Source organism: Pholcus phalangioides, unplaced genomic scaffold (genome assembly GCF_987345545.1).
Source record: "Pholcus phalangioides strain wild (caught in Gottingen) unplaced genomic scaffold, Ppha-v1.0 ptg000042l_1, whole genome shotgun sequence".
Classification (NCBI taxonomy): Eukaryota; Metazoa; Arthropoda; class Arachnida; order Araneae; family Pholcidae; genus Pholcus; species Pholcus phalangioides.
In genome coordinates, this window is record NW_028301628.1 from 35,475,832 (window position 1) to 35,764,189 (window position 288,358).

The 288,358-nt window shown below is 36.8% G+C and overlaps 2 protein-coding genes across 2 annotated transcripts; both read left to right on the top strand.

Moving 5' to 3' along the window:
* The first annotated feature begins 52,283 nt into the window (after nucleotides 1–52,283).
* Nucleotides 52,284–188,090, top strand: LOC149064944 (orexin receptor type 2-like). Its single transcript, XM_089255167.1, has 7 exons — nucleotides 52,284–52,625; nucleotides 148,297–148,694; nucleotides 173,529–173,919; nucleotides 175,640–175,808; nucleotides 177,734–177,846; nucleotides 183,212–183,302; nucleotides 187,517–188,090. The coding sequence occupies exons 2-7, from the start codon at nucleotides 148,326–148,328 to the stop codon at nucleotides 187,533–187,535; spliced, it is 1,152 nt and encodes a 383-aa protein (XP_089111293.1). The 5' UTR covers nucleotides 52,284–52,625; nucleotides 148,297–148,325; the 3' UTR covers nucleotides 187,536–188,090.
* Nucleotides 127,182–129,107, top strand: LOC149064945 (uncharacterized). The gene has a single exon (XM_089254632.1). The coding sequence runs from the start codon at nucleotides 127,182–127,184 to the stop codon at nucleotides 129,105–129,107; it is 1,926 nt and encodes a 641-aa protein (XP_089110758.1).
* Nucleotides 188,091–288,358: the final 100,268 nt, after the last annotated feature.

The window sequence follows — 288,358 nt, forward strand, 5'->3', positions numbered from 1 at the left end:
AACAGCATTCTTCGAAGTGAGCAGCACGGATTCAGGCGGGGGCATTCTTGCGTCACTCAGCTGCACAGAGTTACCGAGTTCGTGATGACTGCGTTCAACTACAAGGAACATGTCTGTGCTCTCTGTCTGGATATATGTAAGGTCTTCGACAAAACGAATCACACGACCTTATTATCCAAACTAATTGACCTGAGTTTGCCTGACTATTTCATCATCTTTTTAAACAGTTACCTTTCCAATCGAAGATTCCAAGTCAAAGATGGCAACTGTCTCTCAACTGTTAGACCAATAAGAGCGTCTGTCCCGCAGGGTTCTTGTTTGGGACCACTGCTCTTTGCGCTATACATCAATGACTTCCCAGCTCCTCAGCGCGGAATGCTTGGTCTATTTGCTGACGATGCCATCCTGTTGACCAATCACAAAAAAGGGAAAAAATGTATTGAAAATTTACAAGAATCAACTGAAGACGTTGAGGACTGGTGCCAAGACAACGATATAAAGTTGAATCATCAAAAATGTCAATATATTCTCTTCACAAGACGGTACAAGTTTCCAAGAACTCCCATATACATCGGCAATACGGTGTTGACAAGAAAACTCCAAGTCAAGTATCTAGGTTGTATACTAGATAAGTCGCTCTCATTTTCTCCTCAGGTGATGTACGTAAGAAATAAGGCCTCACAAGCAGTTGGGATGCTATCCAGAATCACATTCCCACAGGCCAGGCTAACGTTGAGGAATAAAGTAATTCTTTTTAAAACTATTATTCGTCCTATTCTGACATATGCTGCCCCAGTGTGGGCTCATGCCAGTCTTGCAAATATGAAACGTTTACAGACACAGCAGAACATCATTCTTCGTCAGTTTACCAGAGCCCCCTGGTATGTGAGAGGAAAAAACATCCGTAAAGATCTTGACTTACCACTAATCTTGGACTATATCAAGGAGCTTGCCAATGCTGATTTTGACAGGCTACGATCTTCTGAACACCCGCATCTTAGAGAAATTGTCTATTATGACCCTAGAATACCCACAGTACACTCTAGGCCAATGGACTTGCTGAGCGTGGATTGGGTGACGAATTGATGTAATTTTCAGAACATTTTCATGATTTTGATTTTTTTTTTTTTCAAAACAATTTATCAATTTAATATCAGTTTTGTTTGATATTGCGGATGCTGTGATCGCAATTCAGAGGCATTTATATGATTTTTTTTTCGCAATTAATAATTTTTCTCATTTATTCATAATTTGCGCTTGCATAAAATGGTGCATTGGGTTCGTGTCGTGTTGAAACTGATGTTATTACAATACAGAGATGGTATGTGTCATGTCTTCATTATAACTTTTTCTTTGACGTTCTTGATTATGGTTATATGACTGATGACGGTTCAACAGTACCTCAAACATCTCTGGTTAGTGTCTCTCGATTATGTAAATATTTATAATGTTGGGGTTTTTGGGTAGCATATCATCAGCTGCTTCCCTTAAGGCATTTCCCCCTTGTTCTTCGATTGTGTTGTGTTTTATCTCGATGAGCATTCATTTCGCGAAGATTTGTAAACAATACTCTCCTGGCTCATTCATTCTCTACACACACACATACACTACCTACCTTACACACATGCACAAACTTGTCTTTTTCCTTCTCATACCACCCCTGGTGATCTGTAAGTCGCCAGACAGCCTGCAAAGGCTGGGCAGCGACGGAAACGTTCAATTCTGGTCTGGTCTGATGCGTGTTATATTATTGGTTAAGCGTTTTAGTAAATCGGGCTGTATCTCACTTACCACCCAAGCCCTCTTTAATGTCACTCACCGACCAGGTTCTTTGCTCACGTGCTGTAGGCCAGCGGTTCTCAACCTTTCTGACTCGGGGAACCCTATATATGTATATATATATTCGCCAATTTTTATTTATTCATCAAAGTTACTAATTTATTTTTCTTATTTAAAAATATTTGTAATTATTATTATTTTTCAAATTTCCTTTCTTTAAATTTTCTTCCATTGACCGCGGAGCCCCTGGGGAACGCTCACCGAGCCCCAAAGGCTCCTAGGAGCACCGGTTGAGAACCGCTGCTCTAGGTCTATCACTGATCTAGTCCGTCGCGCTGTGAGTCACTCTATCAGCCATTCATACTCTTGCATACTCCTCGTCACTATTTTGGCCACCCAACGACATGATCTCTCGCTCTATAGGCTACTCTTTTGACCAGTCACATGCTTCTAAACTCTATAGGTCCCTATTTTGGTCGATCACTGACCTAGTCCCTCGCTCTCTAGTTCACTTGTTTGGACATTCGCATGCTTGCAAACCGCTCTTGTCACTCGTTTGCACACACACTCTAGATCACGGTTTTCGCTGCCCACCAATATGGTCTGCCAGTCTTTCTTTCTGTCATTCACATGATTGTGAACTCTCTCACAGAGACTTTGGCCTAATCTCTTGCATTCTAGGCCACTCACAAGCATGCAAACTCTTTTGGTCATTCACTGACCTATTCCCTTGTTGTAAAGGTCAATCTTTTGGTCACTAATGGCCTGGCCTGTTTCCGTCTTGATCAATCACATGCTCACAAACCATCTAGGTAATTATTTTTTGTGCTGACTGATCTAACCCCTCACTCATTCGTCATTAGATGCAGATGAATGGTTAAAAAAATATATGTCGCAGGCATATACGAATTTCGCCTCCCTCTCTGACATAATTTTTATGACGACTCATTCCTCAGATTTGCTGCCTTGGACCTATGGCCCGCTTGGCACTTCCCCTGCCGTAAAAACGTCCCTACCAGTCGATGCTTACTACATAACCAAATCTCGTTGTCACGACCCCTTCAACCCAACTGACTATGCAATTGGCCATGAATAATTTATAAAGAGCGCCAGATCAATTTAATTATTATTATGATCTACATCTTCATCTTGGGGAACACATATGGCGGGATCACTATTGCTGATCATGTGATTGACTTTTTCAACAAACAGGGTTTGCGTACAAAAATAAAAAAATAAATAAAAATCGATATTTTTTTCTTCCAAAATGGCGTTTCCCAAGTACTCGGATACCTTAATATGGGCTGAATTTCGGAATAGGACTTATATATTGCGAGATATTGGAATAGGACAATATATTTACTTAATATTGCGAGAGAGCACTGCGAAAAATCTCGTGGACCTCATTTATCGGTTTGTTTGTTTCCAAAGAAACACGGTAGTTGTCAGGTTTTTGGTGCCATCTATTGTTCAAAAATAGAAGTATAATCCATTTGTCAACTTCTAAGGTATTTGCCCTTAAAATTAGGATGTCCTCATATTTAATTGTTCAATCTTGAATTTATTTCCGCTTCGATTAGTATCATTTTTATTGTCATATTGATAATAACTTTGCGTCGTTCAATTTTCTCTAAAATTAGTTTTGTTACTGGATTAAATAATAATAGTAGATGCGTCATAATGATCTCTGTGAATATTAGTTTTCTAGAATGATACATAGGGGATACCCTTCAATCATAACTAAATATTTTAGTTCACATTTATCTTTTCGGACCTTTCAGGTCAAGATAAACGACTCATTATCAGAAAAAAGACGTATAGCCGCAGGAATTAAACAAGGTTACAGCTTGGGCCCGATGATACACAATATTTTCATAGATGATTATCCTATGGTACCAAAGGAAATCCTTGGTTTATACGCTGACGATGTTATATTCATTTCAGGCGCTTAGTAACCTCCAGGAGTTGATCACAAATGTCGAAAGATAGAATGCATTCAACAATGCGAAGTTGAATGTGAATATGTGATGATATAGCTCACAAACCGAGATATCCCATCAAACATGAAGATTTTTATAGAGCGACAAGCTATCGTTCAAACTAAGTACCCGGGTGTCACCCTGGATGGAAGACTCAACTTCAGGAGCCATAAAGAACAAAATCAGAAAGGCTGAGATCCTCTTATAGAGCATCTCTATTAACATTCTGCTATCCAAAGTCCAAACTCAATTTGGGGAACAATGTTTTGATGTACGCACAAATCGTTCACTCAGTGTTGACAAATGGTGCTCCATCTCAGGCTTTCGTATCTACGAGCAACGTGTACAAAATTGAAACGATTCCAGATTCGCGTCCTCAGGTGCTTCAATCTGGAGCACCAAACTTTTTCCGCCTCACCCCGATCTGCACAAAGATTTGACGGGGTGGTCTATGTATTCCCACATCAAGGAACTATCTCGAAACTACTTCGAAAAACAAGAAAGGTCGTGTCACCAACATCTGAGAGAGATCTCCAATTATGATGCTCGCGAGTTTCTGAAACATAAGACCTAGAAACATCTTCCATACAAAATATGTATCTGAATTTTTAAAAATATGTGTGCGCTTGTGTATACATGCATATATATTTTTGTAAATATTCAAACATTCAATAGTGTTCATCTTTTAACGCAATGTTTAAGACAGTCTCATGAACGAACACATCAGATGTGTGACAAAATGATGGATAAGACAATTTTCCACAACACAAAGTGCTATTTTCTTTTTTTTCCTTTCCCCCTTGAAATATTATCACTTTATGCCGTATTTTATACCAATGTAATATTGTGTCACTCCATGATGAAGGAGAATAGGGCTCTTTTGAGCTCGGCGCTGTGTATAACGGTCACGGTCATATGTGTGGCATTGTTCTGTTGTCTTGTTTTGAGATAGGGGATTTATTAATTTGTCGTCCTGGCCTGAAGGACCAAGGACGTTGTCTCTGATGTGACGTCAAATCATGTGAGTGTAGTGTGTGTTTCAGCCTTTGATGCCACTCACGATGCTTGCACATTTTCTTGTTCGTTCGCCGACCTGGTCTTACGTTCTCTGTTCCCCTATTTTTTTTCTTGCTCGCATCGTGGTGACTCCAACGTCGCAGCAGTAGTGATCAGCTGAAGTTGGTTTTCAGTGTTTCCCAACTTAAAGGCGCGAGTCGATGTCCACGTTAAAAGGTCTTGCAACAGACCTATAGCGCTACAAATATTCAATCGCTACACTTCACTCACAATTTGAAATATAGATGACAGGACAATATGAATATTCGCACACAGCACTATATACGTGCTCAAATTACCAAGTACATACACTTCCGGCATAACTCAATCGATACTAAATTGCCTATGACGATAGACCTAAGTTCTGCTCGGTTTAGAATAAAAAAAGATTAATGGTTTAGCTACCTGCGGTATATACATGAATTTCGCCTCTCACACTAATATAATTTTTGTGACGTCACATTCCCCCCTCCCCCCAAACACCTGTGAAATTGACCGCGACCAAGTTATGTAGAGTGCCACATCAATTGAATTATTATTATGATTTACATCTTCTGAACCACTATTGGCGGGATCACTATTGCTGGATCAGTTATACATTTCTATGTTTTTGCTTGAAATCGATACCCTAGTTATCATTGATAGGTGATTCTACACTGTGTATTAAAAATCATAATTTCTCTATAAGATTGAGCTCATGGGGCCGCGTGAGAGTGAACCATGAGGTTATTCAGTTGGCACTGCCTTCAAAACTTCTTCATTTAGATCTGTATTATCAATGATACTATAATATCAATGCAACTGTCTTTGATAGGATAAAGGATAATAACCAAATAATGAACAGATATTACCAAAAAATAATAAAATCCGCATATTAATTAACGTCATCACTGCATTACTTATATGCAGGGAAGCATAAGTAACAGGGCGTATATGGTATTGTAATGGCGAACCGTTAATCCTAGAGGTATACCTCCAATTGTGTTCAAATAACAATTGGTACTCAGATGGGTCATTCATGTTGCAAGGAGTTGTATGGTTATTAAAATAAAAAAAATTGTGGTTTTTTAATTTATTAATTTGTAGTTCCCATGTGTTTTGCAGTGCTATTTATCGTTCAAAAAAGTACATTAAATCAGTGAAGGTAGGCCTTATTTGATTTATCAATTGGGTCATTTTAGAACTTAGTTCAATTTTACAGCTTTAATCAATATTTTCAATAAGACATCATGATTTTGTGATTTGTTTTTTCCACAGTAATTTTATTGAATAGTATAAAATTACTGCCTCCGTTGGCTTTTCATACAGGTTATAATTATGTTTACTTCCAGAAGCGGTGTATTCTGTAAATTGATAATTATTAATACGCTAGGCCTAATTCACAATTTCGAAGGCACCAGTACCTGATTGATCGTCCACCGTACAATTTTCACAATGGATATTGCAGTCCGGAAAAAGTTCTTCACTCAACTTTACGATCAAATATTTAGTTGGCAATGGATTCAATTTCTATGTTGTTCCTTATTTCATCACATTTGTCTGAAATCATCCACTTGTGCGATCATGCCGAAGATTTCAAGAGAGACATGATGCTGAAACCTGAAAACTTTATGCCATAGTTTTTCACCAAAGTGTAGGAAAATGTTTCAGGGGGAACCGATATAATTTTTCAACATGGTCTAGAGCAGGCATCTTCAACTCGTTGCTCGCGAGCACCACGGTGTTCTCTGAAGCACCCAGAGTGCTCATGCCCGATTTGGTGCTCGCGAGCATTTGATCAACGTTCCAATTAATTACCTTGTACAAAATTGCATTCTAGGATTTAAATTATCCTGATTTCATGCATTTGTATGTCAAACATGCCGTAAGGGTGCTCGTATTTTGATGATGGGTACAGTCAGTGCACGTTGACTATAAAAATATTGAAGACCTCTGGTCTAGAGAAATATCTGGAAATATTTCCCCCTGCTGTTCATTGATATTTCTTGCTGAACCACTAATGAAATCACATGGACCCCTAGGGTTCTGCGGACCACCGGTTGGAAAACCCTGTGCTTGAATTACGTTGAAAGAAATTACTTAAGAAATCCACCAGTCTTAATAAGAAAATTTCAACCTCAAATTACTGAAAAAACAACAAGGACTTTGTAAGGAATTTTCTACTTCTCGTCATATTGAACCAAATGTAACAAAAGTGAAAAACGAAAATTATATGAAAGGAAAAAATGCAATAATTAAAAAATACATAAAGCCTCATAAAGTTGAAGAAGTTGCTAATAAAATCAGAAAAAATCATAAAACTTCATTGATAAACAGTTACCTGATAAACGAGGCAAACTTCTCTTTCTGGTCAAATAGACCCCCGAACAGTGTAGCCGAGTTCACTATTTGATCAAAATAATTCAATTATACTTTTTTTTATAATTATTATTTCTCCCTATTTCAATCCCATTGATTACTTACTTACTGTTACTTACTTTTGTCTCTTTCATTTGAATAAAATTATTTAATGCGTTCAAAATACTAATCAGGACAAAATAATGTATTCAAATTCAAAAAATAAAAACACAAAAAAAGCTTCAAAGATAAATTTATTTCACCTGTACAGATTTGATTTCTTAACGGCGAAATTGATTTTTTTTTGTTTTTAATGTAATTTCCCGTCGAGAATTCGAAATTTCAAAATGGGTGAAAAAATATATTTTCAGAAAGAAAAATCTTCACAGTTACAAAAAGAGAAGAAAACGGTAAATTATTCTTTAATTTAACATATTTTATTTTCATATTTCCCAATTACACGTTTATATATGTCAAGGTAAAAATAATTTCAGGAAAAATTAGAAGAAAATTCTAGATTTGTTTTTTCCTTAATTTTCTGAAAATTTTCTACATTTCGGCGATAATTGGCGATGCTCTGTATTTATGATCCCAATTTCCAGTATATTTATCGATGTGGTATGGTTACCTTTTAGTCATGACGTCACTTCATGCATAATATGGGATTGGTAAGAATAAAAATGCGGGAATGTCCCGTGTACGGGTCGCAAGAATGAAAATATTAGAGTATCAAACACGCATTCAATTTTTTTTTCTATCTTCAAGATATCAATAGACAAACATTGCTTCAATATAATGAGGCCTGATTGTACGAATATTTTGAAAAACGCTATAAACAGAAGCAAAAAACGACGGTAAACATTCCGTTATAACCGAGGGAATTTAATTTTTATCGACTTTATAAGCAAGACTTCCAATTATTGTCGTTAAATCTTAAAGATATATATCACAATTTTTTGTAGAACCAGAGTACTTACAGAATTAATAATTTTATGATAAGAATATTTAAATATATTATTTTTCCCTATTCTATAATCCCATCGCTATTACTTTTATTCCGTTTAAACGAAAATATTTGACGCGTCTGATAATATAGTCCGAACTAAAAATGTATTCTTATTAAATTTATTTCATTTGTAGCGATTTGATTCTATTAAACGCAAAAATGGATTTTTTTTGTTGTTGTTTGGAATTTCTTGTCGAAACTTGGAAGAATTGAATTTTCTAAATTAAAGATATTAATTAAAATTTTTTTCAAAAAGACAAATCTTTCAAGTTATAGAAGAACTAGAAAATATGAAGTTATTCTATAATTTAATCGGATTTTTCACATTTTCAAATATTTCTTTTGCACATATCTAAATAAAATAAATTCAGGAAAAATAAACATAAAATTCTAGATGTTTTTTTTCCCCAATTTTTTTGACAGTTTCCTGCATCTTGGCAATAATTGGCAATTTCCCCGATTTCCGGTATTCGATCAAATGGGATCACCCGTAATCATGACGAAACAACTTCTTGCACAGTATGTGATTGGTAAGTTCAATAATATGGGAAAATGCTTGAATTTTCCTTACACTGGTTGTGCAATGAGAAAATTAGAGTATCAACGAGTGTTTTTGTTTGTTTTTCTACGTTAGGTATTATTAGATAAACATTGCCCCAATATATAATTAGCTCTGCTTGTAGGAATTTCTTAGAAAATGACAGAAAAGAAGCAAAAACGGTGAAGAACCTTCCTTTCTATCCGATGACGTTTCATTTTTATAAGCGAGGTTCATCAACATTATTTTCTGTGGAAATCAACCCGGACGTCAGTTCTTCTAGTTACAACCGAGTTTGACTGTGTATATATTTAATTTTCTGATATATACACTCATTGCCATAAAAACTTGCGCACCAAGAAATAATTGTGGGATCGAAACGAAAGTTGACCTGAAGGTACATGTCGGGCAGATATGCAAATGATTAGAAATGCAGCGTGATTGCGCATTGCGTAATGCCACTAGAGGGCGTTGAACTTCGTGCTCCTTGGAGTATAAAACAGGTAAGCAGAGCTTGCTGGAGTGTATTTAGTCGTTTGCAAAGGAAATGCTGAGGTAGACATGCCGTTACGCCGCCGTCGAAGACCATATGAGCAGTTGTCAGAGTTCGATAGGGGAAGAATAATCGGGATGATGGAAGCTGGGTGAGTAGCTCGTCAACGAGGCCGTTCTGATTTTACTGTGAGGAGGTGTTGGGACCAGTGGACAGAAGAGACGTCATTTACACGGCGACCAGGTTCAGGACGCCCTCGACAGACCAGTCGTCGAGAACACCGTCACATCATCCGAAACGCACGCGTAGAGCCAACTACCTCATTGGCCGCTATCCAGACACAGGCAGCAGCTTCACTACTGGCTCCTGTGTCTTCCCGAACCATCGCAAGGCGCCTGGCTGAAGGACATCTGGTATCGCGGCGCCCATTACATGTGCTGCCAATGACACCCACCCACCAACGCTTCCGTTTGGAGTGGTGTCGAGCACGACGGGATTGGACTGCAACGGAATGGAACCAGGTCGTCTTCAGCGACGAATCGAGATTCAACTTGAGCAGTGATGACAATCGTGTTCGTGTGTGGAGGCCCCGTGGTGAACGCTTCAATCCTGCCTTCGCTTTACAGCGACACACCGCTCCCACAGCTGGTGTCATGGTATGGGGCGCCATTGCTTACGATACACGGTCACCCCTAATATTGATCCATGGCACAATGACAGCCCAGCGGTACGTCCATAACATCCTTCAGCCACATGTGTTGCCACTCATGGCAGGGCTCCCAGGAGCCATTTTTCAAGAGGACAATGCTAGGCCACACACAGCAAGGATGTCACATGACTGCCTCCGCCACATTACCACCCTTCCCTGGCCTGCTCTATCCCCAGATTTGTCACCAATCGAGCATATCTGGGATCATTTGGGACGGCAAGTTGGACACCCTACGAGGTTGGTCGAACTAGAGGCGCATTTACAGCAACTGTGGAACGAGATGGCTCATGACATCATACGGAACTTGTATGCCTCAATGCCCGCTCGTATCGCATCGTGCATTCGCGCTAGGGGGGGGGGGGGGGGGGGTCCAACAGAGTACTAAAACTTCTGTTCACCTGTACTTTTTTCTGCAATAAATGATCCTTTTTCTTGGATTTTCTAATCACTTACTTATATCAACGTAGTACTTACATGTGTAAAATTTCGTTTCATTTTGACGACTTCTTCTGGGTGCGCAAATTTTTATGGCAATGAGTGTATCTCGACTTTTTATACAACGAAATGCACTTACAGAAAAAATACTATTTGATCAGAGTAATTTCAAATTATTATTTATTGGTTTTTTCCCCTTTTTAATTCCATCGCAATTACTTTTGTTTCGTTTGAAGAAAAATATGTTCAATAATGGGGAAAAAAATCAATATTAAAAAAATCAATTATATTATTAAGCAAAAAAATTTCAAAAATAAATTCATTTCACAACAGTAGAGATTTGATTTCTTAAATGCGCGTAAATGGAATTTCTGTCAAAACTCGGAAATTTTCTGAAATTAAAGATATTGATTTTAAAAAGAAATGCAAAGACAAATCTTTCAAGTTACAAAGGGACAAGAAAATACGAAATCATTCTTTAATTTATCACATTTTCACATTTTTCGAATTTTTCTCTTATATATATCAAGGTAAAAAATAAATTGAATAGGAAAAATAGGAAGAAAGTTCTAGAACTTTTTTTTGTCGCACTCGGAATGAAGCAAATCGAAAAAGAAATTGGATTTTTTTTTTCCCGTATTATTTCCTCTTCGGTACCAGACTGAGCTATTATAAGAGAACTTCACGTTCCAGAGTGGCATTTCTTTTTGTTGTAAGATGTCCATCTACGAGACACTGTGAAGGTCGGCGTCTGTCCTCCTACGACATTCCCGACGGAGAACAAAATAGAACTCCTTAAAGACACCTTAGAGGAGCTAAAAATAAATTCCTAACCGTAAAAACGGAATCGAAAGTTCCAAAGGCGCTCAGACCTACATTTTGTTTTTCTCAGGATGATGTACATGTATCAATCAAACCGGTTTCATATCTTAAAATGAGATGAATGGTTCGAAGATTGGCCGACTTACTTAATGGAACTGAGGAGAAATATCTCAAGAGTTTGTCCTTTCAGTGAAGAAGGTTAAGAAATAGATAAGAAGTTTCGATTGATTTTTAGCATCGAGGTAACGAGATTGCGTCTGGTAAATATGCTATTTAAGGTAGGGTTCAAGTTTCATTGAAAGACTGGTTATTTGTGGAGATGAAGATCACAAGGAAGAAAATTCACTACTGCCCCCACGGGAACTCGAACCCCCTGTTCTCCCGCTTGCCGGACGAGTGCTCTACCATCTAAGCTATGGAAGCTGCAGCCGTCCATGAACATACGGAGCATTTCAACATACAGTATTTATATGCTCCAAGGTTGAAAAATTCGATTTGCTTCCATAGCTTAGATGATAGAACACTCGTCCGGCAATCGCGAGACCGAGGTTCGAGTCCCCGTGGGGCCAGTGATGAATTTTTCTTCCTTGTAAATCTTCATCTTCCACAAATAACCAGTCTTTCAGTGAATATATTAACAAGTGGAGAGGACATTTCTATATGTGTAAGGTAGGGTTACCAACCGTTCTCTTTAGGAGGACACTTCCTCCTTTTTGGTGTCATTTTCAGCGTCCTCCTTTTCATGTTACCCGAGGTGATTCTATTTTTTTTTTTCCCATTCTTAATCACGTATTTCATCATTGACATGAGTGTGCGCACGCGTGTGTGTTTTAAGCTTCAGTCCCACGAGAGTTTGCTAGGGGACCCTTGGTAAGATAATTAATGTTAATAAATGTATAAAGATAATAAAAGTCTTTGTTGGACGTAAACCGCAAAAAAACCACAGCCGGCGTGAAGTAATCCGTACTTGTCCGGTAATTTTCAGAGGAAGACGCTCGTTCCGCTGCCTTTGTATTGAAAGCCATAAAAATTATTGCTTCCCCGAGGCCCGAGACGACCGCGAATCCTCTGACAAAGACTTTTATTATCTTTAACTTTAGTTATCTTACCAAGAGTCCCCTAGCAAACTCTCGTGGGACTGAGGCCTTACCCCCACACATTTTTATACGCTTTGACCGACACCCTCGGAATTCCCAGACGAATCGGAGTTGCCTCCTATCAGGTAAGATGCTATTCTAACCAGAGCCCAGCTTGCCTCAGGATAACATATAAAGACAGTCAGAAAAACAGCTGTGAAAGAAGAAAACCGGAATATTCATTTTGAGAATATACCATTGTTTGATCACCAAAAGCAGATGCGTTGTACTAAAGTGGGGAAGGGGTTACCTATTCCATTCAGAAATAAAGAAAATATGTTGCAAAAACAACATTTGATGCTGATTCCTCTGGCCAAAGAAGAAACACTACCAAAAGATATAAAATAAAGCTTTTTTTTTGTGGATATAGAAAGGAGAATTCCTCCTTGCTCGAGACAAAGTAATAAAACTGACCAGAAGCTGGACACAATTGGTTAAAAGCGAGGGGAAACGGGTCGTTGTTTCTCTTCCCTTTTTTGCTCTAACTCAAAATATCTGTGCTTTCACAAACATCTACTATATCATTAATATTTGTTAACAGTTCATCCGGTGAGTCCTCCCTTTTGAATAACTAGAGCCCGGATTATGCCCAAATGCATACGTTGGCATATGCATTTGCAAATGTTTACTTTTTCCAGTACTAAATGCGCGCAAATGCATACAATCGAAGATTTTCTGATTATGTACGTATTTTATTCACATTTTTATGAACATTTTTAAGCATAAGAAGGATCACTGACCGACTCCATCATCCGAGCCTGAAATTTAAGCGAAATTTCCAATGTGGAAAACAAAATTTATAAAACTTAAAAAAAATTATTTGTGATTATGCATAGTAACCGCGTTTATCAAATTTCCGCAACCTATGTTGCGGATCTGTTTTAGTTGGGAAAAATGATTGTGGCGGTGGATACTTTTTTTTGGAAGGAAAGCAGCGCCATCTGTTGCGGAAATTGGGGAAAGGGTGTCATCAAGGTTGCGCGCAGCAGTTCTTGACTTTCTCACTTTGGTAACCCTAATTTAAGGGATTTGAAACAGCACCGCAAATTACTTAAGTTACCTGGAAATGTTCCGCAAGCCACTTGCGTGATTTGTTAATGTGTCGTGGGACACTTGAATAATCTGAAGACATGCCGCGGGCAAATTGAAAGATTTTTGAATGTGTCGTGGGACACTTGCGCGATCTGAAAATCTGCTGCGGGCCACTTAAGGGATCTGGAAATGACTCGCGGGTCATTTAATTGACCTCTAAATGTGCTGCTTGCCAATTAAGTGATCGGTTAATGTACCGCGAGTCACTTAAATGATCTGAAAATGTGTTATGTGACAACATTTAAGTGATCTGAAAATGTGTTGCGGCTACTTAAGAGCTCTGTAATAATGCAACGGTTCACTTTAATGACCTGGGAATGTGCCGCGGGACAGTTAAATAATCTTGAAATATGCTGCGGGCCACTTACATTATCTGGAAATGTACCACAGACAGCTTGAGATATCTGTAAATCAGCCACTTAAAGGTGATATTCACCTACATGGTTTAAACTATAGTCACAATTTTTTGATAAGAGATCGACACGGATTGGTTAAATTCAGGTTTTTAACCAATCAATGTTGATCTCTCTCTGTTTCCAATATGTATTACCTTCACAGTAATGTTTATGCACATTCCCAATAGTATAGAAAAGGGAAATTTTTATATTGTAAATAATATATGTGAGTAATTCAGATGTGAATGCCCAGCACTGCCAACGGAGGCTCGGTTTGATTGTTCCCGTCGCAGTGCAGGCTCTGAGTGTGTTCTGTGTGTGTGTGTGTATATATTGCATATTCCGTAGAGGGAAAGGGAAACAAAACTGCTCAGCACTGTGGACGGAGGCTTTGTTTCTTCGTTTCCCGTCACAGTGGAGGCGTTGTATATATTTTACATGTATTGTGCATTTAGATCATTCGAATCTTCGACCTCAACATGCCAACTTCATCTTCTTACTTGCCACACAAGTTTTCTCCTCACTTCTCTTGAAATTCCAAGCTGCGGTCTCCGGCTCTGATGTGCCACTGGGGGCGCACCTGCAATTTTTCTTCCTAGTCATTCAGCTACCCATCTTAGTCAAATGGCTTGTGCGTTGCATGGAGTTGATGGCTGTCCTCGTGGGGAGAGCGACGGAGTGATTCGATACTTGCAAGCACGAGGCAAGGAGAGCCACCACTTTAAATCTCTGCTAACTTTTCCGACACAACTCTGCCTTTTTTGAGGTAACGGAAGTAAGGTGCTTTGCATCAGTCCGGGGTTGTGAGCGGTTGTATCTATCTATCTATCTATGTTGATCTCTTACCCAAAAAATGTGACTACAGTTTAAAACATGTCTTTGAATACGGCCCTAAGTGACCTGGGAATGTGCCTTGGGCCACCAAAGTGATGCGGAACTGCATCGCGTTCCTCTTATGTGGGAGGCATTTCTTCTAAAGTGGCATTTCTTTTTCTTGTAAGATGTCCATCTACGAGACCCACAGTGTAGCCGGCGTCTGTCCTCCGACGAGATTAACGACAAAAAAAAAAATTGTTTTAAAAACAAAGAGGAATTAAAAATAAATTCCTAACTATAAAAGAAATGGTATCGAGTGATTCAGGGAGAGACTCACATATCTACTTTATTTCAGGATGATGTACACGTATCAATCAAATCGGCTTCATATCTTAAGATGAATGGTTCGATGATGGGGCGATTCACTTACTGGAACGAAAGAGAAATATTTCAAAGCCTCTTTCCAAGAGAAGCAATTAAGGAAGAGGTTAGAAAATATGTTAGTAAAGAACGTTAAAGAATAGATAAGAATTTGTGATTGATTCGACATCGAAATAAATGGATTACGTCTGGAGAATATGCCATTCAAGGGATCTGAAAATCAATAAAATACCAATATTCTCGAATGTTGTCTGAGGCGAATTCGAAACATGCCAAATTAATCCAGCAAACGAGAATATCTTCTATAACTCAGCTTTTAACGTTTAAGAGAGGGCAGGCAACTTCATTAATACAAAAGCGTGTCGTGGGCCACGTAAGTGATCTGAAACAGCACTCTGCGGGTTATACAAGTGACCTGGAGACGTGTCGCGCGGGGGAGGGGTGAGTAACTTGAGCGATTTCTTAATATAATAAAGTGTGACACTTGAATTAATCTTAAGATGTGCCGTTGGTCACTTATGTGTTTTATGTATGTGCACGGCGGGTCGCTTAAGTGCACTGGAACTGCGCTGCGGAGATCTGTGAATATGCCGCGGGTAACTTGAATAATCTGGAAATGATCTGCGGGACACCTTATATGATCTGGGAGTGTGCCACGACTCACTTAAATGATCTGGAAATGGTGCTGCGGGCCACTTAAATGATCTGGAAATGTACCCCGTTGATCTTGAGTGATCAATAAATTATTCTATCTACTAAGTGATCTAGGAATATTTCACTGCACACTCAAGTGTTCTACTTTACCGCACACCAACTCCGTCCATGTCGCTATGCGGCAATTCTCAACCAAAGGATTTGGGTGGGAAAAAACGGCCCTATCTATAGGTTAAAGCCCCAGGCTCGGTAGGTAAAGAACTTGTTTTCGACGGAATTCGGACCATCCGATTGGAGCTCACGAACCTTGACCTTCATGGTGGAAGACCAGCACCTTACTACTGCACCACTCGGGTGCCAAAAACCGCAAAACGACACATACACACAATGCGGTTTTTTTCCTGATTTTCCTCCGATATTCGAATCGAAATATTTCACTCAGAAATGTGGAATGTGTTTTTGTTGGCATCAGAGCAGACGGCAATAACTTTATAACTGGGTTTTTGAGGACAAGGCGTCCGTTTAAAAAGTTAACATTTTTATTTTGATAACTATACAACCTCTTGCAACATGAATGGCATGTCTGCATACTACACGTTATTTGGACACTTTTCTACTTGAAAGTATGTCTCTAGGATCAACAGTTCGCGAATAAAGGACTGCAGATTCAATTGTCCATAGTTTATTTATAAGCGCTTATTTCGCTTACTTTGACATTTAAAAATTTGCAAAAAAGATCTAGAATCCTCATGTCAATATCAGTTGAAGTAATTTAAATAAAATTGAATGTCCATGAGAAATCAAAAAAATGGGAATTTCATGAAAAAAAAAAATTCTCAATGGTTGGTTAGATATAGGTTAAAACAAGGTTTCTCAAACTATGCGCCAAAAGTCCGTGGGAAATTTAAAAATTCATAAAAATCTGAAAAATAACCGAAATAAAAAGACGGTTTGCAGGGTTAGCATCGTAAGTTCACGGGAAATTTTTTAAGACAGGAAAAAACACTCAAAAAACAGCCGATAGGTGACGCCGGTACGAGCGGTACCGTCCCGGGTATATCGATCCGGTCCATCCAATCTGTCGGAACTGAAAGTTCGATCCGCCGAGAGGTGTCATGTACAGATCTTGACATGCTGCACTCCGCCGTTGCTGGATTTGTGACTCGCCTGCAATGTGTTATCCCCTGTGGTGACGGTCATGTGGAACACATACTGCTGCAGTTGGTTTTCTGTAGTTCCCAACTTCAAGGCGCATATGCGAGCCGATCTCCCCGTCAAAAAGTGTCACCACAGAAAGCAACAGGCGTACAAACAGTACAAATATTCAGCACCTACACATCACTCACTTAACTTTTGCGCTGTAGATTTCAGCACTGAAAAATCATACACAGCACCAGATACGCACACACACACACTTACACTTCCGGCACAACTCACTAGGTAGTAAATTACCTATGGCGATAGACCTGAGTTGTGTTCGGTTTGGAAAAAAAATCCCTAGCGGGACAGAGCCAGGGCCCAGCCTGGTTCTTCAGAAGCCCTCATTATTGTTCGCCATTTGGTGACAGAGGGACTGTATGTCGTCTTTATATATGGTTCGCCTCTGGAGACAGCGGCCCACAGCAGCCCTCTTTATAGTTCAATTTGGCGACAGAGGGATTGCATGGCCTCTTTATAGTTCAATTTGTCGACAGAGGGATTGTATGGCCTCTTTATAGTTCAATTTCGCGGCAGAGGGATTGTATGGCCTCTTTATAGTTCGCCACTGGGGAGCAGAGGCCCACAATAGCCCTCTTTATAGTTCGCCATTTGATGTCAGAGAGATTGTATGGCCTATTTATAATTCGCCGCTGGAGACAGTAGACCTTTTTATAGTTCGCCATTCATATGTTACCTGTGCAACATTGTCTGTTGAGGAATTCTCATTATATTTTCTTATGAAACACGAGTTGCAATTATTCAACTTTTGTAATATCTGATGAATTTTAAGTATTCGGCATTTCATTTTCTTTTCTTTTTGAAAAAAAAAAAAAAACAAATATCCCAATGCATTTAAATTATTATTATTATTATAATCCTTAGAACTTGTAATCACCTACATCACTGTAAATAACTTCGAAATAATTAGAAATCAACATAATAATTACTTCAACACCTCCACACGAAAATAATTATTTTCGTTTTTTTTTGCGATTTCATGCATCGAAGAAAAATAATTCTTTAATTATATAATGAGACTGATTCGTGCAAAAATAATAAGAGATGACAATCTTTTTCATTTATTCCTAGATGCGAAATAAGTCTCATTCTAGCACGAGTTAATTACTTCATTCTTCAAATATTTAATAATAATAAAAATAATAAATTCATCTCATATCTGATTGATCATTTTTAATTAAAAAACTTGATGCTGTTCTCTTATGAAAAATAAAGTCACAGTATTTGTGAAGATTTCTTCGAAGAAATCTAACCTGAATAAAACTTTTTCAACACGGTCCTGTGTTGTTACTTGGCAAGCGGGCCAAGATGGCCAAATAGTTTTATTTTACTATAATCTTTAAATAATTTTACTTTTAAATATTTATTTTTAGAAATTCAAATCCATAACAAAAAACAATTTTGATTTTATGGAAATTTTACTGATTTTTCCCCAATGAAATACCAATTTTATTTTTCACAAAAATTGTATATATATATGCAAAAGAGTGAATAAGAAAAATCCATAGCAATTTTATTTATTTATTCCTAGTTACGGAATAAGCCTGACTCTATAATGAGTTAATTCTTTAAATATTTTATGGTAATAACAACAACATTGAATTCAATTAATAATAATAATAATAACGTGATCCTCACGTATTCCCAAGGGATCAGCATGTTCCGTCCAGGGAATTTGTTAGTGTTAGGTTAGTAAACATCCATGCCCGAACTGGGATTCTAACCCAGACCTGCACAGTCAGAAGTTAGTTCCCTAACCACTCGACTGCCAGGCGGTAATTCATACCTGATTGCATATTTTTTGTTTAGAAACTTGATGATGATGCTATTCTCTTACATGAAAAATAGTGACAGTATTTGAGCATTTTCCTTAAGATAATATTTTACTTTTCATTAATAACGAAAGTAATTTATGTATTATTTCCACAACTCCAAGTCAATATAAAAGTTATTATTTTGAATTTATGTTAATTTTACTGATTTTTTTTTCTGTAAAATACGTTTTTTTCCGAAAAAAAAACTATTATATAATTATTCATAAATAAATAAATAAATATATATGTATATATATGGTCTATTTACGTAAACAGATATGATTATGTATGTTTTTATGTGCGTGTTAGTTACTCTGTTTTCTCATTTACTTACAGGCCAATGATCAAAACTGAATAGTTCGCTGAAGAACCATAAAGGAAAATAGTTTATTCGTTCAGCCATTGAATTTATTCTTTTCACTACTAGGCGCTGAAGTGGCAGTTTTATTTATGTTTTTTTTTTTTTTGGAGATTCTTTTACTATATAATATTTTTCTTACAGTCGAAATAGCAGATATTCCATTTGCGTAGTAATTTTCGCGCAAAGGAAACGAATCTTGGAAGAAGAGATATTGAAAGAGACGCGTTCGCTTCCACGTTTTATGGTTTTTACAGTGACAAAAAATCTGTAGAAAGTAGAAAACCGAGATGCAATAAATCTACCTCAAGAAAGAAATGCACGAGCATATGTACAGAGAGTTAGAGACAATACAACTTCTGTTAACGGAGGGTAGATTTAGCTGTCGTATCGTATTATAAAAATCGAAACTTGGTCGTTCGGGATGGAAAATATTTAGATATAATTCACGAAAGCCCTTCTTTTTCGCACAAGAAAAGAATAAACGCGTACCATATAATGCAAAATGACAATTATGCATCAATATGCTGCATTTTACTATAATTACCCATCTTTTTCTTTACTTTTCATAAATAGCGAACGATAATTTTAAATATTTTCATAGCTTCAAGTAAATAACGAAATATTTATTGAAATTTTATGGTAATTTTTTACTGATTTTTTTCTATTATTATTATTTTCTATTGTTTCATTAAATATGATTTTTTTGTTAATTATAAAAAATATAAATATACAAATAAATATTAAATTAATTATAAAATATATATGTGGTGTTGCCTCGAAGTGGCTACAAACTCAGAGGGGTGATATCAGACATCGAGGGGAACAAAAATTGCCATAGAACATGGTATCGCCAACCATGTTTAGTCGGTGAAAATCGCAAGAATACTTATGAAGTGTGTGACGTATGCGGGTCAGAAAGGCTAATAACAAGTAGAAAAACATTCATTTGACAGCATGATTGAAACATATCCTGCGGTGCACAAAATAAGTACAAAAATGTAAAATACGTAAATACAAAAGCCATTTACTTGACAGAATGGGTACAATACAGCTTGTACAGCACAGTTTAATTTTCACCGACTGAACATGGTTTGCGGTACCGTGTTCTATGACCTGCTGGTGCCTAATGTCAACAATCTGAGTTTGTCGCCATTTCAAGGCAACACCCTGTATATGTAATCACAAAACATTTTTGGTCTGTTTACGTCAACAGATATTATTATTTGTGTTTTTTATGTGTACATATATGTTAGTTATCCTGTTTTCTCATTCTAAATAACAGGCCAATGATCAAAACCGAATAGATCTCTGAAGAACAATATATAGGGAAAAATATTTTATCCGTTCAAAAATGGAATTTTTTCTTTTTCACTACGAGATTTTGAAATAGTAGTTTTTTTAAGGTTTCTTGGAGCTATAGAGCTTTCTTTTCTATACATATTTTTTCTTACAGTTTTACAGTCGAAATAGCAGACATTCCACTTGCGTAGTAATTTTCGCACAAAGAAAAAGGATCTCGGAAGAAGAGATATTGAAAGAGACGCGTTCGCTTCCACGTTTTATGGTTTTTACAGTGACGAAAAATCTGTTTTTACTGTAGAAAACCGAGATGCAATAAATCTACCTTAAAAAAAAAAATTCACGTACAGAGACAATACGGCTTGTGTTAACGGAGCGTAAATTTGGCTGTCGTAGCGTATTATACAAATTTTCCCTCGGGTTGGAATATTTCTTGATACGATTCGCAAAAACGCTTCTTCCCGCGAAAAAAAGAGCAAACGCGTACTACTGAATGATAATTTTTCAGCAATATATTTATAATTATTATAATTATTCATCTTTTTTTCACTTTTCGTAAATAGCGAACGATAATTTTAAATATTTTCACAGCTTCAAATAAATAACAAAATATTTATTTAAAATTTATGGTAATTTTACTGATTTTTTTTCTATAACATTTTTTTCTGAAAAAATTATGAATAATTAATTATAGCAATATATATACGGGGTGTTGGCTTGAAGCGGCGACATACTCAGGGGTGTTATAAAGTATGTCTTGGTGTTTAATATTATTAGACATTTTTGGTCGCATTTCTTCCGAAAAAATTCCAATTTTTCTATTCAAATCTACGCGCAATCTGTTATCTTTGAAAACACTCATTTTTTTACAAATCATTTTTTGAAAATGGTTTATAAAATTTGTGCACAAATTAATGCACTTCACGCATAAATATATATAGGCACAGGGCCGCAACCAGGGGGAGGGGGAGCAGGCGGGCCTCATGTCCTGGACCGGAGGGGGCGCAGAATTTATTGTCAGATCTCTCCTTCAACACAAGGGGGGCGTCAAAAATTCTGGCAAATTTTACCAGCCTTTGAGCATTTCCCTAACACATCTACACATATCTAGCCCTTGTATTTCCTGATATTGCCTGTAAAATGCCTGTAAATCGACGGTTGCCAGATCGGTGCAATGGTACTCGGTCTTTCTTTGTCTGCCAGTGGATCCCAAAAATTTTGAAGCGCTAGGCTACCCTTTTTTGACCAGAATTTTATCGATGGCCCACCCACATAAAGTGATCGTATTTCCCGCTTTCCGGGACGTTCTTGATATTTTGTTAATGGATGACTTCTATTCCTTCATTCAATGATGAATAAAATCAAATCATTTTTCGGTGTAAATTTATAATAGAAATATTGAAACACTTTTATAATTCGATGCCATGAGTTGGGATGTTGTGGTGACCAATGTTTCTGCCCGATTGTCTCGGAAACAGAGACGTTTAAATATTTAGAAGTCACTATAAACAAAAATTGGAAATGGAACTCTCATGCAACTGCACTTAGTAACAAAATAAAATACATGAATGCTCGTTTATACTGCTTGAAAAATATTATATCTCAATTTATTCATACACTTTATTTTGCTTGGTTCTACTCACTTATTCAGTATGGTATATGTGTTTGGGGAGGTCTTCTGAAGTTCTCTGAAGAAAACTATAAATATTATTTCCTCTCTTAACCCTCTACCTGCTTGTAGTTGTATAAATCAGACTATAGATTTAATGTTGAAAACTATATATCTACCGAAGTCTAATGTTTATTTATAAAAATCCTACTTGGTTTGAAATCGGGCAATGCCCAACAAACACATGTCTTCGTCGACGTTTTCAATATAATATTATACAACCTAAAAAAATATTGATCCAAAAGCAATTCCTATATTTGGCTCCAATATATTTTAATAATCTGCCAAATGAAATAAAATAGAAAAAGAATTGAGAGCTTTCAAAAAACTAATTATTAATTATATTAATATGTTACTACAATAGAAAGGTACTTCTTACCCCTCGGTATACAAGTGTTGTCACACCAAGGCCTCTGTAATATTTGTGTCTATTTGTATATCTTATTTCTACTTCTTATTACACGAAAGTGCCACAACAGAAATCTTTGTTTGCATACTCTAGACCAGTGATTCCCAACCTTTTTTGTGCCATCGCCCCCTTCTTCAGAAATTTTTTTCTCCCGTCGCCCCTCCCCACAACGCAATGCAACGCGTAGGATCATGTTATACCCATAGCTTCTACCGCCCCCTGGAACTTTCCATCGCCCCCAAGGGGGGGGGGGCGTTGACGCCCACGTTGGGAATCACTGCTTTAGAGGGATCAAGCGATCTCTTGAGTAGAATATTGCACATATGTACATCCTATTTTTCTTTTCCCTTTTTTTTTCTCTCAATAAATTAATATTATAAGTTAGCAGAACTGTTCTATTATGAGATTTCAAATGATCCACGGGCTAAAGCTGTGAATCCTGCGGACAGTGGCATCAACACAGCCGCACGTTAGAACAGAATGCGTATCTTGCGCATTGTAAAGGTTCAGAGTTTAAAATTTTGTAATGAAATTCAGGGTCACCATTACTAACCGCAGCGGACAGTGCAAGAAAATTTGCGGGTTCCTCTAATAAGAAGAATAATTTTTGTTGATTTATTATATTTTTTTGAATATTCACAACATTTTCATTGTTGTGGCACAGCCAACCTTGACTTGTTTTCAAAATTAGTATTCAACTACAGAAATATTTTCTATTACAGTGGGTACCCGGTGAACTTCCTACAATATTTTCAACCAGGGTCGCCCTTATCAGACGCTGGGCCCAGTGCGAAAATAATAGCGGGACCCGATGTGTCTCAACAATTTCGGCGTAACCAGCATTCATTTTTTTCAATATGCACGAATGCAGAGAAAAATTTCCATACAAAAATATTTTCAAAACACAATTTTAAATGTAGACTAACCAAAAAAATAATGAAAATTCAGCACTGAAGGTGATTCATTCAAAACTAATGACAGAATGAATTCTTAGAATTCATGGAAATTTTAGACTTACTTGATATAAAGATAATTCTAGTACCCCCTCCCGCAATGAAAAGTCATTCAGAATTTCTGAAGAAGCAAAAAATCCAGAGTTGAGATTGAAATTCAGAACCAACAAAAGAAGTTATTCCAGAATCAATACAAATTTAGAATTTGCGGAAGAAATAATTCCAGAATTGTTGAAAAATTAGAAATCACGAAAAAAAGAATGTGACAGAATTCAAGAAAATTCAGAACTAATGCCAAAAATAATAGAAGAATTGGGGGAAAGACTCCAATAATATCTACCGTGAGATCCCGGCCCGGTGCGACCTCACCGTCAAACCGAAAAATACCAAGGCGACATCGCAATATGGCAATATTGGCTCATTGTCCACACGGACTGGATACCTCTGGCAATTTATTCATAAAAAAGGATACATTACGAAATATACATTACAATCATAACAACTATAAAATTATAATCTAAGTATAAAATCAATATCGAGATCACAAATCTACGTATACAATCGGAAATCAAGCATATAATCCTATATATTCCATATTAAATCTTAAGTTGGTTGATTCTAAAGTAAAATTCTAATTTAAAATCGGTTGATTCTTTCTGACTAGTGTATAAATATAAACTTAATGTATTGATTATTGTACATGTAAAACTTGGAAACGAAATTTAATTTTATGACACTGTTATGGTAAGTAGCTGTTCAGCTGAGACATCTTTAAGTTTTGACATATTTTCAGTTACGTTACAAAAAGAATTATAATAATAATAATAATTTTTTTCACATTCAGACGTTTTCATCTTTTCAAACTGTCCCCCGGTGGATCGTGCCCCCCTTACTTTGGGAACCAATAGTCTATGTTGAGAAGCATTTAGTTCTGAATGCAGGTAAAGATATTTTCGCACGGAAGTCTGTGTGGATTGCGTATAAGGGGCTATTCAAGTATTACGTCAGCTGATTTTTAGCTATTTTTGACCCTCCCTACCCCTTGTCAGCAAAACTCTGACGCATCCTCCACCTTGTCAGCAAAATTTCGTCAGCTCTGACCCTACCTCCTAACGAATATTGGGATCAGAGACGTACGCCCTGGGAGGGGGGGGGGGCATAGAGAGCTCGTGCCCTCCTTTCCCGATACGATCAGAAATGTATTTATTGATGTAAGAAATATTTTCAAAAGAATTATAAAATTTCGAAAGAAAATACCTTTATATGTTATTATAATCAATTTCTGTTAATTTCAATGCTATTTGAAGAGGCTAAGAAATCAGAAATACTTTTTAAATAATTCACTGCGACCCACCATCTAAGCCATATGTATACTAAACCCATGATTCTCGGATGTGGCCCGCAACCTCAAACATAATTTTGTAAAAATGAACAATATGTATCGACCGAATTGGTAAATTTCCCTCGCTTTCCAAAAGGTCGTAAGGATTTCTTTCTTACAGCATTCTTGACCAATTGGCCCAACTATTCTAGCTTTAATGAGAACAATTTTCAAAAAGCCGCAATTGAATTTACATATTCCGTTATCTATTCAGGAATTTTTTATTTTTCAAATTTTACTACAAGAAAATGATTCAGTCATTATAAGAATTATTATAATAAATATTCTTTCTTTATTTTTAAATTGAATGTGAAAAGTACGAGGTGCTTCAAACTCAAAATTTATGCAAAACAAAATTAATTTCAAAATCTTTAAGGGTATTATGATAAAAAAACACCAATACAAATGATGAAAGGTCACGTTACGTATGAAAATAAGAAAATCTTAGTTGAAATCATGCTCACTAGATAGCGTCACACTCAAATTGCTGATGCAAGCGTGTGGGAATTTTACAGTCTGAAAAATTTTGTATCCTGAACATTGTCTTTTACTAGACATGTTACCATGTTCTTGTCTGTGCCTGGTAATATATTTCTTAATATTTACTTAAACACAAGATTAAAACATTTTCCGACTTTTGTAAAATCCTGTAGATACACTGTTAACACTTAACGGAGATTTTATTGAAGTCAACGAATCGTGAAAGTGGTTCGAAAACTTCTCCCGTATTTCTTTCACACATCTTTACAGTAATTAATCTATCTCGCTAGCAAAACTGCTAGAACTTGCCTTGTTTCATGTGTGTTTGGCAGGAAGACAAAATTGATTACGCTGTTTCGATCCGATATGTGACAAGAACCCAATAACACAGAAAACGCTCCAACATGGATTCCCAGCCGCGAACGACACGTCTTTCTGTCTTTTACGATATTACTTATTTTCATTCATCGTAACTAAAATTCAAGGCATTTTAATCTCGCCACCTCGAGCCGGGAGTTCAGGCAAAATGTCGTAAACGACTTAGTTTTTACCTATTTCCAAACCTTCTTTATAATAATGCCTTTTATATGAATTCTTCCTGCTTTAAATGCCTATTCCGACGTTGTTTTATGTTTGTCTTTGAATCTTAGGGGCCATATTTTGTAAAACTGGGATATTTTAGGCTTCGAGAACCTCATAGAAATTGCTCTTCACGAAAATTTAAATTCTTAACATTAATTATTATTAGAACCCCCCAGGTACATTTGAACGAATATTGAGGTTTTTTTGCGCTTGAGAGATACACATCTCAACCAAAGCATAGATATTACCAAGCATAGAAAAGTCATAGTCAGTTCCTTATCAACAGCATCGTGGGCCAAGTCATGCTGTAGACCAGTGGTTCTAAACCTTTTTCACTCGCGGAGCCCTCACAAGTAAAACAATTCTATGGGAGAGCCCCGTATATACGCCAATTTTTCAATTATTCATCAAAGTTAGTGATTTATTTTTACTATTTAAAAATATTTATAATTGTTTTTTTTAATTTTACTGTTTTTTTTTTTTAATTTTCCTCGAGCTTCCATGGAGCCCCTGGAGAGTTCACAAGGGGCCCCAAGGGCTCCGCGGAGCACAGGTTGAGAACCGCTGCTGTAGACCAAGAATATCTACCGACCGAATTTGTTCTTATTCTCGGAAATCATTGTACTGTTACTGTCCACTTTCATTGTATCATCGAGAACATAACATGTGGAATCAGCGTTATCTTCAGGTCTGTCTAGTCACAAAAAATTCTCTCGCGCAGTCCCCGCACTTGACGACCGTTGGCCACAGTCTTTGGTAAGCCGCCGCACACCCCCCCCCCCCCAGTAGCGAACTTACGGTTTGAAACGGTCCGGGAAATGGACAGTTCGTCCGGAACGTGTTTTTCTTGTCTGAGGAACGGGAGGCGTAGGTAAGGTAACTCTTGTTGGTGACGGACTGGAATCGTTCACGTCTGAAGCCAGGAAGGCGGGTTTCAGTCTGTCCAGAGAAACTGTTCTTTTTTTTCCACGGACATCGATGTCGAATGTCTTTTCACGTCGTTGAATCACTTGAAATGGTCCGTCATATGGAGCTTGAAGCGGCTTTCACACTCCATCGTGCCGAATGAATACGTGTGAGCAGTCTTTCAAATGAGGGTGGACGAAAGTACTTTGTGGTGCATGACAAGATGTTGGTCGCGGTCGTAATTTTGTAAAATGTTCTTTGATAGTCTCAATAAGTTCTTTTGATGATGTTTCCCTCGGAGTGGGATCGAATATTTCTCCGGGAAGTCTGAGACTGGTGCCGTATACCAATTCCGCGGTGGTAGCTTTCAGATCTTCTTTGAAGACGCTACGGAAACCGAGTAATATAGTGGGCAAAGCAGTACACCAGTGTTCTGTGTTATATGCTTTGATGGCAGCTTTGAGTGGTCTGTGTAGCTCCTCTACGAGGCCATTTGCTTGCGGGTGATATGGTGAGGACCGTATTCGTTGAATTCCTAGTACTCTTGCCAGTGCTAGGAAGAGGGAGCTCTCGAATTGACGGCCTTGATCTGTTGTAATCTTGGATGGCACCCCAAAGCGAGATATCCATGTTGAGTAGAATGTGCGAGCTACAGTCTCGGCGCTGATGTCTGGAATCGGGACCGCCTCCGGCCAACGTGTGAACCTGTCGATCATAGTTAGACAATAGGCATTGCCACCAGAAAGAGGAAGAGGACCAATGATATCAAGATGGATGTGATCAAATCGCTCAGTTTGGTCAGGAAATAAACCTAATGGGGTTTTCGTATGTCGTGTTATTTTGGACTTTTGACAAGGTATACATTGTCTGGACCAGTTATTACAATCTTTATTTAATGAAGACCAAATGAAGCGAGTCCGAATCTATTTAGTTGTAGCTTTAATTCCTGGATGGGAAATATTATGAATGGTGTCGAAAACCTGCTTACAAAACTGTTCTGGTATGTATGGTCTAGCTGTGCCAGTGGAGAGATCACAAAATAGTGAAGTATTTGAGTCTGGCAAAGTCACTTTTTTGAGCTGTAATCCTCGTGGATTTTGTAAAAGATCAGTTAAAGTTTGGTCGCGTTCTTGTGCTTTTGAAATTTCGTTATAGTCAATAAGATTGGGCATTGAAATTGATGTTATGCGGGAAAGTGCATCTGCGGGTATGTTTTCGCTGCCTTTTATATAGTGTATGTCAGTAGTGAATTGGGCAATAAAATCTAATTGCCTGCATTGACGAGGGGAAGCCTTGTCTAATTTTTGCTTGAAGGCATATGTTAATGGTCTATGGTCCGTGAGTAAAGAAAAGTCCCTAGCGTCTAACATATGCCGAAACTGCTTTATAGAAGCATATGCAGCCAGCAATTCACGGTCGTACGCACTGTAGTTGCATTCCGCGGGAGATAATTTCCTAGAAAAGAATGCAAGAGGCTGAAGCTCGTTGTCGACCACCTGAAACAGTGCGCCGCCAATGGCAAAATCGGATGCATCTACCTGAAGTACGAGTTTGGCATCGGGTTTCGGATGTGCTAAAAGGGTTGCGTTGGACAATGGTGTTTTGGAATTTTGAAATTCCTTATTTGCTATGTCAGTCCAAGCAATTTCTCTGTTGTCGTTTTTTTTTTACCCTTTTAAATAATTATTCAGTGTAGTTTGTGTATGTGCTGCGTGTGGTAAAAATCTACGAAAAAAATTGAGTAGTCCAAGGAAATGTCGTAGTTCTTTAATTGTTCTTGGTCTTGGATAATTGAGAATCGGCTCAACTTTTTCTGGCAAGGGTTTGGTGCCTTATTTGGAAATGGAGTGGCCTAAGAATGATATCTCCGCAACACCGAAGACACATTTGGAAACATTAATTGTGAGGCCATAGTTATTGAGCCGTTGCAAAACAGTGCGTAAGTGAACCTTATGTTCAATTTCACTGTCACTGAAAATCAAAATGTCATGCTTTACCAACGAGTGCTTTACCAACTACGCTATGAAGACAGGAAAATGCTCCCCTACCTGGAGCGTATGTGTATGCTGAATGGCTCCATGCATTGGACGGCGGCAACATTCTGTTAATAGCTTACAAATGACATCATCAATTAACAAGGAGGAGTGACTTTTTTTTTAGTATACGTCGCCATCTGGTGGCCCTGATGTTATTTGTCCCCGTGAGGGCAGAGACGAAGTTTCCTTTCCCCTCAAACATCAATATATTTTCCTATAGCCAGTTTCCCGCAGATATTGTATTAACGAGGGAGAGTGACGTCTTTCTGCATATACTGTAGGCATATACACCTTCGGATAAAAGTTTGGTTTTCATTGGTGCAAGGCCCATCACAGTCACGCTGCACCCAACAGTGATAAGCGCTACGATGACTTATGGTAGAGATTTTGAGATCTATCACAACCCCTTATCAACTCTGGAATGGTTGATATCACATATCGTATAAAATGTTTATTTGGGAATTTTTCAGATACAAACCATACAAACCACCTTTTAAAAAATATCAATTCTATATTTCTATTCATCCTTGTATTAAAACCTATTCTGCTTCGTTACTTATCAAACATCTTCTGCTACTGTTTATTACGTAAGAAAAAAAACTTATATTTTCCCGATGTTACAAATAAAAGAGATAAGAAACCTTTTCTCAAACGTAGCAATAAAAGTTTGTTTTGATTGATTTCCAATAAGGGAAGTATTCACCTAGAAGTATGTTTAAACTTCTTAAGTTGAACAAACGTATTGAGGAAAATAAACAAAACATTATCTTTTCCTTTCAAGTTCAGTAAACATTGTCTGTGAACCAATCAGAGTCTACGTTTTTACCCCGAAACTTAGTTTACCAATAAATCAGACATGATGGCTGAAAACTAATAACCTGATGGTATAAAATCGTCCAGGTATACTATTTCATTTTCTCATACTTCAAAGAACATAGGTGATATTTCCGCTAAAGCCAATTGATCTCTCCCCTAATATTAAGCATTAAATGCTTTTCCGAAAGAGACGATCAGAAATGTGGACCCATGGGAGAAAACAAACTTTAAAAAAAAATAGATGTTTTTTCCCCAAACCTGTGAAAAAATTCTATAAAATCATATTGTTTGTTCCGCAATTTGAATATTGAAGACATAAAAGTCACAGAAGATAACTTACAACCATCTACTTAATCCTTAAATGTGAAGCTTTGAATGCATATACAAAGCCTTATTCAACCCCTTCACGTATAAGCTACAAATTGGCTACGAATTGAAATGATCTCTATTTGACAAATCGGTGATAAATCTGGTAACCTTGTCCTAACCAAACCGCACGTTAGAAAAGGGAAGAAGAAGGGAAAATAAAAAGTGCAAGAAGAGGGAAAAAATAAATACAAAAGGAAAACTGAAGACATGGATTAGTTGGAAACTCTGATTGGAGTATGTTTTAATGTTTACATTGGCAGAGCGTGGGTTTCGGGGGAGGGGGATATGATAGAAGTGTTCGAAATTTTCAACGGAATGGATAAAATGGACCATGAGCTATTAATAAACCGTTAATTCAAGTCTAGTTCGTGGTGTCGCAGAGCGTTTTTCTCTAATAGGGTTATGAATAAGGGGAATAGCTTACCACCGGGGATCGTGACTTCTAACACGATTGGCACGTTTAAAAATAAATACTATAGGTATTATGGGGTTAAATCGAGAAGCTATCCACAAGACAACCATAAATGTTTTTTTATGGGTAATATATTACATTCTGTTATATATATATATAGTTTTTTGTAGTAGTTGTCCCAATTTAACGGCAACCACCATTCTTTATTTGCTGCAGAGCATGTGTGACTGTGATTTCACTATAATTTGTTAAACTCATTTTTGTATTTCTTTTTCTTTTTAAATTAAAGTTTGCAATCCAATAGTTTTCCAATCGTTTTTTGTGCGATTTTTGAGGTTTTGGCACGTCTTCAATAAAGCCTTGTTTAAGTAGTACAATTCAAAGTACATTTTTTTAATGATTTTTCCGGCATAAAATGCAAATACAAATGCCGCAACAGACAAAAAAAACCATCTTCGAGAACAGCTTCATTAAGTAGGAAAAAAAACCACCCATGTACACAAAAAATATTCAGCATTTAAGGATTAACATTCATTGGTTTTATACCAAACATTTTAATTACATTCTTAACACGGGCTCAGTGAGATGGTTACATCTTATGGTGTGCACTATATCGTTCTGCTTGAGATTAACTTCAAAATTAGTGAAAAATCAGAAAATAATAAGATATGCGCGAAAAATCCATAAAGTAATTGAAATAATTAATTAGATAATTTTTTTTAGAATCAATGAAATAATTTCTGATTTCAGAACAAATAGAAGAAATATAAAATTAAAAATACATTCACAATAATATGGGAAAAAGTCGATGAAATAATTTCAGAACCAATGTAAAAACACTTTAAGAACCAATGCAAGAAATACCTTATGAATCATTAAAATAATTACTTTAATAATATGGGAAATTATTTCAGAAACACTATAAGAAATACTTTAAGAATGAATGGAAGAAATACTTTAAGAATGAATGGAAGAAATACTTTAATAATCAATGGAAGAAGTACTTTAATAATCAATGGAAGAAATACTTTAAGAATGAATGGAAGAAATACTTTAATAATCAATGGAAGAAGTACTTTAATAATCAATGGAAGAAATACTTTAATAATCAATGGAAGAAATACTTTAAGAATATATGAGGTACGTTTAGAACCAATGTAATAATTTTTCAGAATATTAATGAAAAACTGAAGGAAAATATATCATAAAATTAATAACATAATTTAAGAACAATAATTTCAGAATTAATAAAAATACGTATTCAATGGAAGAGTATTCAAAAAATAAATTAACATTTATATTTAATGGAAGAAGGATATTCATAATTAGTAAAAATACATTCATAGCTAAAAAATAATTTCAGAACTAATGAAAGTTTATAATAATTTATGACCTCCTCTGACTTAGGGTCTTCACTACACCGCTTGAATCGACACTGGCCTAAAAATGTGTACGGAATGTATTTAGTGAGCACCACCAAGTGCGTTTCAAATTAGTTTCTTGCGTGGTAGTGTCTTCTTCGGTTTTAATTTTGCTGAAGCTTTACGCTAGTCGGCCTTTTCGAATTATCGCCAAAAATTTGAGAAACAGCAGAAACCCAACGTCAGGAGGCATTTCGATCCACGAAAGCAACAACTTCCATATTACAACACTGATAAGTCCTGGACGGTACTGGTGCGCGGTTGATTGGAGCAAATCCTGTCCACGCCATTCGTGGAACCATCACCACACTAACCACATGGCCGTACAACATTCCTTTTCTTATGAATATTCAAATGAATTTAATGTGAAAAAGTAGTTTAAAAAATTAGAATTCATGCAGCAATTCTATATAAGCTCAAAAACGTGCTTGATAAAACTTCTTAACAGTATATGCATAGCTGCCAACTTTTGAAAATGAAAATTCGGGAGATTTTCGCGCAAACCCGTATTTTATGCTAAAATACGCCTAATAAATACAATAGGGATTTTTCCAAATAAAATAGGGATTTTCCAAATATAAAAGTTAGAGCGTAGGGAATAAAATACCTACTCAAAAACTGAAGTCAAATTAAAATAGGGATTTTATACACATGGAAGTTAAACCCTTGGGAATAATATTCCTACGCAAAAAACAAGTGAAATTGGAGGCCAAAACTTCAATGATGTAAAAATAAATAGTGTTCAATCAGAAACGCTGTGAACAAACATTCTGAGCGAATGACCCCAAAATCATCGGAAGATGAAGGAAAACACCGTCAATTTTTGAAGAGCACTGACTTTTTGTGACACTTGCTTGATGTTTTTTTTTTTTTTTTCATTTCACGAGTGATGATGGCAGTCTTTCCATGACCGATGTTTATGTCCGTAACACAACTTGTACAAAAAGGAAAAGTAGGCCCCCTTCTGGAACGTTTGATGAAAGGAAATTCATCGGAATAAGTATCTTTAAAATTGATTAAATATGTTTTTGCTTATCAGTATTCGTGTTTTGTTATATCGCACGTTTATAACAAAAGAAATTTTGACCACATGCGCGTGACTGTAATCTTCAATTATTATACAGGACTATTGGCTGCTAAGCCATTTCCCTGCACGATAAGACAAACAACTTTCTTGTTACCATCAGAGGGTTTGTAAAACTTCCTTAAAAAGGGAATTTCCCCATTTACGACGTGTGACGTCATTTCGAAAGGGAAAACAAGATGCCCCACAAGAAATTCCTTAGGGATTGTTTTCATAAGCGGGGATTTTTTTTAATGAAGTAGGGAATTTTAAGGGACAATTAGGGATTTTTGTGATTTTCGTAAAAATTCGGGAGATTTAAGAACTTTTCGGGATGTCGAGCGATGAAGATAAAATTCGGGAGATTCCCGTAAAATTCGGGAGACTTGGCAGCTATGGTATATGCAACCTAAAATTGTCTATCTTTGCAACCGAGTTAAATTTAGACAATACACAGGTTAATCTTTTCAGTCTCTGAAAAGTGTTTATGTGGGCATTTTATTGTATTGTTTGTGTTTGCATACGTCTATATTCAAATATTCAAGTAATTCTATATACAGGGTGCAGGTTAATTGCAGCCTGTATTGCAGTCCCTTGCAGCATTTTGATTTTTTGCAGCACTGACGAGACACTTCTAAAGAGAAAAAGCATCCAAATACTATGTAGATCTCAGATATAGGCCATTTATTTTGCAAGGGGTTGTAGAGGCATAAAGAAAAATAAAATAAAAATAACCTTTTGTACGGGTACCCTGTGCTCAAAACCAAATCAGAAAGCTGCTGTTCTTTCCCTCCTGATTCGAAAAAAGTCCATTTTCTAAGTACAATACTAACTGAGATATTTGTTTTTAAAAATCCAAGTAAAGTTGGGAAAGAACAGCAAAAAACTAACGAACGGTCCTTTTTTCTCATACTTATGCTCTTCTTTCCCAACTTTCCTCCGATGTTTTAATTCTAATACGTCAGCGAATGTTGCACTAAGAAACGCGAATTTTTTTTTGTTGGCCTAAGAAGGAAGGAGACTAGTCCTTAGGTCTAGGATAACTAGTCCTTACCAGAAGGACTAGAAAGATGTTGGACAGGCCAACAATGTTTCACACATAATGTGTATAATGTGTCGTATTATGTGAGAAATGTGTTATCCCCTGTGGTGGTGGTCAAGTGCAACACATACTGCTATAATAAACGATTTGCAGGTATTCCGTTCGTTATTTACGTGTCTTTTCTTTGACTTGTGTACGTCAGCACCACGTATCGGCTGTTTTCGTAGTTATTTTTTTCCCTGTCAAAAATTTCCCGTGACCTAGAGATGCTAACCCTGCAAACCGTTGTTTAATTCGGTTATTTTATGAATTTTTAAAGTTTCTACGGACTTTTTGCCCACCCTATACAACACGTTCATGCATGTGCCAATTTATTTGAAATTGTGCGGAGGAATATGTACGAGGTGCATATGCGGTTAAGTAGTAATAGTAGCAAAATATTCAGTAAAAATGCACCAAACAAATTTAATTGTTATTGCCAAAACATTTCTTTCCCCGTTTCTGATTTTTAAATTTGTGTTAAGCACTAGTTTTCCGGTCAACTTTCTCCCGGAAAATGTTTTTCGAATTCCGGCATTATTTCAAAGAGACTGATATGTTACCGGAATCCTAATAAAATACGAAATTACGGAAGTTCATCATTCTTTTCAGGCCTGAGTGAAGGAGGAGGAGAAATAGGCAAATTATGGTGAATTTATTAGCAGCTACATCCTCGCAACACACGGTGATAAATCACTGATCAGCAACTAAATCATGACTGGACCATTTTGTCGTACCGTATCTTTCAAGCCAGAAACTATAAAGTATCACTCATGCGATGTGGATGCCGATAACGTCTGGTTTTTAGAAATTTCCGATTTTTTTTTTCCAGTAAGAGAAATCTATGGTTTTCAAAAGCTTTTATTGGAGTTCTAAGAATTTATTCAGGCGTGTCTCACTGACTATTGAGAAATTTATCATTTTTCCGTGTTTCGTGGTGGTACATACTTTTATAGCGATGTTTTCTGCTCGTAAAGTTGCGAGTAAAATTTCATCGCTTCCATAGAAAATTGGTCATGATTTTTGAATTTAATTGAATTTCCTTCTAAAGAAATACCTGTCGTTGAAAATTGCGTGTAAAATTTAGACATGCGACAACTATTTTTTTATCCATTTTTGGTTTATGTCAAATTTTACAGAAAGAATAATTTTTAAAATATTTTTTTCAATATAAATACTGCTTCAAGCTAAAATGGCAACTTTATCTCAGCTATCAACAGGAATTAGAGTTGAAATTACTCACTCTCAATTTCTTGGTTCATGTAATATTATTTGAATATTTTAAGTATGAAGAACGTCATTTTAGGTAATCTACATGCAGTAATTCCCTGCGTATAATCCGCGAATTATACGTTAAAATATGTTTCAACTTCTTAATAAGAGATTATACCTAGAGAAAATACTTCATTTCTTTTCCCCTGGGAGGTTTGAATCAAATCAAATATAGAAAATTAATTAATTTATGAAAGATAATTCTTTTAGAGATATATGGATGGCATGTATATGTTACGGTAAAAACCCGAACACTGGTAAAACCTAGATTTTACTGGTAAGACCCAGGACAATCCAGCGCACATAGCCCTGGCTAAGACCTAGGTTTTACCTAGGCGAGTTGGTAAAAGCCCGAAATTCACTTGTAAAGGTTTTCATTTCAGACATTTACCAAGTCGAAGCGAGTTTTTAATGAATAAATTAACCATCAGGAACTCATTAGTTCCTTATTATTTAATAATTGTAACTCCAATTCATAATAAACACATAAATTAATTAACCACCATGAGATTATTAGTTATATAGAACTAGCTACGCATGTTAATATATTCCACTATTATAAACGTGATAAAATGTGGTAACTGCTATTTATTGTTTTAAGCAGGAAGATGAAACAAATGACTGAAACCATTAATAGTTAGTTATATTGAAAAATAGTCTAAATGGTTTAAGAAAAATGGAATCGTTTAATTGACAATGACCATTGAGAAAGACAGTTTAGATAACAAAGGATTCTTTGGTAAAAATCATTTCCTTTAATGGGATATATTTTGAATCTCTTAAAAAATTATTCCAAAGGTAATAACTCTAACCCTGAAGAAAGGGAAAGTAACGTACAATATCAATTGTTGTCCTTTTTTCGGAATTGGAGTTCCAAACAATAAGACATGCAAGTGCCCGATTTTATTTTTGTTTAATTGTTATTTGTTATTAATTGTTATTAACGGGAAAGAAATATTTGTGTCTTTTGATCTGGAACTGAAAGCAAAAATTGTATTTTAGCGGGATTTTTCATCCATATCTCCAAGCTGTCATTATAGAATTTACTTCGAAATAGAATAGTTGCAAAACGTGGAAATTTCAATTCATGAGTAGTTAAAAATTAAAAACATTATTGGAGCTATCAGTCTAATCTAAAAGTTAGGTTCTTTCCAAAAATGTATCTTCGCATGAGCCAGCTGTTAAAAACCTTTGTGTGGATAGCGGAGAGTGACGTCATCCTGGGATAAGTCGCCATCTGGTGGCATCGTCAGCAATTGCGAGCGTTGGCCTGAATTGTCCCCAACCGTCCATGTACGGACCCGTTCAGTGCACACGAGCTAAAAGGAAAGATTGAGATATTCGTTGCCTCTGCAGTCTAATGCGTTCACCCGGAAAGTAAATTCGGGACGTGGGTTCGATTCCCAGCAGGGGAAATTGAATTTTCCCTCTTCCCAAAATATATATCTTCTTATCAGTCAGATGTTAGAAACCTTTGTAATATATTCTAGTTCCTTTATTTCGGGTGGGGCATCCTTTCCCGATAGACTTAATTCCTGTGGGTGACCCCTTGCTATGCTTCTGAAGGGAAACCACGGAGGACACGTGAAAAGATCTTATTCACGTGTTTCACACATGGAATTTCGAGTGAGTTTTCGCCATGTCTAAATTCAGAGCCGTAAATATGTTTTTCGTTAGAAGGGGTTAACTTGGTTTTGCAGCCGCTCCTTGTCCTCGCCGCTGTGTGAGGATTGTGATAGACTCGCACTCGCATCGCGTGGACCCAGGTTCGAACCCCAATGACGGCAGGCACAGCTGGTGCCCATTCGGAAAACTCTCTCCGGGAAGAGCAGGCAAACCCAGAACACGATACTAACATAACACGAAAATTCACAAATTTTCCTCTACTTCAGAAAATGAAAAACAGATGGCCCCTTGAACACGAAACAAGCACAACTCGACATCATAAATACGTTAGGATCGCACATACACTCGGAACGCACATTCCGGCAAGTCTCGCAGGGGGAAATGTACGAGGTACGTGTACAGTTGGAAAAACGCAAAACAGGCACTCCACAGAAACAAACCTCACGTAAGGTACACAACACGTATTCCGACAAGCACCAATTCGTTAAGTGTTCCTCAGAGGAATGCTTACGATATGAATATAGGTAGCAGTAGTTCCCCCTACCCCCCTGTCACTGCAAAACTTCAAAGCTCTGGGGGCGCCGGCACCAATGAGAATCGTTTCCGCGACACGAGGTACGGACGGCTATCGACAACAACCGATAAAAATAAAAGTGCCGTCGCCGAGTTGTACACTTCGTACAGAAAAAAAAGGAAAAAATAAGTGCTGAGAGTATGGAAGTACACTATGGTATGGCGACGCCATTTGACGAGTGACTGAGGGCACTGGCACACCACAGGTGTATAACAATGCTTTTACATTAGGTTTTGAAGTACAATGTAGATATTTTTTTTTTCTGTTTCTATCTATAGAATTCGCCACCCCCTCAGGATTGCTTTCCAGGGTTGTTCCTACTTCTAGCCTTACCCAAATTTGAGTCCCCGGAGGAGAAGAAGAATAAGTTAAAAAAGTAATTTATTCCCCGTGAGTAGTTCAATGAGAATATTTTCACTACCGAGATCACATTCATGCATTTTTTAAAATATGTTAAAAGTTATAGCACAGAAAGTGATTTAATGTGAAGAGACGTTGCTGAGGTGAGAGTTAGCGAATAAACAAGACGCCACCTTTATGAGTTGAGGAATATCTATAATTCCTCTAATATAATGAGGAATACAAGATATACGGAAGACTGGATGTTGTGAAGATATTTATTATTTGAGATGTTAATTTTTTAAGGAAGGAAAAATCTCATCTCTGCCTCTACCGGGAGTCGAACCCGGGTCCCTCGATTGCCGGACGAGTGCTCTGACCACTAAGCTACAGAGGGGATAGAGATTTTCCTTCGCTGGAGCGTATATATGCCGAACGGTATTCCCGGTAGAGGCAGAGATGAGTTTTTTCCTTCCTTAAAAAATTAACATCTCAAATAATAAATATCTTCACAACATCCAGTCTTCCGTATATCTTGTATTAACAAGTGGAGAGCGACATTCATGTCATTATGAGGAATATCTGATGTCTTCTTCAAATATTCCTCTATTTGTGTTTTTGATTCTCCAAAGACCTTTTTCTGGTTTCTTCAAATATTTCTTAGAAGAAACTAAATAACTCGGAAAAAAAATATTACGAATGCATATAAATTATAATCCTTAGAAGAAATACATTAATTATTATAATATTTTGTTTTATTATTATTATTTTAATAAACAAACTACAGAAACACATAATTGCATACACTTTGTGACCCCCCAAGGGACTTAGAAAGTCCTTGTAGCAAGTCTAAACGGAGTTATAAACAAATATGGTTCAGATAACAGCTTATTATAATGATTATACATGTTATATTATATTTTTATTTACATATTTATAATTACGATAGATGTTAAAATATTAGATTACTCATTTTGAAAGTCATAATCACGGTTATATATGCGTTCCTTTATCATTTTGCAAATTTTTCCTCTCATTTTGTACATAGTGCAAAACTATTTTTGTATCTGATTACAAAGTATTTCTTGAAATCATTTCATAATCAATATTTTTAACAAAGACAAATACTATATGATTTATAGTTTCCTATTGTCAATTTGATTTTCAGTATAAAATAAGTTTAAAACTTTAGGGGCTATGTAGGAAAAGCTCTTTTTATACAGTGCTTTATTAGTCTTTGTTACCTGGTATACTCTATTGTATAATATCTGTGATTCTGTTTTGATTTTTTGTTAAATATTTTTCATTTATTTGTGAAAATGTTATCATTCTATAAATTTTATTATTAATATATATGTTTTAAAATTTTTACTTCACTCATACACAATTGACATATTCCACTTCTATGTGTATTTTACTAATTATATTTAAATATTCACAAATTCATTGCGACGAAGACACAATCGGAATGTACGTGTAATTAATTTGCGTTTTTTTTTTCTTTTTTCAACATTTCAAAATACATTTCATAATTTGGTGCAATTCTAGACTGTTCTAAAAGAATAGTAATTGTACATAAAGTATAGAGTTTCGAGTTAGTTTTAATTAAAAATCATTTGAATTTTTTTTAATTAGGTGAATTGATGCATTTACTAAATAGTTCTTAATTTAATGACATGAGAAAATATATCGCCATATATATAGTCAAATATAAGTCATAATTTTGCATTAGTTTGCATTGGTTAGGAATTTATGTTTCTTCAAGTCGTAAACGCTTGCATATTTCTAAGATTTTTTTAGGTCATAACAAACCGAGTCCGAGAACATTATTTGCAAGAATTCAAAAAAATTATTGAACTACGGCAAAAAAAACGTAATTATAATTGTGTAATAGACATGAATATTCTTTTGAATACTTTTTCTTCAATAATGTTTGTTAAAATTATTATCAAATATTACGGTATAAATTTGATAAATTCCGATTGTGTGCTTATCTCCTTTGCGATGAATTTGTAAATACTTCAATATAATCAGAAAAATACATACAGACGCGTGCGAAATATGACGATTATTGTATGCGTGAAATAAAAATTTTAAAATATAACGATAATTTATATCTTTCTTTTAAGAATTATAATTCATATCCATTTTGGTGTAATTTTTTTTTCCCCGAATGAATTTCTCAATTAATTCAGAAACTAGAGCGTGTTTAATTAAAGGAAACGAAAGAAATAGAATTTCAAGATTTCTCATTAATATGGAATTCGGAATTAAATATTAGGGGAGAAAAAAATTGCATGTTTCCTTTTTATTTATTTTTTACATGTATTGAAAATTCTTGTCACGTGTGGCATCTAATTCCGATCTGATTAAGTAATGACTTTCCGTGACTGAAGAGATTCCAATCTTCATAAATAAGAAGTCGAGGTGAAAAATGGAGCCTATACGATCGAAAATGCAATTAATGTCTTGAATAAGAATTGACGTGGAATGTATTGTGTTTGAGACAAGAAAAAAAATATGAAAGTAAGAAAGTAAAAGAAGAAATCTTACTTTTTGAAAAACAATTTTATTCCGATTTATTTTTTGCAATAAATTCAAAATAGGAATATAAGAGAAAGTCCGTGTTATTATCTTAATTATATTAACAAACGCATTGCAGGATTCATTCAAGAGCAAGCTTTGTCTGAATTATTCATATACAGCAAAACCTCGCTACAGCGATACTCGATTGATCGATAAATCCCTCTACAACGATATTTTTTTTTATATATTTTGCTCAGAATCGTTTTGAATGTAATTTTAACTTCGTCACTTGTTTTCACTCTTCCGAAGGCATCTATTAACATAAATATTTTGCACTAAAGGATCACCGAAAGCAAAAGGAAGTTATTTGTTATTGCTACTTTCTGTGTACACACATAACCAGATTATAATGCGGTAAACTTCTTTACAGAGGCAATGCACCTGTAGTGAATTTTATTAATAAACTAATCAACTGTATTTATTTTTACGCCGAATAAATGCATAAAAACGAATTTTCTGGGGGATATTAACAATGCGGATGTAGAAAAGATAAAAATTGTATTAATTTGATCACACGTAAGGAAAATGTTGCTCCTCGACATAATGATAATCCCCCTACAATGATATTTTGTCTTGGTCAGCAGAATATCGTTATGTCAAGGTTTCACTTTATAATGACTTCTCATTCAGTTCCTTATATTTTAAAATTATTATTGGGAGAAAATTACCCGCACTTCAGTTTGGGTCATATCATCTACAAAACGAATACGTTCCACTTTGAAAATCAGAGATCTAATTAATCGATCCTTGAAACGATTAAATGTCGTAGCTATTTATCGTTAATTAATTAATTAACGATTAATTAATTACTTTAGTAAGACACAAATAATTAGTACTTTTCTCAAAAATTAAAAAAAAATATATGATGCATCGTGACCACAATATGATTCGTCAACACGAAAGAACTGATATTAAAACGAATTGATGTTAAAAATTAACTGCTATTAAGATTAAAATTATTTATCATATGCGATCAGTTAATGGTTAATGAATTATTATTATTAATAATTGAGTATCGGGAGCCACTAATAATAATAAGTTCATGATGGTTGACACGTTAAAATATGGCTTTTACCGTTACCGCTATAATTATAGCGGTTAATTAATTCATCAGTTGGGTTTTTGGATTTTCATTAAATAATTATCACTTACGAACTTTGTTGTTTAATATACACGGCGTTTTAAAAAGAATCATCCGATTTAAAAAAAAACAAAAACATAACTATTCAGCTTTTAATCCGTTTTGATCGAATAATGTATAGGTAGAAAGAGGGAAATCTCGAGTTTCACGCAGTTGCCGACAGGTAGCGCTAACGCTCTTCATTCAGCCGCCACTTCAACGTTTGTCAAGATTCGCTTTTCCCACAGTAAAAACCGATTCGGATGATTTCGTTTTCCAGCAGGACGGGACACTACCACACTGGAGCTTGGACGTTCGAGAATTTTTGAACAATCGCATTCCTAAACGATGGATCGACCGTACGGGGCCTGACGATTCAGTTAAACACCACTGGCCTCCAAGATCGCCGGTCCTCACAGTGTGCGATTCCTACTTGTGGGGGTTTACGAAAGACTACGTTCATGTGCCTCCCCTTCCAGCTACATCAGCCAAACTGAAGATACGCATAACAGCAGCCGGGGAAGCAGTGGATGCAACAATCCTCGCAAAAGTTAGGGATGATTTTGACCGCCATATAGGCATATGCTGTGCATCCCAAGGTGGACATATTGATCACCTTTAATATGGTTTGTAAAAAACACTTTATGATTAGCCATGTAATATGAAATAAATCTTAAAGGTCTATGCTCAATATTTTTCGCAATATACGTATTTCAAATCGGGTGATTCTTTTTTGAAGCACTCTGTATAAATTTTAAACATGAACTGCAATTTATTGGGATTATAGAGCAAAGTATTAGAATTATAGTTCCATGTACCAAGTGCAAAGTGTATTCAAGTTATAGTTCTATGTACCAAGTGCAAAGTATTCGAATTAAAGTGCAATTATACTGTTTTCAGTATTTCCCATCACTGTTCTACTTTTGTATATACAGGGTCGTCATAAAATAATTTTCCCGATGTACGAGCCCCTGGGGGCCGCAAAAATCAACGAATGCGAAATGAATTCGAGATACAGTAGGTTTTTTTTTTTCCTTTTTTGCAGGATTGCTTTCGGGAATGAGAAAACAAAAATATCCTAAAGAAAATCTTAAAGAATTCCTTTGAATTTCGAAAAATTCAAATCACAACTTTCATTTTTATGCATCGCTAATTGATTTGTGCAGTGAAAAACCATGAGTAGCGGGAGATGCATATGTTGGGGTAAATTTGAAAAATCAGTATGATATATGAAACAAATAACCGGTTATTATGTATAATCGCCAACCATTTTCGTAAGTTTGATTAATTTCTCTAAATTTATCACACTTTCAACGGCTATTATGTATAATAACGAAGCATTGTCGATAAACAAGATGAATTTAGTACGATTTAGTAAATCGTACTAAATTCATCGTACTTGCCGATTATTGAGCATAATCGGCATTTCGTATTGGTAAATATGATAAATCGGTCCCATTGCCATGAAAAGATTTAATATCCTGACTTCTGTGTTTGAACGGGTGATAAAGAACTCGGATTTAACGATTTTTTCCGAACATCCCTGAAGTAATTATAATAATAAACTCCTATTTTACAAATTTTTAATTGCACCCCGATATAATGTCCTCTCATTTCACAAGAACTTAACTACAGCCGAATTCCGTTTTAACGAATATCGTTACAGCGAAATTCTCGTTTAAACGACCACATTTTCTAATCCCCAAGACTAGTTTACATAGGAAAAATGCATAAACCTGGAATTCCTTTATAACGAAATCTCGTTATAACGAAGTGATTTCTCCGGTCTCTTGTAGTTCGATATAACGGGATTCCACGGTATAACCAACGACGCTAGGAAAATATGTTTAATCACCGGTAAGAGCGATAAATGTTTTAGCATTTATCAAATTAACCGACGACCATTTAGTATTACGCATAAGCACCGCTAAAAGTGATAAATTTATCAACCTTACCGAGTTGATTGGCGATTATGCATGATAACCGATTTGCCAAATTTACCGTTATTAGAATACAATTTTTTGCACTCTACTATTGAATTAATTCTAGGCCAAATTATCCATGCATATTAATGCCATAATTGCAAATAAATTTTAATATTGAATGTTTTATCCTGTTTAATAGCATAACTAGTGCATATTGCATTTCACTGCTCGTATCATATAAATCCGCGTTTCTCAACCTGTGGTCCGTGGACCAGAGGGAGGACCATGACGATGACATAAGTGATCCACTGGTAGAACCGATGATTCGCTTCTGACTGAATGTGGAAAATCATTCGATTCTTCTTATTGATATCATTTTTATCGATTTGGGTTCAAATAAAATTTGTGTATTCATACTCTACTAGTTTGTCATTCATCAAGGGAAATACGGGATATCACTAACTGTAGTAAAAAAATGCAATTAACAGCAAATTTGTTTATTATTGCTAAAATGGATTAAAGGGTGGATAAATGTAGGGCTGCTACAAAATCGCAGTGAACAAAAACGTACTTGACGAAAAGACATTCGAATGACTGCTATACCTTAATTTATTGAAAATAAGGAAAATACGGGTTCTTAAGTATACGTAAAATACGGGACGTCTCCAAAACGTCATAAGAAATTTATCTATAAGTTGGCAAAATCTCCAGTTGTGTTTAATTCTTACAGCGGCAATCACGAGATATCTCGTCAAACTTGATCTGCTGTATATCGGTCACCCCTAAATATCTCGGATTCGTAACACACGAACGCTTTTATTTCCAACGTGGCAGTTATAATGCGGATCAGGAAAATTTTAAAAACCGCTTAAAGGGTTAAAATACCGAAAAACCTAAGAAAAACTCCTGACAAATACGTAAGACGAATATTTATATAACCATAATTACCATAATAAGTTAAGGTAACGCTGTCTATTCACGATATAAGTAAACATTACAAATTCGAATAAGCAGCGTTAACAAAACGGGACGAATGAATAAAAAAAATACAATCGAACTACTAAAAAAATACAGGAATGTCCCGTAATACGGGGCACATGTGGTCCATCGAATTATTTCAGACATTTTATTCGTCCTTGGGTCCCGAAAGATCGAGAGACGCTAATATAAATGCATCACACAATCATGCATCATGCATCAAAAATTTAGAAATTTTCAAATTTTCAGCTTCATACAACATTTATTTGACATAAATGTGCAAAATGAAATATACTTGCTCTGAGATACATTAAATTCAATTACTTTTACCAAAGTTTTTATAACTTTATGAGAAGTGATAGTGAAGAAACTTAAGAAAAGAAATCAGAAATAAAAGGTAAGAATACTACTCGTAAGACGTCATAGATGTGCATTGATCGGAAATGTAACGAGTGACGCGAAAAACTAATCTAGAGAATGAATATAATCTTCAGAAAATATATCTATCAGTATACACGAGAAGAACCATTTCCCAGTTTCAACCCGGTAAAAATGAGAGAGTTATAAAAAATAGTATTTTATTTTATTTTTCTGGTAAAATGCCAGGAAAAAGTTTCCTGAAAACTTGAGAGGGAAAATCTATAGATGAAAATAGATTTTGAAAAGAAAAATGAATATCCCGCTTTTTCAACACTTAAAGGTTGTACATGAATGTGTGCATGATCTTTTAAGAAATAATAATAATAATTTCTAGTTTGCAATAAAAATGAAATATTTCCATAAAAATGGGAATCCAAGTGAGCAGTCGATGCAATCGAATGTGATGAATTGGTACCCATTAAAATATACAAAATGATAGGGTGGTGCATATTTTTCGGATTTTGCGGGGCCAGGAACTAGAATACACAGGGTAGCGTCCGAGTGGCATGGTGGTAATATGCTCGTCTACCATCGTGAAGGTTGTTCTCAGGGTTCGAACCCAAGGGAGGATATAGATAAGATATTTTCCCTAACGAACTCGAGGCGGCCACCGATAGACAGCGCCTTCGCATCCAACGCATCTCACTAATAGCAGTAAATTGCAATATAGCGATGTGGCCAGAGTTGGTGTTTGGTGAAATAGTATATACAGGGTGTCCCCAGCATGAACTAACCCACACGGGTAAAGGGTAACCACACGGAAGTGACAGAGTCTGGGTCACTCACACATTTCTGGTCAGACAGTATATACAGGGTGTTCTGTATGTGCTAATGCTGCCTTTATCTGATCAACCAATGATACCAATTAAAAAAAAACTACAAAAGACGTTTAAAAATTACCCTGTACCAGTTTTAAGAGTGACAGCCTATGTCAGAAAATGGAAAAAAAATCTAAATTTTCAAACGGTCCACCTGTCTTCGAACTTCTAACAAGAAAGTTGTTGCCCTGTCTTTTCTGAGTCCAAAAAAGAAAAAAAAACCCATGGTTTGTTTTTAACTGCAGTATTCACTGTGATATTTTAATGCAAAAAACGGAGAAAAGTTCGAAAAATAACAGCAAAAACTAACGGACAACGGTCCTTTCCCTCATTTTTGCTGTTCTTTCCCACCTCTTCTCTGTTTTTTGAATTCGGATATCTCTGTGAATATTTTAGTTACAAACATAGGATTTTCTTTTGTTGGACTTGGGAAAGACAGGGAAACAACTCTACAACAATTGGAAGTTACAGCACAGGGAGGAGGGACCGTTTAAAAATTTAGATTTTTTTTATTTCGTTACACGCTGCATTTTCACTTTTGAAACTGGTACAGGATAATTTTTGAACACATATCGAACATTTTTTATATTGAAACTATACCCCTATAACAAACGGTTGATGGGATAGTGGCCACATTGGGACTTACAGGACACCCTGTATAGAGTGCCACAGAGAGCAACAGGACTACAACTATGCAATTATTCAATCAGTACTAGGTCCTGGATTTTTATGCCTTAAAAATTTCTCAAAAATGCTTATAAAAAACGCATTTATGCCTTAAAAACTAAGTATGCCCTATATATAATTAAAAAATACGTCCTAAATATTTTTCATTCCTATCTGAGGTAACATTAGTATCAGCAAAATGATATGATGATGAGAGATGTTGATGCAACTAACTATAAATTAACTGTTTTGATAAACTATTTCGAACCATTATTTATTGTATGAACAAAAATTCTTCGTCTTACTAACCACTAAGGGCCGTATTCACCGACATGGTTTAATCTGTAATCACAATTTGTGGGTAAGAGATCATGCTGCTAAAAGAGTCATGGATAAGAGATCATGATGATAAGAGAGTCATGGATAAGAGATCATGATGATAAGAGAGTCATGGATAAGAGATCATGATGATAAGAGAGTCATGGATAAGAAATCATGATGATAAGAGAGTCATGGATAAGAAATCATGTTGGTAAGAGAGTCATGGATGAGAGATCATGTTGATAAGAAAGTCATGGGTAAGAGATCATGTTGATAACAGAGTCATGGATAAGAAATCATGTTGATAAGAGGGTCATGATAAGAGATCCCCAGAGCTGTTTAACAGAATATTTTCGAAAAACCTTCGTCAGGGGCGCCGTGGAGCGGTGACCCTGGAAAAGGTTGGAGGTGCACAATTTGAGAAACCACTGGATTAATGTATTTACAGCCACACACACACCATGTCGTTGAAGGGCTAGTATTTTTATGCTATAAAAAACTCAATTCCATTGCTGATCGCTTGAAAAACCTGAATTCCATAATTTTTTACCAATCACCAACTACGTTTCATTTTTAGCTCATAAAAATCCTAGCCCTGAATGGCAACTCTAAACATTCACTACGTCGATCATGATTTTCAAAAAAAGTCACTAAAAAAAGAAGGAGGACCTCTCGTCAAAGTCGCTCGAGACGGGAACTGAAAACATTCTGATGCAGAATTGGAATATTTGGAAAAAATATGCTTTTCATTGAAGATTATAAAACATGCAAATATGCCTTAAAATTTTCAATAATATGTTCTATCACATAAAAATAGCGAAATCAGCGGGAAAAAAAATTCAAAACAAAAATCCCATCTTCAAGCATTACTCTTCTCTCATAGCTAGAAAAATTGACGGCAGATGGCAGCACTAAAACAAGCGTTACATAGGAACTTCACGTCTGGTTCACTACACGTAGACGCACATTCCAATGTGTACTAATTCGTTACAAGTTCCGCAGAGGAATATGAATGAGGTGTATGTGATCAACTTTTTATACGAATACCCTATACACCAAACGCCAATTAAAAACTTGTTGCCCTATCTCTCCTGAAACCAAAAAAAAATCCGCGTTTCCAAGTGCAATATTCGCTGAGATATTTGCATTCAAAATTGAGAAAAAGTTGGTAAAAAAAAAAAAATATCAGCATAAACTGATTTATGCCGGATTTATGCTTTTCTTTCAATCTTCTGGTTTTTTCAGAGGCACTATCTCGTTAAAACTCAGAATACATAATACCTTTGAGAGTATTAGTAACAAGAAAGTTTTCTTCTTTGAAAGCTCTCCGGGTTCCGGGATTTTTAAGGGTTCCTTGGCGTTTGATCATGCGGAACCCCAAAAAAACTGTCACGGAACACCAGTTGGAAACCCATGGTTTAGACGGCCGTGCTGATTTATCAAATTCATAGTTTCACCGACAAATCTGGAAAGCATCTCACAATTTTCAATTTTGCAGTTGTATAACTCTTTGCGGTTTGAACAATGATTTTTTTCCCTAATTTTATCGTTTTTCAATATTTCTGGCCGTTTTTGAAAAATGTTTTTTTTTCTTTTCGCCGTGGCCCGGCAACGGCAAATAGCTCCGAAAGCCACGTGTAGAAGGCCCTTGAGGTAGACATACAGCATTTTTTATAGGATTCGTTTAAAAACTGAAGTACACACACTTCAGTGAAATTACACGATGGTATTCAGAGAGAGAGGTTTTATTTAAGAATCATGTTGTATATTTCTCGAATCATGATGTATATTTCTTGAATCATGATGTATATTTCTTGAATCATGATGTATATTTCTTGAATCATGATGTATATTTCTTGAATCATGATGTATATTTCTTGAATCATGATGTATATTTCTTGAATCATGATGTATATTTCTTGAATCATGATGTATATTTCTTGAATCATGATGTATATTTCTTGAATAATGATGTAAAGTTGTTGATTCATGGTGTATAGTTGTTGATTCGTGGTGTATAGTTGTTGATTCATGGTGCATAGTTGTTGATTCAGTTCTTGAGTCATGTTGTATAATTGTCGAATCATGTTGTAAACCTATTCATTCATGTCGTATAGTTGTAGAATCATGGAATCTACGACATTTCAGAGCGAGACAATTGAGCTCAGACAATTCAGCCCTGACAATTTAGCATCGATGATTCAGCGCAGTGATTGTGTTGTGTGAGAATTTCCTTCGCAATTTTCCCAGATTTAGGATTGACATACGTACATTCAAAATACTTTGAAATTATTTTGAAAATAAGTTGTGGTTAGAATTTTCTGACACGAATATGTCGTCATCATTAAAAAATGCATCGAAGTACTACAGAGTACTACAGAGACAATGAAGAAAATTTACATGGTATTCTAAATTATTTCGAAGACACCTGGATTAGAAGGCCAAGATGAGGAAATCATAGGAGCGGTCCAAACTTTGCTATAGAACTATGGAATCCGTTCTAGGCCAGTATTGATTTCTTTGCAAAAATCAGTAATAATATTGAGGGCTGGCATAATTCGTTCAGTGGCGCTATTGAAGTTCATATTTCCCAATACTTGGAAATTCATAACGACTGTGCAAAAAGAGGAGAAAATAACAGATATTAAATTAGAGCAGTGCATCTTCGGTCTGGAAAAATGCAGGAAGGGAATTGTTATTCACAAAACACAATCACTGCGTTTAATCGTCGGAGCTGAATTGTCGCTGCGCTAAATTGAACGGCACTGAACTGTCTGCGCTGAATCGTCGGCGTTGAATTCTCTCACGTTGAACTGTCGTGACACCGAATCATGTAGATGCATCTCAAATGAGCAATCACAATGAAGTTTCAACTCAATACGATTACGGAATAGTAAAATCATGAGAAATAGCCCTATGAAAATTTACAAAATGGGTAAGCCTTACATGTGTTTAAACATAAATATTACTTATATATTTTTCCTTCACCCCTTCTCCACGAACGAAAACACTTCATTCTTCATCAGGACATACTTCAAATAAGTTTATATGAAGTATTTTCCAAGTTGTAGATTGCATGGTAAAATTCGCGAAAAATTTGTTTTTCTCTATCTAATTTTCTCCATTCAAAAGAACGTCAGGCGAGGAGATGTGTTATTAATGGTATGTGGAATTGAATTTCCTGTTCTTAAGATGAAAAATAATACGTCGCCCAATTTAATAAATTTTTTCATTCAGTACCATTAACTGATATTGTGAAAAATAGGGGATACGGCGTCAAAACTATGACAAATTTTCCTTTTTGTCTTCTACATAAACGTATGCAGAGTTTTGCGCTGACTGGTTTTTTCTTTTTACTGAAAATTCTCATGAAATTATTTATGATCCAAGGGTCGCTAGTTTCGAAAAAAATGAAAATCATATCAAATGTCAAGAAAATTCAAGAAATTTTCTTTTTCTGTGAATATATTACATCTTTCAAATGACATATTTCATCACTCTTTCTTCATATATAAAATGCCGTTTTTCTTGTTGACACCAAACATGTTTTTTTTTTAATATAATTTTGATGTAAGAAACTCTAGAATTTTGTTAGCATTAGTTTATAAATGAGAGAAGCTGTCGTACCTTGGCGGATTATTTTTCAAATTTTATTTTCAAGTCAATTTTTGCCGTAAAAAATTTACTTAATTCCTTTCAAGTATCCATATACCGTATGAGGCATCGGGTATTATTTAAATTATCTTACTTTTTCTACTAAAATCATGAGATATGTATTTAAAAACGGGATTAAATGTTCCAAGAAACAACATTGGGTTTTGTAACTTGGAACCGGGTAAAACTGCAAACACAAAATATACAAATATTGCTGGTAAAATGATGTAATGGGTATTTTGTTAAGGTATCCAACTACATTCGAGAGTACGTTTCTATAAAATGGTACCAAAGTGAACTTTGATAAAGGTTTGTTTCCAGTCGCCGTGGATTAAAATGTAATTAAACGGAGCGAAAAAAAACCGTTTATTTTGATAATTCCAAGAAATGAATATTTAAAAGACTAATTAATTATGATTATCGTAGTCATAATTAAGGCCAAGTAGATCCGCCATCTATCAATAAAATCGCTTAAAAACTGCCAATGTCGGGAAATATAGGGTGGCTGGAAGAGTCGCAATAAGTAAAAATGAAACTCACCGAAAAAATAAGTAGATGTTTGGCAAATATGTGCGATGATTATAATTACATGACTATAACTATGATAATTGGACATAATTATAATGTAATTTGCAAACTATGAAATGGAAACCAAGGAATATTGGAAAGAATAGGACGGCCAGAGTAACGGATAGTATGATCATCCTATATAGCACAAGTTTCTAGCTCGCGAGAAGGCAGAAATAGCCGGCCGCAAGTTCTGACGGGAATATGTTTATTTTTGCCTTGAATCCCGTGTTAGGTACTAAAGCTGAGATTATGCCATTACAAATGCAAATGCAAAATACAACGCCACAACATGCAAATTGCCCAACGAGGTGGCTGACTTAAGAACATCATGGATCCCCGAGTCATTTTTTGGAGGCCCTACCTACTACTGCTACACCACACATGCACCCCCCCCACACCACCCCCCACGGAACCCCCAACGAATCGGTACATGCGGGAATGTGCGTGTACGTGTAGTGAAACCTGACGTGAAGCTTTTTGTTTTTCTGTAATGCTTGTTATGTGTAATGCTGCCATCTGCCACCAGTTTTTCTAACTATGAGTGAAGTGTTATGATTGAATGATTTATCGTTGTAGGACTGTTGCTCTCACAACGACCATCGACTTTGTCTTTGGAATATCTAAAAAACTATACCAATGTCGTCTATTTTTGTTTGTGAACCGCCCGAGACGTACGTAAATAATTTGCTACCAATCAGGGCCGTGGGACTGGTGCCCAGACGGGAAGAGATATCGAAACCGGAGTGATGCAACTTTGTCATGTGCCTCTGTCGATATCATTGCTTTTTTGACTTGGGCTGGGTACTTACTTTCAGAGACATAAGCGTTGAAAGAATTTCATCACGCAACTTTTTTGCGAATGTCAGTATCGTTAGGCGATTTAAGAGATGTATTCACGTCAGAAAAAAATCAGTCTTGTTGAAAATAAGGGAAAAAACGGGACATTTTCTAAAAAATAAAAGTAGCCATGATCAAAATTAGCTATAAAATTACGGATATGTCCCTTAAAATACGATTCATATGGTCACTCTATACGCACAAGTTTCTGTCCCGTGGACTGAAAAGTTTACGCACCTCGTTCTAGTTTATATTGGTGAAATCTATATGGACTTTTTGCTATTATGTTTTCCGTATTTATTGTAATTACGGTCTATAAAATACACATCCGTCTCCAATACATATATTAAACTGATCATCAGCATTACGTGATTCTTTTCAACAGCATTGGGAATTAAAAACAGCTTCCTATAAAAATTTACTCTCCGAACCAGAGTAATAGCCGTTTTTAACCTCATTATTAAAGAGCAAAAGAAATGACAGAGCAACTGATTCCCATTATGTTTGATCGATGAGTGATCATCGGGAAAAACGAAACCTTCGTCTTTTAAATCAGAGAGATCTCGGAAACTAACTACCCACGTCCAAAACGACAAAAGCAAAAAAAAGTAAAGAATCGAAAACGGATTCCCAGAAGTGACGGAATCCCGAAGGTGGCGCTGATCCCGATCCAGAAAAAGATTTCTCCTCGACGAGCACAAACTTCGGAAAATCTTCGGCAGTCCCGGCAAAGAGCAGCGGCGCGCAACAAGCTGTTTCACCTTGGCTTTTTTTAATCATTAAATTACATTCGATGCGTTTCTTATTCTCCGCGCAGTGTTAAAAATTGATAAATATTTGAAATATTTTATTTCTGTGCTGAAATTAATAGCCTGTATCTGAAATATTATTTTCGAAACTTGCAATTTTATTTTTTTCCCAGTCTTTTTCTGAAGAAATAATGCTTTCCTCAAATTTTTAATGAGTTTTTACGACGGAAAATTAGTTGTGTGAAGCAAATTTAAGGAATCATATTTATGAGGTAAGTGTCTTTTGTTTTAACATGCTGAAAATTTTAAAATTTCTTGAAATATTCTGTATGCATTCGTGGATCGTGTATGTTGTAGAAATTTTTTGCATTATTCGATGCGTTTCTTATTTTTCTCGTAGATTTCTGAATAATAGATAAATTTTATTGAATGTAATTTTTGCTTGATTTAATGGCTGTATCTGACATATTACATTAAAAAATTTGAAATTGTTTTGTAACATCAGAGTTTTCTAAAAAAAAAAAGTTTGTCTTTTTCAAATTTCACGAAATATTCTGTGCGTTTGAGGAAAAAAAAATCTTGTAAGTGATATAAATTTTTGTATTTATTGGAAATTTATTTGTGTGTGAATTTTTCATTATTTATGTTTTGTAATAAATTTCTTTTTCGCTAGGTGTTACAAAAAATAATTGAAGTGTAAATATTTTCAAGCTTCATTAAATAGGAGGAGTTTAAGATATCTATAATAAATTTTGTGAGAAAAAATTTATGGAAAAATTTGTTATAAAATGGAAACGAATATTCTTCCCGTGTATTTATTCGAGTAAATTTCTCAGTTTTAATTCTACTTAAATATTTTTTTTTTAGATTTCAGATTAGAGGGAATTTCTAAACTTTAAAATTTGAAAAATCTTCGTATATGAACTTCAATCTTCGGATATTAAATTCGTGAAATTTTAAATTTTTCAGATACAAAACAATTTTTAAACTTTCATTTCATTCAAGTGAATTTTTTCAGATACGAGTAAATTTCTGAATCTTGAATTTCAGAAATCCTTCGCATTTAAATATCATAAATTTTTTATTGTCAATTTATAAATTTTAGAATTTGAAAAACTTTCGGATGCAAAAAGAAAATTCTGTTATACATTTTAAAATCGCGAAAGTGAATTTCTTCGGATGCGAGTTAATTTTCGAATTCTGAAATAGATAAATATTGGATCTAATTAGTTGTTACGACGGGAAATAAATTTGGTGCCGTAAATTTTAAGTCTAGTATTTATGAAGTACCTTTTTTGTCGAAAATTTTCAAATTTCTTCAAATGTGGATTTGAATCTTTTAAGCGATAGAAATTTTTGTATACATTAAAAAACTTATTTTGTGTATGAATATATATATTTTATTATTTATATTTTCTAATAACTTTATTTACTGAATTTACTAATTTACTACTGCATTTTTTGTAACAAAAAATTATTTGAATTATATTTATTAAGGCTTCATTAAAAAAGAGGAGTTTCAGAAACCTGTACTGAATTTTTCAGGAAAAATTTATAGGTGGAATTTCATAATTTTAAATAATTTCATCGGAGTATATTTCTGAAATTGAACTTAATAAATTCTTCCTATGAGAGTCAATTTCTGAATTTTAAATTTACAAGTGCATTTCAATTTTGTTATTTTTTCCGAATTGTCATACTTTGAATTTTAGAATTCTGGAACACAAAACTAAGTAAATTCTGAATTCTGATTTTAATTTCATTCCAGTAAATTTCTTCGAATGCGAGTGGATTTCTGAACTAAAATTTTAATTCGTTATTAAATTTCGAAATCAAATTTCTGAATTTTCTAATTTAAAACTATTTGTATTCGAATTTACATTATTTTTCAATTTCCGATATCTAAATTTCTAAATTCGTGTGAATAAATTTCTTCCGATGAGAGTAAATTTCTGAATTACAAAATTTATCAAACCTTCGTATTTAGACTTTAAAAAAATTATTGCCAATTTCTAAATTTTGGAATTTGAAAACTCTGATGCGAGTGAATTTCTATAAAATATTTTCAATCTTGCAAGCAATTTTTTGAATTGTAGTTTCAATTCATGTAAGTAAATTTTTTTGGATGCCAGTGAATTTTTGAATCTGGAAACAGAAAACCTTCGTATTCGAATTTCAATATTTTCCGGATTGTCAATTTCTAAATTTCAGAATTTCGGAATTTTTCGGATCCAAGTAACGTTCTGATATATACATATTTCTGTCCCATAAGTAGGTTTCTTCTGACGTGATTGAAATTCCGAATTCTGATCATAATTTCGTATGAGTAAATTTTTTAGGATACGATTAAATTTCTGAATTTTAGAATATATTATTCCGATCGGAAGTAATATTCTTTGAAACTGTCAATTTTTGCTGGTAACTTTCAGAATTTTAATATTAATTTCATGCAAGTAAATTTCTTCGGATGCTGTGAGATTTCTGTCAATTTCAAATGCAAATACAAGGCCACAACAGACAAACTGCCCAACGAGGTGGCTGAGAAAAAGATGTCCATAACAAGTATGGATGTCATATACAGTCAAACCTCGTTAATAAGTCACTATTGGGAGAGCAAAAATATGACTTGATAAGCGGAGTGACTCGTTAAACGGAGTAAGCCATAGCCGTACCAATTCCTGCTTGAGGAAAATTGGAACTTCCAAAAAGTGATGCGGTAAGCGGAGCGAAGTGTCAACCGGGTGGAGCACTAACGAGGTTTGACTGTATTAAAGTAATTCATGTAAATAAATTTCTTCAGTTGCCAGTAGATTTCTGAAGTATATTTTAAAGTATAATTATATAAATACAGTAACAGTCAAACCTCGTTAATGAGTCACTCTTGGGAGAGCAAAAATATGACTTAGTAAGCTGAGTGACTCGTTAAGCGGAGTAAGCCATAGCTGTGCCAATTCCAATTGCGAGTTCCAAAAAGTGATCCAGTAAGCGGAGTGACGTGTTAACCGGGTGACGCACTAACGAGGTTTGACTGTATATTGATGCAGAGGACATGATGCTTGAAATGTCTTCGATTTCCACTTACATTTACATAATTTACATATTTATAGACATGAATGTATTTAAAACAAAATATACTTCTACATACAGTCAAACCTCGTTAATGAGTCACTCTTGGGAGAGCAAAAATATGACTTGATAAGCGGAGTGACTCGTTAAACGGAGTAAGCCATAGCTGTGCCAATTCCTGCCTGAGGATAATTGGGACTTCCAAACAGTGATCCGGTAAGCGGAGTGACGTTACCGGATGCTATACCGGAATTATACCGGGTGACGCACTAACGAGGTTCGACTGTATACCTGCTATCAACACTCTCTAGACACCAAGACAATAACTATATTTCATTTGTTTATTTTAAATCATTTTATATTTCAGTATGCAACTACGTTAATCTTAATTACTGTACCTGAATATTGCATACAGTATTCATTATGTTTTATAAAAGTTTAAGAAATTGAATAATTTTCTTTCGATTTTATGTTGAGTTGGTTTTTTTTAAAAAATTGATTTTTAAGCATTATTTCTCTCTTTTTCCCAGTTAAAATTGATTCAAATTGATTCAAATTTTAAATTTAATAACTACTAAATTTAATTACGCACTATATTTATGTTCCTTAATACAAATGTATACCGTATTTTTTGGAATATCCGGTGTGATGCTTATGCTTTTGTAAATATAATGTCAGCGATTATGGTGCTGCCATTAAAAAAAGCGCTGGTTATTATTTAGTAGAATAACCTCATTTATATATATATAAATAAATAAATAAATAAATATATATATATATATATATATATATATATATATATATATATATATATAAAAGTCTGCGGCGCATATTTCTAAAAATAACCTGTCTATGTTAAGCTAAATGTGAAAAATCGGGTATTGTACGTAACCGGTTATTATGCATACTTACTAATCGTCTTGTTAAGTTTGATAAATTTATTTTACCGGGGTGTATGCATAATACCCAAGCGTCGTTGATAAATTTTATAAATACATGAATTTTATCGCCTTTATCTGTGATTATGAGTACTTGGTGAATTTCATACATATGAAAAAAAAATTCTAAACGAGTCTAACATGTGGGATGAATTTAGTCGGACTCCGATATAATGATAAAAAATTTTACGATCTCACCCCGATGTAATGATGTAATACACGTATGAATTAATATTGTACAGTGCAATCTATCAAGTTTTCCAACGACGTAACGCTTGGGTATCATGCATAATCGCCGGTAAAAGTGATAACGTTTTCATTACTTATTAGGTTTACCAACGACACTTAGGTACTACGCATAATCGCCGGAAAAAAGTAATAAATTTAGGAAAACATCAAACTCCCAAATATGATAGGCAAATATGCATAATAACCGTAATTATGTATAATAATCGGATTTATCACGTTTACCGCAACAGGTATATTGGGTGATTCTTTCCATAATTCTTAGATTTTTTCCACCCCGCTTTAACCTCATTTATAATTTGATGTATTTGTGTCATTTCTTCCACATAATATCCACGCTTGAATATGAACCATTTCTTCCCATTCACTTCATTTTTTTTTTAATACTTTTTCCCGTAACATTAATGGCGGAAATTTTTCCTTATAACAATAATTTCCAATACGTTATACTCATTGAAAGTCAGAATTACTTAATTTATCCAATTCAATTGTAATTTTTTTTTCCAAACTATGAATAGGTAATTTGATTTATGAGACATGAATTGATTTTTAAAATCTTTCGATTAAAAGTATGCAAGTTTTTTGTGGTTCTGTAAACATGATAATAAATTGAGTTGCCGAGAATGCAATTTCACATTTTAATAGCAAATTGCTAACGGAAAAATTGACCATATTTCTTAGAATAAGTAAGGAATTCGAAAGAAAATTTTCTTAAACGTCAGACCTGCATCTTCACACGGTAAAATTCAACTTTCACGTAATAACCGTTTCCTTGTATTCTACAAACGAGTATTGAAGTCTCACCATCCCAGCTAAATTTTCAAAGCTGGTTCTGAATAACTGAATGAAATTTACTTATCGTAATTTTCTAGAAGAACTATATACAACATAACCATAAGCACTGCACTTGCGAAAAATTGTGAAATAACACCTGAAACTGGTCAGAAACACCGCATTTCACATAATCCCGCCACATCCGTGAAGCATTTTCTAACTTATTTTTTAAAGTTTGAAGAATCTTTTCGATTGCATTACAGACTTTGACCTCTTCTTTTCACCCTGAAGTTGCATGTAATATGAGTCTGTAATATTAAGCAGTATTGAAGATAGCCGCTTTGGTGGTCGAGTAGTCATAGTGACGGACTCGAATCACGAGGATCGGGGTTCGAACCAAACCTTGGTCGGCTGAAGGTGGTTTCCTGTGGTCCCCAACTTCGAGCCGCAAATGCGAGCCGATCTCTACATTAAGATGCCTCGCCACACAGAGCGGCAGGCCTACAAAGATAAATTATTACACTTTACTCATAGTAAGAGGAACTGATGGCAGATGGCGGCACTATGCATAACAAGCATTACACAGAAACAAACTTCACGCCAGGTTTCACTACACGTACACGCGCATTCAAACATGTACCAATTCGTTAGAGGTTCCATAGAGCAATATGGACGAGGTGCATGTCTGGTTTATTAGTAGTAGTATTGAAGATACGCAGAGAGCAACAGGCCTACAATGATATAATTATTTATTCATTACACTTCAATCACTATTAGTTGAGAAGAAACTCATAGTTGAAAAAATTGATTGCAGATGGCAGCACACACATAAGAAGCATTACACAGAAAGAAACTTTACGGACGGTTCACTACACGTACGCACACATTCCAACATGTACCAATTCGTTAGAAGTTCCGCAGAGGAATATGGACGAGGTGCATGTCTGGTTCAGTAGTGGTATTGGAGACAAGTGAAGGATTTGCATCGGGAGGATCCGGGTTCGAATCTCGCTGTCACCTTAGTGGTGGTCGGCTGAAGTTGATTTTCTGTGGTTCCCAACTTCGAGGCACGAATGCGATCCGATCTCCCCGTCAAAAAGATTCGCTCTCAGAGAGCAACAGGGCTACAGCGGTACAAATATCCAATTACTACGCTTCACTCGTAGCTCGAAAAATAAATGGCAGATGGCAGCACTACAACAAGCATAGCACAAAAAGATACTTCACGTTAGGTTCACATTACGCATGCGCACATTCCAACACGTACCAATTCGTCAGAAGTTCCGCAGGGGAATATGAACGAAGGGCATGTATTGTTTAAAACTACCAGTATTAAAACATCCTAAATTAGTGGCAACATTAAAGCTATGATTGCTCAGGGTTTTAGAAAACACATAATTGGAGAAAAATGTCTTTAAACGCCACAGCGGCAAGAAACATCTCATGTCCAAAAATATAATTTTTGAACACATTACCCTCTGCATTTCTTCTTTGACACTTGAATATTATGTTATAATATTCATTAAAATTTACTTATTTTTATTATAGTCGATCTGCATTACTGAACAGATGTTGAGAATTCAGATTATCAATTGTCTGATTTTTTTTGTTTTTTGTCGAGAATTTTGTGTGTTTCTGAATACATCCATTCTTCGTGAACGCTTTGATATCTCCCTCTCTCTCTCTGAGATGTCAAGCGAGGTGTATCCGGTTCTTCAAAGTTCATTGTAATATCCATTGTGTAGTTCTTGAAAAATGAATTTTTTTAAACGAAAATTAACAAAAATTTTAACCTCTCAAGCCTCCAAATTTATGTTGCGCTGAACCTAAGCGTTGCAGCGGATAAGCCGAGGAACACAGATTATCGCTGAACACGGCCGGTGAAAAATAAAATCCGGTAGAGGTACTTACACGTATTGAAAACTGAAATCCTGAAATACATCAAGGTACCCACGAAATATTGATTAAATGCTTCTCAGGGAAAGATCCAACTCCTTCCTTTTCCCCTATATTGGATTTAACAAAGAACGAAAATTTCTCTTCTTATAAAATCGAATTCATCTCAATTCAAAACGAACAATGAATTCGTACGTATTAGGCGCACCAGTCTCTTTCGGAAAAACTAATTAAAATTTCCACGAAATCAAAATTCATTTCCTCGAGAGAGAGATATATCTATCTATCTAATATTGCCATTTTCATTTTCTCCGTGAAGTCATTGTATGATTAAATATCGATAGAAATAATCCTTAATCTATCAGAAGAATCATTCTAACTCAAACAAAATCTCGTCATTGAATATGCAAATCTTTATTAAACGAATAGAAACTTTTTGACAAGTAACTGTAGGAAGGATAAAGAGGGAATGTGTTCTTTATATGACGAGAGGTAATTACGGTTGTACTGACTTACTGATTAATCTACTGCACTGATTATTGCCTGAGGTCTGGCATCTCGAATTTCTGAGACTGAACATCTCGTCCAAAATCGGAATCGAGCAGCTCTTTTCCGCTCTCTCACCGCTAACAAATGTCAGATACAGCTGCTCTCACGATTTCTCGTCTAATTAAAAGGGTTCTGAGGGATGGCGTAATAAATTTTTATCTAATTACTACTACTTCACCTCACACAACGGGAAAAATTCTCATTTGTCGTTATCGCCTCCAGGGATCTTTTGTCATTCAGCGATGATACGCTGACGTTAATCTCCGCGTCCTACCAATTACGGTTCTGTGGTAGAAAAGTAGAAAATTCCAAACTTTTGTGATTCAATTAACTCCGTTATCAATGTATGCTTCTAATAGCATCCGCCACATACATCGTAAGCATTGAATCTAAATCACAGTTTTCGTGAAATATCTGATATTCAAAAGTAGTTTTGGTTGTTCGAAGTCATTATGTGATTGTTCTCAATAGAAATAATCCATAATTCTTCCAAACCAAATCGTCATTGAATATCTAAATCTTTATTAAACAAATCAAAACTTTTTGACAAGTACAAAATCCTGTGGAACCAAAATCTCTTCCATAGAGGAAAATGATAAGTTCCCACTTAATCGAATAAGTTCAGCAGCTTTTCCCCGTTTAATCGATTCACACGACAACTGCTGATACAAGTCAACTGCTGATACAAGTCAACTGCTGATACAAGTCAACTGCTAATACAACTCAACCACTATGTACATAATATTTTTATTGGACAAAACATTTGAAATTAATAGCAAATATCAAGTTGAAACTATGAAAAAACATAATTTTGGGAGTAGGTACTAGTCTCAGTATCCAAGTTGTCTTTAGTACGTAAATTTAACTATTTTTGTTCTCTTTTGAACCCATAAAGGACGCTGGCATTTTTTTGAACAACGAAACAAGAAATTTAAAAATTCTGTGATCGTTGTAATTCAATGTAATTTTAATATCATTTTGATGGCTGATTTATTCTAAAGCTTATTAATATCGATCCTTCATCAATTTTCAGTACAAAAACTATACTAATGGTGTTGAACAGCAATCGAGTTATTGGCTGTAGGATTGAATACTCCGCTTAATCGGATATTATGTGCTAGAACCGTTGATATCTCTCCGTTTAAGCAGGACAATGTAAATGATTTTAAAAACATCTTAAAGTAGGCCCTGAATCGAAAACACTCGAAAACTTTCGCGTGATATATGATGTTCAAAAGTTGTAGGTGGTTTTTCGAAGTCACATGATATGATTAATGCCAATAGAAATAACCCCCTAACCTGTCAGCAGAATCATTCTAATTCAAACCAAATCGTCATTGAGTATGTAAATCTTTATTAAGCGAATGGAAACTTTTTGACAAGTAAATGCAGAAAGGATAAACTAAACAGGGATGCGTTCTTTATGGTAAGAGGTAATCACGGTTGTGTATCGACTGGATTATTGCCTGCGGTCTGATATATCCTCGAGTTTCCGAGATTGAACATCTTGTCCAGAATCGGAACCGAGCGGCTCTTTTCTGCTCTCTCCGATAACAAATGTCAGCCACAGCTGCTTTCGCGAGGTCCCGTCTAATTGAAAGGAATCTGAAGGATGGCGTATATTAAAGTTTTATCTAATTAATATTACTTCACCTCACACAACGGGGAAAAATTATCATTTGCCGTTATCGCCTCCAGGGATCTTTTGCCATTCAGCGACGATGATACGCTGACGTTAATCTCCGCGTCCCACCAATTACGGTTGTGTGGCACGGAAAAGTATAAAATTCCGAACTTTTGCGATTGAATAAACTCAATTATTAATACGTGTTTCTAATAACTCCACGTCCTAAGCGTTAAATCGAAAACGCGCTGAGAGCTTTTCGAGGAGATATCAGATATTTAAAATTTGCGGTGGTGCGAAGTTTTTGAATTTTCGGACGCGGAACTATATATATATACCTCGTATTTTATTCCGAATGCGTCTGGTGGAGGGTTTAGAAAATTTTATGGCATTTCTCGTCCACGTAGATTCTCAGCGAAAGGCTGTTGGAATGCGTGAAATATCTGCATGAGGGAGAACTTTATTGACGCTATACGTTTTGATTCCTATCGAGTATATCCAGCTGTTTTGGTGTGAATTATGAAAAAATATTGGTATTCTCCCTCCTACACTTCATCTTCCTATTCAAATCGTGAAAAAAAAAATTTTTAAATTGAGTCCATAAATTTTGTAAAAGGATGTTATTCAAAATATAGAAATAGGGTGGAGAGAATGCGATTTCCATGGAAAATTTCATTCATCATAAATTTGATCAAATCTAATTGAAAAATCCGGCTCATTTCAAAGAAGCTAGATAATACCAGATTGTTTAACCAAACAATTTGAAATGTTTTTATTTAGCTTAAATTTAAATGTGGTCATTACAATAAGCTCAAAAAACACACATTAGGACGGTTTGAAACTGCCATCTAATTTTCTAATTATACGGTCGCATTGCAAATGACCAGGCTCTTCGCAAAAAACCAGAGTTTTCGAATACAAACCTTCGACTATACTTTGATAGTATCGAAGTAGATATTCTAGAAAAGCTTACTGAAAATCTTATCGAACATCAAGATAGGGGGAAGGCAAATTATTTGAGGACACAACTACAAATGATGCTGATTCACATAATCTTCATTCTAACATGTGCCTTCAACATATTTGATTTAGTCAATATTTAGATCAATGGTCTTCAACCTTTTAGACATCGCGGGCCAAATTGGAACTTCTCACTAAACCCGCGGGCTATCAACTCATAACTGAGGTATTTATATTAGTTATATGGCCTCCAGATTTACAATTGCACAGTGACATCTTCACAGAAGATCCAACTGGTTGTCCTTTTCTTAACGATTTGAACAGTGGTCCAAGAAAATGAAGATTTGATTTATTCTGAGATTATATCTTTTATTAATTATCAATTTTGATTGTTTCTAAAATACTTTCTTTCGCCAATTCTAGTTCCAAAAAGTGCCAATTCCAAAAAGTTTCTAGATAATTAATTCCTTTTAATTATTTTGAATTTATTTTCAATGATTATGTAATTATTTACTCCGTTAAATCTGGAATTATTTGCATCAATATATCTTGAAGTTATTTTCCTGATTAATTCCGAAAATATTGCTTGCATTAATTTTGAAATAATATCTTTTAGTACATCTGGAATTGTTATTATTTTTAACAATTATCAAATACGCTAGTTCCCATCGATAACGATGAAATTATTTCTTTCACTTATTCTGGAAAAATATGAGTTTCAAAAATCAATTCTCATTCAATGATTCTGGAATTATTCTTTAATTTGCTTGAAATTCTTATCTCAATTGTGAAAAAAATTCAATAATTTAAAAATTATTTCATGTATTATTTCCAAAATTATTATTTTTTATATTATGAAATTATTTTTTCTTTAGAGTATATTTTTGTCGGCGTTCCTATGCATTCTGTAATCAAGCATGCCTTTCGGATGCCAACTTTTGTGCATGTAATACATGAAATCAGGGCCCTCTGAAAATTATCCCGATCATCACATTATTACATTATCGAAGAAAACATGTTTGAGCCTCGTGCTCCGTTTTTCATTGGCTCGTAGACATTTCTTTCCTAATCTTCTTTTGATATTACTAGCCATTTTTTTAATCAGTCGGAGGGCCACGTTAAAAAAAGCTCTAAGGTTCAAAAGTGGCCCGCGGGCCATTCTTTGCCGACCCCTTGATTGAGATTATGCATTCAGTTTTGAGTTACATCTATGCGTAATCCGGGCAGCTGAAATCCTGAAAATACCGAGATCTCAATAACCGAATTTGTAATTAAATTCGTTCTCAAACATGCGTCACAGATTCGAAAATAAAGAACATTTATAAAATTTTTGAGATGAAACTTGGACAAAAAATTGAAGGCAATATTGAAATATGACATAACGGCTCCGAATGGCATTTGTTATGAAGATAATATGCAAATCATATTTCATATGGAAAGATGTATTCAAATACTCGCAATATAAATGCCATGAATGACGTCACTATTTACAAATTCGAATCTCATGCTTGACTTTAGCAAGCATTGTACATTAGGTTGTTGGAAATTAGAGATTTTGACTTGTTGGGATCCCGATAGTGTCAGATATTGCGATGGTCATAGAATTTTGATTGTCAGGATTTTGATTTCGTCGGGTCTCCGAGGTTAGCTTACTCAATTTAGATAGAGTGGAATTTTGGATAGTCTTAGGAATTTGACTTGCCATTTTTTCAGCGTTGGAAGTATATATAAATACAAATACAACGCAACAACAGGCAAATTGCCCAACGAGGTGGCTGACTTAAGAACATCATGGATCCCCGAGCCATTTTTTGAGGCCCTACCTACTACTGCTACACCACACATTGGTACCACTTTACACTGAAGTGCCAAAAGTCATGGGTTACCTCTCAATGTTCGAAAATGCCACGTCAACAGCTATACAAGAAAACTGTCATCGACCGAATTCGACTACACCATTACTACCAGTGTCTCGACCAGTCGTGTTTCCGTAATCAAAGACCTTGGTGTTTTCTTTGACTCCAAGCTTGCATTTATATCATCATATATATGATCTCACCAGTAAATGCTTAAAACTGCTAGGATTTGTTGTGAGGAGCAGCAATAATTTCAAATCAATCGCAACAATCACGACACTTTTCAGGACGGACTTATGTGCTCCCGAAACTAGAGTACTGTACTATTATATGGAGTCCTCACCAGGCTCGTCTTAAGAGTATCATGGGCCCCTTTTCTTCTCTTGTCCATCTCAATAAATATTGCTGCACTTCGCCATGTAAAAGGAGGTCCCACACGATATTCAGAGGTATCCCATGACTTTTGGCACTTCAGCACTTCCGTGCTGAACCGTGTTCTAAAAATGATCGGCAGGCTACGACAAGAAGCTCGCAGGGCCAAATGTGGCCCTCGAGCCATGCGTTGAAGACTCCTGCCTTAGAACAAGATTGCTCACTTCATTGGTTAGAAAACGTGTCTGGGTTCATTTAAGTCATATGAGGGTAGCTTGAATGTTTGTGGCTTACTTCGCTTGAAATGATCTGTGCCGCTTTCTAATTTTGTCTCGGGTAACTGAAGTGATCTGCAAATATGCCGCGGGTAACTAAAGTGATCTGGGAATGTGACATGGGACCAACTGAGTGCTTTGGAATTATGCCACGGTTCACTCAAATAATCTGCAAATATGCCAAGGGTTCTTTAACTGATCTGGAACTGCACCGCGGATCACTTAAGTGATCTGGAGAAACTGAAGAACCCGCGAGACACTCAGGCTCTGACACAGATCACTCAAGTGATCTGTAAATGATTCGGGTAGTTCATTTTTGTTGTAGAGTGTTATCGCCAAATGGCTGGTGTCGCCTTGCTGGCGGTTGCCAACACAGTGCCAAGCGCACTGAGAGAGAAGAAGTTTCCTTCTCCCTCAGTGCGCTTGTCACTGTGTTGGCAACTTCTCTCTTCTTGAAAATTAGGTTTGAGGTCGCGGGACGCATCAGATTAATCCGAGGGCAAAATTTAACCCGCAGGTCATAGGTTGACCATTTATGCCTTAAAGTCAGAATATCGATGGAAAAAAAGTTATCGAATGTAGGGGTTACCGCTATGAAAAATCCACAACACCTAATATTTAATTCTTAAATCTATATTAATTGTGGCTATACAGAAAATTACACGGAAATGCAAGCAAATAAATTACAATAACATTACATCACTCGAAAATGCTGAGCCTTATGGTTGTTGCTAACAATTGCGGCAATAATAACAAATACAAACATTTTATTTTGCTTCGATAACCCGTCCAACAGTGCGTTCTGTGAAAATTTCACTGAAACTTCAATCTTATTAACCATCGAACTTATTCGCATCCATTCTATAGGTTAAGCAGCATTAAAAAAATACTTAAAATATAAATTAGAAGGAACCCTTCCATCAATAATGACGGCAAATATAAATGAAATACAGAAGAAAACTACTTATGGAAAAAATTTTCTGAACGGAGGAAAAAAGATCATAATTCTCAAAAGAACTTTTCAACTATGTCTAGAAAACTTTGTATTATTCAGGTAAAGGATCGCAACTTTTAAATTTATTATGCAAATAGGCTTTAAGATAAGAATACTTAAAATTGCCGCAGAATATAAAAAGATACACATTTTATTCCTCATTATAAATAACTTAGTATAAAGAATAGTTTGAAATCGAATTCATATACGAAATAAGATTTTAGATAATTACTCCAATACTTTATAGATAATTGCTACTTGTGTGTGATAGAAATCACTAAAATTTTATAAAATTTATTTTATAAAACGTAGAAAATGCCTACAGGAGAACTATTTTTTTATAGTAATTATGTTTCTCCCCCATAATGTCAAAAACTCGGTAATTACAAACCATTTTCGGAATATATTTAATAATTTAAAATGAAACACGATGGAAAATTTCCTTTTTCGCATTTGTTTTATGCGTTTCTATTTCCAGTTTTTTCTCTAAAAACGGGAATTTAATCAAGGAAATGAAATCCAAGTTAATTTTAAAAAGTTTACGATTTAAATAAGTTTTTCTTACGGTAACTGAAATGACATTTTTCTTGGATTTTTTAGAGGAAAAAACAATTGTGTGTCACATCCATCTGAAATAATGCTTGAAATTTATACTTTTCATGTATCTTTGTGATTGAAACAGACATAAGAAGATTAAAATCCAAGTAATACGAGAACAGTACTCTTGTGAACCGAATGGTATTATTACGAATGATTCATTGAGAACCGATCAATTTTCAAAATTCATATGAAATAATATTTTAGGAAATTATTGCAATACTTTATAGGTAATTTCTTCTTGATGGAATATGTCACTAAAACGTTATATAAAATTAATTTTAAAAAACGTAGAAAATGTCTACATGATAACTATTTTCTTACAGTAATTATATTTCTCATCAATAATACCAGAAACTCGGTAATAACACATTATCGGAATATATTTAATAATTTCAAATGAAACGCACGATGGGAAGATTCCTTTTCGTATTTGCTTTACGCGTTTCTATTTCCGGATTTTACTCTAAACCTGGGATTTAATCAAGGAAAAGAAATTCAAGTTGATTTTACGGTTCAAGATTGGAATTAGTTTTTCTTACTTTTCTTACTGTCACTTAAATGGCATTTCATTTGTATTTTTTCATAAAAAGATAGTTGTCACATCCAACTGAAATAATGCTTGAAATCTCGCTTTTCATGTATCTGTGTTAGTATTTGAGACAGAAATAAGAAGATTAAAACCTAAATAATACGAGAAAAGTACTCTTGGATCTAAGATACTATTACGGATGCACAATACCAATCAATTTTAAAAATTCATATGAAAAATAAGATTTTAGATTATTCCATTACTTTATAGGTAATTTCTACTTCATAGAAAATATCACTGAAATGTTCAATTTTTAATTTAAAAGAATATATAAAAATTCTGCATGATAACTTTTTCTTCCAGTAATTATATTTTTTCACCCATAATGTCAAAAACTTGGAAATGAAACGACATTTACGGAATATATACGATAATTTAAAATGAAACACTATGAAAAAATTCTTTTTCGCATTTGTTTTATACGTTTCTATTTCCAGTTTTTGGAATAAAAACTGGAATTTAATCAAGGAAATGCAAGTTAATTTCAGAGAATTTACAATTTAAATTAGTTTTTCCTACTTCTCTTACTGTCACTTAAATAGCATTTGAATTGTATATTTTAGAGGAAAAATTCGTTTTCGCACATTCAGCTGAAATAATACTTGAAATTTACGCTTTTTATGTATCTGTGTTAGCGTTTGATACAGACATAAGATTAAAATCCAAGTAATTCGAGAAAAGTACTCTTGAATCGAATGATATTGTTACGAATCTTTCAATGAGATAAGTGATAATATATTCTAAATACTAATCAGTATCAAATTTCCAATGAATAATGCAGTTAAATGTAATGTGAAGTGATGTCTTGATGGATTGGCCAACACGGCTCCGAGTTGAAATAACAACCCCCAAATAATTGAAGATTTTTATTTATTCTAAAATGATTTCTTCCATTAACATGAAGAAATTACTCCATTCTGAAATTCGTTTTTCATTCATTCTGAAACAGTTACACGTAAGTTTGATAAATTTTGTTATATTTATCATTTTTACCGGCGATTACGCATAATACGCAAGCGTCCCTGGTAAATGATGAATAATAAAAAGTTAATACTTTTACATCGTCGAATATGCGTGCTCCGCAAGTAAAGCTGGTTTGATAAAAACTGGAAATTTATCGCTTAGTGGTGCGATTATGCATAATATCATCACGGGTGCAATGTCAAATGCATAATACCCTATATCTGGGGAGCGATTCTAATATTTGTTAAATAGAAATTCGTTAAGGACCGATTGCAATATTTGTTAAATAGGAGTTAACTATCGGAATTAGACACAGACGGCTTTTTTGTCAGCCCAGGATATCAAGGCAACAGATATATTCTAGATATTATACAGAGGTGAACGCGGAAAGAGAAGAGATACTTGTCTCCACCGGGACTCGAGCCCAGGCCCTCTTGCATACCGGGCAAAGTATGCTGCCATCCACACCACTGGAGACACGCCCTACTTTCCTTATTTCACGCACTGCGGCGTGAGGCACTGAAGTAGAGGCATTAGTAGAATCTCTTAACTTCAGGAAATGGCGTGGGACTACTGTAGATGGCAATGAAATAAAGAAGGCAGGCTCGTGTCTCCCGTGGTGTAGATGGCAGCATGCGCACCCGGTATACAAGAGGGCTTGGGTTCGTGTCCCGGTGGAGACACTTGACTTTTATTTCCGAGTTCACCTCCGCATAATATCTAGAATATATCTGTAGCTAGCCTTGATCCTTGGACTGACAAAAAAGCCGTCTATCTCTTACCCCGATATAGCTCCTATAATTATCTCCTATTTAACAAATATTGCAATCGGTCCTTAACATAATGAACTTCTATATATATATTTAACAAATTTTACAATCGCACCCCCCCCCCTGATATAGGATATTATTCATATGGCATTGTGCCCGTATGGATAATATGCATAATCACACCACTAAGCGCCAAAATTCAAGTTTTTATCAAACCAGCTATGCTTGTGAGCACGCATAATCACCGGTAAAAGTATAAAATTTTTCAGCATTTATCATTTACCAATGATACTTGCGTATTACGCATAATAGATTCACAAGCACGGTCATTCGAATAATAACTCTCGTCACGGCAACGGGGGCGAGCTATCATGTTTACCAATACCAAATGTCGATTATGCATAATATGTGGATGAATTTAGTACAGTGGCAGTTACCAATAAGATGAAGGTCGCCAAGAACACTGGCAGAAAGTAGATAGTTCCTAAAGAGATAGATAGAGCTGGAGAAACACGCATATAGTTATGCTGTCTCACTAGCTTTTGTAAATATTTTGTAAAAATTTTGTAAATAGAAATATTAGCCTACTAATCGAAATAAATTTAATATGTGAAAGTGATGAAAATATTGTCTTAAAATATGCGTACAAATGGCCGCATCCTACACATGAACAGCAGAAGTACGATTTATCATGTTTATACCAACGACGCTTGGGTATTATGCACATTCGCCAATAAAAGTAATAATTTTTATGGTATTTATTGAATTTAACAACGACGGTTGGGTATTATGCAGCATCGTCGATAATAGTGATCATTTTTTACTCTTCTAAGACGGCCACTCTGCGTTCCGCAAAAACAGTGGACCTCTGCGGAGGTGACCACCGAATAGAGTATGCTGCTACTACGATACTCGATATAACGATAAATCCCTCTACAACGGTATTTTTCAAATCTTTTTTAGAATAACCCATAGTCTGTCATTTTAATTTCTCTCAATACTTCACTCAACGTTAAACTTCTCTCGATACAAAGATATCCATTACTATGATTAACCTCTCTATAACAATATTGTTTTAGAAGGATTTTGAAAACCCCTAAAACTTTTATTATTTATCGATCGAAATATTCGGTATATATTTTTTTTTTACTTATCTCGCATGTTTCAGTTCTTCGGGGGCATCTAATAATATCTATATTTGGCATCACTTAACCACCGAGAGTGTTCAGTATAGCTACTTTGCGTGTGATACACAAAAGTGTACTGCGGTAAACCCCTTTACAGGAGCGATACACATATAACTGAATTTATTTTATCAGCCAACCAATTAAAATATTCTGCAGTGAATAAATACTCAAAAACGCATTTTTTGATGATACTAAGACGTTGATTCAGAAAATTTGCCAACAGCAGCATAAATTTCATGACACGTGAGATGATAATGTTGCCTCTCTCTCGGTATAACGATATCAAGGTTTCACTCAATTTTATGCAAAACTTGAAGCGCCAAATCATTTGATCAATTACTTAAATCTGAATTATTCGAGAGCTGTTCTTTCCTTACAGCAAGCACTGTACATGTTCTTCCCACACATTTCTTTTTACTCCCTCACTATTGTTTTACTAAATATCCACGAGCTAAAACATATTTCCCCAAACTTTTTGTTCCATCGCGCCTTTCATCAGAAATGTTTTTCTCTCATCGCCCCCACTAACCCAAGTGAACCCATAGGATCCCGTTGAGTCCGTAGCTTCTATCGCCTCCCTGGACCAATTCATCGCCTACCAGGGGGCGATATCGCCCACTTTGGGAAACACTGCGCTAAGAGATTGACCACAAATCCAAAGCTTCCACACTTCATCTATTCAATACATACAAATACAAATACAACGCCACAACAGGCAAAATGTCCAACGAGGTGGCTGATAAAGATCACAGCTTATTTTTCTGGTTTACCTTGTCACCCCGGGAACAAATTTTTAAACTGTCTTATTAGCAACCATATAGCATTAGCCTTTGCCATCCTAATTAGGCCGGGATTACACTATACAAGTTTTATAAATGTGCTTTTATAAAAGTTGAAAAATACAACGCATAAGCTGATCGGTTACAATCGAGCTAATGCAACCGATCGGTTTATTAGTTGTATTTTTCAAGTTTTATACAAGCACTTTTACAAAACTTTTATAGCGTAATCCCGTCCTTACAAATGTTTCCAACCTGATAGAGTCACACATGAACAGAAAACCATATTAATTCTAAAGATATTTATGCTAATGTATGAATATTATAAGGTTATACAAAGAGAACTACCAGCTTCGAATGCATAGGGAAGGAAAAACGCACAAAAAATTGTTTTATTGAACTGTTATTTCTAAGGCTTCGATTACACTATAAAAACTTGATAAAAGTACTTTTATTAAACTTGAAAAAATTTCACCAATAAGATTATTGGTTACATTTCAGAAAATGCAACCGATGATGTTATTGGTAGAATTTTTCAAGTTTTACAAAATGACTTTTATAGTGTAATCCCGGCATAAGGAAGCGGCTGCGGACAGGTTGGCTGCTGACCGCAAACACAAATGGCCGCGGAATAAGGGGTGATTTTTGTATTATGTCTATGGAGCCTATTGTCTGTTCCGAGAAAAATTGGCCGTTAAGTGAAGTTGGCCGGGGAATAGAGGGGGGCCGCCTATGAAAGTTTCATTGTACTTATTAATTGACAAAACACGCTTTGGTATTATGCGTAATCGAAGGGAAAAGTAATAAATATAGTGAAATTTATCAAACTCACCAAAGTGGTCGGCAATTATGCAAGATAACAGGCGATTATGCATAATATACATCGATTATATACATGATCGCCGGATTAATAACATTTTTCGGGACATCACTATGGAAAAATATTTTGTAAGCAAGCATATGACAGCATATGTTACTTAGGGCCGGTGTATGTATTTGAAAGGAAAATGAAGTATATCTACATCTGATATTGATTCTCGTATCGATTATAGATATCTCGCAGAGTCCGTACGAATTACTTCCCGTTTTTGTATAATCAAAATATTGGATAGTGTTCATTCCTCAAAAATCGATAACGCTAACGTTATCGTCGGCGTGCAGGTTCTCAATGATCATTCGATAAGCCTCTAATCAGCATAAATGATGCTCGGTTTTTTTAATTACTGAATATCACGCGAATTACCGCGCGTAGAAAATCCATCGCCCACAATTCACCGAAAGAAAAACTTAACCACGGGGAAAATTCATCGAACACAAGTCACCGACATGATAACTCACCCTCCACGCAATTCATTGAAAGGAATATTTTTACCGTGGAGAAAATTCATTGCCACGAAATTTACTGAAAGGAAAACTACCGCGGATAAAGTTCATTACCACGCGATATTCACCGATAGGAAAATTTACCGTTGACAAAGTTCATTGCCACGCAATTCACCGAAAGGAAAATTCACCGTAGAGAAAATTCATTGCCACGAAATTTACTGAAAGGAAAACTATACCGTGGAGAAAGTTCATTACCACGCGATATTCACCGAAAGGAAAATTTACCGTTGACAAAGTTCATTGCCACGCAATTCACTAAAAGGAAAATTTATTACCGTGAAGAAAATTCATTGCCTCGTAATTCCCCATGACAATTCTCCCCTCAAGGCAAATTTACCGTCCGAAATTCATCGGCAAAGTGATATAATGAGAGAGTTAATAAGCAAATAAGCAAGTCAATGAGAAGGTGAGGGGGTGAGTGAGTCACTCACTCAGTCGCTCACCCACTCGGTGTCACTGACTCAATCACTCACTAAGTAATTCACCCATTTACTGGTTTACTCATACGGCCACTCCACATTGCTCACTAATTCCCTCACTCAATCACTCATAAATAAATAAATAAAATACGGTTTCTCAAGCGCCCACTTACACACCCGCAGCTCATTCATCCACCCATTCGGTCGCTCACACGTTCACTCACTTGCTCAATCACTCGGTCACTCACTGGTGACGAACTATTTTGTCTGTAAATTTTCCCAACAACGATTTTTCCGTCGTCTTTAGAACCTAGGGTGAACTTTCCTACCGGTAAATTGCCCTGGTGAATTTTCCGTAAATCTCAAATTATATTCTAACTACATCTGAATTTTATTTCACGTAAAACGAGTAAAATTAGTAATTTACTCTCTTGGATGCACTAAACACATGATTCTTTTAAATAAATTTTCTGAATAGCTAGTGCTAGAAATAAATTCGCTAAATAATTTAAAATTATTTTTGTTTCATACATGCCATGTAAATGTCTTCTTTCTTTTTTCAAATTGCGTTAATTGCCTCATTTAATCAAAATATGTTCCAGGGAAATTAAAAATTCCTTCTGTCTCATTTATTATTTGGGAAGCGGAAAATTTCGGTAAAAAAAATACATAATTATTCGTCCGCGTCATTTCTGTTTATTTTTTAATTAAAGTCAGCAAATTACCACAAATTATTTTTTGCTCCGAGTCCGTAAATTTACTTGAATGATTTCTACCTTGATTTTCCTTGTGTTGACTTTGATCGTATATTTTATGTAATAAATTATTATGTAAATTTTTTTTTTTTTTTTGCCTGAGGAAATTAGTAGAGAAAGTGATTGCAAATTTAATGAGCGAATTTTAATCAGATATTGAATATTTTTTAAGAAAAAAAATTATTTATTTTACGTTCCGGAAGATAAATCAAATGGAATGTGAAAAATATCAGTTTCAATTGATTTCCGTGTTACGCACTTGCAATTAATGTTGAATATCTCAAGATGACGCGGATGGCGGCAAATTTGCTTTGTCGTTTGCAATTTTTTTCCGCTGTGAATGGCAACTGTGATTGCCTTTTGGAACAGTGTCCCGCATTTTTATGGAAGAAATATGGGCAGCCTATGTATTTACCGTGTTGTGTGTATCGCTACATTCACAAAGGTCTGTCTACATGTCAGTGGTTCCCAAATACTTTTAGTCGTGGGCCACTGCCGGAAATACTGATGTCTGCCATAGACCGCCATTTATAGCAGCAGAAACTAGTGCTCTACAGCGAGAATGTCCTCGAACAATGGAGGACATTCTATCCAGCAATATAGTACATGTGATTCGATAGCGTTGCCATCTGTTGAACTGTAAATGAACGACGTTTCATTATTTATTAAAAATTATTACTGCAAATACAATGTTTTATCGAATCGTGGAAAATATTTCTACTATAGTCTAAAAAACAATAAATTTGCGATTCTGTGCGTAGATTTAGTTAAAAATTCATTTTATTTTTAAATAATTTATTTAAAGTATTTATTTCTCTTTTATTTAGCGTGACATACTAGGTCTTTTAATTAATAAACTTTTCTTGCGTTGGACCCTGGGTGCCTACGTGAAAACGCTGTTTTTCCTCATTATTCGTGTACACGACCCGTTGGGAAATTTAACAAATTTTAAGTAACCGCACATCATTTGTAAACTTTGTACAAGTTAAAACAAAAGTAGAATTCGACTATACTGCCTATTCCCTTGGCGCCATGACGTCGCCAAGTCATCGGAGCTTCTCCATGACATAACAAATATTTACAGGCGCAAAAATTGCGTAATAAATGATAAATATAACTACTCTTCACATAATTTTTCATGAAAATATCTATATTCTTGGACTTTTTTTTCCTGTAATAAATTTGTAAAATATACAACACATAACAAACATTTACAGCGAAACCTGTACGAAACGGAACGTCAATTGACTGAAATACTGTACTCTACAACTCAGTTCCGCTTTGATGACGCTTTCATACAGGTGTGATTTTATACCTGCGAGAGGGGCCACTGCTATAAATGTTTGTTAACTTTTTCCGACACAACCCTGGCTCTTTTGAGGCATAGGCGGAGATAAACTTGCAAGTCTGGCAGGGGGGCACGGTCATTATTGCTGGGGGGTGCCCGCCCCCCCCCCCTTCCGTATCCCCGCCCATGTTTTGAGGTAACGGAAGTAAGGCGCTTTGCATCAGTCCGGGGCTGTGAGCGGTTCTATCTATCCATCTATCATGCCTGACCTACCCAGAAACAGATGAACCCCCATAAAACTTTTAAAATTTATCGCAAAACATCGGCGGGTTCGAAATTAATATTCCATCCATTCAAGAAATCATAATGCATTCCGAGTACGTATTCATTGATGTCCAGATCATAATTCTGTGAAGCGGGGAAGTAAAACTATTATATTCAGTGGCTGGTGATCGAGTCGAGAGAGCTTATTACACCCGTTTTTGTGTTTTCCCTGATTATACCTTCGGTTATTCATCAGGGAGAGTGTGCGGCAGCTGAATACACACACATACGCACACCAATCTGCATACACGTATGGATCACCGTACTGGGGAATGCCAGCGAGATTCATCAGGCAGTGAGGTCGTTCGAGCAAACATTGAAACAAACCCCCCGAAACTCATCAACGAGAACGTCCGCTGATTCCGTTCGGCCAAATACACGATACATACCGTAGATATATATACATACACACGTATGTATGTGTGTGTCCCTGGCTTCATTAAGTCCCGACGCAGCGAGTTCGACCGCATCAGTTTCTAAAGAGCAGATTTATTCGACGGATTGCAGAAGCGCGAGGTTTCATCCGAGCTATTTGCTAAAGCGTAAATTGCTGCTCCGCTGTCACAACACCTTTCCGCCTACTTTGATGCATGGGATTTGTATCCATTAGGATCATCTCGGATTAAATTCCCTCGCCCGATATCCGTAAGGCGACGGCGATTTTCGGGCTGTGGTCGGATATTGAATGTTACCCTGTTCAAATACCATTTTGCACTGCTCGCAAAACGAATTTGCACTCGTTAAACTCGTGAACTTTCGAGTAGAATTTGATTATTTTGTTACGAGCAGAAGTTGGAATTAGATTTGCGGGGATTTCCGTTTTGCGACTGTGAGGTTTTACAGGTATCAAAATATTACTTCTTGACGTGCAAGGCTTTGGGCAACAATTCCGGACGATGTGCGGAACAGAACGGACAGAGCATGGCCAGGCTCTGTTGCTAACGCGATATAAGCTCATTGCCCAAATGGGCGTTGTTGTACCTGAGAAATTTCTGACTGACAAGGTGAAAAAAAAGATAATAATGTCATGGGATCTGAAGAACCCCTGGTTAATGTGGGCGCATTCATATGCAATTATAAAGAAACATGTGCGAAGTCAGACATTTATAACAAAGAAATTAAATTATACAATTGGTTCGGGGGGGGGGGGTGCGGCTATTTTTGGGTACCTAGAGGATCGTTAGACAATATGCATCCGTGTACGAGATTCAAAGTAACATATACTAGAATATATAAATACACACACAAAAGTGAGACACACATAAATACACAACAAATACACAAAAATAATAAATCAGGGGAAGCTCTGGCGTGGGACCTAAAGATCCTCAAGCCATGACCATTCAGAAGCAAGCATGTGCGTTGGCAGGCATGAATGAAAATGATCAGGTTATACAAGGAGTTCATCCCCCCTATTTTAGGGGTGCCTAGAGGACACTGGTAATATGCATTCAAATGCAAGATTCAAAGGAGTGCATACAAGTATAGATATATGAATAAAAATGCGAGACCGTACAATAAAATCATGGGGGGGGGGGGGGCTTATGTGGAACCTAAATGGCTCGTAGTCATGTTCATTCTAATAATACAATTTCAAAATCCATGTGCGAAGCCAGGTATAACCAAATAGAATCAGGTTATATAAGGAATTCGATGACCCTTTGACAATATCCATGCAAATACGAGATTTGAGGTAACATGTATACGGATACACATAGACCATAGTTTCCCAACCTTTTTTGTCCCATCACCCCCTTCTTCAGAAATGTTTTTCCTCCCAGCGCCCCCCAACGTAATCTCACCCATCGAATCCTATGCTATACCCGTAGCTTCTACCGCGCCCCTGGAACATTCCATCCCCTCCCCCCCCCCCACAGGGGGTGTTAACGCCCACGTTTGGAATCACTGACATAGACTGTGCAAAAGTAATAGAGATAAAGCGAGGGCCATGGCGCGTGACCTGAAGGACCCGCGTCATGTTCGTTCATGTTCAATTTCAAAAGTATACGCCATGTCAGGCGTATGCGAAAATAATCAGGTAATACGAAGATTTCGTGGGGGCTTCTATGTTTTGGGTGCTAAGAGGAACCATCAACAATATACATTCGAATGTAATCTTGAGGATGTACAGAGCAGAACAGAACAGGTCGAGCATCAACACGTCCTCCTGCTTACGGAATTTTAGCTCATTGACGCGGTCATGCCGGAGAAAATTCTGAAAGACAAGGAGGGAGATCGGTGCCCATCCCCATTTCGAGAGGGTACAATATACATTCGTTAATCGTTATACATCCTATAATTCGTTATTCATGCAATCGTTGTGACGATATACATTCATTCCGTTTACATTTAAAATCCGTTTTTAATGAATCAATTGAGCATCGATTGATGGCCATGATGATTGTTGATGGTCGGAGTAGATTAATTAGTAAATTTTTCATTACAACTAATAATTGTTGTCATCGTCAGGAGTAAATTAATTAAATTGTGATCAATAGCTGATTAATTGGTGTCAGGGACTAATAAATTCGTGGCAATCAATATATTTATTAACTATGATTATTAAAATAACTATACTTATTAATTAAATAATAAACGGCAATAAGTTCACGATGGTTAATTTACTCATTAAAAACTGCCTTTGACTTGTTACAAGTCAGAAATGGAAACATTTATAATCATATTTCAGGCTTTTTACCAAATCTCCTTGGTAAAACCTAGGTCTTACCAGTCTCCGAGCTTTTATTACCAGTCTCCGAGCTTTACCGTAACATATACATTGGGAATTGGGGTATCGTGCTGATTTTCGGAAGCTCAGATGAGATGTATATACGGATTCCAGATGCTCAGGAAAGGCGTACTCTAATTTCTAATGTAATTTTTGTAAATGATAGTGCAAATTTCAACTGCTTAGAAGACACACGTGCAATTCTTAAAAACTCAAAAGAGGCGAGCGCATATTTCAAAAAAGCTCGGGGCACGAGATGGCGCGCACACGTTTCAGAAATCCTTAAGAGCAACCAGAACAAAACGATTGATTAACCTTTGGCTTTTAAAAAACATGCGAGTCGGTAAAAACCATTCTCCTCTTCGGGTTGTTGATCCGAATTCAGTTTACTCAGGAATTTCATATAATCATAAAATACATTTATGTATGATTAATTCCTCCTAATGTTAAAATTTCAAAAACATCCTTTACAACAGTTCTCTCACAACTTTCTAGTATTCAAGTAACTGCAGTATCTCATTGACAAGGGTCAATGCATCATAAGCTGCAGAGTTTATACAGCGAGGTCATTGGGATCCTTTCCAATAGCGGTGGAGTGATTTTTTTACAAGATTCTCATGTTTTTTTCATAGGACATGCTTTTCTCATGACTCTCATAAAAGATTAAATCATTTTTCGCTTCATTTCTCTCTTATTCCGACGCGTATTCTTGCCACGAATCGAGGAGAAACAATAGAAATGAAATGTATATAGAGTCGGGAAACAGTTTTTTTTCTGGATATTACGCTTAGGTGAACTCGGAAAGAAAAGTCATCTTGGCTCCGTCGGGACTCGAACCCAGCGCCTCTTGCATACCGGGCAAGCAGGATATCATATACGCCACTGAAAACACAATCCGGCCTTCCTTATTCCACTCCCTGTGGCGTAAGGCGCTGCAGTGGAAACATTAGTAGCCTCTTTTAAGTTCAGGAAATCGCCCCCAGGTGGAGACAGAGAGAGAGAGAGATATAGACGGCGTTTTCTCAGCCCAAGATATCAAGGAAACTAATATTTTCTGGATATTATGCCGAGTTGAACTGGTAACATGCTTTTCCGGTATGCAAGAGGGCCTGGGTTGGAGTCCTGGCGGAGACAAGATGACTTTTTTTTCTCCGAGTCCACCCAGCACCTTCTAGAGATAGACAGCCTCTGCACGCTGCTCGTGTCGTCAGAGAGTAGTCCATTTTCACTCAGAATATAAAGCGGAAAAAATTCCCTGCTCGTGCCAGTATTATCGTTGTGTGGAAAAGAAATACAAATACAAAGCCACAACAGGCAAAATGCCCAACGAGGTGGTTGAGAAAAAGATGCCATAAAAAGTATGGATATCATATAAATGATCGGGGCTCAGAATTGGCGATTTCTACGTCCCACATCCAATCACCATGCGATATTTTTTATCCAACCAGGAAGATTCTACGTCAAAATAAGGAGTGAAATAGGATGCTGTCGTTTAAAACGTGGCAAACTTGCTAGGTAGTATTAATGACGTTACAGATGAACTTGGCAACCCGTGCGGAGGGTTTCTATCTATAGGATGTGATGGTTAACCTCAGCATAATATCCAGAAAAATATGCTTCCTTGATTCTTTACAACTGTTCTCTCTATCGCAACTTTCTAGTCTACAAGTAAATGCAGTACCTCATTAACAAGGGTCAATGCATCATAAACTTTCAGAGTTTACACAACGAGGTCATTGGGATCGTTCCTAATAGCGGTAGAGTCAATACACCTATAAGATTCTCATGCTTTTTTCATGACTCTCATAAAAGAGTAAATAATTTCTCACTGCATTTCTCTCCTATTACGACCGTTCGGTGCGTATTATTGCCACGAATCAAGGAAAAACAATACAAGTAAAATGTATATAGAGCGTTATAAAGCGCAAGGGGAAAACAAATACGAAATTCTCGAGTAGTTTTAAGAGTATTTGTTGGAGATTGTATGTTGTTTTTCTTGAGATTGGTTATATACCGAATGGGTTTCCGACAGAAACAACGTTACCGCAGAAGCAATGTCCGAAAAGTGTCCTTTTCCGAACACTCGCTGTTGCTCTGAAGAGGTAAACAATGTTATTTCTTTGTCATTTTTGAGCAAGAGCGAAAGTAGGTTCCTGCCCCCAACCCACCTCGAACTGAAAATTCTGAAGTTTTATCTTCGAGTTCAGTAGTTCTTTGGTGGTGATATTGGTTGTATATAGAACGGGAATGTGCGGACATTTTTGTTTTTTGTTTGTTGCTGCAAGTCTTTCAGGCATCGTTTTCTTTTGAGATAGATCAATTGTGAGAGGCGTGGACACTAGGTTTTTAGAGTTTTCGAACGAGAATTCCTTAATGTTGTCCCGTTGTTGTGAATTTTATACGATTTCCCGTTTTCCCGGAAAATTTTTTTTGTCGAGAAATCGGGGAAAAACTTTTTCTTTGTACAAAATAATACCCAACAGCAGAAAAGAAAAGAGATACTTGCAGCTGTTAAGAAGTTAATCTTCTGTTGTGACTTCAACACGTATATCTATAAGGCTTTTCGAATAGACGTCATAATCACTCCCGAGGGACATACACTGGATGATTCCCATTCAGATCAATGTTGAATTGCCGATTTTAGCGTAGAAATGCAGAAATTTAGTGGGGTTTTCCGCCACATCAATGATTTTAAAAATTGAATTGAATCTTTGGTTTTCGAAATATTGAGCTCGCTTAGAGATACGAAGCTTAGGAAATTAAATATAAAATAATGAGCCAGGCCCACTTCTGAGGTGGATATTCATGCAATAACATCGATTTAAAATTTTTATTTATATCTTGCTGTCTTTACTTAATACCGCCTGGCAGTCGAGTGGTTACGTAACTAGCTTCTCACTGTGCAGGTCTGGTTTCGAATCCCGGTTCGGGCATGGATGTCTACTAACCCAACACTAACAAATACCCTGGACGGATCATGCTGATCAATTGGGAATACGTGAAGATCACGTTATTAAAAAAAAAAAATTCTTCTCAAGCGGGAAAATGAGAATTAATGTCTCCGTGTTGTCTTATAGTATCCAATTGCATCTCAATCCATATAGTTTAGGGTGTTTTGTAACCAATTATAGGCCCATGTAAATTACATCGAAGAAACGCAGCTTTAATCAAGCATTTCTTTAAGGAAAAACAGACAGATGATAACTTGAAGTTAAAAAAAAATTCAAAAAAGAAAAACGATTCATTTCTATGTTTCTTTAATTTAGATTTGTTTCTTTCATGAGTCGCACAGGAAGGCGCCATATTGTTTATCTTGTATTTCCCTCAAAATATCACGTGATCCAAAAAGCCTCATTATAGTAAACCCATGAAAATGCATATCAGGGCTGTGCAAATCTAATGCCCGACATACAAATTTCGACCTGGCATGCATGTTTTTTCTTCAAGCAAACGCCCGACCGGGCATGTAAAATACACTTCGAACATTCGTTTTTGTTTCTATTTTTTTTCATCGACGATGTTGCAAGTGGTTCCCGCAGTGAAATTCCACAGAAATGGCATATGCATATGTCATATGTTGTTCACGTATTTTGATCTATTTTCATGGTCCTAATGCTAACCAGCTCGATGCGATCATGGGCCCTGGTTATATTGCAACTGGGCTGTTCTGAAAACTCACTTGCAACGAATTAGTCTATCTCGATGGTAAGAATAGAAGGGAACCAAAAACGTCTCAGCATAAAGCTAAAGCGCCAAAATATTTTCAAAAAAAGAAAAGAAAAGGACTATAGTCCTGTTTTGAAGTATATAGAGTGTCCGAGAGGCATAAAATGTCTCATAAGAAATATAAGATGCCAGTTGGTGTAATGGTTAAAGCATGGGATTTGTGTTATAAGAAGTATAAATGTTACTACCAAAGTGTGGCCAAATCGGGAAGTGGACGAGAGTTTTGACCAAAGTCCGGTATTCGGAAATGATTCGAGCTTTGGCCGGCCAATTCACAAAGTGCCCGGAGATCCCTGGCCAAAGTTTATTGTGCTGATGCAAGACTGTCCGTTAAGCGCCAAAACCATTCTCTTCATCGCCAATGTGTTATACACGATCTATTTATAGTATCTGTATTGGCTTAGCTACATTTGACGAGTTGGGAAAAAATAAAGATTGAGAGGAAAAAATATCTATATAAAATAACGTAGACATAGTTTTTTTCTGGGCAAAAATTCTGAAGAAAAAAATGATTACTGCATAGGACGGCGATATGTATGGTTTGGTAGTAGTAGTGCATATTCAGTCTCGCCACATTTTGAAAAGTCTCGCTACAGAGGGCAAGAGTTCCACAAACGGTACGAATATTCAATCATTACACTTCACTCCCTTCAATTCTGAAATATTGATGGCAACACTGAAAGATCTCATACAAAACTGCATACGTATAGAGACTGTTGGGCACACACTCTTACGTTTTGTCATAACTCACTCGGTAATCGCTGTCATAAATCGCTCAATGCGATAGACCGGAGTTATGATCGGTTTGAAAGGAAGAAAGTGCATATTCAGCGTTCTTTCAGTGTATATTTGAGCGTTCGTTAGTGCATGTTTCAACTTTTTAGTGATATTTTATCTTTTTAGTGCATATTTCAGCATTTTTAGTGCACATTTCAGCGATATTTAGTGCATGTAATCCGAGCTTTACCGATGAAGCTTTCTCTAGAGACACACGGGGCCTTATTTTTTCAATTTTTCTCTAAAAATCTGGACATTTTTAAATATATTTTTGTAAATCTGGAAATTTTTCCAGAAAATTCATGTAGCGGACAAAAGTTCTGACCTAGAAACCCCCTTCGGAATGGAAGGGGTGACATATTTAACCCAGTAATCGCCGAAAAGTGAACAATGAATATGATTTCGATAATTTCCCGAATCAGAATTTGAATTCCAGAATCCTCGGGAATTCAAACCTCGCAGGACGCAATACGTGGCAACATTTAGCCAGTGGAGCAAGATGCCAGGATACATGCGTCTTGTATCGAGCGATTATTAAATATTCTCTTCCGAGTGGTATCACACAGCATAGCTCCGTTCACAGAAGCAGATAATGCGAGGTGGTTATCTTGTTTCAGCTCTCCCCAGAGAAATTACTCGGTACTATCATCAGAAGCAACTGTTCATAATGAACCGCTATACTCAACACTCAACGCCAACGCGGATCACAGTAATCACCGAAACCTGACAGCGGGCGATCCACGGAAAATGGAAACCAATCGACCGACATACACTTTTAAAATTGCGGCTAAAAATATCTCCTGAATTAAGTTCTCCTTCGAACTCCGCGATAATTTCTGACGGCGGAACTCGTTTATTTAAGTAATTGGCTTGCAATGGAAATCATTCTTCATACTCTCCCACGTATTATACGGCAGTTTCCACAACGAATAATCATTCAAGTCAATGCCTCGATTGCATCAATTCATCTGTGTGGCAGTGAAGAACATAATACGTCGGTATTAGCTGCAAAATGCAGGGCGCTGGTATTTTTGTACGAAGGTTTTCAAAAGCTGGCTGATGCGAAGACGAATTTAGGAAAGAGAGAACATTCAACTGCACTTGCGGGGGGAATCGAGCCCGATTACCTCTCACTTGCCAGGTGAGTGCCCTAGACCAGTGGTTCTGGTCTAGGACTTCACAGTTTTGTGAGTTGAAAGCCCAGTCAAACACACGACCAACAGAAAATTAATGAGGAAAAAGGAAACGGCTAATCACTCGCGAATGGGGACCCGGTACCGAGCCGCGGCCAGGCGGTTGAGAAACACTGCCCTAGACCACTAGACTAAAAAGGCACCGAATCGCAATCTTTTCTTAGATCCCTCCTTGTGCACTGAACAGTCAGGTTCCTTTGTAGTTAAGTGGTCTAGGGCAGTGTTTCTCAACCGACTGGCCACGGCCCGGTACCGGACCCTGATATCATTCATACCTGGCAGCAAGTGATTAGCTGTTTCATTTTTCCTCATTCATTTTCCGTTGGTCGTGTGTTTCACCGGGCCTTCGACTCATTAAAATTAATGAAACCAGGGCGCGGGCTTATAAGGTTGAGAACCACCGGTCTGGGGTGATCACCCGGCAAGTGAGAGGATGTAGGTCCACATCCCCGCAAAAAAAACACTTGAATTTTCATTCTTTCCTAAATAATTCTTCGCATCAGCCAGCTGTTTGAAACCTTCGTATATGGATAGCGGAGAGTGGCGTCATACTTTGATGTTTGTATTCAGTTGAAAAATTCGTAAAAAAATTAAGCAATTGGTATGCAGTGCACCGTATATAAGTCGACTACGCCGATATTCAGTCAGAGCGTCATATTCTTCAATGCTTGGTCATATATGGATAGGTATATATTTACCAGTTGGCATGTCAGTCCGAAGCTTTATTTTCATGCTAGCGCTATCTATCGACAAGCTTGGTAACTACGACTGCTCTGTATGAGAAAAATATTGTGCTGGCAGTCAAAAAAGTTACACCTGAATAAAACAAGTGCATGATTTTTTTTTTCAATTTAAAATTTATTTCCTTTCTGTTGACTGAACGGTTATAATAAAGTTAATTTACTAAATTATGTCAAATAATTTTATCAATTTTGATTATTATGACACTGCTACAAATATTAAGCGTTCAGAGCCGGTGTAGCAATGTTCACTGGCTTCATAATGAATATGAAAGTAAATTATCTAAATTTTTAAAGTAGTTCAAGTATTACATTAAAAGTGCGTGAACCAATATGAAGACACCCAGGACATTCGATTATAGGAGTTGTAAGAGAGATGTATATCTCACACACACACATAGAGATGAGCTGTTGGTGTACAAGCAGTCCAAAAACTTTAGACGGATTTTGAAAAATCCACGAATTTTGGCGTATCGAGCTGCAGTATATGGGTTTAGAATTGTCAAAGTACCGGATTTTTTCGCCTGGAGGGAGAGAAAACAACAACATTACATTAAATTCTGACTGAAAGGCAATGCTAAGTCAACAATATAGTCTACAGCAGTGTTTCCTAAAGTGGGCAATATCGCCCTCTTGTGGATGATGGAATGGAACATACGGACTTAACATAGGATCAAATGAGTTCACTTCAGTCGGTGGGAGTGATGAGAGAAAGACATTTCTGATGAAGGGGGCGATGGAACAAAAGAGTTTGGGGAAACTATACACAATTCTCCTTGCTGTGTTTTAAAGGCGAATCGATCCTAGAGGCATAATTCCATTTAGAAAATCATCAAAGAAAAATTTAGTGTTAAAAATTTTTGAGGTTAAAAGTTAAAGAACTTGGTGTATTTGAATGCTGTTTGCGAAAAAGGTATTCTCACGAAAGGGAATTTATCGTTTTGCTACAAAAATAGCTCGAATTTTTATCGATAGAGGGCCAGGGAAACCTGTTCTGCATAAGTGATCGACCCGAACCTTTGTTCAATCTGTTCTGTGCCCGAAACTTTCGTAAAGCTTTTAGCCCCTCGCTGTAGAAGTGAAACTGCCTCGCCAATAGTGCTTTATCCACCAATGTCAATCTCGCAATGAGAACGGCGAGCGCCGGTTATTCTAAAATTCAGAGATGAGCTGGTAATCATACACCCTGCCGGTGGTCGAGTGGTCATAATGACGGACTCGCGTCGAGCGAGGTCCTGGGTTCGAACCCCACAATGGTTGTCGGTTAAAGTTGGTTTTCTGTGGTTCCCAAGGCGCGAATGCGAGCTGATCTCACCTTTAAAAAGTCTCGTCACAGAGAGCAACAGACCTACAAGCAGTACAAATGTAATTCAATCATAACATATCACTTCACGTCTGAAATATAGATGGCAGCACTGAAAAATCAAAAACAACGCTACATACGAACTCAGACTATTAAGTACACACACAGTTACACTTCCGGCACAACTCACTAAATAGTAAATCACCCATACATAGTGATATACCTGAGTTATGCTCGATCTGAAAGAAAACAAAAGAAATCATACACCCTGCATTTTACATAACCCTAATTTGCATATTCCCAGTGATTCGTTTTGTGCAGTGTCCTCTATCGACGAAAACTTGCACTAATTTTTATTTTGTGTTCCAAAAAAAAGAAATCCCCCTCCGTCGTAATAACTTTTTCGCAATCCGTATTGAAATGTACCGATTCCTTGAATTTATTAATTTTTTTTTAATCTATTTACTGATTTATGGGGCACCCTGTACTCACTGGCATCAGCTTAATACTGAATTATTATTGGTTTACAATAGGATTCATATTGTAAACCAATAATAATTATAACCGTATGGATCAAATATCCATAAATCATATTATATGGTTTATGGATATTTGATCAATCTTCACCAATGCAATGATTCTCCAGTTCATTCGACTAAACAATCACTGACATGAAAACATGAGTGCTTTCATGGAATTCTTACGCATTTGTCTGTTGGTAATTTGTTTTTCCACTGCTCCAATGGAAAATCATTACCGTGAGGGAAGCCATTAGAGTGGATAAATAATTTGTCCCTGCGGAATGAATTATCGAATTTCGTTTTCTTTTTTGATATGTTTGAATAAATGGTTATTTTATTGCTTAGGATTCAAAAACGTATGTAATTCATACGCTTTTAAGATAATGATTCCAATTCATTTTGTGATAGTGATAGAATCAATTCCCCCCCGCCCCGGAGACCAATCACACTATCAAGAATGCCAATTTTCTGATTCTTTAATGTGTTGTTCGGTCATTTATTAATAACGACTTTCATTGTATAAGCACTTAGCTTTCCATTGAAAATCAATAATCGTTTAAATAGTCGCCTAAAGGGGGTAAAATGAACTTTTGTGAACGATTGTTGAAGTAAAATTTTAAATATCGCTCATAATTGTTTACTATCGCTTTTTTTATCTGTGCTCTGATCTAAATTAGATAAACACCTAATTAAATAAATGTTGAGAATTGAGTTTATTGTAATTACGTGAGTAAGTGATTAATTCAGAGTGGAATATATCGTATGATCGTAAATTAATAGTTATTTAATTACATTCGTTTTAATTTACTTCCTCGAGGGGGATGAACATCCCTGGAAATTCTTAGACGCCAATTATTACCAAATTATTTTGAGAAACTAGCAGAAATAATTGATAATATTTTCTCTGATTGTTCTTTGTATCTGTATTATTAACAGTTATTATGAAATTTCTAATGCGTATCGTTCACGAAAGAATTATATTACGCATCAAGTTGATGAATTGAGAACATTCTCATCAACTGGAATAGATTGAAAGGAAAATATTCTTTATATATATCAGACAAGAAACAAACATTGTTAAGACTTTCTTTTTGGCATTTGTCGAGTCTTGGCTAAATTTTGGAGTAGCCTGTCTCTGAAGTACAGTCCTACTTCGTAAATACGAAAAATAAATTAGATATTCAGGAATCAATTATTGTTTCAAAGTTTAGTTTCAGAGTATTTGATCAATTCAAAGTTTTTATTTTCAAATCGCTACAGTGCGAAAAAGTTGTTATTTTGTTTTAAAAAGGACATATTTTCTTATTATTTAAAGCTCCTCTGATTATAAGAAAAATTACGTAAAAAAATTTAAAATCGGTTGATGTCTTCCGGTCGCGCGGCGTACTTGAATTGTACAGAAATTGACAAAATTTTGGACATTTTTCTTCAATTTTTTAATATTACTTTGAATTCTACGATCGACACACAAAAGTTTGTTATGGTTATTTTATGATTCAATAAAGTAAAATGGGTTAATGATTAAAACATCATTAACCCATTAACGACGACTTTGATTTTTTAAAAAACAAAAAATAATGAGTGGAACCACTTCCACCATTTATTAGCAAAGAAAAAACTCAAAATTTAGAATGGCAAATTTTCTTACCAACCGGCGTTAATGGGTTAATATTTCGATGTTTATTGGTCGTGAAAAGTTTTCGAAAAACAGGAATTAACCATGTTTTTACAAGTTCCATTGCACAGCTTTTCACCCGTTTTGTCAGAACAAAATGACCCAGAATTCATCACAGGAGGTAGCTGCACGTCAAGTTCCACCCACACCCTACTCAATCAACCATCCAAAGTAGGTGAGAGAGTGTGTAATTTGCATTATATTTCAAAGTAGCCACCGAAATTGACGCGTTCAAAATCCAACATTTGGGACAAATAAGACGCAACTGATCTTGATAATAACGTAGATACGAAGTGCAATACACATCTCTAGCTTCATGTCTACATACTTTAGTTGAGGCCTCGATAACAAGTTTGATACATCTTTCTACTGTCTGAGTGCGACGGGGAAACTTTTCGATGAATCTGATGTGGTAAATGTGTCAGAATTGATGAATGATATGATATAATCATCACATACTTCCCGTACCATGGGGGGGGGGGGGGAGGGATAGGGATACAACAGGCAAGTTGTTCAAGTAAATAACTTCAGTGTAATCAGTAGCTTCAGAGTAGCATGTAGCAGGTAGCATGAGTGTCAAATAGTTTTTCCCTTTATAGGCGGATTATCTTGCTTTTAAAGTTCTTCTATATATCCAAGATCTTTCTAATGTGTTCTCTGCCATCAACAATCATAGCCAACAGTAAATTTTCAGAGTGTGCAAAGAACGCATTGCGTTCAGTTACTTGATTAATAACTTGAAATAAGTCGTCAAGCAAATACCGCTCCGTCCAGATGTTTTGGATATATCTAATAAATACGGTACTGTTGGGCTTTTTTTGCTCAGCTACTTTTCTCTGTCTACTTCTATCAAACAGTCTGCAGATTTATACTCTACTAGAGAGAGCTTTCACATCCAGTAAGCTGTTATCCAATGGGCCAGGAAAAAGATTTTATCCGTGTAGTTTCAGCATCTATTCCTGTGGTTCGCAATTGGGAGGCACGAATGCGAGCCGATCCCCCTGTTGGAGTCCCATCACGGTACAATTATTCAATCATGGTCATAAAGCACATTTTGTTCCAGACTGTAACGAAGCTGGGCTGGAAGAGATATCGGCAACGGGATGAGATCGGTGGTAGAGTCCCGGCGTTCATTGATTCTCTGCACCGTCTACATGCTGAAAAATATGATGTAGAGAGGGAGTTTTCTTTGGAAGTAGCCACGCGATCCACTGTAGTGGTCTTGCCACATGCATTTCACACATTTTTCAGCTACACGCAGGCAGTCGATAGATGCGCCTAGCTTGTTACCGAGGCCTCACCTAAAATATGTGGATATGAAGCTAGAGCTATATCAGATCTACTGTTATATGTTACTGCTACATGTTATCAAAATTAGTTATGCTTGATTTCTTCCAAACGTCAGGGACTTCAAACATGTACAATTGTGAAAGAAACGGTACATGAAATTGTAAACCACCGAATCCCAGTCAATTGTGGTAACTAGTTTCAAAATATAAGGTAAATTACACACTCTCACTACTTTGGATGGTTGATTGGGTAGGGCGTGGGTAGAGCTCGACACGCTGCTACCTCCTGTGACGAATTATGGGTCGTTTTTTTCTGACAAAACGGGCGAAGAGCTGTACAATGAAACTTGCAAAACATTGGATAATTCCTGTTTTTCGAACACGTTGCGCGACTAATAAACATCGAAATATTAATGATGTTTTAATTTATATTTTACTTTATTGAACCATAGAATAAGCATATCAAACGTTTATGTGTCGATCGTAGAATTTCAAGTAATATTATAAAATTCGAGAAAAATGTTCAATTTCTATGAACGTCACAAGTACGATGTGCGACCGGAAGATAACCGATTTAAAAAACTTTTACATAGTTTTTCAAATCATTATCAAAGGGGAGAACTTTTCCTCACTGTAACGATTTGGAAATAAAAACTTCCTTTTTTTTCGAACCACCCATTTGAGCCCTGTTCTAGCCCAACTCAGACAATACTTATTGTATTCCATAATAACCGACGTACACACCGTGGAAAAATAGCTTCCCATCTAACTGGAAAGAATCGCTAGCCAAAAATGAGCACAACACAATTAATATACAGCACTTGCAATGCACACATAGTGCTTTATTTCAAACTATTGAGCACTTTTGCGGTAATAATTAATGAACACCTTTGAAAACTTGCCAAAGTTAATTTCAGGAAGTAGAAAAACCAAATATATTTCTATAGCAGCTGTGATGATGGTGACAACCGAGCAACACTAACTATATATCATCATGGGCGGTAGTTTGAAGTTGTTTATCATTGTTCCATTTGGTGGTACACCGTGAAGATGGAGAACACCCGGTCTTCCATACTACACGGCTATTCGATAATCCCCGAACTTCGTATTCGCACATATTGTGTTGTCAGATTTTGAATACATCGGCATACTATCCGTCTTATTACAGCACGATTGTCTTATTAATCATTCTTTTTTTTTCCTCGAAGAAACATTCCGAAGATCCACAATGAAGACACGGAACTTCATTTAACGCACTATCGATAACCGATACAAACAACACCACGAGAATATTCGACACACGTTGACACGACACATGACAATATCTCATTTTCTCAAAACAATTTTATCATTTCTGATGATAAGAAAAAAACAGAATTCAAAGTACTTTGAGAAAGTATTTCACTGACGAATTGAAATATATATCAAAGTATCTCCTATTCATTTTACTTTTCTTACATCTACAGAAGTTGCAGTTTGCCACATTTATAGATTTCTGACACGTAAAGGATAGAGAAGTGCAATTCAGCATTGCCTTTCCGCGTTCAATTCTAAATGTTGAGTGCCCACGTTTTACTCAGAATCATAAAAAAACTGCAGCTCAAAATAAGAGTACTTAACCTGTCAGCGCTATTTTTTTTCTGCTATTTCGTTTCTTTCATCTGATTTGCGTGTAACAAATGGAACCTAAAAATGAAAAAAGAGAAGAAATATCACTAATGGACTTTATATCACTGTGAGGCGGAAAAAAGTGACGTTTCTTTGTGATTTAAACTTCTTAAACTAATGTTCGATTTGCTGCCTGTTAATGGAAAATAAAAAAAACACATATTTTTCCATCAGTCGAATGAAATTTCGAAAATTCATTTTAGATTTCTACAATTAGAACACATCAAAAATTCTTTTGATCATATTTGACACGTTATTTATTTTTTCTCGCAATGAAGCCGATGCACAGTGGTGCGTTTCATGGTCAAAAATCTTTATTCGCCTTCAAATACGTTGCATATTCTTGAAAACAGTTTGGAACAAGGAATATTTTGCTCTTTTCAACGACAGGTTGTAAATTACCGATTAAAGGAGTTATAAGGAAGTGAAATGGGTGAAAATTGGAATGTGTTAGCCTTATGGCTATTGAGAGAATTCCGAAAAAAACATTGTATATGAATTTGTTCATGATATCCGATCATCACATATACAGGGTGTCCCGTAATTGCTAATGTGATGTGTACACCATCAACCGTCCATCACAAAGGTATAGTCCAAATTTAAAAAAAAGAGGTCAAAAGGCGTTTAGAAATTACCATGTACCAGTTTTGAAAGTAAAAATGCAGTGTTTTATAGAAAATATAAAAAAAATCCAAATTTTTATTATTTCCTTTGACTTCTGACTTCCAATGTTGTGAAGTCACACCGTTCCCACCAGCAAACCTGCGCGCCGTCGCCATGAAGCTTGTGCGACGCAAAAGAAAACCTGTTCTCGAAGAACGAGCAGGAACAGTGAAAAAAAAGACGAGTTTTAGGTGTTCTGGTTTTTATCGTCTTAGAGAGCGGTCGTCTCTGAACCTGTGTTAGGGTTATTATTGAGTTAAATGCTTGTTTTTGGTTAAGATTTCCTGCGCGACCACTGCCTCCCCCCCCCCTCCACTTTAAGAAGTAAATTCATAACAATGGTGCCGTGACCAGGACCAAGTGAATTCACATCACCAATCACAAAGAGGCCAACAGAAAAAATTCCATGTATAGGTATTCGAATTCAAAAATCGGAGGAAATTTGGGAAAGGAGAGCATAAAGAAGTGGACAGGAGCTTTGTTGCTGTTACTTCCTAACGTTTTTTTCCGATTTTGAATTGAAATATCTCAATGAATGTTCCGGTTAAAAAAGTTCCGGCTAAGAAAAGACAGCGCATCAACTTCTTAATGAAAGTTAGACGGGAAACGTATAAAAATTTAGACTTTTTATTTTGTGACACACTGTATTCTCACTCATAAAACTGTTGCAGGGTAATTTTTTTGGACGTCTTTCGAGCATTTTTCAACCTGAAATCATACCTCTACGAGAAGCGGTTGATGACAAAAAAAACTTCATTAGCAGGCCACCCTGTATATATAATATTTGAATTGAAGTATCGTGTCAGAATAATGTTGACATAGCCTTTGAAAAAACCTAAACTAACATAAAAATTCTGCGTAGAAAAAATTAATTAAGAATTGAAAAGAATAATTGTCATCAGCAGAAATTTATAGTAAAAAGTTCGTAATGGATATAAAAAAATATTTCTGGTCGAGGTTTAGGTGTAAAATCTCATGGTCATAACTATTAATGTGTATCGTAATAATACGATGATCACAATTATGATTTACTAATCATATCGCTGAAATCAGTTTCGTTTTATTGAATACACTTTGCGGTAATCTTAAGTATTATTTCTTCGCTGTTTCCCCATGCTGGATATGAATTGATCATAAACTAATTAGGAATTGATGCAGTACAGAACGGAACAGACCGAACAAGACCAGGCTCTGTCGCTAGCGCTATAATAGCTCATTGCCCTGGAGGACACGGTGGTGCCGAAGGAAATTCAGGAAGAAGATTTGGGCCCCTTTCGTAGTACCCCCTTCGTTTTACAGGGTGGACAAAAAGTCCGTATAAACTTCGAACATTCATAAAAACTGGAAAGATAACCGAAATAAAAACGGTTTACAGGGTTAGCATCGCTAGGTCACGGGAATTTTTTTCAAAACTCAAAAACTGCTGATAGGTGGAACTGACGTACAAAAGTCTAAGAAAAGATAACAAATAATGAACAAAATGCCTCCAAATCGTTTATTACAGCAGTGTGTGTTCCACATGACCACCCCCCACAGGGAATATAACATTGCATTCGAGTCACAAATCCAGCAACGACAGAGTGCAGCAGGTCCGGATGTATAAATAACACCTCTCGACGGATCGCATATTTCAGTTTCGACAGATTGGATGGATCGGATCGATACACCCGGGACGGTACCGCTCGTACCAGCGCCAGCTATCGGCTGTTTTTGTTAATTTTTTTTTTTGTCATAAAACAAATTCCCGTGACGTAGTGATGCTAGTTCTGCAAACCGTTTCTTATTTCGTTTATTTTTCTGGTTTTTATGAATTTTTCAAGTTTCTACGGACTTTTTGCCCACCCTGTACATCGTATAATTCCTTATACATACAATCGTTTTGACAATATACATTCATTCGAGATTCAAAAATATAATTCACAGTTTATGTAAATGCAAAATTACAAAAAAGGAAGGAGAATCGGAAGCCCTGTCGTAGGACCCAAAGGAGGGGTCTTAACTCGTGTAGTTAGTGACTCTGCGTAAGCTCCGGGTCCTATCCCTCTGCGGCCGACTGGATTTCTGCGTAAACGCGTCTTGTTGTCAGTGTAGCTAGACTCTAGCCGTTCTCTGGTGGGGGGGGGGGGGGGGGGTTCCCCCGGGGTGTCGGAGCCCACACTTTTTCTCATGATCATTCGGGCTACCCCATTAGCTTGGCCTTCTCTGGTTTGTCGCTAAGGAAGGTGATGAGGTTTACTAGCCGTTTGGTTAGTTCCGGTTCTTTTGAGTATTCTTTTTATCCAAGCCGCAGGAACTGATGCAGCATAAATCTTGAGAACTTTTTCAAGAATCTTTCAGGATTTAATTTTTTTAAAGGAATTTGCTATTTTCCTAATGAATCGGTTTTTTTTTTTGTACTTTTTGTTCTTTTATTACTGTTAGCAAATTCTGGTATGTATTCACCACCGGTTTCTTGTGTGTACCTGGTAGAAAATGAGAAGGTTTGTTAAGGCTAGTCGAGATTTGCAATTTAATCTTTTTTTTTGTTTGCGCTTTTTGTGTATCTCTCAAATTGTACTTAAATTAAGCATTTAAAACTTCATTTTGCGTTAATTTCATTAAGTTATTTTCTAAATCAGTGAATTACTGCTCAAAATTTGAGCTATGATCCTTCAAGATTTGCGGTCAAATCTCTATATTTCAGAGTGAAGCACCTTGAGTTTCAAACTAAAAAGACGAAAAAAAATCTGAAACATGTGTTGCAGTTTTCAATTTTAAAGCTGTAATTTAAAACTAACATTTTTGGAAAAAGTTTTCTTATATTCAAATTTATCCTGCATTTTTTTAGTAAAGCCTCAGCTGTAGCAGTTTGAAGAAAAATCGCTACGGTCAGCTTAGTAGTAGAAGTTAGCACCTAATTTCACTTTTTCTCATGAACATGCTACATGCATGTCGATAAAGGTTCTATGTATTTATTTAGAAGAACGTTTACACTGAATCCAAAACTGTTTTATTCTTGTGCATGCAATAAGTAAACACAAAGTTATGGCTACTTTAAATCATCTGGAATAATAGTTTCAAAGACAGCAAAAAATTTTCAAACACGTTTTTTGAATATTCATTTCCTCACAAACATATGCAAGATATTCTCATGAAATTTTTTGCAACAGTGTTCCGGATAACGTTAGCTGTGCAATGAACTAGAATTTCGGCTATATATTCAGAATTCAATATTTTTCAGCTGTTTGAATAAAAAAATTAATTTTTTTGTGAAAATTCACGTATTCTTTCACGAAAACTGTCACCTCTCGTTGGGCATTTTGCCTGTTGTGGCGTTGTATTTGTAATCTCCGAGAATATTTTGTGTATCTTAAAACTTTTTGTTAATTGCGCAGAAAATAGTCATAACAACATATAGTATCAAAACTATTCAAATAAATGCTGTAGTTATCAGTGTACAACGTCCGGCGTGTAAATACTGAAAACGAGCCAATTTAGAAGACATAATTTGGTGTATCTCGAAAAGTTTTAAAGATATTTTTATAAATTTCCCTGGACCTCCTTATTTAATACAGTATTATGATACAAACCTCACTTGTTTCGTGAACAAGACAGTGTTTTTTGTTGTTGTTTTTTAAATAACCAGCACGTAGTCAGTTGCCTTAAAAAATGACATAATTCAAAGAATAATTTATTTTTTAAGAAAAATACCGAAAACGAAATTTAAAATGATTTTTAAATTGCTAACACACATGAAGGAAAAGAATTAAATTCCCTAGAGTGCGACGAAATTTCTGAACCAGAGCGGTTTCGTTAGTGGTTTGGATTGATATGCGGTATACTGCTACTACCTGATTCATCACATCGGAGAGCTACTTCTGGGCAAAACCTAAGAGGTGACGAGGGTAAAACATGAGTGGAGAAGCTGGGGGCCTATCCACTTTTTGATCTGTGAAAACATCAGGCTTGGATGGCAAAAAAAAAATTCTTTTGGGGATGGGTTTGGCTGCGATTTTTGCAAAACCCACCACTGCACGACCTCAAAAGCGTAGCATGAGTAATCTGTTTAATGCGTAGTAATATACATTTGTCTCAACGTTTTAGTTCCGTGTTAATAAACGCGTTTTCATTATTTCGCCGCTGGTGATATAAGCTGAAATGAGCGCATATTAAGAAACTTTTCTTTCAGCTTCCTTTAGAAATATGCGTCTGTTTCCAAATATCAGAATATCTCAGGAACGCGCAGTTCGTTAAATTTTCAGGTTGGGAAGACCAAATTTCAAGTACGGTTGTAATTTGCATTTCCATGACCTACGGGGTTTTTCCTTGAATATATTGGCGGTAAAAAATTTGCATAAAGTTGATTGAATGTCTCCTAAAATGTCAAAATACTGTACTTTCGCATCTTCGTTTCGAAAAATTTGGTAAAATGACCAGGTTCCTGACATCCTGAAAGTTCTTTGTAGAAATTAGAACATCTTACTATAAAAATTGGTTATTACATGAATATTTTCATGCAAACGGATATCAACTACATCTAGGCCAAGTGTCGTACGTCTTTTCTGGTTTATGTACAGGGTGCGCAAAAATTTGTAAATAGTTCAGAAATTTGAAAAAAAAATCTAATGAATTGATATGTTTGAATGCAGTTTGCGAAAAAGTTATTCACACAAAGAGGGATTTTTTTAGTACAGAAAAAATATTATAATTTTTTTTTTCTGTCGAAAATGGATTTTGCAGCTGCACTGGTTGTCCTGAACATTTCTTCAATCTCTTCTGTGTCCGAAACGTTCGTAAAGCTTCAGCCAGAAATTCGTCTCATCCACCAATGACAACATCACAATGAAAACCTTATTCAACCGACAGTAACAGGAGAATCCAGAAATTGTTGATAAAGAAAAGCGTTTATTTGTAAACCCTGCATTTTATGGGGCTATCATTTGCATATTTCCAGTGATTTGCTTTTTTGCAGCGCCTTCTATCGACGAAAATTTGAACTGATTTTTTTCCCTATACCAAAAAAAAAAAAAATCCTTCTTCGTGTGAGAAAAAATAACTTTCTCGCAAACTCGCATTCAAATTTACCAATTTACTCAGTTTTTTTGTTTTTTGAACAACAGTGAAACCTCGCTAAAACGATACTGAATACAACGATATTTTTTCAAGTCCTGTTTGGAAATGCCTATACCGAGATGTAAACCCTTCAAGCCAGGAGAAGATTCAATTGAAATTACCGGTTTTTGCACATGTTTAGAAAAAAAAAACCAATTATAGCTTTTATATAAAGGGTCACCTACCCTTTAACAGGACGAAAAGTTGAAATATCATTAAAACATTATTATTCCCCATTATCGATAATGGAAGCGAGACTCCGGAAAATGGGTAAGAATTGAAGTTGCAGGAGGAAGACAGGTGAACTTCGAAGAGAGCGGATGTGCGTGGGCAGTGCTGTCAACTTAAGTGCTGAGTTATATACATCGCAAGAAGCAGAGGTCAAGCTTGCGTGGGGACGGCAGTGACGCCCGTGTGTGTGTGTGGCGGGGTGACTAAGAGATTGTAACGGTGAAAAGTGTTTGCGCGGGAAGGTCTTAACGAGACCAACGTATTTCTGCAAATTTTGATACTTTGGATTTCACGTCCGAGACATTTAGTGCCTATTGGATATATATCGGCTAGATGAATGGATAACTGTATTAGCGGCGACAAAATGGTAAGTGCTGCTTCTGTTGTCATTTTCTTTTTGGCCGAGTTTCATCTGTGAATAGTAGTGCAAATGTCGCGGACCATGGTTGGTAAAAATAAGATGATGGTATGCTTTGCGCATAGTGTATTGCTAGATAATGATAAGTTAAATGTTAGTAACATAATTGATAAGATCAAAGAAACTGTAGATGATGAAAAGCTACCTCTTCAGGACACTTTAGAGTTTATTTTTTATGAACTGGATCCAATTATTCAAGAGTTCATAAATCATAATAAGTTCAGTGAATGGCTATGTGAAATTGATAGTGAATGTGAAACTAATGGTATCTTACGTACCATTATAAAATTAGTTGGAGACTACGAAAATTCGAAAGATGCTGCGTCTGATAAAATAATTAGTACCGAAATTCTCTGTAGTATGAAAAAATTATACAATTGTGATTTCCAGAAATGTGGATTGTATTTAAGTAAGGATAGGGATGACAAAAAATATCCGATAGGGACGCGAAGTAAAAAGAAAACTAAAGTAACTCATGACATTATTGTCAACGATAAGGTAATTGTTGAAAAGGAAACTCGGACTGCGGATGAATCCCAGGCTTCCCAAAACAATCAACAAGAAAAAACAAAAATCATAGCAGATGATCAGGTGGCTGGCCCATCTAAGCAACCTGATAATTGTTTGCCCAATTGGGCTAATGGAAAGTCAATAAGTAAAAATGTTGAAAAAGAAAATACAAATGATCCAGATCCCACTAACACAAATGAGTGGCAGTTGGTTGAAAAAAAGTCAGAATACCCCCATTAAATCTGACAAAATACAAGAACTGGAAAGAACTCTCAGTTAAAATTAGGGGTGTTTGCGAATCAAATTTTGATGCCAAAAAAACTGGCACAACATTGCAATTACACGTAACAACAGAAAATGATCATAGAGCTGTGACTAAAATGCTTGAAAAAGAGGGAGTAAATTTTAGCACATTCACACTAAAGTCAGACAAAAACATAAGAGTGGTTATTAGGGATTTGGATACAACAACATCTTGCGATGAGATCAAAGAATCTCTCGAGGAGTTGGGTTACACAATTATTAGTGTGGTACAGCTAAAGAGCCCCCGTCATAAAGATGGTGAAAAGATTATGGTCCCAATACCATTATGGCTCATTGATTTGCCAAGAACAGATAAAAGCAAGGAAATATATCAAATATCTTCATTAAATTACTTAAAGATAAGGGTTGAAACATACAAAAGAAGGAAGGGGTACACGCAGTGCTACAACTGTCAAGCCTGGAATGGGCACACAGCCCGAAATTGTTATAACGAAGCCCGCTGTGTCAAATGTCCAGAAAAACATCACACATCACAGTGTGATAAGGTAAAGGGTAAGGACTTACCAGTGTGTATAAACTGTTCCTTAAATCATCCGGCGAGTTTCCGAGGATGTAAAAGGTACCCGGGGAACCTTAAAAAATCTGGTCCTAAAGCAATTACTGGGTCACAAAAACTTAGACCACCAAAGCCCAGGCTTTTTTCCGTCACAAGTTCAAGTGACGATGAAATTGAGAAAATAGACATTGAAGCTGAGAAATTACCTCAACAGCAAAAACCAACAGAAGTAAATAATAGACCTACAAGAAGGCATAAGACATATGCAAAAGCTGCAAATATCCACGAAGAGGTGGAAAATAACAAAATAGAAACTAACAAAAACACAATGACATCAAAAGATGTTAACATGACTGAAACAAACAATAATGTATACTCTGTACCAGAAATTATACCCACATCAACTATTGCAGTTGAACGTAGGGAAAGTGTAAATAATGAGGTAACCGCAAAGATCCCTCCCAACAGGATAGATGGGGAGGTGTCCCAGATTGTGAATACCGGTAATAATGAGATATCATTCCCCTTACAGGAGTTAATGGGTCTAATGAGAAAATGTTTTAATAACATATTACAAGCTAAGACATATCAAGAAAAATACTCAGTATTTATTGATAGCTTTACTGAAATATCTATGAAACTATTATCGGTAAACTTCACCAATGTTCAATAATAGTTCACAACAAATAAAATATCTCAAGATCATGGCGTGGAACGCCAGAGGTATTATTCGTGATCTCCAAGAATTAAGAGAAATTGTTGCAGATGAAGATTTTGATCTGATGTTAATTTGCGAAACATTTTTAAAACCATGTTATACAGCTAAGATAGCAAATTATGATTGTATAAGGAAAGATAGAACGCACGAAAGAGGAGGGGGAGTAGCCTTATATATCAAAAGGCATTTAAATTATGACATTGTTGACCTCCCACATTCCCGAGATTGCGAAGCGTTGGCAGTGGATTTGCACCTCACTAGCACTAGAAAAATCCGAATTTGTGTTTTATACAAACCACCAAATAATCAACTTGATATCTCTCTGTTAAATCATATATTTGACTGCAATTATGCAACAATTCTTAGCGGTGATTTAAATTCTAAATCACCAATTTGGAATTCAAATAATTACAATGCAGCAGGACGTATATTAGAGCAGTATTGCAGAAATAAAAATATTATTACATACGGGCCAAGTGCTGCGACACACTATCCGGATGACAGCAACCGAACACCAGACGTCCTAGATATTACACTGGTCAAAAACCTCAGTGTTCCTTTAGCAGTAGAGGTAATATCTGCACTTACATCAGATCACATTCCAACAATTATTGATGTTGATTTCGAAATTCCCATACAACAAAAAATCAAAAAAATTACAAACTGGCCACTATATAGGCAAGTGCTTACAGGAATTGAAACACCAGATAATGCTAGTGAGTGTACCATAGATATAGAAAATGAAATAAACTCATTAACACAAAAATTGCAGGACACTGTTAATAATTCCACTCGGGAAAGGTCAAACGAAAACAACCCATTAGCACTCCCCAGATATCTGAGGGAAATGATAAGAGAAAAGAATAGAGCTAGAAGAAGGTGGCAAAGAACCAGAGATGCTACACATAGGCTCAGATATACAACATTACGAAACAATACACGTCGAGAAATCAGGGAATTTACAAGTGAACGATTTCTAAGGTTCCTAGAAGATGCTAATTGTGAGGATGGGTCGTTCTATAAAATTTATAGAGCACAAAAACCCCGTAGCCAAAGACTTACATCTATACATGGCCCGCATGGACTGGTATATACAGATGAAGATAAGGTAGAAGTATTTGCAGATACCTTTGAACTGCAATTCTCACCAAACACTAATACTTCAAATGTTCAGGTCGAGAGAGTGCTTAGAACTATTAATGAATATTTTGATAATCCTCCACCTGAAACACAAACAGCTCTCACTCCAACAGATATCAATGAATTAAAAACAATAATAAAACATTTGAAAATTCGGAAAGCATCTGGGCATGACCTAATTTCAAATATGGCACTGAAGAATTTGCCCAATAATATTTTAGAATATATTGTCAAAATTTTTAATAGATTGCTGGAGCTCAAATATTTCCCATCTAACTGGAAAACAGCAATTGTTAAAATTATACCAAAAGCTGGCCAAGATTTGCACTTTCCAAGCAATTGGAGACCCATCTCATTGCTTAGTAATTTTGGAAAGTTATTCGAGAGAGTTGTGGTAACACGTATCAACACTTACGAAAAGTCTCATCCAACAATTGGGCCCGAACAACATGGATTTAGAGACGGTCATTCTACAACCACACAATTATTAAGAGTTATAGAAACACTCCAAGAAGCTAGAATTTATCATGATACAGCTGCAGTTGCACTGTTGGATTTAAGTAAGTCATTTGACAAAGTGTGGCATGAGGGGTTGCTCTATAAAATGATTAGAATGGCCCTACCCTTTAGCATAATTAAAATTGTACGTCATTATCTTGCAGCAAGAACTTTTTATGTAAAAATCAATGACACAATATCTACAACTAGACGAATTAGATCATCTATAGTGCAAGGCAGTGTTATAGGACCTTGCCTCCACAATTATCACATGAATGATTTTCCAGTGGCAATTAAGGGTATTACTGCGCTGTACGCAGACGATTCAATGATAATTTGTACAGATAGAAAACCACAGAAGGCATTAAGTAATTTACAAGAATTAATTGATCAAGTCGAAACATGGTGCGAAAACAGCAGAGTTAAACTTAATGCAGACAAGACAGTATTTATGTGGATCACAGGAAAACTAGATCTACCCCCAGATGCCGGAATAGTGGTTGGGGGGAAATTCATTGAACCTGTTATAAGTACTAAATACCTGGGAATAATAATTGACAAACGATTGACATTTGTGCAACAACGCAATTATGTAATACGAAGAGCAGACGTAGCAAAACACACTTTAAAACGCATACTTGCAAGCAGATCAACATTGACAATCAAGAACAAATTAAATGTATACAAAATGGCTATCAGATCCATACTTTTATATGCTGCACCAGTGTGGCTCTACTCGAGCAATCAACACATGGTTAAATTAGAACAATATCAAAACAAAACAATAAGAGCTATGCTGGGAGCCAATTGGTTCATCAGGAATAGAAGTATAAGAAACGATATAGGAATGCCCACCATACACGCCTTTGCTCAAAAGCTGGCTAATAATCTCTTCCAAACTCTTGAAGAGTCAGAATACCAACATCTTAGGGAAATATCCACTTACCCAAAAGATCAGATATCAGCTTTTTCCAGACCCAAAAACTTTCTGGTTATGAAAAGACCGGAGGTACCGGGATTGTGAAAAGTGTATATAAGCAACTATATATAGTGTAAATAATTAGACCAACTGCAAAATATCAAATTTGTAGATAATATATATTTAATCAAATAATCATAATTAACTGCATTTAATAACATATAATCGCATTTATTAATATGATCTATAGTTGACGCTGAACATAAAAATGAGAGTAGGTAATATATGCATTACGATGAATGATTAATGTTAAAAGAATAGCATTAATTATAACTTAATGACGTCCTAACAGGCGGATGAAGTGACATTCTGTCACTGCCCTGTTGAGTGACACTTTCTGCTTTCTATTTCTCCTCCAGCCTACTTAAGCTCTCTTTTCCCCCTAGATAATAACCCAATATGGGTAATATTAAACTCTAAGTAGTTTAAAAATAAAACATATACAACCATGGCGAAAATAGCACTACTAGTCCAGGATGGCTAAGAAATGACTCAGGGGTATGCACTGATTGCCAATTTCAGTCGGAACCCACAGGCCACTATGTCATATTTAGGATTATCGATAATGTGAAGTCCGGATCCGACATAGTCACTACGCCGCTCGACGTTGAGGACTAACTGCTGCCTCTCGATTCAACGACAATCCCTCTACAACGGTATTTTTCCTTAGTCCGCAGAATATTGTTATCGAGGTTTCACTGTCTTCTCACTAATTTATGGGACATCCTGTACGTTACTTTTTTGTTAATATGAGCATCAGGAATATGTAAAATCGAGTAATAACTGATTCATAAGCCGTAACGCAGGCAAATACGAATGTTTCGTGTAGTTCCGACAACTGCCGCCAACGCTTTCTTCAAGCGAAACAAATACTAATTCTCGTGTCGGAAAAATGCCGTGAAATGTAGTTGTTTTTCGTTTCTTTTCGGAGAATCTCGCGTTATAATTTGTCAAACGGCGAACAAGTTCCAATAATTTGTTCTCACGTCGTCACAAAAAGATTTGTAGCAAACCTTTAAGGACCTTACTTTTCCCGTAAACAAATAAAAATATATTCCGGAAAAAAACCATTTAAAATACAACAGCTTCACACGAAACTAATCTCGCGAAGAACTTTCTCGAAATTAGTTCTGGAAAGGAAAAGAGAATTATGAGAACGACAATTCGATATTACTGAGAAGTCTTCGTAAAATTTATAAAAAGTAGAATTATTTTTTTTGTTTTAAATTCCAGTATTTATGGAAATAATACGAGGTTGTTATTAAAAAAAATCACACCAAATATTGAAAGTATTATGCCATTATTTATGTCGTCTAAAATTTTTGTGAATGATTCGATTCTAAATTTACAAATTACTGCAAAAAATACATGCTCAAACGATGGGCCAAATGGCGCACGCGGAGTCATCTGAGGTGGTCCGTGAACTCAAAGCTAATATTGTAAAATGAACTGAGTGATACATATATATAAACAGATCACTAAAATGATCCGATTTGTAGTTCCACGTCACTTGAGTGAACTCGTGGTATATTTCGAGATGTAATTAAAGTGAGCCGCGTCAAATTTGCATGTCACTTGAGTAACGTGAGGCGCAGTTTCAGACCCCCGAGTGATCCCAGCTCCACATCCCCTAAATGACCCGCGATTTACACTCATGCCCATAAATTAAGGATAATTCAGAATCACACGGAAATTGAAATCTAAAGTAAAAATTTCACCTGTAGAATTATCACACACATCTGCAAGAATGATATGCAAATTTCAGGAAGCCACCAGATGATGCCGATAGTACGTCACAATGACAAGAGTGTAAGAGGGGGGTATATAACGAATGGTGGCAAAGAAGTGAAATTGTTCACAAGATTTCTGTAAGGTGCTCAGTGCCATAAGCGAATAGTTATGATACAGAGTACGGATGTGGATGATTTTTTACGTGGTAGAATTATCGGCCGCCTGGAATGTGGGCGGACTCAGATGGAAGTATCCGAGGAACTTGGAATTGCCCAAAGTGTCATCTTTAGGCTTTGGCAACGATTCCAAGATAACGGAAATGTCAGTAGACGTTACAGTACAGGTCGCCCCCGAGTTACAACGCCGAATGAAGACCGGTATTTGGCAGTAACCGCCAAAAGAAGCAGACGGAGCACAGCATCCGACCTGTCTCGTCAGCTATCTGCAGCCACGGGTACACCAGTTTCAAGGCAAACCGTGTACAGACGTTTGGGAGATATTGGTCTATATGCTCGCAGGCCTGTCAGATGTGTTCCGCTCACGGCAACTCACTGTCGGCAGCGATTAGCCTGGAGTAGAGAACATGCAATGTGGACATCGTCACAGTGGGCTTGTGTGATGTTTTCCGACGAGTCCAGGTTTAGCTTGCAGTCTGATTCACGTCGGCCTTTCATATGGAGAACGCCAGGTACCCGTTACCACCAAGACAACATCATTGAACGACACCGTTGCGGTGGTGCAGTATTGCTCGTTTGGGGTGGAAGTATACTGGGTTCCAAAACAGATCTGCATGTTCAAACCGGAACCACGAAAGCCCATATTTATCGGGACATCATTCTGGAACAACATGCACGTTTGTTTAGGGGTGCCATGGGCGCATAATTTGTGTTTATGGATGACAACGCCCGTCCTCAGCGAGCAAACATCGTAAACGAATGCCTTGAATCTGAGGATATAACCCGTATGGAATGGCCAGCATTCTCACCTGACTTGAATCCGATAGAGCATGTGTGGGACATGCTTGGCCCCCGAGTTGCAGCCCGTCAACCACCTCCTACATGTGTACCGGAACTTCGGAGAGCATTGCTTGCTTGCTGAGTGGAGTGATCTTCCCCAAGATCAGATCGATGATTTGATACTCAGCATGCGTTGTACGGACTGTATTTCATCGCATGGGAGACATACAATGTATTAACCATCATACCAACCATGTAATAGCAAGTTTCTGTAAAGGAGATATTTTTTGCAATTGCTCCAGGGAGCAAAAATCGTAGTTTTTATGTGAATGGTATCATACATACACCATCGTTTTTGTTGTTTATCTTTTGTTTAATAAATGGGCTTTATGAATAAGTAACGTTTGTTTTATTTCTGAACCTTTATTTGCCGGAGCTGGCATTATCCTTTATGTATGGACATGAGTGTATTTAAGAATCACTTTTGTGACTAAAGGCGCATTTATATATCCCTTCAGTGACCCGTAGTACAGTCCTACAGGATGTGAGCTAGGCCCGCGTCATTGTATAAATCAGTTAAGTGACTCGCGGCACATTTCCACATCACTAAAGAAGCCCACAGAACATTTACAGAGCATCTACATGAATCGCGGCACATTTGCATATCATTTGAGTAACGTCCGACACAATTCCACATCATTTAATTAAGTGCTCCGTGACGTGTTTTCAAACCAATGAAGTAGTCTAAACTTTCCTAAAGTTTAGACATTGAGCACTTTCGGTGTAAAACAATAATTTTGTAAATTTTTTGTTTGAAATATGATGAAATAAAATTGATCCCAGTATTATTATTAACATTACTATATATTGAAGAGGTATTTCGTTGCGTTTATGCTGTATGGAAAGATTTTGGAATCATTTTTTGATTAAATTTTAAAATAGTTTGTATATAACAAAAATTAGTGAGACAAAAACATTAAATACGCACATGATTTCAATGATTGTCATTATTGGAGTTTCGAATTTGTTCGAGGGGGTGGGGGAGACGATAAAGTCACTCCTAAAAACACCTTTAATTTTTACTTAAAATTGCCATCTATTGGCAAAATTACAAACTATCACTAAAATAAGCAAAATGATGAAAATATTGAAATAAGCAGGGGCTACTGCAAAACAGCGCAGTAAGTAGTTTTATTTTTTGTGAAAAAAATAACGCTGTGTGGAATTGATAAATATCTCAGCTGGAAATTTATAATTATGATCCTAGTTGCGGTCATTATAATTATAAAGTGATTAAGCTCATGACATATAAAAAACGATAATTTATGGATAATCAACCTCTTTCAATTCCTCATCTTATTCTGTTGTACTCAGCTATCAATTACTCAGCTGAGTTTCCAATCAAAATTTGTGGAAGACCAATTTGATGAAGCAATTAGTATATGGTCCGTGAAAAAACGAAATAAACAGATAAGGGATTATATATATATATATATAATCCGTAAATATATCGAGCAATATATAGGGATACAAAAATAACCAATATATAGGGATACAAAAAAGCGAGATATAAATACGGAACATGACAATTTTCGCCAAAAAAGAAACCAAACATGAAAAAATTGCCAGTTTTCGCCATGAATTGGCTGCCATAGAGAGTAAAATAGAGGGCTACTCCAAACGCTGTCAATTATATCGCAAATCACGGAAACAACACATTTTGAACATGAAAAGCATGATGTGATATCAGTATCTACATTATAGTCATAATTATCGTAATGTAGCCTATAAGCAATAAGAATTATTTTCATGTGTGAGTTCGATTACCAATTCAAATGAGCTTCATTAAAAATACAGGGAAAAAGAAGGAATTTAAAAGACGTCTGGACGCCCAAATTACTCAAACATACGGGATATTTCATGATATTTGTATCATATGGTCACCCTGCATATTGTTTATGGTTCTGGGGCGAAACTCTGCCCTATAAACTGATTTTCTGGCCGTCCCGTTGAGAAACAGTGCTTTCTTTACATTCTGTTAAGTACCCGAGAAAAGAAACTATTTGACTTCTTTTTTTTTTTGAGAAATTATAGCATTATCGAAGTGAATCTTAGACCAGAGTTTCTCTACCTTTCTGAACCTGTGGCCCACTAAAATTCCTGAAGGAATTTGAAGGACAATTAAAATTTCGGAAGTATCTCGAATGACCACTAATTTACATTACTGTTTTCAGGGCAATCGACATGGCCCCACGAGGATACAAGTGTAGCCGTGTTGCCCGGGGGATGATTCTTACCATTCCCTTTTTGTTTTTCACACTAGAAATTAACTGCTTATTAACTTTTATTATGAAAAAAAAAAACAATTTCAAAATTATCGAGACAAATTTCAGATTTAATAAAATGAAATAATTGATCAAAAAGAGTTAAGTTGATTATTATTACAAAAACAGACATATTATTACAGAACATGCCATGATTTTCTCGTTAATGATGGAAGAAACACGTCACCTATTTCGTCAGCTTGGACAGGCTTTATTAACCTCAGTCGGGACAGAATTTTCACCACTTTGCAACAGATGACGCCCCAATGCGCATCCAAAGAAGACAACTCGGACGCGGCAAATACAAAGGCCAACTCTCCGGAAGACCAGACACACAAACATCCCTCCAGGACTCATTTGTGTGAATTCTGACCACGAGGTCCTGATGACGGCTCTCCATTGTAGAGCCGAAACGCGTCGACCATTCGACCAATTAAATTTTATTTGTCTTAAAAACGTGTCAAAATTTTTGTATGAGTAAATTGATTAGTTTAATAAAGAAAATTATTTAAAAATGGAAAGAAAAAATTCGAATTTAATGAACGAAATAAATTCAGAGCGAACAAAAGGTGTTCAATAAATTTGGAGTACCCTGTATAATAACCGAGAATACGAACCACTATTTGACTTGTTAGCCCGCGGGCTTCGTGGGAAGTTTAATTTAGCCCGCAATGTAAGGTTAAAGAAATACCGCTATATAGTTGACATGTTTATCTCAGGAATAGAATTTCTCCTTTTAGGTATCGAATAATAAAATTATCGTCAACATGAAACTCGATAGATGTCAATGTTGGAATTCTAACAGTTAATTTTTGTCGCGACGTTATTTTCTATTTTTGTGAGAACTTCTAGGTAATTAAATGTCTCTTCGTGACAGACGCTACGCACCAATTATTTGTGGATAACATATTGAGTGAGCAGCCTACACATTTTTCCTATATACTTGATCTCCTATTTTTAGTACATTACGTGTACCCGATATGTGTTAGCTATTTCTTCCGATTCAGTTGAAGAGGTTTTTCCTAGACTAAGCACCTACGCTGTGTAATCTATCATCAGAACTGAAGTCTAAATTGACATTTTTTTTGTCATTTGGTAAGAATGAGCTAATGAGGCCACGGAGCAGACAATACTGGAGAGTACGTAGGAATTTTTTTTTTTTTTTGAATTACGGGGGGATGGGGTCATTCAGTTATTGCACCAATATGGGGAATGCGGGCTTCGCCTTCGCATGCTTTTTGATGACAAGGCTATTTTACCCAGGATGGCCATATTTCCTCGACAGAAATACGGCAAATTGGGATTCCAAATACGGGAAATCACCAAGAATAACGCCAAAACTGCACAAAGTTGCCAAGTATTGCTGAAATCACGGGAAAAACGCAATGGCGAGAAACGAAGCGTTACATCAAATTGCAGTGGATTAAAATGAATTCCTCGAAATAAAACGTTCAACAAGACAAATGTGGGAGATAAATGTTTTTTTTATATAGTTGTAACTTGTAATTATCATAATACAATTTTTGAGTTGAAAAATAATTGCAATCTTTGACTTCAATAAAGAATTAAAATCCAAGTATGCGTCATGTAAAAAACGGGAAAAACCGGGACACTTTTGCCAAAAAAGTCGAGACGATCAGAAAAAAAAGAAGGCCGGGACTGTCCCGGGAAATACGGGACGTATGGTCACCCTTAATTTTACCGCAACTCCAATAATTTCCAAGCGATGGAGTTATTTGTTTTCTCGATGTTCTTCCGCCGGGTCAAACCAGCACCTCCTAGAGTTGGAAGGCCTCTGTACTGTTTGCCACATTTTGAAACACAGCATCCTATTTCGTTTCTTCTTATTTTAGCGTAGAATCTTCCTGATTGGCTCACAAATACCGCAGTGATTGGACGCGAGACATGAAAATCGCCAATTCTGATCCTGACCATTTCTTTTCCTCACAACGATGATCAGGGTTTTTTTTTCCTGAATATTTCTTTGGGAAAATGGACTACTTACTGACGTCACAAGCAGAGTGCGGAGGCCTCAAACCTATGGAGTGGACCCTGACAGTAGCATCCCATGGCGGAAGACGAGAATATTACCACTAAACCTGTGGGGCGCTTTTTCGATGATAAAGCTGGGGAAGGGGAGTGGTTTTCAATGATGACTACGTAGGCAACAGGGTTAGAAAACATAAAATACCGGGAAATGCTCTGATTTCCGTACGTATGTATGCGAATTGGAAGGCTTTATCTATTTTTGGTTCTTGCAATTAGATCCAGGAGTACCAGAATATCAGAAGGCCTGGAAGGACCTCACGATGCTGTCAAGTTTTACAGACAGGTTATAGCGAGATCGGGACTAGACGTGGTAGCAAAACCTTGAGAAGAAGGCAATTTTAGGGGACGGGGTTGTTTTTAAGTTTTTTCTTGCGGTGCCACACTGATGAATCTTAGGCGTAGGACAGGGTAAATATCACAGAGAAGTTACTATCTTTCAAAAAGCAATGTAAATACACAGAAAATGATTAAATAATCGAAATTGATTGATTCTTAGACTTGGCGCCTAAGCTGTGTAATCTATCACCAAAATCAGGAATCAATACTGACATTCCTGCTTTTTGTCATTTGGTAAGAGTGAACTAATACATGGCCACGGAGCAGGCAATACCGGAGAGTACGTAGGAAATTTTTTCAAGTTTATTTAAAGCGCAGATTCCGAAGCTGACGTTGCTTTTGTCAGATTAGCTCTAGTTTTTCGGATAAAGTGAAAATTAAACTTGAATGTTAATACGTAACCCCTAAGCAGCACACACATCACAGTGTTGAGGGTACGCATTACCGCGAAAACCAAAGCCAATCGGGCAAAGCAAAGGCCAGATTCGGGATCAATGCCCCAAAACGACTCTAAAATCACTGAAATATCTTTACCAATTACCCACTGTATTTATTTATAACGCAGTCTCAATGTGATTTGCATGCTGCTTATATTTCAAATTTAATTTTCACTTATCTTGATATCTAAAAGCCAATCTGACAAACCAATGCCAGATTCGTTTGTGATATTATGAGCATCAGGAATATGTAAAATCGAGTAATAACTGATTCATAGGCCTTAACGCACTCAAATTCGCATGATTCATGTAGTTCCGACAACTGCCGCCAACTCATTCATTATTCATGAGAAACAAATACTAATTTTATCTTTCCGTGTCGGAAAAATCGCCGTGAATCGTAGTTGTGTTTCGTTTCTTTTCGGAGAATCTCGCGTTATAATTTGTCAAACGGCGAACAAGTTCCAATAATTCGTTCTTATGCTGTCACAAAAAGATTTGTAGCAAACGTTTAAGGACCTTACTTTTCCGTAAATAAATGAAAATATATTCTGAAGAAAAACATTTGAAATAGAACATCTTCCCACGAAACTAATCTCTCGAAGAACTTTCTCGAAATTAGTTTTGGAAAGGAAAAGAGAATTATGAGAAAGACAATCCGATTTTACTGAGAAGTCTTAAAATTAATAAAAAGTAGAATTATTTTTTTGTTTTAAATTCCAGTATTTATGAAAATAATACGAGCATGTTTTTTCAAAAAATCACCAAATATGTATTGTGAGAGTATTTCGTCTCAATATTTATATCGTCTAAAATTTCCGTGAATGACTTGATATTAAACTGATAAATTACTGTAAAACGTACATGCTCTCAGAGGCATGGTTGTGTTCAGAAAAATTAGCAAAAATTAATAGTAGTGGCTTCCGTGCCCCGTGCTCGCAAGTATCAAATTACTCGCGTCGTTCTCCCTATGAAGACAGCTATCAAGTTGATGTAACTTACGAGCTATTTGACTAAAAATGGATAGCTGAACCCAATGACCACGGAGAAATATTGCACGTGTGTCCAAGAGCATATAAGGGCTGGAGGCCGCAGCTTGGGATTTCAAAAGAGGTGAGGAGAAAACTTGTGTGGAAAGTAAGAAGATGAAGTTTGCGTGTTAAATAATTTTCCGTTTCCATAAGATCTCTCGTCCGTTTGGTGGCGCTTCTAAATGGTATCTCTTTGTGTACTCATACTGTGTCACATAGTGTATTACGCTTCCCAAATGGCCGCATCTACACGTGCTGGTCTGGCTGATTTTGAACCTTTGCATGTATTCACCGAATGGACCGTGTTCTGTGAGGAACATTAATATTTCTCTCGGCATGACTTCTTTCATTTTAGCCACTTTTGGTATAACGTCGAAGACTTTTCTTCCAGTTGTGCATATTTGCCAATGGTGTTGCAATTTCTCTGACACTTCTTGCGAGAGCAGATTTTTAATGTAGGATGCCGGTAATTTCATTAAATGGTTTTCAAGTTGATGTTTTGTATCCTCTTTCGCGAATTTATCCGCCATTTCATTTCCCTCAATGCCTACATGAGCTTTCGCTCAATGTATTGTAATCTTCATCACTGAAGAGACGTGTAGCGTAGTTTCAGATCACATGAATGGCACACTGCACATTTAAAGATTATTTGATTGACCTGCGGCACAGTTCCAGATCACTCCAGCTGCCCTCGGCACGTTCACATATCGCTTGAGTAGCGTGCGGCACAGTTCCAGATCATTTAATTAAGTGCTCGGCATTTTCCTAAATGTTGAGCACCCTTCGTGCAAAACAACAAAGTTGTACAATTTTTATTCTAAATTTCGATAATAATAATAATACTGCAGCGTATTGATTTACAAAACATTACAAATATTGAAGTTACGAGTATTTCGTTGCAGTTCATTCACGGCGCTCTGTATCACTTGTTCACGGTCACGGTAATTCACGGAAACTTTTTTGAACTAAAAAGTATAAAATTTCAAATTTGTACATAAAAACTAGTGAGATAAATAAGCAACAATGATTTGATTGATTATCATTATTGAATTTTCGAAGTTTAGGAAGGGGCACGATGACGTCACCCCCTAAAAGTATTTCATCTTACTTTCATATAGCCAAGTTGACACTGTATCGTCGAGAAAATTGCCGTTCCTAATTGTCGTTTACAGTGTCGTCTATTGGCAAAATTACCAACTATCACTAAAATGTTGTAAATATAAAAAAATAAAAGAATTGTTACAAAATAGAGTAATTTTTAGTTTCACTTTTTGTAAAAACAACATTAAAGGTGATATAAATTGAGAACAAAAATTATATTTATAACCATTATAACGGTTACTATAACATTAAATTGTTAATGATCATAATGAGGGAAAAACAATATTTTGTGTAAATACCATCTTTGTATGAATTCCAACGTCTGTGATCGTCATCTCGGTTACAAAATTAGTCAAACGTTACTTCTAATGACATGCGGTTATATTAAAATGTCTTAAATTTTTTCCAAGCGTCGTATACATCAGAAAAATTAACTTTTTATGTGGACCCTGTGTGCAAAAACTTCCAATTTTGTAAAATTGAAATGTGCCTCTGAAAAGTCGTTTACAAAAAACTTAATATTTTTAAATGCAATATTAACGGAGATATTTAATTTTAATTAATATTATTTAATTAATGATATTTAATTAAGTTTATACCATTTGTGTCTCCAGTGATAGAAGGTGTGGTTCACACACTGCGAAACGTAAATTAAACTCAAAATAACTCAAACTGTAATAGTCAAAACGTAAATATAAATGTAAAAAATGTACTTTTCAAAACGTAAATGTCAAAATAATTGTCAGAACATAATTGTCAAAAATCCAATAGTTAAAATAATTTCCAAAAATGTGATTATCAAAATTATCGTCAAAAATGCAATTTCTATTTATGAATGAAATAATAAAATGGTTGTGTTGACATTTTTTTTTTCTACTTGTGTGTACGGATTCTAGAAACAACAATTTTTGAGCCAATGAAAACTTGTCAATTGAGTGATAATAAAACATAGAGTGATTTTATATAGTAAATATCTCGGTAAGAATTTCATGTAAAAAATATGAAATTTTTTGGAAATGAATTTTTGGAGCGGGATCTACATTCCGATAACTAGAACTTTTAGCTTGCGGGGAATGTATAAAAATTTAATTTCTTAATTTTTTTTATGTATATGGCCCCTCAAACAAATTTATGCACATCATTTTTAGACTTTATTCAATTCAAAGTATGCTTCTGAACTCAATGATTGCAGACATAAAATTGTTAATCACACCCGTTCATTTTAGGAAATTATATGTGGGGTCCCTCAAGTACCTGTACTTGGCCCCCGTTTTATTTCTAATCGATGTAAATTATATTGAATAGTTGCAATTAAATGCAAACCAAATACGTTACGCCGATAATACAGCAATAGTTATATGAGATCAATGCATATCACTGTGGTGGTCGAGTGGTTATAGTGACGGACTCGCGATGCGAGGATCCGGGTTCGAACCCCACAGTGGTGGTCGGCTGAAGTTGGTTTTCTGTGGTTTCCAACTTCAAGGCGCAAATGCGAGCCGATCTCCCCGTTAAAAAGTCTCGCCACAGAGAGCAACAGTCCTACAACGATAAATCATTCAATCATAACACTTCACTCATAGTTAGAAAAAAAAAAAACTGGTGGCAGATGGCAGCACGACACATAACAAGCATTACACAGGAACAAACTTCACGTCATGTTTCACTACACGTACACACATATTCCCGCATGTACCGATTCGTTGGGGGGTTCCGCGGGGGGTTGTGGGCGGGGTGCATGTGTGGTGTAGCAGTAGTAGGTAGGGCTCGTAGGTAGGGTAAAAAAGGGCTCGGGGATCCATGATGTTCTTAAGTCAGCCACCTCGTTGGGCAATTTGCCTGTTGTGGCGTTGTATTTGTATTTGTATCAACTCAAAAATAAAGGTGAGGCAACGCCAGGGCCGGAACTGGAGGGTTGGGGAACAATTGCCCCGGGTGGCAGAATTAAAACGGTGGCAATTTTAGGTGGAAACAAAGAACCCCGTTATGAATTTATTGAATTTTAAAGTTGTGGGGGGCGGAAAAAACTCCAAAATACGGCCCTCGACAACGCAGCTTTGAAGTGGACGTAATTCTGGTTACAAGCGCAATATATATGTTACGGTAAATGCGATAAATATGGTTATTATGCATCATGAGGATTGTGGTAAATTTGACAAAAATTTTCCTAAATTTAACATTTTACCGGTGACACCCAAGCGTCATTGGTAAATTTAACAAATGCTGAAAAAATATCAATTTTACTGGTGATTATGCATAATACCCAAACGTCGCGTTGCTGCTTAACATTATAAATCGTACTATATCATATATTTGATATTTCATACATGTATTGTACCATTATATAGGGTAAAATTTATCAGTATATTTGGATCTGACTATATTTATCACACATACTAGGCTAACGTTGTTGTCAAACATGATAAATCGTACTATATGACGTACTATGCATGATAATTAATTCCGGGGTACAATAGCAAAATTTGTTATCATTGCGTCGGGGTCCGACTATATTCATCACACACACACACACACACACACACACTGCTTCACAGCCCACCAAGTCCGGTCATACATCGCCATATGGCAATTTTCAAAATGGCGGTGCTCGCCACTGGCTCGGTAGGTAAAGAACTTGTTTGTGATGTTTTTGACCAGATTGGAACCCGTGGACCTTCCCAGAAGGTTACCGTCAAAGTCCGCATGTTCGAATCTGGACAAGAACATCAGAAACAAGTTTTTACTCACAGAGCCTAGAGCTCACAGTACATACTAGATTAATTTGGATTTTTTTTTTCCATATTTATCAAACTCTCCAATTACACTAGGGCATAATCACAGACAAAGGCAATAAACTTCAAGTATTTATCAACGGAACTTGGTTATTATGCACAATCGCCGCTAAAAGCGATAATGTTTTCAGTATTTATCAAATTTACCGACGACGTTTGGGTAATATGCACATTCACCGGTAAAAGTCATAAATTTATCAAACTTTCCAAGACGATTGGTAAGTATGCGTAATAACCGGTGATTATACACAATAACAAATTTAACAAATATTCCGTGACATATAGACACAAAACAAGGCCTGTTTTGGAAGTTGCAAGAAATGGGGCTTTCATAAAAATTAAAAAAATATATATAAATCAATATTTTCTTCCAAAATGGCGTTTTCAATATTGCCAGGTATCTTATACAAATACAAGGTCACAACAGGCATAGAAATCTCTATTCTTCGAAGCCCAGACGTGAATGATTAACGAGGTATAAATGGATTTACATTAAATCATTAATGAAGAAATGAATTGAATAGACAAGTGTCATTATGGAAAAAAAAGGAGAAGTAAAACCTTTTCTCTTCAAGGAAATTAATTATAATGGGTTTTAATGGCAAATACTTCAAAAAATGCTTCTGTCCGAGAGGGAACGTGAGTGTTAGACAAATACATTAATTTCGGAGAAGTTCAGTCATTATTTAAATATTATAAGGAACAGTGGCTTTTTCTAGCTCTCTCTCTTAGGAGTATTATTATTAATAATAATAATACCCAGGAGGTATTAATGCGATTTTTCACGTACTTCACAAAAGATAGCTGGGTAAATACATCTAGTATTTAGTTCACTTCGATCTACTTATTGGAAACATAAAAGAAAAATTGGTGGGAAAACAGAGAGGTTTGGTGCGTTATCTGTTTGGCACAGCCAACAGCGTTTCTTCGCCAGCTTTCTTTTTGTCCTTGGAGAATGGGAAAAAAGGCAGAGGAAACTATCAGCTCCCGGGGACAAAGGAATAACAAACGCGAAGGATCCGCAGAGAATAGCAAAGGATCCTCTTGTACGGGGTCTTCACGGGTGAAGTGGAAGGGAACGGCAAAATATGATATGGAGCTGCTTTCTTTTCTTCCTTGCACCAAAACCAGGAAGTAGCTTGTTTGATCTATGCTTTGTCTTCTTCGGCAAACTAAAGCTTTCTGTTCTGTATACTTTTGCCTTTAGCCTGGGAGTAGGTTTTTCATTCAATGATAATGCTTCGCCGAGTAGTTTCCAATGACAAAACGTTTGGAATTCGCTATAGGTTTAAAGGAAATGCGATGGCTTCGAAGTACGCATGTGCGTGAATGTGTTCTTATGCATATTTGATAGTAATCTCGTTTCTTCGAGAACAATTCTAAGGATGAAGTGTCGCTGTATTCAGTAAAAGCACATTTCAGTCAGGATTGTCAAGAAATCTGCCATGAAGAATTGCTAGATTCAAAATTAAATACTACAGGGAGGGCGGAAAGTTCTGGACATATTTAAAAAAAATCAAGTTTAATCAACCAGGTGGCAAAATTAAGTGCAGTTCGTACCAAAATACTTATCATTGTTGACCGACCTCTCCCGAGCTAAACAGAAAAAATATCATGTTTCTAACTGCAACATTCACCGAGTTATTGTATCTTCAGCAAAGATACAATGTCTTAGTGATCAAAGATAAACCACATCACAGACATTAAGAAGGTTGGTACCACACTTCGAATCTGGCTCCACTGGTTCTCGATTCGGGTTTTATTTCCGTCGGATCTGTACTGAGTAGGATGGCGGCGTCTGGTTTACGAAAGTTACCTGAATACCCTTAGGGGTGAGAAGGGTGTGTTCAAGCATTATACATTCACGAAGATATTCGAATTCAAAAATCGGAGCAAAGTACGGAAAGGACTGCATAAATAAGGGAAAAGAGCGTTGTTCATTAGTTTTTGCTACCCTTTCATAACTTTAGTCGATTTTTGAATTCAAATATCTCAGCAAATATTGCGCTTAGAAACTTGAAATAATTTTTTCTGTTTGCCTCAAGAATTAGCATACATGGCAACACTTTTCTAATTGAAAATTACAGTAACGAGGGACCGTATAAACATTTATATTTTCTTATTCTGAGACGTACTCTTTTTTCACTCTTGAAACTGGTGCAGGTTTATATTTGACCACAGCATTTTTTAATTTGAAACTATACCTCTACGATGGGCAGTTGATGAGGTAAAGACCGCGTTAGCACTTGCAGTACACCCAGCATATTATGTTACATACAACGTTTCAATCGAAAACCACGTTAGAATCGAACAACCCAAATATCTCACTCCTAAACGTCTAAGTTTGAGAAACACATTCCTTTAAAAAGTTGCCTATATAAATATTACGGAACATTCCCTTTAAAAATCCATTCAAAATATCGAAATGATATGATAAAGTCTCCTAAAAAAGTATAAATGGGCATTTTTCAAGATCAAAAACACGCTATCGCTCACAAACACATACGCATCCAAATATGAAAAACATACTCGAGAAGAGAGATCAATGGATTTTTTTTTTTATCCTTTCTTTGGAAAAATGGCTGTTAGATAGCATCAAGTAACTTCTCAGATGTAGCGTTTATTTTTCATCCTTATGCTTCTCCTTATCACTATACTTATCCTTCCTTGTTCTTCCGTTATTTATTTATTTTTCGCTTTCTTCCCCAGCGTTGTAAAACTTACATTTTTTCGTCTTTGTCGGTGGGGAAAAAGCGTAAAAGAGATGACGCGTTGCACGAAATTCAATTTCAGGGAACATTCCTCTTCTTTTTTCCCTTGTCCTCGAGATTTCCACCTCTCCTCCGATTTCTTTTCCCCATCCGATACATGGTGATAGATAAAAGAAACCATATATGAAGTCTTTTTCCGGATCTATTTTTCCACGTCTTTGAGGAAACCCTAACTTTTTTGAAGTATAAACTGGAGCGTTTTTTCCCCCTCCACATTTTCCTGACATTTCTGTACAGATTAAAGAATGCGCATAAGGTGAAATAGAAATGTTTCCCCCTTTTTTTTGAGGGGGAAAAAATAATAATTGGAAAAAGTATCTCAGACAAGCGATAGTTTAAGGAAAAAGATATTTGTTTCTGTAATTTTGAGAAATGTAAGAGGGTTTCCCAAGGGGAAAGGGGCTTCCACTGCGACCGTTATTGCGCCAAATATCGATTGAGGTCGTTTGTCCACTGGAAGTGACTTGAAGCGGTGAATAAGCCACGTGTATTCGCGAGAATGGTCCCATTGCACAGAAAGCGAGTGATTGTAACGGCGAGTGACTTCCGGCGACAGCAGTAGACGACCGATCCAAATTAGTGCCCGAGTGGCATTGTGGTAAGATCTACCCCCATCGTGAGGGTTGTTGTCAGGGTTCCGGGATCGAACCCGGAGGATATAGATAGGATATTTTCCCTAACGAACTCGAGGCGACCACCGATAGACAGCGCCTTCACTTCCAACCCATCTCACTAATGGCAGTAAATTGCAATGTAGCGGTATGGCCAGAGTTGGTGTTTGGTTAAGTAGCAGTAGACGACCGGTGCCCGAGGGGCATGGTGGTATGATGCTCGTCTACCATCGTGAAGGTTGTTGTCAGGGTCCCGGGTTCGAACCCAAGGGAGGATGTAGATAAGATATTTTCCCTAACGAACTCGAGGCGACCACCGATAGACAGCGCCTTCACTTCCAACCCATCTCACTAATGGCAGTAAATTGCAATATAGCGGTATGGCCAGAGTTGGTGTTTGGTGAAGTAGTAGTAGACGACCGACGAATCCGAATGAAATTCGATTTTACGCGTCTTGCGGTATTTGCGCAGGCGCAGTATGGCAGTTTACTTTCTTTATCGCCACTCTCGCTACGTTTTTTATTTTCATCATTTGGTCTCTCTCTTTTTTTCTCCTTTCTTGATGAAAATTTGATAATTTTCGCATATGCCGTTCATGGATTGTGATGACAAGTTGTAATCAATTACTTAATTACTTATTATTACAGTCGACGCCAAATTTTAGAAACATGGATAAAGTTATTGTTATCACTTTTGCTAAGAACGTAACGGACCGGTATCGCTACATGGGGAAAAAAATGTGTTTATAGTTATCGGGATTAACCTTAAATTTTTTTTCTCTCGTTGAACATTTGTTTTTGCGTATTCTGAAGCTGAAGTATAACCAACTTTTCTATCGTTACCAGGCTGAAAGACTATGTAGGTGGATAGAAGGTGTTCTCTCTCTTGTTGACAATCATTTCCGTACTTAATATCGTAATCAGGCCGTAGAATCCGCTGTGATCCATGTACGTGTGTAGCGACGTTTGCTTCCTCTAGGCTTTTTTCTCGCTGTTCCAATTTGCTTAATTAGCGATGAATGATCGATAGCAACATGTATACAGTATCGTATACAGTATGCAGTATCATGTATGCAGTACAGTATCTATACGATACTGTATACATGCTACTATTCATCATATGCGCATACAGGCTCTTCGAACGGGAAGAGCGGTTGCATTGTGAACGGAGGGGGGGGTGGATTTTTTCCACCTCCACCCTCCCGTCTATGCTAACAGTACAATTATTTTGGGGAACGAGGAGGGGAGTGATCGTCCTTTCTGCCTCCCCCCCCCCCGGTATCCGCCTGTGCTATCAATTCAATTTTGCTCTCGCAAAAGCTCGTTTTGTCTCCCACAATCGCACTAATGCATTGTGTACATATTCAGGGTGAATCCGAATCATTCCGCCAAATGACGGGGGGGGGGGGAGGATAAACGAGCCCAAGTCGATCATGAAACAGCATATATTTCATAGAAATATCCCCATCATCAGCAGGCAACATTATGGATAAAAATGGATGAACGTGGTCAGCAACGATTTGGAAGTAGGCGCTGACATCGACGGATGTTTCCAATGGAAATAAGGGACAAAGATAATACACTGCTACTCAGACCGTGATTCAGCCGCCATCCGCTTGAACAGTTGTCATGTAGCATGTCGGATCCATGGCTTCGTGCTGCTTACGCCACACACAGATCAACGTCACAGAGAGGAAATCTTGACTCGTCAGAGCATACAACCTTCTTCCACTTCAAAATTCGGTCGTTCTCTATCCCACAAAAGTAATATAATTTGGTTTTGCAACGAAATCAAAAGGACTTTTGTTTGTCGCCGGCAATTAAAACCAATTCGTTTTAAGATCCGTTTTCTAGAGCGTACGGATGATCGTTTTGCGATGATGCGCACGTTTTGCGATGACCCTCATTTGTATTGCGCTGCAATTTGTTGCATTGTAGCTCTTCTGTTGCTGCACACAATATGTGTCAGTCGCCTGACACCTCTTTCATTCACAAGCAATTTCCGCTCACTATTCCGCTTTCCACTCGAAGTTTTTGGCTTAGCTGTCATTCTTTGGAGACTCGAGATACTATTGTACGAGAAAATCCAAGAAGGTTAGCGGTTTCGGAGATACCGGAACCACCCCTTCTGGTACCCACAATCATGCCGCGTTCTAAGCCATTCAAATCTCTCGTGTTCTTCATGAACAGACAAATTTCAACGTTAACCAGTGCTTCTGACCAGGAGAAAGTTTTTTATCAGCAAATCCGGTTTATTACGTCAGCGCACGTGCTACACGGACGAATCGAAGTTTGAGTGAGGGGTGTTCCTAATTCTTTGGCCACCGAGTGTAAATAAATTGCCTAAAAAGAAATTTTAAATTAAATTTACACGAAGAAGCACAGCTGCAACGTTGGTAGACTGCAGCAGTAATATAACGATTTGAGAAAAATTGAAGTTGTGGCGCCATCTCTCGATGGGGTGTGAAACGTTGTTTTACTTATTTTGCAGCCCAGTAGATTACATTGCTATCTCATCATATTTACCAGTACCGGATAAAATGTCCTTCATTGTATGAGAGCATTCTCGCTGTTAGGTGGCTGTAGTTTCTGCTGTGCTGCTGTAATTGGGCTCCACGGTAAAGACACCAAGACTTCCATGACCATGAGATCCATGACCGAAAGTATTTGGAGACCGCTTCTCAAATGTTTTGGATTCACTTACGAACATATTTACGACAGCCGAGGCCACCATGCGCACATGCGAGTAAGTATTTCTCGAGCTCATCTAAATCACGACACTTCAATATACATATATGATTGATTTATGAATTTTTTGGTAGTGTTTACCATAATAGACTCATAAAATACTCGAAACCGAGATTTTTTTTTAGGCTTCGAAACGGGTGAGAATATGCGAATAAGATTCAAGCGATATGACACTTTCCTTCCCGTTTCAAAAATGGTTATACATGTGTATAAATTATTCAATGTGTTTGGGGGAAAGAAAAACATCCTAAAAGAACATTACTTGTTTACTGGAGCTTGTAACCGATGACTTTATACCATGAATAACACGCCAAGTGAAATACCCATCGTCGAACAACATCGCATTAGCGTTCCGATAAAAAGAAACTTTTCCACGTCATTATGCATAATGCAACATTCTTAACGCGCGTTTTATAGTCATTCTTTGAAGACTTAACGACCTTTCGCGTGAATCCTCTGGTGCCATGCGTGTGCGTAAGCCACTATCTCCGTGGATATATATACGTTATATTTCAAAGAATTAATTATCTGGAGCATCATGTATAAGACATCAGTGTATAACTGAACACTGAAGTGTTTTTTTGTTTTTTTTGTCAAAAAATAAGTACAGTCGAAAATTGCGTTTGATGTTTTGTAGATTGTTGACATTTGAACAATATTTTGCTGACAATATTTTACCTATAACATTTACCTAACATCACGTTTTAGCAAACGGCATGTATGGTCATTGTACTTGCAAATGACCAAGTTGCATTGTACTTGCAACTAGGTTATTTATTATATTAGGTTATTACTATCGGAAACCCCGAGTGCCTATGTGATCACTTTAAGCGGTATAGACTGTATATATTCCCTATTTACCTCACACAAGTGTAACATTATTCATCATTATTTACTTATCTTCATTATCATATTCATATTGCATTAATCGTATCACTATTAACATGATACATCTGCAGCATCTTACTCATCGTATGGTAAATTTTATGATCATTTATCCATATCGCATCATTTATTTTCATATGTAATTAGATTAGTAGCATCAGTTGTCATCAATACAGTGGAACCTCCACTAAAGGAACACTCCCTGTTAACAGACACCTCTCGTTAACGGACGCTGTTCTGATCCCCAATCCCGTTTAACTAACTCCCCGTTAGCGTAAAATAACGCAAAATATATATTTTTTTCAAACTCTAATGTATTCATTTTTGTTCATATACTGAGAATTTATCATACCCAATGAAGATTATGCATAATCTCAAGCTGTATTTGGTGAGTATGATATGATATAAAAATGAGCGTGACTATGATCCAGGATGGTGAATTCGAATGGTGATATCAGTTTTGTTAGCACATGCTCATACGTGTGAAAAAAAGCCAACGCATTACAAGACTGATAATTTCGATCATTTTTGTCGCACCGCGGTCATTTTCTGCACACGAGGGATAATTAGACCTGGACCTACAATTTATTGCCGATTCCGAACGGCAGGCTTGTTTTTTATACTCATCCAGAGGTTGGTGCGCTAACTCCTCGATGGGTAGCAATTTTTTGCTGCGGGCAAGTCGCCTGTTTTTGTTGTACCCCTGTCAGGGGAAAGTCTGACAAGGACGAACCGGGTATCAAACTAGCGACACCTCTAAACACCCTGTGGTACTTTAGACGAGCATCTTATCTTGGGGGGGGGGGAGCTACCGCGCCCCCCAAGACTGATAATGGTTTTTATGTTTTTATCTTCTCCACACTTATTTTAATTTTTATAGCAAAATATGTGCAGTGCATGTACCATGTACAGGGAACTATAATTTTTCGGTTTAATGAAAAGAAAAGGTGGTATAATTTTTTCCATATTTAACAAACTTTCCAACTTTATTTAGGAATTACGAATAGTCGACGTTAAAAGCGACAAATGTAGTGAAATTTTTATCAAACTTTCTTCATATATCGAGACGAGCGGTGATTATGCATAACCACTGGTGTATAGCTTTTACATACGCAGGAATATATGCATTTCAACATTAATTGTATAGGAACCGATTGCGAAAGAATTCCAACGTCGTATAAATGTGTAAGTCGTATAAACAAGGTCTGATGTATATCGTACTTCCCCATTTGCCGACGAACAATTTGGTCGTCGGCTAATGGGGTCCGTTAATGTCGAGAGGTTCCACTGTATATGTTATTAATTAGTTCCTGTGGAGGTGGCTGAAAATTCCACAGCCCAAATTTTTAAATCTTTCTTCTAATTTTTCCTGTAGAATTCTAATTTTTCTTGAGATGAAGCAAGATACTTACGTATTTCGGGGGGGGGGGGGGGAGCGGGGATAAGTCAGCTTTGTGTGCGTTACGGTGAAACTTTTTCCATACTACGCAAGCGATATATACGTATCTTATGGTGAGGAAGATATATGTATGCGTACGTATTAGACACTTGAGGTATCGCCAGGTTTACGCACGACTTCTAATCATTTCTAGGGTTTTGCGATACAACTTTCGCAGCTATGTGTACAAAAGGCAAGCATCTTTATGGCACTTTTAGGATACGCACTCCTTGGAATTCAAAAGGGCGCGCACGCCTTCTCCACATTTCTGAGGGCATGAGTGCATGCATGCCTTCTATGCATGTCCTCGAAAAAGTAAGCTTCCTAATCATTTTTTTTAAGGATACGAACTCCTTTGAGATTTCAAAGGATACGTACGCAATTCTGAGTATAATGTCATCTATACATTTCTTGGAGTAAGCAGCGATCTACATACCCAGGGTTATGCTTATCTTCTAGTTATTTCTAGAGGCGCATAAATCTCGTACGCATATCCAGGTGAGAGCAATTTTCCTATACATACATTCTTGGTATTAGAAAGCTGAGTACGCATTTTTCGAGATACGCAAACTACTACCATTTTTCAACAGGGTAAGCAAACTTTCTGCGCATCTCATGGATTACGTATGCCTTGTACACATGTCTACGGCCACAAGAAAGCCCTCATACATTTCTATGTACACATTTCAAAAGGTATGTCAGCCCCACCCTCACCTTTTCATTATTTTCCTCAACCACGAAAAGTTGGGAACCATTGTTCTAGATTATAAAATCCTCTCATAAGAACGCATCTTAGAATGGATAAGAATCTAAAATATCCACATATATATAAAAAGCAATAAAAAAAAAAAAGGAAAAGAAACAGAGATGAAAGAACAGCAGATGAGATTCCACAGACTTACTTCCATCCTATTTCTCCGGATTCCATTACACAGACGGTTTATGCGATTTTTTCCTCCCATTCCAGAAGAACAAAAGAATTAAAACGAATCATTAACTTGAACTGGATTTTCATACACTTCCACGATTTTCTAACATTTTTATTCCAGTTACATAACAAAAGGAATTTTTTTTAATGAAAAGAACGAAAAAAACAAAATCCACATCGAAGGCGTATTCGGAATTAAAACCAAAAACACACAGCAAAAAAAACGTTTTTTCACAAAAATAAAATTGAAACGTAATATCACTTTGATCATTGGATTCTCCATCGGGAATCAAGACCATTTCGCTTATGAGCGCAATTTTAATATTTTCTTTTAGGGCTTTTTTTCCCCGAAATGTTTAAGAAGCTTTTTTACGTTTCAAAGAAAAATAACATAAATAATTTATAAAGCTTTTCTTTTATGTGTACCATGTTTCTCGTAAATATTTGTATTTTACAGGGTGAAAAAAAATTCATTTTATCCCTTAAGGATAATTTAAATATGAATTGTGTCGAAACCGGATTCAGCGAATTCTATTGATACTTATTTATTATTATTTTTTTTATAGTAGCAGAAATAATAGTAATACGAAAAATTTGAATGTTTAGCTATTTACTTTTCTACATTTCTACTTTTTCCAAAAAAAAAAGAAAGTTAGTTGACTTTGGAATATGGCTTGATAAAGCGATGTCGGCGAAATGTTTTCTTGTAATTCTTTGTAATGAGGAGATTAAAGATAAAGAAAGGTTACCAGACACATTTTCCGAAAACTTTTATATGCACAGGGATATTCACATTTCATATAATGAGCAGGCATTTACCACTGCGGACATTTTTACATGAAAATAACCAAAATGAGAGAGAATTTTTGATATAAATATAGCTTTTTCACCGCTAATGTAACCTGCAGGTATTTATAGTTAATGATGTCTCGGCGGTTGTTATTAAAAACAGTAAGAAAATCACCGCAAGACATTTTTATGGGGTTTTTTTTCTTTGCAGTGAAGACGCGGAATTATAGAAAAAGTGCAAAAAAGGGGAAAAAAAACACGAAAAGAGAATCATTTATTTGACGGTTACGCCGGTCTCCGACATCAAATTCCGATTAGGAAACTTTCTTGAAAAATTATTCCGAAATTTCGATGACATTTGAACGCGATATGGGAGCTGTTTCCACTCTTCGGTTCAAGGACTTTTGCGAACTTTCTTTCAGTTTCAAATATAAGGAAAACTTTTGATATATGAATAATAAGGAGTTTCTTGCATTTTAACATGGCGAAAAAACTATGCCTAGTAGAAATATCATTAAAAACATAATTTAACCATTGATTTGATTCAAATTCGGCACGCGCATGCTTCATTGTATATACTACCCTATGTCAGTAGATTATCGTACATTTCTTCGAAATAACATATAGCGCGGATGATTAAAATAGCCTGACATATCAATGAAATTGAATAAAAATTGATTTTTAGAAACTGTTCTGGCTGAGAAACTGTTCAGTACATAAAATGACGGAAAATATTTGATATCATTCATAAATACTTGACTAACTTCAATCTATTCATATTGTATTTACGAATGGATCAAACTTAATCCATTCATAAATACAATATAAAATAAATATGTTGTTTTAGTTTTATGATGCAAAATGTATTTTTTCAATGAGATTCAGTCAATGAAATCGAATCAATAAAATGTACAAGAACAGAATTTAATTTGTTTCGTCATTTCCCAGCCCAATGAGGCTGTCGGACGACTTACAAACAGCCTTTCTGAGGCGTTGTGAAGGAGAAAGACAAGTTTGTACGTGTATGTGTAAAGCATGAGTGTGTGTTTGTGTAGAGTAAACAAAAGTCCAGTCCAACGTCATGTCCAAAGTACAAATGTAGTATGCGTTCCAAAAGATCAGAATTGGGGGAAAAATTAAAATATTCAATGTTTCAAAAATCGTTGGTAGACAAAAACCATATAACACATACAATACATATAGGACATATAGATAACACATACGGATACAAGAATGAGTACAATATACCAGTGATAAAGTAAAACTTCTTGCGACAGAGCCTGGGTGTCTCGCGGTTTCTCCAGTTCTCCAGTGATAAAGTAGATAAAGTGGGATATAATAGGATGACCTATACACAACAAGAGAAATAGAAATGCACAGTATAAATAAATATATTTTCAAATCCATCTCCTCTTTTTCCTAATTCAATTCATTTTTGTTTTTATTCTTTTTTTCCTCGAAAATATTTATAACAAAATTATAATAGGAAACATAATTTTCTCTATCAGTAGAGTGTCCAGTCAGAGTGCAATACCCTTTTTTGGCCTATGGTATATTGTTCTCTGTGTAATGGGTCGTAATCCACTATCTCATTGAGGTGGCCATATTCAGAGTTCTGTAGTTTGTCATAGTGGGTCATAGACAGCTCCTTCATGAAGTCCAGTATAAGGGGTGTACCCAGGTCTTTCCTGATGTCAGCTCCCCCGTAAAAATTTTGCTCTCACAAGAGACCTTAGGATCTTGTTTTGCTGAGATTGTAGTTTTTGCATGTTGCTATGACTTGCGTAGGCCCAGACTGTGGCTGCATATGTCATAATTGGTCGAAGTATAGATTTATATTGTATGACTTTATTCTTTAAGGAGAGACGAGCTTTTTTTTTTTTTCTTTCTTTTTTCAAACCGAGCACAACTCAGTTCTATCGCCATAGGCAATTTACTACCTAGTGAGTTGTGCCGGAAGTGTAAGTGCGTGTACCTAACAGTCTGAGTGCGTATCTAGTGTTGTGTATGATTTTTCAGTGCTGCCATCTATATCTCAGAAGTGAAGTGAGTGATGTGTAGTGACTGAATATTTTTACTGTTTGTAGGACTGTTGCTCTCTGTGGCGAGACTTTTTAACGGGGAGATCGGCTCGCATTTGCGCCTCGAAGTTGGGAACCACAGGAAACCAACTTCAGCCGACCACCACTGTGGCGACGGTGGGGCTCGAACCCGCTAAATGACAAAAAAGCGCCTGGAATAGACATGATCAACAATATCCTGATCAAAAGAATCAACAGGACGTTCCCTGAATTTTTGTACGTAATGTACAACCGATGCTTCCGACTTCTGCTGTTTCCTACACACTTTAAAAACAGTAAAGTATTACTGTTTTTGAAAAAAGATAAAAATCCTAGCCTACCTGAGTCATATAGGCCTATACATCTCCTGTCGACTGTAGGAAAAATATTTGAAAAGATAATTGCACAACGAATTGTATTCGAGTTAGACAAAGTTAATTGGATCAATGACCACCAATTTGGTTTCAGACATGGTGTCTCCACTGAACACGCTCTGGTTGCCATTCAGCAAGAAATTAATACACAGAAAAAGAAAAAGCACGACATGGCAATCATAACTCTTGACGTTCAAGGGGCTTTCGACTCTGTTAAATATCCAGTTATCCGCAGCAGACTAAATGAGGCTCCAATTTCCTCCCAGCTAAAGAAAATAGCCGAAGACATCCTTTCTAACCGTACAGTTTCAATAGTTACTGGCAGTGGAGCAGTGTCGAAACAATTAACTCAAGGTTGCCCACAGGGGTCCTGCTCTGGCCCACTATATTGGAATCTGGTACTTAACAACATCTTCCAGCTCAAGTGGCCAAATAACGTGCTGGTCCAGGCCTATGCGGATGACATTATCGTATTGGTCTCGGGCCCCACGGTGGAGGGAGTTGGTAAAAACGCCTCCAGCGTCCTGGCTGATATCAGCAACTGGCTAACTGAGAACGGCCTTAAATTAGCCACCAACAAAACAAACTTCCTATGGGTCTCCCCCAAAGGGAAACGTCCGCCACAAATTCGTTCGTCAAACAACTTCATCAAGAGACTCCGCAAAATTAAAATTCTAGGTATCCATTTTAACGACAAATTGGACTGGAAAGACCATATCACAGAGCTGAACACAAGATCCAATCAACTACTCACGAGGCTTCACTGCATAGCAGGCAGGAATTGGGGAATCAACACTAGGATGCGCAGGACTCTTTACATCACGGTCGCACAACGTATTCTGGTGTATGGAGCCGCCATATGGGGAGCCAATGCTACCGTATCCCTACAGAAGCTCCTTGACTCAATTCAGAGGGGATATCTGCTATATATCTCTAAGGCCTACTCAACTACGCCCACAAATGCACTACAAGTCATACTGGGATTGCCCCCACTCAGTCTCCTGGTAGAATGTGAAGCCAGATTTAGCCTCTTGACCCGTCTGAAAACTCCTGTTACGCTGGGGAATGGCGAGACACTTTCCTACGTCCAGATGGAAAGGAAAATCACAGGATGGTACCAGCATCCTTCACAATCTGTGGAGGAATGCCGCATTGACCTAAAAGGAGAAATACACCCACAGGCTGAATATAAGATATACACTGATGGCTCCAAGACTGAGCATGGAGTGGCTTCGGCCATGGTTACCTTTCAGGATGACTTGGAGATAAGTAACTGGAGCAATAAACTCAATAATCTAAATACGGTATTTCAGGCGGAGCTGTTTGCGCTGCTCATAGCTACGCAACAGGCAAGCGCTAGCAAGAAAGAAACACACATTCTTTCTGATTCACTTTCTTCATTATATGCGGTTCTAGACCCCCTATCACGCCACATGATGGCTCGGAAAATTAGAGACCTGTTACTGCCAAATAGACATATCTATATCTCGTGGATCAAAGCGCATAGTGAAAATACTGGGAATGAAGCAGCTGATCGGTTAACCAAAAGAGCGACCGAAAGACCAGAAACAGATTTCTCCATCCTTCTTCCAAAGTCGTGGGCGATGAAGAAGTTGCAAAATGATCTGTTACAGAAATGGCAATCGCGATGGTCAAATGACACGAAAACAGGTCGTAAGATATATGAAGTTCTCCCACAAGTTAAATGCTCTAGTTATGGCTGGTCTAGAGAGGCTATTTTATTTTTTTCAGAGCATGGCCCCTTCCCCTCCTATCTTCATCGTTTTCATAAGAGTAGGTTTTCAAGCATGTGTAAATGTGGAGGGGAGGGAACCGTCTTTCACTATGCTACGGCATGCGAGTATACCAAGGACTTTCATTTTGGCTCTACTACGCCACAGAATTACACCACTTGGAAGAAACAGTTACTGAGAAAACACTCCAGAATCGAAAGAATTAAGCGCCTTATTAGATACGTCATTTCAAACGAAGACAAATTAACAGTCACGAAACAGTGCCAAAGTACGAATGTTTCAGCTCCCTCACAAGCTGATAACAACCCTTCATCAGACTCAGACTATGATCCTCTGGCATGAAATGCGATATTTTGGGATTGTCTCACGGTGTCTTTGTGCGCGACTTCTGATAGACAATGAAGTTCCCTGATTCCCGTTGCTGTCAATGGACAATGTCGCCTGTCTTGTATATATTATATATATATGAGTGTTTATATGCTTGTATATATATGTTTATGTATCTTATATATGTGTGTCTATAGTTATTTGTGGGCCCCCTTCGTGGCCTGCTGGCGACGTGCGTATGCACCTGCCCATGTAACCTCAACTTTTTGTCTTCTTATCCGCTGGTGGTCTTTGGGTGCTTAGTGCTCCGGATATTGCATCGCTCTTCCACCATGGCCCAAACCCTCTGGGTGACCAGCTTATATCCCCTATGGGGACAGAGCGGGGGCAGTGGTCGGTTTCGGGTCCCCGCGATGCGAGTCCGTCACTATGACCACTTGACCACCACAGCGGCGGAGAGACGAGCTTGAGGAAATGTCATTTTGGAGAGCATGCCTAGGGCTTGGGTGGCCTTGTTCCTGACATAGTCGATCTGCGGACCAAAAGTCATTGGCCGGTCCAGAATACAGCCTAGGTATTTTACTTTTCTCACTGGTTCCACGGCCGCTCCACCGATATAGATGGGAGCGTTTCCTGGGTCCGTTTTCCTTGTGAACCAAATAAATTGGCACTTGCTGTGGTTCAGCTCAATGGCGTTGATGCCACACCAATTCTCAATAGCCTCGACGATTTCTCGAAGATTTTCACTGCATTTAAGATTTCCCATGATTGGTGAGTGTGATGGCATCGTCAGCATAGTCTCGATTCCTACCAGAGGTGCAGGAATGTCGTTAATATAAAGTAAGAAGAGCTGGGGGCCCAAACAGGATCCTTATGGATCTGAGGCTCTCACTGGGTGAACGTTTGATAATGTTTTTCCAATTTTGACTCGGAAAGTTCTTCCTGAATGATAGCTATGGAAGAATAATATAAAATGTTCCGGGAAGACCATGTCGATAAGTTTGACCAGTAGTGTATCATGTTTAGTCTTATCGAATTATACTTATGTCAAGACATGCTGCACATACATAATCTTTAGTTAAATGAGCCAATTATGAATTCTGTCACTCTGTGCAGTTGGGTAACACAGGAGTGCCCTCTGCGGAAGCCATGTTGCTCAGGTCGGATGATGTTATGTTGATTAAGATAGTTATCAAGTCGTGTTTTATATATGCACTCAAACAATTTAGATATGCAACAGAGAAGGCTGATGAGTCTATATCTTTTTGCAATGAGAGGATCAGTACCCATTTCATGAATTGGTTTTATATTAGAAAGCTTCCAGATGCGTGGAAAATAATTGATTCGGAGCATGCTGTTGAAGAGATTTGTGAGAGTAGAGATAATTGGAGGAGGGAAGTTTTTAATAGCATAATTGGAGATTTCGTCATGGCCAGGGGCTTTCTTAGTTTTGAGTTTATTAATAAGTGTCTTAACCTCGTCCAAGGTGGTTAGCTCGTCTTCACTAAATCCACATAGAGCCGGTCTTGGTATGCTCAGGAAATCTTGAAGCTTTCTATGATGTTCAAGCTCGATGATAGATGGTTGATTGGAGTTCGGAGAGAACTGCTCCTCGTAGTTGTTGGCCAGTACTTCGGCTATTTCACTTTCGGAGACGATTCATTCCTATGGTTTTTGATCTTGTTGATATTACCTCCTTTGACCTTGACCTTGCAGTTCTTCCAGGCGCTTTAAAGTTGTCCATCTGCTGCTGTGGCATTTTCTATAAAGTTGTAAAATCGTCCGTTGACGTAAGCTGAAGTCTCTTTTCGTATTTCTTTCTCCAGTCTGTTAAGAGCTACTTTGTCCATTCGCCTCCTGTGATGTTGCCACATTTTCCTGATCTTGTTCTTGAGTTTAATCTTGTTTTGTAGCTCTTCGGGGATGCCAAATCTGTTGTCAGTTGCAAGAATTTTCTTTGTCGATTTACCAATTGCGTCTTTAATTTTGAAAGTGATATCACAGATTCCTTGTTCGACAGTATCAGGAGGTCGAGGGTTAGTTCTTCTTCGGTGCTGAGAATTTCACAGTATTTAGAGCAGTTAGTTACCAATTTATAAGGAATGTCTTTGGGTCTTAAAATATCCATGGTGAAGATAAGTGGATTATGAGTTGAATTTAGCACTGGCATTGAGCCTAGTTCAATATTATAGTTCAATTGTTATATGGAAAGGTTTTATAAATTGCAAAGTCAAGTACATCAGGCCCACCTCTTCCCCGAGGAAAGTTAGTAGGAACCGCGCTGGAGTGTATACAAAGACATTTGTTTCTACAATATTCCTCCAGAATGCGTCCACATAGAAGACCGGGCTTTTGCTATTCCAGTCTCCAGCAATGAATGTGGGATTGGTTGAATTGAATAAGAAATTAAGCCAGTTAATGTCCAGGTTATTATTCAGTGGTTTATAGATGCCACTTATTACAATCGGTTGTGTGTTTATGTAAACAGTTATAGCTTGAGCCTCCATCTCAGTAGATGTGTGAAGATCCATTTCCAAAAAAGGAATGCCTTTGTGAACAAAAACGGCGACTCCCCCACCCCTTCCGTGGAGTCGATCTTTATGGACACATTAATAAAATGTAAGATTCCAATATAAATTTATACACAAATTTTCTGTGTCAAGAGAACCACTGATATTTGCGCATGTGCGGTGAATACATTTGATACGGCAATAAAACTAAGCAAACAAAAATCATGATTTCATTGCAATTTCACACACACATTTTTGGTCTGAACTATGTTAAATATTGCCTTCTTTTATTTGATCTTTGCAACTCTAAATTTAAGTTCAGGTAGGCAAAAAGTCCGTACAAACTTTAAAAATTGAAAAAATAAAACCGAAATAGAAAACAATTTACAGGGTTAGCATTTTTAGGTCAAGAAAATTTTTTTACGACAGGAAAAAAATTACTCAAAAAGCAGCCAACAGGTGACGTACACAAGTCAAATGAAAGATACGAAAATAACGTACAGAATGCCTACAAATCGTTTGTTATAGCAGCATGTGTTCCACATGACCAACCACCGCAGGGAATAACATATTGCAAGCGAGTCACAAATCCAGCAACAACACAGTGCAGCAGGTCCGGATGTATACATGACACCTCTCGGCGGATCGCATCTTTCAGTTCCGACAGATTGGATGGCCCGGATCGATAAACCCGGGATTTCAAATATCTCCATAACCTGAAGTCTGCCGGTGTCAAATCTGGAGATCGAGGAGGCCATGGGACCGTTCAACGCCTGCTAATATTTTTGTCTCCCAGCGAACGTGTGTATCAGGAATGCCTTGACCAGAGTAGCAGTGTGACTAGGTGTTCCATCTTGCATAAATCGGTAGAAAGCGCATATCTTTCACGCGAACATGGCACGACCTTCTTGCGCAGAAGCGTTAAATAACGCTGCGCATTCACCGTATCTGTTTCCCACCCATTTACTGGGGCGTTGCGTTTCCAGGAAGAAGGGAACGAATCTTAGAACCCACACCACACTGTCATACTCACGTGGATTAGACGTCACCCAGATGCGACAGTTATGGGTTTTAACGTCGCCATGTAGCGGAAAATGAGCATCTGACCACAAGATGTTAAAGACCCAGGTGGGATTCTGTTCGATTTTGGAGAAAGCCCAACTCGCAAATGCTTCCCTCTGTACGGTATCCTCTGGTAAAAGTTCATGGCATGACTGCAATCAGTATAGGTGCAGATCAAAGATTCCATGAAGAATATTGTGTATCAAGGATGTTGGTAAGCCCAAGCGTCTGGCAGCTTCACGAGCGCTGCTGGTCCCTGCGGCTGATTCGGACGCTAACGCTTCCATTCTAACGTGCCTTCCTCTAACATGGTCTCATCCGGCTCTTACACGATCCTCCAGCGTTCCAGTTTCCTCAAACCGCTGAACAAGCTTTATGAGACCTGTCGCTGTTATAAAGGCAACTTTTCCACTCCTCACATTCTTCTGAATTCGGAATTTACGCAAGGCAATGTCACTGATTCCTGTTTCACGTAAAACTTCACAAACAAAAAGCTTCACAGTCGTCAGTCAACTGCTTCGACAAGGGGACTACAGTAGCGTTTTGAAAGGGACAATTCCGTATTGTGGTGTCGCAGGGAGTTTTTCTCTCTAAAGGGTTGTTAATAAATGGAATACCTCACCTCCGTGGGTCGTGAATTCTAAAAAAAATGGCACGTTTAAAAAGTAGTACGATAAACGTGGTAGGATAAATCGAGAAGCTCTCCATACTGAGACAAGACAACCATAATTGTTTTTATTGGCAGTGTATTATATATTATTTATTATTATTATTATTATTATTTTGGGGATATATGCTTTTATATTGAGTTGCTGCATTTTGGTTATATTAGCCATTCATATTTTATTATGGGAATTATTTTTTCAGCCCTTGTTTTTTCAACTTGCTAGGAAATTTGCCTGTTGTGGCTCTTGTATTTGTTACATTTTACTATCAATACCTCATCTTGCACTATCACCACGTCAATGTATTTGAATCCCCCATAATATATTGCGTCACGCAAGGATGCATTCATCTACACTTGTGAAACTGTTGGCAATTTTATTCAGTAGTTGCATTTTCCCATAGAATTGCATTAATATTTACCTTTTCTTTTGGTATCTGTGATTGAAAAATTCGAGGGTTGTTTTTTTATGTCAACCATATTAAAAATACTAGAAACTGCGTTAACTTGCGACCCGTACTGCCACCTTTTGAATAAGAATGAAACTATTTATAATAAGTCTTAAAATAAAATGGCTGTTGGTTTTAAGCCAATGTGCAGAATAAAAATAAAAAGTATGTGATATAAACTAATTTTTTTTCCCATTACTCCATACCGATGTATATCATATACACAACAGTACCAGTTATACAGTAGTTTGCTAGACAAAAAGTAATCTAGTATTAGATATAAAAACATATTAACAGATATTTTAGCTCATAAAATTCACACCTGTATACACACCTATGCACAAGAATAAATAATATATGGGATCATAACATATTTTCTTCGTTTTCGGGCTGTATTACGGTTTGAAACCAACAACTAACTTTGCTTTAGGGAATTATAACAGATACTTCACTTTCTATTTGATAGATGGCAGAAGAAATCATAAACTTTTGTCATAGATATTATTTTTTTGTGCAATATATTTGCGTAGAAGAATAAATTACCATAAATATTTACTTTTTTATCCGAACTAAGTAGTCTTCCCCCTTCTTCCGTGAATATCATCAGGATGTACTATTTTGCTGGAAGGGTTTTCTCCAGTTTTCCAGAAAAGCCCAGTTGCAGTTAGTAATTTCATTCTGAGCCCAGTTGCAATATATGAGAGCTCATGACCGCACCGGGCTGCTACTATTATGACCGTGAAAAGTATCCTAATACGGTGACTACACATTTGCACCATGGCTGCCAAAGTATCCATTTATGTGGAATTTCATGAATGTGTCTAGGAACGCTTGAATTATCACCCGTGAAAGAAACGAAAGCGTTTTATGTGCTATTAATTTTTTACATGCCCGCATCGGACAAGTTGTAGAAAAAAATACGTGCTCGGTCAAAATTTTCACATGCTTCGTGCATGTCGGGCCAATAGCGTTTCCAAATTTGTCTGGTTCTTTTTTCATAGTTTGTTTTTATCACTTTCATTTTTTTGCCCATTTCTGTCATGTATAGTAAGGGCCTAGTTCGAGAGCAAGTGTGAATAAATAAATAACGTTATTTTAAGCTGATTTTTATATGAAACGAAGCTATACGAAAAGCCTACAAACTGCATACGTAGTTAAATCAGAATTGAATTCTGAATAAGAAAAAATAAATAAAGAGGAAAAGAAAGTTTAAAAATAAAAACAGAATAGTGTATAATGAATTTCAAATATTATGTGTAAAAATTGTAAACTAAAGAACATTTATAGCAATTCGTTCCGATATTGATTAAAACTAAGAATTTTCCTCCTTAATAAAATGAATCGAACAATACGTTAGTGTGGCAAAAAAAAATTAAATTCGAAGAAATTGAGGGGGTTGGTGCATATTGACTTTCCATGGTCCCTATGGGAAACATCTCTTTAATTAAGTAATATTTAAAATTTTTGTATTCACACTTTAGGCATCCAATTTTTTTTCCTGAAATACTATGGATATTCTTAGGCAATTTAACACGAGCATTTGGGGTTTTAATTGTTGAATATTTTTCTCGAATTTTAACTTCAAAATCATGAACTTCTTTCAAAAATCACCAAAATGTACCCACATTTTCTGCCAACAATTTCAATAAAGAAAAAATCCTCGTATATAAGTATGTAACACCATACTGTTGAAAGACACGCAAACTTTGAAGACATTCGAATGAGTGGTATTGTTCCTTATCTAACAAAAACAAAATTCAGTTTTGAGAGAATAACATTTTAGCGGAAAACAATAGCACATATAATGCCTGCCAGCATTTTATAATAAAATATTTCAAAAATATTTCTAATACAGGTAGAACACAAAATCTCAAGCATAGTTAGATGCAAAAAAATATTTCACAGCATTTGAAAAATAGAATATTCGAAAATTTGTTTTTGTAAAATCTGCGTGCACCAACCCCCTAAAAAAAATCAAAAATTTCATCTGAATCGAAAAAGAAATGGAAGTGATTACTTGAAGGAATTTTGAAAAAATTAGTCGAAATAAATAAATGGGGGGAATATATATTTTTCACTGTTTTACCAATTGAATAAGTGCTTTTTTTTTCTCAGATTTCTCAGATTTCTAAAAATCTCAAATGAAACTTTTTACTCTTGCTTAGAAAGGAGTGTTGGTGTTTTTTCCCCTACTCTGCCTGCGTTGCACTTTATTTCAATTGTTAGATCCCAGAGGATTAAGAATGAAAATTTACGACTTTTTCCACAGTGAATCAACAGTCGTTCATCTGAAGAAAAATCCTAAATCAAATTAAGAAATAGATTTTTTTTTCCGGCTCTATATCACTGATTTTTAATTCAATACTTCTAATGAATTTGAATCGATTCACGGAACTCAGACGCAAACATATTTAGAGTATATTCGATCTAGAAATCCATAAAAATGCCGGATGTTTATTGAATGCGGAAGTTGTTGTATGTGTAAGTCAATATTTTGTTAACTCTTTCCTACGTATAATTTTATTTGAAAATTTGTTTCCAAACTCTGAATCTGATCGAATTCCGTATTCCGTTTCCACTCGGCGGTAAAAGGACGCGTAATGACTAATACATTAGGGTATTTTTAGATCCTCGTGTTTTTTTTTCTTTTGGTTTACCATGTTTCGGAGAATTTGTTGGAAGATATAATCGATATTCACTGATTTAGTTCAGTATTGTGCGTAGAGAATGAGATCCCAAAACATCGTCACCTGGATCGGAAAAATATACAGGGTGTCCCATCAATTCGTAAATAGTTTAAAAATTCATTAAAAATTGAAGGAATTTGTATATTTGAGAATGCGGTTTGCGAAACAACTTATTCTGACGAAGAGGATTTTTTTTTCTTTTCGAGACGGAAAAAAAAGAGTTAATTCAAATTTTTGTCGATAGAAGGCACTGCGCGAAGCAAGGCAGTAGTGATTGTACCTGATCCTTTCTCCAATCTCTTCTATGTCCGAAACGTTATTAAAGCTTCAGCCGGTGACTTATGCAACAAAACCTTGCCGAAAACCTTATGCAACAATTAAGAACGCAAAGCAATAACAACCCAAATACAACTTGCGGTATAAAAAAAAAAAAACCCCACCCTGTTGACGACACAGTGGTGGCCGGTTGATGTTGGTATTCTACATCGAGGAGCGGATGAGAGGCGATCTCCCATTTGAAAATGTTCCTCCGCAGAGAGCAGGCAGACACATCACGGTACTTCCATAATACGAAAATGCAGGCATTCGCTATTCTCACTTAAAATGAGGAAGACAGATGTCACATTCAATAAAACACGAAAGAAGCATACTTCTGACAATTTATATACGTAAAAGCCACGCGTACATGATTTATCCATTGTTTTCGCAGTACTCTATACTGAATATTATTTTGTAAAGGGGTCCGTGGGTTGTGATTTCATTGGCATTAGGGTTCCGTGGACTTCGTGCTACCGGAGCAAAGCGTTCGTCAAACAGAAGAGAATCAGAGCCACTGGTTTATAGCCTATTTCCTTTTGTGAATGACCATGACTGCTGTACGCACAACCTTGGTGTTCTCGAGACAGATATGGTTTTCGTCTTCCGGAGTGGTGTTTGCAATTGTTGATTTTTTTACAGTAAGTACTAGTACTGTCCCCAACCTACAAGACAAAGTTTAAGTTTTTCACAGATTTCGAGGAAATTATGCCAAGTATAGATCAAACTAGAACCCTTTGAAATACATATTTCGAGGCGTATCAAGGAGCCTTAGATGGAACAAGGTAGGGTTTCAATCTGCACAGGACCCTCAGGTAGTTATCGGAGTCAGCGGCAGGACTAGACAAATCTCCGAAAATTTACATGCCCGATCGAGCATGCAAATTAAAATAATAGTTACTCGAATAAATATTTTACAGGAATGAAAAATATCACTGGATTCACTTCAGTGCATATTTATTTCATATTGAGACTTTGATATTATGAATACGAAAAACTGCATAAAAAGTTAAAATTTCTGCTGTCACATGTTGAATAAAAACAAAACTAACTGTTATAATTCTTGAAATAAATTTTTTAAAACAATAATCGGAATGAATATATGGTACGAAACTATATATACACACAGTCCAATCCCGTTATAACGAACTACCACGAGACCGGAAGAGTCACTTTGTTATAAAGAAATTCCAGGTTTTTCGAATGCTCCTATGTAAACTCTTATCTGGGGATTAGAAAGGTATTCGTTAAAACGAGATTTTCGCTATAACGGTATTCATTAAAACGTAATTCGACTGTATATATTATTTTTATGCTGCATACCGGTTAATATGCTTTTCACGTAGATATTTACAAAATTTAATTCAGATAACTAAAAAACTGTACTAAATAACTATATCGTTCTAAACAAATAGTGACTTCGCGACAACTGATATTTTGGCGCGTAAAAACAAAAGTTGTATGGTAGCGTAAAGGTCTGGACACACATATCCGTACCGTGCCAGGACCGTAGCTCGGGCGTCAGTTGGCCGTGGCTCGGCTCGTTCCTCGTCAGACCACACCTTTCCGTGTGTTGCCCGTGTCGCTGCCGTATGCTGACTACGAAGCTGTGTCGATTGCTTCAAGTCTTTAACGCAGCCGGTTCGGTGAAATCAAAATGTTCAGTAAATTAATTAACAAGAGTGATTTGGATATAATAACCCTAGCGTAAATTAACAATAATTAATTGTTTTAAACATTTCTGTAAATAATCTATACATGTATATAAATTTTTTATCTGTCTGTATATGTGTGTGTGCATGTGTTTTTTATAGAAATTTTAATTTTGTTTTTATTTTGGATTGATCTCCTATAGATTTTTTGTATGTGACAAACCCGCAAAAAAGGATAGGATCTTTAAATGCAGCTGAAAATAAAAAGACGGCCATTTCCTTAGTTTGACTATATGCATTCTTGTCTATAGTTTGGAGAGAGGAGATTATTTATGGAGTGATAAAAGGGGAGAGAGGAAAAAAAAAAGTCATATAGAAATTAAAACAATCTGTGGGGGAGAGGGGTACTCTCTTCCTCACCTACACACTCGTTTTTTTTTTATTCAGAGTCAACGGCCATCATAAATATAATCATCTGTAGGGGCAGGTGGTGTCAAATTCCGATAACACCTCGGAGAAGTCTATCTCAGCTCAGTAGGAGCATATTGTACGAAAAGCGAGCATATCTTTTACTCTGTGTGTGTGTGTGTTCGCGGAATCTTCTAAACTGAACATTGGCTCCTCTGCAGATGGCAAATGGATATTAAAATCAATAACAATTGAGGGTGTTTAGTTTGCCGGGGCTTGATTCAATGATAAAGCCTCACCAGTATTCGATAGTAATTTAAAGCACTCATTACCAAAGTCCCAGTCGCTGAAACACCTTTGTCAGATATTTAGCACAAAGGTGCTCGACTTTTTGGAAGGTGTGACACTTCATTGTTTTGAAATATTTCGCGGGCTTCTTAAGTTATCCAGAAATGAGTCTCGATCCTCCAAAATTATCTAAAAAGAAGTGGCACGTGCCGCTTAAGTGATCTGCAAGCGTGCCGCGGGCCACTCGAGAGATCTGGAAATGTGCCACTGACCCACTTAAATAGGATAATCTGCAAATGTATCACGATCCACTTAAGTGAACTGGAGGTGTGCCGTTAGTCGCTCAAGTGATTTTGAAATGTGCTTGAGACCACTCGAGAGCCTTGTTTTGTTTTTTGTTGTCACGGGCCACATCAAATGCTTCCGAGGGCCGCATTTGGAGCACAGTACATGGGTTAAGCATTTATGGCTTAACATGTTGCATCTGATGTGAGTACCAAATTTAAAATGTCTCCTATATTTTCCCATAAGAAGAAACCCAAAAACCGTTTTCTATTTATATATATAATTTATGTTAAAACCAAAACAATGATTCATTTATAGAGCATCGGAAATTAGACCCAGTTAGTTTTCCAAGTTTACATTATTATTTTAACAAAAATCTCCCCGGCAAAATTTCGTTATATGCTATGTGAAACATAATTTTAAACTTTGTTTTCCCATCAAAGTTGTGAAAATGTTTATCAATATGTTTTCTACATATTACGCTAGTACCACAGAAGCGGGCCAGGTGCGTCCAAACAATTTCGGGGCACGAAAAATGTTTAGGATACCCCCCTCTCTTTAACAAGATTTCATATATTTTGTGGGAAGAGGGAATCTGCATACTGAATATACACGAACGCTAAGAAATACCCCCATACAAAAAAAAATAATAACTACACAAATGTGAATTAACACAAAAATTAATGGAGGTAATTTTAAACGAATGTGAGAAACCGTTTCCGAAATTAAGGTAAACTTTAGAATCGATGGATTAAAAATAATTGAAAGAAATTATTTAAGTACCAATGAAAATTCAGAATTAATAAAAGAAATAATTTCGGAATAGATTAAAATTTAGAATTAACGGAAGAAATAATTCCAGAACTATTGAAAATTCAGAATTAATAAAAGTAATAATGCAGAAATTGATTAAAATCAAGAAATAAATGGAATTAATAATTCAGCAATTGATGGAAATTGAGAAGCGACATAAAATAAATGAGCTCTCTCCTCTCTCTTTTTTTAAAAAATCTGCGCTCTCTCTCTCTCCCGAGACCGCACCGTCACCGTAAAAATATAAAATAAACTAGTTGGTGACGGTGCGGACGCGGTGCGGTGACGATGATCGGCTACGGTGCGGATATGTGTGAACGGCTGCATTGCTTAGCAAAGAATTATTCTTTGACCGTGTGATGACCTACACTCGGCCGACGCACGTGTCGGGCACGGTGCGGATATGTGTGTCCAGACCTTAATACATTCAGTTCGTTTCCATGCTGTGCATACCGGTTTGAAACCAACAACTAATTTTCTTGAAAAAATCATAACACAGATAGTTAACTTTTTTTCAAATAGGTGGCAGCGCAAAAGTCATATTTTTGGGGGAAATATTTCTTCCGATATTTCTCTGTAGAGAGAGGAATGTGCATAAATAATTTCTACAATTATGGAATGAAAATCACAATATTTTCATCCCTTTCGGACACTAATATAATATATAATTCTTTTGTAAAAATATATTTTTACTTTGTTTATGTAAACTAAGAATATGCAGTCAATTCGCGATAAGTCGAACCCCGATACCTCGAATATCTGTGTGTGTCGAAGTCCTCACTCAGCCGCAGAACGTTTACCGTATTTTACTGTTAAAATTTTCCCCCTTAACTCGAAATGTTCTTCCTTTAAGTCGAAGGTTTCGAAAATGAGAGAAATTTATAAAAAAAATATAAAATATATATGACATTATAAAATATTAACCAATTAGTATTGTAACAAGGCTGTTGCATAATTGAATTAACTCTCTAATTTAACTTACATTGACCCATTGGAGGGACTTCCAGTGGGTCAATGTAAGGGGGAGTGCCTGTATCACCGTAATGCTACTTTTTTGTGGAGTTTATTGTTTTGTGTCCTTTTTTCTCAGTTTGATTGTATGTTTTATGTGTTGTGTTCAGTCCAATATAAGAAAGCGCATTTAGTCATATAATTTAGCAATGGAATTTAGTATTCAGCAATGTAATTTAGTATTCAGCAATGTAATTTAGTATTTAGCAATGGAATTTAGTATTCAGCAATGTAATTTAGCATTAATCAATAAATTTCAGCTATTATCAATATTATTGAGCATTTGTCAATAAATTTCAGCTATTATCAATATTATTGAGCATTTGTCAATAGAATTCAGTATTTAGCAAAAGAATTCAGCATATTTAACAATATAATTCAACACATTGCTTTGCCAGTTTGCGAAAAGTTGAATGACTTTCTCCCTAAAGGACAAAAAATAGGGACGGTCATAAATCATTGCATTTTTTGACCGAAAATAATCTTGCATACACTTTATTTAATTCGTTCCATTTATACGAGTATCATGTGACAGGATGTACGCTTGGTGCCCGAGTGGCATGGTGGTAAGATGCTCGTCTACCACCGTGAAGGTTGTTGTCAGGGTCCCGGGTTCGAACCCAAGGGAGGATATAGATATGATATTTTCCCTAAGGAACTCGAGACGACCACCGATAGACAGCGCCTTCACTTCCAACCCATCTCACTAATGACAGTAAATTGCGATATGGCACCGGAGTTGGTGTTTGGTGAAGTAGTAGTATGAATGTCTAGTTAATCTCTAAATTTTCCCATCCAATAAATAAATATGATTAAATTAATCATGTTTTTTACTATTACGATATTCGTAAATAGTACCGTGATTTCCATAAATCTCTCCCTCTTTTCCACCCTGAAATAGGAATTTCCAATAAGTCGAAGTAACGATAACTCGAAGTTTTCTGTCGGTCACTGATCATTCGACTGATCGAAATTTTTCACTGTAGATTTCTCTTCTTCCATGAGCACGATCAACATAATATTAATACATACTGTTTTGCTCGAAGTGAGGTTTTCGTTTTTCGGAAAATCTCAATTGCAGTATGGGATTCCATACTGAGCCCACTTACAGCATATGAAGGGCCCATGATCGCAACGGGCCGCTAGCTATTAGTACCGTGGAAAATTTATCAAAAAAAGGTTGACTACACATTTGCGCCGTAACTGCCAAAGAAAACATTTGTGGAGGAATTTCACAAATGCGAGTAGGAACACTTACATCATCGCCGATGGAAGAATTTAAAAAAACGAATGTTTTCAAATGTGTTGTTAATATGTCCGCGTATAGCATCTGGTCGATCTAGGCATGTAGGCAATAGATTTGTCCGTCCCTGATCGGCGGTCCACTTTTAGCTAATTTGGCTAAAAACCAACTTACATCTATATTTCATTTATTTTACGTAATTTAAGTCTGAACTGCATTGGTCTCCAATACAATACATCCTTACCAAACAGTGACCCCAGTGCATATTCCAATGAATTTCTGAGGCCACTAATACAAGAAATCCCCTGACTTTAGGGTGCCTAGGCATAAATCCGGCCATCAATTACACACAGGGTGGTTCCATAATTCCCCTTCCCGCAGTTTACTGGTTAACCGTTGATCCTACAGGCATAGTTTCAGTTATAAAAGTATCCAAATAACGTATGAGACATTTAGTCCTATCTGAAGTATTTTAATTCAAAAATTAAAGAAACGTTTAGAACGAACAGCGTACACACAGAACAGCGTGCAGATTTTATGGTTTCCGAATTCGGAAGTTGTGAGTATTGACTGGACCATACAAGTGAAAATGCGCTTCGTTTGTCCAGAGGATATTCCAAGGCCATTCGGAATCGACCTCAACCAGCACCTCCTACAGATAGAAGGCCTCCGCATTCTGCTTGTGACGTCAGTAAGTAGTCTATTTTCCCTCAGAAATATTCAGAAAAAAAAAAATTCCCGCTTGTGCCAGTATCATCGTTGTAGGCGCCCAAGTGGTGCCGTGGTAATATGCTCGTCTTCCACTATGAAGGTGTCCATGGGTTCCTATCCGAGCATAGAACGTTCGAAGCAAGTTGTTTCCTACCGAGCCTGGGCGAGCACCGATAGATGGAGCTTTCATTTCCACCCAACTCTACTGGTTGGAAATTGTGGTATGGCGATATATGACCGGAGTTGGTGTGCGGTGAAGTAGTATCATCGTTATGAGGAAAAGAAATGATCGGGCTCAGAATTGGCGATTTCTATGCCTCACATCCAATCACTATGCGGTATTTGTGAGCCAACCAGGAAGATTCTACGCCAAAATAAGAAGAAACGAAATAGGATGCTGTGTTTCGAGATGTGGCAAACGTGCTAGGGAGGGCCATTCAAGTATTATGTAAGCAGATTTTTAGCTATTTTTGACCCCTCCCCCTCTCCCGCTTGTCAGCAAAATTTCGTCAGCAGCTTAGAATATTTCATATCTTCAAAAAGGGGTTGTTGATGACGTAAGCAACCTTCAAACCCCCTCCCCCCTTGTGATCAAAAGTCAACAAATCCGAAACCCCCCTCCTCCCCTCGATGCTGACGTAATACTTGAATGACCCCTAGGTAGTTTGAATGACGTTTACGGCAAACAGTGCAGAGGCCTTCTATCTATAGGAGGTGCTGTCTCAACGCGAGCTAGAAACTGTATTGAGAACCACAGTTGAGCGTCATAATCATGTGGAAGCAGCCGCTACACAAGTGAAAGTCTGTACGGATAACATCGGAGGATATTCCGCATGATCTTATGGACACAGGACCTATCCAAAGCCTGTGCTACACACTCCTGACACTAGTGTATTAATACCACGAGAGTTTGAAGCTCTGTCCCCTCTTCCACCTGAAGCGAATCCTCCTGTACTGCGACTATAGAAACGGGTTTTCTTCCAGGACGAACAGCCAACGATCCTGTGGTTTCAAATTTCGTTATCATCTTCCGAAGGTTTCTAACATTTATTGGACCTATTAGAATCCTCTTCAAAGTCCGATATTTCCGTAGAGCAGTTACTGCGGAATTTCTGTTTTTTGGTTAAGCAATTTAACCATGAAAGCGCGATCTCGTGAACGTATTGCCATTGTGAGCAGCAAACACATTGAGAAACAAGATCTCTGCGAATGTTTCTAGGTTTTATAACAGCTGCTGCGTGATATAACATGAATCTACATGTTTACTACAGGTATCCAAAGTGAAATTCCCTCTGGTGGCGACATGTGCAACTAATTGTTTCCCCTGAAATAAATTCCTCTTCACGAAATTTCACACTTTTCTGATGACTGGTTTCGCCTGTAGGCTACTTTTAAAAGTAGGGTATTTTAATTATTTACGCCCTGTGCATACAACAAACACACTAGCCTAAGTAGAAAGCATGTTAAAAAGACCCACATGGTAGTAGCGATCAAGCTTCTGTGTTTTTCTGCATATTGCATGCGGTGTTTCTACGGAAAACTCATTTGTCATTTATTGGTGCAGCTTGATTGCCGGAAATTACAGTATACATATTTATATCGAGTAATGTCGGCCATAGTGAAGAAAAATGTGAGTTTTTTAATTAAATGACATAAAACATAACGTACGGATTTGTAAATCCAGGTCCCAGTGAATGTCAGAATTTTCGGCATTCCTTGAAATGGTCGGACACTTCGCACATTGGCCACCTCGTAACATTAATATGAAGAAATTCATTCAAATTTGAGCAATAATAACGGATCCCACACTCACGAGGGCAATGATGGAACGGGAAAGGCTTCGATTTTGCTGGTATTATTCTAAGTGCTAATTCTTATTTTTTGGATATGTTTGTGTGTTTTAACTGTATTTCAACGAAAAATAAATATGTTCGTGTATCCCAGGAGAGAAAAAAAAAAACGACGTCTCCATATTGCATGTGTTAAAGTTGGTTTTTGTTATCACGCTTCCAAACATGTTTCAGCTGGTTTTAAAAATAGTTCTGCAGACTGTTTACATGAACAATCCCAGAAAAAAGTGGTGGCGAATACATTCGTCATCCGTGACCTTTTTAGAAATATTTTACGAGGCGTAAAACTACGACTTGTTTTACCGAGAATGATTTCATCATCACTTCCTAACATATGTGTGAAAAAATAAACGGAAAAATTTTCAGCGAAATGGGAGGTTTGTTATATTTCTAACCATTTTGTGTTATTTAAGTATGTTTTAACACCACTTTCAGCTTACGATGCAATTTCTTGCTATTTACAATTCGATCGTACCCAGACCGATATATAAGGTGTAAAGCCGGGTTTTCCCTAGGAGCAGGTTACCTGCAACGTGTGTAGTGTGAAAACGCTGATTGGTTAAGAAACGTGAATTTCAGGTTTTGAACCAATCAGCGATTTCACGCAGAGCGCACCGTAGAAAACCTTTTCCCCTAGGAAAACCCGGCTTTATATGCGCGCGTTCGTGTGAAATTAATGTCGTATATAATAATACACTCTTAATATATAATAATAATAATAATAATACACTCTCAAACTCGGAAAAATCATCATTTTTATAAACATTACCACGTGAGATATTTCCCCCGTACAGTTAAACTCTCAAGAGTACAGAAAGGGTATGAAATTTCATGTCGCACATTGCCATGCTATATAGACATGACTTGCATGTACACACATGAAATTTTACTGTCATACCCATATGGCATGTCACATGCTTTAGAATGATGATTGGTAAAACTAATTTAGAACACGTGTCTGCTACCTTTCTCGCGTCGCGAGCATTGCCTACGCCCTTCATCGAATAAAGAACATCCCCTTTATGGCAACTTTGATATGAGTTTCCTGAAATCTGCGTAACTGTAGTCTTAGAATGCAGTTTTTACAGGATGTGTAATTGAAACGCTGATCAAAATTACGCTCACGGGCAGGAAATCGGACACGAGACTTGAACTGAGAATTGACACTTTTGGTGCTTCAGGGAGCTCCATGATGCTCGCGAGCAACAGGTTGAAGATGGCTGGTCTGGACGTTCCGGTTTCGTCATACTGATGTTTGGTCATGGAAACTATATACGGTCATAACTGTATGTAACTGGAAAGGAACTAACATCAGACGATTGCAGTTTTGGTTCGCATAATTGATTCACTAGTTTTATTATAAAACTAGAACTGAAAACAACTTATTATAGAAATCAGTTGAATCTCCTTTTCTTAATTAATCTTCGCATCAGCCAGTTGTTAAAACTCTTTATTCTCTTCAGATTTCTTCCCTTTATTTTCTGCAGAATTACCCCCCCCCCCTTCGGGTTGAGTATCTTTAAGTTTATTATTAAGTTTTAGAGCCTTCTATTGTCTTCAGAATTAGCTTTATTCTCTTGTAATCAAGAACCGTTTATCTCGTTTGAGATAAAGATCCCTTCGTTTTATCTTTTAGATTTAGACTCCTTTGTTTTCATTAGATTCAGACCCTCTATTCCCTCGAAATTCTGAACTATTTTTTTCTCTCGAAATATAGCACCTTTTATTTCTTCGAGATTCCGAACACTTCATTCCCTCTAAATTCTGAACCCTTTATCGTCTCGAGATTCTGAACCCTTTATCGTCTCGAGATTCTGAACCCTTTATCATCTCGAGATTCTGAACCCTTTATCGTCTCGAGATTCTGAACCCTTTATCGTCTCGAGATTCTGAACCCCTTTATTCCCTCGATATTATACTGAGATTTTAACCCTTATTTTCTTGAAATATAACACCCTTTATTCCCTGGAGATTATTCTGAGAATTTTGAACCCCTTATTCTGTCTCTTAAAATATAGCAAACTTTATTTTCTCAAGATTATACTGAGATTTTAAACCTTTTATTCTCTCTCTCTTCAAATATATATATCGCTCTTTTTTCTCTCGAAACATAGCATGCTTTATTCTCTTGAAATATAGCACCTTTTATTTCTTCGAGATTCCGAACACTTTATTCCCTCGAAATTCTGAACCCTTTATCATCTCGAGATTCTGAACCCTTTATCGTCTCGAAATTCTGAACCCCTTTATTCCCTCGAGATTACACTGCGATTTTAACCCTTATTTTCTTGAAATATAACACCCTTTATTCCCTGGAGATTACACTGAGAATTTTGAACCCCTTATTATCTCTTTAAATATAGCAAACTTTATTCCCTCAAGATTACACAGAGATTTTAAACCTTTTATTCTCTTCAGAAATAAAGCACCCTTTATTCCCTCGAGATTATACTGAATCTTTTCTTATTTTTAAATACAGCATATTTCCTGGAGATTATGGTGAGATTTGAACCATTCACCTCTCCCGAGATTTAGTCGTCTTTATTCCCTTGAGATTTAAACCCTTTTATTCAAGTTCTCTTATTCTGCTGAAATTGAGTCCTATCATTTTCTTGGCTTTTTTTCCCCCAGTTTCCTTAATTGGCTCGATGTTTTTAGTCCTCTCTTAAGATTAAAACCCTTTATTTCCTCAATAGATTTCGGACTTGTGTGTTCTTTCCATTTTAAAGCTCTATGTTTATTTTTAGATTCAGACCGTTTTACTCTCTTATGATTTAGTCCTCTTCATTATTTTAAGGTTTATTCTTTTTAACTCTCTTGAAATTAATCCCCCATCTCCCCTTCATTCTCTTGAGATTGAAAAAAAACCCCTTTATCGTTTTGAGATCGAATCCATTTAGTCTCTTGAGTTTTAAGCCCTTTATTCTCTTGAGGTGTTGATAATATTATCAGAAAAAAAGTTTCTTCAGTATTTTTTACTCTCTCTTGAATATTTTTCCGAGTTCCACATCCCGTTATTATCTTGAGATCTTTATTTTAGATTTTAGAAGATCAAACGAAAATCGCGGAATGCAAACATTAAAGAAGCTCAGACGGCACTTTGAAATATTCACTGCCATTGATGGGTAAATAGATGGCGCATGAAATAAGATTGTTTTAAGGGCTTTCTTTTTTGTGCGGATGTTTTCGTTAAATAAATTATGATTGATACAAAGAAGCTTGTCGTTAATTTAATCTCTTTCTGTTTCGTATTTAGATAATACAACGTGATCGAGACTCGAGAAAATGTTGACATCAATCAACATAACGTCGGAGTGGAACGTCTCTTCTAATGAGTGCTCCAACGAGTATTGTGTGTCCGATGAGGATTATCTGGCGATGATCGAGGAGTACATTTTTCCAACTCCTTCGGAATGGGTGCTTATATCGTTCCATATAACAGTGTTTGTCGTCGGATTGGTCGGGAACGCCCTCGTGTGTGTTTCCGTGTACCGCAACCACAGCATGCGAACTGTCACCAATTACTTCATCGTCAACCTCGCTGTGGCCGATTTCCTCGTCATCCTCGTTTGCCTGCCTCCGACTGTTTTGTGGGATGTCACCGAAACTTGGTTTTTGGGTAGAATCTTCTGCAAGCTCGTTCTATACTTGCAGGTAAGTGCTCTTAATTAGCTCTTTCATCGGCAAGCAATGAAATATCCAGAGGCGAAAAATTTTGCCTGAATGCTATTACATAAGAAAAAATTATTGCCAATATTTAAGAAAATATGGGATGTTGTTCTTCAGGGAACAACACTGTATTTATGATTTAAATAGATTTGAATAGTTAAAAATTGCATTTATATTATTTGCCAGTTTACATTTTTTCTCATTGTTGAAGAATGCACAGCAAATCTCTGTACTTAATAAACCTAGTGCTGGGAATCGATGAAAAATTTTAACTGGTTAAGAAAAAAGTTTTAACCGATTAATCGAATTTCAATCGAATATTTATCGTAACCATAACATTAACTCCTGATATAAACATTTATTTCATTCATTTCACGTAGCCTACCTATTCGGCAGATATGAATAAACTGCCTGTTTGAAGCCAAAAAAAAACATTTATGTAAAATGTTTGGAATTTCCCTACTCGGATCTTGAAAATCAGTTATTTTAGGTTCAACTTCGAGGCGCAAATGATTCGATCTCCCCATTAAAAAGAAAGCAACAGCCTACAACAATAAATCATTCACTCATAGTTAGAAAAACTGGTGGCAGACGGCAGCACTACACATAACAAGCATTACACAGAAAGCAAACTTCACGGCAGGTTTCACAACACGTACACGCTCATTCCAACATGTACACGCCCATTCCAACATGTACCAATTCGTTAGAAGTGCATGTCTGGTTTAGTAGTAGTAGTAGTTATTTTAGGTTAGTCACTTATTTAGAAAGTACTTTCGATCATATACGGCCGTATTCACCAACACAGTTTAAGCTGCAATCGCAGGCAAGCGTGATACAAGATCGAAACGGATTGGTGTAAATTGAGGATTTTAACCAATCCGTGTCAATCGCTAATCCTTTAATCTGCGATTGTATTTTAAACTACGTTGGTGAATACGGTCGATACTGTTTTGTTGCTTGTTTTCATAAAAACTCCTCCCGAATGGTGCTTGGAAGGAAACTAGCTGATGCTTCCGAAATACGAAAAATTACTGTTCATATGGATACAATAAATTTTTGCCTTCTAAAAGTTATAAATCAAACTCAATTATAGACTGAAATCATCTCTAGTTTTTATTGAATCGACGTGTAATTTGATGAAAATATTTATTAAAATATTTTTAAATATAGTCACTTATCCAAAATTTTATATATAAGTTCATAATTTAAGACAACACTAATCGGTTTCATTAAACAAATCAAACTGCAAAGTTTTTACGCGAATATTGATCGGGTTAGAGAGAGATAGACGGCTTTTCCTCAGTCCAAGATATCAAGAAAACGGATATTTCCTGGCTATTATTCTGAAGCGAACTCGGGAAGAAAAGTCATCTTGTTTCCGTCGGGATTCGAACACAGGACCTCTTGAATACAGGTCAAGCCTGCGACCGTATACACCACTGGAGACACGACTCTGCCTTCCTTATTTTAAATATTGTGGCGTGAGGCGCTGAAGTGGACATTAGTAGCCCTTAACTTCAGGAAACTGCCCCAAAGTGGGACGGTTTGGAGAGAGAGACGACAGACTCGTGTCTCCAGTGGCGTAGATGGTAGTATGCAGTGTCTTTGTTCGAGTCTCGGCGGAGACAAATGACTTTTATTTCCGAGTTAACCTCAGCATATAATATCGAGAAAATATCTGTTACCTTCAATCGGACTGTTTAGTCGATTAACTCAACTAAAAATTTTTAACTGCGATTAACCTACGCGATTAATCGATTAATCTGAAATGCTGTAATTAAACCAAATCACCGTTCGGTGACTGTGTACTTTGATGATACCTCAGCATAGTTTGCTTTTCCCTTTTGTATACAGATATTGTCTATAATTATTAATTGAAATGCCTTTTGTTTCCTCTCGTTCAAACAGAAATCACGGTTCCTAGAGATAGGACCCTCTCGAGCGTTAAATTTTGATATCAGATAAAACTAATACTGAGGGATTAGAAATCCATTATTCCAGATTGATGTATACGGAGTAAAGCCTTGTACATTCCGATTCATTAAATAACCGAGATCAATGATTAATCAACGTTAATCCTGATCGAATCCCTGCAATCACTTCTCTACTGATGGAGATAGTAGAGAGAGAGAGAGATCTCTCTTCTCTCTCTCTCTCTCTGTCTCTCACGGTACGAACTTTAGTGTAATAATAGGTATGGCTAAGAACAGATCGGTAGAAACTCTTCGAGGTGTAATTCATCGAAATATTTTTCGAATTTTCTGAATGGCTTATTCGACTCTGGAATAAGATGTTCTTTCGATGAATGACTTTTTTCGGATTTTACGGATAATATTCTAATTTTCTCAATAAGTGGGTTTTCAAAGCTTTAAGTCAAGATCACAATATAAAAGTTTGACAAGAGATCTTTTACAAAACTTAAAAAACAACAACTAATAAGCCTATTGGTTAAATCCGCTTGAAAGTAACCAATATGCTTATTCAACGCAGTGACCAGCCATTCCTACAAGAATTTGCATTTAGGTCTCTCCTGGAACATAATGGCCCATTTAGGCTCATTCTGGGCCTCGCCCCCCCCCCTTCCAAGTGGGCCCTGTGCGGGTGCACCTCTTATACCTGTCTAGTTACGACACTGTGCTTACTGGTTGCATTCTTCAAGTTTTATATAGTTTGAAATCCCGTCCATACAGTATCATTGAATCTAGGTGTAACTTTATTACTTCAATACATTTATTTTAGGGGTGATTATTTTTGAGGCTTTGCACGTCTTCTTTAGCGCCCTGTATAAGCAGCACATTTCAAATTTACCATTTCTTTGAATGGTTTTTCCGGCTTTCAATACGTGCCATTAACTATGAAGAATTTTTCAGCCCGAAATAAAAAGTGATCATTGAAGGGTTAAAAACATATATTTTTTCTTTTGTGCCCACGCTGCTATTTTAATTTCATGAGCGTTGCATGAATTTAGCGGTTCCCATACCTACTATTAGCTGGTCAAGAGGTGTTTCTTAGAAGAGAAAGAAGACGCTTAGTACAACTGGCGATAGAACATTCACTTCTACCCCGCCAAAATGAGGTTGTTTCTTCTTCGACATTGACTTTCCTAAATGTGGTGAATTAATTAGGGCGTGGGGAGAATACAACAACAATGTTATTTCGAGGGGAAAGAAAAATCGATGATGAATAGTTGTGTGTTAACCCTTTTATTTGGCTGTGTTGCTGTCAAGCAACATGGTATTTTGATATTTATCATGGTATTTTCAAATAAAGACATTTTATATTTTGAGCTCGTTTCGGCATTAATGCCTCTGAGCAACTCCTAACCATTCGATATTTACTCGTGAGATGTCCATGAGGCTTCTATAATCACCAGCAAAATGATTCATAGGTACACGTGCCTTTTTGATCCTTGCATTTTGGGGGCAAATACCATGTGTGGAAGAGACAAAAAGAAAGGTCACAACAGACAAAATGCCCAACGAGATGGCTGAAAAAGGGTCCATGCAAAATATGGATGTCGAGAATATGCATCTAAACTATATCAAAAATACAGCAGCCCAATAAGAGCAATAAAAAACCAATAATTATGAAAAAATATATACTTCTGCCCATGAACAATTATTGTTGTCTCATCTAAGAATGGATAGATTCTCGATTTATAAATAAGTTTATCGTATTCCTTCTAAAAGTGTCAATCCTGATAAAATTCGTGACCCCCAGGGGTAAGCTATTCCATTTATTAGCAGTACTATAAGAGAAAATCTTCCTACGACACACAGTGTGTTATTTTGGCCATCAAGGTGAGACAAAACGTACAAAAATATTTTTTCTGTTTTAAATGGGTCGAGATTAGCTTTTTGTGTCCTACCTCTTTGCCGCTGTGGTGGTCGAGTGGTTATAGTCACGGACTCGCGATGCGAGGATCCGGGTTTGAACCCCACAGTGGTGGTCGGCTGAAGTTGGTTTTCTGTGGTTCCCAAATTCAAGGCGCAAATGCGAGCCGATCTGTCCGTTAAAAAGTCTCGCCACAGAGAGCAACAGTCCTACAACGATAAATCGTTCAATCATAACACTTCACTCATAGTTAGAAAAACTGGTGGCAGATGACAGCACTACACATAACAAGCAATACAGAGAAGCAAAAAAACTTCACGTTAGGTTTCACTACACGTACACGCACATTCCCGCATGTACCGATTCGTTGGGGGTTCCGCGGGGGGGGGGGTGCATGTGTGGTGTAGCAGTGGTAGGTAGGGCCTCCAAAAATGGCTCGGGGATCCATGATGTTCTTAAGTCAGCCACCTCGTTGGGCAATTTGCCTGTTGTGGCGTTGTATTTGTATCTTGTGTCATTCATGAATACATATATATGTTCAGTAAATTTCGTTTATCCCATAAATTACAGTGAAATTGCAATAAACATTATAAAATGCTATATTTTTTTTATGAAATGTGGATTGCCTCATTAAAATTCAACCATTACTATACTACATGAAGATAAACATGCAATACAAATTACATCGAGTGTTCATGTTCTCGTGCCGAAAATTACAAATCATTGTAAAAGAAAAAATACATGCAAACAAATAAACTAATAGTAAAAAAAATGCTAATATATAACTATGGGGAAAAGTTTTCTCTGAATCACTGTTCGATGAATCTGGGTTTGATTGGGATTCATCTGGATGATGAGTGGAATTTCTGTTGATATCTCTGTTACTTTGACACGAGGTGGATAGCACAACAATTTAGATTCCTCAATCCTGAAGTACGCTTAGTATTTCGCTTGTTGTCGTAAGAGTTTAGACCTATGATACAAATGCTCCCAAATAGCACGAAAGCGTGCCACTTTCGAGAATATGCAACCAATGAGATTATTGGTACGCAACATTCATTCGAATGCTACCAATTGGTTGCGTATTCTCGAAAGCGGCATGTTTTCGTGCTACTTAGTATCATGTCTATCACGAGCCCTATACACTCATGCGTTGAAAGATTGATATCCATCACCAAAGCAAGCTCTTGATCTGCTCATAATGGAGATGAATTTTAAAGAATTGATCTGAGGCATTCTTCATCATAGTTCCTCTGTTTGGAGAGGCATTTAATTATTTCATTATAGGCGACGAAACACTTTTACATACTCTTCGCAGTGTTACTTAGATTAGCTACGCGTAATTCTGTGCTCGTGGAGTTCAGGAAAGGTTTAACTTTTCGCGACTTCCCTCTAGGAATTCAGTTGGTGGGCTTATTAGATTTTCTATGTCTTTTAACCCTTTGTTGTTCAGTGTTCCACTGCATGGAACACCCAACACTTGAGTAGCTTCTTAAACCGTTTAATTCAATTATAAATGGATAAAAATGGGTTTACCATTTACTTTGAACTTTCCTTTTCAATCACAGATGACACCACCACACAAGGCAATCCATGAACTTCAGCTGTGGCGCGTTATTTAAAATGCTTATTATTTACAAGAAATTTTGTATATTTTTTTGTGATACGAAAAAGGTTGCTTGAAAAAAAATTCTATGTTATAACCGTTGGCTTGTACCCTGTAAACTATTTATTCTATATTATTGGTAATTTTTATAGAGTAAACATACGAAGAAGCGTTGGATAAAATAAGGTGTTCCATCAACAGGAACACTGCACCACCAGCTCTTATTATATATATTTCGTTTGTAGAAAATGTGATCCTCTGGAATTTTGTGGGGAGGTTTCGGGCAGCGATGATTTTATCAGTAGCTCGAGCCATCTTTACTTAGATAGATAGAACCGCTCACAACCCCGGACTGATGCAAAGCAACTTACTTCCGTTACCCCAAAAGAGGCAGGGTTGTGTCGGAAAAATTAGCAAAAATTAATAGCAGTGGCCCCCCTGCCTCGTGCTCGCAAGTATCAAATCACTCGCGTCGTTCTCCCTATGAAGACAGCTAACATGTCTATGTAACTCACAAGCCAAGTCTATGTAACTCACAAGCCATTTGGGTAAAACTGATAGCTGAACCCAGTGACCAGGGAGAAATATTGCACGTGTGCCCAGTGGCACATAAGGGCTGGACACCGCAACTTGGGATTTCAAAAAAAGTGAGGAGAAAACACGTGTGGCAAGTAAGAAGAGGAAGTTGGCATGTTAAGGTGGAAGATTCGAATGGTCTAAATACACAATACATACAAAATATATATATACAGCGCCCCCACTGTGACGGAAAACGAGGAAACAAAGCATCCATCCACAGTGCTGAGCAGTTTTGCTTCCCTTTCTATTTACAGAATATGCAATATATACACACACACGCGCGAAAACACAGAGCCTCCACTGTGACGGGAATAAACAAACAAAGCCTCCGTCTACAGTGCTGGGCATTCACATTTGAATTACTCACATATATTATTTACATTGCATAAGTTTCCCTTTTTACATAATTGGGAATACACATAAACATTACTATAAATACAATACACACTGGGAGCAAATATTATGTGCTCATACAAATATCTTTACTTAGAGCTGCACGAATTATTTTGTTCTCGCTGTTGAGTTTCGCTACCGTACATTTTATAGAATTGTGTAGATATATATATTTTTTTGTGTATATATATACACACATAGTACATACTTACTTTCTCTTTTTTGTAAATATAATTCATAAAAAATAATATAAGCAAAAATTTTGGGGGGGGGGGCAGGGTGTAGTTTACTCCCCGTAGTGCAACTTGGGTCATGCTAAATCTGCTAGACAGGTATAATACAGTGGTTTTTTCACTCATACCCAAAAGCTTCCGCTCATTTACGCGCTTCACTGCGATGCTCGCTTACACGCACTTTTCAGAGCTCTGGTAGCGCATTGTTCCCGCTTATGAAACACTCGCAGAATCAAAACGGTAAGTGAAATCTTTACAAATTTATACCTGCGTATTCATTTAGTCCTAAGTAGACAGCCTACAACTTTTTTCAAATTTTAAAGGGTAGTGCAGGCCCGTCATTTAGGGGGGGGGGCGGCAGGGACTTTTGAAAATACACTAAAAATGATATATATATACAGGGTGATTATAAAAAAACTATCCCGACATATGGGCCCCTAACTATCATACCATACACAGAAACTGAATGAAATTTTGGCATAAGGTATTTTGATGTATGCGCTCAAGAATGATACGGAAAACAACAGTGTCACTCTAATAGTTACGGTTACAGTGAGAAAATTTCGAAAATATCAAATGGCAACACCAAGTTTTTTGTATTGGAATGTGATGTCCATTGTGAAAAACCCTAAATAGCGTTCGAACGGCAACTGTAGCATGAAAATCACCTGCGGTAGATAGGCTAAAAGTGAGGACAACCAATAAGGACAGAGAAGCAGCATAAAATAAAGCATTTTATTGGGTTTCACAAATTTTCCACATGACCTTGTGGAGAACTAATCAGGCCGAAGATCGGTGTGACGAATGAAACGAACATTAATGCTCTGGTGCACGGCAAAGCCCTTTTTCCTTGCCTAGCTCCGGGGATTTTCGTGCTACAGGTGCCATTCCAACGCTATTTAGTGTTTTTCAGTATGGAGATCGCATTCCAATACAAAAAACTTGGTGTTGCCATTTGATATTTTCGAAATTTTCTCACTGTAACCGTAACTGTTAGAGTGACACTGTTGTCTTCCGTATCATTCTTGAGCGCATACATTAAGCTATATATAATGAATAATCATTAAGAAATTGTCGTTTGTATCTCTTGCCACTTTTTACTACCGTTTTCCAATTGCCAGACAGGGGACGTTCGAGCATTACATCATCATCGATGGGGGGGAGGGGTTCCGATTTGCTGACTTTTAATGGCAACGGGGGAGGTGGGTTTGGAAAATACTTACGTCATCAACCATACTTTATGAAAATATGTAATATTCTTAATATGGCATCCTACTCGGTGGGCCAAAAACCAGAAAAACCTTTCGATTGTTTGTGGGCACTTGAAGTAACAGTCCCCCTCCCCCCCCCCCATTAATAAGTGCCCTACACATAGCCACTTTAGTGATCTCTACATTTTTCGCGGATCCAAGTGATCTGGAAATGTGTCCGGGCAGCTTAAGTGCTCCAGAACTGTGCAACGCATCATTCAAGTGATTCGGAATTATATGCGGCAGATCACTTAAATAATCTGAGAATGTGCCGCGGGTAACTTGAGTGAAGTAGAACCACACTGGGGGCCACTTAAGTGCTCTAAAACTACGTCACATGTCACTCAAGGGATCTCTAAATGTGCCACGGGTCGCTTAAACGTTCTGGAATTGTACCACGGGACACAAGCGATCTGTAAATGTGCCGCTTAGTCAATTTTTACAAAATTAAGTTTGAGGAGGGCAGGCCGCATCAGATAACCCCCAGGGCCATATTTGGTCCGCGGGCCAAGTGCCTTTATGCGATTTATCATTGCATGGCTTAGAGGGTGGGTCGCAATGAATTAATTAAAGATAAGTTTTGAGTTCATAGCCTTCAAATAACATTGAAATTAACAGAAATTGATTATAATAACATATAAAGGTATATTTTTCCCAAATTTCAATAAAAAAAAATATTTTTTTATGGTGGGGGAAGAGGGGGGCACGAGGCCCCCCCCCCCCCCGTGTACGTCTCTGATCCAACCAATATGCCATCCATCAATATTTATCCACCAATATGATCCAATATTAGGATTCAGAGGGTCAGAGCTGATGACGAAATTTTGCTGACGGGGGCGGGGGGAGAGGGGGGTCAGAGTTTTGCTGACTTTTTCTGACAAGGGGGTGGGGGGTCAAAAACGGATAAAAATTTGCTTACGTAATACTTGAACGGCCCCGCAAAAGTATTTGGAACATATACTTCAAAATTTTCCATCGATGCCTTACAAATATCTATATTGCCAATTTCTCCCAAAATTAAATTTAAAATGGCTTCAAGTCTTGTAATGTTCTCGTTTCCTACGCATATGCCGAAGAATGACGTACGAATAATTTGTCGATCCATTAGAAGGAAAAAAGTTGAATTGTTTTAGTCGCAGGTTTTTGAAGTTTTAATTAGTCAAACATGTTAGTTATAACTTATGGTGAGAGCGCTCAATAATGCATAATAATGTACCTTAAACCTTAAACCTTTTTTACCTAAGTTAAAAAAACCTTATAGGAAATTATAGAAAAAAATAATAATATATGTGATAAAAATCCCTTACACTTTACAAAGTAGCGTCCTCGGGTTAATTAATTACAGGCAATTTTGGAAACTTTTTGAATTAAAAATATCAGAAAACGATGCAAATTATTACCATTGAACAAACTCAGCGGAAAAGAAAATGCGTGATATACACTGACTAAGCAAAGTTGACGGAATGAAATGGGTGACGAAGCCCTGTGAGGTGTATACGTTTGAGAACGGGCATGTTTAGACATTCTCGAACAAAACTGTGATTGCTTAAAGAGGAAACAGAAAGGGACATTTTGCTATCGAGAAATATAATGTTTTTCCCTTTTCAGATAATTGGAAAATTTAATTTTCCCCCCCCCCCTTCCTAGATTGCCAAACTGGCACACTGTGCGAAATCACAACCTGTAATTGTCCCTTACCAATCGATACCAGTGCCGCCCCCCACCTCGTCACAGCAGTCGATTGACGGCGTATTAATAATTCTTGGTCCATCCCATCCATCCCGCTGAAAATTTCAAACACTTCAATCATATCACCCGACATCTGCGCTCTTCCAATGTAAACATTCTCAAAAAGTCAAGTCTCTCTTCATTGCTAAAGCCCCGGGCCCCAGCAAGAGCACGCGTGGCTCTTCTCTGCACCCCTTTCGACCAAGTCAATGTCCTTCTGTAAATATGATTTCCAAACTCTGACGATATACCCCAATCCAGGATAAACCGGAGAAATGGAAGGATCGCTTTAGGAGAACGCGAAGAGACCTTTTTGAGAATGAAACTGAGAATTCCATTCGTTTTTTTAGAATTCTCAGAAAAAATTCGATTTTAGAATTCACATATCTCTGAGAATATTGCACTTAAAAACGTGAAACTTCTTTTGGATGTCTACTATAACCTGATATCAACATATTCCTGTGGACGGGATGATTTTGATCCCTTGGGAATACGTGAAGATCACGTTATTTAAAAATTTAAAAACATGGAAATTCATGACTTCGAACATTTATATTCCACGAGAATGACTTTAATATCTGTCACCGTTTTCTTGCTATCCCATTTTGAAGCCCGCAGTCGATTGTGTAAAACACTATGCAACTTTAAAACAACTCAAAGCACCATTAAAAACAAACTTGAAAATGTATTTTCTTTCAAACCAGGTCATCTGATTTTCTCTTAATAAAACCCTGTGCCTCCTTAAAAGTGAATTTTAAAATGTCAAAAAATGGGTCAAAGTAGAACGTAGATGGGTCAAGACCTCTCTCTCTAGGACAACTTTCTTCTGATCTAGAATATTTTATTATACCATCGCTCTCCGCGTCACGAGCACGATCCGTTCCCCAGAATCGCTCGTAAGTCGAATCATTCGTAACCTGGAATCACGCCAATTTGGCTCTGATTCTCGAATTCAGATCAGAAAAGAGGAAGATTGGCCTCGTTAGAAAAGTTTTGTCATAGGTCACCAATTTCCATCTGTGGTAATTCTTTTGATTTCGTAACTTGGAACGTTGGTGAGTTGGCGAGTGGTGGTGTTGATTTTAGATTCTCCCTCCAGAAAAGCGCAAATTTATTCCGGCTTCATCCTCCATGGGTCACTTTTTTGGTGGAAGGAAATTCTCTGATTTTCTCTTAATAAAACCCTGTGCTTCCTTAATATGTTTTTGTTGCAAAAACAACATACACGCAAGCACATCTAACACACGAAAAAAACAAAAGTAAATTAGAAAGACCATGTACACTGTGCAGTTCTTTACGACCTATTTGGTCAGTCTGTCGTAGAACTTAATAAAAAGTCTGTATTCAATAAGCAACACCGCACTCCGCAATTGTGTTTCAGACTTGTGTGAATACATTAGAAACCCTCGCGAAAATTCCAGATACCTGTATAAACATGCAGCATTGAATTATGGAAATTTTTTTCCGTATTTGCAGTCAAATTTCCCAATGCCCTTCCATTAAAAAGCTGGTTCCATTAAAGAGCTAGTTTTCAGAAAAAAAAACGAACAAGATGGCGTTCTTAGATTTTCGAGTAATTTTGGGTAATATTCATTTATCTTTATTGCAGAAACATAAAGAAAAACATTCTTAATTCACCGCGATGATATAAATTTTTGATGTGAATTATAAATTGCTTCGAAGCAAAAGTCAAGAAAATTTTATGAAGTAGCATTCTCCGAAACTTTGTGCTGAACTTTTCAAATAAGGCATCTTTCGAGGAATGCAAGAACTTCAATTACAGCACGGAAGGGCAATAAATCTTTCTCCTTTCCCAAGAAAATGCTCCAGTAATTAACTTTAATTAGATAGTTATGGCGGCAAGTACCAGAAACTGGAACACGAATCACCATTGCCATCAAAGGAGATTCCCCCCACGATGAGTTCTCTATTTTTATTTTCCGTTTATTCTTCAACTTTTAATGACTCCATAGAGGAAACTGGAGCTACGATTTTCCACCGAAAATTTGACTTCTCGAGAAGTTGTTTCCGGATTCGAGACATCTTTGAAATTTGAGTCAATTTGGATACGAGAAATTCGACACGTTAAATGATCGACATAAAAGGGATTCATTATCTTATTCAAAGGACGCAAACGCTCGGTGAAACAAAAGAAATTCAAAATTTAAATTTAATATGCATTAATATATATATATATATATTTAATATTGTGCTACTAATGTATTTTTATGTTTTTCTCTAGTTTTTTCAATTTTTGTATTTTCTCATGTTTGCTTTTTGATTTCCAAAAGCTTGTTTTTCGCAAAAATGTCGGGGGAAACTAATGGTAAATTTATATATATATATTTACCATTAGTTTCCATCGACAATTTTGCGAAAAACAAGCTTTGGTAATCAAAAAGCTCTGCGTGCGTGTGTGTGCGTGCGTGCGTAAAAAACATACATTCTCAAAGAGATACTGAATTAAAAACCAAATAAATTCAAAAATGCCAAATTAAAACATTTCAAAACCAGAGTATAGCGCCAAAGGCAGCTGTAAACACATAACTAGAAATTATAAAATTAGAAGAAAAATGAAAAGATAAGCAATACGAAAATTAATGGAGCAATGAGGAGGTCGCTCTCAATGGGGAACCCATTGGGAACCTCACACACTGTTCCAAACAGCAAAAATGTTTCTAATGATGGCACGCCAAGAATAGGCATGAATTTACCATCAGTTCCCCCGACATTTTTTGCGAAAAACAAGATTTGGAAGTCAAAAAAGCAAACATGAGAAAATACAAAAATTGAAAAAACTAGAAAAACATAAAAATACATTAGCAGCACAATATCAAATGGACTTGGCATGTTTATTGCTAAAATGGCACCACCTACTTCACCAAACACCAACTCTGGCCATATCGCTATATTGCAATTTACTGCCATTAGTGAGATGGGTTGGAAGTGAAGGCGCTGTCTATCTGTGGTCCCCTCGAGTTCGTTAGGGAAAATATCTTATCTATATCCTCCCTTGGGTTCGAACCCGGGACCCTGACAACAACCTTCACGATGGTAGACGCGCATCTTACCACTATGCCACTCGGGCACAATGGCACCACCTGTCGGTGAGAAGTGTAAATAGATATTTATTTTTTTTATGTGTCAAAAAAAGTTCGACTCTTTAACAAGAGTAAGTCTAATTACTTAAAGTATGTTGGTTTTTTTAAATAATATTTTAATATTCGTTTAAATTTATGGGACAGCCTGTACAAAAATTGTGCAATTTGCCACGAATTAAGAGTGGTATAAAATGGAAAGATTAAAATGTTAGATGGCAGCACCTACATTTTTAACACTAGAGCGATAGGAATTTCAAAAAATCTAGAACGACGTAAACTGCTAACCAAATGTAGGATAAAAACCAACGTAAATTAAGTTTTTCTTTATACCGAAACTTCTTGAAACGCGGTATCGATTCAGTCTCTTTGAATTATTTCTGCATATGAAACCTTTTCCATATACTTTATATATTCTTTTGGGGTTTTTGGACAAAAGCGTGTTATTTACAATGACTAATCCCGTGTTTTGTTAATTTCAAAAGAGGTTTGACTATAATGTTTTTCAAGGTTTCATTTTCACTTGACAGTTCACTGACAAAATTTGAAGTACAATACGCGGGAGAACTTTGAGAAGAGATTGCATGATCATGAATTAAAACGCCCTGAATAGCCGCCGAATCCTGAGCTATGTGAGTACGTATGCAAGAAAGCTTTTCGATGCCGATCGTATCGTGCACTGATTTTTGTCGAAAAATCAACGGCACTCATTGGTAGAGTAATAAAGTTTAACAGTTTCTGGCAGCAATTTCCCCTTTGTCCTCGATTTCAATTTTGTGTGAATGTGGTACTCAAGACCATGATTTTCCTGTGCTAACCAACTGCGGAATTTATTTTTTAATTTTTTGCTCAGTCGAAATCTTGATATGCGGTAAAATAATGACTACCCACCTAACCCAGCAGGGCCCCCAGGACCCTTCTATGGTGGATTTATAGTGTGAAGAAACTAAAAAATGGTAAGAATCGTCTCGGCTTCCATACTGAGCCCCTGTCCACTGATAAAATCGAGAAAAATGAAGGTTCTTTTTTGGTACGACTTGTACCAGCGAATGCAATGCAATAGAAGCGAAAAGATTCATAGAAACGCTAAGTGAATTGAACAGCGTACTACGTCGAGGTTTCTCAAATCTGTGCTCTTCCAATGTAAACATTTTCAAAATACCAAGTCTTTCTTCTAAGCCTCATGTGCCATCAAGAGCACGCGTGGCTCTTCTCTGAAAAACCCTAGACCAAGTCAATGCCCCTCTGTAAATATGGTCCCCGAAACCTAACTGGCATACTCCAATCCAGGACGAACTAAGCCCCGGAAAAGTGGAATAATGGCTTTCGGAGAACTCAAAAAGAGACCTTCTTATCCTACTCAATCTTTGATTGAATTACCACTGCTGAACAACGTTCAAAAAACCTAAGTTGCTCTTCATTAAGAATACCCAGATCGGTGATCTCAGTTGCATCCGGAATAATAACACAATTCAACTCGTAAGTGAAATGAGGGTTGTTCGAATCAAAATGAGCGACCACGCACTTGTCAACGCTAAAATGCATGCTCCGTTCAATTTCCCACGCTGCAATCCTGTTAAGGGTGGTCTGAATAGATAGATAGATAGAACCGCTCACATCCCCGGACTGATGCAAAGCAACTTCCGTTACTTCAAAAGAGGCAGAGTTGTGTCGGAAAAATTAGCAAAAATTAATAGTAGTGACCCCCCTTGCCCCGTGCTCACAAGTATCAAATCACTCGCGTCGTTCTCCCTATGATGACAGCTATCAAGTCGATCTAACATACAAGCCATTTGGCTACAATTGATAGCTGAACCCAACGACGAGGAAGAAATATTGCACGTGTGCCCAGTGGCACATAAGGGCTGGAGACCGCAGCTTGGGATTTCAAAAGAAGTGAGGAGAAGACGTGTGGTAAGTAAGAAGATGAAGTTGGCATGTTGAGGTGGAAGATTCAAATGATCTAAATGCACAATACGTACAAAATACAACGCCTCCACTGTGACGGAAAACGAGGTTGGTCTGGAGCAACTCCCTATCGCTTTGATTCCCAACTACCCCACCATTAACTTCACGTCATCCGTGAATTCGCTAACAATCATGACATCGATACCCTAAACAAATTTATCGATAAAAAGTTAAAAGAAAAAGTATGGGGCCAAGGACCCTTCCTTGAGGGACTTTGACCTTTGAAGACCGGATACACCCCGCTTCCCATCTCAGAGAGATATCAAAGCGTTCCCGAAGGATGGGTGTATTCCTTGAGGGACTGCACTTTTAACATCTGTCCAGTCAGAGAAAACCCCGTTCACCATAACCCGCTGTGACCTATCCCTCAAGCGCGATTCTATCCGATTCATCAAGTTTCCCCCCCCCCCCCGATCCCCGCTTCAAGTGTTAACCACGATAGACCCAATCGAATGCCTTCTGGAAATCAAGATGATCCCAATAATGGGTCATAATTTCAAAAATAGTTTCTCGAGTGAAATAACCTGAGTTTATGGATTCTGAGTTTATTCTATGTCAATGCAGCGAAATGCATTTCTGAATCGTTCCCGCGTGAGTTTCGTTTTGTGTCGTAAAGTATCCACGTCCTATTCTTACTCCCCGAGCAAACAATACCTTACGGTTTGACGAAGATCTGAAAAGAAACAGACAATATAACTTTCTACCATCTTCGATAATCTAGAAATTCCAGATTTCAAGAGAACACTGAAGGGATTGGAAATCTTTCGTTTTCCCTTACATTCGATATCTTTTACGGAGCTTTTTTTTATAGCCCTACCATGTTTTATATCATCTCAGAGAGTTTATCTTTATGAAGATTATTTTCGAAGTGTTTAGACAGCGTCTGGGATTGTTGTTTTTAGTGCTGTTAGGATTTCCACATGTGCTCACCAATCTCGTTTTATTTACTGATTCTCTGATGTATATGTTACGGTGAATACAATGAATTGGTTATTATGCATATTTATATACCAATCTCCTTTGTAAGTTTTATGGATTTATCACTATTACCGGTGAATGTACATAATAACCAAGCGTCTTTGGTGAATTTGAAAAATACCAAAAAAAAACTATCACTTTTAACGGAGATTATGCGTAATACCCAAGCGTCGTTGATGAATTTCAGTAATACTGCAAACATTATCATTCTACCGGCAATTATGCATAATGATCAAGTGTCGTTGGCGAATTTGATAAATATTTGAAATCCATTGCCTTTGTTTTTGATTATGCATAATACCCTAGTGTAATTGATGAATATGATAAATATGGGAAAAAATTATTTTTGTTTTTGATTATGCATAATACCCTAGTGTAATTGATGAATATGATAAATATGGGAAAAAATTGCAAATGAGTTTAGCATGCGTGATGAATACGGCTAGGATTTCTATGTGTGCGTATTTTTTATTTTGTTTGTATACTTCGCTATTTTTACGTGATAAAGCATTTTCAAAATTTCAAGGCATATGTTGCATATTTCATAGTTTTCGATAAAAAGTAAATTTTTTTCCCGGCTATTCCAATTCTGCTTCAGACAAGTTTTTGCTGTTCCCACCTCTGACGAGAACTTTTTCTTCTTCTTCTTCCCCGTTATTCACAAAAGGCTCCAAAACGTACCCCCATCTCCCCAACCTGGGGGTCGTGTCCATCTACAACTAAAGGGTCAAACTTAGAAATGTACGAAACTGATAATATTTAGCAACTTTTTTTTTGAAAACCATGTGCAAGCGCAGGGAATGTTAAGAGTTTATCATTAACATAAACACAATGTAAAAAAATGCAAATTTATCTGTAAAATTGATGATAAAATGAAAGTACAATCGAATCTGTTCAAGACAAACTTGGCCATACACGGTGTAACTAAACTGATGGTCAGAACTGTAAGGGGTGACATAACTCGCCAAAACAAACAACTTCCACCACAATTTGGGGGTCGGGAAGCAAGCGACAAGCCGCGAGAGGGCGCTTTCCCTGAAGTTGATGGAACGTGGCCTTTCGTGGAATCCGTCAATCAGCTGCTATTCGCAGGCAGGGATAGAGCTGCATTCGAAGTAACGCGTAGAACTCGGATACGACCTTCATGTTGCAAGGAGTTGAAGTGTTATCAAATGAAAAAAGTTAACTTTTGCATGGACACCCTGTCCTCTAAAACCCAATTAGAAATTTGTTGTCGTGTTTCTGCAGGGCAACAAAAACGGAGAAAATTCGGGATAAAACACCATGAATAAGGAAAAGAAACGTTGTCCGTAAGTGTTTATGCTAATTAAATTAATTAATTTTTTAAATTAACATATCTTAGCCAATATCACACCTAGAAACGTGAAATATTTTGTTTCTGTTGCCCTCAGGACGACAGCAACTTTTCAATTGGAAGTTAGAGGACAAGGGAACCATTTCAAAAATTTATTTTCACTCTCAAAACTGGTAGAGAGGGATTTCTGAACACATTTTGTGTATTTTTTAAATTGGAACCATACTGCTACGCCAAATTGTTGATGCGATAAAGGCCGCATCACGACTTACAGGACACCCTGTATAAGAATGAGAATTTGCTTGCTTCCATGGATAACTAATAGAATATAAATTCTGCGCGGCAGTTTCAAAAACACAGCGTTATAAATAAGGTGGATGATGCGGTCATGAGACATAGTATCGATATTCTTATTTTACATGGAAATCAACGGATTTCATCCATATTTTATGCAGTTGTCTGTCCGGATATATGACATTATTCTGATGAGGAATGAATAATTTAGCCCTGAAAGTGTCATGAAAATATTCCGTGTTTGTTTTTATTTGCATTTCTTTTTATATAGGTTTTATCATTCCTCGATTTCATTTTTTTTCTTTTAGTTTTCATGCAAACAAAGTTTTCATGCATTTTTTGACTGTTTTCATCGTTATTTGGTGCGATATAAGCTTGGTTTTTTTAATTCTGGAGCAGTTTAAATGACTGAAAAGTAGAACTTTTTCATTTGATAGGTTGAGTTTATAGCCATGTTGTATTCGCTGAACATGAGCGAATATCATTATTCTTCACATTTTCTGTTGGTGTCATATAATTAATCAAAAACGCACATTTCTTTCTTATAATGTTTCTAAAATATTCAAAGTCTTTAGAATTCCGTTTTACTCGGAAAGTTACATGATTTTTATTACATATTAACAGTTTTCCTTATACAAATACAAATACAACGCCACAACAGGCAAATTGCCCAACGAGGTGGCTGCATCATGGATCCCCGAGCCCCTACCTACTACTGCTACACCACACCCCCCCCCCCCCGCGGAACCCCCCAACGAATCGTTACATGCGGGAATGTGCGTGTACGTGTAGTGCAACCTGACGTAAAGTTTTGTTTTCTGTGTAATGCTTGTTATGTGTAGTGCTGTCATCTGCCCCCAGTTTTACTAACTATGAGTGAAGTGTTATGGTTGAATGATTCACCGTTGTAGGACTGTTGCTCTCTGTGGCGAGACTTTTTAACGGGGAGATCGGCTCGCATTTGCGCCTTGAAGTTGGGAACCACAGAAAACCAACTTCAGCCGACCACCACTGTGGGGTTCGAACCCGGATCCTCGCATCACGAGTCCGGCACTATAACCACTCGACCACCACAGCGGCAAAAAGTGTAATTATTTGGAGGTGGGTGGATTTGAACCCATATACCCTGAACTCTTCCCATCTCTAACTCCATATCTTACCAACCCACCACTACAGCACTAAAGTTTATTTTTGTGGTTTAAATTTGTTTAACTTATTATTTCTTTTCATTGGAAAGCCTTTACTTTCTTTCATTCATAAATCGATCACAATCACCATGCGCAATTTACTACTGAATGAGTTGTAGCGGAAGTGCGTACTTGTATACCCAACAGTCTGAGTTCATATCTAGTAGGGCTACTACTGAACCACACATGCACTTCATCCATACTCCTCTGCGGAACTTCTAACGAATTAGTACATGTTGGAATGTGCGTGCATTGAACCTAACCTCAAACTTGTTTCTGTGTAATGCTTGACACAGTGCTGCCATCTGCTACCTATTTTTCAAACGATGAGTGAAGTATCGTGATTGAAGATTTATCGTTATAGGCAAGACTATTTAACGGTAAGATCGGCTCGCATGCGCGTCTCCAAATTGGGAACCACAGAAAAACAACCCGACATGGCCAAAGCATGTAAAAATTTTGACCTAGAATACATTTTTTTTCACCACGTGAACGAGTATGCAAACAGAAAAAAATTAAAAATTGTAGAGAATAAATAGATAAAAATACGTTGATATATATTACACATTAAACGTGTAATCATTGTATTCTAATCTGTTTTCATAGTTCTAATACTTATCACCCCGATGCGATCATGTGCTCTCATATACTGCAACTGGGCTATTCTACAAAAAGTGGGAAACCTCACTTTTAATCAAATAATCCTAATGGTATTCGTAAAAGAAGAAAAAGGCGAGGTCCTAACGTTGAGTGTTTCTCGTACTCACAATAAAAATAATAACAAAGTATAAAAATATGAAACACAATAAGAGAGTAAGATCGTAAGTTAAGGAAATCTTCCTTCATTTCTTTTTTTCAGCTGTACGTCAATCATGTCTCCCGTTTTTGTCAGTTTGCGAAAATTTCACTTAATTTTAGCGCTCTTTTATGAGAAATATGTTGAGGAGAATCCTGAACTTGAACATACAAGTCCAAGGCTTTTAGTGTCAATTGGTAATTTCATCCATCGCCTTCGTATTTCATCCATCGACACTCTAATACATATCTTTTTAATATATCTCGGTATTTATCATCAAATTTGTGTCAAGTCCCGGTTGTTATCAGGATTTGTCCCGAAACTGCCTAACCTACCCTATAGGTCCAAACCTGCCCATGTCCGGTGCCGCACCATAAATCAGTCACGATTCTAAAAACTCGGTGACTAATTTTTCAACTCCAACAGCACGTAAATTTTCGATTTTTAATGAATGGCCACATTGCTTTAGAAATGTCGTATTAAAAAAAATTACATCGCTTTGGATTTTTTTTTTCATGCAAATAAATATAAATTTGTTTTAAAATTTTTTTAGTAAGTAAATCCAGTGATAATATATTTTTGGGATGCAATATTGAAACCATGTCACAACCTCCTTAGTCCAGATCTAGCTCCAAGCGATTTCTGGCTGTTTCCGATGTGAAGGTGAAGATCCAAGGCATAAAATTTAATGAAGATGCTGACGTTACGAGGCTGTGCAGGGCTCACTCTAAGACCGGAATTTCAGAAAAAAGCCTTCTCTACTTGTTTTGAAAAGTAAATTGAACGATGAGACGATTGCATATCATTTCTAAGGCAGGAGTATTTTCAACCCATGGGTGGAGATACGGGGGGGGCATGCCCTCGCCCAGCGTCAAAGGCGGAGTCGACTGATCCTAACGTATATGTCTATATATGAATTGACATCATCACCATCGTGCCTCCCCCAGCAATAATGAAAATGCCCTCCCCACCAAACGCCAAAGTCTATTGCCGCCTATGCTTCAACCTTTCAGACATTGTGGGCCAAACTAAACTTTCCACGTAGCTCGCGGGCCAACGAATCATACAGCGGTGTTCTCGGTTATTAGATTGAACAATTAATAAACTAAATTTATTTAGTTTAATTCAAAATTGTATTGATTTCGAAATAACTTCCTTTCATGAATTAATTAATTCTTTCTAATTAGTTATTTTATTAAATATAAAGTTTGCCCACAATAATTCTGAAAATATTTTATCTTTAATTTTAAATAAACATCGATTTTAAATTTCCATTAATTATGAAATTATTTATTTGGAAAATTCTTAATTTTTTTCTATCAATTATTACTTTTAACTATTAAAAAATTACTATATTAATTATACTAAATTTATAAATACTGAAAATTACTCTTAACAATTTGGAAATTACTCATAATAATTCTGAGTGTTCCTATGAAAAGTATATCAATTATATTTAATTCAGCAATTTTTGTATAATTATTTTTTATTAATTATAGATTTTCATCAATAATGGAATTATTTTTTTCCATAACTCAATAACTCGAGAATTATTTGAATTATTGAATTATTTCTTCTTATTTATTTAATTATTTCTCCCCGAGTTCGCCCTTTTGATGTATTAAATGCACAGAATAACTATTGAATCCGGAAACTATCCGACAGTTCTAAAATACAGCGGTGCAGATTCCAGATTCCCTTCAACGATTTTTTCCCTCGGAATTTGATCGTTTCTGTATGTAAAGTATCTATTTTCTAAAAATGGTCGGGCGGAGAGCCCCAGCGAAAAGCTCGGAGGGCCAAATTTGGCCGGGGACCATGGGTTGAATGGCCCTGATCTAAAGGAAGTTATTTTGAGAAAAATATAAATTATTTTCTGCTGTACCTAAATTTTTTGATTTATGATTTTACTCTCAGTCCTTATGGAACGCGCCTTGTATAATTAAATCATAAATTCTCAAGAAAAAATTTACATACAATTACTGTAAATGCTAGCTTGGCCTTTATCGCATCAACTGTCCGTTATAGAGGTATGATTCCAATTTATAAAATGTTCAACAGGCGTTCAAAAATTACCCTGTAGCAGTTTTAAGAGTATGCCACAAACTAAAAGGAAATCTAAATTTTTTAACGGTCCCCTTGTGTTCTAACTTCCAATTGGGAAGATGTTGCCCTGTCTCTCCTGATGCCAACAGGAAAAATTCCATTTTTCTAAGTGCAATATTCACAGATATATATATATAGACATATTCAAATTCGAAAAACGGAGGAAATTTGGGAAAGAACGGCGTTGAATTATGAAAGCGGTATTTCCGCGTTCTTTCCCAAATTTCCTTATTTTTTTCGAATTCGAATATCTCAGTGAATATTGCACTCAGAAACATGGAATTTGTTTTCTGTTGGCATCAGGGGAGACAGGACAAGAATTTTCTAGTTGGAAGTAAGAGCACAAGGGGGCCGTTTACAAATTTCGTAAAACACTGTACTTCCATTCTGAAAACTGCTACACGGTAAATTTTGAACGCCTGTTGAGCATTTTATAAATTACCTCTACGACGGACGGTTCATGAGATTATCGCAGATAACCCCTAGCACTTACAGGACACCCTGTATATAAAAGTTTCACAGACCCAAGAAATTTCTCTCAATCAATCTTATCAGTAGAATTTTACCCGAACAACGTTTTTTGATCTATTCGATTTTGCGATTAATAGGGATTTTCCGTATAATCGAAATTCTTTATCGGCGACTGCAAAAGGAAATGGGAGTCTTTTTTTCCCCTTTTTTCCCGACGGAAATTTTCCCTCCCCCGTCATCGAAACGTCGCGGGAATGAGAAAATTCGGAACAAATAATTAGAATATTTGTAGGCGAAAGAAGCCGGAATGTCAGGGAAATGCATTCCTTATAATCAGTCGCATTAAAAATAGTAATAATAATAAAGATTTAAAGAACAGAATTCTCTTCATGTAAGTCTTCACACCATCATCGACGGAGAAACATACATTTCCCCCCCGTCAAAAGAAATACTTTCTCAACATGTAAATTACCGAAGTACGATGATGAGGAGTGTTAAGAATAACATCAAGAGAGAATGTTTGCTCGATGAACTCTCGACAATTTTTGCTGGGAAATTCAATTAGTCCCTACAAGGGGGGAATGTTTGTTTAATGAACGCAGAGCCCATTAAAATAATGTTTCAGCATACTGCTACTACTACTACCATGTTTTATTTGCCCCGTGGAAAAAAAAAAGCCATTTCATCTTCGAAAGTAACGCTTGCAGTTTTAAATCACGTTTTTTTGCAGTTTTTAGCTTTTTTCTAGTTTTTGTTCGGGGAATATATATACGTGCACTTGAATTCGAATACTTTGCACTTTGTACATGGAACTGTGTTTTGATTATGATTGTAATGTGGATACTTTGCACTAATAACTTGATTATATTACCTCCAATAATTGGATAAACTAGAAGAGGAAATCAATATCTTATTTGGATATTATGCCGAGAGGAATTTGGGAAAAGGCAATTGATATAATGTATCTTCGCCCGAGTGAAACTCATCATCCATCTCTGTTGCCACTACCATTAGCTGAAGTTGAGTTGCAGTGTCTCTACTCTTCCCAACTTCGAGGTGCGAATGCAAGCCGATCTCCCCATTAGAAAATCCCGCCGCAGACATTGAACATTGAAGGACCGGACACACCCCGCTTCCCATCTCAAGGAGATATCAAAGCGTTCCCGAAAGATGGGTGCATCCGGAATTTTATTAAATATGTATATATATATCTATATAAATTTGTATAACAGAATAACAAGTCCAATTACAGGAGTATAAATCAACGAAATAATTATGATAAATCATGATCTAAGAATCGAAATCTAAATTGGTATTATAGCGTCCTTGGGGCACGTCCAGACTCGATAATCAAATTCTGTTGGTGGCGGTCCGTCCGCGTTCGTTGGATGTCACTAGTCATGTAGGCCGTACAACGACGAATCGATGTCATGTTTGCGTCGCATGTCCTGATCCAAGTGTCCAAGTCAGCCAATGTTCGGACACCCAGATGTTTTAGCTCATTCTAGGAACACATTCCTGTTCCATAAGCATCCTACGTCTTAATTCTCCTGGGCAATTAGGAGATTTCATCATTCCCGAAGCTACATCGGCTGGCTATCTGGATTATGGGGTGCATTGATTCACAACGTTAACATGTTAAGTGTTTATAGTTTCTCCAATAACCGCAGACAGCAACAGGCCTACAACGGTAAAATCGTCAAACATTAACTCATAGTTCGAAAAATATGTGGTAGATGGCAGCAATATAACAATCATTACACAGAAACTAGCTTCACGTTATGTTCACAACACGGACACGCACATTTCGGCATGTACCAATTCGCTACAAGGTCCGCAGAGGAATATCGACGAGGTACATGTGTGGTTTAGTAGTAATGTGTTTACTCAGCAAGTCACGCTACTGTCCGTGTATTAAAGCAAAAAAGATTGTCTCTCTGTGTTATGATGGCCAGTTCGCTTGCCATTAGTAGGCAAGAGGTCCTGGGTTCGATTCCCGTGGGAGGGAACTTTATTTTTCAAGTTCACCGCGGCATAATGACCACACAAATTAGCGGATGTTTAAAATTTATACATTTAACTTCAACCAAAGTGCCCAGTAGTTATAATTATCGCAATTTAATAAATAACTAATTTATTAATTAATTAGCAGTTATAATTAATAATTAGCCACTACAATTCAAAATTTAATTGATTTGTTCCGTACAGCAAAAGACTGTTATTAATGAATCAATTAACCATCGCGAACTTATCAGCTCAAGACACTTGTTAATTAATAATCGTAATTCATTAATAATTAACTAATCGTATATTATCACGTTTAAATATAAACTCTATTCTGCTATTCCTTCAGACGTGTACTATTGGACTAGTCATAGGATGTTGGGGGGTGTCGTCCCCAACCGCGAACATGGGAGACGCGGACCCCGTAGGGCCACGATCGCGGGGAGCAGCCACAGCTCTCACTATAGTGATTGATAATCTTCATATTGATTCACACGAGATCCCACCGCTGCAGCTTAACAGCATGAGCAGCGAACCGTCATGGAAAAATGAGAGTGAAATCGTTAATTAATCATTTAACAGTTAATTAACTATTTTGCTTTTTTATATGTCATAATTATTCACCGATTAGCAAGCAATAACGATAAATAATCGTTACAAAAACTCCGTTGGATGCAGTATTCCACAATAAAACGGATATTTAGTGGAAAGTATCCGCTTTAAAGTGCGAAGTATACCCGTATTAAACAACAAAGCATTCGTTTTAAAATGGAAAGTATCCTTTTTGAAGTGTGAAGTATATATATATTCGTTTTACAGTGCAAAGTACCCTTTTAAAGTGCATCCATTTCAAAGTGCAAAGTACCCTTTTTAAAGTGTGAGATATAGTGAATGTCATCCAGACTAAAGTGCCGTGAATTCCATCATCGTATAAGAAATTAGTCCTATGCTTAATTACTTTTTTTTTCTGTCTCAGAGTGTCTCAGTGTCTGTTTCGGTGCTGACTTTGACGTTCATTTCGATCGATCGATGGTACGCTATCTGCCACCCGCTCCGCTTCAAAAGTACTTCATCCAGAGCTAAAATCTCAATCGTCGTGATCTGGTTGTTCTCCATCGTCATCGCTTTGCCAGATGCTTTCGTATTGGATATCCGGCAGCCTCTTCCGTTGGAGACCTTGTACTTGACCGACTGTACGTACACCTGGGCCGAAGGAAGTAGTCAGATTTACCAACTGATCCTCGTGGCTGTACTGTACATCGCCCCGTTCATCCTCATGACGGTGACTTACTATCAGATTGTGCGAGTATTGTGGAACAAAAACATACCTGGGTCTTCGGAATCCAATCGGCACGTAGCTAGGACGAGTAAGTAAATTACACAAGAATGTTTATGCATCTTCAGGAAAATCTTCAATATATCAATGTCCCTCTCATTTCCATTAAAAAGCCATACTGAGATTCATGTTACTTATAAAAAGTTGCCACGCAAATAAAGGTTGTTGTTCAAAATTCGTAAAATTTGAAGGAATTGGCATATTTGGATGTTTCGTTTGCGAAAAAAATTATTCTCACAAACGGGTTATAGAAAAAAAATTAGTTAAATTTTTTGTTGATAGAGGACGCTGCAGGGAAGCAAATCTTCGGAAATATGCTAATCAGAGTCCTATAAAATGCAGGGTGTGCGATTAAAAGCTCATTTCTGAATTCTCCTGTTATTGGCTGAAGCTTTACAAACGTTTGGGATCCAGAAGTAATTGAAGAAAGATTCAGGTTCATAATTCTATGATTTTCTTTCACGCAGCGTACTCTATTGACAGAAATCTGAACTTTTTCTTTAAACCAAAAAACTTCTTCGTGAAAATAGTTTTTTCGCAAACCAAACGCGCATTCAAAAATTTACCAATTCCTTCAATTTTTTATGAATGTTTAAACTCCTCGCGAATTTATGAAATACACTGTGTGTGTACTTAAAAAAACAGGTTCAATTACATTAATCTCTCATATTTTTAAATCTGAATGTTATTGAGAGGGAAAAATTGTATATTAAATGCCGTAAAGGCAGAAAAAGTGGAAAATCTTAAAAAAAAATATATCCTATAATTTTTAACGCCTGTTGTGGCCAATTATGAATAAACGAAAATCTACGTATTTTACTGCGTATAAATTCGTGGATTGAAGAAAGCTCGAAAAAAATTGGAATTTCTTAGTAGGTATAATACAGCTGCGTGTTATTCCCGGCTTAATTTTTTTTGAGAGATCAGAAATGTTTTGAATATATATATTAATTAATTAATTTTTTTTCAAGATTTTCAAATGGTGTGCACCATTTGTCGTCTTTCCACAAAATCACTTGACAAACAACTCTTTTCACACACACATTATTGATGTCATTTTTGATGAATGGAACGTTCAAAAGCTTATTATACGCCGCTCCAGTACTTCCTATACACTCATAACTTTTTCTCTATGTAGTGAAATCCTCATCTGCTGATTTTACGATAGAGTAGGACCGGATCTAGGGAGGGGCGATCCGAATAGCGTGGGAAAATTTTGTCTGTCCTGTAAAATACGGGACGATCCGACTGTGCTACACAATAAAGTCGGCCCCTCCCGCCGCTATTGCCCTGGATCCGCGCCTGCGTAGGAGAATACGGTAATAGCTTCTATTGAAAATGATAACATCTCCGATAACAGAATCGAATCGGTATTTAATGCTGATGGCAGCTGTAATTTACGACAATAGTAGGTAATGATATAAGAAACCATGTAAAATTAATCACATGTCATTAAGAAAGAAAGAGAGGGCATGTAAATGTAATATTTCAAAATAGTAGGTTAAACTAAATTTCATGCCCACACCTTTTATTTTCACATCTTAGAGTATATTGAAGTATGGAATATAGAAAAGTTGTATTATTTACAAATTTTACTTTCTATGATTTTCAAACATTGTTTAATGAAACGTGATATTATCATGCCTGGATATGGGAATAATGCGGAGAAAACATCCATATATTAGTTCATATTACACACTAATCTGTAAATACTATTTTATTATATAAACGTTTTCTTTTGTTTGCATTAGCAATGGCAATGCAGAATGGCAGAAACGGAACGACTGTCCAACTGATCGCTGCAAATCCAAGTTGCGAAGGTCAAATAAAATCGAGGAGAAAAGCAGCTAAAATGTTGATCGCAGTAGTTGTCGTTTTCGGAATATGCTATTTTCCCGTACATCTGATAAATGTACTCAGGTATATAAATGATCTTTTGTGCATTGCTTTTCACGTGAACACATGCATCAAAATATTAATCCAAAGACATATTTAACGTGTTTCTCTTCGCTATCCACCGCTGCGCTTAGGTTTTTAATAATATTATTCTGAAGTCTTGTGACATTTTACACTGATGTGGTGCCTACATTATTAAGTTTTCGTTATCTCCTAGAAAAATTTAAATATCGAATACCGTATTCTAATTTGTCGGCATGCCGTAAAAATCGGGGGACGCCAACTTTTTTTTTAATGTTGGGGCCTGGTCCTTTCCCGGTAGGCCGAAAAAAGCCAAGTTCGCAAGTTCGTTCGTAATTGATTCGTCAAGACCGATATCAATATGTATCAAATACGTGAATCGGGATAAAATAACAGTTTTCGTTGTAGCGGACATGTTTTCTCCTGGAATTTGATAACAATAACAAAAGTTAAGCATTTTTTTATCGCTCTAACCTAATTATTGCCAGCCTACTACGAATGCAAATAATATGATTTGTATGTTTGGAGAGATTTGAAGAAATATGTTGTCACTTTTGTATGATAATATGCCTTGCAGTGCAATTTTTCAATTTTCTGCTCTGTTTCAAATTTTAACAGATGATAAATGAATGCAAAAATACTTCGCGATCTACTTATTTTTAAAATTTAGCTCATTAAGGGCCGTATTGACCGACATGGTTTGGACTGTAGTCACAACTTTTGGATGAGAGATAAACATAGATTGGTTAAAAACCTGAATTTAACCAATCTGTGTCGATCTCTTATCCAAAAATTCTGACTATAGTTTAAACCATGTCGGTGAATACCACTCCTAATCTATGAGAACGGATGTGCTTAGTATCCGAAATTTGCAATAAACAAAAATTTAGTGCAGCAAAATATGTTAAACTTCAAATTCGAACGCGATCTCCAACACGTAGCTCTTAAAACAGAAACGGTTCTCGAATGTTGAGAACAGACAAGGTTCAAATCAGCCAATATTCAATCGATTCTTCGAACCCATATATATGCAACAATTTTCTAGAATCTATGACTCGAATTTCTCGGCATGTCAGAAAGTACGAGTATTCCCGGCATACTGGTCTCCCTCTTTGTTCCCCGGCATGCGGCTAATGCAGGGGGAATACGGTTATTAAATTCATTTAAATCAAGTTATTCAGAACGGATTTTTGAGCATTTAGCAAGCAATTTTCAAACAAAAATATATGTTTGCATAACATTTTTCTCTAGAGGTAAACAGAAGTTATATTTTACACTAGAAAGGTATAATAATTTAGTAATTAAATAAAATTTTCAATTCACCTCGTTATCATTTTGACCGTAAACAATATGAAACGTATATTTCCTGATTTATCTTCTTGAATCTTCACGAAAATATACATAGGCAAGATTTCAAACACGAAACAAATTTCACAATAAGGAATGGTATATGGAAACAAACAGTTACATTACCGTAATTCTTATATATATATGTATTCCGAGTTATTTCATATCTATCCTGATGTCAATAAAGTCAGCGTTAAATAAAAACATCAATTTCACTGTCATCACGTCTGCCACATTACGAATAATTGAATGATTCAAAGAAAATTTCGATTTTTACATAAGTTTATCTTGAAACTATTCTTATAGAATTTTAATTCAAAAACACACAACAATGAAAATATTGGCTTTTCATGATCATTCGATTTCATGGGTTTGAATCAATTTACTGATAACATTTCCACTTTTACGAAATAATGTGAGGGATCTTCATTTCGCAAAAGAGACAATTTGTTTCAATAACTTAATAGGAGTTTATAATGGACATATTTGTGCATAGTATGAAAAATTTATCAAACGATAATGAATCCTGTTCAAACTTCAGTGGAAATTTATAGGATATTGTCATTTATTTTGGTTTATAGGTATACGATAGGAATAAGACAAACTCCGCAACTGACAGTAGTGTCTCTAATTTCTCACTGGCTTTGCTATGCTAATAGTTCCATAAATCCCATCATATACAATTTCATGAACGGTGAGTTTCAATGAAAGCTTTTTGTTTTTCCTTTACATCAAACACCATGTTTTATGTCATTTCACTTATTATTGGAAATTTAGGAAAGAGTTTGTAAACTTGAAGTGAAGACGGCCAATGCTTGAATGCAATGAACAATGCGTTAGTTGCGATGGATTCGTATGTCTTACAGAAAAGCTGTGGTTCTCAATCTATGCTCCGTGCAGCCCCCAGGGCTTCGTGTGTACTTCCAGGGTGCTCCGTGGCCACTCGGGGAAGATAAAAAAAATCGGCAAATTTGACAAATAAATAAACAAGACACTCCGTCAGAGAAATTATAGACTTTAAAAAGGGCTCGCTAGGCAAAAGAGGTTGAGAACCGCTGCTGTAAGCAATTATTGCCTTCAAAAATAACCCTAACTAAATACAGTGGAACTTCGGTTAACAAGCTTAATTTGTTCAGCAAACGTGCTCGTTATTCGAATCAAACTTCCCCATAGGAAATAATGCAAACACGGATAATTCGTTCCACAATTATTCATTCACATAAAAATAACTTAAGAACACCATTTAATCAATAATACAATGCAATAATGATAATATATATAATACAATAAAATACATATATATATTCGGCGAGTCAATGAATTTTCAGAGATATTAACCTTGGCCCGCACTTATCGTGGGCTACAAATCAGTGAACTTCCCTCTTTCGGGGAGGACGTCTCAACATACATCATGGGTCCTCAGGAAAAGTGCAGGGTCGTCGTAAGAGCCCCATCGGCTTCCCCACCTTGCATACAGTAATTTTTCTAGGGCCCCGTACTTGGATAGAAATGCCTGTCTAGTATGCTATTCACATATTGAAGCTCTTAAAAATTTTGACCAAATGCCGTTATCATGAGCTACCCTTTCAAACTTGAGGCCCCGGGCCGTTCCAGGGTGGACCCACGTATTGAGACGGTACTGAAAATGTGTTCTGGGGTCACCCGTACTTACCTGGAGAGAAGTAAAAGCTTGCATATTAATTACATCCAGAAGTTGTAGTACCAGATCTCATCATGTGCCCCTCAAAGTATATGAGGGCCCGGGCCCTGCCCATATGGGCCCGCGGATTTAGATTGTCTTGGTTCCATGCTATGCTGGATTCAGAAAAAGTATTAATATTTTCTCCTACCATAATTCACTTGAAATCCATCACTTCTTTCTCTGTTTTTCACCAGTGCTCCCCAAAATATCCCAGAGAGGCTAGAGGGCCATATGGCACCATGTTAAGAACCACTGCACAATCTAACGTAAATAACATATTTAATGGTTGATGTTTTTGTTGAATGTCTGAAAAATTATCAGTGAAATGATTTTTCTTTGCCCTGTGATATAAAAACTACAGTAGTTCGCAATCAGATGCCATGTGACCCGTTTGTGGCCCTGGGACACTCTAAAAGGGGGAGTCACAGATAAAAAGGGGGGCCACACACAGAAAGAGAAGTGAAGTATTAGAGCTTACAAGTGAAATATGTACAGTGTTGTAACGCCATAAACAAACATGCGATACGATAATCTATAGAAATCAACTTACTCTAAACAACGAGAGAGAAGAGGACTATCTCGTGTCGGACGATTTACGGACTCAGTTGTTTGCATTCTTATTCTTTTTGTGTGATTTTAAAAAGAACGTATCCAATGACACTTGCTTTTTGTCTCCTGTTTAGGATTTCTCGGAGATGGGAAATTGCAGTGTATCGTTGGACAGATTCATATATATTGCTTCCTTTACTCTGTGCTTCTATTTCATTTGTAGTTTTCTACAGAATTTCCCACGGATTCCCGCATTTTACACATCTATCTAATCACATTTGAAAAGTGAGGGACTTCTCATTAACACCCTCTAGGCACGCTGACCAGACACTGTAGGGAAGAACATTACCTATAATTCCACAGTAAGTGTGTGCACGAAAGCGAAAAATCATCAGCATAGTTGTGAAAACGTGACAATAAATGAACAAAGCTCAAAATTTTTTCTTGCAATGCGAATCATCGCTCGTCGATCGAATCAATTTTTTTCTTCTTCAAAATTTTTGCTCGTTATGCGAATTGCTCGATAACCGAACCACCACCAGACCAACCGTGACCCCCCCGCTCTGTCCCACGAGGGGATATAAGCTGGTCCGTCTCAGAAGACGTGGGCCACGGTGGAAAAATCCAATGACATCCAAGACCAGCAAACCACCCACACCAAGCCACAAGCCAACCAGAAGCAGGATCCCTCATACAACTTCACCCCACACACACACACTTCCCCACTTGTTTTACATGAAAATATACATCAATAGAAAGATATGGGGGAACATGGGCAGGTGCAGAGACCAGAGACGCACATCGCCTGCAGGCCACGAGTGGGACCCACGAAAACTAGTTATACAAGTTATATATATATATATATATATATATATATACACAGTCAAACCTCGTTAGTGCGTCACGTGGTCAACACGTCACTCCGCTTACCGTGTCACTTTTTGGAAGTCCCAATTGTCCTCAGGTAGGAATTGGCACAGCTATGGCTTACTCCGTTTAACGAGTCACTCCGCTTACTAAGCCATATTTTTGCTATCCCAAGAGTGACTCATTAACGAGGTTTGACTGTATACACACACACACACACACAATAATGCAATTAGCAAAAGAACTGCGAATGATACATGGTGCACAGACGCACATCGCCTGCAGGCCACGAGTGGGGCCCACGAAAATTAGTTATACTAGTTATATATGTATTTATACATATATGGGCATATATAGACAACAATGCAATTATGAAAAGATACAAAATAATTGCGAATGATACATGGTGATCATAGATGCAACAAATACGACATACAAAATCAAAAATTTAAAGGTAAAGAAAAAATAAAGTCGTCTAAAATAACCGAACCGCTCGTTATAACCGAATTTCCACTGTGAGTTGGGAATAAAGTGACAGTAATGCCTTCCGTGAATTAAAATCGTAGTTAATTTCGTAAAGCGGTTCATTTAAAATTCCAAGCGCTTGCCCATTTAAGATTTGTCATTTCAAAGTCAGGGAATACTTTCTAAAACACCCCGTATATATTCCCCTGAATATCTTTATAATGCACAGGTTTTTCCTTCACTAATAATGATGTGTCTATGTTGAACTACTATGGTGCTTGGGGTGGCAAATCAATTTAAAGTTCCAGTTGGATCATTAAAAGGTTTTCTTAAATGATATATACCGGAGTACCACCAAAAATATAGCCTTATATTCTTTTTCCTCTTCGCCTTGTTCGAATTAATTATCTCTTCGCTCTTAGAGGGCAAACCAAAATCACTTTGAGACAGGGGGTAATGATTCTAAGTTGTTGCAGGATCATTAACACGGGACACGGAAAAGTGCTGTTAACTCAGGATCCAGTGAAGATAGATAGATCAACTTTTGATAATGGTTAATTGAACTCGTCTCGCGTACGATAAGGTGATCTAGGGAGTACTCGGATGACTAGCTCAGGAACTTTTGAACCTCGCTAACGCAATCTAAATGACTTGGAGCGAGGGTGTTTAACCAGGGGTCTATGGACTCCCAAAGAGCTTCCATGGGGGAAGGGGGGGTCTGTGAGTTTGGCTGAAAAAAAAAAAAGTGTAACTCATTAACTAAATATTTTTCTACAAAGTCAACCGTGGTCTTCATTTTAGTAGTATAGGGTATATTATATTTCCACATCATTTAGGGTTTTTTAGTGCTCCAATCACTTGTGCGCAATGCATAAAAGTGAGTGCGGACTTTTACAAAAATATTTTTACTGTGGCTGCAACCGTGAGAGATAGGGGGGGTTTCGTTTTTCTTTTCTTGAGCGCATACTTTGAAACGGCTATATAGCTATATATCGATGTTTTTTCCTATTTCAATGATACAAACATATAATACACAAATTCAAGCATGTAACACACAAATTCAAACATATGATACACTAATGCAAGAATATAACACACAAATACCAAATATAATAAACGCACATATAATACAATCAAACACTTTGTGTCCTCAAGGGACTGAAAAGCCCTTCCAGCAGGCCTAAATCAAATTTTATTGAATGTTTATTTAGCAACAACGCTATTCTATTTATTGTATATGTTTTAATGAATGTCTTTTGCATTCGTTGATTTTTGCGGCCGATAGAAGCTCTTATCGGCAAAGATATTTTATGAGCACCCTGTATTTACGAATAACTATTACGCCAGGCTGGACATGAGTGTAGCCCTAGATAAAAGCTAGTCGCCCACTGGAAGACACCACGAGTCATAACAATTCGCGTGTGAGTCTTGGGGCCTCCTCACATGGGGATACTAAAGTCTGGCAACTGATAGAAGACTCGGTGTCCAGCCTATTGACGGGTACATTTTTACAGAGCTCCCCACACGAGGATATTGGCGCATTGGCGACGAAATATCCTACACAAATGAGTCACTTGGCGACTTGAATGCTAGTCGAACGCAAACATTTGTTGCGCAACCGTAAGATTGACGAGCTTATACGAGAGGTTCCTGACGCTGAATTTTGTAACAAGATAAACAGTCATAGTATAAGTAACTTTTATTTTCTACTGAAATGTTCTCTGATGCGACCCTAACCCCAAATCTTTCTCGAATGGAATGTGTATAGTCCATTCGAATGGATTCGTGGGTGTGGGAGCATATGGGAAAGCCTCGTACACTTCCAAATTAAACAAAGTAATGTATTTTTTTTGTTTCTGTATGGTATCAGCATAGTCAACTTTAAAAGGAAATAAATCTTCATGTTTTGGAACTACAACTCCCTCCAGTTGGATATCTACAACGTGAATTTCAGTTACATTAATTAAGTAATTAAGGATTATTAGCAGTCACTCATCAGGGCTGATATGTAACCAGCGGATCTATCGATTCCAGGTAAAGCACTTTTCTAATTCCGTATAGTGCACAGAATTCGATTGATCCGTTGAGCGTAACAAATAGTGTAACGATCAATACTATTTTCAATGTATGGGTAATTTTCGTCTCGATTTATCGGATAAGAAGGTAAACTAAACACTGCGTTGTTTTTACCTATTTTCCCGGGCTTTCGGAATTTTTTTAGTATCGCCGTGTGAGGGAGAACAGGCAGCTCGACTCGTTCAAGTCAACTCAACTCTCATGTTGAGGCATACATGCCACTTAGTAGCTTCCGGTGGACGACCAGCCAAAAAGAACCAACATCCGATACATATGTAATAAATTCTCTCAAAATGAAAGAAATCCAAACGCATGTTGCTCCCGCTGTTGTTACTGTATCTGATAAATAATCAGTATCTTCATTCGCTAATTATTTCCTTCTCCTTTTTCCGATTCCCAGGAAAGTTCCGGAAGGAATTCAGAAACTTCCTGTGCTGCCATTGCTGCGCCAAGTCCCAGAGGAGCGAAACGGGTACCACTGATCGAAATAGGTATAATACAACTGTTACTCAGGTGGATAATATTAATCTCACGGTCTTGGAGAAAAAGGCGGCACCGGCAAAATGAACCGTACTCGAGGAGAGGAAAATGACCCGTTTTCCGTGCAAACAACCAACTTTTATAACAGAAACAAACCAGAATCACGCTCCCGGCGAACAATTTCTTAAGACAAGGAAGCACTGTTATATCCTCTAAGGAAATTAGTTCGTTGTTATTCAGAACGGATGCGTATTATTATACAGATGAAACAAACCCACGTAACAGCGATACCATACATCTAAAACCGGAAAGAAATCTCCGATATAAAACTCAACTCTAACAATTCTGTATTCTGAATACGAAATGCACTTCCCACGTGTGTACATATATTCCATATTTATGGGATTCGGGCATGTCGTAAATCATGGTATCAGCATTTGTAACCATTCCACTTCATAACTACTTATATAGTTTGGCAAAGGAATTGCGAAAACATATTTTGAATCACGAATGCTTTCTGCATATTTCGGAAGACCCATTACCCTTCATTATAGATAGTGGAGAGAAAACATGTAAAACTCCACAAAAATTATTTTCATTATTTTAAATAGTGATATACTTCCATCACAGGTTTGAAAGAAATATTATTGGGGTTCCAGCCAAAATAATATAGCATAAAATAAAAAGAAAAATTTTTGTATGTTAGGTGACCATATTACCCGTATTTTACGGGACATCAACGTAATTTTAAAGCTAATTTTGGTCATCCCTATTTCTTTTCTTTCATTTTCAGCATGGCTAAATTGATTTTTCGGGATTAAGAATATTTTCATGACTATAAATCATATTACGTTAATTATGATTCAATCATGATTAATTCAGTCATAAAAGGATATTCATCTCACGCATGTTTCAAACATGCGTATTGTTTGGAGTATCATTTTTACCCATCACGACTTGCAGTAGCCCTGTTTCCCGCCGTTGGCAATTTTCCAGCAATTTTAGCAATAGATAGAAAATTCACTTCCTTTTGACAATTGTTTCCGCTATGATTGGCAACTTCACTTTCCTTTGGCAATTTTCGTTGTTTTGTAATTGGAAACTTTTCTAGTATTTGCAGTTTTTTTCTTTTTGCGATAATTGGTGATATCCTGCATGGATCATAATTTACCGTAATTTTGTGAAGGGATTATGGTCAGCTTAGGTGCTTATCGTGCTGTGTGTGTATTGATACTTTGCTACGGTGAAACCTTTCGCGGCCCGTATGGAATCACTTGTCATCCCACATTTTACTTGCGGGCCGTAGGTTGTACCCCTGCTATAGAGGAGAGTGGGATAATATGTGAGTCTAAAAATGATTTACACATTATGTTAACTCGTGATATATTTTCATGCCATGTTTAAAAAATATCAAAATATTATTATGGTTCCAGAATACAGTATATTGTATATAAAAGGGAAAAAAACTTTTCGCATTGAAAAAATTTACTTATTGCTAATTTAACAATTTTGGTTTGGAAGGTAGATGGCAGCACCTCTGTTCCTTGTTCAAGTAGGCTACAAGATTCAAAAAATAACTTGTTACAAGCTACTGAAAATGTTTTAAGGGAAATTTTATGGTATGACTTTATTTTTACATCAAAAATGGTTAAGGGATTTGATGCACGAATTTGCATCCCGATAACAAGAACCAACTTTAAGAAACATTTGGAAATTTTTTCACTTAAGGAGTTTTAGGGAATTAAATTTTTTTTTCCTACATTTTGTGAATACGTTTTTGCATAAATTAATGAGAGCTTTCCATCCTTTCCGCATGTCAACTTCAACAGCATCTCTTTTTTTCTAAATATATCGTTAAAACTTATCCATATTTTCTGCCATAAAGATTCTTGAAATCATTTCGATAAGAAATTAAGAAATTCTCTCGTTAAATATAGGTAATATCAATGTCAATAAACCATCCAACGTTTGAAGACATTGAAACAAAACTGTCCGTAAAACATGTCCCTTTTCTTACAAAAAACTTAGTTTTGACGAAAAAGAATGTTGCAATACAAGACCTTTGAAAATATTCAGTTCATTCAAAATTTGTGAAAAAAATTTGGTTTTTTTTCTGCGCACTTACCTCTAAATTTAATCGGGTTACCTTCTTTATAACTAATTTCATAAATGTTAATGTTGAAACATTCATATATTATTGGAAAATAATACAAATAATATCGATCTCAGCCCAGATGTCTTTCTGAATTTTCTAAATACCCTTCATCGCCCCTTGTTCCAGGCTGCGTGTAAACAAAGTTTACATTCCTAGATGCATACCAGGGAAAAAAAAAAGAGGAGTTTAGCATTTTGTGGTCGGTTGCAATGAACTAACACGTCACTTATAGAAAACTACTTGGCAAAATTTCATTTGACGAAGTTGAATGGCGTTTTTATTTTGTCTATTCAGTTGCAGCAGGAATTCGGTATCTGCTGTTATGTAGCAGGTAGAGTGTGAGCATGGCGCTGTGGTGGTTGAGTTGTCATAGTGAGGAACTCAACGCGAGGAGCAGAGGATGGAATTCCAACGTCTCCACCGTGGTGATCGACTGAAGTCGGCTCTTTTGTGGTTCCCAACTTCGAGGAGTGAATGAGGGCCGATCTCCGCTTTATAAAGTCTCACCGCAGAGAGCAACAGGCCTACAACTGTACAATTATTCAATCATTCCACCTTCACTCAGTTAGATGAACTGATGGCAGATGAGTTCCGCAGAGGAATGTGGATGAGGTATATGTGTGGTGTAGTAGTAGTAGGTAGAGTATGGGACTTCTCACGACGCTGGTTGTGGGTTCGAACCCAGTTTTAAAAGCATTCAGGTACATTTTTTTCTTATTTCTTCCATTTTCATTTTTTGACGATCTTTGATTTATTATTCTTCATTGTATTTTTTTAACAGAAAAGTACTTTCAAAACTGACAGGTGAACGATACTTCTTTGGGAATTTACCAGGCAATCTTTGAGAGTGTTCCGATGTAAAAAGTATTATTTTCTTTGAGAAAATAATATATTTACCCTTTTTTCCCCTCTCAAACTCTCTATTTTTCTCCAGCTGCGATGCATGTGGTCAGCACTGACAGTTGTAAAACTTTAAATTTCAATACAAACCGAGGAGATACGAATTTCACCACTTTGAAAAAGAACTTTGTTCATCATATAATCCGTATATGTAAATATCATCAACCAGTAATGGAATTTTGGGGAATTGAAGAAGTTTTTGGTCACGTGTGTTTTTACAAAGTGAAATGTATATTTTTCGAATGGAATTTAATTTTTCTTTTGTTTAGAAATCACTGATAATTATTCTTTATAATTTTTTAATACAATGTTTCTATTTCAACCTCTCGGCGAAAAAAAGCGCAGTAACAAAATCGGTAGCACTATTTAATCTGCATCAAGAAAATCTCAGATTTTCTTAAAAAAAATTAATTTTAGAAAAAATTAATTTTTTTCCTGAGGTATAAAAATTTATTTAAGTGAAGAATATATATTACCGTACTTTATTAAAAAAAAATTGTTTCATTTATACGCAATATTTTCAGTTTCACAGTATCAAAGTTGGCGAGTTATTTGGCGAAACTAAACTCCACTCCCCGTGACATTTTACTATCTTCTTTACTCGTAGGAACCAATCACAAAGTGCTAATTCCGCCAGTAGAACTAAGAATGTAAGCTTTCTAATTACGCAGGTTTCATGTCTGCGCCTTGCATGTATTTATCGTTGCGATTTTTTTTTCTTCCTTTTATGTGAGTTGTACATCTTATACACCGCGCAGGATGTTCTTTTTAAGCTGCTCCATTGCGTAAACGCGCGCGGTGAAAACGCTCACATGCACTCAACATCTCCTATGCATACCATCGAGTACAGTATCTCAATTTACCAAAGAAAGAACAAGTCTGTGCAGATGGGAACAAAAGTAATAGAAGCTTTGAGGCATGGTATAAGTATCGGTTCAATAATTTTATATTTCTACTGAATTCAATAGTTCAAATTCAACCCAGCAGAGATATTAATAACATGATAAATATCTAGATGTTTCAGTAGAAAAAGAACTGTGTACATATGTAAAAAAATTTATCAGACCCCCCCCCCCCCATTCATGTAAAAATAAAGACGATGGTAAACTGCTTCAAAGAATTTCATTAATTCTTTCATTATTTTTTCTCATTTCTCTCGCCTATTTCTAGATGTGTCTCACAAAGGTAGAGGTACAACAGAGCACTGATCCTAACTCTGAAGGAAATCCTAACAACCACTTGAGGAGGAAGATTTAATCCTCGTACAAAAACACTTTACAAACTAAAATGACAATAGTAATGTCAACATTTTTCCATTTGGTGCTTACAAAATCCACTATGGAACTATGAGAAAAATTTCATGGTGCAGAAAGATATATTTCTACTCTTTTTTGCTAATTAAATTTGCATTTTAAGAGAAATCCAAAATTCTAAACCATATAGAAAGCAATTTTATGTCAGTTATAGTGAAGCAGTTTACTGTCATACTTTATAATTTATTTGTTTTTAGGTTAGATATGCTTTCATTCATGAATATATTCTATCTTTATACATGTATGTACGTATAAATGTTTGTATGTGAATCGCACCTACAAGAACGTGCACACTTTATGTTCTCCAAATATTAATTACACGCATTGTAAATTAGCTGATAATGTAATATGTGTGTTATCTGTTGCGTGATACTGTCAAAAATATTTTTGAGCTGTACTTTATGAATGATGGAAAATAAACCAATTTAATCAAGATTTTTCTGTCGATATTTCATTTCATTTTTTATCCTGTAGTAGATTTAGTATTCGTTATCTTTATTGCAACGTAAATGGAATGTAATGTAATTTACGGTAATTGAGATTCAGTGGTCACTTTTCCCAAAACACTGAGTTGCCCGCTTTCCGGAGCCTTTCTTTAAAATTTTGGACAGTAGCGAAATTTAATCTCTTCCTTTTAGTATATGGGGATACAACGGAGGCAAATTGTAATACGTCAAAAAGTCACAGTATCGCATATGTTGGAAAACTATTATCTACAAATTCGCCATTGTGAAGTTTCAGAAATAGTTACATAAAATTTTGCCATCTGAGCATAGAAATTATTTCTCCCATTTATATTTATTATTATATATTCCCACTTCTTACTTATTTCCTGTTGGTCCGGAAATTATTTCTCACATATCCACCGGACCGCAGCTGTAAGTCGAAGAACACTGGTCTCTATACAAATACGTATATCGAATAAGTCTCTATATATGTGCTTGAGACTAATCTCGAGATTACGTGTTTCCATCTGCTTCCATGGAAGTGGCTATCCATCGTGGAATTCCATCGCTTAAGTTGCGTAGTGAGAGATTTCCCCCGCCATTCAATGGGATGATACGGAAATTCTGTGAAAAGATAACGGCCTTTCCCATAAACATTTCGATTTCAATGTTGAATGTAACGATTGTCTATCACCATCGCAATCCGAATCGGTTTTTGTTTTGGTTTTTTTTTTTTCAGTGAAAACGACCGATTCCATCTCACTTGCGTGATCCAAACGGAAATGAGAATGAGTTCTGATCCCAGAAATAAAAAAATCTTATTTTATTTCACGCCTAAAACCGATTCAGGAGAAGAAGAAAAAAATGTTTGAAACAGTTTCAATGCATTGTGAAACATTGAATGGAAATGTTATGAAAAATATCAGAGTTTTGGAATATTTCAATTCTAAAAACTCCAGCATCAACGGAAATGGGGTCGAGGATATACTGAATTTTAACATTGAAATTTTTTGATGCGAATACGATATTGATCTACGTTTACAGCGGAAAAGGGGAGTTTTTTGGGGTTTCAATGTTTCTATTTTTAGCATCTTCAAAAACATTACCTTGAGCATGAAATGATTTTTTTGCATAATCTGTGTAAAAAACTGGGGGAAGTGACTGTTTTTATATGTTTTAAATGCAGGAAATATCTGAAAAAATAATTAATGGATCTACCTTATCAAAATAAATCAATGATTATAGTCTGAAAAATAAAATGTTCGTTGAAATTGTAATGAACTTTTATAAGATAAAAAAAAATTGAAGAATTTCTCTCACGTGATTGCGAGCATTTACGGAAAATTCATTGCCAACAATTCACGGTTGGAAAATTCACCGCTTGGAGAATCCACCGACAACAAAACGTCACTAGAAAAACATTCGTCACCTGGGAAAGTTTTCCGATAAATAATTCACTGAGACCAGTGAGCGAGTCACCGCGTGATTGAGCAAGTGAGTGAATGTGTGAGTGATTAGTGACCATTGAGAGAGAAAGAGAGAGAGTGACCGTATGAGTAACTGAACCAGCAACCGTATGAGTAACTGAGATAGCAACCGTATACGTAACGGAGATAGCAACCGTATGTATGAGTAACTGAGATAGCAAACGTATGAGTGACTAATTCACTTGCTCAACTGCTCATTCACTTGCTCAACTGCTCATTCACTTGCTCAACTGCTCATTTACTTGCTCAACGCTCAACTGCTCATTTACTTGCTCAACGCTCAACTGCTCATTCACTTGCTCAACTGCTCATTCACTTGCTCAACTGCTCATTCACTTGCTCAACTGCTCATTCACTTGCTCAACTGCTCATTCACTTGCTCAACTGCTCATTCACTGGCTCAACTGCTCATTCACTTGCTCATTTCTTAACTCACTTGATAATTTCTTCACTCACTTGATCATCTGTTCACTCCCCAACTTCCTCACTGACTTGCTCACTAAACGAACACTTCCTCACTCACTCGCTCATCTGTTCACTCCCCAACTTCCTCACTCACTCGCTCATCTGTTCACTCCCCAACTTCCTCACTCACTCGCTCATCTGTTCACTCCCCAACTTCCTCACTCACTCGCTCATCTGTTCACTCCCCAACTTCCTCACTGACTTGCTCACTAAATGAACTTCCTCACTCAATAGCTCATCTGTTCACTCCCCAACTTGCTCACTAAACGAACTTCCTCACTCACTCGCTCACCTGCTCCCACATACGCTTATTTGCCCACCTGCTCAAACATTTGGTTATTCATTCACTCACTACCTCGGTTAACACAATCTTACTTACTTACTTACTCCCTATCTCCTCACTCACTCGCTCACTCATTCATTCACTTACCTGTTCACTTGATCAATCCACTTGCTAACTTGCTCACTTACTTATTACTCACTCGTTTGCTTACTTACTCACTTGCTTATTGCAGGCTCACATTCACCTGCTCATCCGCTCACTTCACTATGACACTTCGTCTATGAATTTCTTGTCGGTTAATTTTCTTATCAGTGAATTGCCATGTAGATGAATTGCGTTACGGTGAATTTTTCTTTTGGCAATTCGCTGTCGGTGGATTTTCCGCCCCTGGATTTCTAGTACGTGAAGCATTTTCGAGGGGAAAGAAGGGGCATTTAGTGGTTCTGGGGGGGGGGGGGTACCAGATGAAAGAATATATGGTAGATTTTCTTTCTGACCCGAAGTACCGGTTCATGAACAAGACAACGAAAATACCCCTTATTTACCATTAGGAGAGATAGGTGGCGCTTTTACGAGATGAAGACTCTTCGGAATAATAAAGAGAGGAATACCTCTGACAAAACTCACTAGCTTTTGTAATATAAAACCCCTACGAGAATAGACAAGAGTGTTACGTGCGCCGTAGCCGAAGCGCATAAACGAAATCCCAAACGATGACACGTTTCTGAGTTATATTCAGAGACGTTTCGAAAGCAACTGTGAGAAAAAAGTATTTGTTATTTTACACACCTGTGTCCTCGTTTGAATACATAATCCGTCTTTCGTGATATTTTCTCGAGATGACAAAATGAGATTAAGTTCCAATAGTAACTATAATAATAATATTCATTGTAATTAAGTGAAGTACAGTGTGAATTAATTAGAAACGATACCCACCGAAAAAGTATCGAGAAAATCATATATTTCTGTTGATAAATACAACCCCCCCCCCCCACAATAACTGTTGGAAATAATGTCCCTGCATTTAAATGCAATTTGCTCGCCATGTTTTGCCATATTCCTCACGACTGCGTGAAGGGTCCTCTGCATTACAAACAGCAACAATGGCTTTCATCTTCAGCTATTTCCAGATTTGTGGAGAGTGTCTTATAAATGCTCTCACGAAAAAGTATTTGTCTGCAGATCTGAAAGTGAAATTCCAGTGAAATTCTGTCACGAAATAGGTATATTCGGCATCACTATGGTAGGATTTTTCGTGTGGTAGGTCATGTCCAGCAATCACGTTCATTCTCTTCAAGTAAGGCTAATGCATGGCAAGACCTTATAAAGCCATTACATTTGAAACTTATTCAGAGGCGGAGTTATGATTTTGACACTAGGGAGCTGCACAAATTTTCCTCTCATCCTAGATTTCTAAATTTCTAACTTTTGAATTTTCTTAAGCACTCTCTTCAAATTTCCCCTCCTGGGAGATGGCTCGCTTATTTTCCGCTTCTGTAAGGCTCTTCACTATCGCCTCTGACTCTTTTGGTCGCTCACCGACCTGGTCCCTAGCTCTCTAGGTTATCCCTGAGTCGCACTTTTTGATCACTCCCATGCACACTATTTCGTGTGGTACTGACACTATAGCCAGCTGAGCAGCCTCCCACACGTATATACGCTTCAGAGTTCATTAAAAAAAATAGGAGACACACAGATTATCGGCCACGAACGATGCGCTGTTGGTTCGAGTGCCATTCACTATGATCAGAGCAGGTGCAGGTGTTGGAAGCGGGTTCTATTTCTTTAAAGGCACCCCACCACTTGATGGTTTCATATTGTACGTGACGTACTGCAGTATTTCTTCGGTAATTGCTCTGATCGCGTTATGCTTGAAATTTTGTCAACGTGTTAGGTTTGCTTGAGTACATTCCGTATTTCAGGAAAACCAAAGAGAAAGAAATATATTTTTTTTCCAGAATGGCACTGGTCTTCTTCCACCACCCTGCTTATATCTCCTTCTTGAGACAAAGCGGCAGACCATGATCTGGTAAGAGCGAGGAGGGCAGAAAGAAATCAAGGATATACTGAATTCTGGGGACCTTGGAGAAGGAGGCAACTCTTTGGATATGATGTGGTGAGCAAAAAGGCTCGCTCAATCACTTTTATGGGCATTATCGACGTGTAGCATGTTGCGGAATCCTGCTAAAAGTAACGCTGTGGGAATTCTACATCACACCACTGCTCTACGATTGCTTTGAAAACAACAGCAGTATACAGTGGCGTCCACGGTTGTGTTGGGAAAAAGATCGATACTTGAAAATCGTATACCAGTCGTATACGGCGCACACCAGACCCATAATTTTTCCGAGCACAGCGGTGATTCAACAATCTCATGTTCATCTCAAGTTCACCTTGAACTTATCACCGTATGTGCTGCTATATGCATGCACCATCCTCAAATTATTCCACAATTCGACTCCACAAAGCTCACAATCCATATTCCAATGTTTAACGTTCACATGTATCGACTACACGATTATTATCAAATTCATTGCCGGGGTTCCATATAAGAATCAAATACTACACATACAAATACAAACGCAAAGGCCAGAACAGGAAAATTGCCCAACAAGGTGGCTGAAAAAAAAGATGGATGTCAAATATAAACGAAACTACAGGAATCACCCTGTGATATTCCTTAAAACTTTTTTTTTTCATTTACGAGCTAATTTCTCAAGTCCGTACGGGAGGAGGGGGGAGTCACAACCGTAGATCTGTGATATCTGTGAGTTCCCTGTCTTGGACAGAAGTTTAAGCTATTGCTTTGTTACGATATCAAAATAAAACTCAATGTAATCGAAGTATTTTTATTCCGTTTTGCAGGCCCTTAAAATTCAGCAGCCCGCGAGGCTGCATAAGTCCAGCCCTGCATGGGTACATACGTAACTATTATAAAAGTAAAAAACATTGTTTTAGCGTTCAATAATGTGCAGCGTTCATTGAAATTTGAAATCGAACGCACTGTATAATTGTTTCTTTTTTATAGTTTTGAAAATAAGTAGTGGTGTTTCGAGTCGTTCTGGCTACGTCGCACCAAAAACACGAAACCCCCCCCCCCCCCCCCGCCAAAAAGATCACAATTTTACAAGTCATAATGTTATGCAAAAAAACGATTTCCATACGTGATAGCTTTTATCGCCTGATAGAGGAATGGAAGAAATCCATCGACGGCAATGATGCAATTTTAAAAAGTATATCTCAGTCAAAAAATTGTTTAAAGATAAATTCGAATACAACGAATGTTTTCGATCCGAGAAGTGATGCATCGCCGCTGGCAGGAGCACTGGAACAATCAAGTTAACAATAAATTGCATGCCATCAAGCCCACACTTGGCCATTGGCGTTCGAGCTGCAGAACTAACCGAAAGGAGGAAGTTCTGCTTGCCCGGTTGCGCATAGGACACAGTCGCCTCACACAATCATATCTTTTATTACGAGAGAGTCAACCAGAGTGCCCTCATTGTCAAAGTCCATTGACCATTGTTCATGCTTTTACTTGTTCACATCACCGTCATCATTTTACGACCGCTTTTGGTCATAGTCATCTTTCACTTCATGACATTTTAAATGACAACAGCGATGCATCTCGCATTTTTAATTTCATCAAGGCCATTGGTTTTTATAACAAATTATAGTTTTACAATTCATGTCACTGTTTTACTTTTCATGCTGCTTTTTATCATGCGTGTTTAATTTTTCGACATGACAAAAGGACAATCTTTTTTATAATCATGTGTTTTGGCGCAGTTTGACCAAACTGGTCCTTGCGCCAATAAACCTAAAATCCGATCCGATCCGAATGTTTTCGAGCATTTCCATCACCTACGTACTTGAAACAACAGGAGAGAGAAATGGAAGCTGATAAAAGAAGATTGAATGTTTAATGCGTTGCGTTATCTGTCAAGGGTGTTTTTCTTGTTTTTCCTAAAAAACTGAGGGATTAGACATCTTTCACGCGCTATTAGTATCTAACACGCACTTTTCCCATTCTTTTCCAGTGGCGGAAAAGCGACGCCTTTGTGTTAACAGAGAGAGAGAGAGAGAAGAGACGAGAGAGAGAGTTCACAAGAACAGAAATATCAGCTAGCAATTTCCTTTCATATGGTACTAAAAGATTTTCGACGCTGTATTTTCAGCGGCAAAACGGTTCGCGCTCGTCTTAACGACGAGATCCCATTATCAACAGAAGCGGTAACACTTGCACGGCTTTTACATTTACGCACCGATGTGTCTTTTCACAACGAGAAGAGACTCGAATCGATGATGATGATACTTCTCTCATAGTTCCTCGGAGTGACTCTAGAGAAAAGATCCGAGAAGACGACGTTGTATTTCCTGAGGATGACGTTGAGTGATGCCCCGAGAAAGATGTGAGGTGCCTTTTTTTTCCCCACCTCACATCTCCTTAATGCGCTTTTTCTGACGCATTTTTGGAAGACGCCCTCGTCCTTATTTTTCTGACGAAGGCTCACTAAGTTAATGGATGTTTCTTCATTTTGATGAAAACAAATGGAACCAGATACGACAGCCTAGAGATGACCCCCTTCCTTTTCCCCCCTTCCTCACACGAAAAAAACAAAAATAAACGTAATGTGAAGATCCTCTAACGAAATGAGCCGAAAGAACAAACTGAAGAAACTTGAAAAGTAGTATTGGGGGAACCTAAATTCGAAATTCATTGCCTTGAAATTACTTATACAACATTCACTGCAGAATGAGACTTCTTTCTGGAATTTCCTTGCGAAAATAAACGATATTCAGAAACATTATTTCCTCATTCACGAGACCTCTCATCCTAACCTACTCAATCAATTACGAGAAACATATAGAAATGTCCTCTCCACTTGTTAATACAAGATTCATTGAGACTGGTTATTTGTGGAGATAACAAAATGTGCGGAGCCTTTCAACATATATATATACGCTCCAAGGTTGACATATTCTATCTGTTTCCATAGCTTAGATGATAGAGCACTCGTCTCTCAAGCGAGAGACCGAGGCTCGAGTCCCCGTAGAGGCAGTGATGAATTTTCTTTCTTTTAATCTTCACATACATCTCCACAAATAACAAGTCTTTCAATGAATCTTGTAATTACGAAATATCTATTACGAAAAGGGCGTCCATATTTAAACTTTTGAAACAAAACTTATTCATAATCTGCCCGTAAATGAGTAGTGACCGCAACAGTGGGATGGCCTGTTAATTAGGTTTCGCTGTAGTAGGCTCGAATGTAAATAGTGTTTGATCCTTCTTTTCTCGTTATTAGAATGTATATTTAACACTGGGTGTTGATTATTTTGGCTAAAATTGACGGTTTAACAGCGAAAAATTTGTGATTATTTTCGCGGAAATTGATAGTTTTACAGCAAAAATTGGTGGTTTTGTTGACGATTAGAAACGCATCTTATAACAGTTTTTGTGCTAAACGAATACTTAAATAATACAAAATCAAATTCACGAATTTTGATGTTCCGTGCTAGCGAAAATGTAGTATTTTCATTTAAGAATCTGTGTGAATATATATTTTCCCTATTTTTTTTCAATTTCATTCTGCTTGTACGAATAGAGATTTATACTAACGTACTATATTCATACAATCGCAAATCTTGTAACGCGTGAATGAGATGACATTTATTTCATAAGCTTAGACATTTTCCATTCAATTCCTAATATTTATGTAAACTATTTCATAGGGATTCAGTCATGTGCACAGGGTGTCCCACAAATTCATAAGTAGTTGCACGCAAAATTGGCGCACACAAATTTTCCAAAAAAACCACATTTTCGAATTTTTTCGATTTTCAGATACTATGAAATTTTCTGCGTCGAACTGCGTTCACGTTTTTGTTCTAAATGTAACAGAAATATTTTAATATAACCTGCTGGCTGGCATTATATATGCTAATGTTTTCCAATAAAATGCTCTTTTCTCAAAGTTTTTTTGTTAGATAAGAAACATTTTTTCTTCATTCAAATGTCTTGAAACTTTGTGTGGCTCTCAACACTATGGTGCTACATCCTTTAACACGAGAATTTTTAATTGGGTAACTTTTTGGTGATTTTTCAAAAAGTTGCATGTTGTTGTGTGAAGTTAAAATTCGATAAAAAAAAAAAATTACCAACAATTAAAATCTTAAATGCTTGTGTAAAACTTGCATCCGTAGTATTTGGGGCGGGGGGGGGGGGGAATTCACCCGAGCCACCAAGCTCAGAAGCGTAGATGTGCTCGGGACCTGGCCTGGTCCCGGTAAACAACAAAAGGCTCAATAGAGCTGCTATAGAGCCATGGACTCAAAAGTTTTGTTGGTATTTGTAATTTTTTTCTTTAATTGCTATTGTAAATGTGTGCTATTGTTGCGCATGTATACACATTGTTTGCCTCCCTCTATCGGCAAACAGTTAAGCTATTTTTCTGTTCCAAAAAAAATCCCATTCTTAAGACTAACCTCTCAGCAAAGAAACAAACACATTCAAATATATCAATTCTTTAATTTTTTTATGGATTTTTAAATAATTTACAAATTTATAGTACAAACTATGATTATTCAAGTTTAATATAAACGAACATCAATAATTGAATTTGAAGAAAGGTAATGTGTTTTATAAATAAGATTATCATTGATGTCTTCCCCTGCCAGTGTGTTGGAATTTGCCCGGCTTTCCAGGCTGTCGCCCATGATAGCTGATGCTTTCTCGAAGATGGTAATTCAGCCAGTACTTTAATATGCGGTGACGATATGGGTGTTTGTCAGAAAATGCAACTTGATTTGCCTCGAGCGGTTCCAGAACAAACCGCTCAGGAAGTATACAGGCATGCCGTGGTTTGTTCGCAACCGTAATATCAGAAGAATACTCTTTGACAGACTTATCATAATCCAAATTTCAGCATGTTGCTGATATTTCATCGTGCAATTAGAAGAAAGAAACTCCGGTTCCTCCGACCGAAAAACCTTCCACATTATACGAAGACCATCAGTGTAAAAGGTCCGTAACTCCTCCAGAACATGGCCCGCCGCTCTGTCTCAACGAAGAGATTTAAGCAAGGTGTATAACTAGCAGCTGTTAACAAACATCGTCACCGCAGTGTTGGTCGGCTGAAGTTGGTTTAAAGTGGTTCCCAACTTCGATGCGCAAATGCGAGCGGCCGATCTCCCCATTAAAAAGACTCGCCACAGAGAGCAACAGTCCTACAACGATAAATTATTCAATCGTTACACTTAACTCATAGTTAGAAAAACTGGTGGCAGATGGCAGCACTACACATAGCAAGCTAAACATAGCACAACACAGAAACAAACTTCACGTCAGGTTTCACTACATGTACACACACATTCCCGCATGTACCAATTCGTTAGAGGTTCCGTAGAGGAATATGGACGAGGTGCATGTGCCGTTTAGTAGTAGTAATATCCATTTTAGCCAAATGGCTTGTACGTTACATCAAGTTAAAGGCTGTCTTCATGTGGAGAACAACGCGAGTATTTCGATACTTGCGAGCACGGGGCAAAGGGGGAGCCACCTTATTAATCTTTGCTTACTTTTTCCGACACAAATCTGCCTCTTTTGAGGTAACGGAAGTAAGGTGCTTTGCATCAGTCCGGGGCTGTGAGCGGTTCTATCCATCTCCTAAGACAGTGTTTCCCAAACTTTTTGGACCGCGACCCCCTTTTGACAAGAAATTTATCGGCGACCCCTACATACAGTGACCATAAATGCTGGTTTCCCGGCACATTCCTGATTTTTGCTAGCGAATGTACTATACCGAAAGTATTTTCCGTGACGCCCGTTTCTCTTGGCTTTCTTCATTTGGTGATATATACTCACTTTTTGAAACCATATATTTTTTTTCCAATGGTATTATTCAAGTATTTTCTTACGTAGTTAGTGTTCTTTTTGCAAGTTGGAAGTGCATTGAGGTGTGTATGTCTTCATTTGGATATACAAGGTGATTAAGAAAGAATCATCTGATTTCTCAAAACTACTCTTTCCTTGAAAAATTTACCATTAATAATTTTATTCATAAAATCTAGACACGTTCTCCCTTAAAATCCATATATGGCATCATTCTGTGTTTTTAACTTAAAAAATATATATAATTCTGAAATTGGATGATTCTTTCTGAGTCACCCTGTATAAGTATCAACTTGATTAAGTAAAACCCGTCTTTTGCGGACACCAACGGGACCAAAAAAATTCGTCCGTAAAAGAGGGGGGTGACCGTTAATCAGGTGTGTGAAATGCATATATTTATTATTCGAGGGGGAATTGTTATTTGGCTATAAAATAGGGGTGACTGCATCAGAAGGGTGACTGTTAAGATGAGTTTTACTGTACATTGATTATTGTATAGAAAGAATTTGAATATAGAATCACTAAATTTCACCTCATGATAATGGATGGTATATGGATACATAGTACGTGGCTCAGCTGAGTAAAGACATATTTTTTGCGTGGTGTCATATTTTCGTGAAAAATAAATGTAAATTTTCTTGCTTTTTTGGACGTTTTAATGTTGGAGAATCTCTCGGGGCCCCTAATTTAATGGCGTGGCCAATCCCCCAGGAGGTCGCGACCCACACTTTGGAAACCACAGCTCTAAAATATTGATATACCGTTTCCTTTGATCTTTAGGATTGCCATAGCTGACCATAACTTTTAATAGTCACAGTTATTACACAAAAAATATTCCAACTTTTATCGGTGGCCCCGGTTGGAAAAAGACCGGAATTCGGACATTGGCCGGGTCAAATTGCCGGCCTGTTCGCGAACCGGCCGATTCCGGGCTTTGGCCGTATAACAGCTAAAATTTCGAGATCTTTCTTCCGTACGTGTATATCTTCGTGTTCCTATGCTATCGCCGTCGTAAGTTTTGGGAAGGGTCCGTGATACATGACCGTGTGTACAGAGTTTATAAAAGAAGTTTCTCCAGCAGGAGAACGTGACTTTTCACAAAAGAAGAGAAATAAGGAGCCACAGTTAAGGGAGAGGTTTGTTCGCAATAATGGGTAGTGGTTTCTTAAACTGGAGGCTCAAGTCCATAAAGTCATTATAAAACACTTTCTTTCCCTAAAATAAGTACGTAAAAATGAAAACAAACATTTCTGGAGGGTACTGTGTATTTTGGTGGGTAATAAAGATATTTTATTCTGGGATAGCTATTATTTTTGCTTTATATTAATCAGTGAAATATCTTCTACGAAGAGAAGTGTGCGCAAATTTCCCTGTGAAATCGACATGATTTATGATTTTAATTCTTATTATTAATATGGTTCAGGGATTTGCACAACCTGCAGTCCGCGGACTTCTGGGGTCCATGAGTTTTGGCCAGGCATCTTTAACCCATTTCTCGCGAGCACCGTGGTGCTCCCTGAAGTCCCCAGAGTGATAGATGCTTGTGTGAAATTTCGTGCTCGCGAGAGCACTTGATTAACCTTTTAATTACACAAGGAGAATGAAATCATCCTTATTTCACGCATTCGTATACCAAACTTGCCTTGAGGGTTGTTTTGATGATGGATACAGGCAGTGCTCGCGACTAGAAAACGGTTGAACATGTCTGTTCTAGGCCATACATGCTCAACCCTTGGTTCGTGGGTGAAATGTGGTCCTTGGGGTCATCTGATGTGGTCCGTAACCTCAAACCTAATATTTGAAAAATGGACTAAGTGGTGATATAGAGAGAAACGATGTCACTCTACGCTGTTCATACGAAATTACGAAAGCCTGGATAACCAAGCGGAGATCGAGAGGTAGTTCGGATAGAAAATTCACATTCCTCTGTGGGGAATCGAATCACCAATCTCTCACTGCTGGGCGAGTGTTCTAACCTTTGAACTACAGAGGACAGATATTTCCATTCCTTGGAGCATAGGTATGAATGATGAACGGGACTGCGCGCTTGGCTCAGCCAATAGCTCTTACAACGTTAGCCCCCAGTTGGCTACATATATAGAGAAACAATGTCACTCTCCGCTATATGAAAGCCTGGAGCTGTACGAAAGCCGACGAAACGTCGGGGGAAGCTAACTAATCTGGGGGCTAACTTCGTAAGAGCAATTGGCTGAGCTAGGCTGTCCATGCGCAGTCCCGTTCAGCATTCATACATATGCTCTGAGGAATGAAAATGTCAGTCCTCTGTAGTTCACTCGCCCGGACAGTGAGAGATTGGTGTACGATTCCCCACAGAGGAATGTGAATTTTCTTTCCGAACTACATCTCGATCTCCGCTAGTTATATCCAGGTTTTTGTACTTCGTAAGTGGTGATATGTTTCCATATCCCTTATATAAATTACCCGCGGCACATTTAAAGATCACTAAAGTGATTTGGATCATTTAAGCAGCTCGTTTCATATTTCGAGATCATTCAAGTGACCCACGGCGTATTTTTGGGAACATTTCAGTAATCAGCGGCACATCTACAGATCTTTTAAGCAGCTTGCAACGCATTTATCGATCGCTAAATTGGCCCGCGACAAGTTTCCAAGACAATGAAGTAGCCCCACAAACTGCACAAAAGGTTGAGTACGCATGTTCTTCCGCGTTATCACATTCCCATCTAACATCATTGCACGAATTGCACATTTAGTGTTGCGAAGTAGTGGTTTCTTCAATTTTTCATGATATGCATATTTTAAATCAAATTGTCAAAAATACATTTAGGTATGAATTGGGTGAGGGAGTGACTCGAAACTAAACTTTTCTACCAGGGCTCCGTGACTCCAGCTTCAACATACATTACAGGTGGTCGTCAGTGCATTGATGTTCATTCGCTACAGGGTCCGTGACATCCAAAATATTGAGGAAACACTGATATAGAGCCGATGCAAAAACAAACGAAAACTGAATATCTCATAAGCTTCCGCTGTTCGATCCGAATGCTTTGCGACAAACATTAATTAACCAAAATATTGATTAATGTCGTTTTTCTCAGTCGAAATTATTGATACAATTCTCAAAACCTCCTTTGATATCGATCGAAGAGACGAAAAACACAATTAGTCGCTAATAATTTATAATACGCTTACGTTTCGGGAATATTGAAAGAAATGTCACTAAGTATGTTTTTGCTGGAGATGGAATTTTTATGTTGTTTTAATTATTTTCCGAGAATTAACATCTTATTTTTCGGGATTGCCAAATGTCCTGCATGCATGTAAATTGTCCTGGAAAATCAAAGTGAATATCCTAAATCTGTATGCATTTGTTCGGTGACGCTTTTTTGTTACGTGCTTTGATATCTTCTGAAGAATAATTCGAGAAATAATTTCTAATTATAATATACAGGGTGATTCCAAATCTGTGGGACAAACTTCAAGAGGCAATATAAGACTTCTAAACAAGCATTTTTGGTCATAGAATATGTGGTCGAATCGAGACAGCAAAGGCGGTAGATGGTTTTTTAAATGAGTGCACAGCAGCACTTCACCAAAAGCTAATTTATTTTCCGACGGATTTGCTGCAATAAGTGCTATCAACCATTCGAAGGTGCAGGGTTTCGTAATGTGGTAGGCCTTCTCATGGTGCAACCTGGGTAAAGCAAATTCCACCACAAGTCATTATACCGTTTAATCATTGTTTGGCAGGATAACATATACTGCGACATATCCTTGAACCAATAAATGTGAACTCCAATCTAATCCGAAGACGCATATACCCTCTCGAATGGTTAATAGCACATATATCGCAGCAAATTCATCGGAACCATATATTTGTTTTTGGTGAAGTACTCTCTAAAAATACCCCCTATGCGACTTTTGCTATTGCGATTCGACCGCACATTCTATGATCAAAAATGCTTGCTTAGGTGTCTTATATCAGCTCTTGAAGTTTTCCCGATTAATTTATAATAACTTTGTATCAATCCTTGCAGAAATTAAAATTTTTTCATACCATGACTGTACGACTACATCTATACTAAGAAAAATTTTAATGCACTACAATAGTTAGCATTCTTAATGGGAAACTTAAAATTAGTATCAAACGTGAATAATGAGAGGAAGGCAAGGATTATGTTTCTGAACAACAGATTGGATTTTCTAAGTCAAGAACTCATCCGTAGGAGTTCGTCATTCAAGTACACGCCAGTTCCACCAAAATTTTCAGCAGCACTAAATGGTTCTGCCATCACCATTACAACAATTACAGGAACCAAAGCCTGGTATCTAGAGCAGAGGTACTGTGAATTACTGGGAGTTGGTGACGGGCTATTCAGGAGTAAGTGAAATATAATGTGTACAATGCAAAAAAGTAGGTAACAGAAAAGTGTACAAAATATTTCTTTACTACGGTTCTGGGCAACGATGATGTTATTGTTGAAATTCCACACAAATGCTTTCTTTGGCAGTCAGTGACGCCAAATGAGTGGTCAACGTATTTTGATCCATTTTCACGCTCACTACAGCCCGGTGCGATCATGAGCTCCCGTAAACTGTAACTCAGGGCTGTCAAACTCAATTAGGACCGTGGGCCATTTGCTTCAAAATTATCTCTCCAGTGGGCCGCCAAAATTTAATAATTAAAAAAACATTTTCATTAATAATGAATTTTTTAATTGGTAATTAAAATTAATTATAAACATTTTAAAAACTGTTCAAATGAAATCGAAGGGAAATGAAAGAAGAATCCTATTTATAAATGGGAAAGTATGTAGGTATGTTTGTTTGTTGGTCGAAAATCTACAATGTTTGACTGCTCGTCGCCAAATTATGCACATATACCGAACAGGACCGGAATTGAACCATAGGCTACTTTAAAAGTTCGCCAGAGCTGGAAAAATGCCCAAAATGGAAAAAAAACCCGTAGGGCAACAATGGTTCCTGGACCACAACTGTCACTTTCGGAAAGTTTACTTCGGTTGTCGTGGTTCCCCAACAATGCGTTTCAGACATGCACATGCGTTTACAATGGTTTGCCTCTTCTTTGATGCTGCCAATATAACAGTTCATTCCTTTATAACGGTTTGTTACTTTTTCAATTCCTCCCAGTAATCGAATAAAACCCGGGAAACGCCGGGTATTTTTACTAGTCATAAATAAACCATAAAATTAATTCTACCCACAAACCAAGATTTTTACAAAACTAACCATTGGAAGAAAAAAAAATTATATTAATTTATTGTGTGTCAAAATGCTCTTGGAAAAGAAAAAAAAGTTGATTAATAAATTATTTAACTAATTTGGGTCGATATCTTTACTAGGACCATTTATGGTAGGTGCCTTTACGTATACTTCAAATTTAAAATTGAAAGAAGAATCATTAAAACGTTTAAAACCATTAAAAACCGTTAAAAATGAAGGTACTGTGTGTACCTCTAGAGCGAAGAGGATGCAAAAAAATAATTTAAAATATTCTGTTCTAAATGGTTTTTGAGGAATTGCAGTTTACACCTAAACTTGTCAATACATCAAACACACGTGTCATTAGCTTATATGTAGTTACTTATCTTGAAGTTTGTTATTTAATTCATTCAAATGTCCCGTAATGTCAATTAAGAAAGTTATCGTACCCGTATCTTACCATTAAGAAATGAGAAAAACCTATTGATCTCTCAGCTCAAGGAACATTTCTGCCTCTTCTAAAAGTAAAATCAAAAATATTTTTTTACAATTTTATGACAAGACAACAAACGAATTTCTGTGTAATGAGGGAGAACATCGAATTTCACCTCCAAATTTACAAGAAATTGCGGGAACAAGCGCTGCTTGAGGCCCCTTGGTCAGATGAAGTTCAATGTTCGTCACAGGCTTGAGAACGCTGCTTCTTTCCCAACTTTCTGCAGCGAAGAACATGCTGATAAATGACGCAATGGAAAAATTGCAGTTTAAAAATGTCTACTCAAGTGCAATTTCTTCAATTTTGCTTGGTTTGAGTCTTAATACAAAATATATGTTTTTGTTAGCCATTGCTGACGTACCGCCTTTTCTCAATGCTACGAACTTCGAGGAATATATTCAAAAGAAATTAATATTTTTCCTCAAGTGCATAATTTGGTACGTTTTGTCACGACATTAGAAATACCTTCCTTTGTCGTTAATAGAAAATGTTACTAAAAATTCTTCAGTGATGTTCATATCGCCATCACAAGCACGAAGAAATACAGTCATTTGAGCCACGTCTTGAACACCCGAAATTTCGTTGAGCGCTATTGAAAAATTCTGTACATTTTGAGGATATTACTCCCAACTCTGTTCGCACAAATTATCCACTTTTGCTGTTTTATTCTGTCAATTTCATATTTTTATTAAAAAAAATTATCTCTTAGATTTTGATGGGGCGTCCCGGGCAAGGCCGACGCCAGGCATGAGGGCACAAGGCGGCATGATTACAGTGGCGGCAATTTGTATGACAGATTTATTATGATGGTGATGACACTACACGAGCAGATTTATTTTCACTCATCGAAATACTTTTTAAGGGAAAGTACGAGTATAGATAAATAAGCGCAAGTAAATACAGTCAAATCTCGTTAATGAGTCACTCTTGGGAGAGCAAAAATATGACTTGGTAGGCGGAGTGACTCATTGAACGGAGTAAGCCATAGCTGTGCCAATTTCTGCCTGAGGGCAATCGGGACTACCAAAAAGTGACCCGGTAAGCGGAGTGACGTGTTAACCAGGTGACGCACTAACGAGGTTTGACTGTACAATACTTTTTAGTGTTGAAAATGCTATTCAATGCTTAATTCATCTCATACACTTCCAAAAACTGATCATTTTCTCGCACCGCGGCCATTTTCTGCACACGAGGGCTAATTGAACCCGTACCTACAATTTATTGCCGATTCCGAACGGCAGGTTGTTTTTATACTCATCGAGAGGTTGGTGCGTTAACCCCTCGAAGGGGGGGGGGGAACTCCCTGCGGTAGCGATTTTTTCGGAGGTCACGTGGTTTTTGTTGTACCCCTGTGTCAGGAACGTTTTCTGACAAGGACGAACCGGGTATCGAACTCGCGACGCCTCTAAACATCCTTTGGGACTTTAGGCGAGTATCTTATCGACCTGGGCTACCGCGCCCCTTCCAAAAACTGTTACCTATCTCTAGAGGACTGACTGACTGACTGACTGAAAATGGACTTTTTGAAGGCTACGAGCGTCTTATTTTAGTGCGCTCTCGTTCTCTTCTAGTGGATGGCCCCGTGCAGGCATCTAGAGGACATGGTTTCTGGAAAACAAAATTAGGTTCCTCTAAGGATCTTTTCACTCTTTCTCAACATATTTCTAATTGACTTTCCTTTCTTTTGTCGATTTCCCCCAGCACAAGTTTGGATTCTTCGTTCATCTTCCTGCAAATGCCTCTTTCATCCAACACCATACCAGAAGTCTCTAGTGTGGTGCTGTTCTGACTGCCTATTTCTGTATAACTATATATGTTCTCTATATCACGATTTTCCAACTTAAGTTTTCTTGCGGAACCCTTGATGATAGTGAGGTTGTTCTACAGAACTGAAACGAATTTTTGAATATTTATTTAAAAAAAAGTATCCCTACTGCTGTCTCAGCAACATTGAAGCCCCAAGGGAAAATAGGCTTAGTTACCACCCAAAGAAGGCTTGGGTACCACTTCTTAATTTACAGTTTTATTGTCATAAATCTTTATGCCAGATTTTGCTGTGGAAGCTCCTATTCAATTGAGGTCCCTGTATGGCTCCACAAGGGGGGTGGAACTTTTTTTTTTACACTACAAATTCATAACAGATGGGGGGGGGGGCGTGAAGAGTTTGACCTGAGGGCGCACCAAAGATCTTAGCCTGAGGGCCATACTGCAGAGCTACGTGAGTCGATCTCCCCGTTAAAAAGTCTCGCCACAGAGAGCAACAGGCGTACAACTTAACAAATATTCAATCATTACACTTCACTCACAACTTGAACTATAGATGGCAGCACTGAAATATCAAGCACAACACTAGCTAGACACTCAGACTGTTAGGTGCACTCACTTTGTTCCCGATTCTGCCACGAAGCTGGGCTGGAAGAGATCTCGGCAACGGGATAAATCTGGTGGCAGAGTCCCTGACGTTCATTCATGCAGAGCTACGTGTCTCCGTGCCGTGCTCGTTTGAACTCATGGTTGGGACTCACGAGGTTGGAGTCCTGTCAACCTGTTGGGAGGCGTATTCGCGAATCGAGAGCTTTGATTGTAACCATCACCAGAGAAGAAAGCCCCGCACAAATATTCTACATATGGCTTCATCTGAAATAAGCATTATGCTACACATTGAATCACAGAGTGTTGAACTTGTGATTGTAGGTGCATATCTCCTGAGTACGAAATCAAGCATCTATCCTTAATGATTTGAATGAGCACCATGACCCATACTAGGGTAGGGAAGGCAGGGCTCTAGCACGAGGGCTTGGGCAAAAACTCATTGGGTTTTTTTTTGACTCTATAAATTCACTATAGAAGAGACCCCAACAAAGGCTACCTTCTACAATATGGAGATTTTTTTTCTGCGCAACAATATACTCTGTAAATACTAAAATGCCGAAGCAATCTAACTGACTGTAAAAACTACATTTTCTTACAAAGTACCGCGCGATATTGGCTTCCTCAGTCCCTCAGGCGATGGCTTTCTTTAATACTTTGGTCCATAGCTAATATAAACGGAGGGAAATAAAATTTCATCAGCAAAATTATGCATTCAAAAGAGAGTGTTATTATAATTCGATTGAAATTGATGACTGATTTTTTTGCTTAATACGTTGAATGAAAAAAAATGTAATATTATTATTTTCACAAAAACTGATAATAATAATACTGAGGTTAAAATAATAATTTATTAACCTCATTCGTGACAAAACTTTCAACACTTTGCAACAGATGGCTCCCCAATTCGCATCCAAAGACCACTCGGACGCAGCAAATACAAAGGCGAACTCTTCGGACGACCAGACGTAAACATTAAACATCACCCCTCCACGACTCATTCGTGTGAATTAGTCTAATTGTTAAGTTTGCTTTAAAATTTTTGCAGTTGGTTTTTTGTACGTGGCCGTCCTTCCCGAAGTAAGAAAAGGAGGAAACATCACTAAAAGTATAATTTATGATAATCTATAACTAATATTATTATCAAGAAAGTATTTGGTAATATTACATCATTATGATTTCTCTATTTGGTGCACTAATAAAAAATCAGTCATGAATTTTAATCACAAATAATCATGATAGTTTTATTCGATAGGTGACAGCAAATGTTGTAGTTCGAAGAGTTTTCTTATAATTGTTAAAATATCATCAATACAACCATATATTTTAATATAATTAATTATATATAATTATCGTAATCAATTACAGAATGGAATATCATTTTACATTCTATACAGATCACAAATTTTAATTGGTTCCTTTTTTTCAAAATTTGAACGGCCATTTCGGCCACATTTTCCTGGTAACGTTAATGTTACAGTCGCCCCCCCCCACCCCCCGTATTCGCGGGGGTTACGTTCCGGAGGTGACCGCGAATACGAAAATCCGCGAAGTTTCAGGAGCAGTCACTCAGCTGCGTTATTTCCTCTTTGGTAAATGCCTCTGAATTGCTATTAATTTAGCTATTCAATTTCTTCTATATCCATATCATTGAACCATTTTCCCCCCAAATGTTTCACTAACGTGACAATGAATGAACGCCAGAACTTTGCCACTGGACTTATCCCGTTGCCGAGATCTCTTCCAGCCCAGCTTCGTGGCATAGTCTAACACTAACGTGACAATGTCTTTTACAATTTCTTTGGAAATTTTCTAGCTGCCCCCTGGTCGGAAAAGAGTTGATCGTCAGTGATTTTTTCACATTGCGTAATCCAAATCCTTTCTTAAACCTATGAAACCAACCTTTACTTGATGAAATAGACGTTTCACCAGCTCTTTCCTTTATAGAAGAGTAAAAAATTTTCACTTTTCCCGTTATAATATTGCAGTCAATTGGAATACTTTTTCTGTGGCAGTCTTGACCCACAAAAAAAAAACCAGCATATTCTGTACGAGAAACACGTGGATCTCTCGTGGCAATGCAAAGTTTTCGCTGCCATAGGTGCAGCTACAGCCTCGGCTGATTGAGAATTTCAGATATCAATTTCCTTGATATATCCCACCGTAGATTCGTTGATAGTAGTGGTGTTTTGGGTCGTTCTGGCTGCACCGCACCAAAAATTGTCCCGTTCTGGCTGCACCCTCACAAAAATTGTCCCGTTCTGGCTTCAAATAAAACACGAAAACCACAACTAAACACAACTTTACAAGTTTTAAAGATAGAAAACATTGATTTTTTTATATATGTAAACGAGTAGGCTTGCATTTTTATAAATTATTAGATAATGAAATTTGTTAGATAATAATATTTTAATATTTCTAAAGACTAAAAATTGTATAGAGACAAAAAAAAAAAAACTTACTGTTCATTGTTTCTGTTATCCATTGTTTTCTTTTTTCAGGTGATTTTATTTTTATCACTATGTATGCTAGTACGAGCATAAAAATATTCAATGTCTTTTTTATGCGCGCACTAACATGAAAAGTGATAATTTTATCTTCTTTATTTATTCTTTAGCTTTTCTAATAAAAATACCAGGTACTGAAAAAGTTGCTATAAAACACAAACTATTGATTACATAAAAATTATTTTTATTTAATCTAATTGTTCAATCTAAACTGTCCGAAAAATTAAATGCTTTGTTAGATTTAAAAACGCCGATTAATTCATTTCAACAAATTTTGTCATGTTTTTAGATCTTACGTTTTTTAAATCTGGTTTTTTTTTTTTTTGCGGCCTCCAACCTCCCCGAATAGCCGCACCCTAACCAACCAGGTTTTTGAAAACAAGGTAAAATATACCTAAAATTTTGTATTTTTTAAAATTTTGTTGTCATTAATTTAAGATTTAGGAGGGGTTCACTTGATAACACTCTACGGAGCTAGAAAAACCCTCCTCTAAAAACTAGCTTGAAGTGTTATCAGTTCACTAAACAGAATAAAATTCATTTTTTTATTTTTATGTGTCCAAATGCAAAATTTTCTAAGATATTAAAAAAAAGTAAGATTTATCAGTGAATGGGTATAATATGTTATCTTATTTTCTTTCAGTGTGTATAAAATATGCTTCTTGGTTTTAATAAAGTGCTGTGTACGTTTAAATAATTATTCATTGTATAAAACTTTTTTATATGTGTTTAAATCATAAGTTTTGAGAATACTTTTTTTAAATTCCTTTCCTAACTGGTTTAAAGGACCGCCTAAATGTTTAAGCATCTTTTTTCCAAGTTATCAAGTATGTTTATAATATGTAGCTGAGCAATCCAGTGAAAATCACATTGAATTGATTTTCGTTAGGTTTTCGTGTTTTGTCTATTTATATATATATTTTTTTTTTGCGGCCTCCAACCTCCCCGAATAGCCGCACCCTAACCAACCAGGTTTTTGAAAACAAGGTAAAATATACCTAAAATTTTAAGTTTTTTTTTAAATTTTGTTGTCATTAATTTAAGATTTAGGAGGGGTTCACTTAATAACACGCTATGAAGCTAGAAAAACCCTCCTCTAAAAACTAGCTTGAAGTGTTATCAGCACGCTAAACAGAATAAAATTCATTTTTTTATTTTTATGTGTCCAAATGCAAAATTTTCTAAGATATTAAAAAAAAGTAAGATTTATCAGTGAATGGGTATAATATGTTATCTTATTTTCTTTCAGTGTGTATAAAATATGCTTCTTGGTTTTAATAAAGTGCTGTGTACGTTTAAATAATTATTCATTGTATAAAACTTTTTTATATGTGTTTAAATCATAAGTTTTGAGAATAATTTTTTTAAATTCCTTTCCTAACTGGTTTAAAGGACCGCCTAAATGTTTAAGCATCTTTTTTCCAAGTTATCAAGTATGTTTATAATATGTAGCTGAGCAATCCAGTGAAAATCACATTGAATTGATTTTCGTTAGGTTTTCGTGTTTTGTCTATTTATATATATATTTTTTTTTTGCGGCCTCCAACCTCCCCGAATAGCCGCACCCTAACCAACCAGGTTTTTGAAAACAAGGTAAAATATACCTAAAATTTTAAGTTTTTTTTTAAATTTTGTTGTCATTAATTTAAGATTTAGGAGGGGTTCACTTAATAACACGCTATGAAGCTAGAAAAACCCTCCTCTAAAAACTAGCTTGAAGTGTTATCAGCACGCTAAACAGAATAAAATTCATTTTTTTATTTTTATGTGTCCAAATGCAAAATTTTCTAAGTTATTAAAAAAGTAAGATTTATCAGTAAATGGGTTTAATGTTATCTTATTTTCTTTCAGTGTGTATAAAATATGTTTCTTGGATTTAATAAAGTGTTGTGTATGTTTTAATAGTTTTTCATCGTATAAAACTTCTTTATACGTAGTTAAATCATAAGTGTTGAGAACACTTTTTTTAATTCCTTTCCCGGCTAGTTTAGAAGACATCCCAAATGTGTAAGCATAAAGTTTTGGCTTCAATGAGCAAAATTCTTTAATAGGCTCCCCACATGTTTCATCTTTTAGATACCCTAATCTGTTTTTATTATCGATATTGTAGAAACGGCTATCAGAAGAATAATTACTGAAATCGAGAACATGACTGAAATCTTTTTTTAATTTTTCGTAAACATTCGACGCTTGGATATTTAAGACTAGGTTATCAGTGTCTGTGTAAATAAGCGTGCATTTGTTCTCCCCGAAATATGATTGAAAATTATAATAAAGATCAAACATTTTTTCTTTAGCTAATTCTAGTATAGTGAAACCTATGAAAATTGGTTTATTTAAAACAACTTTTTTTTTTCTATTTTTAAATAAAACTAAGTTTTCGTTGAGAATTTCAAAATATTCCATAGTTGGGTTCGCTAAATGTTTTTGGGTTTGACTTTTAGTTAGAGCACATTTAATGTCCGTTTTATTTCGTACGTTTTGGCAAGTTTTGCCAAAGAATGCATTATTCATTAGTTTATAGAATAATCGATCAAAATCATTTGTTGCTGATTTTCTTTGTGAATTATTAAAAAGCACATAGGGTTCTAAAAAAGGTTCCTGACGAAAACTCAGTATTTTATGTATTTTTATCAGTTGAAGCCCCATTTTGAGATAAAATTTTAGTAGTCTATAATGACAGGTATATAGATGCTTATCATATAAAGTGTTTATTAATTTTTTTACGTTGGAATTGTATTTTATATTTAGATTAGCCAGTAAGTCTTTTTGGTAAGGTGATAACATTTCCTCGTTAATAACTAGATGTTCAGGAGCTAGGGGGAACGAATTGTGTTTATCATGTAATTTTCTACTATATTTCAAATCTACTTGTAAAATATATCCAGTTTCACTATTATCAGGTACATTTAAAATATTGAATTTGTTAATTTCTTCATCACTCAACCAACGGAAATTACCTATTGGTAAACATTGAGTTTGACAGTAACCATAGAGATTATTTACGTCTAGAGAAAGTATGTATCTCTGTTTCTTACTCGGGTCAAAACCATATATTTCTGGGTTATTAGCTTTTACATGGCGATGGTTATTAAAACACATCCCACCTCTCATGGCATCTTCTATGAAAGTGTACATCTGTATTTCTGGTAAAAGTTCAATACGAGCCATCGTGTATTTCAGTCCAGCTACCCATGTGAGGTGAGGTGTTGATAAGAACTTCGTTACTTCTAGACCGTAAAATCGATATATAATCGTTCTAAAATGCTCAAATACATCACTCAAAAGTAGCACATCCGTGATTTGATAGAGCTTAAGGTAATCACTGAATGTCGAACATTTAAAATTATTCCAAATTAATTTAGCATGACTATATTCATCGTCACTTATTTCAGAGTTTGTTAGTAAATTGAAAAAAAATTTTTTATCGGGTAAACGCGAGTATTTTAATTTTTTTTCATCATCGAAGAAAGAATAGGGAAAAACTCCTTTTTTTCTTAGTAAAAATTTATTTTTGGATGTGAAAATTGAATTGAAGAGAGGAAATTCAGTATTGATATCAGCTAGTTGTTCTAATGAGCTCTGAAGAAATTTATACGAATCCAGTATCAGAATCTCATCTAACTGAATGGACGTGAATCGCTCCGAACTACTGGGTATAATTCTTATATTTTTAAAAAACTCCTTGGTTAGAGCATTGATTATTAAATTAGAATCATATCCTGTGAAATTGTGGATAAATAAAGGTAAAAAGAATTTTTTTTTTCTGTTTAAATTGCAGGAGTTGTGGGCAAAACCCATGAACTCACCTGTTGCATGACAATGATCCTTGACGACTGTATCATTATCACCGAAACACTGTCTGCAAATGTGGCAGAACTCTTTGTTAATATTATTTATACTATGTTTATCAAGTGGTTCTATTTCATGAAGCTCGTTAATAAGCTGTTTTTTTAATGTTTTAATTGTTTTTAAAAAAACCTCAACAGCATCTAACCCGCAATAATAATTTAAAAATATTATTTGTTTCTTTTTAACAACAGCGATAGCATAACTAATCGGTACATGTTTTTCTATAACAACAGAATTGTCACTTATAATTATAGTTTTTTTTCTTGTTATAGCTTCAAAATCCGCATACATACAGATAGGGTGTTTGACTGTTTTTATATAATCTTCGAAACTTGTCATTAAATTTTTAGGCAAACTCACGGGGACAATGTCATAGCAAAGTTGTTCGTGTCTTATGAGAGATTCTCTTCTTTTGAAGCCAAGTAGGCATGAACTGCAATAGTGATGTTTACCGTTACTGTTTATGAGTCTGTTGATATTTGTGATTAAAAAATAATGACCCTTAAATAAAAGTAAATTTATTTTTTTTTGTTCCCTTGTTGTTTTTCCTATGTAAAGAGGTGTTACAGATTTTTTTTTATATTTAAAAACATTAATTATTAGATTGTTTGATTTTTCGAAAATGTGTATATTATTAATATCCATAGGGAAATCTTGTTCATTAAATTTCAAGTATTTGAAAAATTTAAAATAAGAAGTTTTTTTACTTCTTACATTTTTTTTGGGGGGGAAGAGAGCTGCTAATACAGCAAACAGAAAACATTTCTGGTCATTAATATTTTTAATTTCAAGTAAACATTTTTTATTTTTTAAATATTTTGGTAACGATACAAATTCACATCCACCCGTCAGAGGTTTATATCGACCTAAACTTAGATCTATAAAATTAATGTTTTCTATAACCCACCCACTACCATTTCTAACAAAATTATCTATTCTATCGAGAATATTAACTAAGGCATCATTCAAAATATCATCTAAATTATTTGAACATATTATTTTAAGAACTTTTGATGCGAAGTAAAATTTGGTTCTTGATATATTACGATATTCATCGTATTTAAAAAAGGATATTTCCAAGCAAATTATGATCTTAATATATGTTTTATGAAATTTTAAAATCAAATTTTTAATCTGGCCCTTTGTTTTTGATAATAATTTATAAGGATCACGTATGGTTGTTACCGCTCGATATGTTTTGATAAAGTTATTGAAAGCTGTTTGTTTTAATGCAAACATTTTGACCACATAATTTTTTTTTAAATATTAGTATTATATTATACGCAAAATATTATTTAATAATATAAAAATTTAGTATTCTTTTATTTTTTTTTATAATGAGTTTGGACACATAAAAGCTAAAAAAAATGATAGAATTTCTGATACCAAAATACTATTTAGAAGTATAAAAATCTAATCTCTTGGCAACGGGGGTAAAATCTGCTAATCAATCATTCAATATAAAATTTTAATTCTTTCTTTTTTAAAAAACCACCACCACCACGATAAAACCTATTTCATACATACTTATATATACATTTAATACACCCTTTTTTTATATTTATACGATAAAATACTTTTTTTTTCCTTTTTTTCACATTTTTTTTGTATATATTTTATAATTTTTTAACATTTTTTTTGTATATATTTTATAATTTTTTAAAATTTTTTTTTGTATATATTTTATAATTTTTTAACATTTTTTTTTGTATATATTTTATAATTTTTTTACATTTTTATATAGATAGTTTATATTTTTTTTAACATTTCATATATATATTTCATAGTTTTTTTATATATTTTTATTGTCTTTTTATTCTAGAAGCTAAAAAACGCTTCATTTAAAAAATATGAATCTTGGCTAACAACACAGGAAGATTATTTTTACTTTAAATGCTCAGCCATGCAATCAAGAGCCTTTCGCAAAGAGTCTAATTGCGTTACAGGAACATTAAATCTATTTTTTATCTCGCCGTCTATTGATCTCGATATGTTTATGTAAGTGTTGTTCCTATATATTTTGTTTTCAATAACTATGCCATTACCTACATAAATAGAATAAGTCCTGGTTTTGCTCTTCTTTATGTGATCATCCTCCAATACGAGATCATATTTTTTTTTGGTTTTGCTAATCCGACGTTCTGTTTCTGATTGGCTATTATTGTCCTCGTCGTCGTCAGATGAAATGTTTGCACTTTTACGTTTTTTTGTTTTTAATGAGTCTTCATTTCTAAATTTTTTATCTACAAAACAAAAAAAAAGAAATCGCCCCCTGTGAATATATAAAAAAACGCGATATAAAAATCTTATTAAGAAATCAATGTTCTTGAATTTTATTATTTAAAATCATAGCGCGAATAAAATAAGAGCTAAGTTGTTCTTTACACGAGAATAAAAAAAATTTCTTTGTAAAAACTTACCAGGAGTAGCCATCTCGTCTTCCGAGCTTTTCGTTTGTGTAATGTGAAATGGTAAGCGATGCACTGGTTTTTATTTTAGATTCAAGGTCAACTCACGCGATTAATCATTCCTGTTAAAACACGATATAGCATACCACAAAAATAAACATGGTTTATATGACATTGTGATGCGTGAAAGACCTGAAGAGAGGGGGTGGTGGAATGTTATGGTTTTCCCCATAATTTAACTTCGGTTTTAAGATAAGGGAGTAGAGGAAGCAATTATTCATAGCTAAGCCAAGAATTATAATTTGATCGTAACCTTCAAGAAAAAAGGAAGATGATTACCGAATATGTGTTACGGAAACAATCATATTGTTTCTGATTTTCATTCACGATTTGACCTTCAAGAAATGAAAAGTGACCATTATAATGTATTAACATTTGTAAAACTTTTTTTTATTTCCGGGATGGTTTTTACGTTTCTAATTTATTATTTAGCGTTTCGCGAGGTTAAGGTAATTACAGTGTAATTTGTTTAACAGCCTTGAATTTTTTATATCCATGAATAAAAAAAACCAACAAACAAAAACTCGAGATATTTATTCTTAAATTAAAATATTTTTTTTATTATTCTTACAAGTTAGATACAATATCATTGTAACATATACACACTGCATACACAATCAATATAATCTTACATATCAATGTTATAATGACAATATGTAATTTTTTTTTTACAAAGATATACTCGAGAGTTGTAAAACACGAATACTAGCAGATTGTTTAATTAATGAAAAGATTTTGTTTTTTCACAAAAACACTGTGAATTTCTGTCACCACGGAATCCACCGATAACAGTTTAAAGTATGCTATTTTAACAGAATTAGTTATCAACGGTAGATCAAAGTCAGTTTCTAAAACACAGTTAACGCATTCCGAAATGCTGTTGTAGAAATTATCGCAAAATATATGTGGAACCCATAGTCCAGCTTCTAGTTTTAAAATGCAAAAACCATATAGTTCATCATCCATCAACGATGTTGGAATGCACTCATCGTGAAGTTTGGCCAGAATTTTCTTGTTATTCATTACTTTGAAATATTTTAGTTCCAATGGACAGCTATCGGGGTAATCAAGGGATACACTCATCGCACTTTTTATGGCTTGAATCATATCCGAGAATAATAAAGGTGTAGGGTGAGATGGTTTTTCGTTCGAGCGAACATAAACGTAACCATATTTCTGGTCCATCTTCAGAGCGTAGAATGATGAAAATTGAGATGTTCTAGCGTTTATATAATCACATTTACAAAATTTTAATTGGTGTATTAAAGCAAGCTCACGCAGTACTGTATGACATCATTTTGGGGGATACGGGAAAACTGTAGCATTTGTTTAGCAGCAAAAGAACACATTAACTTCTCGTTCTTTTCTTTATTGTTCGTCAATTCATTCAGTCTCTTGCCTCGCACGATATGTGTAAGGAAATACAAACAGAAAATGCCACATGATTTTGAGAACGGTGATTGGTACACAGTTTCATTATATTCAGTAACTTTTGAATTTCTACGAATAAATCGTAAGATATACACGTTTCTGCATTTCATTCCGTAACTATCAAAGTAATAACATTTTTCTTTATCAAAAAAAATAGCGATCCAATGAGAACCGGGCTTATTTTTGGTGTCTATATTTACAATATACGCTTTATGCTTCCTTTTCCTTTTTAGCGGAAGTTGATCGCAAGCAAAAACCCCTGCAAACACTGGTGATAGTAAACTATCACCGTGAGCGATTTGAAATAGATCGTTAGAATTCATATTTAGAAATCGGTGTAAATGCTTCTAGATTTATCGATTTGTATCGTTTTTGGGACTTGAGAATAAACAATCAATGTCATCGTCTCTGTTAAAGCTTCTGAAAATTTAATTTCGATAGATAGATTGGAGGTTTCAGGAGTGGAAATCCAATCACCTTCGCTTGAAAAGTCTGGAGTTAAATCCCATGCTATCAAGTAAAAACCGTTAGGATAATCTTCGTAGCTTATTGGGATATCAGTAGAACTGGAAAATTTGTTCAGGTCTGTGAATAATGACATATAATTTCTAACGTAGGATGTTGCAGAAGGAGTGTATGGGTTTGATGGATACGTCATGCCATCTTTTCTTAGACATATATAATTTATGTTCGAATGCCTGAAATTGAATGGATTTTTTCTTTCATCACCACTGAAATTTTTGTTTGGTACTAGACCGAGAATCAGTCTACTGGGAATTTCACTCAAGAAAGCATTTGATATAACATGGCTTTGCAAACCTGCAGAAAGGGTAAAGCTTCGAATCTCACTGTGTTTAATCTGAAGCTGTATATTCCCTAATTCCAATGCTTTAGCATGTCCTAGAAGAACAGATGGAGCTATTTGTACTTTTCGAACGTACAAACTAGCCTCTGTGATTAGCAGCTGTGTGTCTGTTACATCACTCATTAGAACAAACGAATTTTTAGCGCGTTCTAGCTTTATGGTAAGGTCAACTCCATTCAATAAAAGTTTTGATTGGTTGGCTAAATCAAAATGTAATGGACCTATTAAATCCATCTCTCGTGAGGCTTTGCAACGTTCATGACGTTGTTTTAGACCGGAGTTTAAAGAGTTCAGAGGGGCATGGTCATCCATTTTGCCAGCAGTGTCAATGTAAAACAGCGAACTAGTCAAATGAGTTTTTTGTGCTGCACTCGAGGTGAACAAAAGTGATTCAATATATGCCTTGTATGCATAATTAGCGTAGTTGCTTATTGGTTTATCATTCAAAAATACTTGCAACGAAGAAAAACACGTATTCAAAATATAATTTATTGGTGTAGATTTAGAAGTTTCGGGTAAATCTGTCCCATCTTGTTTCACGATTTTAGCTTTCAAATGCAAATAAATATTCGAAGGGTCTATGTATTTCTCAGTGTTACTCCCACTAACTAAAAACTCGATTGGACCTTTTTGTGAGATACTTGCGATTGGTTTTACTTCTACAAAAGTAGAATCATCCACAGCCACTTGAATGAAGGGTTTTTCAAAAATATCTAATTCTGATTTCAAACACGGACAACCTTTTTGTTCCATATTGGAAATAAATGTGATGATATTTTGTTTTAATCATCTATTTTTATAACTTAAGAAAATAAATCTTTTCGCTTTTTCTTGGTTAATTTTTTTTTTGTGATTCTGCGTCGTTTTCGACCTGAACCTTTTTGGATCTTATCAATAACATCACTGGTTATTGAATCACGCATTTGCGTCAATCTGGATTTAGCAGCTGTTTTAAAATCCTGACCACTTATTACATCATTTGCAACGTTAGCAGATGTTTTCAAAATCTGTCGACCCAAATATCGACCACCTTTGGCTAGAAATGGAGTAACATATCTAAATATATTAGAAAAAAAACCATTTCCTCGTTGAATTAACCTGCCTTGAAAATATGGTAAGCCTCCTCCTGTTTGCTGATTGATATAGTAATTGCAACACGCTCGCGCGCACAACATAGTGACAATACTAGATGCTTGTCACTATAATAAGAATCTGAAGAAAAAGGTAGTCTCTTTTATATCTCCATGAAAGATAAGACTAAAAAAACTTTTCCTGAGTGGAAACGAATTTTCGAACCAGATGAATCACGCAAAACAACCTCAATCGATTCGATAAAATTCCTCGATACGGAGCAATATAATGGACTTGGAAAGCTTAGTATAACCTGTTCATTATCTTTTTCTTTTAAGACAGGTATAATTTTAAGTAGTGGGGCCATGGTATTACCAATTAACTGACTGGAAATGATGTCTGTATAGATAAATATTTCTGAAACCCCAGCAAACAACTCGATTTCATGTTTTGAATGATATATACCATGTGGATAGTTTAGTTTTTCATACCCCAGAATATCTGCTAGTTCCTTAGAAAGATTTAACTCATGGTTCTGTGGTACAATTATTCTCGACATACCTTTTTTTAGCATTTGAAAATTAATTTTTTCAAAATGAGGTGTTAGTTGTTCACCTTTCGCATACAAACCAGGAGGCAGAGAAAAATTTTCGGTTTTTTGAACATCTATTTTACGTTTGAATGCCACTTCAGCTATTTCAAAAAAATCTGAATCATTGACATTTACAGAGTTTTTATCATAAACACTTGCTGTGACACCGTGAGAAAATTTTGTAACTTCTCTTTTCAGATTCATCATAGCTGAAAAAGATGCAGCATCCTTTTTATTGATAATCAATTCAAAACCTTCAGAGACTCTAATTTGAACGTATTTCTCAGTTTTATCGAGTGAAAATTCAACTGCATTTGTACCTGTAATCAACTTGATATTCTCATTTAAACCCGAAAAAAATGATAAATGAGAAAACTCATCTTTGACTGGTTTAACTGGAATCATATAGTTCGGGATATCAAAACTTCGTTTATCTACTAGTGTAAAGTATTGTTTACTTAAGTCCCTTTTACTAGGTGACCATGAAAACGTATTGTGTGTTGTCGAAGTTAGAACTTTATCCTCCTGAGGTAAACCCAAAATAGCCATCAACTCAGATGCGTTTCTATCAAATTTAATTTCGTATTCAGTAGGAATAATAATTGTTACTTCTTTTTTTTTCTTTTTCACATTAAATGATATCATATTAGTATTAGCGGTGTGTAATATATTTTTATTAATATTCTCACTAAGTGTAGCAGTGTCATCTCCGGATAAAAATATTTTATATTCTCTAATGCCTGTATCATCAATCTGTTCAAAAAATGTTACTTGATATTTGGAGTTATCATCAGTAATGTTATACCATGTTTTAGGAATTATAATGTCTGTTAATGCGCATTTCCAATTTCCCTCAAGAAGCAACGGATTGAATAATTTTGTGATGAAATGACTCTGCGTATTTTCTGGAAACAAATCATTATTAGCGTTACTCGCGAGCGTTACGAAAAACTGATTCTTCATGTTTTTAAATCCGGTTCCCGTATCCATTCATTAAATTTCGAGCTGTACCCTAAAAATTTCACGTAGAATTCTTTGTTTTTACCAACTTTACGGGTTTTCAATATCTTTTCAATCTTCCAATATGCACTATCAAGCGGTTTTATAACCTTTTGTAATTCGAATTCGTTAAAGCGTCCAATAAGCGGTTCTTTTTTCAAATCAATCAAATCATAAGTTGGTGGTTGAGTTTTATACCGTGCTTTGATGAGAAAAATTTCTTGTGTCCAATTAGGTAGATAAGATTTATGGAAGACTTTCCTGGTTTTTGAAATTCTTACTTGGTCGTTTATTTTGAACTTGAATCTGACATTGTGGCTAGAGCCGTATAGTCTTTCAAAAATTTCTGAATGGTGAATTTTCTTAATTTTTGATGGGGCAAAACCAGTACTACGGTTAACCGAATCGTTGATTGATCTAACTAGCGCAGGTAAAAAGTGAATGTATTTATATTTCGAGGTGTGAGTGAATAGCCTATATATCTTGTCTTTAATTTGACGGATTTTTCGTTCAGCTAGCGCAGCTTTAAAAACTGATTGTGTTGAGTAATGTTCGATATTATTATCCCGAAAGAAAGTCTGTAGTTTTCTGTTGAAAAACTCGGAACCGCGATCGGTATGGAGTTTTTTACACTTTTCTTGTTTGAAAAGCGCTTTGAAAGCATGCAAAACTTGGTCCTGTGATTTGTTTTTGAGGGGGTGAACGAAAAGTTTCCTTCGAAACACATCAACAACAACTAACAAATATTTTACCCCTTTATTGTATCGTGAATATTTCTTCATGTCCATCAAATCGGCTTGCCACAACTCATTAGGCCCTAAAGCTATTGTGGGTCGAGTTGGAAATTTGTATCTGACAGGTTTATGAAGCGTATAAGTGTCCTGACGCATTAGCCAATCTTTCGCTAACCGCTCAGAAATATTCGCTTTTTTTGCTAACTTCTTCACACCACCAAAAGAAGCAGGATTTTCCAAATCGTAGTAAATATCCCCTAATAATTCAGCCATTGAGCACCAGGTTCGTGCGTTCTACTTCGTTTACGTGCACTTCTCTTAGGTTCTTTTTTTTTAAATGGTACTCGCACTGGAGTGAAGTAGCCTTCAGGTAAATTCACCGAACTTATATTGCGTTCATCCGGAGAACTTTTCTTCTTTGGTGTTAGCAGACTTTCCTGGGCCAGTGAAGGAGAGTCTTGTGCAAAAGTTCTTTTAACCATATCATTTTGTATCCATTCGAATGGTATTCCAGTTTTAATCAATTTCATAAAAAACAATGGAAAAGCACTGGGGATTTCAGCTGATCTTCTATTTCTGAGTATAAAACTGAATATATCGATGATATGCGTACCTGGCAAAGATTTCCCGTCTATTAATAATTGTCCTTGTTCATTCCAGGATAGGTTAGCTTGCATCATTTTATCTATAAGTGGAAGAACATACTTCCTTGTTGTTTGTGGAATTGAAAGATATATCTGCTTAATTATCGGATCTTCGTCCACTTTTTTAGGTGATTCGATAACTGTTTCAGTTACATCAATCGATTCCTCAGGTTTTTGGATTGAAACTCTGACAGGGTCGTACGGAGTATGAACCAGTTTTTTGTATTTAGAAACGAGATTATTAAGTATTTTCACTTTGACGTCATCAGACATGTTGTTGGTATTCAAAAGATTTCCGATCTCATTTTCGGTTTGTGACTCCTCAGATATTCTCATTCGCCGAGGTAACAAATATTCTTCTGGAACTAAGGCCATTTTTTTAGCCATTTTTAACGCTGGAAAAGACTGCCTATTGCGCTGATCACAGAAGGAATAAGATATGGTAGAAACGCTCCACCTGTTTGATTAGATAATATCCGTTTCTTGACGTGGTTTGAGACCTTCTTGTCAGCAAGCTTTCTAATCACTGTCTTATATTTCTTAAGTTTAGAAACATTACAGTTCAGGTCCTTGTTATGTAGGGCATTATAGCATACTTCACATATAGAATGCAATTGGGATGGACTAACATTTTTCAGAACAGCACGACGTTGAAGTGGGGTTGCTTTTTGTAAGAAAGCAAGCATATGGTAATTTTTACGTATTGACTTCATTTTGTTGGAACAAAAACACAGTAGACACCTTCTGCGTCCGAGAAACACGAATCTCTCAAACGAAGCGCTTTGTTGCTTAACGGATGACAATCAACCAGCAAATAAGCATACGGTTTCTCAGTGCTTTTTTTATAAGCATCGATGAAGTATTTCGACTGACCCGGGAACATCTGACGAGCCAAACACTGAATTTGACTGCAATCCCTGTTGTTCCCAAATAAAATAAGATAATGAGTATTAAGGGAAATATTTCGAAAAATTTTATTTTTAGGAAACAGATTTTGAGTTAAAAGTATAACACTTTTATTGCCGTGATGAGATGTTACTGTAAATAAACGTGATACTTCATCATTTAAAGATTCTAATAAATCATCAAGAACCACGACATCATAAAAATCATCAAATGCTTCAGGTATGCCTTGGTAAAAATCTATTTTTGATTCTTCTATAAACCATGGCTGGAACATTGAATAACACCATAAGATATTGTTAATATCTCTCCCATAAAGATTACACTTTAATAACTTTCTGACTAAAGTTGTTTTGCCACTTAATGTGGGTCCAACAACTAGTGTAGTGGATGGGAAACGAAAATGATAAAGATCATTCATCACTACATCTTGACTGGCAAAGTTTTGAGAATTCATCTCTATTCAACTGCACACCGACAAAATATGGAGCTAGCTTCCCTTGATTGTTTTTAAAGAAATGTCTGATATCAAAAACACTTTTATTATCCTTTAAGCAAACATGAAAAAAGTAACTTCTTCCAAGATAAACCGATTCAAAACAAGATGAATTAGTGAGATTGGGCGTTAAAGCTTCTTTATCATGATTAGTGGTAAACAATATCAAGAGGAAAAAAAATAGCAGGCAAATAATGCTTATTACATAAAAAGAAATAAATCTTGTATGCCGGTTTTGAAAAGAGAGCATCGTTTTAAATAGCAACCTTGAATGCCGTGTGACAAGCTTACAATTGCGTTATCTTAAAGAAAAGTTTTCTTTTATTCAGGTTAACAACAAAGCAGGTATATTATAATGAGATACGGAAAAACAACCTTGAGAGGGAGAGATTTTAAGTAATCGGACTTGTGATTTTTGGGTGTGGGGATTTTCGTGTTTTATTTGAAGCCAGAACGGGACAATTTTTGTGAGGGTGCAGCCAGAACGGGACAATTTTTGGTGCGGTGCAGCCAGAACGACCCAAAACACCACTACTGTTGATTCCATAATGGCGGGCAACAGGAATAAGTTGATTTACTTTCTCCAATCATATATAGGCAATATATCAGTTTTTCTTGTAAAATTTTTCACTTTTTCTTTGTGTGTGTTTTCGAAACATTATCAGTAGCACTAGAAAAATGAGCCATCCTAAACACGTACAATTCAAATTTTGTAAACAAAACACGGGAATGACGATTGCTGAGTGTTGGCAAAAAAAAAACTCTCAATGAAGTGATACAAAGGCCGATGTATCAATTAAAATTAGACATTACAATTCAAATTAATACTCATAACTGCAGGTTCAATGACTCCTGTTTTTAATCCAATATCCCTTATTCAATTCAACAGTTTCAAAATTACATATTCATTTAATCAACGCGAGGTGGCAAGTTGGGGAGAGAGAAAGGGAGTGATTCATTGGAACAATTTATCATTGTTTCTATTCACTGCAGTTTTATTCATTGCAACTTACAGTAGCCTTCTAATCCACCGCTATGGTGGTCGAGTGGACATGGTGACGGACTCATATCCATTGTATATTCAATCGTTGCACTTCAATTCTGAAATATAGATGACACCACTGAAAAATCAGGCACAGCATAGATAAGCAATCAGACTGTTAGATGCACACCTCCGGCACTGCTCACTCGGTAGTAATATGTCCAAGGTGATAGGACCTGAGTTGTACTTGGTTTGAAAGAAAAAAAAGAAAAACCTTCTAATTCTCGTCATTGCCAATTTTTCAGCAATTTTAGCGATACAGTGGAGCCTCCCATACCGGGCATTCCCCGTTAGTGGGCACCTCTCGTTAACGGACACTTTTCTGAATCACGTCAACGAGACTCAATGTATTTTAGTACCCACCAATGGGCACATCTAGTTTTATCTGAGGTTCTACTTTCTTTCTTTTCTTTCAAACCGAGCACAAGTCAGGTGCTATCGCCATAGGCAATTTACTACCGAGTAAGTAGTGCGGGAAGTGTGTACCTAACAGTCTGAGTGCGTATCGAGTGTAGGGTCTGATTTTCCAGTGCTGCCATATGTTGGTTCGTATTTGCGCCTCAAAGTTGGGAGCCGCAGAAAACCAACTTCATCTGGCCACCACTGTGGAGCCAGTGAGGTTCAAACACCCGCTTTGACAATTTTTTTTTTTGGGTGTAATAGGTGACTTCACTTGCCTTGAACAATTTTTTTGACTATCATTCACAAGTTTATACTAGCCTTTGATGCAGTTTTTTTTTGGCAACAATTAGCAACTTTGCTTTGCTTCGACAATTTTTTTCAGCTGTTATCACCCACTTTTCACTAACGAATTCGACACTACTTTAGCTGTCATCGAAAACCTCATTAGTATTAGGCAATTGTTTTTCGGACAATTTCTCGCATTGTTATGAAGAAATATGGTCAGTCATATTCGCAGTGTTGTAAGTGCTTATACTTCTTCTACCGGTACACTTTTCGCGGGCCGTACAAGGGCCGGAGTTTGTGCACCCCTGCTCTAGGCTATGATAAGTATTTTACCGCGAACCGCAACTTTTTTTTATGTCAGTTAGTTGATTTTTTATTAATTTTTAAAACGTGTCCAGGACTTTCCTCGCCCACCCGCTATTATCTAAAAATGATCCTCTTATTATGTGTATAACTATTTTTTTTCCTTCAATACTTCGTATTATGTTAGTACAGACAGAGCCGAGAAAGTCCTGGTCTTTTTAAACGTAAGAAAATGTATATTAAAAAAAACCTGAGCCTTTCACACCAAACTCTTAAATTTCACCTGATTAAAAAACAGATATCCAATACACCTCTCATCTTTTATTTCCTGCAAATTTACTCTCCAAACAATTTCGAGATCGTATCCTTTTCAAGAAAGTAAGAAGAATGGAGGTTGCGAGATTTTTCGATTAGTGGAAACAATGGCAACAGTAAATAATACTTAGCAAAGGATCTTCGCTATTTTCGGAAGCACCCTTTTGTTTACAAGGCTTTAAGGTTCCGGGCACAATTTTTCCTTTTTTTTTTTTTCCTTGTCCTCCTCTAACTTTGCAGGGAAAACACTCTTTAGCGAAAGAATATCGTTTAGAACTAGGCGATAATGACCTCCTCAAAAGAGAACTTTCTAGAAGTTTTCCTCGAAACTCAATCGTTTAAGAAATAGTTTCCAACTTGTATGGGGTGATAGAATACTGGAGCGAAGTGATTGATAAGTTCAAAAAAAAAAAAAGTGTTTGCGAACTCTTTTTTTTAAGCACAAAAACTAATTGTTATGACTTAAATTTGTGGTTTTAATCATCAAGGTATTCAGTGAGATTTCTTCGACTTAAAACGACTTGATGTTTACTTAACCCTCAAAGAATGCGTGGTCTAACACGAAACGCGAACGCGCTAGCGCGTTTCGAAACGGTTGCTCCGCAAACGTTAAAACGGTATTCCTGTTGAAATTTATCGGAAGAAAATTCATACAAATGTAACCTGAGGAAGAAGAAAAAACCGTATGCAAATCTACCTCATAGTGAATAAAAGGCGCGGATGCCAGCCCTGTGAAAGGTATTCCAGCGTGCAACCGTTCTATAACAGTTGCAACGTACGGCATAATGGCGCACTTTAGTAATGCTGAAAAAGCAGGCATGCATTTCATTTACGGAGCTGCATACGGAAGTATTCATCATTCACCCATTATGTAATGCAGTCTCTTCTCGCGGACATGTTTTCCATTCCCCGAACACCAACCTGTCAGATCAACAGTCAGCATTTATTCAAAGTTTGATAACACATCGAGGGAGACGGTGGGTTTTTTTTCCATACCTTCGGGGTGCTATAGGAATATGCGTCTAGTATAAATAATAGAGAAAGCTGGAGTGTTTGTCTTTCTTGGTTTATTATTCTTATTATTCTCGGACATGGACTGGCGGTATGCCATCAGGCTCGCCAGCATAAAATGGGAAAAAAAATTCTCTTCTCGAGAGAAAGTGTTGCATTTCGCAGAAGATTTAGTGATTTCTACGGTGACAGTTATAATGCGGATGGATCAGTGAATTCCAAAAACCACTTAAAGGTTTAATGTTAAAGAATCTTGTAACTTTTCCCACACAATTACAACATCCTGAAAATTATGATTTTGAAATTCAACACGTTCATAGTTTTTTTGATTTTTCAAAACATCATCAAATCCAGCATCTTGAGTAGAACTAGAAACTAGTTTCCAGAAATCTATGGTGTTTGGTCAGAACATGATATCTCCAAAAAATGACTTTTTGATCTAAAAGTAAGTCTTGCTATAGTCCTCCTACCACGAGATGAGATTTGGCTACGGTACATCATGTCACGTCAAACGATTCTATTTTATCCTAGAAGGACATGCCAATTGTGAAAGCTTAGTCACCGATGAACTTTTCTCGATGTGCAATCGTTTTACCAAAAAAAAAAATTGAATAAAATCATCCAACGTGACGTGACATGACGCAGCGAAAATTCATCTCGTGGTCGGAGGACTATAATTATAACTAACTAGCTATAATACCCGGCGTTGCCCGGGTTTTCTTCATTGAGGCTTTTTGGATCACGTGATATCTCCCTCTTTCTTTGAGGGAGATACAAACCGTGTCTAAGGTAACTAATATGAGGACTTCCTGCGCGACTCATGAAAGAAACAAATCTAGATTAAAAGAAACGTAGAAATGAATGAATTAAAAGCCAATACGGAGACATTAATTTTCATAATTGAGAGGATATAAATAAGAAATTTAAATCAATGTTATTGCATGAATATCCAACTCAAAAGTAGGTCCGGCTAATGACTTTATATTTGATCTCCTGGGCTTCGTATATCTCTAAGCGAACTGAATATTTCAAAAATCGAGAATTCAATGCAATTTTTAAAATTATTGATGGGGCGGAAAATCCCACTAATTTCCGCATTGCTACAGTAAAATCGACAATTTTAGCACCGATTTCTATGAGGATCACCCTTTTCCTGACTCTCAAAGCGATGCTGTTGATGATTATGACGTATGTTCAAAAAGCCTCATTACTGAGAGTATATTGAAAATGTGACAAACCATTATAAAGGCATAAACTATTATACATATACTAACAGGATTAAAGAAGTGACAAACCGTTGTAAAGGCATATGCACGTCTGAAACGCATTGCTAGGGAACCACGGTAACCAAAGTAAACGTTCGGAAAGTGATTGTTGAGGCCCAAAAACCATTATTGCCGGACAGTTTTTTGCCCATTTGGGGCATTTGCCCTGGTCTGACGAAATTTTAAAGTAGCCTATCGTTCAAGTCGGGTCCCATTTGGTATATATGCAAAATTTGGCGACGATCGATCTAAAAATGTAGATTTGTATAGAGAACATACACACACACAGACACACAGAAAATCAATTTTATATATATAGATTAGATGTGAGACAAATGCGCAAATACGTGCGTACGGCTTAACAACATGTTGATGTATGATATTATCATTTGTATTTATATGCATGCTTTATTTTTTATTTTTAAATGATAATGAAAACGCTTATATCTCAAAAATGTGATTTTGGAGTTATCATATTCTGACCAAACACCGCAGAAATAAGAAAGTATTGAAACCGGTGTAAAAAACAAAAGCAAATTAGAGCATCGAAAAGCTTGCGTGGAAAAATTAGAACATTCAGAAACTTTATTCGTTGAATCTTCCACAACATGCAGAAACTAAATTCCTAAAACTTATTATATATAAAATCATTTATAAAGTTATTTATAAGTGTTGTATATTTATAAAGCTTAACTTATTAGACTTGATATAAATTAGAACGTCGTGTTGAGGATTTCGTGTCGGGAGATTAGAACATTCAGAAATGTGTTTTGAAAGCTTATAACATCCTAACCAACGAAAGTCTATCTGTTTCTTGATTCGTTCACGGCCGTACGCAAGCCCAATTCAATCTAGAAACGAAGCTTTTATTTGGAGATCTCCCGTAGCCGCTTAACGCATATACCGTAGGTGTAGACCAGTGATTCCAAAGTGGGCGTAACGCCCCTTGGGGGGCGATGGAATGTTCCTGGGGACGGTAGAAGCTACAGGTATAGCATAGGATTCTATGGGTAAGATTGCGTTCGGGGGGGGGGCGATGGGACAAAAAGGTTGGGAAACTATGGTGTAGACCAGTGTTTCTTAACATTTTTCAGCTCATGGACCCCGACGGATCACATTTTTTTCTCGTGGCCCCCCTGTTCTATCCAGGGCCCCCCTACCATCATCCAAGAGAGATACTTTCTATTTTTTTATTATGAATGAAATTTTAATAAATCAGGCCAATCTCCAGAATCCTAACTAGGCACGGATTCAAATGATGGATTATCATCTCTCCCACAAGTCAAATTATATGGTAAAAATGGGTCTGTGTAAAATACGGGACGATCCAACAAACATGCACAATAAATCGACCCTCCCAACACATCAACCGTTGCTCTGGCAGCCCTCCATACTAAGCTGGTACTATGATTTTCACATGTAAGCTGTTCTTACATATGAAAATCATATAGTACCAGATCCCATATAGTGCAATCCCTCTCCCTCCATTATAGACACGAAGACCCTGGTCATACCCACATAGACCCAAGGGTTAAGATGCCCCTGGTCCTATGGACGGATCTGATGAATTCTGAAAGTAGTAACATGTTTAACTTTTAAAGCTTTTCTCTTCACAGCTCTCTACGACTCCCTTCACCACCTGTCGTGGATCACCTTTCTTCTGATTTTCTCCCGTGGCCCCCCCCCCCAAGAATATCCCAGTACCGCAAGGGGGCCATATGGCCCCAGGTTGAGAACCACTGGTGTAGACCATGGATGCACAGCCTCTGGCCCGTGGGGCCTAATGCGGCCTGCCAACGGGTTCCATCCGGCTCGCGAAATGCGTACCTTTAGAAAAGTATCAGTAGTAAAAGTGGTAAATTTTCGGAAAATCGGGATCATGAACACATTGCCAATTATCACCAAAAAACTGTCAAGGAGAAGTATGTATAGTTGGCAATTATAGTCAATAATGAATTGTCGAAAGAAAGTAAAGCTGCCAACTATCGCTGAAACTGCTGAAAAATAGCCAAACATCTGGAAATGAAGGCTACCGAAAGTCGCAATGAATTGAAAATGTAATCAACAAAAAATAAATAAAAACCATTTGTTTGACAAATATCTGATATTGTTCGCATGGCTGTGATTAATTACGTTAATTAGAATCCATGAGTATCTCGTAAAAAATATAAATGACGTGAAAATAATTTCAACCCTTGATTTAAGTAAAAAATACTGACCACATATTTTTCGAAAAAGATACGGAGCATTAGGATCCCTTGTAATGAAAAATACGGGAAATCACTGGTTATTTATCTTTTATATCGTTTTTACCGATATTGCTGCTTTTTGTCATCAGCTCTAATGATTATTTTAATTTGGAATGTCATGCAATATGATTATTTAATAAATTTAATTTAATTTTTTTTCAAAATTTAGTACTGCAAAATCGCAGTGGATTGCAATGAACTCTACGGAAACAACGTTCAACGTGACAAATATGTGAGAGGTTGTGGAGATTATAATTATAATGATAAATCATGAAGTTGGGAAAATAAATTAAATCCTTAATCTCAATATAAGAGAGTATTTTTATTATACACCGAAGAAACGGGACATTAAAAAAAAGTTTGTCCCGTAAAATCCAGATCGTATGGTCACCGCTATATATTACTGTTTCTGACCCGCGACCGACAGGGATACCACACACGCGTCCCGCCGCGGAACGAAAAAGGTCGTGCATTCCTGGGTGTAAGACGGAAGGTTCGCTCCAATTTCGCAGCGATATTGCCCAGAAACAACGACACCGGTCGTTTATAAATCACAATGTATAAATCGGAACACAAATACCAGAAATTCACGGCACGAGGCTACCACTGGCTGCTGTTAATTACCACCTGATGCAATCTCCGCCACTCTCGGGACGATAAAACTCGATAATGACATCGCACATCATTGAAAATGTTACGCATAATAATGATAATAGCCCAGGCTCTCAAACTTCTTTTGTCTCATATAGATGCTCCAAATCACCGATGAGATAAGAAAACGCTCCGGAATCGATTTCGTTTCCGCTGCGCAAAATGTAAAGAATGGCCCGTTATCTCGGTAAATATCTGCGCTAGAGAGCCCAGCTCTCGCCCATTAAATGCGGAAACAGTAAACTCTGACGAAAAGGAGAAGAATCCTTTCTGTTCTTTTCTGTTTCCTTGGCGTCCGTCGATGGAATTAATTTTTCTGCACACACACAACAGAGCGTAAACTAACACGTTCCCACTCGTCCCACTTTTTTGAATTGCGTGTAAAAGTGATACGGGGTCTTTTCCATAATGGGATCTACCCATTTGTCCCATTTCTGTCTTATTAGATGTTTACCCTTCAGTGGTTTATATTCTCTTAGGCATTAAGGAAAGGAAGTCGGAATCGGTGAAGAAGCGTTGGACCGTTGAAAGGAACGCCTTTGCATCAGAAGCTGTTTTATGCGTTTTGATTCATTAATTAGAAAAGATGTTAATTTTTGTGGAAAAGTCATCCCGGTCCGTTTTGATAAACACACGTTGATTCGTGTGGAGCCAGTTTCCGTCTCAAGAAACACAAACGCCCATGGAATTTATACAAAAATTGCCACTTTTTTCAAATAAATTCAATTGGGTCGAATGGTCGACGCGTTTTGGCTCTTCAATGGGGAGCCGTCATCAGGACCTCGTGGTCAGAATTCACACGAATGAGTCGTGGAGGGGTGATGTTGTTTACGTCTGGTCGTCCGGAGAGTTCGCCCTTGTATTTCCTGCGTGCGAGTGGTCTTTGGATGCGAAATGGGGAGCTATCTGTTGCAAAGTGTTGAAAGTTTTGTCACGACTGAGGTTAATAAAGCCCGTCCAAGCTGACGAAATATACGTGGCGTGTTTCTTCCATCATTGACGAGGAAATTCCGGCATGTTCTGATGAAGTATCCCTCGTCAATGCGTCACCCGGTTAACACGTCACTTCGCTTAACGGGTCACTTTTTGGAAGTCCCAATTTTTCTTAGGCAGAAATTGGCACAGCCATGGCTTACTCCGTTAATGAGTCACTCCGTTTACTAAATCATATTTTTGGTCTCCCAAGAGTGGCTCATTAATGTGGTTTGACTATATATAACCCGCGGCTTCGCTCGCGTGGATTTGATCATTTGAAAATTGTTCTGCAATGATTTCCCGCTATAACATTTGCAACCTGTTGGGGGTTTAATTTTCAGAAATCCCGTCTTAGAGAGGGATTCTCTGTATTACAGAATATAATACAGTCGAATCCCGTTTTAATGAATACCGTTATAGCGAAAATCTCGTTTTAACAAACACTTTTTCTAATTCTCAGATAAGTTTACATGGGAACAATGCAAAGACTTAGAGTTCCTTCATAACGAAATTTCGTTTTAACGAAGTGATTTCTCCGGTCTCTTGGAGTTCGTTATAACGGGATTCAACTGTACTCACCAAGTTTCATATTTATAGCTTATGCTGTTTGGACTCGGCGATGATTGCGCCATATAACCTCTGAAATGATATGGCGCCCTTAGATGTTGAATTTGGAAAAACAAAATTTTAATTACAGTAGTCTCTCGCTTATCCGACATAAACGAGCCGACAGAACGTCGGATAAGCGAAAATGTCGGATAATAGCGAAGGGTTAGAAAAACCTATTAATCACCAAACTATGTTATAACTTTACACATTATGAACCTAATAATCATGTTTTACATCTTTCTTCGTCTCTATACTTGCGTCAATTCCAAATTTTATACAACACAACGTTTGTCAAATTAACACACAGGCGCATACACATATAACAGATGATAAACCGATCCTCATACAATGATAAACTACACTGCACTGAGTCAGCACCATCTATAGAAGAAGGCCTCCGCGCTAAGCTCGTGACGTCACTGATGAAGGTCATGTCACCTACATCCATTAAACATAATACCAAAAAGGGTAAAGATGGCTCATTCGTTGGCCTGCTATATCCCATGATTATTGGTGAGATGGCTTTCTTCAGTGAAGTCACGAGCTTCGCGCGGAGACCTACTGTTATATCCGGTTCAGGCTCTAGCTCAGAAGTACGATTAACTGAATAATAAATCTTATCGTGGCAATGGGACCGATTTATCATATTTACCAATACGAAATGGCGATTATGCATAATTTTCGGCAAATGCGAAAAATTTAATACGATTTATCATGTTAACAACGACGCTAGGTTATTTTGCATAACCGCCGGCGAAAGTGATAAATTTAGAGAAATTTATCAAACTTATCAAATTGGTCGACTATCACGCATAATAAACAGATCTATGACATTTATCATAGTATAAATGTACAGTAAATGTTGTGGCCAAAATTCGAAGTTAGCCGGTTCGTGATCTGGCCGGCCCAGTTGACTCGGTCGATGTCTGAAATTTGGACTTTTACCGAACTTTGGACAGAGGCAACGAATATCTCACTCTTTCGTAGGAGCTCGTGTGCACTGAACGCACAAGGACGGTCGGACTCAACTCAGGCCAAAGTTTACAATTGCTGACAATGCCACCAAATGGCGACTTTTAAAGGGTGATGTCACTCTCCGCTACCCATACAAAGCTTTGTAACAGCTGGCTCTGGGGAATTTTCTCTCTTTTTAAAGTATATATTCGCATCAGCCACCTGTTAGAAACCTTTGTATGAATAGCGGAGAGTTATATCATCCCCTCGGATAAGTCGTCACCTGGTGTCATTGTCAGCAATTATGAGCTTTGGCCTGAGATAGGTCCGACCGTCCATGTACGTTCAGTGCACACGAGCTCCTAGGAAAGATTGAGATATTCGTTGTCTCTGTAGCCTAGTGCTTTCACCCGGAAAGTGAAGGACGTGGGTTCGATTCCCCACAGAGGCAGTTAAATTTTCTCTCTTTCCAAAATATATCTTCGCATCAGCCAGATGTTAAAAACCTTTGTATGGATAGCGGAGAGTGGCATCATGATCCTCGGATACGTAGTGTTTTTCCACCTTGACCCATGCCCTTTTGGCAAACCAGCTTATATCCCAATGAGGACAGCGCGGGGGTCAAGATTGGTCTAGTGGGCTTTGGACGGCCCCTGTATATATCGATCCCTACGATTCGGGGACATCACCACGTTGGCATCTTTTGCTTTTTGTGTGTGATAATTATGATTATTTATAATTAGCCATAGCTAACTATAATTATTATAGTAAGTTATGGCAACCCTAACGATCAAAGGAATATGAATATCGATATCTTAGGGGGTCCATATATAGGGATCGATACATAGAGGCCGTCCAAAGCCCAGCTTCGAACATTGGCCGGATCAACTGACCCGGCCAGTTCACAGAATGATCAATTTCGGGCTACGGCAGCAACTTATATAACAGTATCAGTGGTATTTGGTGATGTAACCGTCAAGGTCCTTTACAAAAGAGTAGAATTGAATAAAAGTAGGATATCGTTTTATTTATAGTTCCATATAAACACTAAAAACTTTCGAATTGGTAAAAATAGTTTTGCAATAAAAACTCAAATCCTTCTTGGACTTTTTTTCCCGAAAATATAAAAAAAAAAAAATCCTGTTTTTTTCGTTCGCAGTGTGTGTATGGACTTGGATTTCTCTCCCTTTTCCGAAAATTTTCGGGAGAAACCGGCGTCATCAATAGATAAATCTCAGAACTGTATTCCTTTTTTTCCTTTTTAGCCGGAAGGAAAATCAGGAGTTTCAACATTAAAAGAAGTTTCAAGAGGAGGAAAAAAACAAAACTTTTCTTGAGATCAAAAAATAAGTAGTTCAAAGATCTAAACTATTTCTACCAAATTTCTCTAAGTTTCGAGACTTCTATCTCTGGTTTGCTGTTAGATTTCTACGCTTACATGAACTTGGATCGACTTTCGGAAATCAGTGAAATTCGGAGAAGTAATTTGTTATTCATAAGCAACTTTTATTTTAGTTGCAACAAAAAATTTTGAGCCTATACGTCGTTTTCGGATTGGAAACTGCATATTTCTGGGATTTATTTTCCATTTTAATACAAAACTAATCTATAAGAGAATACTGGATGTTATCAATTATACAACTTCACATGCTTTAGAAAATTCTTCAGCAATTTTAGAGATAGATAGTAAATGCCTTTCGCAATTTTTTTGGCTGTGATTGGGAACTTTACGTGACTTTGAGAACTTTTTTAGCTGTAATTGACAACTTTACTTGCCTTTACATTTTTTTTTAAACTTTTCACTTTAATTGTCAATAATTGCGTTTGAAAAATTTTGGATTTAACTTTACTTTTCTTTGACAAAGACAATTTTCAAGTTTTTTTTGCTAGTAGTTGGAAACTTTGAGTTTGACAGTTTTTTTTTTTTTTGGCTGTATTTGGGAACGTTCTTTCAGATGAATAAGTAGTTCAAAGATCTAAACTATTTCTACCAAATTTCTCTAAATCCAAAGTTTCGAGACTTCTATCTCTGGTTTGCTGTTAGATTTCTACGCTTACATGAACTTGGATCAACTTTCGAAAATCAGTGAAATTCGTAGAAGTATGCTTCTGGGTTCAACGGTTCGCCAGTAAAATGACCTACGCATCCTGTATATCGCAAATTTGCATTCTAATGATGATTCCTGATTGATTTTGACTGTCAAATAATCACTGACAATTCTTATAGATTATTTCAAATTTTCAATCCTTTCAATCCTCATACAAGATTTAATCAATCGCCATCTTACGTAATTGTGAAGATTTATTTTTCATATTTGTATATTCATTGAATAAAAGCCATTCTAGAAGTACCCATGTTTTTAAGGGCAATAGCCGATTTCGCCGTAAGACAATGAAGAGTTTGAATTTTCCTAGCGGTGAATTCTCACGTCGATGAATTGCGCGGTTGTGAATTTTCCTTTCAGCGAAATTTTCGCACACTCTATTCGTGATTTCGTTTAAGTTTCGTAAAAAAAAACACAATGGAACTCAATAATAATGGATGAAAACACAAAGAAATAGTATTATCAGGAAATACTCGTATTTATCAATATATATATTCCCAAATTTATCTTATTTTTATAGTTTAATGCAGAAAATAATCACTGAATGTAACATTTGAACAAGAAAATAACTCTCCAACAAAAATAACTCATTATTTCGTAAATACAGGATAGCTTTTATTATTATAAAAATAGAACCATAAAAAAATCGCATAAGTAATACCATACTGAAATATCGCCAAAAGAAATTCATCTAACATTCCAAACATTTCTCTCCACCGATATATACACGTATTATCTCAAAATAATATTTTATGTAATACGACACAGTAGTATTCAAAATTCATAATCCGATCACGTCCACATCAGAAGAATTCAAAAATTCGTCTTAACCCTCCCCTAATAAATGATTAAAGACGAATAAATAGCGAATTTCTTTTCAGACCGTGAGAAATCTAGAGATTTTATTCCTATCAATAAAACTAGTCATGAATATAAGAAAGCCGGACGCGTGAATATTTTACAATTTTTTTGTGCAGCCCTTTATGGCGAAAATATACATAAAAAAGTAAGGAAATCGATTTCAATAAATGGAAATAGAGAAAGACGTGATAGGACGTAATAATAAGAAAGGTACTAATAACGGATTTATGCTTTTATTTTGAAAAATATATGTACCGTAATTTCCTATACCCACTAATCCGTGTTCCGGTCATAATCTCGACAAGTTATAATCAAGACAATATCGAGATCTAGATAACATATTCGATTAAAGTATCCGACTTTCCTTTGCACTTGATAGTAGTTCTTGACCGTGTCCCGGGTCTAATCTCCGATGTCACCGTAGATACTCAGGATCACGTACGTGGTGTTGAGTAGTCTTGATTTGCATATGAGCAGGGATCGTGGCCACTTGAGCATCTCGGTTTTTCTTATTGTTTAAAACACGCAGATTTTTCTCTGGATACCTGATCAAGGGTTACAACTTTTTTTTTGTATTTATTGGGATTCTAAACGAACGATGTTTCCACAGGAATGCTGTTGAAGCAGCACCTTCTAGAGATAGAAGGCCTCCGCACTCTGCTTGTCACGTCAGTAAGTATTCCATTTTCCCTCGGAATATTCAGGGGGAAAAAATTCCCTGCTCGTGCCAGTATCATCGTTGTGAGGAAAAGAAATGATCGGGCTCAGAATTGGCGATTTCTATGCCCAACATCCAATCAGTATGCGGTATTTGTGAGCCAATCAGGAAGATTCTACGCCAAAATAAGAAGAAACGAAATAGGATGCTGTGTTTCGAAATGTGGCAAACTTGCTAGGTAGTCTGAATGACGTTTAGGGCAAGAGATATTCCGGAAAAGGCCCGGGCTCTGTTAAAACTACAGGGTGAGTCTGAATTCACGGGAAAAACTTGAAGAGGTGATATAAGAATCCTAAACAAGCATTTTTGGTTATGGAAAATGTGGTCGAACCGCGATAACATAGCGGTTAACTTTGCATCTCAAAATTGATGCTGGAGTGAACTTTAATAACATGTTTTGATGGGAAGTGACCCAGAATGATGAAAACAATAACAAATTTTGGAGAATTTTGTGCCATTGTTGGAAAAAGTAATTTTAAGGTCAGATTTTGAACGAAATTCATATGATATTCCAAACACGATTGAAAAATATTCTAAATTCTATGTATGGAAAAGTTTTGTTCCTTTCGCGATACATTTAGCTTGTAATGGTGCAGGTTGTGAACCAAAGGCTAGAGGATTGTATGATTATGCTCATAAGTAGATCCCGGATTATACGCACCTTAAAACGCATGGTCGAATCCCAATAGCAAAGGTGGTAGTGGATGTTTATAGAGAGTGCACACAATATCATTTTACAAAAAACAAATATCATATTTTTTGACGGATTTGCTGCAATATATGCTATCAACCATTGGATTGGAGTATTATATATATTTTTTTGTACAAAGACCATCAAGTTTGTTCTGCGCCAAACCATGATCAAGCGGTACAATGACTTGTGATAGAATTGTCATCACCAAGGTTGAGCCATCAGAAAATCTACCATATTACAATGTCTTGCACACCTCGAATGGTCGACGGCACTTATTGCAGCAAATCCGTCAGAAAAATATGATTGCTTCTGGTGAAGAGCTAATTTGCACTCTCCAAAAACATCCTCTAACGGCATTGCTATCGTGATCCGACCGTATATTCCATGACCAAACGTGCTTGTTTAAGAGTCTTATATCACCTGTTGAAGTTTGTCCCATGAATTTAGAATCACCCTGTAGTTTTAACAGCTGATTCAAGAGATGATTTCTCCCCACACAGAATACAGTCAAGATCTAGAACATGGTGTCCGCGGAATCCTGAGGTTCCATGACAGCTTTTTTGGGGTTCTGGTTTTTCTCAATGCCATCTATCTGTATCTGCATTTACGGAACATTATTTGCATATACAAATACAAATACAACGCCACAACAGGCAAATTTCCCTACGAGGTGGCTGACTTAAGAACATCATGGATCCCCGAGCCATTTTTTGGAGGCCCTACCTACCACTGCTACACCACACATGCACCCCCCCCCCCCCCGCGAAACCCCCCAACGAATCGGTACATGCGGGAATGTGCGTGTACGTGTAGTGAAACCGGACGTGAAGTTTTTGTTTCTCTGTAATGCTTGTTATGTGTAGTGCTGCCATTTGCCACCAGTTTTTCTAACTATGAGTGAAGTGTTATGATTGAATGATTTATCGTTGTAGGACTGTTGCTCTCTGTGGCGAGACTTTTTAACGGGGAGATCGGCTCGCATTTGCGCCTTGAAGTTGGGAACCACAGAAAACCACCTTCAGCCAACCACTATACGATATATCCAGTGTTGTGTTTTTGTTTTGTTTTTTTTGCTTTTGTGCAGCGCACTCTATCGATGGAAATTTCAACTAGTTTTTTTTCGGAACCAAAGAGAAAAAACACTATACGAATTACTTTCGCGAACCCCATTGAAGTATACAAATTCCTTCGATTTTCATAAATTTTCGTTCCACTTACAAATTTATGGACACCCGGTATATATGCTACTGCCAAACCCAGAAGTACGGCCGATTCGCGACTACGCGAATAGACTTCGAATATTACTTCACGAATAGGCTGAGAGTTTCAGACAATGTCCGATTACAGAAATGATTCGGCCCGCCAATTGCGAAGTGGTCGGGTATCCCTCGCTCAAGTTTGGTGCTCTGATATAAAACGGTCTGGTAGGCACCAAATCCATTTTTTTTATCGATAACGTGAGATACAAAACATAAAATTTATTTTGTTACATATATTTACATATTTACATTGTCATATATAGCAGCTGGGGGCGCAGTAGCTCAGGTCGATTAGATACTCCTCTAAAGTACCAAAGGAATTTTTAGAGGTGTTGCGAGTTCGATACCAGGTTCGTTCTTGTCAGAAAAAACTTTCCTGACGCAAGGGTACAACAGAAACGGTGACATGACCGCAGAAAAAATTGCTTACGCAGGGAGTCGCCCATCGAGGATGGTTAGCGCACCAACCTCTCGATGAGTATAAAAAACAAGCCTGCCGTTCGGAATCGGCACTAAATTTTAGGTCCCGGTCTAATTAGCCCTCGTGTGCAGAAAATGGTGCGATAAAAACGATCAAATGATATAGTAGCTGTATTGAACGAAATGCTCCATGTAACGAAAAAAAGTGGAAGTATTATGTCGAATTCTGAAAAAAAAAGAAAATAGTACTTCCTCCTGACTGTGATTTCATGGGTTGTTACAGCTAACGTGGACATAATTATCGCGAAAAAATACACCACCATGTCTTTTGAAAACGGACTTTGGCCACGGATCTCCGGCCACTTCCCGAACTGGCAAGCCAGAGCCCGAACTTTGGACACTGGCTGGGTCAATTTACACCGAAGTGTTTAGTATTTTATGCTGAATTCTAACCGAACAAATACCAATACCATTATATTTAATAATGATATTGGTATATTCCATATAATAATATAATAATCTTTATTGTTTAGAGCCAATTGCCCCGTCACAAGGAAACAAGGTGAACAGTTAAATTTTTGTTTTATATGAAATACATGCATGGGAAAAAATATATATATGCACATATATATATGCAAACAAAATGAGGGAGTAAAAATGAAAAAGAAAAATGGTGTATTAATAATTATACAAGTATATTCCATATGGCCAGGGATCACCGGACACTTCCCGAACTGGCTGTCCAAAGCCCAAAATTCGGGCACTGGCCGGGCCAATTTACAATGAAATTAACAAAGTATTTATTACTAGCTGATACCCGGCGACGTTGCCCACCCCGTAAAAAATTTAAAAACTTATTAATTATTGAAAGTGAATGGCATTTCTTCCGTGATAATTGGGGTACGTGGAATGAATACGTCTTCTCTTTGGCACATCCAGTTAGAATCGTTGCTTCGATGATGTAATTGTGCAATTTCTTCACGCAGAGTCTGGTGCCATTGCAGAGTCTCGCTGTCTCCAAATTTCTTAAAAGCATTATAGGTGCTCCGACTTTGAGGGTCAAGTTGTATGGTGACATACCCGGAATATCAAAAGAGTTCAGAAATTCTGCAGGAGGCTGTGACAGTGTCAACCGATTTTAAGATGTGGAGTCTCCTGGAATAATTTTTTCGTTGATCTTGTTCACACTGTCATTTTTCGGTGCCAGAATCGTTCTCTCACAAAGCCACTCATGTTTTCGTTGATTTTGTTGAATGTTTCGGAAGACTTTGTCTGCAAGTTCTTGAACTGAATTTAACAACTGGCAAAATCCATTTGGGAACGTAATCAGTCCAGTGCTTCGGTCTACGGGAATTCTTCTATTGCCAAGTTTGATCAACTGACGTGAAAATAATAGCAGTGCTGTCATTTTTATTCAAACACCTTTTTAGTATTTTTTAAATTCAAACTACACCTCTACGATGGGCGGTTGATGAGATAAAGGCCGCATTATCACTTACAGGACACCTTATCACTTATAGGCTAGCAGAAATACCCGGCGCTCTTCCCAGGTTTTCTTTAATTACTGGTAGGATTGGAAAAGTGACAAACCGTTATAAAGGAATAAACTGTTATAATGGCAGAATTAAAGGTGTGAACAAACCATTGTAAAGGCACATATTCACGTCTGAAACGAATTGTTGGAAACCACGGTGACCAAAGTAAACGTTCCGAAAGTGATTGTTGAGGCCCCAAAACTATTGTTGCCCGACAGTTTCTCGCCCATTTCGGGCATTTGCCCAGCTCTGACGAACTTTTAAAGTAGCCTACGGTTCAATCCCGGACCTGTTTTGTATATGTGCAAAATCTGGCGACGATCGGTCTAAAACTGTAGATTTGTATAAAGAGCATACATACATACATACATACTTTCACATTTATATATAAGACTAGCTGATACCCGGCGACGTTGCCCGCCCTGTAAAAAATTTACATATACATAGCTTATTAATTATTTCTTAATCAAATATTTCTGCATTAAGTAAAAAAAAATTACTTTAATTTTTAAACATTTTAATTAAAAACTTCAGGCAATCGCTTGTGGATACACAATATTTTTTCTTTTTCCATCTGGTGTGTCGATGTACAAATTTTTGAGATTACCAACACGCGAACAGGCGACGTAAAGCTGTCCGTGTGAAAAACAGGGCTCATGTAGGTTGATACCTGCCACTACTAACAACTGGCCTTGCGCTTTGTTCAATGATGTAATTGTGCAATTTCTTCACGCAGAGTCTGTTGCCATTGCAGAGTATCGGTATCTCCAAATTTCTTAAAATCATTTTAGGTGCTTCGATTTTGAGGGTCAAGTTGTGTGGTGGCACACCCGGAATATCCAAAGAGTTCAGAAATTCTGCAGGATACGGAACTGTCTGCGCTGTGTCTGTGACAGTGTCAACCGATTTGTAAGATGTGGAGTCTCCCGGAATAATTTTTAGGATTTTTCCGTTGATCTTGTTCACACTGTCATTTTTCGGTGCCAGAATCACTCTCTCACAAAGCCACTCATGTTTTCGATGATTTTGTTGAATGTTTGGGAAGACGTAGTCTGCAAGTTATTGAACTGAGTTTATATATATAATTACTGGCAAAATCCATTTGGGAACGTTATCAGTCCAGTGCTTGGATCTACGGGAATTCTTCCATTGCCAAGTTTGATCAAATGATGTGAAAATGATAGCAGTGCTGAGTCATTTTGCAGTTGAACTCGCATGTTGGTGGATAATGATAATTTTTTAGCTTCGTGCTAGAGTGTTGATGTCCTAACAAACTCGAGGCGACCACCGATAGACAGCACCTTCACTTCCAACCCATCTCACTAATGGCAGTAAATTGCAATGTAGCGATATGGCCAGAGTTGGTGTTTGGTGAAGTAGAGTGCTGATGATTTGAGGCAAGCATTGAGTTCATCAGCTGGCGTTGAACATTTTTATTACCAGTTTTATCGCCGTAGTTGTTGTTCTCTGTTGTTAGTGACGCCATATGTCCAGCTTCTGCAGCGAATATTATTCAAACTCCTAAGCACTTTTTAAATTGAAACTGTACCTCAACGATGGGTGGTTGATGAGATAAAGGCCACATTAGCACTTGCAGGACACCCTGTATACATGCAAGCAAAAATATCTGGTGCTTCCCGGGTTTTTCTTCAATTACTTGGAGGATTGGAAAAGTGACAAACCATTATAAAGGAATAAACTGTTATGATGGCAGCGTTAAAGGTGTGACAAACCATTGTAAAGGCATATACACGTCTCAAAACCCATTGTTGGAAACCACGGTTTTTTGCCCATTTCGGGCATTTTCCCAGCTCTGACAAACTTTTAAAGTAGCCTACGGCTCAATCCCGGTCCTGTTTGGTATATATGCAAAATCTGGCGACGATCGGTCTAAAACTGTAGATTTGTATAAAGAGCATACATACATACATACATACATACATACTTTCACATTTATATATAAGATTTTATGCTGAATTCTATCCGAACGAACACCGATATCATTATATTTAATATGGAATCTAACAGCGAATTTTTCGTGATTTTAAAATTCATATTATATTTATAAGATTCATAATTTGATTCTTTTAGAATAGGATCTGATGCACAAAAATAACAATTCCATTTTTCTTCATCACTTAATTTACCTCTATGCATACAATCCAGAATACAAGTAGGAAAATGAAGCTTGAGAAGAAAAAAATTTATTTCTATTCCTCAATATTATTCTCATAAATGTGAATAAGAAATAAAAATTGTTACTGGGTATGGTACATTCATTTCCATATCTAAATGCAGTTGAAATCTGAAAGAAAACGATACTCTTAAGCGGATATAATCCTTTTTTTTAATAATATAATACAGCCATAACGAACGAGTGAATTCAGTATAAAAACAAATTTGAAAATTTTAAACCTAGAATAAATTTTCCCTTATAACAAGGATGTTTCTCCCCAAGAGGTTTAGAATGATATTTCTGTATCAAAAACCATCTACTTCTCGCGATTCTTTGCATTCTACGGTATAAATAAGAACGAAAATTTCATAAAAATGACAAAAAAAAGGATAAAATTATATGGGATAAAAATGCAAAGAGAGAAATTTGAATACGCAAACAAGTCATTTTTTTTGTAAAATTTATATTCATTTTTCGGAATTTCCTAAACAAATAAATACAGAAGGAATGGGAATGGGAAATATTACAAAATAATAGTTTTTTCTAAAAAAAAAATAGAAAAAATTCGATGAAATTTTTATGAAATAAATGAAAAAATGAAAATGTACAAAAATAAATACGTAAGAGATAATTTTTTTGGTTTTATTTCCCTCTTTCTTACGATGCATTTGATATAAAATCCCTAGGAAAAAAATAACTAGATATACGAGTATTAAGTTGAAAATCTCTTTGAAAAAATCTCATTGAAAAATTTAAAATGAAATTTAAGTTTGTTATCATATCGATAATTCTGATGTTTCAAAGGGAAAAATGAGTATTTCCGTCGTTTAGATATTTTCTAATCCGAATAATCTTTACAATAACTATTTTTCGTGGTATTATTCTTCCGAGTTTCAAAAGGTATCGTATATTTAAAGGAATGAATTATCATTTCCCGATATAAATTTCTTTTGTGAGGCTAATTGATTGTGAATAAAACTTTAATGAAACCCACGTTCCTTAAATTGCGTTAATTAAGATATCTGGCAAAACAGACGGATTTGCATAAATTTATATCGTACTTATTCGTATCAAAGATATCTTGATGATTGAAGCGATGCAATGTTATATAAGCCTTTGTTCGTGGTGCCCTTCACTGCATCGAATTTTGAGCTCGACCAATTGGAAGCTCTACCAAAAAATACAATAACGAGGGTTTTCCTATATGAAGTCGTTAATAATATTCAAAAATTTCATTTCCTCACGCGTGAAAGAAAGGAATTGAAAAGCCCGAATACGAGCAACCATTTCGTTCATTTCAGCAGAATTAGAGGCTTTAGATCGTCTTAGTGGTTGCCTGTTTTAGAAGTTCTCTGTGTATATGGGTTTTTAATGAGACGGCGGAAACATTCTCATTGTATACTTATGTTATTTTGGTGGAAAATTAATAAACGTCAAAAGTTTGTCTTTGAATTAATTCCTTCAATTGCTCGTTCGTTACGTGATATGAGTGGAGAATATGGTTTTTTTTACGGCACTGAATAATTAAAATGCTTTATATTATTGAAAATTAAAACCTATTTTTGCCTCTACAGATTGTTTTAAATTCAGTTTCTTTCCCTAATACCATAGCTGAATGGAACAAACTCCCCTCTACTATTGTTAACTCCTTCACGATCTCCGATTTCTTGTGAAATATTTCAAAGCATATGTATGTATGATCTGCCGCGTCCTCCTGTATAGGGCTTGGAAAAGGCCAACAATATTGTATAAATAAATATTAATGATACTTTTTACAACATGCATGCCCGACCCATCGACTGCTTGCCAAATGTGGCCCTCGGAGTCACCTGATGAAGCCCGCCATTTCAAATCTAATTTTGTGTTTAACGAAACCTGGTGGCACATTTATAGATTACTCAAGTGACAAGCGGCATGTTTACAGGTCACTTGAGTCAACTGTGGCACGGTTCTAGAACACTTGAGTGTCCCGCGGTGAACTTTTACATCACTCAAGCAGCCCCATTTCAAAATGTCTTAATTGGCCTGCGGCACAGGTCTAGAGCACTTTATTGACCTGCAGCACATTTCCACGTCACTCTAGCACCCCCGCGCCACATTTTCACAAAAACCTAAGTGTCCCGTGGCACATTCTCAAATCACTTGAGTGGCCTCGACACATTTTCAAACCAATGAAGTGGCCTGCACTCTAAAAGGTTAAGCCCCTTGCTTTAAAATAACTATATAAATGGGTATTTCATCAACGAGTTCCGTAAACTATCGTATTGAATGAATTTCTTTCGTGAGGCTAATTAATTGAACGAAGTTTTACTGAAACCTAGGTCCCCTAATTTGCGTTAGTTAAGATACCTGATAAAATAGACGAATTTGCATAACTATATACTTGGAATGCGTATCAAAGAGACATCTAGATAAATTCTTTATAATACTTTTCAAGATGAATTCAAGATCGGTCGATGCAATGTTATAAAAGCCTTTGTTCGTGGCCCTTCACGGCTTCGAATTTTGAGAGCTTCTTTCTCAACGAAGCTCTACCAGAAAATGCAATAATGAGGGTTTTCTATGAAGTCATTAATAATATTCAAAAATTTCCTGACTCGTGAAAGAAAGGAATTGAGAAGCTCGAATATGAGCAGCTATTTCGTTCATTTTAGGAGAATTAGAGGCTTTAGATCGTCTTAATGGTTGCCTGTTTTAGAATCTGTCTATCCATGGGTTTCCAATGAGACGCCTTTCTAAGATGATGGAGAAAGCATTCGCATTTCATTCTTATGTTTTTCGGAAAATTAATAAACGTCAAAAGTTTGCTTTGAATTCCTATAATTGTTCGGTACATGACATGAGTGAATAATGTTTTCTCGAAGACATTGAATAATTGAAATGCTTTTATAGTTCTCTTGTAAAAAACTATCCTGCTATGATGAATCATAAGCTCGTTTTAAAATTCCCTTGTAAATTTTCTGTTGTTTAGTTTCCGGTTTATAATTATTTTTTCCCAATTTCATACCCTATTCTCTTATTAATTTTTCGAAGGGATTTCTTAAAACCTTTTTAAAACTGCGTTTTGTGACTATTATATAAGCTATATAAATATTGCATTTTATTAAATTATCTGTATTCTTCTTTGTCACGTTTGTTCTCCATGTATTTACAATAATTACAAAGAGTATAATGGAAAAATTATTGATATAATATCATATGTTCAACACTCTTGATATAAGAATTACTTTTATTCGACGTAATAAATCAGGCTCCATTCCTCAGATTAACCCTTCGACTCAGTGAATTGTCGGAGAAATGCTTCTCGCTATCAGTAAATCTCAGTTTTTCTTTCCTTTTGTGAAAACTAGATGGCAATAAAGACATTCACAGTTCAATATAATCGGCAAAAAGTAACAAACGAAACATCTGAAATCTGTGATGATTGAAGGCAGACAATCTACTTTACACCACTCATGTGCATCTATCCAACACCCCCTATAGATAAGATCTTATCTATAGGGGGGGGGGTGTTGACCTATCCCATACAGTGCAAGCAAACGTGTCGGATAATCGGTAAATGATTTTTAAAAAACCTATATACACACACAGGGCGCGTCCATAATTAAAACCCCTATTTTGAAGTAGCCCACAGGCGATACCACTCATCAGAAAATTGTGAAATTTTATGGAGGAATTCATGAAGTGATGTGAATTTGTTTCAGGGAGGGAAAAATTAGTTGCACATGTGTGTGTGTATGTGTCGTTGCGGGAGGACGATTTATTAAGAAATGACACATTTAGGCAAACGCTTACAATTTTAACAATTGTTACTGCAACAAAACATGTTCCACATGATTGCCATTATTTTCAGATACCATGGGAAATCGCAAGATGGCATGTTCTACAACTGACCGAAGTGTGTGCGGGGAAATGTTCAGCACGTGGTGTGAAATGCTGCCTTTAAGGTCAGGTAAATTTCTTGGATTTGTCACGACTTACCAGACGTTTCAAATGCCCCCAAAGCCAAAAATCGCATGGATTGAAGTCCGGGGATCTGGGAGGCCATGAATTAGGAGAAGTGCCGGCTGATGACACGTTCTTCTGTAAAATGTCTTTTAAGAACATTCTTAACAAACACTGCAATGTGTGGTGCCCCGTCTTGCATAAAGATTGCGTCTGTAAGGAGCAATGACGTGCTTGCAGAGCCGGAACAATTTCGTTCTGTAACAGCAATGCATATCGCTTCCCAGTGATCGAACATGCCACTGGACCTGTAGAACGTAACTCCTCGCAGAAGGAGGGACCGAGAATAAATGATGCAGTAAATCCACGCTATACCGTTACTTTTGGTGAATGCAACGGATTCTCTATGGCACCGTGCGGATTTTATGGTTCCCAAATTCGGCAGTTGTGAGTATTGACTGCACCATCCAAGTGAACATGCACTTCGTGTTTCAAATTTTGTTATCATACTCCGAAGGATTTTAACATTCATTGGACCTTTTCGAATCCTCTTCCAATTCCAATATTTCCGTAGGGCAGTTACTGCGGATTTGCTGTTTTGGTTGAAACAATTTGACCAAGAAAGCGCGATCTCGTAGACCTATCGTCATTGTGAGCAGCAAACCACATTGAAAGACAAGATCTCCGCGAATACTTCTAGGTTTTATAACAGCTGCTGCGTGACATCACATAAATTTACATGTTTACTACAAGTATTAAAAGTGACACGGTGTCTGGTAGCGATATATGCAACTAATTTTTTTTCTCCGAAACCATTTCCCATCACATCATGAAGTCAGTCCTCCACAAAATGTCATTTTTCTGATGAATAGTCTCACCCGTAGGCTACTTTGAAATAGGGTCTTCTAATTATGGACACTCTGTATATGGAAAATATATGCGTACTCCGTCTATACGGCTTTAAGAATCTCATGTTTAAAACGAAGCCATTGAAATCATCAGAGGATGATTTAGCAGTTCTACTACGCATCATCTATAGATGAACGGAGCACTTTAAGGATCAAATATAAAAATATTTAAATTTTGATGTTAATGGTTGGTTCAATTGAAGTAGTATTCCTCCGTGTGGAGACAAAGAACGAAACAACACCAAGCACGGATAACAACAAACCTATGCATTTCCTATTCATAGGAAAGTTTGTGCCAAAAAAATCACTTTCAAAAATGAACGATATGGGGCACATACGGGCGTAACAAAAAATAATAATAAGTGATGAAATATGGAGCACGAAAACGGTTATAAAACATTCCACAGAATGTGTTTTATATTATCACTTCAATTTAAGAGTGTAAGGTAACTTTGAACGTTCTTGTAAAACAGCTTTTGCTGTGCACGTTCAAGTAACGACATCAACATTATGATCGTCGGATATAGTTTCTAAATCATTTCCTGATGGTCTTTTATGGCACATGGCACGTTATGAGAACTTTATCGTTATATGCAATAGATTTGGAAATGCAGCACCACGTTTTCCCAATCTGCCGATTTGTGAACCAAATTTTCTTGCAAAAATAAATAACGATAAAACGATAGAAACACTTTCATGGTTTTGAAATGCACATCACCTCCTAAATTGAATCGTCAGCCGAATATTCGCAGGGGCTTCCCTTTTATGTTAAGGTGCCGTTGTAACAAAATGAACTGGTTTTTGTTTCTTTCTTACCACTTACGTATAAAGTGCAGTTTGGAGATACTTTTGAGCAGTGTTTCCCAACCTGGGGCCGTATGCTCTCCCCGGTCCTGAGGAGATACTCAAAGGGGACCACGTGTGAAAATCAGGTTGGAAAAGAGCTATGGCTGCTTGCGGCTACAAAGTACAGTGAAAAAAAGGGGGTATCCCAGGGTAGGTGCTGACACAGGGTGAACTTACCTGTATTTTACTCAGACCATATATCCTTACGAAATCCTGTATTTTGCACAGACGTATTTATATCATATAATTCGGCTCCTGAGAAGTCTTCGCCCACTTCTGGCTCTTATTTATAAAATATTTCTTCATTACAGTTCAATAAGTAGAAAGGGTTTCGCTCTTGAATGGGGGGGGGGGGGCACGAGAAGAAAATATGATGCAAATAAAGAGCAATCGACTAAAAAAAGTTGAGAAACACTGCTTCAGAGCAGGGCTATACATACAGTAAAGGCTATTTCATATCTTTGATGTTCAGTGGGCGTGGTCCCGGAGCTGCTGTGTGTCGTCGACATCAGCTTACACAAGGTTCTGTACTGAAAAGGATTATTTTAGTTGCTTCTTATACTGTTTTTAGTCATCAGTCCGGGGTTGTGAGCAGTTCTATCTATCTATTTATCTACTGTTTTTAGTGAGTGATCATTGTGTTATTTCAGTGTCACGCGGTAGGTATTTGTATAATTTTTCCCCCTTTTTGTGATTCTTGTATAAATCAGTGAAAAACAAATATGAGTTCTTGAATTCAGAATTGAAAGTTTGAATAGGGATAAAAAGTGAATTCTTCAGAAAGAGATGATAAAAGCAAACAAATGGATTAAATCCAAGAAATATTTCGTAACAAATGATCTCTTTTGATATTAGCATTCAAAAATAATGTCAGCCTCGCTTAATCGAGTCTAGCATACAATAACAGATTTAGCGGGGAACAATCCAATCGCCATTTTGCAACATTAATGTAGTTTTTCTATTGAAAACTGATGAAAAATATCAATATTAACAAAGCTTCTCGAATAAATGAAAATTATATTTAATTACAATGACACAATACCTAAGATATTTACTTTTCATTGGCAAGTTAGCGCCTTCTATTGGCCCGACAGAGAACAAAAATCAAATAATTATATAAATGTGTTGAAGACTACTTAAATACTTGAAGACCAATAACCACTCTCAAATGTATTTGTATTAACTTAGTAACACATTTTTAATCAATTCCAAATGTTTCATTTAATAAAAACATTATGCGTATAGTGGCTGGTGTGTATCAACAGTTATCGTGCGAAGCGCAATATTTAGAGAAATAAATGCAAAATGTGCCAATTTTAACAAATAAACGCTAAAATTTGATTTTTTACTACTTTTAGCGAAATCTACGTAAGTTACACATTTTAAAGTGAGAAATCGCAATTTAGCTGAGTACTTACTTATTGTTACGGTCTATAGACGATAGACGGCGCGATTCGTTCTATGGCTCTAAAAATATCAAAATCTGTTGACAACAGCATTTGATACCGGTTTCGGAATTGCGCAAAGGCGTGCGATTGACGAAGAACTGGTGGAGGGTTTGACAGAAGCTTCTAGAAGGTTATGCCCATCCAGACAGTGGCGCCACAAACATGGTACTATGAAATAGAAATTTTCTTTTTCTCGAAGCTTCGACCAGAGCTATAAATAGTGAGACGATCGCAAGATTGGGGATTTCAGATGATGCCAGATCAGAGAGAGACTCGATGAAAAGTCAGTTGTGATTGAACTTTGGGAGAAAGTTGTTAGCTCTCTGATTAGCGTGTAAATGGTCTGTAAATAATTCTGTGTTTGTCCGTCGAACCGCTTCTTGTTTGCAATCTCAAAGTAATTGAAAATTATTAGACTGAATTTAGAAGATAATTGGAATTATCTGTCTCGAGTTGGCTTCAATCAACCCAATAATAGTTGACGTACGTGATTGAACTGAAATCTCTTATTTTAAAATATTTAAATGGCTGAACGAAACTAGCCAATAAATAAACAGATACTAAAATGAGAATAACCGAAAATATCATTTTGGGAATAATTCAGTAAAATGGGCAGTATAGCGATTGTACAAAGTGCCGTGATTGACAAGGTAGAAAAGCAGCACCTCCTAGATATAGATGACCTCCGCACGCTGATTGTGACGTCAGTAAGTATAGTCCATTTTCCCCCAGAATATTCGGGGGAAAAAATTATCTGCTCGTGCCAGTATCGTCGTTGTGCGGAAAAGAAATGATCGGGCTCAGAATTGGCGATTTCTATACCCTACGTCCAATCACCATGCGGTATTTATGAGCCAATCAGGAAGATTCTACGCCAAAATAAGAAAAAAACGAAATAGTATGCTGTGTTTAAAAATGTGGCAAACTTGCTAGGTAGTCTGAATGATAGATAGATAGATAGATAGATAGATAGAACCGCTCACTACCCCGGACTGATGCAAACCACGTTACTTCCGTTGCCTCACAAGAGGCAGAGTTGTGTCGGAAAAGTTAGCAAAGATTTACAGTGGTGGCTCCCCTTGCCCTGTGCTCTCAAGTACCGAATCACTCGCGTCGTTCTCCCCATGAAGACAGCCATCAACTTGATGCAACGTATAAGGCATTTGACTGAAATGGACAGCTAAAGATAACGACTAGGGAGAAGAATTGCACGTGCGCCCAGTGGCACATAAGGGCCGGAGACCGCAGCCTAGGATTTCGAAAGAAGTAGTGTAGGAAAGACTTAAGGGCAAGAAAGAAGAAGAAGCTGGCATGTTGAAGTGGGAGAGATTTGAGTATGGTCTAAATACATAATGTATACAAAATATATATATATATATACAGCGTCTCCACTGCGACGGGAAACGAGTAGTCTGAATGACGTTTATGGCAAACCGTGCGGAAGCCTTCTATATCTAGGAGGTGCTGAGCAAAGCGGGCTCACACAGTTCTGCCCTGGAATGACGTCACGCCTGGTACTGAATCCAAACGCCTTATGAGACAGCCCTTGATTTATAGAGTATAAAAATTAATTTTGTCATTTCTGATCTTCATTCTTTTCTTAAACCTGACGATTCAATTTGTGTTTTCTTCTTCTCAGTTGTTTCTCTCTTCAAAGGGAATGGAGAAGAGGCTTTAATTAGATTTATCCTCAGTGCATTTCAAATTCCAGAAACATTCCCGTGAATTCGAATCCGATGAAAAATAAAAAAAAGTCGGTTTATAATTTATTCGAATTTCGAAACATTCTGTGAAACTCATAAATAAAACTTATTTATGACTCGTAAAGTAAAGCATCAAATATCGGCTGTCGGTGAAACACAATCCGTCGAGTATTATACGCTATGAATAAATTTGGAATCAATCCTTTAGGAGAAAACTTTTCTCTCAGATAGTTACTTGGCGTGTTATTTTTCCTCATGGGCACTCCAGGCGAGAACCGTTGTTTTAAACTAAGTTTTCTATCTTTTCATTCACGTGAATAGTCTCATTATAGATAGTTACTGAAGTTCCTTACATTTTGTGTGGGAAAAATGAGGAATAAAAATAGAAACCGTCCCATGTTTCATTTGCATTGGGAAATGAATCTCCAAGGGATATCTGCTTTTATACAGAGTGATTCAAAATTCACGCATCCTGTTATAAAATATTTCGTTTTTGAAATGCTACGAAAGAAATAAGCCGACAACTTTCCTTGTTCTAATAGATATGTTACTGGCGGAGCCCGGGATTGGCCAGTTCGTGAATGGAAAATTTCACTGTAAATTGACGTGGTCATTGTCCGAATTTCCGTCTTTGGCTATCAGAGTTCGCGAATTTTCCGGAGATCCCTGGCAAAAGATCGATAATAAAAGTCATGATACGGTATCATTGCAAAGTTGGCGTATTTTTTCGTTATAATGACGTCCACGTTAGCTATTGCAACCCATGAAACCACAGCCATGATGCGGTAATCTTTTCTTTACTCCAAAATTTACAGAAGAAACAATGTCGGTATTACTATTTTCACAGTTTATTTCTCGCAAATTTCTCTTTTTTTTCCTCTAGTCACATGGAGCTAATCCAATACGGCTACATTCATGTATCGCACGTTTGGTGATGAAAATAATAGATTTGTCGTCTTACATCAGCACATCGAATTTTGGACAGAGATCTCCGGCCGCTTACAGAGTTGACCGGCCAAAGCCCAAATCATTTCTGAAAATCGGACTTCAACAAAAACTTCCGGCCAATTCTTGAAGTGTCCGGCACATCTCGAACTGGCCTCATTTCGAGTTTGGCAGTAACAGATTAAAAAAACGTTTGCAACAAAATATCAATACGTGTTATCAAAATGTGAGTCTCTCTCGTGAATAAGGTGCTGGTAAAAAGTTCAAGGGCAACCGAAAAACCGATATATCTTATAAAACTTGTCCTTGTAAGTGCATGGAAATTTTAGGAAGACAACTATTACAAGTAGAACTAAACATTCTCCACTAAAAATAACTTTGATCAGTGCCGTACGTTCTCAGAAAAATATTGTTGAAATTACAGCAAAGGTCAAAACCTGGAAAAGTGTATAAAGATACACATGCGTCGTTTCGTTTTTGTCGAAGAAAGAAATTTGAATTTTTCTCATATTGGCGTAACAGCCGAGACTGTTTCGATCAGTCACGTACTGTGAAATCAATTTTTTTTAAGCGTGAAGATGCCAAAGATTTATTGGACATTGAAAAGGCGAAATACTTGCTTTTAAAGAAATTTCCGGGCCTGGTCATGAAATGGCGGGAAGAATGTAAAGATTGAAGACCTGTTAGTAAACGTTTCAAAAATGGGCCCGTGGATTATTGACTGAAAATTTGCGCAAAAACGCTTTTTTTCTTCCTACCATTCGTCAGGAAAAGACGATTAATTTCAGTTTTTGCGTGAAAAAAAAATAAATTATTCGATGTAATTTCTCAGAAGGAATACAAATTGTCTTGCACACGTCGAACTGTGCCTAATGTGATAAAAAGAATTAAAATGTCTGGAGCAGTGTTTCCCAAAGTGGACAATATCGCCCAGTGATGGGCGATGGAATAGTCTAGGGGAAAGGGCGCTAGAATCTGCAGGTATAACATAGAATCCTATGGGTTTGCTTGAGTTGGTGTGGGGCGATGAGAGAAAAATATTTTTCTGAAGAAGGAGACGTTGGAAAAAAAGTTTGGGAAGCTATGGTCTAGAGCATAGTTTCCAATCTTTTTTTGTCCCATCGCCCCCTTCTTCAGAAATTTTTTCTCCCATCGCCCCCTAATGCAATCTAACCCATAGGCTCCTATTTTACACCCGTATCTTCTACCGCCCCCCCTGGAACATTCCATCGCCCCCAGGGGGCGTTAACGCCCACGTTGGGAATCACTGGTCTAGACCATAGTTTCCCAACCTTTTTTGTCCCATCGCCCCTTCTTCAGAAATCATTTTCTCCTATCGCCCCCCAACGCAACCTAATCCATAGGATCCTGTGTTATCCCGTAGCTTCTACCGCCCCCAAGGGGGCGTTTACGCCCACGTTGGGAATCACTGGTCTAGAGTATGCAAAAATCAAAATGAAAATCTCCCCTTATAGAACAGCGCAGATTAAAGCGGCGTAAATCGCTGCATGTATTTCTCGGTGCCTAGTAGGATGCATTGGCGTACGAAAAGGCGTTGAAATTATGATGTTATTTTGCAAGAAAAAATGTGAAACTCCCCTTCAAAAAAAATTAATGGAATCCCACCCCACACACACACACACTTGAGAAAATCATGCTTACGCCTATGTTTTCTTTGATTAAAAGCAATTTAGATGGACTCGATGGTTTTTGAACATTACTATGACAGAGCCATATCTTGGAAATGTAGGTAGCCTATATAGAGACAGTTTTATGTGTGTGGCGAAATTTCTGTATTCTCTCTGAGACGCCTCTCACAACTCTTAGGCAGTTTTTGTTTCAACAGGATATAATGCTCCTGTACATGATTCAAAGTCTAAAAGGCATTGGTTTCAAGTTAATTCAGTGGAACCCCTCGAATGGTGATTGAGAAGGCCCTTCCTCAGTGTACGCAGTACGAAAAAAAACATGATGTCATTGCTTTGATCCATGGAGCTTAGAAGACTACAATGCAAGTAGTTATTAATGGCTATCTATCAATGGAATCCCGAAAGATAGAGCTTATAAACAATGAAGGTGTGTCTCTTCTGATTAAACACAATATGTGCACATAATTTTCAATTGTGTGTGTCCTCCTCATATTTTTTTCAAGGTTTTGGGCCTTACAATAGTTTTAACAATTTTTTTCTGAGAAGTACAACACTCATGAAAATTATTTGCAGTGAGAAATGTTTAGATCTACTTGTAGTCGTCACTCTAAAATCTTCATGCTTCTACAAGCACACGTTTTAAAGATATGCAGGTTTTTCGGTTATCCTTTTTTCCAGCACCTTATAAATGTGAATTACAAGGTTTGTAGCCACTTTTGTGAGGGGTTTAGAGCACATTTCAAATCTCTGACTGAATGTTCTTTTTGAATTTAAAAAATCAGAATTTTTTTGGTTCACCAAATTCTAGTGCTGTTCTCACTATGTTTACGTAGCTTGTTACCGTATTCTGGCACCTACTCTGGAATGCAGGAAAACCGGTAAGGTTAGCAGCGTGTCGGAAAACACTGTATTTTTCGTTATGCCGGATAAATCGAAAAAAAATTTCTGAAACTTGACTTTGTCAAAGAAGTTTACTCTTTGTTGAAAACAAAGCCAACTAAATCCATTATTCAAACATGCCACAAAATTGAAGCCAATGCTTATATTCAAAGCACTGTTTTGGTCTGACTGTCACCACAAAAGCTCCATAATACGATTATGGAGCTCTGTCTTGCAGATAATGCAGCCGTCTCTCCGAGTGAACTGATGAATGACTATAAACGGGATGTACGGGATGTAATGACTAAAACGGGGAGGGGGGGGGACACCTAATGCAGTGGCTCCCAAAGTGTGCGCCACGGTTCCTAGGGTCATCGCCAATCTTTGGTTGCAGCTTCCCTGGGAACTGGCAACATTGATATATACCAGATCAATGCTCTGAATTGATATTTTGTTAGACTATTCTAGAGAATCATGAATAAACGTTGGCAAGGGCACAAACGAAACAAAAAAAGCACTCTTCATTCAGAAGAGTGTATGATGCCATTTATCAAACAAAAAAAATACAACAACAAACATTTACAATGAGTAGAATTTAAAATAATATATGTATCATAGTGGGTTGCGTGACTTTTGGATCATTCTGTATCTTCAGTATGTTTTGTCGTAGGAAACAAAAAGAGTGTGAAAAGTTTCCGTTTCGCATTAATACTCTACTTTCTTCTATTTTCTCTCGATGTTTATCTTCATAAATATTGTGTTCTATTTCCCTTTTCCAACTCTCACGAGGAACAAATCGATTTTTTCATGTTAAGCATATCCAGGGGAGAGAGAACAAGAAAAAAATCCTTTTAAAATGCGGAACGTATCCGATTTCTTGGAGCTATGTAGCTAGATTTTTAAGAACATGATGGAAAATCTCTCTCCCAAAAAAAAACTATATATATAAAATAAAATCCAAGTGCTATCCGTGTATTACAAGTATTGCATACATCGCACTTGAAATACGGAAAATGGTGGAGTTTTTAGTACATCGGGTATAAGTTTCACTCTCGCGACATAAAATATATTTTTCCTCATTCGACTTCGCAACGTGCTTCTCCCTTTTGTGAGAAAAGTAAATGCGGATAATATGCATTTTCTGTGAATGAATATAATATTCAATATAAATCATGCAATTTCCTGAAATTTCCTTTAGAGTGGGACGGATATACAAAATGTTTTGTATGAAGGTTATGCATCCATTTTTTTTTTCTTCTTTTTCGGGGGGTGTTTTTAAGGCTAGTAAAAAATTAAAAACATTTCTCAAAAGTTGCTGTTTTTGCAACATTTTCTTTTTGCTACAATTTTAAAATTTGGTTTATACGGAGATTCAGTGATGGCTCGGATTTTTATGACCGAAATATCTTGGAAATATGGAAGCATGTACGAGCTAAAAAACTTGGAAAAAAAAATATATATAATACGGGGTGATTATAAAAAAACTATCCCGACATATGGGCCCCTAACTATCATACCATTCACAGAAACTGAATGAAATTTCGGCATAAGGTATTTTGAGGTATGCGCTCAAGAATGATATGGAAAACAACAGTGTCACTCTAACAGTTACGGTTACAGTGAGAAAATTTCGAAAATATCAAATGGCAACACCAAGTTTTTTGTATTGGAATGTGATCTCCATTGTGAAAAACCCTAAATAGCGTTCGAACGGCAACTGTAGCATGAAAATCACCGGCGGTAGATAGGCTAAAATTGAGGGCAACCAATAAGGACAGAGAAGCGGCATAAAATAAAGCATTTCATTGTGTTTCACAAATTTTCCACATGACCTTGTGGAGGACTAATCAGGCTGGGATCTCAGCCGAAGAAACGGTGTGACGAATGAAACGAACATTAATGCTCTGGTGCACGGCAAAGTCCTTTTTCCTTGCCTAGCTCCGGAGATTTTCGTGCTACAGGTGCCATTCCAACGCTATTTAGTATTTTTCAGTATGGAGATCGCATTCCAATACAAAAAAACTTGGTGTTGCCATTTGATATTTACGAATTTTTCTCACTGTAACCGTAACTGTTAGAGTGACACTGTTGTTTTCCATATCATTCTTGAGCGCATACCTCAAAATATCTTATGCCGAAATTTCATTCAGTTTCTGTGAATGCTATGATAGTTAGGAGCCCATATGTCGGGATAGCTTTTTTTATAATCACCCTGTATATAAATGCGTCAATTCACCTAATATTAGGAAAAAAAATAAATTTTTAACTATCTGACTTACGTTTAACCTAAGTTTACCTTATCTAACTTACCTTATGCATGATTGCTGTTTATTTAGAACGTTTTCAGCGTTGTAATAAATTACGAAATGTTAAAAAGAAGAAAAGAAAACTGATGTAATTTAGTTTCTTCTAAATAACAATTATTGCATTGACCAATCATAGTTAGAAAAATTGACGGCAGATGGCTGCACTTCACTTAACGAGCATTACATAGTAACAAACTTTAAGATAGGTTCAGAACACATACATACGCATTTCAACATGTAACCAATTCGTTAGAAATTCCGCAGAGGAATATGGATAAGATGCATGCGTGGTTTAGTAGTATTAGTCTCGCTACCTCATACTTTATCTGAATACATTGCTATTGTAGCATGCTTCACGTTAAATCGCTTTCGTTTTTCGAACTTTCAGCATACATCGGTACGTCGGCTAACGAACGCTTCGGCTTATGAATTTTTCGGCTAACAATTTTTTTTTTTTTCAGGTTACCACTGCCTCGGCTACCCATTATAAATTCAGTCAACGAAGATTTTTCAGATACGTTTCAGTGGAGGAGCGTGAACAGGGATTTCCGGTTGAGTTCTTTAAAATTAATGTCATCGACGTCTCATTAATTTATGTCTAACTGAATGAATGACCGCCAGGGTCTCTGCCACCGGACTTATCCCGTTGCCGAGATCTCTTCCAGCCCAGCTTCCTGGCAGAGTCTGGAACAAAGTGAGCGTGTACACCTAACAGTCTGAGTGTGTAGCTAGTGTTGTGTATGATATTTCAGTGCTGCCATCTATACTTCAAATTGTGAGCGAAGTGTAATGATTGAATATTGGTAACGTTGTAGGCCTGTTGCTCTCTGTGGCGAGACTTTCTAACGGGGAGATCGGCTCGCATTCACGCCTTGAAGTTGGGAACCACAGAAAACCAACTTCAGCCGACCACCACTGTGGGGTTCGAACCCGGATCCTCGCATCGTGAGTCCGTCACTATAACCACGCGATCCACCACACTCCACAGCGGCATTTATGTCCAACTGAAAATCATTTTAAAAAGTCGAATTATACAGTCCAATTCCATTATAATGAACTCCAAGAGTCCGGAGAAAGCCCTTCGGTACAACGAAATTTCGTTATATAGGAATTCCAGGTTTTTGCATTGTTACTATGTTTTCGTTAAAACAAGATTTTCGCTAAAACGGTATTCGTTAAAACGGGATTAGACTGTATTTTAAAGTGGACAACTCTTTTAAATCATCTGACAATACTGGATGCATCGCCAAAAAAGTCCAGTTACTGAAGACGAATCAGCTTCTGACAAGCTTACCATGAAGAGACTTTGATGTTCTGGAAGAATTATAAATTGTTGATAATAGAAGTTGTGTAAAAGCAGCCTAAGAACAACGATTTTCAGGATGTCGCCGTCGTCCCCCATTTCGAATCCTTCTTCATTCAGTTGTGAAGCTATACAGCTCAGCTTTCGGTGAGTTTATGTCTTTTTTATAGCGTTTGTTACTGTTTTATAAAAGTTATCCTCAACGGACTTGGAACGAATTAAACGCTTTTACACAGGCACCTATGAGAAATGGCGTTTCGGTTAATGAATTGGAGAAACTGGAGAAACCGCGAGACACGCAGGCTCTGTCGCAAGAAGCAACGCAAGCACTTTGCCCCCCCCCCCCGAGGGGGGGAACAGGGCATCTCCGGTAAAACCAAAATTTATTGATTCGTCAAAGATTACATATAGTGAAAGCAAATCAAAAATTATATAAATCGAAGAATCAAATTAATCAAGTTAAATCAAAGTGCAACGGGCACGGATAATAAATAGTTATGGAAAGTTGTATAAAAATCGTATCGCAAAAGGCGCAATCAGAAATTTGAGCGATTAAGGATTGAATCAAACGACAAGAAGGGCAGAGCATCTCATTGCACTCCGGCAGTTCAATACAGTCAGTCTAATTTCTCCGAGACGTCATTAATTAGGTTTGGGATTCATCCTGCTCCTCGCTCGCAAACAGTGCCACCAGCGCACTGTCAGGGTGAAGACGCGGCGATCTCCTTACCGGCGCTGGTACCGGAGTTGCAGGAGCTGGAGGAGACGGATCCCTTATCTTCTCGGGATGTTCCTCAAGGAATTTCACCATTTTTCTTATCTTTTCCTTTGATTCTTCTCGACGTAGTATGCCAAGCATCCATGGTCTGTGTAAATGGGCAGCCGGTGAACAGAAGTGAAAGGGCATCGTTTCTGGACAGCATGTGGCGTAGTGCAGGGGCGTGCCAGCCTCAAGACAAGAGCATTTATCGCTGGCAATCACTTTAAAGCGATGTAAGGTTGCTGGGAAAGGCCCATGACCGGTGACAAATAAGATGAGCTCTCGTGACCAGCCCCTGCTCCTAGTATCTACTTTCTTTATAACTTCGTGAGTTGATCTTCCTGACGCCTCCGGCATATCCCAATGTAATTGCCAATTTGCTATCATGTCCCTCCAGAGGAGTGATTTTGCGTGAGAAGCTGGGTATAAGAGTTCGTCGTAAAAGACTCCGGTATTGGTCGCTTCTTTGGCCGCCGCATCCGCAAGCTCGTTTCCCCACTGGCCGTTGTGGGCTTTTACCCAGGAGATGCGTATTGATGGGTGAGATACAAGTATACTCCTTATCTTTCTCGCCATTGCGTTTTCAGAGAGCGGGTTTAGAATGGCCTGGAGACTTGAACGGCTATCCGATCTTATTACAGTCTGCCTCCTGTTTGTAGCTGCATCCAGAGCTGCTGTAAATATAGCGAGCATCTCAGCTTGATATACTGAATTATTTTCTTTTAGTTTAGCAGCCCATTTATGCACGATCTTCGTTCCCACGGTTTTTATACAGGCAGCTCCTGTACCTGATTCCAGTTTAGAGCCATCCGTGTAATATACGACGGATTTCTCCTCAGGTGTATCATCCTCCGAAGATTCTAGGAATACTTGATTGGCCTGCAGAGATTCTGCAGGATGCGAGGTCCAGCCTATAGTTTTTTGCTCGAAGGCGTCCGGGACTAATGTTTCCTCTAACAATGGACATGGCTTGTGAAGCTTTAGAAGACGTGTGACTCGTGACAGGAATTCTATCTTGAGAGATAATGGCGGGAGCCCCAAGATCACCTGAAGAGCATTCGTAGGTGTAGTTCTATACGCACCAGAGATATATAGAAGGAAGGGTCTTTGTATAGAATCGAGCCGTCTGAACATCTGGACCTTGGGAGAATGCCATATTGAAGCTCCATAAGCTATCATAGGCTCAACCACTGTCAAGTAGAGGGATCTCCTCAGAGCCCGTGTCAGTCCCCACTGTGGTCCAGCCATCAGGCGCATCTTCTGAAGAACACGTGACGCTTTTCTCTTCTGTTCCTTGATGTGATCGTCCCAGCTAAGTTGCTTGTCGATAAAAACGCCTAAATAACATAGCACGTCCGTTTTCTTGATGGTTTTCCCTTGGAACCAGATGGTGGGAGGTCTTTTCTTTGATATCCACAAGAATTTTGTCTTAGCGATAGAGAGAGTGAGCTTATGCATGTGCAGCCAATTTGACACTGTTCTAAGGGCTTCTTCTGCTAGATCACCTGATCCCTTGACAGTAGGGGCAGATGCAATTACCAAAAGGTCATCAGCATAAGCCTGAACTTTGACGTTTGAGGGCCAATTAATTTTCAACAACTCATCCAGAACAAGATTCCATAACAAGGGGCCGGAACATGAGCCCTGAGGTGCACCCTTTTGAAGCTCTTTCACAGCTTTTCCCGCATCCGTGACTAACACCGCTCGACGGTGGTACAAAAGATCCGATAAAATTACCTTGAGCTGTTGTGGTATGGGCGCTATTGCTAGACGGCGGAGTATAGACGAGTATCTGAGGTTATCGAACGCCCCTTCTATATCCAGGGATATGATGGCTACGTCATTACCTCGATTTCTTTGCGTCTTAACCTCTTCCATCATGTCTGCAAGCGCCATTTCTGCTGAACGACCTTGTCGGAATCCGTACTGGTTGGCATGCCAGAATCCTTGCCTCTCCGTGTAAAACATGACTCGTTGTACCAAAATTTTCTCCAGTACCTTCCCGAAGCCAGAGAGTAAAGAGATAGGGCGGTAAGCTTTTGGGTCTCCTGGACGTCTTCCTTTCTTCAATAAAAGGAGTAACTTACCTTCTTTGAAATGATTTGGAAAACATCCCAGTTGCAGGCACTTATTGTATAGGGAATGTAAAAGATCTGGAAATGCTTTATTTATCGCCTTGACCATCCTGTTGTTCACCCGGTCTAGACCCGGGGCTTTCCGCATATTAAGCTGGTCAACGATTCTTTTTATCTCTTGCTTAGATATTGCTCTCATATTCAAATCCGGCTCGAAGTACATACTAGAGCTCATATAAGGAGGACCATAGTCATCAGAGTCAACATCGGGGTAAATGTCATTAAGGTGTCTTTCCCCCGCCTGCAAAATTGTTTCGTCACCAAATTGGCTCATAGTCAGCTGCGGCTTCGTTTTGCGGGACATAGAAGCACGATATACGGTACCAAATTCAGAGGCTGTTTTTTCACATAGTGCACGCCAGGCAGATAATTTTGTTTTACGAATCTCTTTACGGTACTGAGCCTGATATTTATTAAATGTCATGCGCAGGCGAATTTTGTCCTCCTGATCTTTTGCTCGTATATATCGTCTTTTCAGAGCTCTGAGCTTCTTGCGTGACACTTCCAGTTCAGTTGTCCACCATGTGCTTTTGGATTTAACTGGCATCTGCGATCCGTTGCTCCCAGGGACTAACGACCTATTACCTGCCTCTTCTATTACTTGATGCACAGTGTTTGTAATATGCTGGAGTTGATCATACGTTCGGCACTCACGAATCTGCCTTATCAGGACTGATGTTGTACTTCTGAGGATACGAATAAAATTGAAGAGCTTACGCTGCGTTGTTTTGAAACAAGGGGTTCTAGTTGATGGAGATGAGTCACATATCACCATGTGAATATAGGAGTGACTACTTGCCGAATATTCCTCTCCCACAGACCATTGTATGGCATTTGCTAGCGACACGTGATTGCATATAGATAGATCCGGCCAGCCGAAGGATCCAGTGTGTCCATAGGTCGGTGTGCTGTTGTCGCCATTCAAAAGGAAGAGGTCTTTGGACATAAGGAAGTCTAGGATGTCTTCACCTCTTTCATTATTATCGGAATAACCCCATAGAGAGTTGTGCCCATTCCAGTCTACGGCAATAATGATCCCGTGCCTTCCATTCTTTACCACGATCTCCTCAATCTCCTGGATGGCTTCTTTTATGTCCTTGTATGGAGAGGAATATGAGCTAGCCACGATCAGCTTCCTTCCGTCTACATGCAGTTGCACCGCCACCGAGTTATTCATAACCGACAGCACAGCTCCATGAAATGCTCTGTTGCGGATCATGATCGCAGCCTTCCCATTATTTGATGTCCAGCGTGACCAAGTCAAGGGGAGACCCTTGAGTTCCGGACCTTGCGCTGTGGACCAGACCCAGGGCTCTTGGGCCAGTACTATGTCCACGTTCATTTCGTTGGCAGTTTTTTCCAATTGATAAGTAGCCGCTTTAGAGTGATCTAAGTTAATCTGAAGTAATCTAATTCCCTGCTCTTTACTCAGTAAACTATTATTGGCCATTACACAATCTATTTCATGATATTTCGTCTACCCTTGATAAGAAGAAAACTGGTGCACATACGATCATTGGCACGGTGATAGACATCGAGATTTGTGCCATGTGCTAGGTTTTGGAAACAGCACTCCACACATCGGTCCTTTCCTTCTCTCCTGAAATCGAGGATCGACGGGAAGTTATATTGATAGAGTTGAGCACCGAATCGGAAACGATCAGCTTCTTGGCAAGATCTGCCATTATCATAATTTGCCTGCCGTCTATAGTTTTTGCCACTACTATAGCTATTTCCATTAAGATGTTTCATATTTCCCGTGCGTCGCTGACGATCTGAGTCAAAGTGATGTCGCCATCTACCACAATCTTGCTGCTTCATAAATAAGCCGCCGGTGCTACCGGATTTGTGATTTGTCAATAGAAATGTTGGGTGAAGCGGGTTGGCCGACATAAATTCACTTTTATCTTTCGCAATCTTTGAGGCCTCGGAGAGTCAATGAACTTTTGGTGCGAGTTTCCCCTCGACTCACACGTATCACTCGAAGGTGACCAAGTGTCAAGGACTGTGTATCTCGAGATAGTGTTTTCATTAGGTATCTCTTCGATACCCTTCAGCGGTTCAGGATTAGCTTGCCACTGGCGTTCTTCCAAAGGCGTTCTCCACTGCACTTTTTTAGTATTTCGGAGGCAGCTCTTATATGTGGTGTTTGCAATTGGCTCACCGTTGTTGTCCCTTCCAATGTCCTGAAGATGAACCGGCCATTCAGAATTACATTGCCGTGGAATTTTATTTCCACTTTTCTGGGCTCTAATCTGCTGTTGTGTTATCTGGGGTGGCCACGAGTCCAAGGTACGTACCTCTAGCTCCTCCTCTTTGGTAGATCTTTCATACCAGTCCGATATGGGTGTACTGTGCTTCGATACTTCTGTTACATGGTCGAACTTACCATATGGACTATTCAAGAGCTGATCACTATGTTGGTCTTTGATAGAGTTCGTGTTGCTCTTCTTTGTACAAGTGTCAATTATTAGAAAGGATGGGCGTGGAGATGCGAGCTTCCTTTGGCGTTGCTGATCTGGCTGGATTTCCTCATTCAGCTCCTCTTCAAATTTCCCTCCAGTTTCTGGAAGCTGTAAAGACACCTTTGCCCCCATCAGGACAACCGGATTTATCTTTTCTGAGAACCTTAGCTTTTTTCGTGCAATTTTCCTGATATCATTACATTTTGGACTGTTGTCTTGACTTTTGACGCTTTTTGAGGCACAGTTAAATGCGTCACAGGATGGTGGGGCATTCTTTCCAGAGTTCCCTGTAGAAAAGATATCTGCTGGAGGCCCATAATGTTCAATCGAATGACAATTTCTTGGTGTTATTTTCGTCGATGATCTTTTCTTGTTTCTGTCATGCACTGCCTTTACTTCGTCAGTTGTGGCGGAGGGTTGATCGGTGTTTTTCTGAGCCAGCGCTGAATCCTCAGAAGAAAACTCTGCTGTTTCGACCACCTCTAACATTTGTATCCCAGAAGTACCACTTTGTGATCCTAAGGGCGGCTTTGGGTTCTCCAACGAAAGGAACACATGTGTATTCTTCAGAGAATCAGCACCAGTGATTGCCACACCATTTTCCTGAATCGATGTTGCAGATGCCTCTTCCATTTTTAATTTGTGATCAACCTGGTTTATCTCCTCAGCAACTATTCCAAGATCCATCGTTGCAAGTCCTTCCGTGGTCTTCTTAGAAGCCACAGGTGATACCACAGTATGCTCTTCCCTCGGTAAGACGATGTTCATATGCTGTTCCTGGCAGTTGAGTGATTGTTCCAATTGGTGAAATTGTATACGCAATTCTTCCTGGGCGTGTAAAGGCACAAATCGCTTGTGCTTTCCTACCGAGTTTCTGCGGGGAGCAGTTAGCCATTCCCATATTCTTCGCACATGCTCATTAGAGAAGACGCCTTCGTAATCTGCCTTGGACAGTGTCAAAGCTCCTATATCCATCTGCTCCGTTTGATCTGCAGTACCGCTATAGTCCTCTACTAACGACATCATTGAAGATTGTAAGGTGCGCAGCTGATTAGCACCGTCTGCTACTACACTTCTCTTCAGTGCTCTAAAAGTCTTCATTCCTATGTATAAAACAGTGCTCAGATACCTATTTTAAATGGTCTTATCCCGCATACCAGTCATTATAGAGGTACGTCGTCGTTCTTTCCGATTGCCAAGAGCGTTAGTAATGAAAAAGTCACACGTCTTATAAAAGGCAGCAATGTCTCGAGTCTGACATTGAGACGCAAAGGGACACACTGATGGCCTTTAGAAAACAAAGAATAAGCATTGCCTTGGTAGCAATGTTGAAGCGGCCATAGAAAGTGGGACAGATTCTATACTAAGCCTAATTCGGTCAGAAAAATTGCAAATCCCTTGAGAGTTTCACATGAATCAGCACAATTTAGCGTATAGATGATTCGGAATATGAAATCAGAAATCGACACACACATGATTATATTTAAATTAATATATAAATCACTTGCGATCGCGCAAAGTTCACTCGAAGTCGTTTCGCCGATTCACACTATGGCTGCTGTCGGAGTCCAGCTTCCATCGGCGGGATGATGGCAATATTTTAGGAACTGCTCCTGCTAGAATCTTGAAACTAGTCTCATCGGAGACCTCACGATGTAGGCGAAAACGGGAACTAGTGAGCGCTGCTAAAACAAACAGGAAAATGCCTCCTTTTGGAAGTTGAAGAGGAGCTCCGTAAAAAAGCGTCTGAACAGTTCTGCAGCCATTGTTGCTCTGATGATGATTGCTCGGTTAATGAATGCCATTTTGGAACGAATCAACTTCGTTAGCCGAGATACCACTGCATTTTTAAAAAAATAAAACAATATCATCCACGGCTGCCCTAACCAGATGTGATGCGGGACCCGGTGCGTAAATAATAGCAGGGCCCCTTAGCCCCGTTTTTTTTTTTTTTTCTGCTTCTGTGAGAGATGGGAATCGAAAATTCAGGATAAAATAAAACAAATGATTACAGAATTGATGAAAATTCAGAAAAAAAATGAAATACTTTGGGAATTTTGATGAAAATCTGAATAAATGAAAAATAATTTCCGAACTGACGAAAATATTCACCAACCCCTCATCAAGCGATTATGAAAATACAAAATACAGTCATTTCTCGCATGTCGTCTGTGACAGACCGTTCCTGCGACTAAAGGTATCAACGGTACAACTAAAAATCGGGCCCCGGGTCGTTTGTTCACCCATGCTTGATTCAAATAGATCCACACTCACATACAAGCACTAGAAATAGGATGCTTAACCTTGCGGAGAGTGCAGGGCAACTTCGTTGGTTTGAAAGTGTTTGTCGTAGGCCACTTAAGTGATTTGAAAATGTGCCTTGAGTTCATTCTTAGCAGATTACCATTAAGCTCGCGGGCCACGTCAGATGACTCCGAAGGCCACAGGTTGAGCATATATAGCATAGTTTCCCAAACTTTTTGTTCCATCGCTCCCTTCTTCACAATTTTCTTTTCTCTCATCGCTCCCCGACTCGAACGAACCCATACGATCTTATGTTATACTCCTAACTTCTATCGCCCCCCTGTACCGTTCTATCAGCGGGCGATATTGCCCACTGTGGGAAACACTGCACTAGAACCTAGGGCGCACGCCGATAAAATTTGTTAGGGGAGGGAGGTTGAACCACCTCATATTCAATCCGAATCCACCGAACGTTCTTGAGTCCCGCGTATACGGGACATCCAGAGCAATTCTGACTTTTCCAAAGAATCTTATCGTGCCAATACCATGAAGTAATACAAAGGTTTACGAAAAACTAAGGCTAAAAAGCGTTCATTCGATCACTTCAATTTGACAGCGGCGTAAACGAGCGAAATAAACAAAAACTGCTCGACGCTTAACGTGGAGAAATGCATTTTTATATTTGCATATCATATTTAAGCGGGTGACGTCAATGGCGTTGATCGCTTTTCTGTGTTTATATATTTATCGATATTTTCTTTCATAAACCTAAATGCTATCATTTATCTCAATGAATAAATTTGGTCGTGAAAATTTACAACGGAGTGCATTTATTTTAATGTGACTTGGACTATTTCTTACGAACCTTTTTTCTCTTTTTTGTGAGGCAAAAATTGGAATTTGTTATTTTTTTCCTTCCCATGCGCATGTTCTCGTCAAACATGAGGATTTATAACAAGTTCCTTTGTGCGTAGGGCTTAGAAATAGAATGAATCGATTTTCTCAATTATTATGCTACGAAACTGTTAAAATCTACGTACCAGAAAATATATATATGCCGGATAAATTCTTCGTTCGTAAACGAGAGAAGGGGTTTTGCTGCAATGTGACTCGCGCGTAAAGAATATCCGTTGTAGTTACGGGGATATTTTATTGCATTCTTACGCCTGACGAAATCTCATTGTGTATGGATTCGATATAAAGACTCTCAAATCAGTCCCCTCTTCAGTTTTTTGAGAGCATAATGTGCGCGGATACTCTCGTTTTTCCCGTATCATATTCTAATGAGTTGTGTATATAACGTGGATTCGTGGATGGCGGGTTTCTGTTCAAATTATTGTTAGACAACCCAAGCTTATAAAAATGACTCCACATTTTAAATATACACAGTAAATATATCGTCAAAATGTCCTCGCAGTGAAACGTCTTATAACGGTAACCTCTGATCAACGGACACATTTTCCTTGAACAAAGGACGTATTCCTTTGGATTAACATTAATCAAACACCCACCGGCAAGCTCAAAGGCAAAAAAAAAAAAAACGAAGGACGAGTCAAGCAGAGTCCACAACGGGTCCATCTGGGGCTCCTCGAGGACTGAACCAAAGACCCCTCGGTTGGCGGCTAACAAGAGCTGTGAAGCGACTGAACATTTGAAGGCTGGGCCACGGGTCACGACTGGCCAAACGTCGCGACACAGCTGTGTTTTTATATTGTTTTTTTATAAATATTATACATACATTATATATATATATATATAGTATAATTTGAATAATTTTTGCATATGTATTTGTATATTTTTTGTGTTTATTTGTATACAAGGTTTCGGCTTCCAGCCGATCTGGGGGATCCAGAGGATTCTGGAACACACACTCACACTTCCGGCACAACTCAATTAGCATTGCCTACTGCGGTAGAACAGAGTTGTGCTCGGTTTGAATGAATGGATTAACATTAATGTTATCCTCCGAATAAGGATTTCTGAATACAGAAATTGAAATACAGAATTTGAACGCAAAATTTTTAATGTTACTGATTTTTAGCAGAATATGAAAACTTACGAAGTTGGAAATCCTCAAAGTCAGCTTTTTTATATGATTTAATTGTAATTTCGACTTCATTTTTTTGCTTAAAATATATAATATTTTTCATTCAAATTTCTGTAATTTCCATGCTGATGGACTTTCTTGATACGATACGGCAGAACGTCGGGGACGGGGGTTCGAGTGCTTTGTTTGGCATTGCCCAAGCTCTCTCAGAAACGTTTTGCCTCCGACAAGCGTCAGGGTGTTACCCTCTGATGAAGAAGCCAATATCTGACTTTGATGATTTTCAACATTTAAACTTCATAAATGTTCATATTCTGTTGAAAATTATTCCTTCAAAAATTTTGCATTCAAATTCTGTGTCTTGCCATTGTCAATTTAGCCATGAGCTATAAGCTACGAAAAAAAAAACCAAAAATTTCGATAAAAGTTATAATATATGTGGTATATTTGCGCAATTCCGGCACAACTCATTCAGTAGTAAATTGCCCATGGCGATCGGTCGGAGTTGTGCTCGGTTTGGAAGAAAGCCTTCTGAAAAAATAATAATATTTTGGATAGTGTATCAGGGCCATAGAGGAGTGAATGCCATTTTCATAATCAGTGCGATTTCATAACAATATATATTTTAATTGAATTAATTAAATTATTAAAAATTTTATCAAGTCAAAATTACCAGTTTATTAAGTTTATATAATTCAGGGGTGTAAATGGAATCCATTTTACATTGTACATAGATAAATTACACGCATGAGATCTATCAAGCATCCAAACAAAGGAATATACAGGGCGGATACTACCGACAGTCCAATAATCACAAACTTGATTCCTTGAGAAATACTAATACAGAGAAGTGTTTTACACATTTCAGGATCAGACGAGTATTAAGGGAATTGTATAACGTTTTGAAATTGTGTGACATGTCAGTTTTCTAACGGTCAGTTACGCGCCAAACACGCAACGACAAAAAAAAAAAAACCCCATGCAACGGTTTGCTGGTTATTGAAAATGAAATGAAATATGTATCCAACCCCGTTCAAAAAAAATTGTTATTCTTTTTCAACGATTGGCACTTTTTTCCTTTTTGTTAACCACGTTATTACATGTTACCTTCGCCCCACTATATTGGCAAATTTATCGCCAGATTTGTATAACGTGAACAAATCATACAACATCTATTGGAAAATTTCTTTTCTCAAAATAAATGTATTTTTCCTTCACTGTTAAGTAAGATTTTTTTGATTGGTAGGACAACGAAAAAAACTGGTTTGCACACCTTTCTTGATTACACTCAGGGCCATGCATTGCCATCAGCTTAAAAACGCCAAGATATACATTTTTGGTGCACGTTCGGTGAACTTGGCAGGATTGCGAAAGCGACAATTTTCCATGCGTATAAACAAAACCATAATTATTAGTGAGATGAAAAATCTGAAAACACTTTTCCAAATTAGTTTTTCACGATTAATCACGTGTATAATTACTGGGCGGTCGATAGTATCCACTGTGTATTTATGTAAATTATCACCAATTATAAATAAATTAATTTTCTCGAGAATATACTGCAGCACATTTACTCAAATACTTGAATTTCATTGAAGATCTCATTACACAAAGAAAGAATGGATTTCACACGTTTTATCAAGTGCTCTGTGAGGCACATGAATAATAACCTCACTCTTATAAATATCTTAAGGTCATTGAAAATTCTCTCTGAGAACTTTAATAATCCCTCAGGAATCGGTGACCTTTTCAACCAAAAACCTCGGAGATTTTCCTACATTAGATTATATTCTTTGATCTCCGGTACATTAATGCAAACAAAAAATGGGAGATTACGCGTGTATAAAGTAAACATCAGGATATTTTTCTTCGCAAATTTTCTGTAGAGAAATTTTTGATGCAAAAAAATAAAGTAAATAGTTAGTTTTATCGTTTAAATTTTCATGAACGGAGGATAAATTGCGATACTGTTTGGATTAGGTTGTCTCCAATGAGCAAACAGACATTTTTTGGTTGAAAATATTTTATGAAACTGAAACTTTATCAAATCACAGTGATTAAATTATAAGGGAGGTCAATTTCTATTATCGATATCAATTTTTATTTCATATTATCAAATTATATTAAAATCATTATATCAAATTATATTAATTAAAATTTGTTAATCTAGGAAAGTTTTTGTTATTTATGAATATACGTTTTGCGTAGTAAAGTGTCTGTACACCATTATAACTTTTAAAAACCATTGATTATACAATTTCACTTCCTGAGCCAACCTTAGGTCTATGTGACAGGTGCGGTCGCACCGAGCCTCACGAGCTGTGGGGCAACGCCTCCACGGTAAATTATTGGAGGTATTGGATTCTTTTTCACTGATTTTCAACTTTTTTTTTCATTAATTGTAAATTCTCTTCAAATCTGGAATTTTTCTTCCGTGAATTCGGAGGTTTCATCAATTCGGAAAATACCACTTTCATGAATTCTGAATTTTCATCAATATATTCCTGAGATTTTTGTGTTCCGTTAATTCTGAATTCGCATCAGTTCTAGACACTTTTCTTTCATCAATTCTAAATTTCCACCAACGCTGGAATTTTTGCTCTTCAAATTATTCTGAATTTTTATTAATTCTGGAATTGTTTCTTCATTAAATCTGAATTTTCCTTGGCGCTGGAATTATTTTCTTCCAACTGTTTTTAATTCGTCAAGAGTCTAGTATTTTCATCAGGTTCTTCAAATGTTTCTCTCAAAATTACTTTCAGTGCAGAATTTTCATCAATATTTGTTCTAGTTTAATTGTGTGTTTAAGTTTTTTGTATGAATATTTCTGAGTATTCCTTTATCTTCTGAAATACCGAATGCTGATTCCACTCCCCACATAATGTATCAAATCGGGGGCAAAGGGGTCCTGAAAATTGTTGAGACGCAAATGGCCCCACTATTATATTCGCACCGGGCCCCGCGTCTGGTAAGGGCGACACTGCTTACTTCCAATTATTAAAAACAAAAAATTAAATTGCGTATACTGTATACGAAGAGCAAAAGTGCCAATCCTGATGAAAGAAGATCGAATTTGGCTTTTAACGGGATTAAATATTTCAGTTCATTTTGAAGAAGCTACAACCCGCTGCAGGGGGACAAATTTACTTTCGTTGGCTCTTTGGCGCATGTAGAACCATTACAAAAAATTGACACGTCACAAAACTTCGAAGCGTTATAACTCCCGAAGTATTCGTCAGATCCTGAAACAGGAAACACTTCTTTTGTTAGTTTTTAACAAGTAATCACTCCTGTAATTATAAGGCGGCAGATAGCATCCACCCTGTATTTCGTAACCATATGATTTGTATTTTACTGAGGCATTTCAGTAATTTTGGTAATGCTAATTCCTGCTTTTGTTATCAGATGAAGCGTCATGTGTTGGTCATTACTGTGACTATTTTTTAAAATTTCAATAAAAACCCCATGCCGTTTTCCGTCATGTGTCAGTTTTTACGAATGGGCTCCATCCTGCTAGCGAAAGGTGTTTCAGTAATGTATCCGCAGTAAAAGCTTACCATATTTACGTCGTAAAATCATGGAAAGTCGGGATCTGTAAGGGACATCGCTAAGAAGTGAAAAGTAAGTAAAGTTGCCGATTAAAGAAGAAGAAATTGCCTAAAGTAAGTAAAGTTCTACTACTACTACTTGATTTTCTATTTTTACTTCTATTTATTTGATTTTCTACTTTTATTTGATTTTGTATTTCTACTTCTATCTATTTCTACTTCTATTTATTTGATTTTCTACTTCTATCTATTTCTACTTTTACTTCTATATTTAGATATATTTATTCTTCTACTTATTTCTATTTCTACTTCCCTTCCTTTCTATTTTAAAAAGTTTAAACTGATCTTACTAAAAGCAAAACATCGAAAGAAATTTTTAAAAAAAAGGAGATATTTTTGGTTTTTAATATTCAAATTTTTCACTTTGTTTGAAATTTAGAGTTGGATTCGTCATTACACTATAGTTCATTCAATTCAGCTGCATCCTAATGCTTCCAAGAATAAGGGTATTATGCGGTTCAATAACGAAAGAGAATGGGCACGACCGACCTTAAAAGCATGCCAGAAACTAGACCCATAAAGACGAGATACGTTCGTTGGATAACAAACAAACGGAAGCACATGAGTTCGGGAACTCATCAGAGAGAGAGACTTGCATGCCTCATCCTTAATTAGTGACATGTACGAGCATTGTGGCTGTATACGACCGCCGATTTCAATCGGAAAGCTCTTTATAGGCAGCCATCGGTTTCAAAGTAGACGCAACTGGTAATGAAGCCGTGGATTCTGTAAGATATTACAGTACACGCCACTTATCAAAGTCACTTTTATCCTAACGATTTTGATTTTTATCAAGCTGCTGATTTTTATAACCGGTGAATCGAAACCTAATATTATAAAAATATATTCCTACGTTTCAGAAAGAAAATTATATTCAGTAAAAATATGATATATTGTAAAATTATGAATTCAAACTTGCGTTAGTAATAGTTACTAACTAATTAACTGTTATTATTTTCGCAATAACATTTGAAAATTTACAAAAAGCTCTGCAAAGCTTCCCATTACCACCACTTCGCCCAACGTTCATCTAGGAACAAGCAAAACTTTATGGCTTAGGTGAGGATTACACTATAAAAGTTTCATAAAAGTTTATTGATAAAACATTTAACCAATAAGGTTATCGGTTACATTCGACAAAATACAACCGATAGCCTTATTGGTTAAAGTTTTCAAGTTCTATAAATGAAATTTTATGAAACTTTTATAGTGTAATACTGACCTTATGCCTGCAGATGTTTTCCGATTTTCATTTTAGTTGTCTAAATTCATTACAGTTAATGCTTTTTTCAGAGTTTCTCAACCTTTCTGGAAACAAGAAATGTCTGAAACAATTTGACGGACCCGTATTACGGGACATACCTGTAATTTTCGTTGTTCCGATTTTTTTTTTTTTTCACTTTTGTCCCGTTTTTCCAACGTTGCTCGTTTGAATTTGTAATATTTACCCCAAAGTCGTGAATGCTACATGGTGTATTCATGATAATTATGGCGAAAATTATAAATATTCATCTCGCATATTTATCAGGTTTAACGTTTTGTTCGTTTTCTTTGTTGTTTTTTGGAATTTTAATTAATATTGATGATTGTGCGTACTTATGACAATATTTTTCATGACAATTGGTGATGTCCCGTATTTTAAGGATTACAGATTTATTTAAGATCGCAGTTTAATGTATTTTTCTCAATTAAATGCGGTCATCAGATCATTTGAATATTTTGTTTTGTAAAATTAATTTTTTTTTTAAACTGCGATTTCTAGCAGCCCTTTATTTTTACACTTTTCTGCAATTTTAGCAGTAATTAGCAAGTTGCATTTAAAGCAATAAATTGCAATTTTTGGAAAGATTTATTGATATCCCGTATCGCAATTTCCTGAATTCTTCTCGATGATCTGTGGTGTACCTAAGTATAAAGATTTTGTTTTATATGAACCAGTATAGATGTTAATAATATCAATTACGATAGCCTTAAGGAACACTTATGGTCCACGGACAATAGGTTGAGAAACACTGCTGTATTTTGATGATTTCTGACACAATTGTTTCTATAAATTGGATTTTTTTCCACCGACGACGTTTGCATTGATCTTTGGTAAATTGTTCATGATGGCGATAGACCGTAAGGACCCTTTTTCTGAGTTCTCAGTTTCTCTTTGTCACCTTCTCCCGTTTCTTGTGCTTTTATAATAAATTTCTCGGGTATTGTATTTTCAAAAGCAAAAATCAACGAAGTTGCTCATCACTGTGACTGCCGCGAACTCTCAAAATTACGTACGTTTATGAAAGTGTGAAAGTTGGACAAAACGAGAAATACGGTAAATAATCTTGAAAATTTGTAATTTTTTGCACGATTTCATTTATGTAAAAAAAATTTCGAATTCTAATTTGAAAGAAATGAATTTTTAAGGGAAATCCAGATAAAAAATAATTCGCAAATTCAAATTTCCTTTCGATTTTCACGCAGTTCCCTTGTATATGAAACCCATTTCAAAAATGTATTTGGTGACACAATTTTTTCTAAATTGAATTTTGAAAGCGACGAAGAGAGTTGATGAAACGGAAATTTTATCATATAGGGATTTGATTTTGTAATGTGGCTAATTTTATCCTCCAGCGATTTTAGTGGCGGCGGGTACTGTATTCTAATACGAGACTTTCTCTGTCTGGTACACTACCACCATAGAGAAAACGAATACTTACAATGGCGCGACCACCACTTCATACTCAAGTCTTTCAACATTTAAATTAATATTCTTATATATCTCAAGCTATAAATGAAAATTTTTTTAAAAGTCAGTTAGCATTTGAAAGTTAAGTAATTTAACAATTGCCATAGAAAGATAAAAATCGACTCCCAATCTGAAGACGATATCGGTCTTATAAAAACCTTCAGAAACTAGCTACAAAAATTGCCACCAGATAGCAATAAACGGATTCCAATTATCTTTAAGTAATATGATTAATCTCTGCTAACAGATGTATTGTTAGGCGAATTCTCGTTTTTGTTATCAGTGGAGTCCGGAAGTTTTCAGGCAAAATGTCATATGCATAGTACACATGCTTCACCTAACACGTCTTGCTCGCGCATTGGACACCATTCTATATGTATGGCTGATCGATGACACTTCCAAGAGGTCGTCAGTTATTGTCACAGCTAACAAAAAACAGGGTCAGACAGAGACCTGGATCTGGGGCCAATGCAGTTTTGATTTATTGTTCTTTTTTACAAAATAAATGCACTGCAAACAACCATGGGAAATTTATTTCACATCCATATTTATCATTTGATAAAATTGAACAGAGCCACCCTGTGAAGGGTATGCGACAGGTGCGTCCACACAGGTCCTCGCGCTTGAAGGAGGCCTACATAAGTAGAAGTATAAATATTAAATTTTTGTAACAATAACACAAGAGTGCTTCGTGTTTCAACTTTAAAATTGAATATTCCAAATGATAAAACAATTAAACGGTAACTATGTCTTACTCGGAGGAGCCTCACAAATCATTTGCTGTACAGGCTCCGCGACTGACAATGATAGTCCTGGAATTGACCCAATTTCGAGAAAACTACTAACATCTTATATTTTTTGAAGGAAATCAATCCAACTTGGATAATAATGCAGTTATTATAAACTAATATGGAAACAGTAGACGAAGTGAGTGCAACCAGGTTTTTCAGATATTTTCGGACCCTTAATACCTTAGCTTTTAATAATTTTACCTTTCTTGCATTATTTATAAAAGCCTTTTTAAGTGCCTAATTAAGGTATTTTAGTGCCTTTTTGTCTACATGTTTCAACAATTTTGAATGCCTAAACTTCCGGGATCTAGTTATTAGGATGAAGCACCATGTGTTGGCATTTTTTTTAGTAAAATCCCATGTCATTTCCACCATGTGTGTCGATTTTTATTCCTCTATCGGACATTATTCCGTGAATTATTAAACATTCAAATGTTAACTGACTTTTGAATCAACCTGTATTTTTAATTTACGCAGTTGACAACACACCCTGAAAAAAAAAATCACCGTCAAGTTGTTTTGTGTAAAAAGCAGAATTAATTTACATAAAATGTGTACATGAAAAAGGATTTTTTCATAATTATCAAAGTGAAACATGCTCAACCCATGGCAAGCGGCCCAAACGTAGCCATCGAAGTTATCTGATGTGGCCAGCGACCTCTAACCTAATTTTGTAAGAATTAACTAAGCACCACATTCCCAAATCTCGCGGGGTCTCCATTACTGATCACATTAGTGAGGCACGACAGTATTGGCAGATTACTCAAGTGACCTGGGTCCATTTTTACAGACCACTTAAGATTGCTGTTCCAGATCATCTAAGCGGCCTTTGACCTTTGAAGACTGGGCACTCCCCGCTTCCCATCTCAGAGAGATATCGAAGCGTTCCCGGAGGATAGGTGTGTTCGGAAAGTTTTATTAAAAACAACATAACATGACCACCTCAGACGAAGGCAGCAAAATAAAATAATTTACATAAAAATTGATCGTCAACTCCTGAAGTCATATATCAAATAAATAAAATCTAAACAATCAACGCCAATGACCAATCAAAATTATAAACGGGATTATAAGATGGTGGTGTATAGACGTCCATCCCATAAGAATATAGTAATCAGCAATTGATCGAATGATTGCCGACATCTAAGCGACCGCGGCGCATTTCCAGATCATTTGAGTGGCCCGCGACAGAATTCCGTATCACTTAAGTGGCCCGCGACCATTGTTTCAAACTAATAAATGTGTGACCCGCACTCCCGAAAAGATTGAATACCCTTGATCTAAGCCAAGTGATGCTAGATAATAAGATATTTATTGAACTCTATACCATATTATAAAATATATAACTTCAACAAAGGAATTTCTTTCCCAAACATATCTCTTGCATAAATATGAAATTAAATAGCGATAAAATATGATATTCATCATGTTTAAATGAATTAAATTATAACAAAAAAAATACAAAGAAACTAATTGAAATTTCAGGTTTTATGAGAATAACTTTTCAGTTTTATTAGCATCCGTATATTGTGGAACAATAATATTCTACTCTTTTTTATTCATTTCTGGCAAACATTTCCAGAAAAAAACAGGAAAATTTCCATTCTTTTTTTAATACAATCGAATAATCAATACAAAAGAATGGAAAGAATAGAATAAATACAAAATAATGGAAATTTTCTCGTTTTTTTTTTTCTTCAGATATGTTAGCCAGAAATGAATCAAAAGCAGATTATTTTATTGCTCCATAATATACGGATGATAATAACATTTTAAAATATTAAATTTCTTAAAATACACACCTCTTGAACTGTAAGTATTAAATTCTGACTGAGATTTAATTAAATTTAAAAAAAAAACAATTCTCGGAATAATGAAAATTAATAAATTTTTATGTATTACATTTTAACATATTACTTCATCCCTTTTCAATCACTATTTCATTCCCAGGTGTAGAGAATTTAAAAAAAGATTGAAATTAATGATATAATTCTCATTTTTAAAGTAAAACTACAGGTTTCTGTTTTTTATAGCCTGCGTAATGCTTGTGATCTTAATTTAAACTAATCTTCTTGAAACTAATATTTTCTTAAATCAAAAAGCAAGACAAATGCATCGTGCATAGCCAGAGAATCATTTTTTTTTTGAAAGAAGACGTACTAATTTTCTTATGACGACTTCTTTCATATAAAATATGCATCATGTCATACCTGGGATGAGTTGTAATTAGAGTCCGGATATGTTAATTTCACGTATGGGTAGATATTATGATGAGAAAATAAACTTTTGTACATATAGTGTAATACCGGCCTTACTGATATTTCACAGGTCCTGCGGCACTGGAACTTATTACTGATTTTGGAATCTAGTTAAAATTTTATTTATAGTATATTTTCTTAAACTATAAAATATACCAGATTTTTATAGTAACATTTTATTTACCAAAATACAGTCCCTAAAAGTGGAAAATTTTGGATCAATGAAAACTTGCCAACACAGTGATGAGTGGCTAGAACAGAGTGTTAATAAATACTGCATCGAAAACATTAAATTTTTTGTACTTAACATCTCAGAGCCACATTTACATTTTATTTATTTGAACTTTCAGCAGACTTGGTCAATATAAAAAGGAAATTTCTTATATTTTATTATTTATACGACCCCTTAACCAAATATGAGATTTTTCAGCAACTGCTAGTCATTTAAAATTAATTAAATGTATGCCTCCAAAATCAACGATTGCGGATAACCTATCTGCTGCGCAAACAATCTAAGGCACCCACGAGTACACGTATTGAATACGTATAGTTACTTTCGAATTTCTTTCTTGAATTGGTATTGCATTGATACCTCGACTAACGAAGTTAGTTCCTTCCGAAGTCGTTTCCGAAGCCGAAACGAGATTTCCCGTAAGTTTAATAGTTTAATTCGTTTCAGAAAAATACAGTAGCACTGTAAACAACTACAGATACTTAACGAAGGCTGAGTTGAACAACTTCACAATTGGGTGAAGAGAAATTTGCAAGATGATGAGATACTAAAATCTTTTTATTTCACACTAATGTACACACACAACCAACAACAGCTTCAGTCTAGTAAAGCTGGTATTGACACAACCCAGTCGAATTCGTAGGCGTCCACATCCATTTGTGATCTGTCCGCTCATTTCTCCGATACATGCCGATGAAAAGATAATCTCTCAGACAGACTCCAGTTTGATGCTAAGAGGCCCGAGGGGCACAGTAGTAAGATGCTCGTCTTCCACTGTGAAGGTTAACATCAAAGTCCACGGGTTCGAATCCGGACTTAAAACGTCAGAAGTAAGTTCTCTTTATCTACTGAGCCTGGGGCGACTCGATGAACGTAGTCTTCATTTCCCACCCAATTCCACTGGTTGGAAATTGCCGTATGGTGATATATGACCGGAGTTGGTGTGTGGTATATAAAGTAGTTTGATGCTAAGAATCTTAACTGGAAGAACGCGTGCTTTGAAGACATAGGTTCCCTTTTTTTTTTCTTCAATGCATTCTTTATTAGCCGAATCTTTTTCATGAAATCATGGAAAAAGATTCATTCACGCTCATTTTACATGAAGCGATTCAAAAAACTTTCAGGAAGAAGACGTGGAAGTAGGTACACCTGGAAAAAAGATTCCGAGGTGGAGATGAATTAATCAGGCTGGACTAATAGTAATTATGATGATGACTCGCGCTAAAATTCAGCTCACGACGCGGCTGTTTCATGTTAGCGCGTGCAATCCAAAAGAAAATGTTATTCATATTCCTTAGCCAAAGCACAAAATCGCGAAAAAAATCTTCGTTATCCGAAAAAAATCGTAACCCGAGCCGTTCGTTAACCAACGCATCACTTTTTTTTTGTAAATGAATAAAGAGTAGATACATTCCCTCATGTTGCAATTAAGATTTAAAAATAAAATCATGTCCCGAACGATATACGTAGAAGCTTTGTGAAATGAAAACGTCTAAGAAGAGTAATTCAGTGATGAATTCATTTCAATCATATTATCAATAAATTAGAGCTCGGTGAAATAGAGTACGCATTGCTTATGCATGATATGCTTCCGATTAAAACTGATCTTCTTGAAGCAACATATTTTCCTTAATTAAAACATCAAGATAATTGCTAGCTAGTCTCGAATGTGCCTCACCTAGTATAATGACGGCTGTTTTAAAAAAAAAAAATAGTCACGTGTATATTTTCTTATAGTGACTTTCTTTCACATAAAATATGCATCACGTTTTCTGGAATGAGTTGTAATTAGTTTTAGGAGATGTTCATTTCACGTACGAGTAGATATAATGATAAGAAAATGTTTATGGATACGTAAATCGCAAGGCACAGAAACTCTAGTTAACTTTCCTTACTGATATTTCACCGGTCCCGCGACATTCGAACCTATTACTGATTTTGGAATCTTGCCAAAAAATTCCTATAATAGTATTTTTTCCCCTTAACCAGATTTTTCTGCATATATTGTGAAAGTAAAAACACATAATGGTTTTTTACATTTTGATGTCTCTCTTTCCCGTGGAGCCATTCTCAAATATTTGAATTTTTAAATATTCATGTGATTGATGGGTTTTGCATATTTCTTTATTTCACGCAGAGAAAACTTTTTTTTTTGACCGCATACTGTACATAATCTTTTCTTCTTTTTTTTTTAATATTAACTTTACGGGAACGTTTTCGAGAACATTTCTTAGCCGTTGGCTGTTATTCATGGTTTCTAAACGCAAATTCTGCTACATAATGATGAAATTGATGTTTGCATATTTACGGGAATGATCAGTTACGTTGTTGAAATGTATAAACTAGAAAATTATACGGGAAATATTTGGATGATTATCAAAAGCGGGACTTTCATAAATATAAAATATATTTTATTTCATTTTATTTACCTTCAAACTGAACTCCGCTCAGAATGTAAAATGTAATAAATAGTAGAAAGGTCTATAAATGTGTTCAAGGATTTTCTCTTGATCTGTATATATTACAGGCTATTACCAAATTGTTTGCACAGCGGATATCTCTGCAACCGTTGACTTAAGAGAAGCACATTTCCAATGGTAAAGTTTTCTCAAATGACGCGCTTATTCAAAATGTCTTAAATTTCCCCAAGGGGGTCGTACGCATGAAATAGGAGAAACAGGAACTTTTTATGTAGACCGTGTCGTAAAACTTCCAAATGAGTGAAACGTTGGTCATTTACAAAAGATTCGTTGTTCTCAAATGCAATCTTAACGGGGATGTTTGACTATCGATTTTTTTGGCATTTTTTTACTGCCAATGATTGAGGGTGCGGTCCACAAATTGCGGAACGTAAATAGAAGTTGCAAAAATTCCGTAGTTGTCAATGAAATGTGATTTTCATTTATTCTGAATAAAGGATTTAATATGTTTTAGTTCATTCTATTTACTCTAGAAATTGCAACTTTGAAACCAAATACAACTTACGAAAAAAGAGACAAGTTGCGAAAAACAATGATTTTATATGCATCCATAAATCCGTGAACAGTTTAAAAGTTCATAAACATTTAAGAAATTGGTACATTTGAAGGTTTGGTTTGCGAAAAATTTATTTTCACGAACGGGATTATTTTTGTTTTTGTACAGAAACAAATTTTAGTTCAATTTTTTTGTTAATAGAGGACGCCGCACGGAATTCTAGTAGGAGTGATCAAACCGGAACGTTTCTTCATGCTCTTCTTTGCCCGAAACGTTTGCAAAGCTTCAGCCGGTGGTTCGTCGTTGAGGTAAAACAGCTTCACAAATAGTGCTTTTATCCATCCATGGTCAACATCACAATGAAAAACTCACGTAATCGTCAGTAACAGGAAAATTCAGAAATGAGATGTTAATTGTATACCTTGGTTTTTATAGGACTCGGATTTACATATTTCCAGTGATTTTCTTTTGTGCAGTGCCACCTTTCAACTAAAATTCCAAGCAATTTTTTACACTAAAAAAAAACCACTTAAGTACACGAATAACTTCAATATTTTTTTTTTGAATTCTTAAACTGTTCACAAATGTATGGGACACCTTGTATTCAATATCCTGATAAATGTTGTATTAAAATATATGAATTTTTTACAAATAAATTTTCAAAATACTTTTTGTTTTCATAATTGAGCTTCCATCCCACGTAGATCGTATATGAAGCCCATTTTTATATGGGTGCAACCCCTCGATTAAATTTTGGAAATTTCAAGTAACTGTGCGTCATTTCAAAAGTCTGTTTAACCGAAAGTATGTTTCTTCTAAAGTCGACGGTTGCAAAGATATCTCCCACACAAACATTCCGGGACAGCCTGTATAGTTCATACGTACACAAATAACAAACAAATTACGGTTGACATACTCATATATACATTATATATTACGTTTATAAATTATTATTCCAAAGATTACGTTCGGTATACCTACAAATACAAGTATTCAAATACGAAGAATTTTCTTTCGTGTGTGAATCGATTCGTACTAAATGTACACTGTTTTCAAAAGACTGACTTGAATTCGTAGAAAAATACTGGCGGAATCGTTCTGAAATTTCGGTCATTATATACCCTGTATTGGTACTCACCATTTCCATTTGAAATTTAGTCACGAGTGCATTTAAGGGACTGAAAAAAATTGAATAAGGGAAAAATCGTTTTTGGTCAACCCTGTATCAGAAAATGCTGCAAATTCCTTGCAACTTTTAAAAAGATTATACTGACTTCGTGCATTTTCGTGAGAATAGCACGTATATTCATGAAAATATAAGTGTTTTCTGTAAGAATTTTAATTTTCATCGTAGGGTTTTTGCTTGTAACATGCCGAGTTTTCAACAAATTTTTACCGAAGCTACAGAAAACATGACGCGCTATACGTGAGACGTACTGTGTAGAAATTTAAAAGGTGACAGACATTATTAAACACAGTTCATTATCACGACGGACGTTACCTCAGTTCATTATTTAATGAGATACGAGTAATTTTATGAAAATATTATTAATTGTGCATGTGCAAAAAATTTAAAATTTATATTATATTTTTTACTATTTCATTGCATTGCGAGGTACATACTGCAAATTATGAGAAAATTTCCGCTGAATATCGTTAAAATTCAGAATGATATACGCGATATTGTAAGATGTAATTTCAAAACTTCAGTAACTGAATAACAAGGGATTTTCCCCAAATTGGTATGCGATTATTTTCCGTTGTTTTCCGCCCACAACATTATGCGAATGAGCGGGGACTGGTATGTGATGCTATATGAGAGAAGTGTTTTTTAGCATAACACGCGTGTATAATATGAAAATGAGCAAACTGAAGTCAAAAATGAAATAACAGCAAATAATCGTATACAAATTCATGGAAAACCCCTTATTATCCAATTACTTGCAAATCACAGCTCACATTATCGCGTAAACGAGTCTGAATTTACATGACATTCTCAGCTGGACATTCATTTCCACATATAGCATTCATTCAATTTTCATATAAGGTACGCTATATATCTGGCAATCAAATTGCGAAAAATAAAACTAATCTTTTTTGCACATGCGCATTTAAGAATCATTTACGAAAAAACACTCATATCTCATTGAATAATACTTTATCACACACTTCAAATTTCTATCCAGTATATCTCATCTATAGCGCCATTTTTTTTGTTAATTTCGTAAAAATTGATTGAACATCCGGCATGTTATGAGCAAAAACCAAGCGATAAAAACTGAAATTCTCATAGTGAACATTTATATTTCCGGGAATATACGTGTTATTCTCCCGAAAATGACATATTGCCGAAAGTTAGTACAATTTTTGATTTTCTTTTAAGTTGCAAGTCATTTGCAGCTTTTTCTGATATAGGGTTGACTAAATTTTTTTTCCTTGATTAATTTTTTGTCGGTCTCCTAAATGCACTGATGACTAAATTTTCACTGGAAATGGTGAGTGCCAAAATAGTGTATATATGACCGAAATTTCAGAAGGATTTGCCCTGTATTTTTCTAGAAATTCCAGAAAAAATTGCAAAATCTCCTAAAAACACATGTACATTCTGCTCTGCCATACTGAATAAGAACAAAATAATGGTCCCAAACCATGCAAATATAAGTCTTGAAATTAAAACTTCTAGGAAGGAGTACTCACAGTGAACGAGTTCATTAATTGCATTATCAATTAAGAGTTCGACAACAAGGTAATTATTATAAATTTAAGTAACTTAAAGAAACTTCTAATCTAATTTTTCCCCTTCAGTTTTACAATTTGTATCTTTAATCACATTAGGTTATCATGAGATGATTAATCAACTATTCAATACCCTAGGATTAGATAAAAGTACCTTCAACCGAGTAGCGACGACAGTTACGAACGGCTATTGAATTGGCCTGCTAATTATTTGACAATTAATTAGTGCAATTTGTGATCCACTCTCTCATTGGCTTTTAAGGTAAGTTTTTTTTTTCTTTTGGATAGAATATTACGTCGTGTAAGAATTAGAAAAAAAATTTAATTTAGCAGAACACATTTACGCGTTCTCGAATTCGTAAAGAAGTTAATGCAATTTGTAATTGTCGTGAAACTCATTAATCAAACACAATTCTACCAGAGGTATTAAGTGCTGATCGCGTGTGTTACACTTACAGGGTGCCTCAAAATGTCGTAAATGGTTTAAGAATTCATGGAAATCGAAGGAATCGGTATATCTGAATGAGGCTTGTAAAAAAAAGATATTCTCACGATGGGGAAGCTTTCAATGCAGTCCAATTTTCGTCAATAGAGAGCGTTGCGAATAGAAAATCACTGGATATATGCAAATCAAAGTCCTGTAAATGGTTCGGGATTAACGGCTCATATCTGAATTTTTTTGTTACTAGCGCCTACACAAGCTTTCCATTGTGATTTTGAAATCGGTTGGATGTTTAAGTGGTTTTACCTCAGCCACGAATCCCCGGTTGAAGATTCGTTCAAATATTACGTCATCATCGATGGGGGGAAAGGGGGTATCCGATTTGCTGACTTTTGATGACGGGGGGGGCGAAGTTTGGATAATGCTTACTTCATCAACCACCCCTTATGAAAATATGAGTTAGGATTCAGAGGGGCAAAGCTAATGACGAAATTTTGCTGACAAGGAGGGGAAAGGGATCAGCGTTTTGCTGACTTTTTGCTGACATTTTTGACCCCCCGCGGGCGGAGGGTCAACAATGACTAAAAATTTGCTTACGTAATACTTGAACGGCCCCACACAAAAGATATTGAAGAAAGACAAGTCCAATCGCTACTACTGAACTTTTCCCGCAGCGCCATCTATGAACGAAAATTCAAAATATGTTTTTCTTGTGCAAATCATCCTTCTTGAGGATAACTTTTTAGCAAGCCGCGTTCAAATATACACCTTTTTACATGAATTTTTAAATATTTACAAATTTATGGGACACCCTATACATTAAGTGCATTCAAACGTTCGAGTAAAATGTTAATATTTCACGGGGAAGTAATAAATCCGAATAAAAAAAAGAAACGAAACTACAGTCGAATCCAGTTTTAAAAAAGAACTCCATGGGTCTTAAGAAATCACTTTGTACAACGGAATTTCGTAATAAACGAATTTTACGAATTTTAACATTCGTTTTACAAAATTTTCGTTGGAATTTGATTCCAAGGGAAAAAACTACTTCTTATTTACGTTCTAAATAACAAAAAGAATGTAATTAAGTTAAAAAAAATAACTCGGAGCGCGACTGAAATCAATTAGGCGCTGATTTTCAAGTTTAATTACAGCATATTTGACGCAAAATAATCCGTAATTCTATTTCTTTGTACAAGTATTGTGGAAGCCGAGGCAACAACAAATTCCTCCGAAGTATACGCGTGCTCAAACGCATTCAGAAGCACATGCAAATTCAAAAGCATTTTCTCACATGAATGGGGTGGTAACTGCCACATTTCGCGAATGAATGTCCTGAAACCCTGTATGTTTCTGGAAAATGTATTGAACAATATCCTGTAGGGACCGCAACATCCACATCATGAAAATTTGAAGAAGGAAAAAAAATCCAGTCGTTATCTATGTAATCCTGTAATTGTGTGTTGTTTGAATTTGAATTTCCAACATGAAAGGGAAGCATCCCGAGTTATCCTCTTATCCAGAAACAACTAAAAACAAAAATAATTAGCGGCGAAATGCAATTATTAAAGCCGGAAAAAATTATTGAAAAATGAAAAAAATTGGTTACTCATCGCCTCTCGCACTTCTTGGCGATTTCTCTTAAAAAACGTCTTTTCTCTGTCTTTTTCTTCCTTTCCTCCAGCTTCTCTGTTTCTAGAAACTAGTTATTTCTCCTTTTTTTTTTCTCTTTCTTCGTCGGCGATGTACCTGATAATGCGTTGTTTTAATGGCATCGCTCCAACACTCTAGGGTTACGGGATTTTCAAATTCTTGGCTTCTTTTGGCGTTGAAAATAATTAACACAGTCGAATCCCGTTTTAACGAACACCACCTTTTTCAATTCCCTCAGATAAGTTTACATAGGAACGATGCAAATACCTAGAATTCCTTTATGGGTCAATCACGTATTACGGCAGCATCGAGGGGGAGGGGGGGGGTTCGAATTTGGTGACTTTTGATGACAAGGGGGGGGGGTTTGAAGGTTGCTTACGTCATAAACCACCCTTTTTAAAGATATGAAATATTCTAAGCTGCTGACGAAATTTTGCTGACAGGGGGGAGGGGGTCAGTGTTTTGCTGACTTTTGCTGACAAGGGGGGAAGGGGGGTCAAAAATGGCAGAAAATCTGCTTACGTAATACTTGAATGGCCCCTATAACGAAATTTCGTTATAATGAAGTGATTTCTCCGGTCTCTTGGAGTTCGTTATAACGGGATTCGACCGTATATACAATTTTTTCAGTGACTCGTAATAATTCCGCCGGATGTTTTTATATTCCTGATCACATTTAAACCGAGTAGAATCTGTGGTAATTTTTTCAAAAAATTTGGAAGCCGTCACCTTAGGACCCTTTCCTTGTTAGTCCGATTTGTCAAAAATATTGGAAGAATAGATCACAGTTTTCCAAATATTTTTGCCCCATCGCCCCCTTTCTTCAGAAATTTTTTTTCTCCCAACGCAATCTAACCCGTAGGATCCTGTGTTACACCCGTAGCTTCTACTGCTCCCCCCTCCCCGGAACATTCCATCGCCTCCCCAGGAGGTGTTAACGCAGACGTTGGGAATCACTGAAGTAGATGGAGATGTGCTGTATTTTCATACCGCATTTATTTATTTTTTTATTTATTTACTCCAACAGCAACTTCAGAAATAATCTTAAGTTTTTCTCTGAATCAAATTTGTTTCCTCTCGAGGCTACTGATTTTGAAACAGAAAAAAGTGATGGAGCATTCGTAACGCTTAGTTACACTTGCTTACCACTGATTCTCTTTCTTTCTCATGAACCATATTGGTTAAAATTTCTTAACGCACCCACACAAGCCATAGAAAAACAACTTTTCTTCCCCAACAGTTAAGCTCTGAAACCGATTTTTTTACGGGATCATTTTTTCTTATTTTTTGGAACGTTCTGTTGTTCAAGGAACTTGTTTTTAAATTCGTTTTTACAGAATTTTTATTCGGTAACGTAATATTTCGCAATACATTGTTCCTATGTAAAGTTATTAAAGGATTAGAAAAGTTTTTATGCAAAACGAAAGCTATATAACGTTATACGTTAAAACGGGATTGGACTGTATTACCCTTTAAAAATTCAATAGGTTGGCTAACTACACCCATTGCCATAAAAATTTGCGCACCAAGAAATAATTGTGGGATCGAAACGAAAGTTGGCCTGAAGGTACATGTCGGGCAGATATGCAAATGATCAGAAATGCAGCGTGATTGCGCATTGCGTAATGCCACTAGAGGGCGTTGAACTTCGTTCTCCTTGGAGTATAAAACAGGTAAGCAGAGCTTGCTGGAGTGTATGTAATCGTTTGCAAAGGAAATGCTGAGGTAGACATGCCGTTACGACGCCGTCGAAGACCATATGAGCAGTTGTCAGAGTTCGATAGGGGAAGAATCATCGGGATGATGGAAGCTGGGTGGTCAGCTCGGCGAGTAGCTCGTCAACTAGGCCGTTCTGATTTTACTGTGAGGAGGTGTTGGGACCAGTGGACAGAAGACACGTCATTTATACACGGCGACCAGGTTCAGGACGCCCTCGACAGACCAGTCGTCGAGAAGACCGTCACATCATCCGAAACGCACGCGTAGAGCCAACTGCCGCATTGGCCGCTATCCAGACACAGGCAGCAACTTCACTACGGGCCCCTGTGTCTTCCCGAACCATCGCAAGGCGCCTGGCTGAAGGACATCTGGTATCGCGGCGCCCATTACGTGTGCTGCCAATGACACCCACCCACCAACGCCTCCGTTTGGAGTGGTGTCGAGCACGACGCGATTGGACTGCAACGGAATGGAACCAGGTCGTCTTCAGCGACGAATCGAGATTCAACTTGAGCAGTGATGACAATCGTATTCGTGTGTGGAGGCCCCGTGGTGAATGCTTCAATCCTGCCTTCGCTTTACAGCGACACACCGCTCCCACAGCTTGTGTCATGGTATGGGGTACCATTGCTTACGATACACGGTCACCCCTAATATTGATCCATGGCACAATGGCAGGCCCAGCGGTACGTCCATAACATCCTTCAGCCACATGAGTTGCCACTCATGGCAGGGCTCCCAGGAGCCATTTTTCAACAAGACAATGCTAGGCCACACACAGCAAGGATGTCACAAGACTGCCTCCGCCACATTACCACCCTTCCCTGGCCTGCTCTATCCCCAGATTTGTCACCAATCGAGCATATCTGGGATCATTTGGGACGGCAAGTTGGACACCCTACGAGGTTGGTCGAACTAGAGGCGCATTTACAG

What these genes read in the sequence shown, in the direction of transcription:
- LOC149064944 (XM_089255167.1), top strand. Translation starts at nt 148,326, where the DNA reads ATGTTGACATCAATCAACATAACGTCGGAGTGGAACGTCTCTTCTAAT. An exon ending in CATCTGATAAATGTACTCAG is followed by an intron (nt 175,809 to 177,733) that starts GTATATAAATGA and finishes TTTGGTTTATAG; the next exon opens with GTATACGATAGGAATAAGAC. An exon ending in CATATACAATTTCATGAACG is followed by an intron (nt 177,847 to 183,211) that starts GTGAGTTTCAAT and finishes TCCGATTCCCAG; the next exon opens with GAAAGTTCCGGAAGGAATTC.
- LOC149064945 (XM_089254632.1), top strand. Translation starts at nt 127,182, where the DNA reads ATGGCAATCATAACTCTTGACGTTCAAGGGGCTTTCGACTCTGTTAAA.